General features: G+C 46.0%; 8 protein-coding genes and 3 long non-coding RNA genes across 25 annotated transcripts in view; 6 read left to right on the top strand and 5 right to left on the bottom strand.

Annotated features, from left to right (window-relative positions):
* Positions 1–29,517, top strand: part of LOC135896932 (uncharacterized) — a 159,491-nt gene extending 129,974 nt beyond the window's left edge. For 4 of the 6 annotated variants that reach the window (XM_070530772.1, XM_070530769.1, XM_070530771.1 and 1 more), the window contains 15 exons: positions 3,688–3,907; positions 7,346–7,483; positions 8,008–8,276; positions 9,164–9,429; positions 15,769–16,045; positions 17,417–17,581; positions 18,415–18,568; positions 19,364–19,661; positions 20,859–21,125; positions 23,828–23,955; positions 25,194–25,574; positions 26,447–26,684; positions 26,832–27,427; positions 27,857–28,225; positions 28,369–29,517. In XM_070530772.1, the coding sequence (XP_070386873.1) occupies positions 3,688–3,907; positions 7,346–7,483; positions 8,008–8,276; positions 9,164–9,429; positions 15,769–16,045; positions 17,417–17,581; positions 18,415–18,568; positions 19,364–19,661; positions 20,859–21,125; positions 23,828–23,955; positions 25,194–25,574; positions 26,447–26,684; positions 26,832–27,427; positions 27,857–28,225; positions 28,369–28,525 (3,923 nt within the window). In that variant the 3' untranslated portion in view covers positions 28,526–29,517. Of the gene's footprint in view, positions 1–3,687; positions 3,908–7,345; positions 7,484–8,007; positions 8,277–9,163; positions 9,434–15,768; positions 16,046–17,416; positions 17,582–18,414; positions 18,569–19,363; positions 19,662–20,858; positions 21,126–23,827; positions 23,956–25,193; positions 25,575–26,446; positions 26,685–26,831; positions 27,428–27,856; positions 28,226–28,368 lie in introns of all 6 variants that reach the window. The other 2 variants (XM_065425469.2, XM_070530773.1) reach the window with 2 other exon arrangements.
* A 36,248-nt stretch (positions 29,518–65,765) lies between these two features.
* LOC135896921 (protein rhomboid-like) lies at positions 65,766–75,176 on the top strand. Its single transcript, XM_065425436.2, has 2 exons — positions 65,766–65,815; positions 74,428–75,176. The coding sequence occupies exons 1-2, from the start codon at positions 65,773–65,775 to the stop codon at positions 74,658–74,660; spliced, it is 276 nt and encodes a 91-aa protein (XP_065281508.1). The 5' UTR covers positions 65,766–65,772; the 3' UTR covers positions 74,661–75,176.
* Positions 75,177–79,776: 4,600 nt separating this feature from the next.
* On the bottom strand, positions 79,777–105,284 carry LOC135896928 (uncharacterized). Of its 4 annotated transcripts, none has more exons than XM_070534433.1 (6): positions 105,138–105,284; positions 95,350–95,583; positions 86,765–87,124; positions 84,282–84,434; positions 82,633–82,980; positions 79,777–80,548 (listed from the first exon to the last, which is right to left on the bottom strand). In XM_070534433.1, the coding sequence occupies exons 2-5, from the start codon at positions 95,569–95,571 to the stop codon at positions 82,651–82,653; spliced, it is 1,065 nt and encodes a 354-aa protein (XP_070390534.1). In that variant the 5' UTR covers positions 95,572–95,583; positions 105,138–105,284; the 3' UTR covers positions 79,777–80,548; positions 82,633–82,650. The 4 variants fall into 4 exon arrangements, with proteins under 4 accessions (XP_070390534.1, XP_065281530.1, XP_070390527.1 ...); XM_065425458.2 differs by having other exon boundaries at positions 95,350–95,587; positions 105,138–105,281; XM_070534426.1 differs by lacking the exon at positions 105,138–105,284 and adding an exon at positions 104,960–104,991 and having other exon boundaries at positions 82,629–82,980; positions 95,350–95,587.
* A 94-nt stretch (positions 105,285–105,378) lies between these two features.
* LOC139056298 (uncharacterized) lies at positions 105,379–108,561 on the top strand. The gene is made up of 3 exons (XR_011512260.1): positions 105,379–105,690; positions 105,768–105,845; positions 107,442–108,561. It is a non-coding gene; the product is annotated as an uncharacterized lncRNA (long non-coding RNA).
* A 4,205-nt stretch (positions 108,562–112,766) lies between these two features.
* Positions 112,767–120,188, top strand: fab1 (fab1 kinase). Its single transcript, XM_065425474.1, has one exon. The coding sequence runs from the start codon at positions 113,090–113,092 to the stop codon at positions 119,075–119,077; it is 5,988 nt and encodes a 1,995-aa protein (XP_065281546.1). The 5' UTR covers positions 112,767–113,089; the 3' UTR covers positions 119,078–120,188.
* Positions 120,189–120,874: 686 nt separating this feature from the next.
* Positions 120,875–152,455, bottom strand: LOC135896934 (zinc finger TRAF-type-containing protein 1 homolog). The gene is made up of 5 exons (XM_065425475.2): positions 152,096–152,455; positions 149,467–149,705; positions 144,898–145,109; positions 138,894–139,080; positions 120,875–121,261 (listed from the first exon to the last, which is right to left on the bottom strand). Exons 1-5 carry the CDS (start codon positions 152,303–152,305, stop codon positions 121,057–121,059), a joined length of 1,053 nt encoding a protein of 350 aa, XP_065281547.1. The 5' UTR covers positions 152,306–152,455; the 3' UTR covers positions 120,875–121,056.
* Positions 152,456–152,655: 200 nt separating this feature from the next.
* On the top strand, positions 152,656–189,215 carry LOC135896937 (uncharacterized). Its single transcript, XR_010562851.1, has 3 exons — positions 152,656–152,951; positions 177,002–177,124; positions 188,683–189,215. It is a non-coding gene; the product is annotated as an uncharacterized lncRNA (long non-coding RNA).
* Positions 163,705–187,513, bottom strand: LOC135896935 (neuralized-like protein 2). Of its 3 annotated transcripts, none has more exons than XM_065425476.2 (5): positions 187,222–187,513; positions 185,863–186,265; positions 174,561–174,717; positions 170,376–170,578; positions 163,705–167,452 (listed from the first exon to the last, which is right to left on the bottom strand). In XM_065425476.2, the coding sequence occupies exons 1-5, from the start codon at positions 187,288–187,290 to the stop codon at positions 167,322–167,324; spliced, it is 963 nt and encodes a 320-aa protein (XP_065281548.1). In that variant the 5' UTR covers positions 187,291–187,513; the 3' UTR covers positions 163,705–167,321. The 3 variants fall into 3 exon arrangements, with proteins under 3 accessions (XP_065281548.1, XP_065281550.1, XP_065281549.1); XM_065425478.1 differs by lacking the exon at positions 187,222–187,513 and adding an exon at positions 187,004–187,022; XM_065425477.1 differs by lacking the exon at positions 187,222–187,513 and adding an exon at positions 186,727–186,768.
* A 6,633-nt stretch (positions 189,216–195,848) lies between the features above and the next one.
* Positions 195,849–200,183, bottom strand: LOC135896920 (uncharacterized). 4 transcript variants are annotated; one of them, XM_070534416.1, is made up of 12 exons: positions 198,957–200,183; positions 198,709–198,799; positions 198,184–198,367; positions 197,693–197,869; positions 197,400–197,468; positions 197,229–197,336; positions 197,087–197,143; positions 196,965–197,003; positions 196,688–196,899; positions 196,238–196,397; positions 196,075–196,165; positions 195,849–195,945 (listed from the first exon to the last, which is right to left on the bottom strand). In XM_070534416.1, exons 2-12 carry the CDS (start codon positions 198,709–198,711, stop codon positions 195,903–195,905), a joined length of 1,143 nt encoding a protein of 380 aa, XP_070390517.1. In that variant the 5' UTR covers positions 198,712–198,799; positions 198,957–200,183; the 3' UTR covers positions 195,849–195,902. The 4 variants fall into 4 exon arrangements, with proteins under 4 accessions (XP_070390517.1, XP_065281503.2, XP_070390510.1 ...); XM_065425431.2 differs by lacking the exon at positions 198,709–198,799 and having other exon boundaries at positions 196,043–196,165; XM_070534409.1 differs by lacking the exon at positions 198,709–198,799.
* Positions 200,184–205,035: 4,852 nt separating this feature from the next.
* Positions 205,036–211,177, top strand: LOC135896939 (uncharacterized). Its single transcript, XR_010562853.2, has 2 exons — positions 205,036–205,125; positions 209,339–211,177. It is a non-coding gene; the product is annotated as an uncharacterized lncRNA (long non-coding RNA).
* A 26,124-nt stretch (positions 211,178–237,301) lies between these two features.
* LOC135896940 (peptidase M20 domain-containing protein 2-like) lies at positions 237,302–259,067 on the bottom strand. Of its 2 annotated transcripts, XM_065425481.2 has the most exons (7): positions 258,736–259,067; positions 257,870–258,018; positions 257,226–257,375; positions 251,528–251,669; positions 248,558–248,800; positions 238,394–238,560; positions 237,302–237,777 (listed from the first exon to the last, which is right to left on the bottom strand). In XM_065425481.2, exons 1-7 carry the CDS (start codon positions 258,749–258,751, stop codon positions 237,595–237,597), a joined length of 1,050 nt encoding a protein of 349 aa, XP_065281553.1. In that variant the 5' UTR covers positions 258,752–259,067; the 3' UTR covers positions 237,302–237,594. The 2 variants fall into 2 exon arrangements, with proteins under 2 accessions (XP_065281553.1, XP_065281552.1); XM_065425480.1 differs by lacking the exons at positions 238,394–238,560; positions 258,736–259,067 and adding an exon at positions 258,179–258,435.
* Between the last annotated feature and the right edge of the window lie 12,308 nt (positions 259,068–271,375).

Raw genomic sequence — 271,375 nt, 5'->3', positions numbered from 1 at the left:
GCGCGGTTTAAAAGTTCTGTTTCGACTATAGGTGGTCTGTTTAAACACGTTACGTGCATGCTTACACGAAAAAAAAAGTCACTTGAGCTAACTTATTACACCGCTTGTTTTCCTGTGGTAAACGTTTCTTAATCGTTTGACATCGTCTTACATCTTGTGAAAGTGCTTCGCGCATGTGTGGGACAGGGAGTCTTCTCGGGTTATTTTTTTTTTTCGTTTAGCTCCTTGCTTTCGCAGGCGCTACTCGCTGTACGAAAGAAGTATTTTAAATTCAGTATTACGTGCCTTTAGACTGGTTATCGCAGCTAACTGTGTGGACTACTCTCCCGGTTTGACATCCAGCATGCCTAAGTGAGTGACTCTGTCAAAAGAATTTCCTTCGGATGCATAAAGGACAAAACTAAAGAAGCGTTTTGCATGCAGCCACCTTTCACAAATTTTCACGTACGTACGATGTGCTTGTAGCAAACGCGCGAGATATTACTTACTGAGATAGATTTTGCAAATCGAATTTCGCGTGTTCAACCCCGTCTTGACCTGCAGAATGTTGGACCGATATGTTTGGCATTACATTGGCGATTTACGAGACTTGTGACAGCTGAAGAATTGAAACGCAGGTCGAATTCATAAATGTCATAAATGTCATAAATCAGCGAAGTCAACTTACTTTGCGTAAGGCAAAGGCAATAGTTCTGACTTCCATCTAAAATGGTTAGTTTTCTTTTGCTCCCTGTGTCTTCGGCATAAGCCTGGGAAAGCGGTTAATGATACACAAGCATTTTCTTCTCTGTTTGTGAATACACTGTCCAGCACGTAAGCGAGGAAGAATTCGAAAATGCTCATCGGAGGTCAAGCAGCGGACGGACTTGGGGGGGGGGGGGGGTATTCTGTATGAGTCCACTTAGTGGACTGTCCATTTCCGTCGCTGCTGATTGGCTAGGGCCGCTCGTCTCCTCCTCGCTCGCACAGCTGCATCCAACCAGCAGGCTCTAACCAGTTTGGAGTAAGAGGCGCACTCCTCCGGCGCCAAGCTCTCCGCTTTTCCTTTCATCAATCTATCTATCTCTCTTTCTAAGGGAATCGTGAGGGCATGTTTTACAACTAGATGCAGCTGCGATGAGGCACTTAGACGCGCCACTGTACGCGTGCTTCGCAGTCGAGGGTCTGGCGTTGCTGCTACTGAAATGCTTAGAACGACAGAAAGCTGAGCTAGTTGGTAAGGATTCATTATGCAAAATAGAAGTGAGGCGTGCAGACAGGACACAAGAGTACAGAAGTAGACAACACGAACGCCAACTATCAACTGAAGGAAGCACTGAGGCGAAAAAAGGAAGACACAAAACTCATCTGCGCATGCTCAGGAATGGTAACACCACGTGTCAATCGGATACACGTGCCGGTCTACGTGAGATATAACTGTTAAGGCACTTAATCTCTCCCTTATGTAAAGTAATCGAAGGCTTACTCACGCACGCACTTCCACCATTATAGATATGCCATGCCTCTACCATAAGACGCGTATCTTCATTCTTGTGCCTGTACAATATCGCGCATTCATCTAACTTTGGCGCGCAGTTACAATCTCGGCAATGCAGCGAAAGATTAGAACGCGATCCACCGGTTAACGACCTTTTATGTTCCATTAGCCTCTGATTGATACACCGTCCCGTTTGCCCTACGTAGAACTGGCCACAGCTAAGGGGAATTTTATACACCACACCCATACGACATTCAGTAAAACTGTTGTTCTTATTGTGCTTCACTGGACAAATATCTGTTCGTTTTTTGCCTTTTACCCGCTCCTTTTTATTCTGTACGGCTGCGCATATCTTACATAGCTTATTGGGAGCAGTGAAAGCAACATTAAGATCATATCTACTAGCAACATTTTTAAGCCTGTGTGACACTGAATGAATATACGGAATAGCCACTACTCTTTTTTTGCTATTACTGCTTTCTGTAATCAAGCCCGTCCCTCTAGAAACCGACTTCTTTAGGCGCTCAGCCACAGTGGCCACCACTACACTAGGATAACCTGCTTCTAATAGGCGCCGGACCTGCGCATTAAAACTGGCGCTCATTTTGTGCATGCAGGATCGGGTGAGGGAAGACTTAAGGCACGACATGGCAATTCCGTTTTTTACTAATTTAGAATGCTTGGATTGAAAGTTTAGCAACGGCTTCGAAGATCTTGGGGAGTACTGCCAACAAACATGATTTTGTTCGAAGGTCAAGGAAATGTCAAGAAACTGAATTACGCGTCGCTGAGGAAATTCCTTGGTAAACTTTAATCCTCCCCCACAAAGTTTAATTTGCTCACTCACTGAGGTAGCAGCGGAATCGAATTCTTCCCTATTGCAGAAAATCAGGTAATCATCAACGTAACTTTCAATCCAAGCATTCTAAATTAGTAAAAAACGGAATTGCCATGTCGTGCCTTAAGTCTTCTCTCATAAGATCCTGCATGCACAAAATGAGCGCCAGTTTTAATGCGCAGGTCCGGCGCCTATTAGAAGCAGGTTATCCTAGTGTAGTGGTGGCCACTGTGGCTGAGCGCCTAAAGAAGTCGGTTTCTAGAGGGACGGGCTTGATTACAGAAAGCAGTAATAGCAAAAAAAGAGTAGTGGCTATTCCGTATATTCATTCAGTGTCACACAGGCTTAAAAATGTTGCTAGTGGATATGATCTTAATGTTGCTTTCACTGCTCCCAATAAGCTAGGTAAGATATGCGCAGCCGTACAGAATAAAAAGGAGCGGGTAAAAGGCAAAAAACGAACAGATATTTGTCCAGTGAAGCACAATAAGAACAACAGTTTTACTGAATGTCGTATGGGTGTGGTGTATAAAATTCCCCTTAGCTGTGGCCAGTTCTACGTAGGGCAAACGGGACGGTGTATCAATCAGAGGCTAATGGAACATAAAAGGTCGTTAACCGGTGGATCGCGTTCTAATCTTTCGCTGCATTGCCGAGATTGTAACTGCGCGCCAAAGTTAGATGAATGCGCGATATTGTACAGGCACAAGAATGAAGATACGCGTCTTATGGTAGAGGCATGGCATATCTATAATGGTGGAAGTGCGTGCGTGAGTAAGCCTTCGATTACTTTACATAAGGGAGAGATTAAGTGCCTTAACAGTTATATCTCACGTAGACCGGCACGTGTATCCGATTGACACGTGGTGTTACAATTCCTGAGCATGCGCAGATGAGTTTTGTGTCTTTCTTTTATCGCCTCAGTGCTCCCTTCAGTTGATAGTTGGCGTTCGTGTTGTCTACTTCTCTACTCTTGTCCTGTCTGCACGCCTCACTTCTATTTTGCTACTGAAATGCTATGCGTGATAGTGAAAAGGAAAATTTCTTCGGTGGCTCGAAGCATGTTTGAGGGGCTTACTATCTCTCTGCATTTTGTTCCTTACAGGCCAGTGGGGCCACGAAAGCAGCCCATGTAACAGGAATAAGAGAAAATAACGTGAAAACACTGGCAGCGGGCAGCGCCCACGCTGTCGTTCTTCCCAATTATTTCTGTTAGCTGCGCCGTTTCTTTGCGTCGGCACTAAAAAGCGTCTCCCGACCAAATGCATAGCTATATCTTCCTGTGCCCCCGGCTGATGTGAAGCACACACACAAAAAACGTTCTTCAGTTGTCGAGACTCGCGCAAACGGCGAGTGCGTCTTCCTCATGCAGTTGAACAGCCCGAGCCGGCGCCCCGCATCATGTACGTCAACGGCCGCGCGCACAACATCGTCGTCGAGACGAGCCAGAGGCCCACGCAGCGGCTGGTCACTCATATGTTCCATATTTTGGTTACCGAGCTTCTGGGCTACCGGGACGTAGTCATCCGGTCAACGAGCAGCATCGACCCAGAGTCTTCGCTGCAGCGGCTGACCGGATGCGCCGATCTCAAGTGAGCTTCCTGTGCGTTTGCGTTGCTCCATGCTGTGGCAGCGCTGTCGTGACGCGCCCAATTAGGGCGGTGCAAAATCCTTTCTTTCAATTTACTTCCTGGACGGGCAGAATTACATCTTGTTAGTCTTTTAATGAAACGTCGCGAAGAGAGTCAACTGGCGCTTTAATTTTTGGCGTACCCGCCGTGGTTGCTCAGTGGCTATGGTGTTAGGCTGCTGAGCACGAGGTCGCGGGATCGAATCCCGGCCACGGCGGCCGCATTTCGATGGGGGCGAAATGCGAAAACACCCGTGTACTTAGATTTAGGTGCACGTTAAAGAACCCCAGGTGGTCGAAATTTCCGGAGTCCTCCACTACGGCGTGCCTCATAATCAGAAAGTGGTTTTGGCACGTAAAACCCCACAATTTAATTTTTGGCAATATTTGACCTTCCGACAGCTCCAATTTGTTTATTCCGGGACCCATTTGTTCATCACGTACTGCAGTTCGCATACTTTCTGACTGCTTCGTTCACATGTGTCACATCCGGTCCTGATCGAGCTTAATAGCGCAGCATGCCATGTACTACGATGTGACGTGCTGCTTGTATTAGCCACTTGTTGGACTAGTTGGTGAAAGGCATCATCCCAATTACGATGATGTCTTGGGGGCGTGATATCAACCCATTATTGGAAAGGTCGCACAAAGAATAAGAAAGAAATGGGTCTTATTTTTACTTGAGCCAACACTTAGTTTTAATGCAATTGCCAGAAGGCGCAGTCTTATCGACAATTAACGCTGTATTGTGCAGAGAAAGTGAAGCTGGAAAATCAAATGTAGCTATGACACTAATGAATTGCATTTTGGCGCGCTGTCAATGCCGATCTTCTTGAACATGGAGATCTATCATTTTATTTTGCAATTAAATATACTCAATACCAACGGAAAGAAAGAAAAGTTTGCAAATGCTTTTCACGAGCTTATATGACTAGTTTCGCCGGTGCGCCTCCGGGGCCTAGTGGTTTTAAACGCTAGACTGCTCAGCAAGACAGCCACATCGTTTTTTTTTTGTGTGTGTGTGTGTGTGTGTGTGAAAGCATCAAGTGGTCCATTGAGCAAAGTCCATTGACCTACCGCAATGGTACATTACTCGCAGCGCAAAACTCGGAGGACCGCTTTGCGCAGTTCAATTGGACATTAATGCTTTCGCATTCACAACTGATAAGAACTGCTTAGGTGTCCTCGGGTTTTCAACATGTTTCCTAAGCGTTTCTTTTTTACACAGAATGTCTACATTGTTAATTTTGTTGATTAGGTGTTCGCGGTAGTTACGTTAGTTTTCCACAAATGCGCATATTGTAAATTCATGTGCAGAGATTTTTCATACACAGAATATAAAAAATAAATGTGAGAAACGGAAAAACTGTGTTTCTACTACTGCAAATTCCTTTCAGTAAAAAAAAAACATTATTTTACTTTAAAAAATATTTCTTTCTGTATTTGCTAAAAAACAGTTTCTCCTAATTTTAACAGAATTGATTCCTATATAATAAAGTGAATTCTTTTTATCAATATTGTGAGCGAAATGACACTTGTTCGTCTCTTTACTATCCTCAATTCACTTTTGTGTGCAGCTTTACCAGCCGCACACGTATGCATAGATCTCATATGCGCGAGCCAATGGGTCTTAATGTGTGAAAAAGATACAACTGCTTTCCCGGCAAATCATGCCACTGAGAGCATGGAAACACATACCGGTGGAGTAAATACTTGCATGTGTTGCGTAGTGCCATGTGTCTTGTCACCATCTTTGTTGTCACATGTCACGTTGTTCTGTGTAGCTTGCTTATCTGTACTTACGTGACCTGTTACAACCGCATCTCAGCATTTGACTCGTTCGTACTCCATGAGAGCTGCCGTCCTGAGGGGAGTAAATGTTACTCCCATAAGAGAGTAAAGTACGTAACATTTACTATGTGAAATGACGGAAAAGCCATGAACAGAAAATGTTAGTGAAACTACAGAAAAAGTGAGAAACAGGGAACAAGAAAACAGCAAAAATGTGCTGATAAACTTGTCATATGGCTTTCCCTGCTATTTCTTTTTTCACAAAAATATTTTACAGTGTAGATAACAACAAAGAAGACTCAGCTAAACAGCATAATCCATTCGATTGATTAAAACAAAGCTGAATATCCCTACAAATAGCTCTGCCTAAAGATATCTATCAGTCCACTTACATTATTATGAAGAACATGACGTTTCAGAAATAATTATTCAATATGCGCTCCATTTTTTTGTTTGAACACGACAAAAGGCAACGTTACAATAGACGGAAATCTTATACAGTTTTAGCAGCCGCTCTAACAGATCCAAACGTATATAGGCAGAAGGCTGTTGACGTTTTAAAAGAATGTGTTAAACGCCATATCCGTAACGTTATTAAAAATTAGAAAAATTGTTTTCGCTGTGGTTGTATACAGCTTGTTTACATTTAAAATATGTACAGGAAAAAAAATCTGTACTTACACGAAAGAAATCTCAGGTTAAAAGTTAAACAGTACGATGAAACGGCAGCATATGACTAGACTAAGCGTGGCATAATAAGTCTGCGCGATAATACACCGTATAAGAAGTCTCCTTGGTGGCTCCTATGCGTAATTTTTATAACTCCCTGTGCTGAATATTGATGACCCAGGCTCGAAGAGTCAGAACCCAAGGGGAAAAAGGGAAATTTTTCACCTAAGTGAAACAACCCACGTCAGCCATACAGCGCCACTAAATGTTTCTCGCTTATAATGACCCAGACAACGTCATTGGCATTGCATTATAATGGCTGATAACTACAAAGAAACTGGTAACTATGAAATGTCCGATCGACTTGTCTTAGCAGATGGAGCACTTCGCTTTCCGCCGCACGAAGTTCCGTGCGCCGCATCAGTTGTGGTTCGAGCCTGTCGACATAAGCAGCACTCGAGTGCCCAATTTTCTTCAAAGCGCGTTAGTTTGGACGCAAAGGCTTCGCAGAAATTACCTCCGTAACTTTGATGGTGCTGACCTGTTAGACTATCCCCGCACCCGGCGCAGGAGTTGACGCAGCTGAAAGAAGCTCGCGGTGGCTTCTAATTCGTCAGACTAAGTGCCATATTTCGCTCACGATTGTTTTGTATAAAACTGCACACGGCTGGGTAGGAAACGGTGTTTCAACGGACCCTTACCTTTTTATGAAGCGAGAGGTCAAGGAAATGTAAGTCGTGGCGTCGGCAGTATACCGTAAGTGAACTGCAAAAAATTGAAGCTTTTCGGGCACCGTCAGTGTACCCACGCCGTTTCCGTCCATGCGACAAGCAAAAGAGCTTTTTTTTTTCTCCGTGTGAAAGAAGCTTTCAATCAATAATCACATGCTTTACCGAACCTTATCACTTTCTTGCATTCGTCGCTCTATGCGGCCTTCCAGTGATTGCAATGTCTCCAGTGACCACGTTCCTGAGACGATGATAAACCTAGAACTCTGGATGGGACCTTCTTTTGACATCAAACCATGGCTGCGAACAGATCGCATCACGGACATTGGTCCTCTGGGTCCTCTCGGACGGTGAGTTCGATGTAGGGTTTTGCTGTGCTGGGGAAAGTGGCCTTGTGCATCCAAATAGGAGTCGCGTTTTTTAAACAGCTTGCCCAATCGCACGTCATCGTCATTCAACGTTTTTAGTATGGGAAATGAAGCTCGCATTTTAAGCTGTAATCACGTCCTCATCTCTTTCACACTGTCTTTCCTAATTCTGACAGTTATAGCAGTCATGAAGCCTTTACGCTAAGTCATTATCGCCGCCTAAATGTTAGCGACTATGCTGGGTTAATATGATCGAAAGTAACAGGTTGGCATGCCGTTGATGCATTGGAGAAATGCAGTGCTACATTATTCATCTCGGCTCTCGTGACAGTGTATGCGAGATTAACTACCTTCGTAAAATATTCTTACTGCACTGCAGGGCGTCTGATATGACCAATCAGCTGAGTCTGGGGGTAATTCAGCATCTGTACAGCGGGCTGTTTCCATTAGCGTGTGCCTATTGGTTGACACCACAATGAGCACCATGCCTCGCTGTTCGTTCTCAGGTACGGCTGGTATGTGTCGAAACAAACGGCCCAAGAATTCTGGAACAAGTATAATATGGTGCTTGACCATTGGCGCTCGTACCGCTCGGCCAACATGACGTCCCAGCTGGACCTGCTCCAAGACGAGAAGCTACAGGATCATCTGACCAGAGGCGGCTACCTCTGTAACTTTACTAGCTGCCGCAGCGGCGTCTATCGGTCTCCGTTGTGCGACCCGCTCAGGGATGGCCGGGGAGTGCCTTGTGCCACGCTCATCGCAGATTTCCCAGGTGGGTTCGCAAGGCTGCTTTTTGTGTGCTTTAGCCCCAGCGCTGGGTAAACTGCCCAGTTCTGCGCGCATTGCGTCAGTCATCGTCATATAGACGTTTGGACGAGCACGAAAAAAGCAGATCGGAATCAGCTTTTCCGCCTGCAATCTGCCTCTCAGGCTAGTGTGATGTATACACGGTGTAGTACCACTCGGCACGGCCTACTTCACAAGGCTCGTGTAAATTCTCTCGGGCCTGGTCGCCGGTTAGCTCCAAGCAACAAGGAACCAGATTTTGTGTCTGCGCGCTGTTTTCTCGCTTCGTCGCAAGTAGCATGCCTGCATCTGCATGGTGCAATCTTTGATTTTGGAACCATCTACTGTGAAATATAGTACCTGTATATTCCGTTTTTGTATTGAATAAGCAATTCTTGTGTTCTGACTCGGCCCGCTCGCGTCGGATTCGTATACCAACTATTGTGGATCCCGTCGCCCGGACTCTACAACAGTGGTCTTCAGAAATTATTGCATGTGTACTTATAGGTGGGTCCCATTTAGTTGGTTCTTTGCTTCGAAATGTAATACTCACTATGTTTAGCTAAGGGCACCGTCAAGCAGTAAATCTGAGAGCTGGCTAATCGCTATGGCATGTCCTGCTCACGATGTATCAGTGATGCGTTCGGATAGCGTAGGGTGGCTCGTGCGGCATGTATTGATTTACGGCGCATGAAGTAGACTACTGTTACACAAACAAAAAGAATATGAAGACACATCACATGGTTACGTGCAAGTGATTGACAGTGTTTTAATGCGTTGTTTCATCAATGCAGTTTCTATCGCCCCCCCCCCTTCTTCCCTTCTTCCTTCCATTCTTGCATCACTTTTTTTTCTTTCTCTTTGTTATTTCAGAAAGCACATACGCATTGCTGAAGCACCAGATCGAGACATTGAAGCTTCGTGTGAACGTGGTCTGGATCGGCAAGCATTTAGACTCCTATGTCAATAAGCTTCTAGAGCGCAAACAGCCGGTGATATTTTTCAACTGGAGGCCCAGTTCCTTGACATTCAGCAACCATGATCTCACGCGCATCGCCTTTCCTCATTGCGAGGACCGTGTGCTGCAGGGAAATCTCGACACGTCCAACTGTCTCTTCGAAGTCAACAACATGGAACGGGCAAGTTTTCTTTAAAGTGATCAACGGCAGCTTTCAGAAAAGTAGAACGCGTCAGAAAAATATAAGCGTGTACACAAGGTTGTCTCAATAACATTCAGTGTAAGCTCTGGCGAACGACAAGCGAAACATGAGAAACCAAAAAGAAATGCCTCTAAGAAAACATCGAAAAAGAATAACAGCTATAAAATAAACAAAGGCAATAACAGGGGCATTGGATAAGTGGTTATTTATTTTTTAAAATCAATTCGGGTATTCGGGAAAAAATGCTTTCGGATATCAGAACGAGTGCGCATTAGAACGTCATTATGCTGAAGTCGTAGTAATCGGGATAGAAATGCTAGCAGTGCATTCACTATAACAGCAGTTCAACATTTTGTCCATTTAAATTACAAGGAACAGTGTCTAAGCACGGTCTTCCGAGTTTCGTTGAAAGAGCGTGCCTACTGTATTTAAAGATACATCAAACATACGCAGAAAACCCTTGAGTACCGTGTCCCGATCAGCTAAGCCGCTTCAACGTACTCTTCCTTATTAAGAGCGGAACGCATACGTATCACGCTATGGTGGTAAAAGGCCAGACTCGAGGTTATTGGGCTCTGCAGATATAGGGTTGCGAGTGAGTGAGTTGAGTTGAGTTGTTGTAGGCTACTGGTGGGATTAGCCTTGCAGTTGCTGCCGGCAATTGCTCCACCGTAGCGACACTTAAAATAATTAAATCACGTAATCCGACACAGACCTCCCAATTACAAATGTTCACTCCTCAGTTCACCATGTTGAACCCAAATCCGTGTCCTGTAGGTAATTTAACAGAAGGCGAGACACCTCCTTCCTACACAACCGGTTCCCGCGCGGGAAAATTATGTCCTGAAGCGAACTGTGAGGAAGTCCTGTGTTCTTGAGACCTGAATAACACCCTCCTTTCCGCGTTATACACAGTACAGCACTTTAGGTAATGTTCAATGTCACCACACACACCACACGTTGAACATAATGGTGATAACGCCAGGCCAGTCTTAAACATCCACGCAGGGGTACGAGCAGAGCCCGTGCGAATGCGTAGCAGTAAGGTTGCTTGGTTTCTTTGGAGACCCTTGATCACACATGGCTTGTGAGGTGAGCTCCACAAAGAACTGAAGTGGCACGACACCGCTTCTCTGAAGAGTCTCCCGTCTTCTTGAGGCACTTTTCTCGAAGGATTCCCAGACAGCGCTCTATGGGCGAGGCTGTCCGCCATCTCGTTGCCTATGATACCTATGTGTGATGGCACCCATTGGAATCGTATGGAGAAGCCTTTGACACTGAGATTTTGCACCGAACGTAGGGAGCTTAGAGATAAGGCATCAGTAGGGAATCCGTGCTCTAACCTTTGAAGGGCGGATTTCGAATCTGTAAGAATGACCACAGGTTGAGGCGTACAAAACCGTAGCTTTTTGAGAGCTGCCTCAATGGCAACGCTTTCGGCCGTTGTGGAGGACACGACTGCAGTGAAGCGAACGGACCAATCAAAGTTCAAAGAGGGAATGTGAAAAGCAGCTGCACTAGATCCTCTGACCTTGTCCACAGAGCCATCAGTAAAAATTTGAAGGTGACGTGCATATTCCGTTTCAAGATGTTCCAGTACGAGCGAACGCGTTGCTGCCAAAGGAGAACTCCGCTTAGCACGAACGTGAGGAACTGCCAACGAACTATCGAGGCTCGCGAAAGACCAAGGTGGTTTCGACCTCTTAATTCGACCTCTAGCGTCAATACCCAGGTAACCAAGAGTATTAAGGGCCAAGTACGCTCGGGACTCGGATCTCTTTCGAAGGCGCTGTAGAAGGGCTCGGCCAGCTGCCGTCTGTTTGAGGCGGCCAATTTGCATCAATAACCTTTGTGAAGCGACTAAGCTAAGAGGTCTCGATAGAGATTCATAAAGTACTGCATTGTTAGGAGCAGTCTGCGGAACGCCAAGAGCCCTTCTTAGGCCCTTTCTGTGCAGAACCTCAAGTCGTTCCAGCTGTGATATCGATGGGGAAATTAAAGGGAGCTGATACATTATTCGACTCGTCACTAGTGCATCGTGCAACCTGATCATTGAAGAAGGGTGATTTCCCCATTGCTCACTTGCAACTCTACGGATTACATTGAGACGCGAAGATATCGATGTCACAGCCGAGTCCACAGCTCGTCGCCACTGTAGGCGGTAGTCGATAATGACGCCCAAAAAGCGCTTGTGTTTAAATTGTCGTAGACAAGATTGATTAAGGTCTATCTTCAGCCGCGCATACCTTCTTCCTCTACCTGGAAACATTATGAAGCCAGATTTTTTCACCGAGAGAGTCAACCCCACACCTTGAAGGTAATTTTGAACTGAAAGTAATGCCTGTCGAGCTATCAGAGCTAAACGCTTGTGTTGATATCCGGTTAACCAAAGACAGATGTCGTCCGCGTATATCGACATATGGACATGCCTGCAATGTTTTTGCACTTCAGCGGGAAGACCAGCCATTGCAACGTTAAAGAGCGTTGGGGAAAGAACACTTCCTTGAGGTACACCTCGCGATACCACCCTTTCGGTGCTTGTGGTACTTCCTAACTGCACTTGAATTTTCCGATCACTGATAAATGAGTGAATGAAGCGCAGAAGATAACCCTGTACGCCCATGGCCTGCAAACTATTTAGTATTGAGCTCTGAAGGATGGTATCATAAGCCTTTGATACGTCTAGGAAAATAACTAGTGTTGAAAGGCCGAAAGCTCTATGATGTTCAATATGGCTTATCAAGTCCAAGACGCTGTCTTGCGCGCTTAAACCTGTTCGGAATCCATATCGTATCGTATCGTCCTGTATCACTGACGTCGTGCGTGGCTAAGCTTATGGAGAAGCTGGCAAGTAAGCGTTTATCTTGGTGGCTCGAAGATAGAAGGGCTCTGCCAACATGCATATAGGGTTGCCGCTCAATAACAGTAGCTATGCCGCAATGCCTTAGATGTGTTCTTTTGGTTGTCACACTCGCTACCTTCCTCCACTAGATGACGAACGCGTCCCAAACTGCATTATTTATGCAATGAATTTGACATCCGCTTTAGTATGACCGCAAACGGAAAGAATAAGTAATTTCGTGCTTAGCTGGTACACGTCATGCGCCTGAGCAAAGGCATCTTCTGAGGCAAAGTAGAACACTACAAACTCCAACTGAAGCAGTTGCAGAAATCATTCGTCAGTGCGATGCTGCGGAGTATGTATGGCAATAAAGTTAGCCTACATGTCATACTTATGTGGCATTTCTTTTTCTTTTGGCTCTGTAAATTTACCTACTACTTCTGTAATTTGAAAGTTGTTTTGACAAGCTGAAATAATACTGTACTGCTTTTCTTTTTTTGTTCAGTTAAGCCTTTTCAGGAACGTCTCAATCCATGCAGTCCAAGTTATAGTTATTTTTCACAATCTATCGCGTAATGAACGCGGCTCTATTTACAATACACGTCGATGGGATCTAAATTACGTGTATTTCGCCACATTATTTTCAACGTCCATCTGATCTTAGCTGGGAATAGATGCAGGAAGTATTTCATCGCGTCTGTCATCATCTGACAACACGTAGGTTGTTGACATAATTTGCTTCAATCTACAGCCACGCGCTGGGTTGGCGCTTTGGCGTTGTGCTACCGAGCACGAGGTCGCGGGTTCGGCGGCAGCATTCCGATGGGGACGGAATGCAAGAACGCTCGTGTACCGTGCTTTGGGTGCACGTTAAACAACCTCAGCTGGTCAAAATTGAGGCGCAGAGCAGATTTTGCGGATCGCAGATGTGGTGCTAGTCTTAGGATTTCTGCTAAGCAGACATGGTTTCATTTTTACTCTGCTTCAATGCCTTCATTTTAGTTTGCGTTCCGTAGGAAATAAACTATCATGTTAATTAGTGAATTTTCTTAATTAGCTATCTGGACATGGCGATTTCTTGAGCGAATAATTTCCGCCTCTTCCAGAAATCCACCTGAAAGGCTGTGCAGCTCTGTCTTTCACAGGCACGATTTCCGAAGAAGGAATTTGTGAAATTTCAACATGTTATTAATAAAAATACAGGCGGTATAAGCGCATGCTAATGTGAGACAGAAAATTGTGACCGTTATAACTTAGAAAATGATTCAGATACTACATCACACTATAGTGATGCAAGCAGGATCGGATCTACCAAAACAACTCAATTTCGCGTAAGCCAAGACAGCCGGCATGAGAATAAATTAGGCGTGCTATATTACTGCAATATATTGTGAGCAAACTTAACTATTCCCATCACCGATCTTTCGCCGGGGCTTCTGCGGAGCTGCAGTTCCTCCTGAAGCCGCCATAATTCGCAAGAACGGCTTCAGGAGCGGGTGGCTTATGGTTCAGTTGGAAGACTTTTGAAGTGACCTGTACACAGGGACCACTTGATGTAGTCAAGCGTTTCACAGAAAACCGTCTGAACAGGTTCAACAGGTAAATTGCTATAAGTATTGTAAATCCGGTCACTGACAATAAATCATGAGTTAGTGGAACTGTGAACACGTACGGGCACCAAAATATAGATTTCGTCGTTCTATGGTCAGTGACAAGATTTATAAAGCAGCCGCCACTTGCATAGGTCTCACTTCATGCAGGTTTCAGAATACATACTTGCCTCATATATTCGGCCCTAAGCGATTATTCGAAAGTTTTGCATGCCATTCTTTGTGAATTCGAACACGAATCGAATAAAAAATATGGTATGATTGCTATTCGCAACCTCGAATATACCTACACCCCTCAACAAGCCTATTTTTCTTTATCGTGGCCGCAGGTCGTGCGCTAGTTATTTTTCGCCCATTCCATCACGATCCATCACCAGACTGGAGATACGATGGGCGTTCAATGAAAATGTCCCCTGACCCACTTTCTCTTGGCTGAGGAGCACGAAAATTAGCATACTTGTTTACCTTTCTCTACATAGCTGCCACCGAGAGCCACGCGCTTCTGCCATCGTGTTACGCAGCAGTGGATACGACTCTTGTAGAAGTCCTTAGGTTGGCCTTAGAGCCGTGACATCGGCGATGAGCGTGCCATCATCAGAAAACTCCTGCTTTTCAAAAATAATTTCTTACCTAAAAGGAGGTGGACATTTGAATGTCGGGGATGTACTAGGGATAACGAAGAATTTAATTTCTAGAGGAGCGGGCTTCCATTTGCGCCACATGCGAGTTGCGAGCAGGAGCATCGTCTTGCAAGAGCAGGACGTCTTTTCACAGCATGCCACGCCTTCTGATATTTATGGCTTCCCTTAATTTTGTCGGCAAGTTATAACAGGTCCCCGTTACGGTGGCACCTTTCGGCAATAAATCTGTCACCACCCTCTCGCGGATCTCAAGAAATTGTTCGCATCACCTTGCTAGCTGAAAGTTGCCCGCATGCCTTTTTAAAGGGACGGCGAGTGGTAGTGCTTGCATTGTTTAGACTGGAATTTAATTTGTAGTTCATAACTATAAACTCGTGTTTCAGCTGCTGTAATGAGTCTTACAAAAAGTTATCGGTTTTTTTTTTTGAGGCACGTAACCAAAAGTTCACTAGTGCGGGTCAGTCGGTCCTTCTAGTGAAAAGCAGAAAGCAAGCGAGGAACCTGACGCCCCAACACCTTTCGTCAGATGTCACAGAGTAATATTTCCTGTGAATCCTACGCTGATCTTGAACTTTTCAGCTAGTTCATGAATCGTTATGCGGTGATTTTCAAATTGACTGTCTCCACTTTTGTTCCGCAAAATTTTAAACTGCGCGAAGAATATATGAATCTATGAACCGACTAGCCCCACAACATGCCTTACTCCACTTTTGTAAGTGTCCCCACAATGGCTGAATGAGGTCGACCTGGAGTCGGTGCTGTTGTGACCAAGTTTTGTCCGCATTTTAACTCCGACGCCAGTATTTAACGACGTCATACGACAGGCCATCTGTCCTGTCGTATACACCGTTGTTATTTCATGAAAATTTTGTTGGGGTGTGTTGCCTTTAAGATTCAGGAAGTTATTCACTGACCTCTGGCTCTATACTCCCAACTTCCTCAGTCTTCAGTCGGGGAAACAAAAATAGCTATTAGGAAAGAGCTGAAAATTTTTCTCTGGCCTATAGAGATACACGTTTATAATTGTGTGAAATTTCTTTAATGTATACCAAAGTGATGTAGTTCAAGAGAAACCTTTATTGGACAATTCTCGTAATCGCAGCCATCCTTCTCACCGACAAACCCGATTGCGTATGAAGTAGCCTCCCTGCCTATACCACTGCCGATTTTGGCGGCATTTAGCCGGACAGGCTTGCTATGCTCAACCGCAGCGTGCTTCGTGCAGGTAGCTTGGTCGAAGCTGAAGGACACCGCGCCGGACGTTTATCAGCTGGTGGAGAAGATGACCTTCACACAGCAGGAGTACGAAAAGCTTCTCAAATTTTACCAGAGCAAGAGGCCGCAGCAGAAGAGCTTCCACCAGATTGCGTGCCACTTTCTACTCGATAACGAGGTCCTATTGCACCAGTTCTCGGTACGGGTCGCCGACAAGCCCATGCTCCACATCGGCGGTATCTTCCCCATGTCCGGCATCTATAATCGCGTAGGCGGCGTGCTTACAGGTTAGTTCCTTGGCCATCGCCATAAATTAGATGCTATAACTTGTCATGTGCAAATCGCAAATTGTCATACGTGTATATAAATGTCAGTCTATCGCATAATGTTTGTGGAGCTGTTTCTCCACCGAAAGCCACAGCTGCGGTTGAAAGCGATGGGTGCAGAGTAGCAAACGCAAAACAAGGAAATTAATGTAGAATTGCAACAATACTGTTTACACGAGTTGTGGGCACATAATGCTTGCTATGGGGAAGCGGAACCGCCGACAGGCGTTGTGTCGAATAGCAACAGTCGTCGTAACTGCGCTCGACATTGCCAGCGCAGTTACGAAATTGTGCTCTTAAGCAGAATTATTCGACATTACAAAGCTTTTTTTTTTGCAGTAAGCTGACCTCAGCTAAAACGAATGAATTGTTCAAACTCTTAAAGTTCTCATCGACAGCTCCTCCTGAAAAATTTTGGTTGACTGGCATACCCATCCTTGACGCGCTTGGGCATTCCAGGCCCGGCTCCGTGCCCCATCGGTGCCGACCAGGACTGTAGACTGAAAGAAAAGTTTGCACGCTTTGAGGCTTTTTTTTTTTATTGAAGTGAAAATAAAAGAAAGAGACGTAGTCATCTTATAATGGTGACGGCTACTCCTTTTCTCATAGCAGAAACAACGATATAAAAAAAATATGTTGGAAAATGAAAAAAAAATGAAAAATCACTTCATAGAGTGAGAAAGCCCTTATCTTGTCTGTAAGAAAAGTTTGCACCGTTTGGGCCTTATCTTGGTTCCTACAATCTGAGTAAAGTTTACACCATTTGGGGCTTGAACCTGCAATCTAGGGACGTTTGCACCCTTTGGGGCTTGCTTGTCTCTACATTTGAATTAGTTTGCACTCGGCAGTCAGTCATAGCTAACAGCGCGACCGCGCACTTCGGGAATGGTATTCTCTGCTGTAGCATCACTGCTTAGCATTGTGAGCAAGATTGCATTTTGTCCACTCAGTGCTCACTCTCTTCCTTTTTCCTCTTTCTATTCACCCTTTCCCTTACCCGAGCGTAGGAGCAAATCGGGCACTCATCTGGTTGACCTGTCTGCCGTTCCTCTCCTTGCTTTCTCCCTCTCTCTCTCACTCACCCACTTTTTCTTTATATCTTTATAAATTCTTCCAAGGCACTTCGGAATTCCTGCAGCGGCGGACATCAAAACGACTAAGGGAATGATCCTGTAACAGCAGTCGTAAAAAAATTTGCAGCCATGACTCTGTGCTTTGCCCATACTGGTGATCTCTGCGCGAACATCATCTACATTCACGTTTTTTCCAAATTCAAATGGCAGTGCTTGACTACGCCTTACTACATGTTTGTATCGCTTGTTTTCGTTGCAGCGGCACGCATGGCCATGGATAGCATTAATCGAAACGAGAATATTCTCAAGGACTTCAAGCTTGTTATCCTCGAAGAGGATGGTCAGTGTGCGCAGGACGTGGTCATGAAGCGCTACATCAACTACGTCACCAACTCCACCTACAAGAGCTTGATCGGCATCTTGGGTAAGCTTTATTGCTTGTAGTATAATGCTAGCAGAAAGCCTCACTTGGATGATGTTGTAGGCGTACGCGACGGGTAAAGTCCATGGTTGCTGACGGCTGGGATCTCGCATAACTTGCTCCCCATACGCACAGTCAGGGACCTTACTTTTCGCTACCTATCTTCCATCCGTCTCATACGGTGGGATCATTTACGTTTTTCCTACAGTCCTTAAAACCCAAAGCGTCAGGAATGCTAACTATTCCCACATTTAGTGCTGGCTGCGTACTTTTCGTATATTAGCGTTCAGCTTCGAAAGAGAAAATTCACTCCAGTCGTCCTAAATTCGTTCCTGTCTCATATCATTCTGTTTGATATCGAGGGGCCGAGTTCACATAGTTCGTATATGAACATTTTCTGGATGCTTTCGACAATGAGGCTGTGACGTCCTATTCCAATCAGCTGCACGCCGAACGTGAGGCCCGCGTCGACTCTGTAACAGTGCGGCCGAAACTCTAAAGCCGCTTTCTATCTTCCCGAAAAGTGTGCACTGTCTTGGAAGCTAGGACTGGACAGAGGCGGTCCATCTCACTTGGCCGTTTCCACAACTTCTTCACTTTCAGAATTGACCGATGTTTTTTTCTCACGAACCACTTTGTCGCATGCTCCTGTTTCATGACTATTCAAGCACAGATTTGTGTTCCTCCACTAATATCAGTAGCTTTCTTGCATTTAGGCACACGTGATGCCCTGGCATAGATCACTCGCGTTGCGGTACATGCTTATCGTTTCATAGAAAATATAGAATGTTAGGCTCTCGCTCTTGGCACCATCGGAACCGCCGTGCTCTTTTCAGGGCCTGCCTGCACCGAGACGCTGGAGCCGATCGTGGGCGTGGCACAGCACTACAACACGCCCATCATTAGCTACAGCGCCGAAGGGGCCCTCTTCTCCAAGCGCGAAAAGTACCCCTATTTCTTCCGCACCATCCCTGAGAACCATATATACAGGTGCGTGAATCACTTGCGAGCGTGTGCCTCGAAGTCGCAGCCGTGCCGCATGGAAGTTGCGGAAATGAAACAATCGCTAGGTGCTATATTACTGCCTGCCGAACTTGGTTTCTCACCTTCCTGGAGCCGGCAAACGTGCTGTCCTAAATTGCTAGATTGCTATTCACATCCGGCCTTTCTGTATACATATACTCGCATTTCTCCCTCCGAGCTACCATAAGTTTAGGCAACTCTCACCCTTGTGTGCGCCGCGGTGTACCATGTACCATGTATAAGTGCCCAATTCCTGACGTAAACTTGAAAGCCCTCACCTAAACAACATTTTCAAGACACTGAAGTCTAACGGTAAACTGTAAGTACCAAGCAGAACAGGTGAACGAGTAATATAGGTGGGGTTAGTGTAAATGCGAACGTCACGTCAAGCCGTTCAGGGCGCACGCCTGCGAGCCTTCGTGTTGCTGGAAACAAGAGCGCCTGCGTGCGCAACCCGCGTTTAAGTGTACCTTAGCGCTACTAATGGGTCTCATAACTTCGTATAAGAGAAACCTTAAGTAACTTATGTGCTGAAACCACCGGGCTGTGCATTACACTCGAGGTGCGTAAGGCACGCCTTTAGCCTTCCGTCTCCAGCGAGGGTCCGAAATGGGCGAGTCAACGCTCTGGCCCTTTCAATGGGCAGTAAGTCCAAGAAAACAAGAAGAGTGCGGGACAAAGCGAGAAAGGTACTGCACTTGCGGCTTCCGCGAGATCATTTATTGACCGTGCCATTTGACAGCGTCCTCGTGCTGTACGCAGGTTTGTGTACCTAAAGATGCTGCAGGCTCTGCAGTGGCGGCGCCTGGCAGCGCTCACCGAGGACGGCCACAAGTACAGCGAGTACCTGAACCTGTTGCACGACGACATGCAAAAGCTGGGCCTCAACTTCGTCACCAACCGCAAGTTTCCCCATGACCACGGCACGCACAATGGCACGCACAGGTCTCAAGACATGTCCCAGTACCTGGCTGACCTCAAATCCCGCAATGCGCGCATCATCATCGGCGGCTTCGATGAGGACGCCGCCCGCGCCATTATGTGCGAGGCCTACAGGCAGGTACGCGGCAACTCCCGGTGAGCGCAGTTTCCTGGTGGCTGCTGCAATGGTGCAGCCCAAGAACGAACCGCGAGTCAACGAGAACACGTCGGTGCCTCGAGTCAGGCCTTAATTTGACTTGCACATGCCATTCGATCGATTGCGCACTATTGTTTTGAAGTGCCCCTGAATCACATCTGTAGAACTGCCATTTTGGTGTCGACTGGCACTCTTATCGGCACCCTTAATACACCGTTCGCCCGCAACAATTTTCCAAAATGCTCAGTAATAGCTGATGTAAGTGCTTTTGCAGCAACAAAACTATATACGCCGCGCATGTTCCTCTCCCCTTCGCCGTCCACTGTGTGCGATATCCTTGCATCGGCTCGCATTTAAACTCCATAGACCTCTGAAAGAGGGGAGCCTGTGTTAGTGTGTTACGTCACAACTATGTGCCCTTGTCTTGGCTTTTTTTAAAAGGAAAAGGGGGAGGTATGGCCTATGTGTTCTATTACGGGAAACCGTGTGTAAAATTAGGAGACAAAGAAATACTGCCGAGACTTTCTTACTTGTTTGGTTATTTTTCTCGCAGTTTCTCGCACTGAAGCCATATACATCACATACCAACAAGTTTGTGTTGAGATCCATTTGACACATATGTTATGCTACGCTGCGATTCCAGTCCTAGCCGCGACGGTTCCGTCCCTTTGGCTTCACCGGCATCGCCAAAACTGCTGTAGAGTCTAGGGCGACCAGTGGCAGAGCACTCCGCTACAAACATTACGGCCGCAAAAAAAGCTGCTGGTGGCGACTAGTTTGTAGACTGCGGTCCATGCCACTGTCATAGAGCGTGCGCGGGCTTTTGTTTGAACTGATGAATTCCTTGTAATGCATATGTCGAGCGTCGATGCTTGGCCTAGATTTGAATGACTGTGCTGTACGGTGTTTTTGTTCACTCGAAATGCACAAGTCTGTTGAATGGACCTTTTATGACTTTATAACCACCATGAATGTGCTTCAATCATAAAGGGATGGCCGTTAAGTCACGGTACCGTATGTTCCTCTGGAGACGATTTGAGCTTTGGAACCACCCGTACTACCTTCTTGACACTGAATCGTTCTTTCGCGTTGTGTAGTCGATGCGTAGGATTTTCGCCGTCGATACTTGCATTAGCAATAGAAGCATGTTTGCCTTAGCATGTGTCTTGCATTTGGCAGGGCATGACAGGAAGAGACGGTTACCAGTGGTTTCTACCGACGTGGCTGAGCCAGCAAGAACAGCGCCATCGGGAGTGGTATAACACCGAGTATTACAATCAGCACTTCAATGAAAGCGTGAACTGCACTGTTGGTGAGATGAAGGTGGCCATCGATGGTTACATGAGCCTGCACCCAAAGGCGTATGCTGACGACAACGCCACCATGCAAGACAACAAGACTGTCGCTTTCTGGAAGGAGACGTACAAGCAGATTGCTACAGGTCAGGTAGGAACACGGCGCTATCTGTACTGCTGCGCTGGGTTTCTTAACGCACGTTGAGTTAGCAGAAATGATTGTAATCTTCCACATCGCCGAATGCGCCCATGGGCGCGGAATGGAAAGGGTAGCTTTGTCACGTTGTCGGCAATTGTATGCACAAGTTGAACATGAGTTTGAACTGCAGCGAAAAGCCTGTGCTTATCAATCTCATAAATGTAACTGTCTGGTGCATTTCAAACTCAATCGCGTCGACCTTGCTTATTCTGGTGGGAGATAATAATCCTGAAAGAACCACTATCACTGCTGTCCAGACGCAAAGGTTTTACCTTGACTGTTGATCTGCTGGCCTAGTTCTATGGTTATCTGCAATGGTCTATAAAGTCTGCCTATGGCCCGGAAGTGGCACCTGCACAACGGTCAGCAGGAGTGTGAGCACAGATAGTGGGGCAGGCAGGAGAAAGGGAACATTGAAAGTGGCAACATCGTTAACGGTTGCAGTGAAGGCTGCAGTGCGCATTGTCATGCGTCGGAGCGGTGCCGCGAAATGGTGTAGGGCGTAAGTTCGCGGCACGCGGTGTTGTATACAAAGGAGTGCTTGGCCAGACGCGGTCACTGCACTGAGGGAGTAGAAGTTCCAGCGCATGACATTCGACGTAATAATCATCCGGAGGTTCATTCTAAGCCAGGTGGAGGTGGAGGATAGAAAGAACTCAAAACAAACGACCACACAACGAAACTAACAAGAAAATGCAAGCGCTACCTTCTATAATTACCACACTAGTGTGTGTGGTAGTCATTGCTCTGTTGTTCATAAAGGCTCATTACCAGATACCTCAGCTCGCTGTACAGTTATATGTGTCACTGGCAAAAGAGTATATGGATATAATGCGACTAAAGCACAGGCACAACGCGCCAGGACACTTAGATGTGTGCGCCTCGTTTTCGCGTTTCTGGCGATTTAGTTTCGTCCCCATCAGCTCCTCGAAGTAGGCTGAATATGATCTCGTAATATACGTTCATGAGAGCAAGCTGGCCTCCTCCACATTCACGTACCCTTCCAACTTTCGTATCCCTTGGAACCCTACCACCTTCCTTCCTACCCCAACCTCTAATATCGCTGCTCTGAAACAAAAGCAGCTGACAGAAGTTTGTATACCGTATATAAATGATGATGTGCTTGATTTTTGGTAATCATCACATGAATATCTGATCAATATTGTACCGTTAAATTGCTACCACCGATAGCAAATGTTGCTCCATCTCGATGCTTCTCATCTGCCTTGGCCGGATACGTCGAAATAAATAACGTAAATATTGTTTATGCGGGCCAGCCGTCGTCTGAAACATACGTTATAGCAGCTTCTGCACCGTCTGCCAATAGTCGCACTCTCTAAATCCCAGCGGTAAGACTCTTACTAGGCTCGTGCTGCTACGCGTTTAACTATGCACGAGAAGACAGGGCACTTCCGAGCGCCTGCGTAGCTCGTGCTTGCCTGCACGGAACGATCGTATAAAATAAATAATTAAAAAATAAGCCGTGGCTTATACTAGAGGGCGCGATTACGTTTTTCATCTGTTATCTGGTAAGGCGGAGATGAAGCGCTCAAGAAATATAGCCGCGATCAGGCAACTCGTTAACAAAAAGGAGCGTTTTAATTCGAGTTTAAAACATAATTTCAGAGTTTAAAGAATATTACAAACTTTGTTACTGTCCGAAACAACTCCATCGTGTAATTTTCCAAAACACGACGTCGTTATGAGATTCCTGTACCGGCTCTACGTGATCCTGAGCCAACTTACGGTCGAGTATACACAAAAGAGCTCGAATTACAATACTTTAGAAAAATTAAAACTCAACCTCTCGATTTGTATAGACCTCAACACATCGAAGAAAAAAAAGTGCACGAAAATAGCATAAAATCTGTGACGTCATTGACGTGACCGGCGCCGCGGTTGGGGCGCGAAGGCAGGGAAATGGGGTGCTCATTCTTGCCCCCACTTAAGCCATATCTTCTCCCATCGAACGAATGTAGACAACCCCGGAGCAGCCTCAACGAAGCTGTGCTCGAGCGAGTTAGACATGACGCCAATAACGAACTACATAGTTCTCTGGCAATACGCTCTATACGGCTCACTGACTTTCAGACGTTCTCATCTGCTGTGTATACGCGACTGCGGATTCCATCCTTGCCTGCCAGGTGGCACCGTATTCGTAAACGCATGTAGTTGAAAACTTCGGTTGCTTAGAGTGTATGGTGCACGTCGGCGAATCTTAAGGGTGTAAATACAGCGAAGACTGATGACGGAACGTGTCTCATTTCGTCGCGGTTTGAATAGAAGAGTTGATCTAATGTAACGATTATTTTCGTCCGATCCTGTTACCTCTCGTAATTCGCCGCTTCAAACCGTCGATCCTCGTGCTAACGTGTAGATATAGACCGGGCGCCGCCACTGAAGAAACGCGGGAATGAAGACTTTTAATAGAATTGTTGCATTATTCCAGATTCCGGAAATTAATTCGGACCTCTCCATAGGTCCTGGATAAGACGCAGCTCTCCCCTTCTCCAGCTAGACAATGTGTGTCCTATATTTGTAGAAGTACCGAGTAATTAGGGCACCATGCGTAGCGGTGATGCCGTCGTGCTAGGCTTCGCAACATTCCTGTCTGACGAGCAGTGTTGCTTATCGACGATTTCTCTTTTGTCCAGGGCAGAGAAGACAGCGACTACGGGGGTTACGCGTACGATGCGGTGTGGGTGTTTGCCCTCGCTGTTGACGCGCTGTTCAAGAAGAACCACAGCTATACGTCCTCCATTCATGAGGACGCAACATTTAAGTGAGTCTCATCTCGCCATTCGCGCGCCGCTGTGCATATTTTAGTGACGCATACCGTATTTATTCGAAGCTAATCTTTTCTTTCCCATGGTGACCAAAGTATAGGAAAGGGTGCTTATGTTTGAAGCAAATAAAACATTACCGTGAATATTTTTTTCTTCTTGCTATTGCGTGTTCAGAATGGCAAGTAGGTGCAACTTGGACTCGAAAAATACATTTCCTAGAATTAAAAGGCGAGATTCAGTCGCTCTTTCTTTTTCTACGCGACGCAAGAAAATGGTCGATAAATTTTAAATTGGACTCCTCCTTCCTTACTCAGCACTCTGGTGAATACACTTCCCTGCGAGGGGAAGCTTTTCGTATTATTATTATTATTATTATTATTATTATTATTATTATTATTATTATTATTATTATTATTATTATTATTTCATTTAAATAAACTTTTCAGCAACGAATGAAAAGAAACAAAGCAGCATTACAAATATTGCGTGCTGGGCTCCGATCTTCCGTCTTTTTCCTTTGAACAAACGTTTATCCTGTTTGGTCTTGTTCGTCTGTGTCACCCGTATTCGCTAAGCCGAATAGCTATCATTTCCAGCATGTAGCATCGCAGTAATTGGGAGGGAATTGCGTTGTGCTAGAACAATGAACATTGTCATCTCTGGCTACCTACATATACTTTTGGTTGCCTTTTTCTGGCGGAACTGTTTTTCATTCGTCTTTTTTTTAATAGCTGCATTATACAGTCAGTAGCAATACCTGGATCGCAGCTGTTCGTCTGCACCGTCTGTCCACATGATGCTGACTGTCTATGCTTCTAACACTGCACATCTTCGCCGGAGCAAAATCGACATATGACGGGGCAAGACCCGGGTAATTGGTGATCGCTCACAAGGGCCTTCGTCCTGCAGTGGACATTAAAATAGGCTGATGATGTTCTTGGTGATGTTGATCAGAAAGGGGCCTAAGCCAGGAGATAAATGCACTCTTTATCCTGTGAGTATAATAGGACGTAGAGCCTTCTTCTGAGTGAAACTCTCACCGAGTTTTGTTGTTATTGTTACTTACCGTTGTTGCTTCCCTCGCTTCCCTCCCTTTGGACCGCGGTATGTAAAGAAGCATATACGAAGCCTTGTGCTCCAGTAACTAGGAGGATCTCTCAGAACCTGCATGTGGCGCGCAGTCATCGGCGGCGAGTGGGGCAAGCTATGAGTTACCATTTGGGCATGGCTGCAGGGAACTGATCCGGCTGATCAACGCAACCGACTTCCACGGCGTGACAGGCCACGTCCGCTTCTATCGTTCGAGTCGGCTGACGGACGTCATCATCCGGCAGTGGGTGAACGGCAGCCAGCACCACGTGGGCACGTACAGCCCTGGCGTCGGTGACGAGGGCGACCGGCTGGCTCTGGGGCCCTCGGAATCGCTGAGCGCCATCCACTGGCCCGCCGGCCGAAATCAGGGTGACGGCGGCGAAGACCCTGTGCTATGCCCACTTGAAGGGCTGCGCCGTCTGCTCAACACCAGCTGCGACTTGGCCATTGTCGTCGCCAACGTCATAGGGCTGAGTCTGTTCGCGCTGCTCATGATCGGTGGTTGCGTCGTCTTCAAGAGAAGGTATGCGCTCCTCTTCGCCACGCTTAAATTGCGTCCCATTCGTCTTCGTGAAGAACCGCTAGTCGGGAGCGTTGTATCCAGTTCATTGTTATGAGAAGAGCTCGAACCATATACGCCACAAACGAAAACATAAGAATGACGACGCAAGCATTACCCTTACTTGTCATCCTTGCTAATCGTCTCGGAAATACTCCAGATACAGTAGTACCACGGTTGTTACACGGGCTTGTTGACACGCCCTGAGAGTGTTAGCCAGTGGTTAAAAGAACGTTCCACACTCGCCGACATGGCCGTGAAGGGGCGCTGGCTAACACTTCCAAGGGTAATCTTTTACACAAACACAAATACCCGCGAAAGTAGACAAAAGGATGGCCTCTGCGGTAGCTTAATTGGTCAAGCACCCCATGCGGAGAATGTGGGTTCGGCTTCCACGTGCGGCAAGTTGTCTTTCGTCCACTTTTATTTTTCCTTTTCCTGATCTTTTTTAAATCTCGGTTAAACGACACAACTACTTTGCCCTATGCTTTCTCTGGTTTCATTGTTTTCTTGATGTAATTTTGCATTGTCATTGCGCGGTGGCATTGATGCTCAAATATGTTTTCCGTAGCTTAATAAGCATGTCACTGCACGTTGAACTGTTTTGAATGATGCTGGGTAAAAATAACGAAACCAACGTCCCCGTATTGCGTATAGTTGGAGAACTTCTGAAACATGTCTCGGTGTTGATATCGCGGAGCTTTCTCGTGATGCTTTTCATTATTTTTCGCTACGTTATAACTGCGCCCAGAAATGTGCCATGACAAATGCAATTGCGCAAGAAAGCTTTTATCGCTCCCCGACGTACCAATTCTTCGACTGCTCGATTGTTTCAGGTACGAAGAAAAAGTGAAGCAGACAGAGGCGCGCATGCGAGAGCTAGGGCTACTGACGTCGAACCACCTGCCGTCCCTGGATGGTTGGGAAATGCCACGGGACCACATAGTGATCAACCGCAAGTTGGGCGAAGGCGCATTCGGCACTGTGTACGGTGGGGAGGCGCTAGTGACAGACCAATGCTGGCAAGCCGTGGCTGTCAAGACGCTTAAGGTCGGTGCCATCATCGAAGAGAAGGTATGACACTTCCTTTTCAGCAAGTTCATCTTCTGCATGTTCCCATTGCACGCGCTTCTTCTGCATGCACCGCTCACTTCACTCTAGTGCTTCGTCCGCTGTGGCGATAACTTCGTGCAAAACTGCAAAGCCGCGCGCTACTCGCAGCTGGACTTCCTGAGCGAGGCGGAGATGATGAAGCGTTTCGACCACAAGAACATCGTGCGGCTGCTGGGCGTGTGCACGACGGGCGAGCCCGTGTACACGGTCATGGAGTTCATGCTGTACGGCGACCTTAAGACGTACCTGCTTGCCCGCCGGCACTTGGTTAAGGAGAACGAGCGCCACAAGTCCGAGGAAGTGTCAGACCGCTGCCTGACGGCCATGGCGCTGGACGTGGCGCGTGGGTTGAGCTACCTTGCCGACCTGAAGTACGTACACCGCGACTTGGCCTGCCGCAACTGCCTCGTCAACGCCGGCCGCACTGTCAAGATTGGCGACTTCGGCATGTGCCGACCTATGTACGACTCGGATTATTACCGCTTCAACAAGCGCGGGATGCTTCCCGTGCGGTGGATGGCACCCGAGAGCCTCAACGACGGCATCTTCACCACCATGTCTGACGTCTGGAGCTACGGCGTGCTGCTTTACGAGATCATCACGTTCGCCAGTTTCCCGTACCAGGGACTCTCCAACAACCAGGTCCTCGAGTACGTCAAGGGATACAAAACCCTACCCGTGCCCAACGGCTGCAAGCCTGAGCTGTAAGCTGAGTGCATCGCCCCGAGCGCTTTTCCCTGCAGCACGCTTCGATAATTGCGTAGTTAAAAATTTCGAGGCCGGTGAGGAAGTTAAGGAAAGCTTAGTTTACTGATTTAAATTTGCTTCGAACAAAGGTTCGCGCACTGGGTACCTGTTAGGATTTCACTAATAGACATGCTGCCGTCCACGACTGATCTGCTAAACTGCACCGATGGCTGGCGCTGCATGAACAACCATGCTGAGACAGACAGCATGTCATATAATGGTATCTGCTCCGCCAGGCTTGTTAGTGGCCCAGCTTTATTGCTAAACGATACATACTTATTTGAGACAAAGCATGCTGCTAATTTTTGGTATACTTCTGCCGTCCGCGAATTGTGGGTGTTGCGTGCGCCGCTCAGTGCGCGCACTGTTGTGCGGCCCGCACGCAGGGAGGCGCTTCTGCTGCGCTGCTGGGCGCGCAGCCCGTCGCAGAGGCCCACGGCGTGCGAGATCGTCGAGATCCTGGCTAACGACAGCAAGCTCATCTCCCCTTGCCTGGACCAGCCTCCGGCCAGCGTCCAGGTGGAGGGCACCGACTCGCTCGAGCTGACTGCCATCGGCGACCGCGGCCGCCTGCACTCCATCTCGTCGCTGGCCCGGCGCGTGGAGTCCGTGGAACGCTCTGCTGCCGTGGTGGTGGGCCAGCAGCCGCAACAGCCGGGTTCCCCAGTTCCACCGCCGCGCAACCAGTACGTCACTCTCCGCCAGCTCAGTCGCACCAGCAGGCTGGAAGCCGTCGGCTGCAACATGACGCCGCTGTGAGCCTCGTCTTCTAAAGACGGGAGCCGTCTCTCTTAGACTTTTTTTTCTCACTTGTGCTGCGCGTCAGTGTTATGCGCGTGTAGTGAATCCTGTGAGTGCCTGAACCCCCAGGGCAGCGTTCTCTTTTTCTCCATTACAGCCCGGCGTATCTTATCCATCCTGAACTGCGCCCTAGCGTTGGCAACCACCAGCAAACGCATGAGCCGCCCAAGACGATATCTCCGTTGCTGGGAAGTTTGCGGAAAACGCCGAGGTTCTTGTACTCGTCGCGCCTGGCAACCACGACGCTGACCTAGCGCCTTCCCGTTCCGGCGGCACAGCAGTCGGGGGTGCACGTGCGCGTCCACGCCGCCTGTTTCGAGCTCTGCCGCACTACTGCGCCTATGGACGCATGCCAGTGGCAGGAACCCGTCGCGTGGCCGGTTGGCGACGGTGCGCTCTAGTCCTACATCGCGATGTGCGAGAACATGATCACCCATTACGTGTGCGTGCGCGGTTTTCCAAGTGTGCGGACTGAACCAAGCAACAGAACCGGGCGTACACGCATGCACCTATTGTACAGCAGTCGCAGTCACCGTCCATTTTTCGTTTTGAACCCTGCAGTGTTTGTGGTCCGGTTTTAGCTGAGCGCACCACGAATGGTTCCGACTCACCTGTCGGCGTGTCTTCGACTTCTGTGGTACTCGGGCTCGGTCACCCGAATGCTGCGTTAATTTATTATTTTTGTGCATATTTTGTTCGCTCCTGCTCAGATACGAAAGTACACATCCCTCTACGGTAGAATACCTGGAAATAAGTTTGTTTTTTGTATCTTCTTTTTTTGTTGTTCCATAACGTTATAAAAGATCTAATTATTTCTTTTGTACATATTATACTTTCATGCAGTGTGTGCTGTCGTTGAGCGTGAAATTTTTGAAACAACTGTTATTCCGCATTGGGCCCCACTTGTGAAATAAATGACGCACATACTACTGAGAATGTGGACTTATAGATGGAACGCGCTTTTATCAAGTGTAAGCTTGTCGAGTTCCTTTTCAAGTAGTCAAGGCACATTACGCACACTTTCTTACGGGATGCCGCCAAGATACCTTCAATAAACGTTCGAGCCGTTTGTAGGTATTGATATGGTCACAGCCCTCGTTTGTTCATTCCCTTCCTTCAGTGCGTGTGCTATTATTTGTAAAACCAGGAGCTCGCAAAATTTTCTGCTGCAAACAGTTCCCGTGCGAGTAAAATATCTCGTATGGAAATTTCGGTAATCCTCAAATAAAGCAAGATACGAAGCTGGCATTGGTTTTTTTTTTTTTTCATGTTGTACTGTGCCGAATCAGTGCCGCTTTTTGTAAGAGGTGAGGTAGGTAATCTCTAAGTGAGAGATACGTACCTCACATGCCGTCGTCGGCTTTCTCACGCTGAGGGCATTGTTGAAGTAAGAAGTAGAGGTCAGATGGGAAACGAAAGGCAGCAGGCTTATTTTACGTATTTACGAGAGTTGACTGGAGGAGCACACGGAAGGCTGTCGAGCTTTTTTCTATTGAAGCAGTGTCCTTCCCTCGGTCTCTAGACAAGGGAACCCGGTGATGTGGTGTATTGACATAGGGCTGCGCCTCGTATATGGCGCTCTTTCGCTGACCCAGCATTCGAGGATGAAGAGCAGTGTAGCATCACGCACGGCCGTCCCAATGTGCCAAGCGTAGAGGGAAACGCAGGAGAGACCTCGCCTCTTGCCGCTTCTGGACCCCAATGAAATCGCCGCCAGACCACAGGTCGCTCTCCTCGAGACATCTGTTATGTGCGGCAGGTAAACAAAAAAAAATTCAATAATGGCGAGACCTGTGCCAGTAGCCATAGTGGTCAGAAGCAGAGTTGCGAAGTGCCAACTTCATAGTTGGAATGATTTTAAACATCTGTTTCTAAACACCCAGAATTTTAAACACCATTTTTAAACACCCCGAATGGAATGTGAGTAAAATTATGGCACCAGTCGTACAGATGGAATGGAAATGTAATGGGGGCCAAAGAGTCTCCAGTGGATCGAGTTGGAATGACAGGGCACCAGTCCTGGTGCGCTAAATGATTATTTTATGCGAGACTACAAAACCGGTAAGTTTGCCATTTTGACTGAACTACACTTGGCCAATATATTATATTTCTCCCAACCGATCCTTTCAGTATTACCTAAAGGTTACTTCTGTTACCGTCATTACAAACACGGTATTCTGCGTGTACATTCTTCTGAAGACCCGGAAACCTTCTGCCTTACGACGTTGAAGGGCGTTCAAAGAGAGCAACTACTAGTTAAGAAGTTAAGTTTAGTAAGAGCACGCATTACTTATGACACGAGAATGAAGGCCGAGAATGACGGCGCAAATGGTTTCGCTGTGCGTGAGTCCTCGGTAATTTGGAACGCGCGCCATGTTATTTGCATACTGTCCAGTATTCAGAATGACGCGCAATAACAGGAGGTCAGAGAGATAGAAAAAGAACTTTAATGGTACGAAATCCCACCGGGATGCTCCCTGTCGGGAGGCTTCGGTCGCGGGTGGAGCCCTCAGTCCAGGACCCCGGAGCGCAGTCGTGACCGGATCAAGCCGATTCCCGGAGTCGGCATTGGACAGCAAAGCTTCCCACTTTTGTGCGGTCGGGTGTGTGTTACGAGGTATTGATTTTGTTCGTTCGCATGCTTATGTGGCACGGTACAGCCGCTGCAATCGGGACAAGTGTATGGATATTGCGTGAGATGCATCGAGTGACATAACGTACGATGTGGCAATGCGTTTGTTGGTAATTGCCTCCTCCACGACACTACTTCGTCGCGCGTTAGTCATGCTTGAGGCGGGAGAAATTTCTCTTTCAAGTCTGAAGTGTTGCAGGATGGCGTAGAACTGTTTGGAGGTGGGTTCTAGTCATTCTTCTTCACGATCGTCTCGCTGAGAGGCTTGGTGGACCTATGTTCGAGCCGAGGCATGGGGCCTTCTAATTCCCAACAAGAGATTCATGGCCGGGACTCCAGATGATCGTGGCTTTCTATCGGCCGGGTAGCCATTCGCAGGGTATAAAGCGCTACCTGTGAGATTTTATTTTTAGCGTAATTTCTGCTAGCCGCTCGTGAGTCAGTAAGCTCAATGACCTGCCTCTGCCACGGTTTGTGCCATGAGCCAGCGCGATGGCCGCTTCTTTAGCACCAGTAGTGTCCGAAATCCTGAAAAAATGGTGTCAGTGTATGTCAAACAAAAGATACCCCCCTGAAAAACACATCGGTGCGTTTCGCTTTTATGTTAACTTCAATGTGATAGAACAATCTACCTGGACGTATGACATGCACAGTGGTGTGAGATTATTTTCTAGTTTGCTTTACTCGTACGAAAATAGTTTCATTGATACTGCCCGCAAATGCACGCAAAATTTCCGTGCGACTGGCCGCTCGAGGCACTGTGCGTGTATTCACCGGCGTCTTTCACGCTCGCAAAAGCACTTTTATGTAGCACGTATTGAACAGAAAGCTGTGTCTGGAGTTTTTCATGGCGCTCTTACAATTTTCTCATTTACAGTTTTCATCTAATTATAATATTTGAGTACTTGCTTGATTAAAACTAATTATCTGATTAGGTGGAATGAGAAATGGTGTCCAAGCGACGGCAAACAACATTATCTTTGTTCTGTCCAGCTACGTGGCATTTGCATATTTTTTAACTCTGGGGCCGAATCTTATAACGGTTCGGTTGGGGAACCGTTCCTTTGGCCTCACCTGATTGGCCAAAATTTTGATTACGTCACAGGTCATCAGAGGCAGCGGGGCGGTATCGCAATTTTCGAATACGTCACGCATCTGTCAATCATCTTCAAAGCGAACCGGTCGTAGGAACCGGCGAAGGGGTAGTCCACTTTGGGTTCCGTTGCTGTGGCTTGGCTGTTGGCTTGTGACCCTGGCTGCGCGCGCCGGCCGGTCGCACGTCCCCGGAGACACGCGGGCGTCACGCGCGCGTGCGTTGGTTGCTTCGGAGGCTATTACTTGCCTTCGTCGTCTGCTTGGCGTTGCTCTTTCGGTGTCGACCACGGCTGGAAATGCGATACGCTTTCGAAGAAGTGACGAATAATGAGTTGCACCGCCCTTGCTGGCTTTCTAAGTAGACCTTTTGCAGGCTACGCTATCAAATGGAGGAGACTCGGGTGCAAGCGTACGAGTGGCCATTCCACGCAGAGGGAGGAATATTGCGCGCTGGGATTCATTGCGACCGGCTTGCAGCTCCCAGAGCTCAGTCGGACGCGAAGCATTCGTCGGAATTGCCTAGATCTCTGCTGCCGACACTGTCCACAAAGTTGCTCTCGCAATTACTGTGTTGGCCGGTTGAAGGGCTGGGTCAGCTTTCCCGTGACCTCAGCTTCAAAGTCAGTGCGAAGGAGATATTTGCATGGTGAGATCGAATTCCCAGTGCTATCGCCAGTGTGAACAGCTCGCAAATCGCCGTTCAGCAGTCAGAAGGGTTCAAGCTAGGCTGGTTCAGCGCTTCTTTCGTTCGTCTGATAAAACTATACAGACAGGACGGGAAGGTATTGTGGAGCTCTCTTATTTGGCTGCCCTTTTTTCTCTAGCTCGGGCGTGCCATACTTTGTTTCTCAATTTCACGGCACAGCGCACACCGTCAGCACCACACTCTTCGATTTGACTTCGCGCAGGCAATGCAGGGCCCGTGTATCGTAATGTTCGATTTAAGTTCCATTGCTTCTATCACGCGACGCGCCGTGGAGCAGATCGCAGCGATAGCGGCAGCGCGGCGGCGAGCAAGTCATGTCTGAGCCGATGACGAAGGGCGAAAAAAGAAGGAAAATTGATATAGTCCCTAAGAACCAGTTCACGGCTTTGTCGCGCTAGCTACTTGAGAAGTGCTGGCAGTGCGTTCCTGTTGCATGCATCGTGCGAGCTCCTGGTAGCAGACGACATAGCGCTACGCTCTGCCAACTCATTTACGCTTACGATACCACCTGTGGGCTGAGAATGAAAAAGAATGACATTAATAAATTACTTCTGCATTGCGTAAACGCCCGGCACCACAAGTTTATACTTCAAAACTGGGCGTATAATATTTAATTGATATTTTACATTTATTTAGCAAGCAGAAACATTCTGCAATTCCTTGATTAGCTCGTCATATAATGACGTACACTTCAGAGGTGGCACCCTCTCATCTATTGGTCGCGTACTCCCCTTCTTCCACCGCCGGCTTGGGAGTGGCACATCTAGTGACGTAAGCGGCGAAGTGAACGGTTCGTATTCCGAACCGTTGTAAGATTCGGCCCCTGGCTAAAGTTAGGTGGGACACCAAGGTCGATGCAAATAGGTCGCGAAGCTTCGGGCGAAAAGCGGTTCAGGGGCGCTATTCTGGACATTCCGCCATTTTCTTCGATGCGTGACGTAGGCGCGACGCTAACAAAATGGCGCTGGTGGCCCGGTTTTGCTTACGTAACGTGACGCCAACTTGACGTTTCGCCTAAGAAACTGAAATGAAGGCACTGAATGTAGCGTTATCGGTAAAGCAAAACAGTTTTCCTCCGCAGTAAAAATAAAGCAGCTATCTCAAAGCGTATGATTATTCTGTCGAAAACGCTTTTCGCTTCCGTCGTCTGCTGCGTACAAGCCGTCGCCTGCTTCAGTAGCTCGGATGCGTGTCCCTGGAAAATGGAATGAGTCATCGCATGTTGGCGCCAACGCGCTTGTTTTCTTTCTTGAGACAACATACGCGACCTACCAGTGGTGATGCGCGCACGTTCTAGGCCACGTTATCGCTATTTCGTGAAACGCAAGGGACTCAGCCCGACTCGGCTGGCTTAGAAACGGCCGAATATCACCGATAGCGTTGCGCGCGCCAGAGATATCCACTGGAGCGACGCAAGCGCCGGCGCTGCCATCTCTTGTTCATTTCGCTGGTTACTCGCACCGCGGGAGGGAACTTCAAGGCGCCTCCTTGCGTACATTTCTTTTTGTAAGTTAGAAAAAGGCCGTTGTAATAAATTTTGATTGTGCGAAAAGGCATTAATCTCGATTACAATACAAATGCAGCAGTGAAAAGTGGACAACATTGCTGAAATTTTGCTATATTCAACCAATATTATTTCGTATAAACGCGTTCTTTTAAAAAACGATGGCCCAAAACACAAATGCCAACACCACCCGAGAGCGATGCAAGTACTATGAGCACGCGTTATGAACAAAAGATTTTCGTGGCGCCAAACGACGGGGAAAATGTGGCGATACGCATTCCTCTCGGCTGCCATTGCATATGGCTGTCCATTAGCATAATTCGCGCGGCTCGTCGCAGCAAAAATTATGGCGGAAAATCTCAGCAATGGCGGCCCTGCGAAACGTCACGCGTCGTCAAAATGACGTTTACGAAACAGCCCTTCCGTGACGCTCCTCATGAGATATTCCTTCAGCCAATCAGCAAGCTGGCATGGCGCATATCTTGAATCGCCACCACATATTCGCGCAATTGCAGATGCATTGCACTGGCTTCTGCACGCTACCGCTCACATTCTTTTTGAAGCGCTAACATCACAATATATCTGCCAAGGACCAAAAAAATGTATTAGTCCATAACATTTGCAGCTCCACGTCACGTTTCGTCATCTTGATGAAAACGCAAAATTGCATTTTGCAATACTTCCGCTTCCCGGCACAAATTTCAAAACACGTGACCTTTCGACAGCCAATCAGAGAGTAAACATGACGGCTAATGGCGGCCGTGCAGCCGCCATGCGTGTCCAGAATAGAACCCCAGAATAGAGCCCCAGTACAGATTGTCACCGACATCAGCATGGGGGGTTATGGGAGCAGCGTTTGAAGCGCGACTATGTTTGGAGGGAACAAACATTAGGAAAGAAAAACGCGTTTTTTAAATTCAAACGAGACACACTTAGATTCATTCAACGAAAATAAAATTCCTAGTCAATTTTATATATTCGTGATGAGTTAAGAAAATACGTTTAATTTTTATATTATTCATAAATGCATTTCTTTTCGGCGCCCATCGCTACAGGGGGCGTTGACGCCACTATCACTCGCAGTGCAATGCACGTCTTGAAATGGACAGAAAGGCGCACTCGTATTACCTGTTGAAATACGACCCCCTCACAATTTGTGCTTTATTGCTTGTCGAAGTTTGTCTGAATTTGGTGACGCGGGTAGCTTCACTGCTTCTTAATCTATTCAGTCAAAAGTAGTGGGTTACGACCGCCAGATAATTGTGTAGTTGTTTTCGTGTGACTGCGCTGGCCGACGGGCTTGGCATCCGACAAAAGGATCAGCAGTCTACACCTAAAGCTTTCGTCGGCCTCCAAAGAATGTATGTTCCATATGTTCTGTGCAGGGATGCGATTTCGACAACCGTACGGCTGGCCTTCTCCTGCATCGCTTTCCGCGCTGAAAGCTCTAAACGCCCATCAAGCCGAATGGCGGGGCATTTGAATATATAGCTCCAAAGGAAGAACAACAAAACAAATTTCGCGCCTTCGAAAACAAAATGACGTCACTTCTGCTTTTAACGGACATGGCGTCACGTTATTTTTTCTTCCGCCGGAAGTGTTCCCACCACATACAGATGGCGCTAAGCCCCATGAACCGGTTCTAAGTTCTAAGGTTCTAAGTGAGCTTCTAAGTGTAGTAACGACAGAAATACGGAAAGAGAAACAACACGTTCATTGGAAAGGAAAAAAGAAACCGAAAAGCTGGTGGAACAAGGAGATACGAGAAGCGATCGCCGAAAGACAGAAAGCATCTCGAGAGCACAGGCAGGCAAAGAAGACGCAGTTGCCACAGGATGAAGTAACCGGTAAATGGGAAATATACCGGGAGAAAAAGTCTATGGTTCAAATACTGGTGCAAGCAAAATTAAAAGGTGAAAGTGAAAGTTGGTTGTCAGAAATACGTGAGAAAAAGAAGGCCGCACCTAGAATATTTTGGAATCACATAAAATTATTAGGCAGGAAATCAACAACAATACAACAACATATCCTAGACGAAGATGAAAACAGACTGGAAGGAGAAGCAGCAATAAATTACATCCAAAAAGTAACAGCCGAATCTTTCCAAGGCAAGGACGAGGTTGTATTTGAAGAAAAAAAGAGCATGAAAGAGACCCAAGGGGGAAAGGAGCTAGTGCTTACAAATTTAAACTGGAAGAAAGCGGAAGAGAAAATTCCTAAGCGCACAGCCACAGGGCTAGACGAGGTTCCCGTTAGGCTGATAAATGAACTGGGACCAAAAAGTAAGGAAGCTCTCGTGAAAACAGTTGAAAAAACTTTAAAAGATAGACGAATACCAGACAGTTGGCGACAAAGTAGAATGAATTTAATTTATAAAGGTAAGGGGGAGAAAGACAGAATTCGCTCGTATAGACCGTTGACCATTACATCGGTAATATACAGGCTAGCAATGCAGGCAATCAAATTAAAGCTTCAAGCATGGGCAGAAAATAATGACATTTTGGGAGAGCTTCAGAATGGCTTTAGAATAGGTAGGCGTTTGGATGATAACTTCTTTGTTCTTACTCAGTGTATTGAAATATCAAAAGCAGAAAGCAGACCGTTGTATGTGGCCTTTTTGGACATTACAGGGGCATACGACAACGTAGACCGCAGCATTTTGTGGGATATTCTGGAAGGGGAAGGCTTAGGTAACGATTGTATACAGCTTTTGAGAGAGATTTACCTAGAAAATACTGTTTGCGTTGAATGGGAAGGGATGAGGAGCGCGGAGAAAGTTCATATCAACAAGGGACTGAGGCAGGGGTGCCCTTTATCCCCGCTGCTGTTTATGATGTACATGGTGAGGATGGAGAGGGCGCTAGAAGGAAGTAATATCGGGTTTAATCTCTCATACAAACAGGCAGGTACAGTAATAGAGCAGCAACTCCCAGGTTTATTTTATGCGGACGACATTGTGTTGCTCGCAAACAAGCAAAGTGATTTGCAACGTCTGGCTAATATCTGTGGACAGGAAGGCAACAATTTAGGTTTGAAATTTAGTGTTAGAAAATCAGGTGTTATTGTATTCAATGAAAACAGTGAACAGACAGTGGAGATACAGGGCCAAGAAATACCTCGGGTAACAGAATATAAATACCTTGGTATATGGATAAACGAAGGCAACGGATATATGGAAACACAGGAAAAAACCATAACAGTCAAGGGGAAGAGAAATGCAGCCATAATGAAGCACAGAGCGCTATGGGGATACAATAGGTACGAGGTCCTCCGAGGTATGTGGAAAGGGGTAATGGTTCCAGGACTTACTTTTGCAAATGCGGTTGTTTGCTTTAAATCAGGGGTACAATCAGGACTCGACGGGAACCGAAGGTCAGTGGGTCGCCTCGCATTGGGCGCTCACGGGAAGACTACAAATGAAGCTGTGCAAGGGGATATGGGCTGGACTAGTTTTGAAGTGAGGGAAGCTCGCAGTAAAATTGAGTATGAAGAACGGCTGAGGAATATGGAGGAAAGTAAATGGGCTGGGAGAGTGTTCAGGTATCTGTACAGGCAAAACATTGATTCACAGTGGAGGAAAAGAACTAGGAAGCTTACCAGCAAGTATGCGGCCTGTGGGGTGGGCAACACAGCAACAAAGAAGGTCAAGCGGAAAGTCAGAGAGGCTGAATTAATCTCATGGGTGGCGGCAATGGAAAAGAAACCTGCCATGAGTAACTACTTAAGGGGAAAAAACGAAATTAGGAAAGAAACCATTTATGATAACTCAAAGGGAAGCTCATTACTTTTCGAAGCGAGATCGGGATGCCTTAGAACACGCACGTATAAAGCGAGATATAAGAAGGAAGAAGAAGCATGTGCTTGCTGCGGTAAAGCTAGGGAAACGACGGAGCATATTTTATTAGAATGTGAAGACATCTATCCAGCGGTCGATTTAGGCACCACTGGCCTCCTTGAAGCCCTTGGGTTCAGCGGGAGCAGTGGTAAAGCAAACAGGTCCGCAATAGACATCAGTAAGAGGCGATTGGAGGATTGGTGGAAGAAAAGTAGGGAAACGACAAAGGACGGAGACGTACAAAAGCACAGTTCGCAATAGGGTATCAGAAAATTTGGACGTGGTAGTTCATAGTGTGTTTTTTTTTTCTCATGGGTTAACCTAGGTAGGATATTAGGCAGCATAGTAGCAAGAGCTTGGTGGCGCAAGCCACCGCCCCGTTCCAAAGGGGACGCTCATAACATCCATCCATCCATCCATCCGGTAAAGCCCCTCAATCTCCCAAAGTAGCGCCATTCACTTCTCTCCTCCTCCGCTCGGCGCGGCCTCGACGGTGGCGCCGCCGCCAGTGGGCCTGCCGTAGCAGACGACGGCTAACACGCTACGGGAGGAAATCCGCGGAAAAGTTCGTTCGAGTCCTGCGGAGCAGTTTTTTCAATCTAGATCTTGCTTTGTCAGTCGGTAACTGGCCTTAAGAATGTCGTGTCGGATTTGTGGAAGAAATAGAGAAAAGCACCATTATTCAAGGCGTATTTAAGGCGTAAAGCGCGCGCACGTTGAAAGTTCGTGTTGCTGAAACACGACACAAGCACGCGGTGTGCTCAGACACGCGAGTAATTACCAGAGTTTCAGGTTTTGACAGCGCGAAAGTATGTGCACGTGGTTTCGTAGGTTAATTTACGTACCTGCAGGATGCTTTTGTTCGGCCGGCGCGTGAGAGATTCCGACTGTCTGCGGTCAGCAATGCCTGGCAGCAGGGCCGTTTCTGTTCCGCGCCTTTTACAGATGTACGTAGCTCAGGCACAGGTTGCGGTGGCCATGAGCAACGTTTTCACACATAGGCGGTATAGATAATTTCAACAACTTACCAGCATATGAAATCGTTATTTATTTATTACAGTGCAAATGGTTAGAATTTGATAGAAAAGAAAGAAGGAACTTGATGGGACAACTGGAAAGAGGTTCAGAAAATAATTATCCCCCTCCCTCATTGGCACCAGCAACACTTTTGTTGAAGTGCTAATTTTGTCTCTGTATACTACGTGCGTCTGTATTCTTTTGCGTTGTAAGTTTTCACAAGGAAGCAGTGTTGCGTTAACTGGAACAGTCAAGGCACACAAGACAGAAGAAAAGTTGATTCTTGGGTTTTACATCCCAACACCACGATCTCATAAGGCACGCCATAATGGGGGCTCTGGATTATTTTTTTTTTGCAGCTGGGGTTCTTTAACGCACCCCCAATGCACTGGACACGGGCCCGTTTTGACACGGGCGTCAAAAGAAGAGGTTGGAGGAGCCGTGTCACTTAACAAAGCCGTGCGTTCTTTGCCACTTGCTCGAAGTCAGCCCGCCCGATCTTGTGAATCCACTCTTTTCTTCGTTTTGCGTTGCGCCCGGCGGATGGTAAAACAAAAAGCTTTTTGCCGTCACTGGGTCTGTTGTGGCAACCGTAGGCGCAGCAGCACGGCATCGCAATTAAGCACTCGGCCCTAACACATTGTATAAAACTACCGCGCTCCTTCAAACCGCCTGCCGTACTTCGTCGCGGAGGCCCAAAAATGGGGGTCGCAGGCCCAAGATTGGGGGTCGCAGCGCGCTGGAAAGAAAAGATATACAAAAGCGCGGCGCCTGCTCTGCGCCGGAAAGAAAAAAATATACAAAAGCGCGGGGCCCGCTTTCACGTGACACAGATTGGCCAATGGGGGAGCGGAGGAGGCTGGGGCGACAGGAGGAGTGGAGGAGGAAGCGCCTGGGTGAGCGGGGTGGCGGAAAGATCTAAGAATGGCGCTACTTTTGGAAAATTGAGGGGCTTTATGAACCGGCGATGGACCGCCATGTTTTCAACGTATGGGCTCCTACGGAAGCTTCGCTACCAGGTACATTTACCTTGGGACACTTTGTATGAGAAAATGCACTTATACTTTGGCAATTTGGCCTTCGTGCGCTTTATTTGTTTGAAATGGTGTTTGACCACTATTGAGACGGGGAAAGAGTGTGGCGACGGCGCCTGTGCACGTGGCCTGTGCTTCTTCGGTTATGACGTCACGCGCGTCGGCGCCGGCGCGGCTGCTGCAGCGGTTGCGGCAGATGCATGGAAGCAGGTGCGGTGACCGCAGCAGCGCTTGTGTCGTCGTAGTGTGGTGCCGTATGAAAAAAAGATGTATTATTTCGTAATGTATGCAGCAAATGTATGCAACCTAGACAGCTTCGCTGGTAAGCCGTCCCCATATAAATGTTGCGACCCCACGAATTTTTATGGTATTTAGAAGCCTAAAAAGTGCCTGAGCATTCGCTCTGTTTGTTCACTTTTTTCCGTGTATGGACTAGGAAAAGGCTTCAGAAAAGGGTACCGGATGACAGGCTGTCATCCTAAATTGGCATGTTTGGGAGATATTTTGACAGCAAGAACTGAATATATCTAAATGACGACACCATATACGTCCCTTCTAACCCGCACAGCAAAGATGTATTTTTTGACGCTATTCGACAAGCAATGAAATAAATAAATAAATAATAATATAAAATTTTATTTATTTATTTATTTATTTATTTATTTATTTATTTATTTATTTATTTATTTATTTATTTATTTATTTATTTATTTATTAGAACATACTGCAGTCTACGGACTGAGCAGGGATGGCATAATACAAAGAAAACTGACAAATAAATTCAAACACTATACAAAAATAGAAGTAGTGAACACATGGTTCTATATACAGTTCAAAGTCATGCAACACAGCAAAGCACTAGTCACATACATTCATATGCAATGTCATATTGATAGTCATCATAGTTTGAACCCTGTGGCCATGAAGAAAAAGATTCATAATTTTCAAATTCATGGTTATCCATTTCCAAAAAGGCTTCAGATGGTAAAGCGTTCTATTCATTGATAGTCCGAGGAAAAAAGGAATGCATGAAAAGATGAGTGCGCGCGAAGTATGGTTCAAGGGTGTGAACATGCGTATGTCTAGTTTGTTTTAGAATGTCGGCGCTTTAAGTAGGTTTCAGGACTAATTATGAGTTTACGGTAGTAAAGTGAGTGGAGAAACTTTCTAGTCTATATAAACTACAGAAACTTTCTGGTCTCTAGTAATCGCTCTTCGGTACTGTACGACAGGAATGTTGTTAGTGGCCATGAGCGCTGTTGATGGATCATTCCTCTGGCATTGTTTGTCTTTCTATGTGTAGTCCGATTAAATGTGCAATTGTCTTGAGTGCTCATTTTGTATATGTGTTTGGGAAATAAGGACTCTTATGTATGTGGTTACTGTATTGACCAGTCATGTGCTCTACCAGCCGAGACTCATGATCGTTTTCACAGCACATATAGGCAGACAGGTTTTTAGAAGAACCAAAATTGACTTAAGGCTTCATTCTAAACAGTAGATATTAGTAAGAGAGCGAGAGAAAAAAAAGAGAGGTGAATGGCAGATAGGTTAAGCAGGTTCAGCGTCCGGTTGGAAACTGTGCACAGGGGGGGGGGGGGGTAATGTGATGTAATGTAATGTAATGTGATGGGGTAAGGGCCCAAAAGACGAGAAATCTAGAGAAGATTTTTTTGTTTTAAAGCAGATCTGTTTGCACACGCTATAGTTTACCGATCAGTCCCGTCGCTTTTAAAAAGCAGGCTAGCGCTTTTAATGTAGTTCGGGCCGACGTCGGCCGGGACCAGGGTCCAAGAATTCTGCCTTCCGTAAGGGGACGGTTGTCACTCTTCTCGAGTGTGGCGCTGAGCACTTTAAACGACGACAATCGCGCAGAAGGAGGGTTATCGTCTCTTTGCACCCATAAACTTCACATTATGGACTTGTGGCCATTCGATGAGGAAGAAGTAGGCGTTAATAAACACTACTACAAACCATAGACAGCACATGAGAGTTACCTCTCCTCGTGGCAAGCCGTGCGGAAGGGGGAGCTCCAGGTGAGGATCCAGGGAACAAAGGCGCCGGTTTTTAATGACTACCGAATTCCATTGCGCTAAGGTAAGCTCGCGAGCAAGCGTGCGGAGCTTTCCCCCCGCGTTGGTCATTTCCAGGGATACTCCGATGACTTAGCAACCATTGAAGGACGATGTGATCTCCTTTATCAACTCCCCGAGGGTAAATTTCTCTTGTGTCCGGGACAAGTCGTTCGTGGGCTCCACGGCGTAATACAGAGAGCAAACTCTGGAGGGGGCTGCCTTGGAATCGTAGAAGATGGACCATTTCTGGGGCGTTTCATGATTCACCAATGAAAGTGCTGCACGCAGAGCTGCAAGTCTGACCGCCGTCGTTGATGTCAAGTGCGATGCCTTCAATTTTATCTCTGCACATCTTGCTTGGACAATGTAGATTTTGAATGCATGACCGACCCATCGATGTAAGGAGGAGGAGGAAAAAGGGGAGGGAAAGACGGAGGTTAGCCATGGGTAAGTACCGGCTGGCTACCCTGTGCTGGGGAGAGGAGGAGTAAAGGGAATAAAAGGTGATAGAAGGAACAGAAAAATAAAGTGATAAAAAATTCACGCTATAACGCGATGCAACGCGCAACTTTCAACTTTCAAGTCAACTTTCAAAGTCGGTCGCACCATTCACAACTCCTTAAGAACCTGAGCAGAGCATTTAAGGCACTGAGTGTTGAAAGCCGTCTGTAGCAGTGCCCTAGAGCTTGTTCCTCCGTTAAGGGGCTATTGTACAGTTTTTCAAGCACGGTCGTGAGCACTTTTTTTTTGCCACACTGTAACGGGGACAGTCGCAGGTGAGGTGCTTGTTCGTCTCCTCGCAGCCACAGTTGTCGCAAGCAGGGCTGTCTGGCCATCCCAATGCGGAAGGAGTAAGCGTTCGTGAAAGCCACGCCGAGCCACAGGCGGCAGAAAAATGCTGCTTCCGCTCTTGGTATCCCTAGGGGAAGACTGAGTTGCAGACGTGAATCCAATCTGTGGAGACGTACTTTGGTAAATTCGCTCTTGTTGCCCAGAGTGTTTGTAAGCTGGCCTGCGAGGGAGCGAAGCCTCGTGGCTGCATCTGTTCTCGACAGTCATATTGGTATACTGTGGACACCGTCGTGGACCGGTAGGCCAACGTCATTCTCACTGTCGTTTCCAGAAATTACGCAGTGACCCGGTATCCACCCACTGGCAGATGATGATGTGCCCCTTGTCGATTGCGTGAGTGGTCGGATGTCTGTGAGCAACTGCTCGTTATGTCCGTGACTGAATGGGGACAGCACACGCTGGAGAGCTTCCTTCGAGTGAGAAAAGATGGGCCATGACTGCGATGATTCGTTACCAATAAACTCCAGAACATGCAGCACGGAAAGGTGCACCGATGTAAACATGTCAGCGGTCACTGTAGACTCCATGAAGTAGCAATAATGCTGCCTGCTTCAATTCTGCTAGCGGCATGTGTGCCTTCTTTTTGACGCCTGGAATGGTAAGGTGTACTCGATATGAATGCAGAGACCACAGTGGTAGCGAAGGCCATCCTGCTGGGACGTAATTCGATGGCAGAGATGCTCCATGAGTAGTTAGGAGACGGCTAAAACTCGTATGAGGCCTAGTTGTTGACAGGCAAGCAAGATGGTGAGAGGATATTCTTGCGACACGTATGCTATGCGTTCTTAGAGCGTTGACTGCAATGTACTTTGCTGTAGGGTGATCACGCACTATGGCGATTGTGGCTGCTGTGGATGTAATAATAATAATAATAATAATAATAATAATAATAATAATAATAATAATAATAATAATAATAATAATAATAATTTTATTTGCATCCGAAATACACGATGCCGGAGGCCTACAGCAAAAGCTGTCGCATTGCAGATTGACAAGGCCGCAGGACCCCGCACTCGCAACTTCACGTAGCAGTCAGCAAATTACAAAATATATGTGAGTTATAATCAGCACTCACTGAAATCCATACAAACAAAAAGATAAAACTCATTCCATATTCAGACATCGTTATACAAATTATGTTATACAATTTGAAGTTATACAATTAATACAATTACAATTGCAATACAATTAATACAAGTAATACAATACAATTTGAAGTTATACAATTATGAAGTGCAAACATTCAGCTTTCAAGACACTGTTTATCCATACTTGGGAGACCGTTTATCCATACTTGGGGAGGCCGAGGCAAGTCCATATTGAACTCGGGCTGGTATACTCTTTAGTGTGCGAATATTCATTTTTTTCTGGCGTTGCCTAGCACGGGTAGGCTGTATCTTAGAAAAGCCATAAGTAATGCATGGTATATGTAGCTCAGAAGCGAAAAATGGGCGAGTTGGTATGGAAGCATGGCTAAGTCGAAGTGCGAACTGCTAGGACAAAAGCAAAGGCATGCGAAGAGACAGGAAACAGCGCTGTGAACTAGAAAGTAAATTGTGCACAAGTGACAAAAATGAGCCAGTTTACCAACTCGCCCATTTTTTCGCTTCTGGTCAACTTAATTTCTAGTTCACCGCGCTGTGTCGTGTCTCTTCGCTTATCTAGGTCAATTACTCACAGGGAACCCTGATCACGAGATGGATCACTAGAGCACAGGAGACATTGAGCACTTTTTGTGGTCCTGCCAGGAATTCCAAGGTGAAAGAGACACTCTCCTGAAAAATCTGCAAAACAAGAACCTTCCGCATGCGCGCCTGCAAGACCTTATATTTCCCGAGGGATCAGTTATAGCCCGCAAAGAAACTTCACGTCTGCGGAGGAAGCTGCCTTAGCACTGGCAATAGCCTCCACGGAAGCCAACATCGTAGTAAGCGACTGCAAGACAGCAGTCAAGAACTATGCAAAAGGAAGAATCTCGCCGGAAGCACTCAGAATTTTAAACAACTTTCGTGAAGATCGCGACATTCACATTATATGGGCACCCGCACACTCCTCCCTTCCCGGGAACGAAATAGCGCACAACCTGGCTCGAGAACTGACAGGCCGAGCAGGTGACACGCAACAAATACTGGGAACGGAGAGAGACCGGATGACCAGCTTTAATGAGGTCACCAAACACTATAAATTGGGAAGGGCTCATTTCCCCCCGGCACACTCCTCGTTAAATAGACGGCAAGCGACGGCATGGCGCCTCTTACAAACAGATACATATCCGAACCCGGTGGCCTACCACCGCTACTACCCGGACCTTTACACGGATAGATGTAGATTCTGTGAAGAAAGGGCGGATCTACAACACATGGTATGGGCTTGTCCTCGTACACCCATACAGAATAAAATAATTAAAACCAGAGAGCAGTGGGAGACCGCGTTGCTCAGCTGTGCACCGGAAGACCAACGCAAGGCAATCCAGCAGGCCGAAGATGCCGCCAGGGCCCAAGGGCTCGAGGCCGTCATTTAGGTAGAGGCCTAGGTCTCAAATCTGCTGTGCACAAATAAAGTTTATTCCTCCTCCTCCTCCTCCTCATCGATTTCTTAAGAGAGACCGGTTTGATGGACATATGGTGAAACCCTTCAGCGGTATTGTGCGAGACGCTCGGGCGGAGCAATTGCCGGCCTTGTTCGCCAGGCTAAACCCGCCTGTTGCTATACAATTCACCACCACCACCACCACCACGAGAGCACAATTCTAACCCTTGATCTAAAGTGCTCGATGAGGTGGTGGTTACTTCTACGAGAAATGAAAATACTTAATTGAATAATAATCAGAATTACGCAAATTAACTTTTCTATCTATTTATTGATTCATACGGCACATATTTTAACCTACGAATTGCAGCTAGTGAGCTCGCAAGGCGTATCCACATGGAACGAATTCTCTGAACTGCGCAAGTTTTGAGATATTAATTTTCCATGTGTCCGACCAAATGCACTGGCGTTCCAGTTACTGTTTTTAAAGAACACGCCGTTTTTATGAACTGAAGCATTTTTAAAGTTACTGTTTCTAAACTGGTGCAGTTCAGAGAATTTGTTCCAAGTGGAGACACCTTGCGAACTCGCTAGCTATAATTCGTTTATTAAAATATGAGCCATGAAATAATCAATTAAAAATAATTAGCGTAACTACGTTAATTATTCAATTAAGAGGAAGCTTTAGCTCAGGTGAGCCTATCTAAATACATGTAAAAAGAGAATTCGTTTTTCTCGGTAACCACTGCACCTAATCTGGCGAGGTTTGTTGCATTTAAAACAAAAATTTTAAGTATACTGACTATTGGTTTCGGATTTTTTATTTTGGTCGTCAATTTTTCATTAAAAAGTGGCAAAAATCGGAAATTTTCAGAAAGCTAAACAATCAAGTTTACAACTCTGTAACTCTGCAACGAAAAATGATATCACAATTATGTGTATCGCATCAAATAGTACATCTAAAGCGGACAAAATTGACATGTTACACATGAGCCTCAAAAAATTTAGTAATATAGAAATACAGCTTTTGCAGAACCCTTGTACACGACGTAACAAATTCACGTGAAATATAAAATGGCACACTAAATCTGTCCGCTTTCAATGATCTAGTGGATGCCGTTTACAGAACCGCGATATCTTTTCTTGATGCAGAGCTGTTAATTTGTAAACTTCGTGTTTGTATTTCTTTTTCAAACTTCCGAATTTGCGAAAATCCTTTTAACAAAATTCAGGCTCTAAATCGAAATTCCGCTTCCAACATTCATTAGACTTGAACTTTCTCTTTCAAATGCAACAAATTTCATTAAAATCGATCCAAGGTTTATCTCAGAAAAACGTTTTTGCGTTGTGCATGTATTTGAATAGGCCGCGTCGGAGTCAGGCCCGAGCTAAAGCTTCCTGTTAAGCATTTTGATTTCTCGTAGAATAATGGCGGCCTCATCGAGTAATTCAGATCGAGGGTTAGATTTGTTCTATCTGCCACAGGCAATTTTTAGAAATTTTGCGTAGCTCAAAAAAGTGCCTAATTCAGTTTCCGGAAAAACGCGCCGTACATTTGGAGAGAAGTTCGCTTGAGTGTTGTATGGAACCACTACGAAACGTTTTCTGTTGCACGAGAACTAACTTTTAAAAAATCCCAAATATGACGCGCAAGCCGAAATTATGGCTTTCAGGTGGCTTCAGGGCGCCCTGTGCAGCTATCCAATGCGTTAACAACGACCCTCTCCACAACTTTCTCTAAATGTTTTCCTTAATTGGATCGTTAAAAGCTTACTAACTAAAAAATTGTTGTGCCGCTTTATTTTATTTTATATATTGATTTGTTATTTGCAGGGTCCGTAATCACAGTATGAGGCCTCGATTCCCCAAACGTGCATCCAATCGTGAATTAAACCATCCTTTAACCTGAGAAATTCAATACGCGCTAAATAGAGCGCGGCTTCTTGGCGTAGGATTTTTTCGTACAAGTTCTCAGGTCACTGCAATGGTCGAAGCCGCATTGAAAGGTTTAGATGAGAGGATTATAGGGGAGACAAAGGCATTACGAGTTCTGAAAGAAGCGGCTTATTATCACGCGCGTCGAACGAGGAGAACCGCAGAGCGAAATACAATACATTAGCCTACGCGGCGTGCGTCCAGCTTTCGGCGATACGGTCACTGCGTGGCTTGCAACCACTATAGACCAGGCTGACTGTGACGCATGTGTCAGCGGTTTGTTATACCACGTGACCACTACACCTGCGATTTTCGCGACGTGCACAGGAGTCATCGTAAACAAACCCTATACGCCAACAATCCGGCTCCATGTATCGTGAGCTTTCAACAGGAAACATTAAAAGAGGATATAATTAGGAATTACTTGTGCGTTAGATGAATCCTGGCCCTATATATATATATATATATAACAAGTTGCATTCCGGGATTTTACGCGCCAAAATCCCGCTCTGGCAATGGACCACGCCGTATTCCGGAATGATTTTCACCACTTCGGCTTCTGCAACGTGCATGATCACGGGCGTTTTCACCCCCCCATCGAGATGCGGCCGGCTTTAATCCCGCGACCTCGTGCTTGGCAGCGTAACGCCATAGCCGCTAAACCACCCCGCATCTGGTGATACTGCAAGGCGTTACGGGGTCGGTAGCTAATAGCACAAAATAAGCAGGACACAAATATATTGCATTTCATCATCATCATCATCATCATATTCATGTCCACTGCAGGATGAAGTCCTCTCCCTGCGATCTCCAATTGCCCCTGTCCAGCGCCAACCAATTCAAACTAGGAGCCGCAAATTTCCTAATTTCGTCGCCCCATCTATAGTCTTCTGCCGTCCTCTACTGCGCTTCCCTTCACTTGGTACCCATTCTGTCACCCTAATGGTCCAGCGGTTATCTAGTCTGCGCATTACATGACCTGCCCAGCGCCATTTTTTCCTCTTAATGTCTGTTAGAATATCGTCTATACCCGTTTGATCTCTGATCCAAACCGCTCTCTTTCTGTCTCTCAAGGTTATGCCTATCATTCTTCATTTCATCGCTCTTTGTGTGGTCTTTAACTTGTTCTCAAGCTTCGTTGTCAGTCTCCAAGTTTCTGCCCCATATGTCAGCACCGGTAAACTACAGATTGTATACTTTCCTTTTCAATGATAACGGTAAGCTTCCAGTCAGGAGCTCACGATGTCCGCCGTATGCGATCCAACCGATTTTTATTCTTCTGTGAATTTCCTTCTCATGGTCAGGGTTCCCTGTGGTTAGTCAACCTAGGTAAACGTACTCCTCCAGACTCCAGAGGCTGACTTGCGATCTTGAACTCTTGTTCCCTTGTCAGATTATTTATCATTATCTTTGTCTTTTATGCGAAGCATATTACGAGAGCTCAACCCAGCTCCTCAGGCGCGGCGGTGTCGCCTTGAATACCACGTGACACCGTGACGTCACGACAGAGGAGAAGTGGCTTGGGCTCAACTCTTTCAAGATGGGCTGGGTGGGAATCCAACCAGGGTCTCCGGAGTGTGAGACGGAGACGCTACCACTGAGCCACGAGTACGATGCTTTAAAGCGGTACAAAAGCGCCTCTAGTGAATGCGGTGTTGCCTTAGAAACGAGCTGTTTCTAAGGCTCAGGCGTGCGTCGCTTGCTCAGGCGCACATTTCGTTGCCGCGCCGAACGCTGCGTTGCTCGACGCTCACCGCGTCCAATGCGGGGCGCCCCTTGCCGGGTCGACGGGAACGCTGTCGCGTCCCACCCTTGAAGGCGAAGCAGAGTAACGCATGAGTTGTTTCTTCGTCTAGCCGAACCAAATATAGCCAAGCAACAGCAGTTCACCAGGCTAAACAGTGGTTCAACAACTAAAATAAAGGCTAGTATGCTTCGCATCCTGGGCTTAACCTTAGCTAAGCCACAGCCATTTTTTTATAATATTTTCCAGCCCCACTCTTACACTCTCCCTGTTAAGGTCCTCAATCATTTGTTGCAACTCGTCTGCATTGTTGCTGAACAGAACAATGTCATCGGTGAAACGAAGGTTGTTGAGCTATCCGCCGTCGATCTTTACTCCTAAGCCTGCCCAGTTTAATAGCTTGAATACTTTTAAGCACGCAGTGAATAGCATCGGAGAGATTGTGTCTCCTTGTCTGATCCCTTTTTTTATAGGTATCTTCCTACTTTTCTTGTGTAGAATTAAGGTGGCTGTGGAATCTCTGTAGATATTTTCCACGGTATTTACGTAAGTGGGCTGTACTCCTTGATTACGCAATTCCTCTATGACTGCTGGTATCTCTACTGAATCAAATGCTTTTTTCATAATCTATGAAAGCCATTTAGAGAGGCTTATTGTACTCTGCGGATTTCTCGATAACCTGGTTAATGACATTGATGTGATGCATTGTAGAGTAACCTTTCCTGAAGCCAGTCTGCTCGATTGGTTGACTAAAGTCCAGTGTTGTCCTTATTCTACTGGGGATTATTCTGGTAAATATTTTATTAAATACTGGGAGTAAGCTAATGAGCCCATAATTTTTTAGTTCTTTAACGTCGCCCTTTTTGTGGATTAGTATAATGTTTGCATTCTTCCAGTTTTCTGGGACCCTTGCAGTCGATAGACACTTCGTATAGAGAGCCGCCAGTTTTCCTGTAGCATTATGTCTCCTTCATTTTTTATTAAATCGATTGTTGTTCCATCCTCTCCTGTCCCTTTTCCCCGTTTCGTTCCTTGCAAGGCCTTTCTGACCACACCTAGTTATAGGAGTTTCTGTATACTGTTTATTGTTTCGAATAGAGTGTTCCTGAGTCCTTTGGGTACTGTAAATGTCAGTATAGAATTCTTCCGCTGCTTTTATTATACCTTCGGGATTGCTGATGATATTACCCTGCTTATCTTTCAGTGCATATATCTTGGTTTGTCCTATGCCAACTTTCCTTCTCACTGATTTCAGGCTGCGTACATTTTAACGGCTACGGCTTTTTCAGTCTTTCTCACGTTATAATTTCTAATATCACTTATTTTCGCTTTGTTGATCAGTTTTGACAGTTCCGCGTATTCTATCTTATCTCTTGAGTTGGACACTTTTATTCTTTGTCGTTTCTTTATTAGGTCCTTTGTTACTTGGGAGAGATTGCCTACTGGTTGCCTTGATGCCTTGCATCCCACTTCAATTGCTGCCTCTGAAGCCAGCCTCTTTACGGTTTCTTTCATTAGCTCTATCTCATCATCATTTCTCTATTCTGAGGCTGCATATTAGTTTGCAAGTACCAGCCTGAATTTGTCTGCTTTTACACTTACTGCCTCTGTGTTGACCTGTTTCTTATTGACCAATTTAGCTCTTTCTCTGTTTAAATTGAGGTGAATCCTAGCCCTCACTAACCTATGATCACTGCACTTCACCCTACCTATTACTTCTACATCCTGCCCTATGCTGGGATCGGCAGAAAGTGTGAAATCAATTTCATTTCTTGTTTCACCATTAGGGCTTTTCCAAATCCACTTTCTTGCTTCGCTTCCTGAAAGAAGTGTTCATTATTCTCAGCTTATTCCTTTCTGCCTCTAGCGTTCCTAGAATAGACGCCGTAGTTACCAATTGCTTGTTCACCAGCCTGCTTTTTGCCCCACTTTTGCATTGAAGTCCCCTTTACTACTGTATACCACGTTTGCACTTTTCTCATCGCTAATTCAACATCTTCATAAAACTGATCTACGTCCTCATCGTCGTGACTGGACGTTGGAGCGTAGGTTTGTACTACCTTTAATCTATACCTATTATTCAGTTTGATTAGGACTACTGCTATCCTCTCGTTGATGCTGTAGAATTCGTCAATGTTGCCCGCTATGTCTTTATGGATTAGGATTCCTACCTCGTATTCCATTCTATCCGGGAGACCTCTTTCGCAGAGGACATGGTCGTTATTCAGCAATGTGTAAGCCTCACCAGTTCTAATCTTACTAAGGCCGATAATATCCCAAACAATGTCTGATAGTTCTTTGAAGAGTTCTGCTAAGCTAACCTCATTCGAGAGAGTTCGGGTGTTAAACGTTTCGAGGGTCAGTTTCCATTGGCGGCCTGTCCGAACCCAGGTATCCTTAGCACCCTCTGCTGCGTTGCAAGTCTGACCGCCGCCTTGATCAGGTGCTCCGCAGCCGCTAGGGACTGAGGGCCATTGGTTCATTGAGGATATCATTTCATTAGGGATGTTGTGCCGAAAACTGCACCAGCGAGGCCTATTCCTGTTCTGGTGAGGGAGCGTCTTTGTTCAAGCTTAGCGGGCCTTCCTAATTTGGTTGTACCTGGATTAGTATAGCCCCACTTGCTCTCGGCATCTTTCGCCGGTGTCAGGCGCCACTCCAAGCCTGCATATGTAGTGCACTGGAGGATCTCATACGCAGATACACCATCGTTTAAAAATAGAGGGGGGGAGAAGAGGGGGGGGATTTAAACTTCCGCTACATAGCTCAGTAAGATAATCCCGCAGGCTAGGCTACCTTTTCGCCGATGAGTACAGCCCAGAGGGCCCTATACATGCGCAAGGGATCCGCTAATTTATCTGCCCTTTGCGGGTTTTTGCTGATCGGCATAGGTATCTTGCATTTATATTCCGCTAAAGTTGCTCGCGCTTGCTGCCTGCATTGCCCTGTAAAGATGAAATATTACACCTCCTTTAACGATTAACTTACCATGTACATTATACGTATAGCAAGTGCACTCAGTCAAGCAAGAGGGACGTATTTCTGTTTGAACTTTTTTTTTTTATTGAGATGAGTCTGTTTGAACTGCTTGCATCCACGTCATGTAGTCGCGCGCCAGACCATCACCGGCATAGCGCCGCGCACCAAAAGCTAAAGAGAAAAAAAAGTGTGATGCGGATCCCACGCATCACGCAGGCTAGGAAAGCCGCGGGTGATGGCGAGCTACTGCAGTGCTAGTGAGTGGTAGCTCTAGTAGTGCAGTGCTAGTGAGTGCAAACGTCGGTGCTATTTCGACAATACGGAGTTCGCGAGTTTAGCCGACGCTGACAAGGCTAGCTCGCGTGCAAGCTGTGTGAGGGATTAAAGGGGCCTGTAAGGCGGATGGAAGGGCAATTGGCAGCTAGTGTTAAGGAGGTCAAAGGGCAGCTAAAGGTGGAGCGAGAGCGAATGATTGAAGTGGAAACTCAGGTCGGCGAGTTGCGTGAGAGGGAGGGTGCTAAGGCCAACCTGCTAGAGCAAACAGCTTGCGAGCTTAAAGAATAACGGGAAAAGGGGCCGAGCTGGAAGAGCGGGTGGAGGTGCTAATGGCTAGGGCGGCGCGTGACCCCGGTTCGGAGCAGCGTCAAATAGAGGGCGACGACCATATAGCGTTTCTACCGGGGGGACAAGGGGGGCACTTACCCGCCCCTCTCAGGAATGGGGGGGAGGCAAAGTGGGTAATTTGCCCCCCCCCCCCCCACACACACAGACACCCACAGACTTTTGAAATTCGGGAATATATGCGCCTAGAGTCCCAACCAAGATCACTCGGGCATACAGAAAGCGGCTTGAAGCACTATTTATGGGGATCTGGCCTCTCCACCAGCTGCTCTTGGAGTCTCGGCCACATTGGTTCTTCAGCGCACTCGTCACTGGTATTTATATAGCACACAGAGTACTCGGTAACTGTTCGTAAATTTCCCCACCTCTGCAAGTCTGTAGTAGTCGTTCAAGTCTTGATCTAGACATTGATTCGGGCTACTTGGTCTGTCAATAGTGCAATTGAACCTCAATAGGGCAATTGTGGTTCCCATAGCTTTCAGGCTAGTTTCACGTATTTGGTCGTGAAAGGTGTTTTCGCGGTGAAACTGAGGCAGCACGAAGTGTTCGCTTCTCGCCGCCGGCGGTCTTCATCACTTCGGCGTTGCGACAGCGAGGGCTCGTGGTCATCGAGTGAGATGTGTTTATATTTGCCTGTACGTGCGTGACACCGCGCTTGTCATAGGTGTATCTACTGATTCGGGGTGAGGTGGGCCCCTCCCCCCACAGTCAGAATTGAAAAGGAAAAGTAGGCCATTTATGGCCCCCCTACGCACACACACTTGTGAAAGTGGGCACTGTCGGCTGCACACTGCACAAATACAACAAAACAACAGCTGAGGCCAAGTTTTATTTCATAATTGGGCTCACGTAGGTACGATTTATTTATTACGCATTCCCTGCTTTCGGGCCTCGCCTCCACGTGCTGTAGCAGATGGCGCGTTACTACTCCGTGCTTTGCAGTGCGAGACGCCCGCGGGACGCGCCTTGCAAGCCTGCATTGCTGGAAAAGCTATCGCTAGGCTGCACAAAACAAGTTTGATCTACCATCACTTGCATCATACCGTGTTTGTTGGAGCCGTCTAACCTAACCATCTCTGAAAACACAAAATCAAATTTGCTTTCATAATTTACCAATATTTTATCAGTTTTGCCATTTTAGCGATTCTGACGCTGGATTTTCTTACTTTTTTGTCTGCTTACGGCAAACTTTGCGATTTAACAATCAGTGACTTTTTAATGACTTCAATGAACAGTTCAATGAACAACTTATAAATTAGAAAGATTGCTTGAAATATGGCCTTATAGAACGCAGTTTAATATTCAAAAGGTACACACACGCGGCTGAAACTCGCTGTACGATGCATAGGCTCCGTGACCATGATGAACAAACGGTTGCCTTCACATTGTGATTGTGCTTCACAGCACAGTGGTCACAGTGACATTGTGGTCACAAAATCGAAGCTTAATTATTATTTACAAAACCTATTGAATGTACATATAACTGAATATTACAAAACCTATGTGAACCCGCAGCGTTTAAACGCTGCGGGTTCAGCGGTGTCGCTAAATCCATTCGATTGGTAGACGCTTGGCAAGCGTGCGTGTCAGAGAAAAAATTTACCAAAACCAAGTGGAATAAATTTTCTGCTCAAATTTTGAACACAGCAGATGAATAAGACATCTCGACTGCGTAAAAGCGTAAATATCGGAACGGCTTAGCTCGTTCACGCGCGACTGAACAAATCGCTTCCGTTTCTCACGCCTTTCGGACCAATCGGTACTTCACGGCGGCTTTCAGCTAGATCAAGGGCGAAAATGTGGTATCTAACATGCACAAAGCTCGCGTAATTGCCATTGCCATATTAACAACACGCGGCTAAGCGCGTTTCACAGAATCTAGTTCTGCTACCACGCATGTCGATAAGCACAAAAACTTTTGGGATAATATGCAGGCTAAACGCATTTTCATGCTAGGAAAACTACGTTGCTTGTGTTCTTTGAATCGTGCTGTATTTGTAAACTTCCAATTTGAAGATAATGAAAAATTTAAGCTGTCATAATCCAGTATGTAAATATTAGAGGTTGATGATCGAATATCGACTTTTTCAAATACGAATTGAATACGAACAGTAAGCATCGAATATCTAATAGACAAACGCAGACGCACATATATACAGCAGGAATATTTGTTTCAGTATAAGTAGGAACGCGCTAGCACTGAACAGACAGTCAACTATCAAACATAATTAAGATCGTTTTAAACATTAGCTGACAACAGTCATGAAAAGAACTACACAAATAGCCGTTTGACACCTTTAAGCCTGGTGGCAAACAAGCTTTCCGAGAATGACAGGTATTTGATACTGACGAACGTTTCAAAAACCCGTAATAAATATTTGTTCAAAGAATATCAGAAGTTATGGAAAAGGAAGATAAAACGCTAAGGAGGTATTTGTGTGCCCTAGAAAGAATACAGAGCTTTTTAAAAGAAAAAAAACATCACTGGTTGTAACGTAAGAGAGAAAACTCCTACATGACCAGGCAGCAAGAAAGACCAATTGGTAGGCCATATGCACAACATAGCCGATTGTCAAGTATCGGACGAAGAAAAGAAGGGGAACCGATCGAGGGGCCCGGTTTGTAAGAACGCTCGCACGTATATGTTAGTCAGAACCATATCAAAACAACAGATGATGAAGAAACGGAAAGCATATATCTATAGGATAAATTATGTGTAGCTTATAATTGAAGTGCGAAAATTAGAAGCTAATGGGAATAGCAGAAAACTCAACTTGCTGATGGCGAGAGCCGAATCCACAACATCTGCATTACGTGCGCGTTGCACTATAAATTGTGCTGCGGCCACGGCTGCAGTTTATATATATATATATATAGCTTCATTTGCAAACATAAACTGAGTTGCGAGTCAGCGCTTGTGTGTTACCTTTGCCTTGTGTCCTTGTTTGGTGTCTTCGTGCTGCAGTATCATAAGGAATAGCTACCAACTCGCGCAACTCTCAGCGCTTTTACAGCATACTGTTTCAAGAGTCAATGGAGCGTGACGCTACCTGCTCGTGAATTAGTGAAAGTTCACCTCGGTTTCTTTAGGTTAACAGTTCATTTTTATTCATTTAGTTGTGCATTATGACTGCTGTGTTATACCAAAGACGTGTGCATATTTTTTTTCACGTTCGTAGGTAAGTAGGTGTGAAACCACAAAATGTATTCTTGCAGTGGCTGAGGTTGCCAAGAAAGCGAGGCAACCAATGTTCTGTGTTGCAGCTAGACTTATTTGCATTGAGTTCACATATCTTTAACCCTTTACCTTCCGAGTTATTTTTGAGGAGTAGAAGGAATATACTTTTATTGTGCGATACAGCGAGAAAGTGTTCCTTCTTGACCCTAGGTGGGTGGCTTTCTCAGCCCAGAAAGCCGTTGGCTGATGCCGCGGCCCGAGCCCGGTCCACCAGCCTTCGCTGATCCTCCAGGCTCGGTGCCGGTGACATTGCCTCCCGCGTTTCTTCGATGGCTTGTAGCGGTTCCGACGCTTCATCATGATTGTTTTGATCGCGGTGTGGGCGCACCAACACTGCGTGGTCGAGGGTGTAGGGTACATCACAAAATCGGCATAGGTATGAGAATTTTGTGGGGTGCATCCGATGCATGATAATTCCATGGCTCGTTTGTAGTCTTGGGAGGGCGGTTGCTTCTTCATTGCTTAATTTTGGATGTCGTAGTGGATATAGTCTTTTTTTCCCGTCGGTAGTGTTGCAATATTACGGCAAAGAGCAACGCCTAGCGATGATTATCATGACAGCCATTCCTTGAATAGTCTACTTCGGGATGCGCGCAGGCGCATCAAGGCCTTTCATCTAAACACACGCAGTATACGCAACAAGACAGACATGATCCTTGATATCCTCGGCTCCTTTTCACTTAGTTTTGACTTGCTATTATTTTCTGAAACATGGCTATCTGTAGGTGAAGATCCGCGATACTTTGAAAACTATGTTTACAATGGCCTAGAGCGTCCTTTAGGAAGAGGAGGTGGTGTGGCTATTTACGTTAAGCAGTCATTAAAACATGAAGTTATCTCCCAATTTTCTATTATTGACGAGGTTGCAGAGTGTCTTATGATACGCCTAGAAAAAGCATTTGCTGTTGTCGTTTATCGACCACCTTCTGGAACTAAATCTGGATTTGCCAAGTTCATGGAAGACGTGCTGGAATATTTGTGTCACACTGGCTTTCCATTTGTGGTAATGGGCGACGTGAATATCGATGTTATCTCAGGATGCATCGTCACGTCAGTTAACAGTACTAGCGAAATCATTTGCTTGCAAAAATGTTATTTCTAAGGCAACGCGTATCACTGCGCAGACTGCGAATTTGCTTCATATCTGTTTGACGAACATACACCCGCCGCATTGCGTTGCTGGAGTGCTGGTTGTAGAAGTAAGCGACCATTTACCTATCTTTTGTACCTTTCCTTCTTCCAATGATAGTCGCGAAGGTAATGAAAAAGTGCGGTCACGCCAGATCAACGCTAGGACACTAGAAGTATTCCGGCATCATATTATTCAGACCGAGTGGAATAACGTGTTCCGGGAAAAGGATCCTAACTTGGCATACAACGTATTCAAGTCTAAACAGATAAAATGTTATAATGATGATTTCCACGTATCTGTAAGGTACGTAAAACGGCAGAAAATTAGAACAGTCTGGATAACTATTATCTTACTTAAAAAAATAAAAAAGAAGAATAGCATGTACCATGAATTTGTAAAGACACGCGACATAAATTTATTTATTGAGTTGAAAAAGTACAGAAACCAGCTAAATGGTGAACTAAGGTGTGCTAAGTTCAGATATTATGAGAATTTATTTTGCAAAATAAGTAATGATCCCAGGAGAATTTGGAATGAAGTTAGAAATCTTTCCGGTCGAATAAAACAAAACCACGTCCCCAGCATTCTAGCTAACTCTAGCGGCCTTGGCTACAGAGAGGTTGCAACTGAAATGAACGATTACTTCATTACTAGTTGTGGTTACGATACGATATGTGATGACAATGATTCAAGATTATCGATAAATGACCGTGGCTTACCTAACACCATAGTTTTGCATTCTGTTTCATGTCGTGAGACTGAAGAATTAATAACCAAGATTAAAAACAACTGTGCGGCAGGACATGATGACATCAAACCTATGCCAATAAAATACATTGCTGATGTGATATCGCCCGCGCTCTCATACATTATTAACTTAACTTTCTCTACTGGAGTTTTTCCTGATCAACTGAAAATAGCTCGTGTGTGTCCGGTTTTCAAAGGTGGTAATGACAAAGAAATTGCAAATTATCGGCCAATATCGGTACTTCCGATACTGTCGAAAGTGTTTAAAAGTGCTATTAATATCAGATTACAATTTTTTAAGAAGTATAATATCATAAGTGAGGCCCAGTTTGGCTTTCAAAAAGGCAAATCCACCGAGCTTGCATTACTCGATATTAAAAGTGAGATACTAAATAATTTCGAGTCAAAGCTTTACACGCTGGGACTGTTTGTAGATTTCCGTAAAGCATTTGATACTGTGTGTCATAGCGTTCTTCTAGAAAAACTTAATAATTACGGCGTCCGTGGTATTGCCAATAGATTACTACAAAATTACTTGACAGACCGTTACCAATATGTAGTTATTAATCAAGAAACATCCTCGCATGCTAAGGTCAACAAAGGTGTCCCACAAGGATCTATACTCGGTCCACTGTTATTTATAATTTACGTAAATGACCTGTGTCGCATTCCGGATTCTCCTAAAATAATTATGTACGCCGATGACACTAATATTTTTTTTTACTGATGCTTCAATTTCTAACCTTGAAGGAAGTGTAAATACTTATCTAAGTAAGCTGTCTTGTTGGCTTAAAATCAAGAAGTTACGACTAAGCGTGAGTAAAACTAAATACGTATTGTTTGCACCTATCAATAAGCCACGGAATATAAGCTTAAATGTTTACTTTGAGGGCCGGACACTTCAGCAAGTTAAGGTTCAAAAATTTCTAGGCGTATGGTTCCAGGAAGACCTGTCTTGGAATGAACACGTAAATAAATTAGCATTAGAATTAAGCAAAAGTGTTGGATGTATGTACAGGTTAAGCCGATTATTACCACTTTGGCTCAACAAAGCGCTATATTATACGTTATTCTGTTCCAGGCTTAGTTACTGCGTGTTGATTTGGGGCACAACGGCAGCACAGAACTATACCACATTACTGACATTACAAAAAAAGGTACTACGAATATTTGAGGGATATTATGGTCAGCCGCAAGGTCTCAGCACGCGTCCGCTATTTACTAAACTTTTCATATTGCAAGCTAACCAAATCTATTATCTTAAGCTTTTTCTGCATATCCAAAATATTAAGCTATGCCCCACGTACAGTTCTTCTAGATGTGTTCAATATTGCCTCCGGTCACAAAGTATAAGAACACCAAAATTAGAACTACCTATGGTCGGCAGCATATTCTGCATGAAATACCCAGTCTGCTTAATAAACTTGGCAACATTTTAGACCTAAATAAACAAATTTCCAAAAATAGGTTTAAACAAGTTCTTCTTGAAAATTTCATTGAATATGTTTAATTACTGTTTAAGTGTTGATTACAACCTCCATGTGTACTGACTTTTTTTATCTTACTCAATGTACACTGTGTTTTATTTCTTAGCACACATTGTTTCTTTTTTTTTTGTTGCTGCTTAATTGTTACAATATATGAATGTCGATCTGCTTGCTTTCTTTACTCTGTTATATTTTTTCTTTTTTTTATAACTAGAGACAATTTAGATTGTTCAATGATTATCTTTTGTCTGCTTATGCCTGCTTGCTGAACTGTATCTCGGAGCAAAAGCCTCTGTCAGGCTGTATAGCCTTTTGCTTTTGCTTCGATTTCTGTTGATGTACAGAAAGAAATCAATAAATAAACTTCAAACTTCAAACTTCAAAATGTCCTCCACCCTCGTCGCTTTCCGGAGCACGTGCGGCAGCAAATCCCGGCTGGTATGCTCTCGGGCGGCAGCATTTCTTTTTTTTTTAATTTGAGAAAATTATTTTTAATGAAGGAAACGTTTCCAAAATGCCACTTCTTTAAGTGTGTGATTGAATCCGCACATTAGATAAATGCCCGAAATACTCTCAGAATAACGTATTTATTTGCAGAACACCCATGAAAAGTTTGTTTAATTCTAGAGAAACTTCGCTTTACTACACTGAAGTTGGCTTTTTCAATGACAATAATGTGCACATAAAGTGACCCGAAAGGCAACAGTATAAGCAATTCCTAAACTCGTTATTTTGCTTGTCGTGTTAATTATACAGGGTGTCCCAGCTAACGTTAGCTGAGCTGTTAAAGGTTGTTGGCCGAACACCGTATGGCGTATACTCAAACCTTGCAGCGTGTGTTTTTTTTAACAGCTTGGCTAACGTTAGCTTGGCTAACGTTAGCTGGGACACACGATCGGCGTAAAGGCTTGTATAGAGCCCGTACACTTGAACTGCATGACAGCGCCGCTGTGCGCCTGCTCTATTGCAAAATGGAACAAAGGAACAAAATGGAACAGGGGAAAGATTAATGCATGCCATCGGTAAAATATCTCACTGTGAAAACAAAACGCGTAAAAAGTAAACAAATCAGTTAGGTTGGACACTGTGCTCAGTGTGTAGCAGCTCTTTGAATTTTGCTGCGTATCATTGAGTGCCTACTGTTACGACTTTGCACCGCTGCACCACTATTACGACTTTGTGGTCCCGTAGCGCTCGTCACCCGTTTCGTGACAGAGCGTTGGTAGCGAAGTCTCCGAGCCAGGCGTCGATGAGAATAACAAAAGGGACTTTATACACTATATACAGGTCATTGTACAGGACAAGATCGGATCGGCACTGGGGCCGAGAGCTCACACAAACGCGACTGTTCCCGCACGGCGACGTCCGGCGAAAACGCGTGACACATCTCACCCCAGTCGAGAGCGGCACTCTCCCGTAAAATCACTCGAGGAGACGAAAGACGGGTGAACAACGTCCATAGTTGCTGCAGAGTCCCGAAGTGCACGGCACTTCTTACCGTTTACCTTAATTTCCTGCACATAGGGCTCCAATAGACGTATGTTTTTGTGAGTTTCCTGTATTGTTGCAAAAGCAATTTTCTCTGGGCAGCTCGCAGCGATGTGCCCTTGCTTTTTGCAGTTGTAGCAGGTTAACGGTTTCCGTTTTTCAGGCGCCGCGTCGCGGCTTTTATAATCCCCGAGGAACCATTGTCACTCAAACGGCCCAATACAAAGTCAGCACTCGGCAGTCGTCCGAGAGGTCCAACCAGCGACCGCGCTGGCCACCCGGTTCAAAGTTCGCGCTCGCGGTGACCTCCAGGCAAACGGAGGTGCGGCGCCGGGCTGTCTGGCACACGGTGACACGTTTGAACACGTTGCCCACCGATGCTTCTCCGCAGGAAACTGCTGCCTGACGGCTCAGCATCTTGACTTGTCAAGGGAGAATTTGGGCGCTCGCAGGATAAATTCTGCATCTTGCAGATTCGGAATCCGGGCTGGTGGTAATGGCACAATACTACGTACGATGGCAATGGTTCCTTTCTACGATAGTGCGTGGTATGAATGAATGAGAGTGACATATCGTCTGACCACCCGCATGGTCTTATAGACCATGCTGTTAGCAAAAATGATCCGAGATGGGAGTAAATGACTCGTCCTATATCGCATTCCGCGATGGGAGGTTAATATACTACGGTTAGGCGGAGTAAAAAATTTACTCCGCTGCTGAACGGACGTTTTGGATGTACTTATGGGTGTATATGTTTACTTCCATCGAGGAGCTTTTGCAGGGAACTCTGGGAGTATATGTTTACGTCCATCAAGGAGCTTATGCAGGGAATTATGGGAGCATATGTTTACATCCATCAAGGAGCTTATGCCGCGAACTATGGGAGTATATGTTTACCTCCATTGAAGAGCTCATGCAGGCAATTATGGGAGTATATGTTTACCTCCATCAAGGAGCTTATGTAGGGAATTATGGCAGCATATGTTTACATCCATCAAGCAGCTCTTACAGCAAGCTTTGGGAGTATATGTTTACCTCCATCAAGGAGCTTATGCAGGGAATTAGGGGAGCATATATTTACATCCATCAAGGAACTTATGCAACGAACTATGGGAGTATATGTTTACCTCCATCAATGTGATTATGCAGGGAATTATGGGAGCATATGTTTACATCCATCAAGGTGCTTATGCAACGAACTATGGGAGTATATATTTACCTTCATCAAAGAGCTTTTGCAGGAAGCTATGGGAGTACATGTTTACCTCCATCAAAGAGCTCACGGAGGAAGGAAACTCAGGAGATGCCCTGACGTCACTCTTTGCGAAGCTAAAATGAAGCCGGAAGTTGGCGTTGCTCATGGCGTTGCTCCGCCTATCGGGCCAGCTCTCCTCTCTTGTTTACATTTCTCGCGAAACCACGCCGCGCTGCGCGCAATCGTGGTGCTCGGACGCGCGCGCTCCGCAGCAATACTAAGCAATCGTTAACACGTTAGCATGATTCCGCCAAAGAGGGCAATATTTCTCGCGGATATTCCTTCATCCGTTGCCATTGCCGTGGTACGGTACATTGCATACAGCGTTGCATGCGCGTTCATTTCACGAACATTAGTCCCTCGTGTCCCACCTGGCCACAGCAAAATACGGGAGAGCACGGTCCAGCTAACGCAGCGCAACAAAACACGGAGACCAACGTGAACCTGCCCGCACGGCGCCTTTGCCACGGTACGAAACCTACGGAGCAACACGTGTGAGCGCACAGAATCAAAACAAAGCCGCCATTGTAGCCCGAAAGGCATGGCCACCTCGGCAAAAAAATAAAAATTCAGCAAAAAAGAGGAGAACCTACTACGTCATTTCCTCCACACTTTTCTCTTATATAGTGCACAGAGGGGGTAGAGCCTCTCCTCAATTTCCTTCCTCCATGAAAGAGCTTATGCAAGGAACAAGGGGGTATATGTTTACATCCATCAAGGAGCTTCTGTGGGGAATTATGGAAGTACTTTTTCACGTTCATGAGGGAAGTTTTGTAGGGTACGATAGTATTTATTTACCCTGATTGGGGAGGTTTTGCAGGAATATATTGCAGTATCTTTTGACATGCATCGGCTAGTATGCTGATGTCAGAATCTTCAGTATTGATTTTCCACACTGGAAAATGCACAATATATTGGTTTCCAAGGTGGAAGGTGCACACAAAAGTAAGCAACGTAGTGCTTTGTAGAAAATAAATTTATTGCATAAGCACACAGGCAAGGAAAAAATGAACGACACGGGCACAAGCTCTCAACTGGTTTTTTATTCTTTTCCATATGTTTTTTGCACAAACCACACAAATATAATGACATAGAAATACACAGAATAGCACACAAATAGAATAAACAGAAAGCAACTCATCCAGTTACAGGTTTAGCCAGGACCGTACGAATTATATCAAAAATATATCTAAACCTGAAACAAGTTTCTAAACAAGGTGCAATACAGTCATTGCGAAAATAACATAGTTATAGCAGAGCATTCTGTGACACCTGAGTTCGCCCACCTAGTTCTTGTGGTACTGCAAAAAGTAAAGCAAAGGGTAAAGAGGACATCATTGCTCGTTGATATTGACATGAGCAAGAGTTAAAGCATCAAAAACTGGGGAGGACGCCAGCACACTTATTGCACTTCAAAACTAAATGACTAGGAAAACAAAAGTTATGGTAGGCAATAACGGTGCCATTTTTAAGGTAACAAGCTGGCAGAGTGGCCTAAATAAAGCAGAGTTCAGCTTTGCTTTTTCCCCATACCGCTGAAAGACAAACATGGTGGCTAAGAGAGTCATCAACGACTGTAACGTGTTCATTGTATCGTACCACGATTTCATTTAAGAGCGGGTGAAAGTGCGTGCCTTTAAGGTGGGAGGCCACACTCAAAAGTAAGTTTTTTGCAAATATTTGATTTTTCGTTTTTTTATATATATTTTAAGATACCCTAAACATTTAGCTACATATTACAAAAAACAGTATGTCCCTATCACAATTAGTTTGGGTGTTACAGCGAGTTTTTGAACCCTAACCCTCGTATTGCAAAACCGAAACTAAATTGTATTGATTTCGGAAATCAGTTATATTTCCTTTCTGTAATTATTAATCTCAGCATTTTTATTATCAGCTGTTTGTATTATAAATTGTATTCTTATGCTTGGTTATGCGTTTACTATTCTTGCGTATCCAGTATTTAAATCATGACGTATTACATTTAAACCCATCCAAGATAACATTTACTTTTTGAATTAAAGCAGGTACTGTGGGCACGTCAGTGAATTTGTACCTTCGAGGCGAACATCTCTAGATATCTTTCTTGGCACCTTTTTTAAAATTTATTTATTTAAGGAAGGGAAGAATATAAGCGCGAATTACGAACGTGCGCACCATTGTTAACATACTTATAGTAATCATCTAACATGGTGACCTCCATGACGTCATTGAACGCGGATTTCCTATTCCACAACTCCCGCCCTGGCTGAAAAAAAAGAAAAGGTCAGTCGCGGATGGTGCTTCAATCTTCCCAAGCACAGGACAGTCCGTTGAATAGGCTATCATTATTTTTTTGTCTGCTGCGATACTGTGAACGAAAGATGCATAAGGTGCGCAAGGTCTTCAGTGCGACTTTACGTTGTGTAACCAACGTAATGAAAGAAAAAATAATGTATGCTGCACCGCATGGCAGTTATGCTCAGCGGCGAAGCAATAATTGCGTAAGTTCATTTTGCAAGTGTGTGCTCTGCCGCACGACATTGTTGCTTAACAGTGAAGCAAGCTTTAGGTGCGTTTTCGTTTCGGTATTAAACAAAACCTTGTTTCGCCACTTCGGCGTTTGGTGTTTTACTATAACCGTATTGATGTAAACTGCGTGTGTGCCTTAGTTAACTAACATGTGCACCCACGTTACTGCGTGTTCGTTCTTCGTCAGTCACGCTGCGTAGTTGAAAACGGGCAGAAGCATGCAGTGCGCGCAAATTGTGCTACAGGCTTGGCACGTGGGGACGTACGAGTACTTAGTGTCATCGTTGTATAGAAGTTAGGTTTGCCGCGAGGTAGTTTGCCCGACCGATAATGGCGGCGTAGTTACTTTTTTTCTTTTTCTTTTTTTGCAAACGACTATTCACGAGCAAGAGTTTGCCCGTACTATGACGGGAAAATTGGGGACGAGGCTCTCGCGATGAGAATTAACGTGCAAGATTCAAGCCCCGGCGTGTCGCAGTCAGCGGCTAGTTTTCCGATTGAGCGATGATCTGGTGCCGCCACCAGTTGGACGAATGCGCAGTTCAGGAAAGCGCACTACCTAATTATGTAAAGGGTCCATAGCATGGCCGTTAGAGCGACGTCTTAACTAAGGAATTGAAAAATTCATGACTAACTACAGCCGCATGTTTGCATGACGCAAACTCGGCTCTGCCTACCTGAACCTCCTACGTAACCGCCTCGGCCACAAAGCTGCCTTGCTGTAAGAATCTACATTCAGATGGTGCCCTTTTGTAGAAATAAATACATAAAAATAAAATAAGAAAAAACAAGAAATTCGATCATAACTTGTGTTGATTTGAAACGACAAAATCAGTTGCACTTGTACAAATGTGTAGGTAATATTAGTTTATAATTATACCTTTTTCAGAACATGATTATTATCATTACATTGGTACAAGCTCGAGCTGATGTTGCGATAAGCTTATGTTCCTCTTTTACGTTATGTCCCTTCCATTAGTTTCTTATCTCATCTTAGAACATGGTTCAATTCCTCTGAGCTGCTCAAGCTGACAATGCAATTGTGGTTTGCCTCCTCTTTCTCTTTTGAGAATTACAACCAGATGCAGTTCGGTCTCGTGAGGCTGGTGGGCGTATTCTTGATTGGTGAGCAACTCTGATGCTCTTGCTTAGTTGTAGTCAGTATTTTTGCAACACTGTCAGAGTGACAGCTGTAAGCTCATTTCTTTTGCAACCTAAATTCCTTCTTGCGTTGTTTATTTTCGTCTTTGTGGATGTTTGCGTGCAGAAAAAATGAAGTCTTTAAGGCTTTGAACTTGTGTGAAAAGTTAATCGTTGGAAAGCTTCGCAATTCATGTAACATTGCAATATATATATATATATATATATATATATATATATATATATATATATATATATATATATATATATATATATATATATATATATATATATATATATATATATATTGTGGGAATTTATAAGCTATATTCTGTCATCTGTACACGATCATCATCATATGGGGTTCATATGGGGTTCTTCTTCATCATCGCTTGTGGGGCTGGTTCTCGTGTGTGCTCCGTGCTGTGGGCGTGGTCGGTTCGCCTAATCTTTTGACGCGGAATAAACGCCGTGATTACTGCTGCGTCACAAGTGGTGGAGTGTGCTCTTCGGTCCCCCGTCCTCTGACTCCCCTCTCAACCTCCTGGAGCTTCGATCGGGTCGCCGATTGTGCCAGCTGTCCGCCAGCATGTCGCAGGACGAGCCAACAGGCACTTCTACTTCCACCATCTCGGCCTCGGCTACCCCAGCCTCTCCGTATTGGGTTGTCAGTGGGCACCAGCGCGATCCGCATCTGTTTGCTGGACTTCGCGGCGAAGACGTCGAGGATTGGCTGGACGACTATGACCGAGTGAGTTCGGCTAACCGTTGGGACGATGCGTCCAAGCTACGTCACGTCGCCTTTTATCTGACAGGAGTAGCGAAGACTTGGTTTTTCAACCATGAGGTTGATTTCACGAACTGGGGCGCTTTCAAACAGCAGCTCCGCCAAATCTTCGGCACACCGGCTGTTCGTTCCGCCCTCGCAAAAAAGACGCTCGACACTCGCAAGCAACAGCCCGGTGAATCTTATACGTCGTACATCGAGGATGTGCTTGCTCTTTGTCGACGCGTGAACACGGCGATGACCGAATCAGACAGGGTTCGCCACATCCTCAAAGGCATCGGAGCTATTGCTTTCAATGCTTTAGCCATCCAGAACCCCGCTACCGTCACTGATATCGTCGCTACTTGCCAGCGCCTTGACGAACTCGAATCAGTACGGTTGCAGCCAGACACCACTACAAACACTACCACCGACGACCCTGCGTTAAGAGCGATGATACGCGCAATAATTCGAGAAGAGCTCCAGTATCTTGGCTTAGCCGCGGGACCTATGCCTTCTCCTGCCTCCGATACCAATCTGCGAGACGTCATCAAGGAGGAATTGGCATCCATGGCTGGTGCAGCGTACACGGACCCTCTAACCCCTAGGGCCCCATCAACGTACGCACAAGTAGCCGCAGCTACTCCAGTCATCGTCCCACCGATGCCTCCAAACCCAACACCGGCTCACATCGCTTCCATGACTACCAGCGCACCTACCCAAACCAGCTATCCGCAGTGGCGTCCTCCTCGTCCCATCTGCTACTACTGCGGCTATCGTGGCCACATAGCGCGTTTTTGCCGCAAGCGCCAGCAAGACGAGCGTCGCGGATATGATGTATACGAACGGGATGACTTTTCGCCCGGAGCTACTTTCCATCGTCTAGGGAGCTTCCATGACCAACGCCGTCCTTATGGTCCACCGCGCGGACGCTCTCCATCGCCTACTGTAGCATCCGAGACGGCTTACCGTCCTGCGAGACGCCGCTCGCCGTCACCCCTTCGCCGCTCTACGTCCCCACTGAGACCTGCTTCTCAATTTGCTGAGCGTCGTCCGGAAAACTGAATTATGCAGCTTTTGGAGGAAAAGCTGCATCGAACGACAGGACAGAAATTCCTCCATCGCGTCCGTACAATGTGATATTGGTTGTTGTAGAAGGTGTACAAGTAGAAGCTTTAATAGACACTGGTGCTAGTGTTTCAGTCATTCACCGTGATTTGTGTTCGCGACTTCGGAAAGTTATGACCCCCTATGATGGACCTACGCTACTCGCTGCTCAAGGGGCCTCCATTCGACCTATCGCCTGGTGCACAGCTCGTATTTCCATCGATGGACTTCTACATCACGTACAATTTGCAGTGCTAAGTTCGTGTGCCCAGCAGCTCATATTGGGATGGGATTTTCTTTCTACGGCCTCCGCCTCCATCTGCTGTGGACAACGCGTTCTCCACATGACCGACACGACCTATTCACTTCATGCAGATGCCGCACCCCTTCACTTCCTTGCTGCAGAAGATACCGCGTTACCTCCTCGCCATCAAAGCATCGTTACTATCACGTCTGGTGTGATTGACTGCGGCGACGTGCTCGTATTGCCATCTACACGCTGTCTTGCAAGAGGGATAGCCTTTGCATCAGGGCTGGTTAGGTTTGATCATGGCTCTGCACTTCTCTACGCTACAAACCCGACATCCGAAAAGATTCTCATCCCTAAAGGCACTACATTGGCTTGCGCCACTGAATCGGAGTCTATATCTGTTGTTTCCTTTAAACCAGCTTCTTCTGAAGGTCCTTGTACCGGACGAGCCGCATCTCCTTCAGCTCTTGCAGCTGCCATCAGTTCCGACCTGACGCCTTCGCAGTCACAACAATTGCTTGCTTTGCTCCAAAAACATGAAGCTTCCTTTGACGCGCATTCAACTTCGTTGGCAAAGACTTCGATTACGACGCATCGGATAGAGACAGATGGTACATCCATCGTGCGCCGTAGACCATATCGCGTATCGCTAGCCGAGAGGAAAGTCATTGACGAGAACGTCACCGACATGCTCCAACGAAACATAATACGCCCCTCTGCTAGCCCTTGGTCTTCCCCCGTTGTTTTGGTTCGGAAAAAAGACGGCTCTGTTCGATTTTGTGTAGACTACCGAGCACTTAACAAGATTACGCGCAAGGATGTATACCCTATGCCGCGAATAGACGATGCCTTGGATTCCCTGCAGGGTGCCGAGTACTTCTCCAGCATCGATCTGCGTTCCGGCTACTGGCAGATACCTATGCATGAGGACGATAAGGAGAAAACAGCGTTTTCAACGCCAGATGGGCTGTACGAATTTAATGTCATGCCATTCGGGCTCTGCAATGCGCCCGCAACGTTCGAGCGCATGATTGACACCGTTCTTCGTGGCCTAAAGTGGAAGACTTGCCTGTGCTATCTGGACGATATTGTTGTTTTCTCGTCAACCTTCTCTCAGCACCTGCAACGTCTGGATGAAGTTCTCACGTGCCTTGCCAACGCTGGACTTCAGCTAAACACCAAGAAATGCCATTTTGCCAGCAAGACGATCAAAGTTCTAGGTCACATTGTGAGCAAAGATGGCATTCGTCCTGATCCTGACAAGGTTTCCGCAGTTCAGAACTTCCCTCGTCCCGAAAAGACCAAAGATTTGCGTAGTTTCTTAGGCCTCGCTTCCTATTTTCGGCGATTCATACGGGGCTTCGCCTCAATAGCGTCACCTCTGCACAAATTACTGGGTTCTAATGTTCCCTTTGTGTGGTCTCCCGAATGTGAATCTGCGTTCACCCATCTGAAGCGCGCTCTCACATCTGAACCGGTCCTACGCCATTTTGATGAAGCTGCTCCTACCCTCCTGCATACGGATGCTAGTGGTCACGGAATTGGTGGCATTCTCCTACAGCGAGACGACACTTTAGGTGAGAGGGTCGTCGCATACGCAAGTCGCGCTCTGACAAACGCCGAAAAGAATTACACCATCACGGAGCAGGAATGTCTAGCTATCATTTGGTCTGTGCAGAAGTTTCGACCTTATCTTCACGGCCGCCACTTTACGATCGTTACAGACCATCATGCATTATGCTGGCTTTCGACGCTGAAGAACTTGTCTGGACGACTTGGTCGGTGGATTCTTCGTTTGCAAGAATACGACTTTACCATTACCTACAAGTGCGGGAAAAAACACCAAGATGCAGACGCGCTTTCTCGCTGTCCGCTTCCTACGACACCATGCAATGGAGCTCCAACTACCATCCGTGACAAGCTTTCGCTCGATCCCTCCTCAGATGCTTTCTTGTTGGCCACTGTCGACGAGATGCCTCCACACGACAACAAATCCTTCCAATTTCATCAACTTGCCGACTCTTACTGTCGGCGCATCATAGACCACCTTCAAGGAGCTTCGCGCCCGCCTAACGCCCGCCTTCGTCGGCAGCTGACGCAATTTAAGATTGAAAAACGCGTCCTATACCGTCATGTCTATCACCCTGACGGTCAACGCAGGGTTCCTGTCCTGCCACGCTCTCTACGTGCTCATGTCCTGCAGGCTTCTCACGACGACATGACTGCTGGTCACCTTTGTTTCCAGAAAACCTATGACCGCATCAAAGGGCGCTTCTACTGGCCTGGATTGTCCGCCAGTGTAGCGAGGTATGTCGCTTCCTGCGCTCTATGTCAGCGTCGAAAGCTCCCTACATCAGCTCCAAGCGGACAACTGCAACCGGTTCCTTGTCCGTCGCAACCATTTGAGGTCGTTGGAGTTGACCTATATGGCCCTCTTCCTGTGACTCTCACCGGTAAACGATGGATTGTGACAGCCGTTGATCACTTGACACGCTACGCCGAAACAACTTGTGTGATTTCTGCCTCGGCCTCTGAAGTTGCTGCATTCATACTTCAATCCTTAATACTGCGTCACGGTGCTCCTCGCGTCCTCCTGAGCGACCGTGGCAAAGCATTCCTCTCGCAACTACTAGACGAAGTACTCAGAGCCTCCGGAACCACCCACAAGACTACCTCCAGTTACCATCCGCAAACCAACGGCCTCACAGAGCGATTTCATCGCACGCTGTCTGACATGTTAGCCATGTACATTGACACGGATCACAGAAACTGGGACGCAATTTTACCATTCGTTACCTTTGCATATAATACCGCCGTTCAACGCACGACCGGTTACTCGCCATACTACCTTGTCTATGGTCGTTCGCCCTCTACCTGTCTTGACGTCTCTTTCTTCGCGCCAACTGTCCATCAATGTCCTTCCTCCTGCGAAGAATATGTGTCCCGCATTCTGCGCTGTCGCCAGCTCGCCCGCATCAACACCGAAGCACGGCAACAGGACCGCAAGCAGCATTACGACGCCTCTCATCGCGCCGTGTGCTTCCACCCTGGCGAGGAAGTGCTTCTCCGGACACCAGTTCGTACTCCTGGCTTGTGTGACAAGTTTCAGCTTCGCTTCATCGGCCCCTACAGAGTCTTGGAGCAGACTTCTCCAGTGAACTATCGCGTGGAACCAGTTATTGTTCCAAATGACCGCCGCTGCCGCGCCGCTGAGATTGTCCACGTTTCCCGTATGAAGCCTTTCACGAGACGTTCACCGCCCCTTTGAATTGCGGCCAGGATGGCCGCTCTCGCGCGAGGGGACATTAGTGTGGGAATTTATAAGCTATATTCTGTCATCTGTACACGATCATCATCATATGGGGTTCATATGGGGTTCTTCTTCATCATCGCTTGTGGGGCTGGTTCTCGTGTGTGCTCCGTGCTGTGGGCGTGGTCGGTTCGCCTAATCTTTTGACGCGGAATAAACGCCGTGATTACTGCTGCGTCACAATATATATATATATATATATATATATATATATATATATATATATATATATATATATATATATATATATATATATATATACACACACAGTCATATCACTAGAAGTAGAAGCCAACAAAGACGCCAAGGATAACATAGGGGAAGTAACTTGTACTTACTTATTGAATTAAAGAAATGATAAATTAATGGCAATGAAAGTGGATGAAAGAACAACTTGCCACAGGGGGGGTACAATCCCACGTATTCGCATTACGTGTGCAATGCTCTAACAATTGAGCTACTGCGCCGCCGTTTCCGCATCTACTTTCTTGAGTATTTATGTTTTAACTAATACAGGTAAACTTCAGGGTTTTATCCAGCGCCACCACTCATGCTGTGGTAGCTCAATTGGTTAGAGAGAGAGAGAGAGAATAAACATTTTTATTAGGTAAAGCAGCTAGGGAGAGGCGTCCTCATTCCAGAATGCCTTGAGCTCGGGCCGCGTCCTGGGCCCTCGCAATCAGCCGTTGCTGATCCTCGAGGTCGGAGCTGGCCAAGGCTCTCTCCCAAAGCTCGTTAGTGGGTAATTGGTTAGAGCATCGCAGGCGTAATGCGACGACGTGGGATCGTTCCCCACTTGCGGCAAGTTATTTTTTCATCCGCTTTCATTGCCATTAATTTATCATTTCTTTAATTCAATAAGTACAAGTAATTTCCCCTATGTTATCCTTGGTCTTTGATTGTTGGCTTCTTATGATATCACTAATGAATATCAGGCCCCTCGGTTAACCCTCTTTCTTCATGTTCATTATATATAGCAGATAAAATTGCCATATCATAAACTCCTTTAATGATACTATTGATTTCTGAAGAGCTCTTGTAAAACTTCCATAGACAATGCAGAGATTGCAGGTAAAATGTAAACTTATATACCATATTCGTCCGCTTTGTAAGATCTATGAGATACACTGATCTCTTCCTGGTGTGCATCTAAATTTGGCATGAATCTTTCTTCAAGGCTACCTACTTTCAGAAATATTTCATAAAAGTAAACTCACAGGCAAAAAATTAATTGAAATCTGTTCAGCAGTTCCCCAGGAAAAGCATTTCTGCATTCAGCATGCATTTCAGTAGTGAAACCATTTTTAACCCTGAACCAGAGCCGCTTCTTAAGAGGAAGCTTTTAGCTCAAGCCCAACTCTGACATGGACTATTCAAATACATGTATAACTAAGAAGTACTTTCCTGAGATAACCCTTTGACAAATTTTAATGAAATTTGTTGCATTTGAGGGAGAAAGTTAAATTCTAGTGATGTTATAGTCGGATGTCAGATTTAGTGCCTGAATTTTGTTAAAAGAATTTTAAAAAATTTCTAAGTTCGGGAAAAGATAGAAGCACGAAGTTTACAAAGCGATATCTCTGCGTGAAGAACGGATATCGCGGTTCTGTATATGGCATCCGTTAGATCATTCAAAGTGAACAAAGTTGATATGTAAATGTATATCTTACATGAATTTGTTACGTTGTGTACGAGGGTTCTGCAAAAACTGTATTTTCAAATTAATAAGTTTCTTTAGATTCATGTGGTAACATATCAATTTCGTCCGCTTTAGATGTACTATTAGACACAAACCACAGAATTGTGATATCATTTTTCGTTGCTAAGTTACAGTTTTAAGCTTGATAGTTTGTTTTCTGAAAATGTGCGATATTTGCCAATTTTTAAAGAAATATTGACGACCTAAATAAAAAATTCGAGACCAACAGTCACTAGATTTTAAGTTTTTGTTTTAAATGCAACAACATCAAGTTTGGTGGAGTGGTTGCCAAGAAAAACGAATTCTCCTTTTACATCTATGTAGATAGGAGCACCCGAGGTAAAGCTTCCTCTTAAGCTACTGCGATTTCACATTGTCTTTTACAGATACACTAAAGAGATAATAAGTCAAGCTGAATTGTTTTATTTCGCTTCTACGACAATCAAATTATCAGCCTTTCATTGCATCAACATTTGATAAGACAGAAAAGATAAAAAATCAGAAAGTGGATGGGGGTGGAGTAATCGCAACGCCATTTTGAATCCCTACTAACTCCCCAAGACATCACGTACAGTCTTTGATTGCATCTGCGCGAGACTAAATGGCAGTCTATAGTTAAAGAGGGACCACATTCTGCACAGCACTAGGCCAAATTCAAGTTAACGTCTGAACACCTGTCTACGGCTCAGAAATCTCATATCAATGACATTTTAAAGTCCAAGAAGGAAACGCTTGCCTTTTTATCCGCTGTAGCCATCGTTGTTGTGCCAAATGAACTGAACCAAAGAATGCTTCACCAACCTAAAACAACTGCTTTAATCGTTAAGCCTCTTTAAGACAAGAATGTGCACTGCATCACTTATGTGACAAAAGGCGTTGTGGTGTTCATAGTGTACAATTCTAAAGTGTGGTGTTGGGCTGCTGAGCACGAGGTCGCGGGATCTAATCCCGGCCACGGCGGCCCATTTCGATGGAGGCGAAATGCGAGAACACCAGTGTACTTAGATTTAGGTGCACATAAACCCCAGGTGGTAAAAATTTCCGAAGTCCTCCACTAAGGCGTGCCTGATAATCAGAACGTGGTTTTGGCACGTAAAACCCCATAATTTAATTTTTAGCAATTCTAAAGTGGTTGTGTTGTTCAAGTTTTCGACATCTGTTATGACGCCATAAAGATATGTAAGTGTCTTGGTATATAGGTGGGTACGGAAGGAGGCCTCAAAGTGAAAACGTTCAGAAGGACCTCCTGTTTCCATAGGATTAGTTGAGAACAGGGCAGGTGACTCTAAAAGCAGTTCGTGGACAAATTACTAAACAGGCATAACGGAAGCAAGCAAATGTGAACCAAGATAGTGCACTTAACATGGAGATTCAATCATTTAAAGCAGCAAATGTGGCATTTCACATGAGACAAAGACGCTGAAAGTTTCATGGTGAAGTGTTGTTTCTGCTTTGCTCTGCGCAGCCTCCGCCGACGTGGGCTTCGCGGTCTACGACCAGTACGCCGCCGAGCCTCATGGGCCGCCAGTATCGTACGTGGCACACCTGACCGGTGCACTGGCGGGCCTCACCATCGGCCTGCTGGTGCTCAAGAACTTTGAGCAGAAACTGCATGAACAGCTGCTCTGGTGGGTGGCGCTAGGCGTCTACGCGGCCTGTACCCTCTTCGCCGTGCTCTTCAACATCTTCAATTACTGAGCGCCTGAAGTGAGAGCAAATGGGTCTTTAGCGTCTTGCAACTACTGCGACAGCTTGTGAGCGACCACCGTGTTGGTGCAGTTTGCGCTTGCTGGTGGAGGAGCGTTGACATCAAGTCAACTCTAAATTGTGCTTAAATGGTGTGAGGTTGGAACTGATACGCTAAAAGACGACATGCTATGGCTAGCAACACTGAGTCAGCACAAGAAAAGTGTCTGCCTGTTTTATATGTGGAAGCAAAACTTTGAGAATCAGCAAGATACTGCTTCCTTACAGGCCAGAGTTGAAGATTCCTTTGCAAGTCAACGACAGACAAGGGTGGCAGACTCGAAGTTGCCTTTGTTTTAAACAAATGTATGACCACAGAACAAACCAAAGAAATTTGTGAAAACACCGTGAGGACTTTTTAGTGGACTTTGCTGTGTTCCAGTGACTCGTGCAAAGAAACAAGATATGGAAGAGGCGTGCTGTTGATGCTTTCCGAGGCTTTCCACAAGCATGCAACAGAAACACAAGCAGCAGGGTGTAGACCATGTGTCGTAGCTTGTGGACTCGTGTCAAAGCGCAGTATAGCCAGAGAAGAACATGCTTTAAATCGATTGAATGGCAACAAAGAATTTCCGAATGCATAGAATGCGTGTGTGCAGGCCTTTTCTAGACTGCCACCAACATTGAAACATATTTAAAAAAAAAAGCTCTAAACCAAAGAGTCAATGAACTGCTTTTACCATTTCCAGTGGCTTTAGTAAGCCTACCATTTCCGGTGGGTTCACTAACCCGACAGATAAAGCACTGTAAAAGCACCGCCTCTGAATGCAACAGCACACACTGCCGCACAAATAGCATGCAAGACTTCTGGAGCTATAGCGAGCAACTGTGACAAGCCGATGAGTTCGAAATACAAGCCCACTGCCAAGAAAAACAGTACTGCCGCATGTCTGCTCGCAGCTCAAATCCTGCCACGAAAAAAAAAGAAAGAAAAAGGAGTCGTCGTACGAACGTGTGTTGAAGCTCCTCAGAGATCGACGGAGACCTTCTTTTCAACATCTGGCAGCTACAAGACAAGCAGCTGGGACTTTTGTTTACAGTACTCCAAATGTGTCTGTGTGTGCGACTGCTGTGTACAGGGTGTGCAAACGAAAGCGAACAAAGTGAATGCTTTTCCTAGAGCGTGAAGTGTGTGGTGCGCTTTGTTGACAACACTGAAAAAGAAAGGACCCTCTTCGAACTGCATGGGAAGATCGAGTGGTACTCCGCATTTCGTGAGAATGAGTAGCCATTGCAAGCAAGGACACAAACTTTGTGAACCCTTGTTTCACATCCTGCAGTACCGTTCTGGACTAGTGTGCATGTATGTGTTCCGCCATGTGTGCATTTCGAACTCCCTCTCTCGCCAGACAGAAAAGTGTCTCCAATTGCTTTGCGCGGCTTTTCTGTACAGCACCTTTTTTTTGTAAGCTCACAAACAGATAGTCTATATTTCCTCAAGGCGTGCTAGCGCAGATGGTGAGAATATATTTATTTAGGCCTTGCCCAGATATATCTATAGACCTTTTATGACCTCAATGTCAATTATATTCCAGAATGTAGTTATAGATCTGATAAATGAGATGTGTTTAGAAGCGGCATGCTGTGTATACTTTATTTATTTATGAATTTGGTGCTACGTGTGGCCTCTTTTTTTTTTTCAAGCGCTTATTTGGAATGCTCTCTGCGGGCATAAATGCAAGTGCTTCGATTCTGCGTCCAAGTTTATTGTGTTATTCTTTTCAACATGAACAACTATGTAACCACAATGCTGAGAGTGTTAAAATCAGGTTTAATTTCTTAATTCTCATTTGACATGATCAGACTGCACAGTCTAATAACCATAATATGAACAAGATTGTGTAGCCATTCTAACAAACCACTATAGCGCTCATCAAGCTGCAACTTCTAAATAGCAAGCATTTATTGTCGCGCATCCTGAAGAGTGGTTCTTACAATAGTGATTGACATCGATATTTTTGTTCTATTTATATTTTTGCTTCAACTTTGCCTTGCTCATGCCCACAACGCCAATTACCTCAGTTTACCCTTTGCATGGCTTAGCACTACCATGCAACAAGGAAAACTTAGTGTGCAAAGCTGTCTCGAACATCATTCCGAAGTGGCACAAGTGCAGATTCCCGTTCTTTAAAGCAAAAGGTTGGTGCAGCTAGCACCTCGCACATGTGATTTCCCCTTACTGTCCTAATGTGGCAACCTGATAATTATATATATCTGCAAAACCAACTAGAGAGGCATTTGTCTGCCAATTCTCAGGTTTTTCAGGCGCGTTGAAATTCTCGCCATGCAAAGGCCTGCGTCATGTCGCTCGAAGTGGCGCTTGTAACCGAATCTGCTTACCTTACACTTCAGAAGAACAATGCTTATCAAGTCTGCCACATCAGCCTCAGTGAACAAGTGCTGGACAAGTGATGAGGTGTTAGTGTGTCGCACCTACTGCTTCCGCCATCCATCAGGTCGCGGAAAATGTGACCATCCACAGCTTATTGCACAGATATATTACTTTCATTGTCACAACCATTCCGTAGATGTTAATGCAAGCAAGCCACGGGCCTCGTATTTTTTGCGCTGCTTTTCTCTAGCAATGGCTAAATCTGACGCACGTTTTTCTTGCGTAAGGAGCCACAGTTTTCACAAGTTTCGGCAGGAATCTAAAAAAAAAATGCACGCGTTGTTGCTCTCCGTTACGCATCGACCTTGTTTGCTGCTTGGTACACAGGAGACGACACGAGTGCTCACCGGTGTATACAAAAGAGCACCACATGGTCCATTTGTTTCAGTGCACATTCCTTGATGTTCCATCAGCACACTGCTCTTTACTTATGTAGCCAAAGCACCTTTTTTTTCCTTTGTAAATTGTGTCATTCCCTTTCCTGAGAAAGTCGGACATGGCCGCTTCCAACGGGTTCGTGCACAGATTGATGCGAGCCCACGTCACAAACTTCCAGCACTGGTTGAAATCACCCGACACACCATTTGCGCACAGTCAGTACCACAACTGTCTAGAACATCGAGCTGTCGAAATTAGGCTTATTGACTGGTGACGTAAAAACAGGAGCTCTAATATTGCTCACCGCACCCTCAAAAGATAACACCTGCCACAGTTTTGAGGGTGGCAGCCAATGTTTCTCATTGCACACATTTCTCACTCCACCTCTAAGTTAGTGCCAATCACTAATATTAATTTGAACACCTCATTGCTTAGCACAAGCTGTTTATACGTAACTTCATAGAATAACTGGTCACAGCTATTTCTTATTAAAGAATGGATAATGGCAAGTTTGCCAAGAGTTATATGCGTAGTGGTTTGAGACCAGGATTACACATAAAATATCCACAACACTGCCAGGCACCTACGATGTCCCAGGCAGTTTTGGTGCCTGCACATTGTTGCTCGAGTAACCCGCCGTGGTTGCTCAGTGGCTATGGTGTTAGGCTGCTGAGCACGAGGTCGCGGGATCGAATCCCGGCCACGGCGGCCGCATTTCGATGGGGGCGAAATGCGAAAACATCCGTGTGCTTAGATTTAGGTGCACGTTAAAGAACCCCAGGTGGTCAAAATTTCCGGAGTCCTCCACTACGGCGTGCCTCATAATCAGAAAGTGGTTTTGGCACGTAAAACCCCAAATATTATTGTTGCTCGAGTCACATGCAAAAGAAAAGCTGCTTATGCACTGTATAACCTGTTTTTCCTCCTTTTACCTGCGATGTGGCCTTTGACAAAAAGAAAAGTGTCACATCCTGTGCAGCAGCAACGTGTCACTATATGACCCTACGCCCACTGTCATTCCACATTTTTTTTTCTTATAGGCGGCACTAACACCGACACTGTGTCACCTTGTATGTGTCCATTTTAGTCTGTTCGCGTGTGTCGTGTTTGTACAGCTGTAGATGAGAGATTCTTTTTTTAAGCCTATTGTACAAAGTAATTAATTTGAAAAAAAAACAGATTTGCAACTTTATTAAAGTGTTTTCTTTTGTTCCCTTTACCAGCGTGTTTTGTGAATTCATCGCCCATAGCTTTAACGCTTTTTGGACCCACGGATTATGCGGGTCCAAGAAAGGTAATATCTCGTTAAAGTTAAATCCGACAGTCGGTGGACTTCTCACATGCTGCTTTACCATCTCCACCTTGTCTTTCCAGCTGCATAAGTACAAGTCTGCATTGTTCGTCTGTTTGTGTTCTGCACGCTTCAAAATGGGACGTTTACAGCAAGTTCACAGACTTTATCAATGGTGCATACCATTACATATGCATATGCTGAATTAGTACACATTTATAAAAGGAACTCAATAATCACATAAGAAGCGGAAGCCAATAAGAAGGGAACATCAGTCATTTTTGGGGTGGTTATGAAAGGAACAGTGGCATGGGTGCCAGATGTAGAAGGGTGCCTTGTCATATAATTTCATCTTCATTTAGTTCTGCAAATTGAAAATGTTATGTTAACTGACAATTTTCCTAATGATGACATGAGCAGTTCCTTTGAAACAGTGTTGTGCTTTAGCTACTAAGTTTGTTCCTTTTACCCTTTATATCCAAATGTTTCATACTTTTGAACATCAGCCACCTTAATCTGAATACAGTCTAATGCCTCTACAATGAATGCTTCTACGGTAGAATAGCCTGTATAATGGAAGGCTGAATATGTCCTGGCTGAATTCCTACCTTTCATATGTATTGTGAATGCCTCTATGACGAATTTGCCTGAACAACGAAGCAATTTAGGTGGCCCTGCACCCATAGACAATTTGTTGCTTTACAACAAAATGCACATAGCAGTGCTGCCACTGCCCGCTGCAGTCGTCACCAAGGTGCGCACTGCACTTGCACTAACAGCGGTGTTACTGATGCACTTGGCGATTGTACACATATCTGAAGTCGTGCTAAACTGCTGCAGGAATCGCTCAAGTCATACGCTGCTTGTTGCAACTCGTCAGTGGGAGCGAGGGCTGACGAATACATCGCAGTTGACAAAGACGTGATTATGTCATATGTAACGACCAGCGACATCTTCAAAGCCATTTAAGGTGGAAAAGACACAAATGTCAACAAAGGCAACAGGGACACGACCGTCTGGAAGCCCTTTATTCGTTCGCGACCACAACGGCGGCGTCTCCGAACGCGTACGGGGCAAAAAAAGCAAGGCAGCGCCTTCGCCGCCGCCAGGTGAAGATGGAGTGGGGGGAAGGTGGGGGGGGGGGTGAGCGCCCCCGCGTTATCTTCCCGCCCACCCTCGGACCCGTAAATGCCGCTAAGAAAGCAAGGTTCGCCCTCGAAGCCACGCGGCACGGACGAAAAATTATTTCTTCATCTACGACGCCGCCCTTTCCGTCGCCTCCGCGGCGGCGGGGGGCTTCCCTGCCGAACGCGGAGAAGATGCAGGGCGGCGCTGAGGCGGCTCTTATCACGGCGCACCCGGCACCGTGTGGGCGTGGCCAAACAAAAAAGTTCCTCGAGCTTGCAGAAGGATCGCGGTCATCAACGCCGGCCGATGCGGAAGCCAGGGGGACCCGCGGTGTCCACATCCGGCGCTGTGGCGTCGGGCGACGACAGGCGGCTCGCTAATTAGCCGGCTGGCCACGGCACTGGACGACGGAGGTACGTTGGGTGTGGTTTTCTTGACTAAAAGGACACGGTGCGCTGAGGAGGAGGGCAGGCGTAGTACGTCGACGACGGCCCCCCGGCGAATGCATTGTGCGCCGCGGTTTGAACGTTCGTCGACGCGCCGATCGATGATGAACCCTCGCGGACCTTCGTCGATCGCCTGCCCTCCCGAGTGACCCGCCGTGTGGTTCCGGCGCGCGTCTTCGTCGTCCCGCCGTGGCGCGAGCTCCGCCTGCACAATGGGGGAGGGGACGAAACCGATCCAGACGGGCGCTGCGCTCCCGTCGACACTTCCCGCTGCCGCTGTTTGCAGAGGAGGTCGACGACGCCGCAGAAACGCATCCGCCGTTCGTGTAGCAATACGGAACGCTAGCATTACCGCTGGCCACCTACTTTTAGTGCGTCCGTTATTCCGGCAAGCGCTGGCGGTTTGCCGGATGAGCGGGGGCGTAATTGCGTTCACAATTACGCCGCTGCCGCAAATGTGCACCAGCAGCGAAGCAGAATACGGTAGGTTATTGGGATTTTAGCTCTGTGTTTGGTTGAGCTCTATGTCACCAGGTGGCTACACCGCTCCGGCCGCTCACGCCCCCGCCCATCCGGCAATCCGCCCAAACCACCCCTGTTTGCCGGAATAGCGGACACGCTAAAGCTCTATAATACTTATTTGGTACTTTTGATCGTGACACATTTGACGAGCCGCGCCCATGCATCTGGCGCAGCTCGGCAAGCGCAAAGCTCGGTAGGTGGCTGAAACGGTTAAGTGTAGAGCGGTGGCAAAATGCTAACGAATAATAATAATAATAATATTTGGGGTTTTACGTGCCAAAACCACTTTCTGATTATGAGGCACGCCGTAGTGGAGGACTCCGGAAATTTTGACCACCTGGGGTTCTTTAACGTGCACCTAAATCTAAGCACACGGGTGTTTTCGCATTTCGCCCCCATCGAAATGCGGCCGCCGTAGCCGGGATTCGATCCCGCGACCTCGTGCTCAGCAGCCCAACACCATAGCCACTGAGCAACCACGGCGGGTGATGCTAACGAATCACCCACTGTGCGGAAGCGAACCTTCGAAGACAAAACGGCGCATCACGATAAGAAACTCGCGGCGGATTTCGGCGACGCGCGCGCGCATCTCTTGCAACGGTGGCGGGCCTCGCATGGCGCAAATGTTCAGAGGTGCGATGCTCTTAAGCCATCATTTACTGTGACACTTCATAACCTTCGCCAGATTTCGTACACGACCTGGCAACGTCGGCGCATACGGCCAAAAGCATTCATATGGTATAATGTTCGAAGACAGCAAGCTGCGCACCAGGATCGCTGTGTCCAAACTTGCATGCACCAACGCTTCCGGAGCCGATGATGTGAGTCGCCCGAAACCATGGCGAAAGTGTGCGACTTCGATACTCGGAGAAAGACAGCCGGCAACGATGACACGCCAAACCTCGGGGAAGTAAGGCAAGTAAAGCTGCGCTTTAAGCACTCCCCCAACGTTTCGGCTAAAACGATGCATGGTCCGGTGCCTACAGGGACGCAGTGCATGAAAGCACGCCTACGATAGTACGCGGGCTGAGTAAGACCGGCACGCCGCGGAAGCGGCAACTACAGATTACATGTGACGTGACACGGGCACAGGTTTTCGCCGTTCTATAATTAGTGCCCCATGCAACACGATGACGTCAAAGTACTAGTTGTAACGCTGACACCTTTTTTTTTTCTTTTTGGCGGAGAGTTTCTTATACCGTAATATCACTGCTATCTATTTGTTGCTCGGTTCACGACGCGCCTGTCGTGCTGTCGCGTTTCTAGTTTACGCAGCTTTTCGACGTGCTAGCACCCCAAGATGGCGGCCACGATGAAGTCAATGCTAACCATATTATAGCTGTGGGCGAGCGCTAAATATCTCGTATGCTCCATTAAGGAAATCCATTGCAATAAGACTGAAAGGCGGGCTAGTTGGTTTAACTTCATTCTGGAAAGGTTTGCGCGCACTGAACGAAGGCAACAAGGACACAAAGACTAGCGCAGACTGAAAACATGCCAGTTGCCTGTAGTCAGACTGCGCTGGTCTTTGTGTCCTTTTCTTGTCTTCGTTCAGGGCGCGCAAACTTTCCACCCCGAAATCCATTGCAATCTGACGATATAAAGCACCAGCGAAGCGATCCAAAAGAACGCGTGTCCTTGTCGCTTCTTTGTGTGCTCCATGTCTACGTTCGCGCTGGCTATATCGTTATGGAATACCAACCAGCCAGGTCTCGTACCTCGCTCCAAAATATAAAGAAGACCGTCGCTTCGACGGCGCTCACCTACCTGGCCCGCCGCCGACGTCTATGGCGCCGCGGACGCGGCGGGCTCGCCCGCTGCGGCGACGTCAACGGCGTCCCTCGCGCCGCCCCCGCTCGGCGCGGCGTCCTTGGGGGGCGCGCCGAGGCCCATGCGCTTGATGGCGGAGATCTTGGCGAGCACCGCCTCCTCGGCCTCGTCGCGCGGCACGCCCTTGTACTTGAGCCAGTTGTCGTCCTCGACCACGGCCAGCGCGTACGCGGCCGCCACGTGCAGGCCCAGGTGCCTGCGCAGCGCGGTCGCCGCCTCGGGCAGGTTCAGCAGCTTCATGTACGGGCCGTCCTCGCCCAGCCGCTGGTACGCCTTCAGGAACGCCTGCGACCCCCGCGCAGAATTCGTTACGGGCGTCAGGTTCGACGCAAACTCTTCGTGGGCTAGAGAGGGGATGTTCTTCAAGGGGTGTCGCGATTAAAAGACGGGACAAAAGAAGGCACACAAGGGCACACACAGCGCTGCGTGTCCCTGTGTGTCTTCTTTTGTCCCATCTTTTATTCGCGCTACCGTACACCCCTTGAAGATGCATTACCAACAAGCCCACACTGCAACCCTCGGAGAGGTTCGACACAGAACACGAGAGGAGCACAGTGCCCTGCGTGCGTGCGTGTGCTCTCGTGTCCTATGTCCCGTTCGCTAAACCCTTCGTTACGACGTAACGAGCCCCATGTATAAACGCAGTCATTGTTTAGACACACACTGTCGTGCTTGCTTTTTTTTTCTTACTTCGACATGTCAGTTTAGGACCTCAAAAACGGGCTTGATGTGCGACCGTCCCGACGACTCGTACATATGTCCTTTCTTGTTAGGCCGTCGTCGTGTAGTCTTCGCCCATAGGCCACTGTCTACAATACCCAAGTTCACCCTGGCCCAAACCTCCAAGGTGTAACAAATTCTATTCAAAGCGCTCCAGAGGCTGTCCGGTGAGAACATTTGCGCGAACGACCTGTTATCGAAACAGGAAAATCGGAGTCGAGGCTATACGCATGCTAAAAAGATCGCCGCCTCGGCCCGCTATTCAGCAGTCTTGTTGCCAGCGGCGAGCAACACAGAAGCGCTGTTGCTTTATATCGCCGCGGCTCGACCACGCGGTAACAAACGTATCCAACAAGTTCCCGGCAAGACTCAACCACCGGAACAACAGCGACATTTCGTCGCGTGCGACGAGTCGCATCGAGTCGAACGAAGCGTTGTGCCACGCGTCTTCAGGCACTGGACCAGCTTCCGATACCACGTGCGACGGGATTTGAAGCAGGAGGCTCATACTGAACGGCTCCGCGTTAAGATCCTTCGTTTATATACACGACACGTCTTTACAAAAAACTCGCATCTAGCAAGTTTACGGCGCGTTCTGAAAGTCAGAGAAACAACGTCTAGCAGACTTCGTCGCGCGTCGTATCGAACGACGCGTCGTACGCCACGATGCGTCGCTTGCATGAATAAATGTCCCGACTGTAATAAGGACCCGGATGAAACTAGAGGGACCCTGTCCGCGAAGCTCGTTGCATGCGGTCTGTGGCACGACTGACCACGCATGCAACGGGGTTCGCAACGCGGCATCGCATCATGCGTCTTCCCGCTTCTTCCGACCGCCCTGGCGCGTTGCACCACGCATACATCACCTGGAGGCGGTCGCCCTTGGCGCGCAGCTCCGGGATGATGTCGAGGACCCAGGAGTTGCGCCCCTTGAGGAACTCGAGGATGAGGTGCACGTGCTTCATGCCCGCGAAGCGCCAGCCCACGGACACGTACTCCTGCACCTGCTGCATCGGGCCCTGCGTGGCGTTCGGAGGGCTTCTCAAACGGGCTCCTCGAGGAGGAGAAAGAAAAAAACACACACAAAAGAAGCTAGGTATATATAGTTTGTCTTTCGTAGCGCAGGAGGATACACAGGAGGCGAGAACGCAAGAAAGTAATCGCATGTTGCCTATGGTTGTCTTTCAGCTATACGCTTGTGCGAATATTCGGTATTTTCGAACGTGCGATCGAATGTCGTGCTATTCGATATTCACCTCGGCTCGAATTTAAGCGTTCTAATAAGTTTTCGAGGAATTCGAAACGAACGCGCATGTACGCACTTTTTTTTTCGCGTATAAGCCGCACTTCCCCAATTACTACACTTGCGGAAAGAGAAAAAATACCCCGCGTAAAACCCGCTGAAGTAACTGCACATACAATGCCCCCCCCCCAAAAAAAACGGTCTCCGTTCGCAGATGCGCGAATCACCAACGTCGCACCTCCGTCCAGCGGCTCCGTTCACCGCCTTTTCGGCGACGCTGATTGGCGAAGAACTCCGCCCTAACGGCGGTTTCACAGCAGCGCAGGCCAGACTGCCGTGAAAGCACGCCTCGAATCGAAATTTGCACCGCCGTGAAGCCGCAGCTCCAATCGAAATTCACGTATAATTCGCTACCCGCTTATACTGCTAAAATTTTTTGAACATTTTCGGTGCATATTAAAAATATTGGTTAATGTTGAAACATAACCCAGCAGTTTCGATTCTGGTGAGCAAATCACATTGCACAGCCTCCTATAGCAAATACATGGCAAAGACGAATTCGTTTACTGTCGCCTATTCTTTGTGGGCTCAGGGCCGTGGCTTCAGAGCCCGTGGCCAGATGAGGCTCTCAGGGACCCTCTTTACAGTACAGGACAGTAAAGGGCAGCCTTTACTGTCCGGAGCGCACACCAACTCGGCCCAAAACCCAGCTCTGTGATCGCGCTCCCCGTGCGTATACGCTGTGCAAGGAAAGCAGGCGTGATTTCTGCAGCTGCTCGATCATTCAAACATACTCTTCTTCGCAGCGACCGTATACGGCGCCTTCCCGAGAGCCGTATGGCCGCTGTGAACAGGCACGAGTCGACGCGTCACTAAGCCTAACTTTGGCGGCCGACACACGGCGAAGCAGTGCTGGTTAGGCCTAAGAGCCAATACAGACGCGGCGGTAGAAACCGTCGCGGCAAGTTTGCCGTTTATCGGCGGTCGGGGACCCGTATCGCGCGGGCGGGCTATATAGACTGAGGACTACAAACGCCGCGGGGGCGCCTGCCAAGTTCGTCTGCGCGCTTACAGAAGCTGAATTAGCGCGGCGCGGCTTGAACTGCAGGCGACGCGAAGTGGCGGTCGCACCTCGCAGCATCGCGACGACGCACGGTGGGCGAACGCGAAACGCTACTCGCGGCCTGAACCACCGCAAAATTTTAAATGGACTGAAGCACAACAGTCACCACGAGCCTGTAAATAATTTCTTTTTTTTTCTTTTGCTGTTGAACTTGCATTTTTGCAGGAAGACATCTGAATAATGGCACTTTGAAAATAAGCCGACTCCAGCGGTGAATCTGTTTTCATTTTGCAATAACCAACTTTTCTATTAGATTTGTTAACACCTGACAATTGTGTCAAGGTTTTATGTAAATCACCAAACTATTGGAACTGTCGCTTCGGAATTATTCAGAAAGGAACGATATTCGCTGAAACCTATGCTTATAAGTGGTTCAGTCCGCAGTCTGTAGTGCCATTTGCAGGCCACGAGACACCAACAGTACCAACGCCTCAGCAGTATACGATTTCATCAGTTCGATGTCTCAAATGTAGTCTTACAGTCCTGCCGGATGCAGCGTCAGGGCAGCTAGAGATACAAGAACGACACACACACACAAACACGCACACACACACACACACACACACACACACACGTGTTCATTCTTCGTACACTGTCCGTGCCCCCATGCTGAAATACAGCTCCTCCCAATTCAATATGACAAACCGACCGACCCACACTCCTCGTCCTCTTGCGGCAGTGTGTCCTCTGTCAGGGGTGGAAAAGGACCTGCACAGCTTTACTGTGGCGAGATGAAGTGTCGCTTCTGCTAGGCAGGCTTGGGACCACACCCATGGTACAACTAGCACTATCTATAGTACAATCTATATAGTACAACCACAGATGCTCTTATAGTTAAGAGGTCAACGAGTTAAAACACCACCAAATGGGGACACACCTCGAAGCGGTCCGTATTTGGAAAACGCCGTGCTCAAAAAGCCACGGCAGATTTTTAAAAAATTCTTTAACAATGGCCGCCCCGTATATAGACAAGACGCACGCACCTCGAAGCGTCCCTTGAGCAGGGCGTTGCAGAGCGCCGCCCTGGTGTGCGGCCACTGCTCGCCGAAGCTGGAGACGGCGTCCGCCTGCTCGGCGCCGTACAGGGGCACGGGCGGCGGCTCCGAGACGGCCGGGAAGAGAGCGACCAGGTCGTTGATCCGGTTCTGGAACCAGTCGCGGTTCAGGTTGGAGCCCCGCGCGCGCGGCAGGTTGCACAGCAGCACGCTGAGCAGCACGTGGAAGTCGTCCATGGTGGCCGGCGGCGTGTCGGCGCGCAGCGCCCGCAGCTGGCGCCGCACGAACGCGCTGCTCACGTGCACCTCGTCCAGCCACACGCCGTCCAGGTCGCTGGCGCGCACCACCTGCGCAGGTCATCCGCCGTGGTGGCTACGGGGCTGCCGAGCACGAGGTCGCGGGATCGAGTCCCGGCGGCCGCATTTCGATGGGGGCGAAAACACCCGTGTACTTAGATTTAAGTGCGCGTTATAAAGAACCCCAGGTGGTTGAAATTCCCCGAGTCCTCCACTATACGGCGTGCCTCATAATCAGAAAGTGGTTTTGGCACCTAAAACCCCGCAATCTAATTTTTTTTTATTTTTTTATTTGCTATCGCAACCGATGCTTCGCCTTTCGTGCGAAACCGCGACATTTCTCTCCAATTATCGAAGTGGAGGAAGGCATTAGCAGTGAACACAGGCTATTTCGGAAATACTTCGCCTTCAAAAAGTACTTCAATGCGTTCAGCAGAAGCGGAGTTAATTGAAATCGAACACGGCCGCCGCTGTGCTCCCGTTCCTTCTCCAGTGCCTTGCACTGCGAAAGCTACGGCGGAGCACGGCCACAACGCTCCGCCTTCTACATGTCACAGTGGCGCGCAGTTCAAATTTCATTTTGGACGTTAACGCAGACGCCAAGACTTCCGATGCTGGTGCCCCACGACGCGCCAAACGTATAAGCCATATGCGGTTGTCCTCGGCGAGCCTCGGTAGGCTTGGTCAGTGGACTCGTGGCGGCACCCCGCGGCAGCCGCGGTATCTACGCTACGTAGCCGACCGCAGCTACCAATAGCAGCCACGTACGGGAATCCGCTTTATTACGAAATAAAGCGTCCAAAAGAGAATGAGGAGTAGGCTTCCGTTGAAAAGAGGGCATTTGAGAGAAAGGTGAGTTCGCGCTCCACTTGCGCGAGCTCTACGCACCGCGTACGACAGCAAAACTTCGCTGATATGTCCACGGCAGCGTATGCTACCCGCGCACTACAGGGTGCTTCACTTAACTTGAGCGACTTTCAAGATATGCAAATGTTACCTAGCTGGACGGAACCAAGTAATGTGGTTTGGCCGTCGATTGGAGATACCCAGATTATTTATTTTTTGCATTCTCCCGAATTATATCCCAGTTGAAAAACACAACAGGAAATTTTAACAGTCTGTCGTATTTTGGGACGTTGTTTCTGTAGTTCTGTTGCCTGTAGTTCTGTTGTCTGTAGTGTGACGTCCTGTAGTAGAAAGTGCTGTAGTTCTTGATCAATATTTAATTAAAAATTGACAGAGACGTCCGTAAGGTTATGTAAATTTGTTAGTACAAAAAAAACATAAAAGTAAAAAAAAAAACGTCTTCGCCCAGGATTCGAACATGCGACCTCACGATTCCGAGCCCGGCATCTTACCACTGCACCACCCCTGACATTTTTTTTTTCTTTATTGCATGGAATTATCGGTACTGTCAGACCAACGCAGTTACATTACATATGCACAGACAAGAGAAACAAATTCACAGATAGTATACAGTCCAATGTCAGTTCAAAATTCTGGCAAACAAACACAAGCGTCCAGACGTGAAATCCATTCAGGGACGGGATCATATGTAGCCACCACACTTCGGACTTGAGCAGTCTCTTCACGGAAGATAGACCTTGTCGAGCGAGGTGGCTCGGCATGTCTGTCGATCATTCGACTTCTCCATAATGAATAAAGTCCTAATAACATAAACAAATCATATGGTGTATTACTGTCTGTATTTTTGAAAGGAAGGAACCGGATACCATAACATGTGAGAGGAAAGTCTTTTTTGATAGTTCTTTGTAAAATGTCCCAAAAAAGAAATGCGTCACGACAAAGTATAAAGCAATGTTCTATTGTCTCGGGTTGATTGCAAAGCCTACAATTTGTATTCCAGGGTACACACAGTCCTTTTTCCTGAAGCCACGTTTTAACTGGCAGTGTGGAAGTGTGCAGCTTGAAGAAAAACGTTTTCGCTGCTGGCGCAATGCACATTCTACGGACACGGCAAAGAACATCTTGACCAAATAGAGACAGATACGGCTTTCGGTACAGAGGTGCAGGGAAAAGGTTATCTATAAGTGCTACATTTAGCGACGTGCGATTAACGGTAAACAAATATTCAAGGTTGAATCTGGTTTTTAAAAATGAAATAGTGTCGACAAGTTCCTTTAAGAAGCCCCATAACGGTAGTTCTTGAGCAACGTTTGTCGTGACAAAAAGAAAAGGGAGGTGTGACGCAAGACGTGCTCGATTAACTGCGAGAAGGAGTGGATGACGGACATTTTTAAGGTAAAATAAGCGCATGACCAATTGTCGCACAAATAAATGCACAAGACCCAGGCCTCCCTTTTCAAGCGGGAGAAAAAGGTTGTCCCTTCTCATGGCTTCCCATGATGAATGCCAAATAAAACATGCAAATATTCTATGGAATGCCTGGACATGGACACGTGAGCAGTGCAAGACCTGCAGAACATAAAGAAGCCTAGTAGCGAGAAATGTATTGCATGCCTTAGCTCTCGCAAAAATGGAGAGATCACGTCCTTGCCAGGTTGTCACCTTTCGACGGATAGTGGTTATCGTGGACGTCCAATGAGGTCCACTATTACGGAAGTTATCGAGAGGTACTCCAAGATATCGCAACGGAGACTGATTCCAATGAATATTCGCGAATACAGAGGGAGTGAGCGCCCACATGCCTAGCCAAAAGCCTCTACTTTTGTCAAAATTTACAGTAGCTCCTGCAGTCTCACAGAAACGCAGGGTAGCGTTTATTGCCTTGGTAATGCTTGGCTTATCGACGCAAAAGAAGGCAATGTCGTCTGCATAAGCTAGCACTTTAATTTCCTCATCGGCATACATGTATCCTTTAATGCTAGAGTCGCAAAGCACGCTTAAGCAAAGCGGTTCTAAGTATATGGCGAAGAGTAAAGGTGAGAGCGGACAACCTTGACGAACGGATGACTGTACTTGTATTATATCTGAGAGGGTACGGTTCACAATTAACTTTGTGGTGCAATGTTTATAACAAAGTGTTACACCATTGTATAATACATCCCCTAATTGAAGATGTCGCAGTAATTGGAACAAAAATTCGTGTTGAACCTTATCAAAGGCTTTGGCGAGGTCAATCTGGAGAAGAGCTACTTGATCCGTACTACCCTCTATGCATTCAAGGACTGAACGTGCGATATGAACATTTGTCTGTATAGAGCGGCCTCGAATTCCGCATGTTTGATGGTCACCTACTAATTTTAGTAATGACTGTCTGCAATCTATTTGTCAGTATTTTTGCAAATATTTTGTAATCCACGTTACATAACGATATCGGCCTATATCCGTTTACTGTCTTTATTGTTTCATCATCAGTGCTTTTTTGGTATTAAGGTTGTGTGACCCTGATAGAAGGATGGAGGAAGCTCCCCATATTGATAGGCTTCTTCGAAAAGCTGCTCTAGAAAAGGACACAGGAATTTCTGAAATTTTATATAAAATTCAGCACTAAGGCCATCAGGACCAGGCGTCTTGTTCTTCTGCAGCGTTTCGACGGCAAAATTAATTTCTTCTCGAGTTATTGGCCCATCAACGCTGAGTCGATCACCTTCTTCTAAGTGTGGCATAAGGGAAATAAACTGATCAGCGGTTTGTTCGTATCCATTTTGAGGCTTAACTGCAGCGAAAAGATCTTTATAGTGAGCTTCAAATAGGCTTATTATTTGGGACGTGTCTGTGTATATAGACCCGCCAGACTCAATTTCTAATATTTGCTTGGAAAGCGCGTATCGCTTCTCATCACCGAGAGCCCTTTTTGTGGGCTGTTCCTCTGTGAAGCGAGTTGTGCGTGAACGCATCATTGCTCCTTTGTACACTTCCGTCTCATATTTCTGTATTTGTGCGCGAACTGTGTTTATTTCATCGCTATACAACCCTGGTTCCTGGCTTTCGAAAGCGTGCAGCTTGTGAAGCAGATCATGAAGGTAATGCTTTTCATCTTTTTTTCTTTGAGACAGCTCACATGAAATGGCAATAGCCTCATTTTTTACTCTATTTTTGAACATTTCCCATTGAGCGAACAGAGAAAGCTGTCGACATTGTGTTATTTCTAGCCATAATTCTTTCACTTTGTTTACAAAACTTTCCTCTCGCAAAAGTTGTGTATTAAGTTTCCACAGTTCCCAGTTTGGAGCAAATCTGCGAAATTTTCGGGGACCCCATGAAACAGCTACTAAACAGTGGTCTGTAAAAAATACAGGCTTCACGGCGTAGTTGTGAATGTTAGACCAGAGATTTGTCGAAACATACACACGATCAAGTCGAGCATGGGAGACGCCTTGAAAGTGCGTGAACCGCACCCAAGATGGTGTGTAGGCGCCCACGTCTATTAGATTGTGATCTTCTGTTAACTGATGCAGGAAAGTAGCACTTGCATCATAACGATTAGTTAGGTATGAGTGGTCTCTGGAATGACAAACACAGTTGAAACCCCCAACAGTACCAAATCTCTGTCAGTATCTAGGAGCGGAGCAAGTGAGAGGAAGAAAGCCTTCCTGTCACTCACTTTTGAGGGAGCATAAACGCAAATAAATCGCCAATTACGGGAATGAAAAGAGACGTCACAGCATATAAGGCGGCCTTCCCCATCAACATGCAGCGACAATGAAGAATGATTTAACTGCTTGCTGACTAACAAAAAGCATCCAGCGGAAGCACCACATGCTTGGCTAGTACACACCCCGTAATAAGATTGAAAAGTTTGCAGCGCAAGGTTGACATCACCGGCAGACGATATCTTTGTCTCTTGCACTGCACCAACATCAACTTCATGCTGCCTAAGCACGTGTAGTAACTGCTGCTGACGCCTTATATGCCTCAGCCCACGTACGTTGAGTGTCGCTACACATAAGGGGAGGGTGAAGGCGGTAGCCATTTTGCTCACCTATTGCTTTTGTGTTTCATCGCCCTTGGCCACAGGTAAATCTGTGGTCTTGCTCCCTTTGGACTTCTTTGTGGCACTCTCCTTACTACGCTGATAAAACCGGCGCGGCACATTATCACCAGGAGAGGGAGTTCGCTGAGCACTAGCAGACACTTTCTCGGGCGCCTGTAGTGCACTTTCTGTTGCTTCGTCGTTGCATGGTGCTGGACGTTTCCTTGCCTGACTTATGTCCATCGCCTCTTCCTCTTCTGCCTTGTCATCAGGGGGCTTTTCTTTTAGGCTTGCTAGGCCAGGTGGGCAAACTGAGTCATCCTCGCCGGTAGCTTCGCTAGTATTACTTGAGCTGCTTGTACCGGTTGGCGTTGGCTTCAAGGACTCCTGGTCCTCGTCCCTAATGCCACCTGTAGTCTCTCCGGTGGCATCTACTACCTCTGTAGAATCCATGAGATGGTCCAGTTGTGGCTCGTCTGCGCTAGATTGCCCAGAACGAAGCTTATTGGCGTAGGTGGACACGCAGGCGTCCGCTGAGTGACCAAATCGGTGGCACTGTAGGCATCTCGGTGTTCTGCATTGTCGTCGAACGTGTCCCACGCGCTTGCAACGAAGGCACAGCGGAGGCCTACCGGGGATAAGTACGAGGCACTGGTGTCCATAAATGGACATAATGTGCGGTATTGAGGTTACGGTGATAGTATCCTTGAGCATCAAGGAAACCTCCCGGTTTGTTGTCACCCACTGTTCCATGCCAGTGCATCTCCAAACTTCTCTCTCCACCGACTTCACCTGACCATAGGCCTGGAACGCCTCTTCAACGCGTCGTGGTTCAAGGTGAGGTGGAAGCCATAGTAATTTAAGCTTGATGTTTTTAGTCTCCGGATCTATCACCATGCACATCAGCCCTTTGACACGTAGCTCACCACAGGCGACGAGAGTCTGTTTTGCCGCACTACTAGCGCAAGTAACCATCCATACATGGCTCATTTGATACTGTCCGACACCAACAATATCTGAAGTATTCACTACCTCAAGCAGAGCGTCTCGGAAGTCGGGAGCACGGTATGGTCTGCCACTCAAGTCCGCATGAAGGAAAATAGAATTCAAAACATCGTTACCGGTTGGTAGACGCGGGAGGACAACTTTGTAGCTTGCATCTTCGTTCAAAAACGGGGTCGACGATCCTCGGCCTGGGGCCGATACGCTGTTTCCAGCAGAGAGCACCACCCCTGACATGCTTTTCGAGTGTACGTTTTGGCCATGTGAATAGTACGACGTGCTGATGCGCTGATGTTTACATTTGCATTTTGAGAGCCAAGATCCGCTATCACTCTACCGCGTCAAGTGCCGCATCTCTAGAAGAGCAAGAGTGTTCGTACCATCAACAGGTACATCGTGCAGTGCTAGAACATCGATTTTGATGTACGATATCCATATTAAATAAGGAATTCAGAAATAGACAACGTTGACTTTTAGGGTTATTACTGCTAGTTTCGACAGTTGTCTCTCGTTCTTTACACTTTTGAGCGCGCATATAATTCGTGTGTTCAATGCAAAATAGCTACATAAACATTCGTGGATGAGAGTTTTTTCTGACAGCATACTGGCTTCTCACGGCAGCACTGTACCAGATTAATGAGACCCGAGCGAGACAGCTTTTCACGCAACTTTGTGGAACAACCCAAATCTTCTTTTCCGCTTCGCATAAGCTTGTGAAATATTCCTGGGAAATTAACTAATGTGTCAGTGTAACAGCACATGTAAGTCCACAGGCCTGTGTGCCACATCTTACCAAAAAAAAAAACGGATACGCAGCCATTCCCGCGGATGGTATGATTTTGATCAGCGGCCGATTTTGAGGAGGCCGGTAGGGCGTTGCTGGTGCCGCGTCGTCACGGCACAGTTATAACTATTCCCCACGTCGACTTTAATACCGGTGTCAGTGCCATCAGCATTGCCGGCTTCAGAGAAGCGCGATTGAATACCGCGCAAGAGAAAAGTACAGTGTACACCACCGATGCGAAAACATACAATTTTAAAGGACGGCGACGGAAAGCGCTTCTGTTGCGACTTCGGAACTCTTGGCCGTCGCGACCGAATGTTTCTGCTGCGACGACAGAATTGGTGTCGTAACGTCGGAGTCGCTGTCAGGATATAAAGCTATTGTTCCGACTTCAGAACTCTTGTTGTCGCGACAGAATGCTTCTGTTGCGAAATCAGAATTTCTGTCGTAACGTCAGAAATGTCTCCCAATTAAGAAATGTCAACAACTTCTGTCGTACAACAGAATTTCTGTAGTTGCGACAGGAATTCATTTTGTCTTTTTCAACCGGGCACTACAGAAGCTTGTCGCATCACACAATTTCAGTGCACTTCTGTTGTCATCATTGGGTACATGCTGCGGCGATAGGTTTCCGTTGTGGAACAGTTCTCTATAGTACAACAGAAGTTTGTCCATTACTTCAGGAACACTTCTGTCATGACAACTGGGGGCCTGTTGCAATGATAGGTTTCTGTCGTACAACAACATTTTTCTGTAGTACAACAGAAGTTGGTCGCATTACTTCAGGAACACTTCTGTTGTGACAATTGGGGGCCTGTTGCCACAATAGGTTTCTGTAGTATTTCAACAGCTCTCTGTAGCACTACAGAAGTTTTTCGGGTTACTTCAGGAACATTTCTGTTGGGACAACAGGGTGCCTGTAGTGATGACAAATTTTTCTGTAGTACTACAAAAATCTGTTGTAGAGCTTCAGCTTTCTGTTGTAACAACAGACATACAACAGACTGTACTTCTGTAGTAGCAACAACAAATGTCTGTTGTACATCAGAAAAGTCTGTCGCTCCATCAGGAATCTGTAGTTACTACAGAAAAATCCTGTTGTACAACAGAAATTTCTGTAGTACTGAACACAACCTCTGTTGTCATTTTCAACTGGGATAATTAGTCTTAATTAGTTAATCAACTTCTCAATTATTACAATTAGATTAAAAGTGTCCGTGATGAAATTGTACAGCAACCTGAGAAACTCCCGACACAGTTTTCTGTTGCACAATACGAGCTACACAAGAGTTTTTTCCGAGCGTGAAAGAAGCCCGCGAATACACGCAAAGTGCCTCGAGCGGCCAGTCGCGCAGCAATTTTGCGTGCTTTGGCGGGCTTTAATTCTTTGAACACTTGGAAGAAATAACGTTTATGTAGCATGTATAGAGCAACAGAAAGAGGCATCGTGACATTTTTTTCACGGTGGCCTAGAATTTTCTGATTGACAATTCTCTCCGATTATAACATATACTTTCTTTTTTCACTTTGACACTGGCACTCTTAATGCTAAGGCATTCAAAGAAAGATAAAGCTGCACTCGCTGCGGCTCGCCTGCTCGTATCCGGCCTCGCAGACGAGCTTGAAGAAGCCAAGCAGGCAGGCGACCGCGGTGGCCGGGTCGCGGCCCTCGGTCACCAGCCGCACGCAGTTGGGGTCGAACTGGCCCAGCGGCGGGAACACGTACACCGTCTGGCGGGGCAGCGCGGCACCCAGGGCGTCGGCGGCCGCGATCACTCCCGCCGGTGCCATGGACATCGGTCGCACCGGAATCATGACGGCCCCGTGCTTCCTGCATGCAGCCGAAGCGATTATATACCGGGGTGGGGGAGGGGGGTGTACTCTGGGCACTGTCCCGATTCCATATTGCGCTATTATTGAACCACAGGCCTTTACTCATAAGGCCTTGAATCGCAAGGCCTCTACTCGTAATGTGTTTACTCGTATGGCATTGACTCGTAAGGCCTTTACTGATATGACATTGACTCGTAAGGCCTTTACTCGTATGACCTTTACTCGTAAGGCCTTTCCTCGTAAGGCCTTCAATGGTAAGGTCTTCACTCGTATGGCCTATACTCGTATGGCCTTTACTCGTAAGGCCTTTACTCATATGGCCTTTACTCATATGGCCTTCACTGTGACATACAGATAAATTACCCCACAAAGCCCGAACACCACTTCACATCACGATATATTGAAAGAACTCGCTCGCGTTTATTTCCGGCCACGGAGAGCATGCATATTGGTGCGAAGAAAACAGTGAAGTGATAATTGATCATGGATGGAAGCGGCTAATGAAGTTTTGGAGTAGTTCTGGGTGCAGCAAAGTTGGCACACTGGAGCAGGTTTGGAGCAGGAATTGTTCGTTTTGAAGCAGAAGGTATGCGCGTTTTGGAGCATGCTACGTGCAGCTCTCAACACGAATGAAAATTAAATACAGACAAATCAAGATATTCTACGAATTTGCCGACACTTATTAGGTTACGGTGAATCCGTTCTGCTGAAGCCCGCAAGGTGGAGGAAAATTCACTAAAGGAAAAAAAATGTCACACACCCGACAAACGAAACCAACTAAATGTGGCCCTGAAAAAAATATAACCAAGGATTTACGCGGACAGCACCCATTGTATGTCGATAGGCCTTTTCTCTTTTTTTCGTTCTACACAAGCAACTAATATTTAAGTTTGATTAGCTAACATTAATTACATCACTTCTTGGATAAGGATATTGGATAATGGAAATCATAGCTTGCTTTAAATCCAATTATCGCTCATGTTTCAACATCCTCTACAACTCTTTCGTTGACATCTCGTCGATTAGGTGAGTTTATAAAGTTAGCTAATTATAGACGTATTCGCGCACAATGAACAAGAACTACTGACTGTGACAACCGTGAATAACACCCATCAACATACAGTGAACGCCGTTCGCGTAATGCCCTCAGTTATTGTTTTAATCCTTGGCGAAATTCAGCTGGCTTAGCAGAGTACCACAGAATAAATGCGACGTTACTTTGTTCAGTAAGAAAGAAGGGAGCCGGGAGAAGAGGAAGCCTTTCCATTACCACCGCCACAGGGCTTCGAACTAACGCCCCTCTGCGACAACGTGCAGTTGCAGAGCTGGACGCGATTATCACCGCGAGATCGCGGAGATCTGGGTCATGGTGCGGTGCTTTTGCGCGCGCTGCGGCGGCGTCTGCGCGTGTAAATCGGGAGGCCACGACAGGCACTATCCCTTCACCCCCCCCTCTTGAGCAGTACGAAAGGGGTCACACAGACGGCCTTCAAGAAGCATATAGTGGCTAAACGCAGTTGGCCAAGCACACACGTGTTCAATGGAACCAATTGTTCAATCGGAAAGCTATCTGTTCCAAAGAAACATGTCTGATTTAAATTCACGCATAACGAGTAATCGCTGTTTGAACACGAATTCGGTGTTCCCTTTCGCGTTGCCTCTCATACTGTATGCGTGCATAATGATCGAGGAAGACGCCGCGTACATCGCAAAGGGACGAGTGCGCGCCCTAGAGCACACGGCAGTTCTGCGCTGTGCGAGAGCCTGCTGCCTTCGCAGCGAACGAAGTTCGCCACCAGACGAACCGCGCTGAAGCCTTTCCGACGCCTGAGCCTCAATACTGGGGAGTGTTGTGCCATTACCACAAGCCCGGATTCCGAATCTGCAAGATGCAGAATTTATCCTGCGAGCGCCCAAATTCTCCCTTGAAAAGGCAAGATGCTGAGCCGTCAGGCAGCGCTGTCCTGCGGGAGAAGCCTCGGCGAGCAGCGTGTTCGGACGTGTCAGCGTGTGCCAGACAGCCCGGCGCCGCACCTCCCTTTGCCTGGAGGTCACCGCGCGCGCGAACTTTGAACCGGGTGGCCAGCGCGGTCGCTGGTTGGACCCCTCGGACGACCGTCGTGTGCTGACTTTGTATTGGGCCGTTTGAGTGACAATGGTTCTCGGGGATTATAAAGCGGCGAGGAGGCCGCCTCGAAAACAGGATCCGCCGACCCACCGGGAGACAGTGTCGCTCCCGACTGGGGTGAGATGTGTCACGCGTTTTCGCCGGACGTCGCCGTGCGGGAAGTCGCGTTTGTGTGAGCTCTCGGCCCCAGTGCCGATCCGATCTTGTCCTGTACAATGACCTGTATATAATGTATAAAATCCCTTTCGTTATTCTCATCGACGCCTGGCTCGGAGTCTTCGCTACCAACGCTCTGTCACGAAACGGGTGACGAGCGCTACGGGACCACAAAGCCGTAATCGTGGTGCAGCGGTACAAGTTCGTAACACTGGATGGCAGCTACGGGATTGACCGGCATCAGCTACCTCGGCGCGGTGAGTGCCTGAAGTTTACCTCAAACACCAGACTTTCTCTGACACAGGTTATAGTAGCTTAGGGAAGGATTTGGTGTTGCATTGTGATAACCTTGTGTGTTTCAAGCCTAGTAAGAGTGTTTTGAAAACCAGGGGATGCTGAGGGGGTAAACAGGGCAGTGTGTGAAATACTTGCATATGTCTTACTAGTAGTGTTATAGTAGCGTACGGCAGGTATATTCAAAAAGGGTAAACAGCAGGAGGACAGTGTGAACGATGGAGAAGTACAAGGTGAAGGAACTTCTCGAAATTTGTGAGGAGTTGGGCATTGAGTTGGGCTCAACCAAAAGAAAGAATGCGATCCTTGAGGTCATGAGGACTGGGGACGTAACGGCTGAGGAAGCCGCTGAGGCCTGGGCGGATATCAATGAACGTCGGGAAAGGGAGGAGAAGGAACGTTGCGAGCAGGAAAGGAAAGCAAATGAACGTCGGGAAAGGGAGGAGAAGGAACGTTGTGAGCAGGAAAGGAGAGAAAAGGAACTTCGCGAGGAGGAAAAGGAGGAAAGGAGAGAGAGGGAGCGACGTGAGCACGAGCTTAAAATGAAAGAGTTGGAGATCCGAAATAACTCGCCGGCGCCTAGTCTTACTTCTAATGTTCCAAGAATACGAGATCAGCTTCCACCCTTTGTCGTCGGAGAGGATATGGCCAAATACCTCGTGAAATTTGAGCACGTGTGTGAACGGAATAGCATTGAGCGATCCCTTTGGGCACAGAATCTGTTAGCGTTGCTTCCTGGGGAGGCATCAGACGTAATAACTTGCTTATCGAAAGAGGCGTTTGAGAGCTACAGTGATGTGAAGGAAGCGCTACTGCGGAAGTACAAATTGTCGCCCGAAGCTTTCCGGCAGAGGTTCCGGTATGCAAAAAAGGGTAAGGAGTCGAATGTTGACTTCGCGTTTCGTCTAAAAGCCGACCTGGTGGAATGGCTGAAGGGCGAAGAGGTTTACGACGACCGCGACAAAATCGTCGAATGCATCGCGTTGGAGCAGTTCTACCGTTGCATTGATGAGGAGGTCAGGCTCTGGCTGCAAGATTGGCTAAAGGAGGTTAAGCTAAACAAGGCAGCAGAGTTAGCGGAAGAGTATTACACCCGCCGCAGCTTGCACAGCAAGGCAGTGCGCGTAGAAAAGGCAGATGGGAGAGTTGGGTTTTCCGGAAAGCCCGAAAAACGGAAATGTTACAATTGCAAAAAGCAAGGGCACATCGCTGCGAACTGCCCAGAGAAAATTGCTTTTGCAACAAAACAGCGAAATGATACGACGCGTTTTTTTGAAAAACGGAAACCGTTAACCTGCTACAATTGCAAAAAGCAAGGGCACATCGCTGCAAGCTGCCCAGAGAGAATTGCTTTTGCAACGATACAGGAAACTCACAAAAACATACGTCTATTGGAGCCCTATGTGCAGGAAATTAAGGTAAACGGCAAGAAGTGCCGTGCACTTCGGGACTCTGCAGCAACTATGGACGTTGTTCACCCGTCTTTCGTCTCCTCGAGTGATTTTACGGGAGAGTGCGCTAGGATACGGCAAGTGGCCGAGGAGAGGAGTGTCTGTTTACCGATCGCAACGGTTGTCATTGAAGGAGAGTTTGGGAAACTTAACACAGAGGCCGCTGTGTCTGCCGCCCTCCCGGAGCAATTTCCCTACCTCTTCTCAAATAGCTCGGAGCAGCTGCTGAAGGATCAGGGCAAATCATTCTTTGGCGACGTGGCGTACATGGCCCCCACGCGATCCAAAGCGCGCCCGCTGTCGAGGGAACTTGACTTAGCGTCGGTGAGCGAAAGGCGGTGCGGCACACGGACCGATCACGGTAACTTGAGTGGCGAGCAGTCACGGGAGAGGCAGAGCTCGGAGGCTGGCCTAGACGAGCGGGTCCTGGAAGTGAGTGGGAGTGACGCGTGCAGTGCTAGCCGCGATATAGACTCGACGCCGCAATTAGGCGACGCGGGCTCCACACTCGCTCCGGTTTCCGCCAGCCGGCAGGAGCAGGCTGCAGTTGAAAGAGAAAGTCTGATTCGCGAGCAACAGGAAGATTGTTCACTAGCCGATCTGAGGAAGAGCATCAAACGGGGAGTGAAAAAAAAAGGGGTTTCATTTGGCAAGGAATCTGGCTTATTGTACCGCCGCTACACGGATAAGCAGGGTCGCAAATATAAGCAGCTTCGGATTCCGCGAAAATATCGCCGGGAAAAATGAATGACCTCATTTGCTTCCTCAGTAGTATGTTTTCGGTCCAAAGCGATTTCAAGGGGACCATTCTATTTGTCATTATTATTGCTGATTATTAATTGTTTCTATTTTGGTGTGTTGTTAATTTGAAAACTGATTGTTTGAGCCTTGTGTGCTAGATCGTACACCTGCCTCTTGTTGCAGCGGGAGCAAAAGGGGATAGCGATTTAGTTAGGTTGATTTGGATTATGGCCTTGTCTGGTGTTTGACGGGAGACAGAGGGCACTTGTTCGTGTTGGGTGTTGCCTTTTGCCGGTCGGTTTTGCAAGCTGCAGAACGACCAAGCGGGACCAGTGGCGAGAAGCAAGGTCTTAGGAACGACCCGAGCGGAGCTGGTCAAGGTGCCTTGGCGACGACGCGGTGAGCAGAGCTCCTGTCCTGGCGAGTCGGACCTGGGCACGTGAAGTTACCTGGCGTCCCGACACTGGACGTGAACTTGGACGAGCCTGACGAACGTGCGCGCCTGGCATCCGAGCCACGTGGAGGCAGCTCGTCTTCCCGGCGCCTTATCTGAGGGCGGGGATGCTGTTGTGCCATTACCACAAGCCCGGATTCCGAATCTGCAAGATGCAGAATTTATCCTGCGAGCGCCCAAATTCTCCCTTGAAAATGCAAGAAGGTGAGCTGTCAGGCAGCGCTGTCCTGCGGGAGAAGCCTCGGCGAGCAGCGTGTTCGGACGTGTCAGCGTGTGCCAGACAGCCCGGCGCCGCACCTCCCTTTGCCTGGAGGTCACCGCGCGCGCGAACTTTGAACCGGGTGGCCAGCGCGGTCGCTGGTTGGACCCCTCGGACGACCGTCGTGTGCTGACTTTGTATTGGGCCGTTTGAGTGACAATGGTTCTCGGGGATTATAAAGCGGCGAGGAGGCCGCCTCGAAAACAGGATCCGCCGACCCACCGGGAGACAGTGTCGCTCCCGACTGGGGTGAGATGTGTCACGCGTTTTCGCCGGACGTCGCCGTGCGGGAAGTCGCGTTTGTGTGAGCTCTCGGCCCCAGTGCCGATCCGATCTTGTCCTGTACAATGACCTGTATATAATGTATAAAATCCCTTTCGTTATTCTCATCGACGCCTGGCTCGGAGTCTTCGCTACCAACGCTCTGTCACGAAACGGGTGACGAGCGCTACGGGACCACAAAGCCGTAATCGTGGTGCAGCGGTACAAGTTCGTAACAGGAGTCTCGCCCCTACGTTACCACCTAGTGGACATGTCTGCTGAAGGCTGGGCTGGGGTACACGTCAGAAGGAGACAGGCGCCTCCCAGCCAATCAGCGCTTCAGCAGCAGACGAAGCAGACATGTCCCCTAGGTGAACACTTACAGAACACAAGCCCCAGTTCGTGCAGCGCTGCAAGGGGTGTGCGTTGTGTCAGCCGATCAGTAACGAGAGCCAGCTGGCTGCTCCAGACAAGGAAGAAAACAGGGCGCGTCCATTGTCCGATACTAGTCCCCCCCTGTTGCATTCTTCCAAGAGCGTCGCGAGCGGGCGCGATCGGAGGGAGCAGTGGTAAAGCAAACAGGTTCGCAATAGACATTAGTAAGAGGCGATTGGAGGATTGGTGGAAGTAGGGAAACGGCAAAAGACGGAGATGTACAAAAGCACAGTTCGCAATAGGGGATCAGAAAATTTGGACGTGGTAGTTCATAGTGTTTTTTTTTTTTCATTGGTTAACCTAGGTAGGATATTAAGCAGCATAGCAAGAGCTTGGTGGCGCAACCCACCGCCCCGTTCCAAAGGGGACGCTCATAACATCCATCCATCCAGGAGGCGGACAGTGGTTGAGCCCTTTGACGGTTCCGTCTTCCGATTGGCTGACGCGACCCACACAGCGCTGGCTGCGGGTGGCGCACGGAGTTATCAGCCGAAGCGATCTGTTGCGTTTCCTCGCTCGGAAAACTTCGCGCTCACTACTACTCCGCCCAGAATGCTAAGTCACGCTGATAACGCGCATGCCGTTTCGTGACATGGAAGTGTACCGGGCGCGCAACGGTGAAAGAAAGAAAAAAAAAACACGCAAGATGAGTGGCTATCCTTTGGGAATACGATAAAAGGGTACCGACTAATGGTATCTTCGACTGGTCGCCTGTATGCCCCGAAGCAGAGTCGGGTAGATCGGTCGTTTCCCGAGCTCAAAGGTAGGGGACAAGCGCGCAAGCCGAACGTGCGACTCGCTCTCGGAGGAGGAAATTGCTGATTTGAATCCACGTGACTACTGCCATAGAGTTTCATATTAGTATACCTAGAGGCAAATCTGGCGCTGCGATCGTTCAACCATCATGGGAATGATGGGAAGTACAGGCTTCGGACTGGCATTCTATTGACTGGCGAACCAGTCTACGAGTATTTTTTTTTGGCAGTTTTGGTTTCGCTCCAAGCGCAATCGCTATAACCTGCAATGGGACAGTGCAACGCAAAGCTCTCTGCCTTTGTTATGTTGCTCGGAGTGGCGATAGCGCGCTGGGCCAGCGACTTGGACGATGATTGTGTTGCAGTGTGGCGTCGAAGCCCTGAAGAGAAAGCGGCGGCACCGTAAACGTTGAAAGAACATGTTTTGAGCGTTTGGACTTTGGTTTGTTAAGTGTGTTAGGTTGGCACTGTAGCGTTATGTGCTTTATGAAACTTCAGAATAGGACAAAGAAGGCACTACTGATACAATACATATACAGTTGTACTTCTAGTGGCTTGACAATCAAATTTTATTGAGAACTTCATTTTGCATTGCTCATTTATGTGCTCATTGACATGCGTGTTTTAGGACTTTGAGAACACAAACTTACTTGTGGTAGGAAAGATAGCTGCTTCCTAGCTGTAGTCTAGTGTCGCACAATGGGCACCCGCAAAGCCACGCTGTGACGCTTCGGAAGCGGTACACCAATATAAATATGATGAAGCATACTCGTAGGAGGCCACTAGCGTCCTAGCTAGCACTGCAGCAGATGTGCTTAAAAGTACTTGAAGACGTTCAGCAATCATGACAGCCGACGCAACCTTTCGAAAGAGCGAGAGAGTTCGCAAATGCCTGTCGTCTGCGAGAAAAGTCTCGCGTTAAATACAGCGAGAAGGCGTCGTAGCAGACGACACTTGTAGCATTCCGCTCAAGAGCGCAACGCTTTGTCACAATACAACATTTCTATTTTCAGAAATACTTGATGAGTATTTTTATATAAGTACATGCACGGTTGTTTTGCTGTTGCAAAAATGAATAAATAATTATTCTTTGGCGTTAAATTGGGACCAGAATCGCACAAGTATGCATACCCTGATTTGTCCTGGTGACAAACCATAGTAAACCATGCTTCCATCTCAAAGTCATACAAAGTTTATGTAGCGGGTTGTACATTATATACCATACTGCAGAAATAGAATTAGATTTTACGCGATAATATTTGAGTATAGCTTTGTTTACTGCGCCAGAAGGAAACACCACAAGTCTAAAGACCGAAGTCAATCCGAAGCCTGTACTTCCCATCATTCCCATGTAGGTTGAGGCAACGCTCATGAGAACCCCCGTAGACACTAGCGCCACATTTCCCTCTAGGGTACTTATTTAGAAACTCTATGACTACTGCCAACGTCCGATGTTTCGCCTATCCAAAGCTCCCGGCGCTGCCGGAAAAACCAGCGGACGTGCCGGCGCGACGAACGTTCGTCGAGACGCCAGCATGCAGTGGCCTAGGTTGCCAAGGTTACGGTGGGCCGTCGCCAACAGCAGCGACGCGGCGCTGCGATGACGTTTCAATCTCGATGACTGCTCCGATGACAGAGTTCGGAGCGCCTCAGAGCGCTCCAAGATAGGGGAGAGCAATCGAGAAGAACCAGCCGAACGCAGGGCGCGCACCCTCTTTCAACCAGCCGAAGACGACGCCGCTCGCGAGAGCGCTCCAGAGTGCTCAGAAACGACCAGCCGAAGATAGCATTATAGTGCAACGGAAACACCCAAATGACCTTCAAAAGGACGTAGCGGCTAAACACACATGCCCCCGACGTAGACATGTTCCACGAGACTACACGCTCGACAGGGCGCAAATTACTAACAGTAGTCGAACAAGGGATGCCGGGGGTTGTCCTGTCCAAACGTTGGCTATAGCGACATCCTTTGTTCAACCGCCGCTCATTACTTGAAGCATAGCACCGTATTCCCGGGGAAGCTCTCTCTTGTTCAGACAGGCGAGCGCTACTCTTAACACGTATTTAGGCACGAATTTACGTATCTCGAGTAATATCGTTGCTTTAAAGCGAATTCCTTGTTTCCTATCACACTGTTCGCGCGACAGCACAGCACGGCGACTTAATTCGTACCGTATTGTATTCTTAAGAGGTGTACTTTCGAGGCTACAGCGTTACCGTTATCGCGCGATACGAAACCAAAGCGGAAACATTTGCCGATGTGCATTCTTGTGAGCTTAGAGACGAGATACTGATCGTTGAGACAGATCTCAACGGTGCCCGTGGCGTTCGCCATTCAAACGACGACGTAAAGACACAACACACACAAAAAAGAAAGAAAAAAGAGATTACGTGGGAACTTATCGTAAAGTTGGATGCCAGCTATCGTAGTGTTACCTTGTTGGAGAAAGCATACGGTCTCTGTCAAACAGCCCTAACGAATGAAAAGCTCCGTGAATTCTGCACCTGAAGAATATCATGGGCCCGCGGTTTTCGTTTGAATTCTAGGTAGCACTGCCATCCGACGCTGCTGTCGCGATGTGGTTAACAAGAGTCGTAAATGCGAAATTCATACTTGCCGACAGGCAGACGGGGACGTAGTAAACGTCCAATATACGAGCTGATGGCTTCTGTGGACAGCGCTTTTCAAAAGGCGGCCTCCTCGCCCAAGGCTAAGGTGTTGGCACGGCGCGAGACCAGACAATGCGACCAGACAACGCTAGCCTCGCACCCAGGCTAATCGAACGCATACTCTCGCACCCGGATTGCCCGGTCGACCAGCGCCATTTTGTTCTGAGCTGCTATAGTGTGTTCGCTGGCGACCGGCAGACATGGCTAGCGCTAGCTCTAGGACTCCAAAGTGCGGAAATGTGCGCGTTCATGCGGATCCAAAGTACAAGAAGTCATCTGGGCATCGTTGCGTCGTGTTTGGATGCCAAAATAATCAGCGGAAAAGGAGCAGGTTGCTTAGCGCTGTTGGCGAAGAGCACAATACACGTAGGGAATCGTGCCGGTGCGGTGTTTTCAGCCTGCACCGATTTCCATCCGCAACGAAGAATGACAAGCTGCGCCACCGGTGGATAGCTGCAGTGAATAGGAAGAACTACCAACCCAGTGAAAATGCACGAGTGAGTATTCGATCTGTGTATATTTTGGTGCCACGTTAAACTTTGCGCCCTACGAACGTAATATGCGTAACACGCAGGTTTGCTCTGAGCACTTTCTGGACAAGCCCACAGAGCAGAATCCCGCGCCGGTGCTTCGCCTTGGCTATAACAAGAAGGCAAGCCTTTTCGTGTTTTCATTCAGGCAGAGCTCCCGACGGTTAAGCGGAACAGTTGAGCGATACTTGCTGCTGGTGCACGGCGTGACGATTAAGCGTGAACGACAAGTTGTAGGCGATTGTATGTTGGCCTGCTGGTGAGCGTTATTGCTAATGAAAGTAAACCGAAGTCTGCTCGTCACGTAGCATGCGTCCACAAAAACGTAAACGACGACTGCTCGTTGCCGAAGGCGTTCTTGCAGCGCGCCTGTCTTTACGAGCTGGTGTTGCAGGTGTCATTCGTAACGAATTCATTTGAGCCTCCTGAGCTCTAAACTGCGTGCGGGCTGTTATGCGGGGCAGAGCGCAAAATGTTTCCGTTCATAAGGCGAGGAAAATAACGTGCTTAATTATTGTATTTTGTAACAAACTTTTGCTCGTTCTCACCAGTTTTTTTTTTTACTGTTTTCTTTTCAAGGAGCGCTAACAATCCGATATGGCCTCGCACAAGCGAAACAGGTCTAATACCAGGTAGCTGCCGTTGGTGGGGCTAATTTTTATGCGAAGCATATTAACGTAGGTTTCGGGCCTTCGCGCGACGCCCGGCGGTGGCCACCATTGCCCTGAAGTGGGCTCACGTGACATGACGTCACGTGATGACGTCACTCAGGCTGCAGATGGGGCCTCATATCGCGCCGTCGGTCGCCTCCCGGCGGTGGCCACCATTGACCTTCAAGTGACCTTCAAGTAGGTCACGTGACATGACGTCGCGTGATGACGTCACGTTGGCTGCAGATGGGGCCTCATATCGCGCCGTCGGTCGCCTCCCAGCGGTGGCCACCATTGACCCTGAAGTGAGATCACATGATGTGACGTCACGTGATGACGTCACACCGGCTGCAGATGGGGCCTCATATCGCGCCGTCGGACGTCGCCCGGCGGAGGCCTCCACGCTTCGGTTCGCGCCGTCGCGCGCGACGCGGCGGCGGCGCCACCATCGCTGCATCACGTGATATGTGACGTCACGCCAGGGATGAAGCGGCGCGCGCGCGCCCGCCGTCGCGTCAGTCTCTGTGCCCGCAACCGCGCCAGCGTCTATGCGCCGGGCGTGTATGCGGTCAAGATGCCTCCAAACGCTAAGGATACGCGAAGGTTAAGCCCAGTGGATGCGAAGCATCCACTGGGCTTAACCTTGATAAGCCTCCAATTTTTTGGAATGCAGGTGCGGTTGTTGTGTTGTACCAAAGGCTTCCCTGATGATGCAGCTTTAAGTAGGGATGGTAATTTTATGTGCCCTGTCATGGTTTGTGCACCTGTACAACACCTGCATCCGTCATGCTCGCCCTGTTATACGGGCTTTGACTGCACATGTAGTTGAACATTATAACTACTGTAGTTCATTTTCCGATGAGTGCAGGTTTAGCATCATATGCTGCTTGTTCGAGTGCTGTAGGCTTGTGTTCTGAATGTTGTACTCTTAAGTGGTTGCACGATAAAATTGGCCTGGTGCATTTTCTATTTCATTTTGAGAGGACTTTATATCTTCGCAACAGTGATGGCATGGGAAAGAACTACAGCCCTTCTTACTATAACATCTATTTTGCTTTCCATGTGCAGGTGGTGAAGGGCAGGCGTCTGCTAATCAGGCAGTCGAACGACCTCGCCAGTTGGTTGCCAAACGCGGCCAACCCAGTAGTGACCATGACAAACAAGACCAAACTGAAATTGCTGAGGACAATGTTCTGCGTGCTTTAATAATATATGGCACCAACACGTACAGTGCTCTAAAATCCTTCACAGGTTACGTGCTTACGTGGTTACCCGATGTATTCGCTTCTGCAGTCTGCACATCACTCAGTGTGGCCATTGCGGACTTGCATGAGGTCTTGAAGTTTGATTGAATCGAGACAGCGAAAATGACAGGCTAGAAAAAACGCGAAACACGCCTTCCGCCCAGCTAAAAAGCCCAAGTTTCGCTTTCGCGCCGGGTCGCATCTCCCAGCGTGGTAGCCCAGGCCTGCTACTTCGCGGCACTTGGGATAGATGGCGCGACCGGCGCTCATCAATATGGCGGCGCACTTTGAATTCATGGTGTTCTGGTGTATACCGATGACGTATGCACTCCTCGGTCATGGACGACGCGGTCACCAGCGGGCACCAACGTGCAAACACTTCTCCGGTGGAGACTCCATGACTTTCGTCCCAGCAGGTTGAGCGCTGACGGATCAACGCGCACTCTCGCAGTCGCCAATCTCGCCAGCATACTCGAGTGATCTTAAGCGACAGCGCAAATAACACACCACGTAAGCGCTATTTACTTGCACTTGCAAACAGACCAATGGCAATCACAACAGTCTTCTCAGCAGTCAGCACCACCGGGACATGTGCTTTCGTACTACAGCGACACAGCTCTTGAGCAGCAGCAAGACACGTGTGAAACAGACTCCAAAACATGCCTTTGTGAATTGACGGAACCATCAAGAAGCAGCCCAATGGATCTGCAGTCATCGAGTAGTATGACAACAGAAGTTCCTGCTGCCAGTGTGACTTATGTTGTAATTGAAATAAAAGTGGCTAAATTTCTGAACATGGTGCGTACCTCTAACTCGATGTCGTCTACGTTCTTGTCTGACACCTGTGACATGCACTTGGCTTTCACTCTCACATCACCGTCCACAATTTGTTCAACGCCGTACACGTTCGGAAGCAGACGCTCCCCTATCGTGAGGTTGCCGCCACGAAAAAAAGCTGTCGGCGTCGGCAACCTTCTTGCAACCGTACGGCAATCTTTGCATCGCTGTTGCGCAAGCAGGCGATCTGCTGCCGTCGAAAACGGAGCGCCGTGAGAACGAGCATCGAAGAAAAGCGCGGACGGCACAATGTAAACAAAGCGGAGACTACGACGCGACCGCGCTGCTTGGCGTTTCCGCATTGGGGCGCTGTCAGGAGGCGCCGTAGCGCCGCCTGGCCATGGTTTTCTCGTCTATGCCGCCATGTCTAGGGGACAAACGCATGCAACGCGCGCTAATAGCGTCCTCGATCACCCGCACCGGGGCGCCTTGGTGCGCACTTTCATCCTCGATCAACCGCACCGGTGCGCACCGATCATCCTCGATCACCGGAAGCGCACCCTGTTGGAGCGGTTTTCCATTGCCCCGTCTCGCACCGAGAAAATCGGCGGTGCGCCGGGGTGCAATCCCAGCAAGCACTGCGGGACGCGCGCGCGCACTGCCGACCGCAGAACTAGTGTAGGCATAGAGTTACTATGAGTGTAGGAGAATACTTTCACTGTAGCAGAACCGTGGATGCTCTGGCCCGATAGCTGCGGTTGCAACGGAGTTGATGGAGTTAGCCAGTGCAGATGTCGGCAACGAGAAAGGAAGCGCTGCTAATTGCCGCAATCGATGAGCTTTTTTCAAGTTCGTCTGACAGCGAAGACGGCATGCTTATCGACCTCGTCCGAAAACAATGTGGTGAAGAGCGGCCGAAAGTTGACAGGTTCGTTGAAAGGGTCGTCAGGAACGGGTCGTCAGGATTAATTATAAGATCCATTGGTGTTTGCTTGCAACCAGGTATGTCGGAGCAATCAGTTTGACAAGGTTCGAGCGCTTGCCGCAGATGCTCAGCACCTGTAAACAACAAAATGTGCGCGCGCGCGTGTTCGCGCACGTCTTGCGCGCCAGGGGCAAACCAGCGCTGCATGCAAGAACCCTGCAATGGGTGCAGTTTTGTCCTCGATGTTGACCCTCCGCAGTGCGCCACCACGGCGGTGCAAGGCGCACCATTCTGGTTTCGGGGCAACCCCGGGGCAAGGTGATCGAGGACGCTATAAGATACCTCTTAATTTCTGTAGTGCCTTGAAAAGAAACTCACTCGTTCATTCAGGGTAACACGCTTGCACGCCAAAGCTCTGGCTGAAATATTGCAGTCAATTCGTGATATGCCAAAAATTTGTTGCCTGGACTATTCTGCTACCCTGACAGCCTCAGTTACACGTTTTTATTGCCTCACAAGGGTTCACTTTTTGATTAAAGGTTGTGGGGATTTGGGGAATTCGACGCGCCATTGCGCGGGCGCATTTCACCCATGTCTGTAATCCAAGCCACGTCGCCCTTGCTCCGAACCGGTTTTTAGCGGTGGCGCTCCACTCGCGATGGTTCGTGGTGAGGGCGGAGCTAGTGACGTGACGGGGTGGCCCCTGGTGGCTACTGCCGTGACGGTACCGGCTCTCTTTTTCCTTCGGACAGCACCCGGTACGTACGATGCTCTCTCTCATCCGCCGACACCTTTGTGACTAGGATTGAGCTCACGCACGGTGTCTTTGCCCGTGCGGGGAGCGCGTACCTCGTGTTGTTTCCTATCCCGACGCTAAGCCGAAGAACGGGTGCCTAGTGCTCGCGCGAGGTCGTACCACGCCGAGCCGCACTCTTCGGAGGCCCAAGCCGAAGGAGATTGCCCGAGCTCTCGCGAGTTGGCCCATTGGTTATCGCGAGAGCAAGTAGCATAGCCGCCGGAACTTTTCCTAGCGGCGCGTCTCAGCTTGAGCCTGTGCTCTCGCAGCGACGTGCTACAGGCGCCCCTAGCTGTATTTTTCGCCCTTGGTGCGGGACCCCTTTGGTTCCCCGCCGTCCCGGGACCGGGCGTTTGTGCAGTGTTGGGTGCCGTTGGAGACAATAAACGGTTTCCTTCATTTTAGGGCAATACTGTGTTTTTGCGTGCGTCGCTCGGTAGCCCCTTGTGGCCTGAGCTCGCGCGAAGCGGCGCTAGAGGCTGACGGCTGACGCGGCCCTGTGGCTCGCTAAACCCGCGGTGGTCGGTACTCCTGTGAGACCCGAAGACGCCACAAGGTGTCAATCAGCAGGGCAGTGAGAAGAAATGGAAAACACTGAAACCTTGTGTGTTGTAAAGTTTTCACTATTTTTTCCTCACTTGTAAATAAATGATTTCATGACCAGATCTGTTGCTTCACTGCCTGCAGTCATGGGAAATTGCTTATATAAGCGTCAAAATGACATGCTACAGGTGTGCAAGTGCAGACAGAAAGTGGCTGGTAAATACGTCAAAACGAATTATCAGGTAATGTCTCTTAATCTGGAGACATTACCTGATGCGCATAGGGTGATTGACTACTGTGCGTGACTACATCATAGGGTGATTGCATAGGGTGAATGACTACTATGCGTGCGTCACGCATAAGGTGATTGACTGCAGCGCTGATCTAGAGGACGACGGTCGCATTTTCAGGGAGGCGAAATGCAAGGCGCCCGTGTGCCGTATGATGCCAGTGCGCGTTAAAGAACCCGAAGTGGTCGAGATTATTTCGAAGCCCCTCCCCCCCCCCCCCCTAACCCTTAACACCCTGAGCCGCTACACGAAATGTGCACAGACAAAACGCGTTATAATCTCGATACAGTGCGAACTGGGCCCGTAAAATTTCACAGGAGTAATGATGTGGTCTGACGTAAGATCATTCTCATGATAAATATTTATTCTTTGACGCTTGCAGAAAGCGCGGGATATCTGAAACGGGCTCACTTTCACTTCGGTTCTAGAGATGCAGCCGACGCGAGGCTGGCGAGGCGCTCATTTCGGCTGGCTGCTTCCCGGATGGATGGAAGGATGGATGTTATGAGCGTCCCCTTTGGAACGGGGCGGTGGGTTGCGCCATCAAGCTCTTGCTACTATGCTGCCTAATATCCTACCTAGGTTAACCAATGAAAAAAAAAAACACTATGAACTACGTACGTCCAAATTTTCTGATCCCCTTTTGCGAACTGCGTTTTTGTACGTCTCCGTCTTTTGTCGTTTCCCTACTTTTCTTCCACCAATCCTCCAATCGCCTCTTACCAGTGTCTATTGCGGACCTGTTTGCTTTACCACTGCTCCCGCTGAACCCAAGGGCTTCAAGGAGGCCAGTGGTGCCTAAATCGACCGCTGGGTAGACGTCTTCACATTCTAAGAAAATATGCTCCGTCGTTTCCCTAGCTTTACCGCAGCAAGCACATGCTTCTTCCTTCTGATATCTCGCTTTATAGGTGCGTGTTCTAAGGCATCCCGATCTCGCTTCGAAAAGTAATGAGCTTCCCTTTGAGTTATCATAAATGGTTTCTTTCCTGATTTCATTTTTTCCTCTTAAGTAGTTACTCATGGCAGGTTTCTTTTCCATTGCCGCCACCCATGAGATGAATTCAGCCTCTCTGACTTTCCGCGTGACATTCTTTGTTGCTGTGTTGCCCACCCCACAGGCCGCATACTTGCTAGGAAGCTTCCTAGTTTTATTTATTTATTTATTTGTACATACTGCAGCCCCTATATGAGGCTATCGCAGGAGTGGGTTAGACAAAAAAAATGTCATACAAAAAAAACACGTAAACAATAACCTTAAAAATTCACAAGAAATAAGGCAGATGACACAAAAGAAACTCAAATTAGCAGCAACAATGAGAATCAGTACAAAAACGAGCATGAGTAAATACAGTTCCTAGTTCCTAGTCCGCGCCTCGGTCAACAGCGCCGCCCCGCGGCATCGGTGCGCTGTGGGGTCACGTTTTCGCCCCTTCTAGCCACCCTAGCTCCATGGGAATGTCACGGGCTTGATTTTAGTTTGGGGACAAGATAAGCCGCAAAGGGTGTAAACTTTATTTATAGTGTATACGCAAGTTCTCGTGTTTTACTTTCTCTTTTCTCTCATCTACTTTTGGTCCAATTTTATGTTTATTTGTGTTCACTTGAAGTTTTGAAAATTTGAAAAGCATTCAAAGATATTCACATTTACGAATAGTGATTATTCAATTCGAACACCGCAACAAATAGGATACTATTCGATTCGTTATTCGAAAGTTTCGAATATTCGCACACCATTACTATTTATAATGTGGCGTCCTCGCGCGGCAGGAATATGGATAGTTCCGGTTGGTGTTTGTTCTGTTGAGAAGGCAAGGCTGGCAAGCCAGCGGAGGGCTAGGAGAGCCGGAGGCGGCTATTGGCCCAGTTGGCCGCTGCGGTTCTATGGCTACGGCTCTAGTTACGGTGTGGGGAAGAGTTATTTCATTCATCATTCATACCGTTCATACGCTTAGCGCAGTACTCGGTGTGCTTAGTGCGTGGACATGGTTTGTTTGACGCTTCTGTGGGTCTTCCTTACTCAGTGCTCATATCTTGGCAGGAAACCAATCGCGATAAGACAGACCAACCACGCTCAAGCCCAAGCAATGTCCTAGCCGTGCATCGAAAACAGCTGGCCTGCTGTCAACGGGGCGTGCAAAATGGAGCCCGCTGATTACCGTCGCGGAGCGAAGAAACTCGATTCGCCAACTTCGCTCACCGAGTTTGCTCCTCTTAGCTCCGACATGAAAACTAAAGCGAGTGGGTTTTCTCTGAGCCGGTTCTTCAAGCTTTCACGAGCACCAAGAACTGTTCCTACCGCGGACCCCGCAGTGCCTGAAGTGCGTGAAGAGAGTCCCTGTCAATGCATCCCCGAAGACGAAGTTGTTGCTCCTGCTCCACAATCATCGCCCAGTGCCAGGACTGAATGCGACTCTCCGATAGCTGCTACACGTGCGTTAACTGCTGAACCACAGACAGTACCGCCGCCACCTCCCGAGGGCAGAGGAGAACTGGACGTTTTGTACACACGCAGTTTCTCTGGTGTGTTGAGCCGTATCGCGCACATCATGGACCGCGGTATCGTGGCCCCAAATGCGTACAAAGACGCAGATTTCAAACAGTACTGGATGCCGGACAGCAACTGCAAGGAGTGCTACGAATGCGGCGACAAGTTCACAACTTTTCGTCGGCGGCACCATTGTAGGATTTGTGGCCAGATATTCTGCAGCCGCTGCTGTAACCGTGAGATTCCTGGTAAAATAATCGGATATAGAGGGGACTTGCGGGTTTGTATGTACTGTTGTCAGGTGGTATTATCCTACGTCAAATCGCTGGACTTGAGTGCTGATTTGCGTGGAGTCCTATCGGATCTGCAGAATAAGCTGGGTATGATGCGCATGGAAGAGGAAGACTCCACTTCACCTGATACTGGCACATGGGGTTCATCAGGAAGAAGAAAGACTTCAGTGGGATTTCGGGAAGAAGCCTTAGTCGTTCCTAAAGGAGACACGGAAGATTACAGCCCTTCAGACAAGTCTGGCTTCCAAACCCCTTCACCAGGCAGGACGCCTGTCTACGACAAGATGTTCATTCGTGAGTTGTGGTCTCAGATACAACACCCAGTTCATGGAGTCTCTTTTCAGACCCACCGGCATCGCCTTCATTCCTACAGCAATTGTGTAGTTGGGAATGAACTTGTGGACTGGCTTGTAGCACAGGGGAAAGTCTCTTCACGAGTGGAGGCAATTTCAATTGGACAGGCTTTGATTGATAGCAGTTTCCTGGAGCCTGTGCTACCTCATGAGCCAATCTTTATTGATGCCTATTCCCTATATAAGCCTGGTTCAGACAATCAGACAGATGCTGGATCAAGCCATTCGAACAGCCCTCCTGATGAAGTTGTGGAGGAGAATCAAGATCCTCTTTGGGTTTCTGAAATTCAGCCTGCTGGCAGCCTTTCTCCTTTTGCTGTTATGGATGACATACTCAGAGTAGATAAGATGCCAACTGACCGCTTGGACAGTTCAATGCCATACAAGGAAAAGAAACGACTCGCAGCATCAACATCAACATTTTTTCTCAATCTTGATTTGAAAGAATCCAGAGTAACTGTCTCAAGACCACGTGACTCACTGGCCATATCCCCAGAGGAGGAAGAACCTGAGGACACAAGGCGAAGCCGCTGGGACTCCCATCGAAGTGCTATAAATAGCGAAATCTGTAATCGCACTATTGCAGATGACTGTGTCAGTGGAGCTTTGTATGCAAGCTGCAGCATGAATAACTCTGGCCAGCAAAAGTCTGTGCTTGATGAAACAAAGGTGAAAGAAGCCAAAGAGAGCTTGAACTCGGCCTATAGTGTGCTTGAGAAAGACCTGTTGAACCAGCTTCTAGCAGCTGATGGGCTTCCATTGCCTTGGGCCGAGGTAGTGTTGCCAATTATTCACAGAGTCGCAAGCACTGTAACACCTGATGTGAAGCATCTGGATGATGACATGGATATTCGGCAGTATGTTCATATAAAGAAGATTCCAGGGGGACACAGAACTGAATGTGCTGTTGTCAATGGCGTTGTTTGCACAAAGAATGTTGTTCATAAGAAGATGCGACAACAGTTGACTAACCCACGCATTCTTCTTGTGGGCTCGTCCATTGTGTACCAGCGAGTTGAAAACAAGCTCTCCTCACTTGACCCTATTCTTATGCAAGAATGTGAGTATCTCAAGCACGTTGTTGCCAAGATACAGGTCTTTCAGCCAGACTTGCTTCTTGTTGAAAAAACAGTGTCTCGGCTGGCACAAGAAAAGCTTTTGCAGATGGATGTTACTCTAGCAATCAATGTGAAGCCATCCGTTATGGAACGAGTCTCACGGTGCACTCAATCAGCTATTGTTAGCTCCATAGATGCCCAGCTTCGAAAGCCTAACTTGGGATCCTGCCAAAACTTTTTTGTGAAGACCTATCTACTCCCATCAAATAGATTCAAGACACTTCTGTTTTTCGATGGATGCACTAGCACACTGGGATGCACTATTCTGTTGAGAGGAGGCTCGGGAACTGAACTAAAGAAAGTCAAGAACATAATTCGTTTCATGCTGTATGTAGCTTTTAACTGGCGACTAGAGCTGGCTTTCTTAATGGATGAGCATGCTGAACCACCAGCACGATTACACGTTGCCGAGGATGATATGGAAAATGAAGTTGAAGAGAACTATGCCGTGCATGATGAAAGCCTTGCTGCATCAGACCACACAGAACAGAAGGTGTTGTTGGGGCCAGAGGACAGTACAAGAAAAGTAGAGATTAGCTGTGTTGAAGACTTCAGTGATCCACTCCACACTTTGTTGAACTCAGATGAAGATGCAGCTGCAGTCACAGAGCACAGACTTTCATTGAAGTCGCAAGTTCTGCCACTAAGTAACTCATTTAAGTTAGCCCTGGATTCAACAATTCTGTGTTGTTCACCCTTTATTAGGCTCACAGTGCCCTACCTGAAGACTGAAGCTGGTCGCCGCTGTGAACTGCGCAAGTTTTTCTCTGATGAAATTTACTGGTCTCCTAAAACATGTGACACTGAGGAAGTGTGGAACAAAATGGAACCTGATGATTCATCATTGAGTACATTGAGTGCCAAGAATATGCTGGAAAAGGTGGTCATTCTTCCATATCACCCTTTTACTTATCAGAAGCTTTCATACTTTTCGGAATCAGTTGAAGCAGAAGCACTGCTAGCCGACTTTCGGGCCCGTGGTGGAAGAATCCAGAACCTTTGCCATCACAACTTTGGCAAGGTTGAAACTTTGCCAGGACATTCACCAACCAATGGGGCTGGGGCCACAGCAGACCAGCACATCTGTGATGGCAGAACTGATGCTCTCAGTCCCTACAACCATCAAAGGGTTGCTGTGCTTTTCTGTAGCTATTCACCAACTTCAAGCAATGCACCGTACTTCTGTGTCAATCCATGGGTGGTCAATATGGACTTTTATGGTCGCAATGACATTCCACTTGGTGGTTTCCTAGAACGCTATTGCTTTCGATCATCCTACACATGTCCCAATGCATCTTGCGACACCCCTATGCTGGAGCATGTGCGCAAGTTTGTTCATGAAAACGGTTGTATTCAAATTCTGTTGCATCACTTAGACAATCCACCAACCACGGCCCAGAGTTCTATTCTCATGTGGAGTTGGTGCCGTAAATGTCGCTTTGTGACACCACTTACTACAATGAGTGAAGAAACATGGTCACTTTCATTTGCCAAATACTTGGAGCTGCGTTTTCATGGTCATGCATACACATGCAGGGGCTCACATGAGCAGTGCCAACATTCTTTGCACCATGATCACTATCAATACTTTGCTTCACAGCAAGTAGTGGCATCTTTCAAGTACTCACCTATTGCAATTAGGGAAGTTGCTTTGCCTCCACCTGTGATCTCCATTGTTGATGAAATTCCTCAAGTTAGTGTAGTTGTTGATGAGATTCGGGACTTGGCACTTAAAGGCTACTGGGTTTATAACACTGTCGTTGAGACATTGTGCTCCCTTAGGGCACAGGTGCAGGCTACTAAATATGAAGCTTTTGCTGCAGACCTCATGGAAATGCAGCAAACGGAGAAGAATGCTTTTAAAGAGAAAATAGAAGACATTCAGCTCCAGCTGACATCACCAAACTTGAAGAAGTGCCAATCACAAGATCCATCTACATTGGACACGTGCGTCCTCAATGAGGCATGTTCACTGGCCTGGAAAATCAATGACAGCCTTGTCTTACTAAAACACTACATTGCAGATGCTGTTAATTGTTGGAACAAAAGGTTACAAGACTTTGAATCAGTCAGAAAAAGAGAAGAAAAGTTGCTGGCAAAATCAAGCCAAATGAAGAAGCCCACATCTTCACTTGGAGCTGACACCACAGCATTTTCAGATGACCAGACAGGTTCAGCCAAACATGAACTCAATGAAAGCATAGACACAGCCAGCAGCCTGGGAGATAGTGATTCTGCTGGAGATGCAGACATTGTGGAGGGCCACTTCAGCATTGAACCACATCAAATGCTGGATATAATCAGGGATGACAATGTTGCATTCCTGCCCGACGACAGCTTCAGTCCTCCTACTGGCACAGCACTACGGGTGTCCAGTAGTAGCTCATCAGTTTCAAGCTGTATGTATGGCGCTTCTCCAGGGATATATGCTGGCCTTATGGGCCAAGACACAAGTACTCCAAAGCAGGACAGCTATAGCCAAGCACCAGCGTTGGACGATAGCACAGAGTCAAAGAAGTCTGCAGCCTTAAGGAGCCATGAACGGTCTCGTTCCGATGGTGCAGAACGCATGCTTGAAAATCGTACAAAACTGTCCACAGCATCCAAAGTAGATGATGACACGCCTGGCAAACAGGAAAAAAGAGGAACTGTTAAAACCATTATCAGCCAGCTTCTGTCTAGCTCTGGAAGCAATCCTATTCAAAGCCCATTTCCTGCATCAGACCATTTTAATGTGTCTCATGGTGCCAGAATTCCCATTGTTATATATGACCAGGAACCCAGCTCTATTATCGCTCATGCTCTTGCTTCCACGGATTACGAACAGAAACTTGCAGAGCTGCAGTCAACTCTGACAACAGCTCTAAGTCAGTTGCGTGAGCAGCCTAGTCCAACTACAAAAGCACCTGCAGAGAATGCTATGGTAGATTTTAATGATCTGGCTCTTTGTAGCAGCCAGGAAACAGACAAGCGAACTGGACATAAGAACCCCAACATGCACATTGAAACCCAGTTCAGTGATGCAACATCACAGTTTTACTGCCGCATATTTTTTGCTGAACAGTTCCGAAAATTGCGATGTCTCATTTTTCCTCATGGAGAAGATCGCTTCATCCACTCACTTTCTCGGTGCGTGTCTTGGAGTGCACAAGGTGGGAAGTCTGGTTCTTCATTCTGCAAAACACATGACGACCGCTTTATCTTGAAGCAAATGTCTCGTTACGAGGTTCAGTCTTTCCTTGAATTTGCACCCCTGTACTTTCAATATGTAAGCAGTGCTTGTACAGACAGGCAACCCACCGTATTGGCCAAGATTGTTGGCGTGTTCCGCATCGGGTACAAGAACTCTGCCACCAATGCTGCATCAAAGCTAGACCTCTTGGTCATGGAGAACCTCTTCTACAAGCGTAACATTGCTCAAAAGTTTGACCTTAAGGGTTCTGTGCGTAATCGTATGGTAAATACACGCTCACAAACGGAAGGTGATGTAGTCCTTTTAGATGAAAACTTGCTGAAGACAACATGCGATTCTCCTCTGTATGTTCGACCACATTCCAAAACTGTCCTATCTCTGGCTATCAGGAATGATGCAAATTTTTTATCTGATAATTCTGTCATGGATTATTCATTGCTTGTTGGCTTTGACAATGACCGAAAAGAGCTGGTGGTTGGTATAATAGACTACATACGTACTTTCACCTGGGACAAGAAGCTCGAGATGGTGGTGAAGTCAACTGTGACTCTTCGGGGCCATGGGAAACTTCCCACAATCGTGTGGCCAAACCTTTATAGAGTTCGGTTCTGTGAGGCAATGGACAAGTACTTTCTGTGTGTACCTGATCACTGGAGTGGCCTAGGCAGAGGCGTCGAGTGTTGATGTGCTGAGCATCTTGACATCAAAGCAAGTCCTGCGTTCTATTGTGAAATGTGCTATTCATTGTTGACTTTAAAGTACTGTGATTAACTTGTACGCTACTGTGATAGAACCTTTTCCTGGGCAAAGGAGCTTTTCTTTCTGGATTGCTTGTAGCCTAAAACGAATATTATGCAACCTTCATTCAACATTGTACTGGACGTCTGTGAGCTTTCATTGTAGAAATGGCAGAATTCTAGCAGCAAAAGCTTAAATACGAACCAAAATCCAGTGCTGTGTACTCCACTTTTGTTTGACAATATACGTGAATTAAAACTGCATAATGGAGAGTTTTCTAGTCTTCAGCGATGGTAAACACATACTTTTCAGATGATGCTTCGCTACAACTTTGTCTAGACTACAGTATAAATACAACTGCATTTGCTCAAGTCATCAAAAGGTGCGCTGCAAAGTGTGGGTTTGAGATAGCTGTGCAAGTGGACCATGCTCAGCAACAAGCTGTGTGAAACCCACCATCACTCCAGCAACCTAGAGACAATTCAGTTCACAAGTTGAGAACTTGTGCGAGTTGGTTGAGCCCTAATGAATACATTATTGCACTAACTGGAAACTAAAGTTGTGGAAAGACCCGCAAGAAAAGATAGGTCGAGCGCTCAACCCATCATTTTTTACTAGTCTTTATTTTCCTGTAATACTTCTCCGGAAACCCACAAGGTAGAGAGAGAGAATTAAGGGAAAATGAGACAAAGCTCATGTTAGTGCAGCAATGTATTCATCAGTTTGCAAGCTCTATAAAAGCAACTATGCCTCCGTTATGCCTGTGTATAGCAAACAAAGCCTTAACTGACAGCAGCTGCTAATGTTGGGAGTACAGTGCCCAAGGCAATAGACTTGCATATCAACAAGGTTGCTCATACATGCAAGTATTCAGTGTAGCAATGGTCAAAAGACTGATCTTGCGGTGTTCAAAGTGCATGTACACGAGCCCTGCTGGCCCAACACCTAGTCCTCACCACTTTTGCGCTGTACTTTGGCTCAAGGCAGCCTTGAGGGCAATACTGAGAATACCATTGTGGATGCTAAAGGGCTAAGCCAGTTTGTCATGGGGTTTAAATAGCGGCGTCAGCGGCATCCAGCGGTATCAGTCGGTCGCTGCTAGCGCTGGGGGGATGAAAGGGGGGCGGAGCTGGTTACGAGGCCGACGACAACGCCGACGCGAAACCCAGGAACGGACGCCAAAGAGCTGCGCTCTAAAAAACATGCCTCTTACCGTAACCCTTCAGCCCTGCTACTACCAGCACCCTTTGCGGCAGTAGTGTTGCGGGACTCGTCACAAATTTGGTATATTGGTCTCGACGGTGGTGGCTGTGCGAGCATTTGTCCAGTGCAGTATAATGCATTAGCGTATAAGGCTATGATGTGCAATGATGGTATTGTGCATCAACTCTGATGCTTCATAAACACCATTTTTGAAATGGTTGTTCCAGTGTGCATGTAAAGGTGAAAACCAGCACCATAAAGAACTTACAGCGAGTTTTGTCTGTTCCACTTGCATTCAACAATGCAATTTTTTTTTCATTATAGATGCTTTTTGTTGTGGCACCTGCGTCATACTGCCCAACAACCTAAAGCTTGTATTAATGTAAGTAGAACATCAACATAGAAGTTTACACTACACACACCAGTGCAGCTTTCTTTTCGGCAAGGGTATATCCTGACCGAACCCTGACATGCCATTGTGACTACTTTGCATGTGCGCACAATTTGTCATTGTGATTTGTCATCAAAAGACTACAGAGATGAGAAAAGCACAACAGGCAGGAAAGTGGATATATTTGTGTGACACAAGGGATTGGGGAATGGTTCTAAATTAAGCCACCAGGCAGAGGTAATCTGTGGCACATGGGATTTGATACAGATCTTCAGGAAGGACAGAAGTCAAATATACAGTATGCTTGAAATCTGGATGACTGGAGGCAGTTTCACTTGGTCACATGAAACATGATGAGGCGAAAGTTGAAGGCTTTGGCAGCAAGCAGTTTGTTACATTCGGCAGAGTCCAGCAACGGCAGTGGTTGATATGGGCTCTCCATGGCAGTTTCTGTAAATTCATGCTGGTAGAGGCGCGGATTCACCTTGAGGTCTCCAAATGGGCCCTTGAGCACCATGTAGTGGATGCCCATAGTGCTACATGGCAAGAAACAAATCCCATTGTAAGGAGCAGCTTGAACGAAACTTCCACTAAATCAAATCGGCAATAAAAGCACCATCAAGTTGCTATGCATATTTTAACCGACTCAACACGGCACCGTACCCCATTAACAGCTGCTCTAGCAGGTTGTTTTGGACACACCTTCACATTTATCCTGAAGGCAAGTAGCCATGAACTTTTGAAAGGTAGGCACATGGGGCTAAATTCATACTTGGAAAAGTAAGACATGGTGAAAAAGCCATGTGTGAAATCAATGTCAAGATGCAAAACGCCCAGGTTTCATGGTTGCTTAAGCGTAAAATTCACAAAACCACCACTTCTTAAACATGAGGACGTGCTGTGACTAAGCACTGATGAGAGAGCTGGTTTCTGTTCAAACCAGCTTCAGTTTAAAAATGGTTTACATTCCAAAGGCTCTTGCAACTAAATATTTTGCCTCTTTTGTTGTAGTGCATCTAAGAAATGCCTGCTGGGTAAGCACGTGGCAGTAGCCTCACACAATTGCTTTTAACTTTGACTTCTTTATACATAAGCAACATGGCTCAAAATCTATCATTTTCACAGTGCAGCATCAGCGCAAGTCCACTCACTGTTCAATATTTAGAATACATCAGCACCGCTGCATTTCCACTTGTAGACTATGCATACTGCATTTCCACTTGTAGACTATGCATAATTAACGCACTGCAGCCCTCAACAACATTTCTGCTCTTGGCAAAACAAATATCGCAGCAGCAATCTGCCATTCTCTTCAAAAGGGCAATGTCTACACTTATGATTCACTAAGATTGTTCCCTCTTTTGATCCACAAGCTATTTCATGACTTAGTCATACCCGCCGTGGTTGCTCAGTGGCTATGGTGTTAGGCTGCTGAGCACGAGGTCGCGGGATCGAATCCTGGCCACAGCGGCCGCATTTCGATGGGGGCGAAATGCGAAAAACACCCGTGTACTTAGATTTAGGTGCACGTTAAAGAACCCCTGGTGGTCAAAATTTCCGGAGTCCCCCACTACGGCATGCCTCATAATCAGAAAGTGGTTTTGGCACGTAAAACCCCATATTGACACGTGTATTTATATTTATCGGGCGACCAGGTTTCACCGCCTAACAAATCTTATCGCGCAGCGCGGGACGCGCTTGCATGTATCCGAAGTTTCTGGAAAGTTATCGATGCTTCTATCCGCGTGTCTGTTGTCGCCGAACCTTGTGTTATCAGATTTCATCGCGTGACATGAATGGTGTAGAACTTTGTGGAAGACACGCGGGTCCCATCAGGTAATCTGGAACATTCGACGACTGATCTATAAAAGCCTACGCGCTTGACCCGCTGATCAGTTTTTCCGACGATCGCCGACCGTGTTCGCCGCTATCGTTGTGCTATAAGTGTAGCCTGTTTTTGTGGGCACAGGTTCGCCCAATAAAAGTTAGTTTTCTCGTTCACAGTATTGCTACTGTGTTATTGCTTCTTTCTTCACCGTCACTACCACGTGACATCTGGTGGAGGTGCTTTTCGTCCATGTACAGGACGCCCCCGACAAGCCGTGATCCCAGCCCAGACCGCGAACAGAACACCAACGTAATCCCGGACCACCGAGCAAGCCGCCGTCTTCAACAGCTGCCCCCGGAGCACGGACTTCTACCTGAGAAGACCAAGAAGATTGTGGCCAAGGCAACCGCAATGGCAGCCCCAGCGTCCCCCATCGTCCTGCAGCAGCCCAGGGAACCACCGACGTTCCGCGGTTCCACATTTGAGGACCCGGAAACCTGGCTGGAAACGTATGAGAGGGTCGCTACGTTTAACAACTGGGCAAGCGACGACAAGCTACGACATGTCTATTTCGCATTGGAGGACGCCGCCAAGACGTGGTTCGAGAATCGAGAAGCCACCTTGACGACGTGGGACCTCTTCCGAAGCGGCTTCCTGAAAACATTTCAAAGCGTCGTGCGAAAAGAACGAGCCCAAGCTCTACTGGAGACAAGAGCGCAGCTGCCGAATGAGACGATCGCGATTTTCACTGAGGAAATGAGCCGTCTGTTCCGCCACGCCGACCCAGAAATGTCCGAGGAGAAGAAAGTACGTCTACTGATGCGTGGCGTAAAGGAGGAACTTTTCGCCGGTATGGTAAGAAGTCCACCGAAGACCGTCGACGAGTTTCTTCGTGAGGCGACGAGCATCGAGAAGACACTGGAATTGCGGAACCGGCAATTTGACCGACGCACCAAGCCAACAAGCTACTCCGGAATTCAATCACTGGCCACGGACGATTTATGCGAGACCATCAGGGCCATCGTGCGCGAAGAACTGCGCAAGGTCTTGCCATCGTCGCAGCCTCAAGTGGCCTCGATCGCCGACGTCGTGAAAGAAGAGGTGCACCGATCGCTAGGAGTTCCTGAGGTGCAACCACAATTACCGCAGCCCCAGCCAGAAGCGATGACTTACGCCGCCATCGCACGCCGTCAAGCTCCCCCTCCGCGACAACGCCAGGTCCCTGTAACGCCGCAATTCCGTCGTCCACCGCCGCCGCCGCCAGCACGCCCACCCGTCGCCCAGCGCACCTACGCGAGGAAGACGGACATTTGGCGCGCCCCCGACCACCGCCCGCTCTGCTACCACTGCGGCGAAGCCGGGCACGTGTACCGCCGATGCCCATACCGCGACCTGGGATTGCGAGGCTTCGCCGTGAACGCACAGCGCCCGAGGGAAGGTGAACGCCCTCGTGACATCGCCGATTACATCGCCGCTACTCAGTGGAGCCCTCGACGACCGTCCCGTTCGCCGTCACCAGGCCGCTACCTGTCGCCGCAGCACCGACCATACACCGGCCCAGCCCGGGGCCGCTCTGCGAGCCCATATCCGGAAAACTAAAAGCAGCAACCGATGGAGGTGCGGTTGCTGTTCGTCGAATTGACGAAGATCCTCCGCCGCCGACGAAGACGACGAAGAAACCGTCTCGACGACCTAATGACGACACGCCGCCGTCCCGACGAAGTCAGGAAGCCAAGACTACACCGACGAAAGACGACTTGACGAAGCGACGTTCCAGCTTCAGTTCAACACGACGCAGCCGTGATCCGACGCCACGACCTAACTGCAACGCCAGACAAAGAACCACCGACCTTGACGTGCTTCTCGACGGCCACGCAGTCACTGCCTTAGTCGACACAGGGGCCGATTACTCCGTAATGAGTGGACGCATCGCCGCCCAGTTGAAGAAGGTTAAGACTGCATGGGAGGGCCCCCAAATTCGGACCGCTGGAGGGCACCTCATTACGCCGACTGGAATCTGCACGGCAAGAATTACCATTCATGACCGGACTTACCCTGCCACCTTCGTTATCCTGCAACAGTGTTCACGAGACGTCATTCTCGGCATGGACTTCCTGAACCAACACGGCGCCATCATCGACCTGAAGTCGCAGTCAATAACGCTGTCGGAAGATCAAGCGATACCATCGGAGCGCCCGTGTAGCCACCACGCCTTGAGTGTGCTCGAAGATCAAGTGAGCATCCCGCCTCGCACCAGCATCGTTATTTCGGTCGGCACCGAAACACCCGCTGACGTAGAAGGCGTCATCGAAGGCGACCAACGTCTACTACTCGACCGTGAAATTTGCGTCGCAAGAGGGATCGCTCGACTGCACGGAGGAAACACGAGAGTGTTGCTGACAAACTTCAGCCAGGAGTTCAAGCACATCAACAAGGGCACGACGATCGCATTCATCGAGGAAATACAGGAAACCAGCGATGCCTTCGTCCTCTCGGATTCTGTTGCATCTAGCCCGACGACCGTAGTTCCCGAGCCAGACTTCAACATAAATCCAAGTCTCCCCGTGATTAAGCAGCAACAGCTCAGAAGTCTGCTTCGACGATACAAAGACTGCTTTTCGACGTCATCAAGGATTCGACAAACACCAGTCGCAAAGCATCGCATAATCACCGAAGAGAGCGCTCGACCACTACGCCAGAGCCCTTACCGAGTTTCGACGCGAGAACGCGAAGCTATAAGACAACAAGTCGACGAAATGCTGCGCGACGACATCATCCAGCCGTCGAAAAGCCCGTGGGCGTCTCCAGTTGTGTTAGTGAAGAAAAAGGACGGAACCCTACGTTTCTGCGTCGATTATCGTCGACTGAACAAAATCACGAAGAAAGACGTATACCCCCTCCCACGGATAGACGACGCATTAGATCGGCTCTGCAATGCTAAATACTTCTCATCGATGGACCTCAAGTCTGGCTACTGGCAAATAGAAGTCGACGAAAGGGATCGCGAAAAGACGGCCTTCATCACGCCAGACGGCCTCTATGAATTCAAGGTTATGCCGTTTGGACTGTGCTCGGCGCCTGCAACGTTCCAGCGCGTGATGGACACGGTTTTAGCAGGATTGAAGTGGCAGACCTGTCTTGTTTACTTGGATGACGTCGTCGTCTTCGCCGGAAATTTCGACGATCACCTTAAGCGGCTTGCGACAGTATTAGAGGCCATCAAGTCATCAGGGCTCACCCTGAAGCCGGAAAAGTGTCACTTCGCTTACGATGAACTTCTATTCCTAGGCCATGTCATCAGCAAATCTGGAGTACGCCCCGACCCGCAGAAGACAGCTGCCATCGCAAAGTTCCCGCAGCCAATCGACAAGAAGGCAGTGCGCAGATTCCTTGGCATGTGTGCCTACTATAGGCGCTTTGTCAAGGACTTTTCACGCATCGCTGAGCCGCTGACGCAGCTAACTAAATGCGACGTCGAGTTCAAGTGGGAAACGCCGCAGGCCGAGGCATTTCAAGAACTCAAACGACGCATGCAGTCGCCGCCCGTACTTGCGCACTTCGACGAACACGCCGATACCGAACTCCACACTGACGCCAGTAGCCTAGGCCTCGGCGCCGTCCTGGTCCAGAGAAAAGATGGACATAAACACGTGATAGCTTACGCTAGCCGGTCGTTGTCAAAAGCGGAAGGCAATTATTCTACAACCGAAAAGGAATGCCTCGCCATCGTTTGGGCTACAGCGAAATTTCGCCCTTACCTATATGGCAGGCCATTCAAAGTCGTCAGCGACCATCACGCCTTGTGTTGGCTAGCGAATTTAAAGGATCCCTCAGGACGGCTGGCACGGTGGAGCCTCAGACTACAAGAATACGACATCACCGTAACATACAAGTCCGGACGAAAACACTCAGACGCCGATTGCCTATCCCGCGCCCCCATTGACCCGCCGCCGCAAGATGACGAGGATGACGACGCCTTCCTTGGAATAATAAGCGCGGAAGACTTCGCCGAACAACAACGAGCGGACCCGGAACTTAAAGGCCTCGTCGATTATTTGGAAGGGCACACCGACGTTGTCCCCAGGGCATTTAAGCGCGGATTATCTTCCTTCACGCTTCAAGACAGTCTACTCGTGAAGAAGAACTTCTCGCCAGTCCGCGCCAATTACCTTCTTGTTGTCCCGTCAGGACTTCGTCCAGAAGTATTGCATGCCCTACATGACGATCCGACCGCTGGACACGTCGGATTTTCCCGGACACTATCAAGGATACAAGAAAAGTATTATTGGCCGCGCCTGACCGCCGACGTCGCCCGTTATGTCAGAACATGCCGAGACTGTCAGCGACGCAAGACACCGCCGACAAGGCCAGCCGGATTACTACAGCCAATCGAGCCTCCTTGCCGACCATTCCAGCAGATCGGGATGGACTTGCTGGGACCCTTTCCGACGTCAATAACCGGAAATAAGTGGATCGTCGTGGCGACGGACTACCTCACCCGCTTCGCTGAAACAAAAGCACTGCCTAAAGGTAGCGCAGCCGAAGTGGCGAAATTCTTTATCGAAAACATCCTGCTGCGACATGGCGCCCCAGAAGTCCTCATCACCGACCGAGGAACGGCCTTTACAGCGGAGCTCACCCAAGCCATTCTGAAATACAGTCAGACAAGGCACAGGAGGACAACGGCTTACCACCCGCAGACGAATGGTCTTACGGAGCGGCTGAATAAGACCCTCGCCGACATGCTAGCGATGTACGTCGACGTCGAACACAAGACCTGGGATGCCGTCCTGCCGTACGTAACATTCGCTTATAACACGGCGGTGCAAGAAACAACACAGATCACGCCGTTCAAGTTGGTTTACGGCAGGAACCCGACGACGACGCTCGACGCCATGCTGCCGCACGTAACGGACGAAGAGAATCTTGACGTCGCTACCTATCTCCAGCGCGCCGAAGAAGCCCGACAGCTCGCCCGCATGCGAATCAAGAACCAGCAGAGGACCGACAGCCGACACTACAATCTCCGACGACGCTTCGTCGAGTACCAGCCCGGCGACCGTGTTTGGGTATGGACCCCTATACGCCGACGAGGACTGAGCGAGAAGCTTTTGCGTCGCTATTTTGGACCGTACAAGATCATCCGACGTATTGGTGCACTGGACTACGAGGTCGTGCCAGACGGCATTTCGCTGTCACAGCGGCGCCGCTCACGACCTGAAATTGTCCACGTTGTGCGGCTCAAGCCGTACCACCAGCGTTGACGAACTTTGGGACTTGGCGTAACTGACCTTTGGACTTTATTTCTTTTCGTTGTTTTGTTACTTATGTTTAATAAGTGTCCCTTTGTGTTTCGCTCTCTTTGTAGCATCGGGACGATGCTTTTTAAGAGGGGGGTATTGACACGTGTATTTATATTTATCGGGCGACCAGGTTTCACCGCCTAACAAATCTTATCGCGCAGCGCGGGACGCGCTTGCATGTATCCGAAGTTTCTGGAAAGTTATCGATGCTTCTATCCGCGTGTCTGTTGTCGCCGAACCTTGTGTTATCAGATTTCATCGCGTGACATGAATGGTGTAGAACTTTGTGGAAGACACGCGGGTCCCATCAGGTAATCTGGAACATTCGACGACTGATCTATAAAAGCCTACGCGCTTGACCCGCTGATCAGTTTTTCCGACGATCGCCGACCGTGTTCGCCGCTATCGTTGTGCTATAAGTGTAGCCTGTTTTTGTGGGCACAGGTTCGCCCAATAAAAGTTAGTTTTCTCGTTCACAGTATTGCTACTGTGTTATTGCTTCTTTCTTCACCGTCACTACCACGTGACAATATATTATTATTATGACTTAGTCATGCCTAACCACAGTAGTAGGAAGTTTGCTAGTCCGTTAAATTTTAATCTCAAGTATAGTACATTTCTGTTAATTCATGTAAAGCCCTGGGGACTATGGATGTCTGAATTACCAGAAGTGTGAATTGCATAGCCTGTCATGTTCGAGCAGACATGCAACCACACCAGGTGCACAACATCAGGCTGCGTTTTACCCCTTTTTAAAATTTCCATTTGTCTTTTGTATCATTTCTTTATCACCCATCTCATAGTGTGGCTGGTCCCAGCAAGAATTGAGGTTTGCAAAGCCAATGATGAAGTGTGAAAAAAGATCATGGAGCCTGAATATCAAACATGGGCCCATTATGATGATTATTCATGCGTCCTGGATATCACATCAGTTGTTTTTTAACACAAGTTAAACAGAAAGTGTTTGAACTAAATGGCTCCAAAATATGTTGCAAAAAATTCCTGGCAAGCAAAAATTTACAGGCTTATTCGAATTAACCAGAATCTTCAGCGATTCAGGCCTGAACTATAGCAAGTCAACTGTATTACTAACTTCATTGCAAGAGTACACTGAAGATATCATGCCCTTTAATATGGTAAAATAATAGGACCCTCCAACAGATGTGTTCTGCAACATAATCTTTACGGTCAGACTGACAGACAAACTCACAAATATATCACCTGGCCATTGATGATGTAAGCTCCTTGAAGGGAAGCTAACAGCAAACATTAAGTCACGCTAAAGTGATACATTAGTGTTCCAAGGAGTCCAAGGTGGAAATTTTAAAGAGAGCATAGTCTTAACAAATGACTAAATTGCATAAATGTATAACAGGACTGGTGGCCACCATAGAATATACAATACCTGCTCCCATGATGCAACACGTCCCATTTATAACTGATAAACTGGAGTCAAGTACTGATACTGAAACAGTCAATTACTGTATTTACTCAATTCTAATGCACCTTTTTCAAATGATTCACTAAAATACGACTAGCACATTAGAATTATGTACAAAACCAAAACTGCAATCCATGGTTTCCAAATCCCACCTCCCAACATTGAAAGCTATGTTTTGCTGCAGTGTAAGTGCCAGGAGTTTGTAATTTTTGGACACCACCAATAGCTGATGTCCCAACTGCACCTTCAGAAGCCTCAGAGTTTCTTTCTTTTATCAAGTGAGAACAAATTGCGGATTCTATATCTTATCATGAAAATCAGGTAAGGGAACAATCAAAGGTATTGCATTTCACATTTCTACCCATGAAAGACACGATGGGCACGCTAGACTTTTCCTACAGAACTCACTATCATTCACACCATTCTGTGAGCACATTTTACAGGAAGGAGTATGGCATCTTCTCTGGGTAAGCCTCTGTCTCGGTGACTGTAGCAACCGACAAGAGCATGACCTCCAAGATCACCAGTGCAACTATACAAGACAGTTTGTTGTGGGCAGGTTAAAATTCATTTTGCAACCCTTTCAGTTGCGATATTCTCTGCAACTAAGTCCATCTCCTGGCATACAACAAACCTTGCAAGGCTTCTAGAAGGCTAGTCAAACAATCTAGATTGATCCAGTGTTTGCCTATAGCGTCTTTTTTTAATTCCACAAATGCACTGTTCACAGTATTTGCTTTACCACGCTTTTCAAGTGCCAGCAAAAAATCCAGAGTTCAGAAAATGACTTTTTTTAATTGCACATCTGGATAGCAATTTTTTTTTTTACAGGTTTAAAATATGTATTACATGAGCATAGTAAGTTCACAACAAGCGCAGTGTCAAGCACACTACAGGCAACACGTGTTATCTTTTGGAATCTTCATCGCCGATTGCTTCTGAGGACGTCACATGGACTGACAACTGGAGCCCACCAATTGGAAGCACGTCTATGGGGTTCCCGGAGTGCATAAAGCCTTCCCTGCGCCCGTTTCTCTTCAGTGGGAGCGGCAGCACCGAAGCGACCATGTCGCTAAGACATTGCTGGCTTGCTTTGCAGGTTGGTTACTATTCTCCTGTTTATGGTTTCTGTTCTAATCGTCTTTGTCTAATTGTGCTGCTGCTCCCAATGAAATGCTCTGTAATTTTGTGCACATTGTGGTGTTGCTTGCAACTTTTGGTGGCAGGAGATATAGAGATCCTGGCCTCTCAACTGAGGATATGCTTCAACTTATCTTGGACAAGCAGGCATTGATGGAGATAGACTTGCACGTTTCAAGGAAAAGCTGGACACAGTGGCGCAGTCATGCACTAAGCTACTTGCACTTGAATGCAATGTAATCATAATCATGTAATCTTGAATGCAATCAAAAGATACGGCGACGTTGTTAGCGTTTCCCAAGTTCAGCACACTGTATAGTTGCTGAACTGACTGTGCACTTTCGGTCATCACTTCTTCGGCCGCACAAATTGCTGCAGGGGTCAATTTCTTTTTCACGTAGTTCTGCCAAGTCTTGTAGAGGAGACCGCGGTTGGAAATGTTCCATCACCGAAAAAATATCATTAAGTGCTGTCTGCTGGTTCCCAGTGCATTGCAGAGCACGCGCTGCCAAAATATTTACAACAAACGGGTTCACCGTCTGATCGCCGCTTACGCACAGCGAGCTCCACGCGATGTCTCCGCAGTTGGAACATGAGAGCGTAAGTTTCATAGCGAGGCCATATTCTCGCTCACCTTTCTTGAACTCAACGTTGCCGCTATCACACGCTGTGCACTTTGCAAACCTCAAAAGCTGGTTTTGCAGATACAAATTGACGATCGTGAATGCCGTCTCGTCAAGCGCACTGTTGACCACGCCGCTGTCTCGGTTAAAACAATCTGATTTCCGTTTCATCACTGCCATTGACGCAAGTTCCTGGAGTTTTTCCTTGGTTCGAATCCTGTTTTGCTCCACATCAGAAGGCTGCAGCATCACCGTGTCATGGCAGACGCTGTCGGCTTCAAGAGCTGGCGCACAGGCCGGACCCACGCTGTTGTCGCCAACTTCGATGCCTTGTCCACTTGATGTAGCCTCTACATCGCCCTCACCACATCTTGGGGAAGTGCGACGACCTTTAAAATTACCAACCATCGATTTCTTCCGCTTTTTGCCGAATTTGTTCAGCGTATGAAACTTTCTCGCTGACCCAGGCATTGTTGCGTTTCTCAGTCTCTGCACGCAGTTTTTCAAAATGGCGTCTCGCTTAGCATGGATGGATGGATGAATGAGGCTCAACCCTTTGAATCGGGCGGTGGCTGCGCATGCCACCTAGCCTTGAATGGTACTATATGCATCCATACCTATTTATTTACTCCTTTGCTTTTGTGCTGATATTATCTACCAATCAGATTGCCTCCATTTAGTTATTTGCACCTATTCAAAGTCTATTTTATCTTCACTGTCCTTAAAACCCAAAGCTTTGAATAGCTCCCCATTACATTAAACTGCAGGGTGAAGTCGTTTAAAAGAAAGTATCAAGTGTTCAGCCGTTTGCTTCTCCTCGACGACACCAGCCAGCTCCACCATTCGGGTGGTGCGGTCTTCTCACGCTATGAACATTAACCCACTGATTGAAGTACAACTCTTTGAAGACAGGTATTCTGCCGGGTAAAAAGTGCCAGTGACCAAATTTTATTGAATGAGTCATTGCAGATTATTAATGACTGGTGTACCTTATGGGACATGCAAATTAACTTTAAGAAGTCTGCTTGCATGACTATATCAAATAAGAAACTACCCTCGCTTTTTTCTTATGCTATTGGCAGTGATATCATAAAACGTACAAAAGAAATGAAATATCTTGGAATAACTGTAACGCATAATTTAAAATGGAACAGTCATATGGCGATCACTTGTGGATCCGCACAGTGAAAGCTCGGCTTGTTAAAAAGGAAAATGAAGTTTCCCAGTTCTGATTTAAAATTAAGTGCATACCGTGCAATTGTTCGCCCTAGTCTAGAGTAGGCAAGTATATAATTAATAAACTAGAGAAAGTACAGTGTCTTGCTGCCAGGTTTATCTTTTCCTGCAACAATCCAACCACAATCAGTTACAAGGTTACTTGATAGCGCTAACCTTCCGACACTGGCCGAGCGCCGGAGGGTTCCTAGATTAAAATTCATGTTCCAATTACAAACGCGAAGCCTAAGCATGGATCCCAGCCTGTACTAGGGACCTCCTGGAAGAATATCACCAAGGATTAATCACAGCTATGCTTTCATGCCTTATTCCTACAGAGTTGATGTCTTTAAGCATTCTTTTTTGGTTAAAACAATTATTGACTGGAACAAACTTAATTCCGAGATTTTTGAAAATGTTGACTCTGTGGTTTCCTTTGAAAGAAATTTGGAAATTTTTTACTAATCGTAAGTGTATATGTGCCTTGTACTTATACATGCCTTGTATACAATTACCGATTAATTATTTTTGCGCGTGCCACTGTTTTGTTATAAGATTGTATTTCCCACCCTATAACAGCCCGAAAAGGGCTCACAGTATGGACAAATAAATAAAATAAAATAAACTTGTGCCTGAAATTCGAAATAACAAGAACCAGGTTATGTCCATCGCACTTCGTCCACTGCCGTGCCCTATCAGAACTATAGTCGCAGTTGGCGACTTCGGAGTCACTGGAGGCATCTATAGCACTGAAAACACTGCCATCACTGTCAATGCTTTCACAGAGAAGCAAATCATTTTCGGAGCTTGGAGACTAAATCAAATGAAAGCCGAACTTTCGCAATGAGCACGGCAACATGCAACTGCCAGTCACAATTTTTTTAATCTCTGCCGGACAAATGGAGCTGTAAGCCTCCTACCCCTACAGCTAAAAAGGGATCTTGTGAGAATGTCAAAATAGATTGGACAAGCCTAGCCCGTTACCGGCACTTAGAAAGAGTGGCCAAACATGTGGATGAGAAAGACTACGTAGTCCCAGGCACTTGCGAAAAACATTTTAACTGAGTAATACCCCTGTCACATCGGACGTTTTATGTCATTCGAATCGAATGGCATAAGCACTGAATGACATTATTTGGCTGCTACACAGTCATATTTAATCCCATTATATAATCAAATGACTTCCACAATCGAATGAGTTCGAGAAGCTCTTTCTGCTTCACACTCGAAGCGAATGCATACTCTCTACTCCAGAAACAAGGCAAAATATGACATTTACCGTACATAATTTTAGAAGCATTCGTATAAAAAAGCTAATTAATTTTCCTTGGTTTAAGGCACCTGTCATTTAACTAGAGAAAGAAAAGCTGTATGGCCAGCTGTCACAAAATGTTTTTACTCTCCACCTCACTTGCACTTGACTGCCGTAGCTTTGCTAGTCAGCCATACTGTAAACGATGGGGCGCCTATGTGCACGTGTGTTTTTGGCATCACGAATGGCACCTGTGTCTATTAAGACGATGGAGGCTCTTCCACTGATTAGTACGCTTCGCTTGCAATGCAAAGCACACATCAACTAGCCGCTTCACCTGCTGCAACTGGGCGTTGTCATTCAGCGCTGCCATGTCAGTCATATTGTTTGTCTTCAATTTATCGGCTATGGCTACTAAGCTGGCTAAGCCTTATTTTGGCTTATCGCGGCCAGATATTCCGGAAATAGCTTTATATGCATGTTACTTTAGTGAAGTGACAGACCATATTTATATCAAAATAAACAGACTGACTTTTGAGACACTTTACACATACCGCGTTCTGCTTTTCACATCAACTTTTTTTTGCAATGATTGCCATTGATATCATGACCGAATGACATTAGCTTTTCCTGTGTAGCATCACAACAGGGCAAATGGCATTCGTTGCACCAAATGTCATTCGAATTTAATGATATTAATGCGTCCAGTGTGACATGGGTATAAGAATTGTCCACGGCACAGGATTAAGGTAGCCGTTCCATCATATTCACATAAATGCCTTTATGTACTCCCATCCCACAACTATTCCTCTGATCAGATTTCATGTTTTCTCATCAGTGTAGGTAATGTAGACATTAGATTTGAGCTTGTTCACAATCTCATGCATGCACACTTCTCATATTATTGTAGCAGTCAAACTTATTGATGTAAAACAAAAAATTTGCCATGGCATAAATGGTCTGCAAACAACTTATGTGAGGAGTGTTTTGGCCACAGACTGCTGCAAACAAATAACAATATGCAAACATACATTAGATCCTCTTTTAACTCTCCTAATATTGGCAGAATTCACTTGCTATTGCTCAGTATAACTGACTATACAGTACTTGATACAATGGCCTGTGCTATCCTGGGGCTTAGGCATAAGTCAATGGGAATGCTCAATTCCTGCTTCCCCCATAGAACACCATTGGCACCACCTTAAAAGATGCTCGTCTTTCTTTTAGTATCCTCTTCATCCACCACAAAAATAAGACAGATATCAAACAACACCTCTGTTATGCTACAGTAGTAACCAATAAAGTGCAAGAAAACTAAGCGCTTTTGCAACACGTATGTGGAGTCCTTTCAAATGAAAGGACTCTACATACGTGTTGCAGGCTGCATACTTTTTTTTTATTTGGGGGGGTAAAAATGTGTTATCCTCAAAAAGGAAAACGAGAAAGAAGTCGAGGTTTTTGCTTCTTGCCCAAAGTTTGAGATTTTCCTGGTAACTTTCACAAGTGACTAATGCACGCAATCACTCGCGGGAATAAGTAATGACAAAGAGCTGCTCAAAAGTAATATGACAAACTTGTTTACACAAATCCTTGTTCGTAAGTAATACTTACACCTTTAAAAGCAACCACATGAACAAATACTTTCTTCTCTGCACTTTTAGGTAGTGCACACGGGCATGATTCATAGAAGCGAGATGCTTTTTGTTGTCTTACAAGCCCTTGTTTACTTATGTTATCATATGCATTTTGAGCATTCCTGTGCCATCCTGTTGTGCCTTTAGTCCTTGTCTGTTGTTCTGTTTTACTGCTTCATACCATGCTACCTTGCAACAAAATAAATGGAATACCCACTAAACCAATCTGCCACCCTTCTTTGTAACGTAACTTAGTTGAGTAAAGCTTCCTCTTAACAGAGCTACTGTTCACAACAGAGAGCAACGTCAGCTCTACGTTTGCTCGTTTGCTTCATAGCACGTTACAACTGTTTCCATGTACACAATGTGTCGTTGTCATATTCATGTAAATGCACCTACTAAAAGGGTAACAAGCTTTCGTTCACTGAAGACCGATAGGCACTGAATATATTATATAAGCCAGTTTTTGCTTGAGTGTTTAGCTACAAAAAAATAAAGAAAGAAAGATGTAATATTAATATATTAGCATTAACGAGAGGGTGGCAGGTCTTGTGGTGAAACTTAATAAGAGGTACAAATTGAAGGTGGTACAAGTCTATGCCCCTACATGCAGTCATGATGACCAGGAAGTCGAAAGCTTTTATGAAGACATGGAATCGGCGATGGGTAAAGTCAAAACAAAATACACTATACTGATGGGCGACTTCAATGCCAGGGTAGGCAAGAAGCAGGCTGGAGACAAGTCAGTGGGGGAATATGGCATAGGCTCTAGGAATAACAGAGGAGAGTTATTAGTAGAGTTTGCAGAACAGAATAATATGCGGATAATGAATACATTTTTCCGCAAGCGGGTTAGTTGAAAGTGGACGTGGAGGAGCCCGAATGGTGAGACTAGAAATGAAATCGACTTCATACTCTGCGCGAACCCTGGCATCATACAAGATGTAGACGTGCTCGGCAAGGTACGCTGCAGTGACCATAGGATGGGAAGAACTCGAATTAGCCTAGACTTGAGGAAGGAACGGAAAAAACTGATACACAAGAAGCCAATCAATGAGTTAGCGGTAAGAGGGAAACTAGAGGAATTCCGGATCAAGCTACAGAACAGGTATTCGGCTTTAATTCAAGAAGAGGACCTGAGTGTTGAAGCAATGAACGACAATCTCATGGGCATCATTAAGGAGTGCGCAATAGAAGTCGGTGGTAACGCCATTAGACAGGAAACCAGTAAGCTATCGCAGGAGACAAAAGATCTGATCAAGAAACGCCAATGTATGAAAGCCTCTAACCCTACAGCTAGAATAGAACTGGCAGAACTTTCTAAGTTAATCAACACGCGTAAGACAGCGGACATCAGGAAACATAATATGGATAGAATTGAACAGGCTCTCAGGAACAGAGGAAGCCTAAAAACAGTGAAGAAGAAACTAGGAATAGGCAAGAATCAGATGTGTGCGTTAAGAGACAAAGCCAGCAATATCGTTACTAATATGGATGAGGTAGTTCAAGTGGCTGAGGAGTTCTATAGAGATTTATACAGTACCAGTGGCACCCACAACGATAGTGGAAGAGAGAATAGCCTAGAGGAATTCGAAATCCCACAGGTAATGCCAGAAGAAGTAACGAAAGCCTTAGGAGCTATGCAAAGGGGGAAGGCAGTTGGGGAGGATCAGGTAACAGCAGATTTGTTGAAGGATGGTGGTCAGATTGTTTTAGAGAAACTGGCCAACCTGTATACGCAATGCCTCATAACCTCGAGCGTACTGGAATCTTGGAAGAACGCTAAAATAATCCTAATCCATAAGAAAGGGGACGCCAAAGACTTGAAAAATTCTAGACCGATCAGCTTACTGTCCGTTGCCTACAAAGTATTTACTAAGGTAATCGCAAACAGAATCAGGAACACCTTAGACTTCTGTCAACCAAAGGACCAGGCAGGATTCCGTAAAGGCTACTCAACAATAGACCATATTCACACTATCAATCAAGTGATAGAGAAATGTGCAGAATATAACCAACCCTTATATATAGCTTTCATTGATTACGAGAAAGTGTTTGATTCAGTCGAAACCTCAGCAGTCATGGAGGCATTATGGAATCAGGGTGTAGATGAGCCATATGTAAAAATACTGGAAGATAGCTATAGCGGCTCCACAGCCACCGTAGTCCTCCACAAAGAAAGCAACAAAATCCCAATAAAGAAAGGCGTCAGACAGGGAGATACGATCTCTCCAATGCTATTCACAGCATGTTCACAGGAGGTATTCCGAGACCTGGAGTGGGAAGAATTGGGGATAAAGGTTGATGGAGAATACCTTAGCAACTTGCGATTCGCTGATGATATTGCCTTGCTTAGTAACTCAGGAGACCAATTGCAATGCATGCTCACTGACCTGGAGAGGCAAAGCAGAAGGGTGGGTCTGAAAATTAATCTGCAGAAAACTAAAGTAATGTTTAACAGTCTCGGAAGAGAACAGCAGTTTACGATAGGTAGCGAGGCACTGGAAGTGGTAAGGGAATACATCTACTTAGGGCAGGTAGTGACCACGGATCCGGATCATGAGACTGAAATAATCATAAGAATAAGAATGGGCTGGGGTGCGTTTGGCAGGCATTCTCAGATCATGAACAGCAGGTTGCCACTATCCCTCAAAAGGAAAGTGTATAACAGCTGTGTGTTACCAGTACTCACGTATGGGGCAGAAACCTGGAGGCTTACGAAAAGGGTTCTGCTGAAATTGAGGACGACGCAACAAGCTATGGAAAGAAGAATGATGGGTGTAACGTTAAGGGATAAGAAAAGAGCAGATTGGGTGAGGCAACAAACGCGGGTAAATGATATCTTAGTTGAAATCAAGAAAAAGAAATGGGCGTGGGCCGGACATGTAATGAGGAGAGAAGATAACCGATGGTCATTAAGGGTTACGGACTGGATTCCAAGGGAAGGGAGGCGTAGCAGGGGGTGGCAGAAAGTTAGGTGGGCGGATGACATTAAGACGTTTGCAGGGACAACATGGCCACAATTAGTACAGGACCGGGGTAGTTGGAGAAGTATGGGAGAGGCCTTTGCCCTGCAGTGAGCGTAACTAGGCTGATGATGATGAATTATTACTCGTATATGAATTTTATGTTTATTTTTTTATGTTTATTTTTTGTAATGTTAGTAATGTCTTGACCACTTGTAATTACTAATGTCTTGACCACTTGCTTACGCAAAATGGGCAGCGTTCATTGGTTATGTAACCCTTGCGTTTATTATTACCCCTTTACTAAGGGGGGGGGGGGTAAACTTTGGGTAAAAACTTGGTTTAACCCAAAATCTGGAATTATCAGCTTTTACCTGAAAACAAAGGATCCTACATATATAGCACAGGACTCTATGCATATTTACATATTCTGAATAATATACAGTATGCCAAAATTGTTTGTCACATTGCTAATGGCACTGCACTCCTTCACACTTGTTTTTCAAGTGGGAGTACGGGCGGCCATGAGCATTGACGACTAAAAGTGGATGCAGGTACGAGTGCTGAAGAATGTGAGTAAATGTCAGTGTGGATGCAAGGGCCAGAGATAGCAAGAAGATACAAGCGTGACTGAGTGTGTACCCATAAGTACGAGTGAGTGTCGGAATGTAAGCGATCGTCTACTAAATTTGCCAAGGCTTGGCTTCTAATAAAGAAATGAACCAGTGACCTCTTCTTAATGGCTTAATTCAGAGGTGCTACTTACGTTGAAGCTTTGCTCTTGAGCACAAGGTGGTAGCTGAGGGTGCGCTCACAAGACTGTGTTGGATCACGCTGATTGTCATTCACACGTGCTTTTACAACCCACTGTGAGCCAAAGGCAGTAAAGCGAGATGTCTCATAGTACAGCTTGTGAATGAACTCATCTGTGCGGTATGGTTTAAACTGCAAATCTGGAAAAAATGGCACAGCCATTACAAACATACACTGAAAACCATACTCATTTAGCCACAAAATCAAATTTGATACAGCTGTGCAAAATGAAAATTAATAACACCCAATTCTTCTATGTCAAGTTTTGCAAAAGGAAAACAGATGTGCCACAATGTAACAGAACAAAAATCCCATAAAAAGAAGGCAACCTTGACAAGAAACGTCTTAACTACGTGGCCACAGCTTGCCGACATGCAACCTGATAATGAAGTTTAAAATTTTTAATAAGTTTTTCATCAGACCTCTACTTTTACCAATTTCGCTCATCCCTTTTGGAAGATAAAAGATTTATACAGTGATTTGCATTTTCCCCTTAAAAACTTTCAAATGCTTTTTTTCACTTACCAAGTTTAATGTTTCCTTAAATTTTGCATCAACATTGCATTTTATGATCTGGATTGTTCAATTTAACACTTGCCGCTGTTACTTGCCTCATTACGAAAAAATTCAAAGTTGCCTTTGGGTGCACCCTTCGCAGAGTTCTTCCTAAAACATAGTGGCCATGACATTCCCTGGTCTCTTTTGACATCTGCAGTATGGCAGAGCATGGCTTTCAAGATTGGTTTTCATAAATCAGTAAGACAGCCAGATGATGGATCCCACTTTTTTTTTTCTTTTGGACAAGGCAGGCAAACAACATGCAAGGAGTTATGCTGAACGATTATAACCATATGCAACCTTGATGCAAAATTTTTTTAAAAAGCTGTTCAGAGAAAATTGCAGGTAACCACTGACCACAAACAGTCATAAAACAAACCAGTGTATGAAGTACATTATACAAACAAAACCTTTCATACAAATGCCAGTCAGAATATTGAGATCACGCATGTTCCCATACAGTCAAGTGGAATTTAACAATATTCAAGTGGCATGAACATTCCATCGCTATAACCGATAATTGTTATAACCAGGTTGCATGAAAAAATCAACATAGGAGGATGGCAGAGTAGATGTGAGAAAACTGTAATGGCACGGAGGCCAGTGCCCTTCCCCGTAACGTTCCTCCATCTGGCTGCTGATTGTGTTCACTCGTTTAACTGCTACCTGGGCGCTCAAATTGCATGTAACAAGCCGTGGCTGTCGGTGTTAAAGAATGGCGCTGCTATAACAACTGCAAAGAGGGGTTACGGGTGGCAAGCGCTATGCGAGCACCACCGAGGCATCGCTTTGGTGGCCCCATAAGGGGCGTTTTAAAAAATGTGAGAGGGTTGCCGCAGCAGCCTGTCAGCTTGAGAAATCCAGATGAAACGCTGAGGCAAGATCGCCACAAGCATCTCGCCACATATTTATCACTGGCTTGCACAAGAAAACCCTATATCAGCCTTTCGTGCTTTATGCGAAGCTTGCCGATATCCTTCTCCAAGGTTCTGACTGGTGTTGTACAAGTCGCGGGTCACTTTTTTCGTCGCAACGATAGATTGGATTTTTTACAAGCACTCCAGGAGGGGACATGTAACTGGTAAACGGAGGCCTCGGGAGAGCACCTGAGGTTATAATAAAGCAGGCGGGAGGATCAAAGCTGGAAGCAGGGTGGCCCGCGGGTTGGGGCCGCAGAGGCCGAAGAGTGCCAGGGGATGTTTGCACAAAACATTGGCTGTCCGCGATAGTGGACAGCCGATCTTATACACCCTTTGCACGCATAGGCCTCGGCAAGCCCCAACCCACGAACCAGTCCAGGTTCTAGCTTTGGTGTCCCCGTTGCCACTTTGGTGTCCTGGAGGCGCCGGCAATGATGCGAAATAATGACACGTTGCTACAATTAGTAAAAAACATGATTGAATAAATATAATTACGTCCAACCGCCAACTTGTGACGCTCAGTTCAGCACTACCGTGCCCCGCGACTTCTGCAATACCAGTCAGAACTTTGCCTCCAGGTGCTCCAGGTAGTGCAGTAGAGGGTTCCTCGGAAAAATGTCCCGGAGGAACTGAATCATCTGCCAGACCTCCTGTGCGGCTAATGTTGAGGCAGCCTGCCCTACCGCATCATCGCTGCCATCATCACCGTCGCTATCTGATGTAAGCACGTTCACAACAATCGCCTCATCAGTTAGAAGCACTTAGTTTCCAAATCTATAGCTGTGCGCTTTCTTTCCACCTGCAATGTCGTGCATTGCCAATTATCAGCAGGCGGATCAGCCATCTTTCGTTTCGGCGGCGAGTCAAACGAGCCTAAGAAACCATGTGGCCAGGAACAATTTCAACACAGCCAACAAAGACGAATGCAGCGATTAAGCTGCTTGCAGAACTGTGCAGAATGAGGAGCCAGCGAGCAACATGCGAGCAATCTGGGAGCAGCACAGTTTGCGCGGTCCATTCGCGTCTTGGAGGGTGGCAGGGCGTAGAGCTATGGGCACAGCCCATTCGTGTTTGGAGGGTTGGAAGGGTAACGGGAGAGAGGCGTGCGAAGAAGGCTGGAAAATGAGCATGCGGCGGCTGTTGGAGCAGTGGGCCATCGTGCAGCAGCTCGAATTTCTCATTTTCTTTTCAAAGGTTTCAAATTTCACTGCCTTTCGGCTCGGACACCCAGCAGGCAGCCTTCATCATTAAAATCGATAATGCAGCATCGGGGCATTGTAGTAAGTCGGTTATTTCACCATGGAAAACATACAAAAGCTGACGGTGCAGCAGCTTTTCATTGTTATAACCAATATATCGTCAAAACCGGTATTCTTATAAGTGGGTTCCGACTGTATTACGTAAGGTGACATCACCAATTATGTGGTTAAGCCACAATTGTCATTCTCTGGTGACAAATGCCAGCCATAACATCTCCTCGAAAGATGTTGCAGAGGAGCCAACAGCATACATCTATGCCTATTGCAATGAACAAATAGCACCTGATCTTTACAGGAAATACCCATACCCAGGAAAGACACAGGAAAGACCCATACAATGCTACAAAAAAATTATCCTCTTGTTTGCCAGTCTTTCATCTATGCATTTCTGCTCATTTTCCACAAACAAGCAGGTACAACATTGCCGCTGTTAATGCTCTTTGCTAACCCACTTGTCAAAGCCACATCCCTCAGGTGCCACACTGCAACTCATCAGTCACAGGTCATGTTTAGTGAGTGACTGACCAACTTTTATTGTGCACACTTGGCCGAAGTGGCTATTGCGATTGCACAGGCAAAAACATTTGTTGGTAAGCACCCACTTACTGTCAGTAGAACTCTGGACACTATTGTATTGCAGGCACAGTGGATGAAACAAAACTCCTGTAGATATTGTTTACATGGCATAAGTGCATCCATTCTGGCTTATGCATTGATCTACATGCATTGTACTTGTTAGCCCTAATATGTCTTCAGTATTGCATCATCCTCCCACGATAACCACTTTTGTTGACTATGAGGCTACATCCATGCATGGTGGTTATAGCCTACTCCCACAGCACAACTGCATAAGCTTGCCAGTAATTTTAACGGTTGTTACTTTATGGTAGGGAGGCTATCAATGATGCATTGTTACTAACATTTTTGAAGAAGGTACACCTGATCAAATGTTCTAACAGCACAGGCTCAGACTACTATCATATACAGTTGACCTGCATATCATTAGCAGTAATTTGACATCACTTTTAATTGGTCTGTGTGAAGAAGTCTTGGAAAGGATCAATGCTTTCCAATAGCATTTGAAAAGCTCGTTTAAACTGTTGAATGTGGAATCATTCACAGTAGACTGACTTGCCAGCAGCTTAATTACAAGTGCCAGTGGTCAATCCTGCTGACCATGCTCAAACAAGCATGTAAATTATGTAAAAATAACTGTTGCAAAATGTTTCAGAATGTGCAGCTTCACGTTATCGTGCCGTGGTATGTTGATATGAAAGATACAGTGGTGTTCCTACATGCTGAAATTAAGCTGGTTCTAGAAAACACCAGAACTTATTTGAACAACATTAATGTAAATTGATATTATTGAAGAAAAACATCAACTGCCATTTTGTTCTTCCATAATATTATTCTTACAAGCTCATTCGTGCGACACCCAGGTGTGAACATAAGAAATTCCGAGCAAATAATTATTTCACTAAACACAAGTCTTGAAGGCCACAGTCAATTACAGATAGCAGATGTTAATAGGTAATGTTGAAACACTTGCACAGAAGGACTTCCACACAAGGGTCATTCATGAAGTTCATTCTACGTCCAAAAGCTAACCGGGACACATGATGGGCAGCAGCACAAACACAACATCTAGTTTCCGCATGCAAGCACTGCAAGCTATACCACAACTTGTGCATCAAAACTTAAGTTCATAAAGAAAAAATCAGAGATCCACCCATTCGTAGCAATTGCTACAAAGGAAATCCATACGGGTTCCTCAAAAGAAAAGCCTCATAGTTGAAGAAAAATTCATCCTGGTCCGGGACCAAAACCTGGGACCACCGCCTTCCTGGGGCAGCTGCTCTACCATCTGAGCTAACCAGGCGGCTAGTAGATGGTAGGGCGAAGTCGAATTTGTCAACAACTCGAAGCAAAGGCAAGAGTTTGACAAAGTAGTTCTGTGGAAACCCGCAAGGTGGAGAGAAGTAATACATAAAGGGAAAATCAGACATCCACCCGTTTGTAGCAAATTGCTACAAAGGAAACCCATACGGGTTCCTCGAAAGAAAAGCCTCACAGTTGAAAAATTCGTTCTGGTCGGGGACTCGAACCCGGGAGCACCGCCTTTCCAGCGCAGCTGCTCTACCATCTGAGCTAACCAGGCGGCTAGCAGATGGTAGGGCGAAGTCGAAAGAAAAGAACCAGCCACTCCAAAAGAACCAGCCGAATGCAATGCGCACTGCCAGAACACTTGAAAATGACCAGCCAAATGTGTCATTAGACACAAAATTGAGGGAGCATTTGCAATCATTAGCATCACAAAAAGGCTAGGATGGTGCTGTCATGGGGACATGGGATGTGTGATGCTGTGCACATGTATTGGACTAACATTGTCTCACCCTGGTAAGTTATTGCTGTAAATTCCAGCCAGTCACAGGAAATCGTTACAATGGCCAATGGCTTCACAAGGTAGCTAAATAAATAGATAAATAGATAAATATATATATATATATATATATATATATATATATATATATATATATATATATAGGCAGAGCAAGAAAATAAGCTCATGAAAAAACTTTTATGTTTTACAACAATGAATGAGCTCATTCTGTTCTACAGAGGATGACAGTCTCCTTGGATTGTAAAAACTTGCATCATTTGCCAATTTCGCCAGACGTTAAGGTTAGCAACTTCTTGCTCTTTTGTTACAAAATATAAATGAGCAGAAATAATCTCCAGAAAAAACTATTTCTGGCAACTCATTGTGGGGTGTCTTCAGCTCACCCACCAGCAGAAATGTGTGGTCTTGGGTGGTGAAAGCAGCAGGACATTCAGTCAAACCTCAATATATTGAACTCACATCCAACACAAAAATGCCTTCACAATATCCAACATTCGTGATAAGCCTGCACTCCAATATGGTGAACCAAAATTGTGATGACTGTCTATGCAAAAGAAACAAGCATGATGCCTCTGACGTGCCAGCAAAAAGTCTCCTGGAATTTTGATGGCCCGTCATCAACTTTCTGTGCCGATACATGGTATGGGAACAACAATAACCTACATATCCACGCACTTTGCACTGTTGCTAATATGCCACTGTGCAATCTGCGATCACACAAGCTCGGCATGTTGGCTTGCAGTCCAACCAAGTCAAACTTGTGTGTCCAGAATGTGCCATTTAAGTTTGCTCTTGCCAAGTACAGTCTGTGTACAGTACCATTGAAAGTGATCTTCTCAAACGACAGCAGTTCAAAGATGGTGTTGTACAGCATCTGCTCCTTGTGGATCTGCTGGTCAATGAGCTCAAGAGCTTCCATCACTTCTCCGCCTGATTTGTGAGGATGGGAGCACACTTGGGTGTGCACCTCCAGCTCATGGTATGGGCCCCTCCACTGGCAACCAATCCGACTGTAGCGGCAGCGTGTCAACCTGCATTCACATGCCACTCTCTCAACTCAAGCTCAGGTCAGCCATGCAGTAGACTTAACACTTACACACTGTGCAAACCATTCGGGAATTCTGTACTCCTGACATGCTTTTTGGACCAAGCTTTGCATACCAATTAACGAGAGTTTTTTTTTTTAATTATACAAAAGAAAGATATACAGGTTCAGCTTATATATCGCATTCATATAGTGAAGTTCGCTATTAACAGAGGGATACAGTGCTGTCCAGAGCATCACAAAGACAAGACTTTAGTCTGGCTAAACAAAGTGGCAGATGCAAATAATGACCATTTATATGTAGCACCACGGCAGAGTAATATCTACATTAACAAAGGCTGAATGCTTTGCTTTCATCGTACACATTTTTAAAACCAAAGTGATTGTATAGCAAACATTCGAGTACTTAAAAGGACTGAATTTACCAAACCACGTTGCAACATTATAGGGATGCTGAACAGGTTTTGGAACTTGGAAGATTTACAGGGGTTTGGAATGCTGCCACAGTACAATTAAACTCGTGAAGGTATTTTCTTGATTGTGCATGTAGCAGTGCTGCAATTGCAGTTTAAATTTTCATCAAGCTCCACTCCCGTAGTGTGCTCGCAGTAATGAAAAACAGGGTGCGAGGAAGTTGAGTCAACATAGGGGTCACACGAGTGTTGTATTCAAATTACGTGCCTCACCAATACTTCGGACGACATCACGATTGTCTTCACCGTCAGAGTCCGTTAAACAAGCCGCAGCGCCTCCCGCCGCCACCGCCGCTCGTTTTTGTTAAAGCAGCTTGCAGTGACTTGTGGCCTGTTAAGCTATGATCTTCGTTTTCAGGGGATGAGAAATTATAATAATGAGATGACAGCTCATGGTTTTGAAAAAGTTTTCAGCTGCTGTTTATGGTGGAAATGGAAAGATTGTGCTTTATGTTTATAGAATCAATACTAGATTAGCACCTCACCAAGGAATTCAAATTTTAATTTGGCCACAGAAAGTAATATAAAACTAAACGAAGCGGCATTCTACTGTAAAACTTTGATACTAACATTGCTGTCAGCCTGCATGATCATGAAGTGTCATGCATAACTTCGTTGCTATTAAATGCATCGTGCATTTAGCAAGGCATTCATTACGTATTTTGCTAGCATTTGCGTTACTCTATGTGGGTGTTATGGTGTAAACGCTACGCTGAAAATCAATGCTTCAAAGAAGCACGAAACAACAAATGGAATAACATAGCAGTGGCCCTCATTACATTGTAGCACACAAGAGCTTTTCAAGTTTGCAAGTATCCCAATGTTTTCTCTGATCTCTCTGCAAGCTTTAGCATTCTTTCAAACCACCGTGACAAATGCTTTCACTGTGCATTGAGCTCGGGATTGATTTAGGAACAGCCAAGCAGTTGTCACTTGACCAAGAATTTATTCATATCTTGCACACATGCCGTTCCCCCTCATTTGAGGATAAGGCTCCACCATGTGTTCTTTCTCTACCAGCAAGTATTAGCTGGACATGCCCACCTCTAATGCTTGCCTCGCACAGTCTTTCATTTAAGCCAATTAAATATAAAACACTAATACTAATAATTACAATTTCACATGTTGCAAATTGGGGGTTGCAATATTTATGCCTGGCGCCCAGGCCAAGTAATGTAGTGACCTCCTCCACCGCCAATGAAAGGAAATCATGCTATCCCCCCCCCACCCCCCTAACAGAAAAATTGTGGCACTACCCCCCATGTGACATGAAAAGCACCATCACTTTTGTTGCTCAGCTATAGATGCAATGTCATTTTCGAGATCACAAATCAATTATTTCTAAAAACTACTACCCCATGATGCACCAAGAATACAACAAATTGCATTGCAGTTACTACCTCCTTCCCAACCTTTCACAATATGAGTCTTTTACATCTTAGTGTAAAATAAAGCCGAATTTTTATTTGGAGCCGATATACCAGCAATCCAGCTATTGTATAAACCAATACAAAAAAGAAAATCGCAAATTACAACAGCTGTTCTTGGATGACCAAAAGGAACCATCCTCTAAGGGCTGAATGTCTAAGCCCATATTGAATGGTGTATCATATACGATACACATAGAACTACTATTACTAGCAGAACAGAATGAAAAAGGAAGAATATCCTACATATTCACCCAGAATCTATGTCCTCTCAAGCAATGAAATGCACAGCAACATTAGCATTGGAGATAATTTTTAACTTACTTTTTCTTTAAAGGCTGTATGATGGCAGCTCTTCACTCAATGTGCAAGAAGTCAATAAATAAACAAGTTATTTCACAATTTATACACTTGAACATAGTGCACAAAAAATATTAGGGTACTGAATTATTTACAGTATATTAGCCTAGTGTGAGGCTTTGATCAAGGAATACACTGAGGTGGCTCTGTGAGGCAAGCATCAACTGCTGTATCATATATGGTTACAGCATGCAGTTATGGGTTTTGTGGCAGACAGTAGAGATTTCTTTCCTTGTGAAAGAACAAACTTGGTGGCAAGGTATGTTTGTATGGGCTAAGCTTTTTCCTGGCACCATTATTGGTGTATAGTATATAAGAAAGTAAAAGTGTCAGGTGTGCTTACTATGAAAATACCGTTGGGCCTGCCACTTTCCAAGAGCTAATAACAACAGTAGTAACAACAAATAACTCTCAGAAGACAACAAACAAGGTTTTTTGGGGGGCATGCATCAAACTTCTAAAGACAATGCAAAGCAAAAAATTAACATAAAGCCAAGGCCTATAAATGATCTGGCCTAGATAATGAAGTTATCAATTACTAGAAAGGCATCATAAAATTTTAATGATCTTGTACTAGCTGTTGCTGTGTGAAATGTACTCCATTTTCAAAAGCAATGTGTCAAGTTTTTTCAATAGTTCCAATATTTTTTGCACTGTCACAAGATACACTGCTCAGGCACCGCATTTAGGTGGGAGTGAAATGCAGAAATACCCATCCACCATGCTTTGAATGCGCTTTAAAGAACCCCAGGTGGTCAAAATTAATCCTGAGTCCTGAACTACAATGTGCCCCGTAATCATATCGTGGTTTTGGCATGCAAAACCACAGATTAATGTTTGTGTGTGTGTGTATATATATATATATATATATGCTCATAACTGCATGGTGTGTATCATATATAATATGCAAGAACTTTTGGCTCATGAGGTTGTAACTAAAGGCTAAACCCCATTGGCGCGATTTTGTGCGCGACAGCTACGAGCGACGGGTTCGCGCGACGGATCGGGCCGTCGCTTGAACAGATCGCTCGGTCTTGTCGCGCGATCGCTCGGTTTTGCAAATCTAGAATTCGTCGCTCGTCGCCCGGAAGTGCTATGAGCGACTAGCCAATAGCGCAAAGCCGGAACTGGATGTACATAACTCCAGTACTTTCGATTGTCGCATGGAACGAGCAAACGATTGAATTTTTATAGGTGCAAGGATAAGAACCTAATGCAAGACTTTCAGAAATATTTTATGCTGCTTTTTACAGTAAAATACATCAACTTAAGTTAATAAAGCACGCGTCACGCTAGTTTTGGCGCCTATATTGCTGCCCTCATACCGGCAACACTGGGGAGACGTCGCTCGAAGTCGTCGCTCGCATGGGGTGCAACTTGTAGGCGACGAGCGAACGCGACAGCCATCTCCATCGCGTCGCTTGTCGCTGTCGCGTGCAAGATCGCTTGCATGGGGTTTATACTTAAGAGTTTCTTTATAAAAGACGTTGGTTTGGGCACATCGCAACTAAACAAAGGCATGTCCAATTTTTTCACAAGAAAATAAATATTCATGCAGTAAGGGGCTCAAAAACAATCGAGTTTCTCAAGACAGTGGCCCCATATCTCCAGCTCAATGCTAAACTGTAACCTGTAATGAGCTTATGCCACGTTCACTCACTGGCCCTTTCTACTGTCTCAATGATACTTCATGACCCTACTCACAGTGAAAAATGCTGTCATTACTAACTAAAATTACTTTTCTTTATGTTCTGCCAATGTCAGTTGCTACAGGACACTGACACCTGCAGCAGTTTTCTTGCATAATTAATCTACATTCACTTTTACATGACATAACTTCCAGAACAGAGCTTCTGTATTGCTATAGGCAACCTTTCAATCCACTCAGAAACTCTGAGACATGAAAACAATGCTGATTGGAGGTGTGCCATTCCTTTTGTCACATCTGCTGAAGTTGGCCAACAAACATACACTGAAAATCACGTCCTCATAAGTGATTGATCAAGAATATGGCCACTGTTTATAAACAAGAAAAAAATGGACAAAGGCAAAGGAGCAAAAAAATATATCCCATGAGACGCACCGCTCTTCGCAGAGTTCTGCCTCATGGCGCTCAATCTGTGATCTGGGAAGTTCACTGGCGCAGAATTGACATTCGGTCGGCAGTTCGCAGACTGCTTTCTCAACAGCGAGGTTTCGTGAGCAGAGCTCACGGCTGATGACTGTCCTGCAGTTGGGGCAGGTGGCGGTCTCGTCACGGAGACGCGCATCTGCCAGGAGATGAGTAAAACAACCGGCACACATCAAGTGGCCGTTGGTGCACTGCAAAACCACAGCAGGGAGAGGAAAATCACCACTGTTGCCCTTGTGGAATGCTCTCCTCTTGGGAAGCTGCTCCGTTAGAAAACCTTGCAAGTGGGAAAAAGAACTGCAGCAAAAGTGGTCAGACAACAGCACAGAAAGGCCCAGCCTTGAGCCTGGGCACTTGAAACACCTATGTGCATTACCACAAACACCCTAAATACACACATGGCAGCAGCACAGAAACAAAAAAAATAAAAAATAAAATAGTGTGTCAAGAATACTGTTGACCATAACCAAGTCCTGTCCAAGTCCTGGGGGAAATGTTGCGGCAAGAGCTACTATTGCACCAGATGCTAAAGGCCAACAGTCAAGTGGGTTAGTGTCACAGACTGTGTACACAGACACATGCAAGCTCCCCAGCTAGGGCAAGTGTGCTCGACTGGATCTTCTGGTCTATGAACCTGAAAGAGGCAGAAAGATATATAAAAGCAAGCTGTATTACTAGAAGTTTAGATAAAAACCTTTATGACAACTTCATGACTTACCTATTCTACATTACCTGGAGACATTAATTTGTCAAAAAAAGGCAGTCCCACAGCCTGTCCCTGCTACACAGCACACTATGCTGCTCCTTGATAGAACAAAGCATGCCATTTGACAGTGCAGTCCTCAATCCAGAGACATGTGTCTTCAAAATAAGCAGTGTTTGGTTCTCCATGCACACAATAAACATATGAAACTGTTCATCTGGTTTAATAACTGGTTTAGCATAATGCCAAAAAATTATATTCTGGAGAACCACAAGCAACAATACTGTGTTCATCTCTTTGTGCAAGTGCAGTCCCATACCTTTTACATCCCTTTGAATTATCTGTACAGAATTTGTCACCTCAATCTGGATCTAAATTTCAGGTCCACCAATTCATTGTATGTTCATACTGCTATTAAAACAGGGTTAATTTTGCAATTAGGCTTGCAAAGCAGATGGATATAACGGTACCCAATATCTGCCCATTTTGTAATTAGACTACCCATAACTACCATATTTTAAGGGTGCCTATGCCACTTTGAGACTATTCAAGTGCATGTGTCCAAAAACCCAGCAAGGATTAATTCCTCCATTTTTTTATGCATTATGTTTCTTGCTCGTAATAGCTACAGTTGAAACATCCAAAGGGCATGCAGCTTCTAGATTAATACTCCCTGTGTCAAGGCCCATGCCAACCACATTATGAGATGTACTCACTTTGAACCGCACTCTTAATACAAAAAATTTATTGTAATTTTCTTCTTTGGCAATGCATACTTACCCTTTCTCACAGAGCGAACTCTGATATCCATAAATAATTTAGTTTTCCCTGACACAAGGATGACATATCTTCCGGCAGGCTGGGCATGATGAACCACATTACATCAGTATATGGCAGTGGCTCTAGACCACAATGTAAACAATGCATGCAAGACAGCATGCTAGTAAATTTATGTGCCACACATGAAGGAGACCTATGAAGCGTCAAACCATGACTATGTAATGACATCGCATAAGCTGCCTTCTGGTACATGCAGTCCCAACTGCCACTTGAAGTAGCCAAGGCAGCACTGCATATGCAGTCTACACAATAGAACCAACACCGTGTATATGCTTCGGTTGTGTTTATTGCACCACCAGTGATTATTTTACAGAATTGTACAGACAGTCCGTGTGTGCGTGATAACTGTGACCAAGGGCACACGTCTTCGTAAAAGGCCCGTGCATCTTCGTCTTTCGAACAGTTGGCAACGCGTGCGACGGCACAAGTCCCGGTAATACACGTTACGTAATGTCTTTCAGTCCACATTGTTTTTTAACACAGAACTCAACAACAGGCGCATGTTCGAGCCACTGATAAACTGAAGAGCAGCAATCCTCTAAGCTCGGCAAAGCACACGACAGGAACGAAAGAACTCAACTGAGAAGTGACAGCCGCAGTTGCTCAGCAGTAAAGCTATTGCGTTGACAGTAAGCAATAATTGACGTCAAATATTACACTACACCGCAGGAAAAACACTTCGCATCGCTGATGTCCTTATTTTCATTCACAAAACGCAAACACAATGAATGTGAATGCATTTCTTAAGAAATGCCTATATAGAAAAGAAGCCTAAGCAGTCAAACACAAAACATATGCCAGGACAAAAGGCAGGAAGCAAGGGGAGAAATTTATATATACATGTACAGTACATACATCTACGACGAGGCACCTGCACCTCTACAATGCAACACTAATACGCCGCCACACTCAACCGCACACTCCGTCGAATGAGCGACCGTGAAGCGCCGCGTTTATTCGACCGCGACGTTCACAAGGGCGGGAGGAAGCTGTTACGAGCCTGGGATTGGATCTGCGATCAGCTGATCTCCCACGTACCTGATAAATGGCGGTGCGGGGCAGGTCCAGGCAAACCGCGCAGCAAAGAATGCCGCCCAGCCTGTGCTCCAATTTGTCAGACTTGCCAGGCGTTCTTTCGCCAGCCTTGAAGCGCTTCTTAGCGGGTCCGTCAGGTTCAGCCAACAATTCGTCGCTTGTCGATTCTGCCAGTTCCGACCCTGACACGGAGCTACCAGTTTCGTCAGCCATTTTGCTGCCTTCTGTGGGGATGCCGTTTGTTTTGATCTTGACGGACGGACCAGCTGTTCTGTTCACGTCAGACTTCCGCCATCCAATGGAGTCGCGCAAAGCGGACCACGTGGTTTTGGTTGACCAGTGATGGACACGCCAGCGTTGCGCAAGGTCTTTCCTTCCTCACTGCCTTCCTACTCACGGGGCGGGTTGCGCATGCTGCAGCGAGGTTGTTGGTGGCATGTGTTCGTGAACACCAGCACTTATGCGTATCGGCGACCGAATGAAACTATTGTAGAAAAAAATCATAAGGGTTCCGTTTTATGTCTTTGTGCTTCATGCCGACAAACATTGCTGATTTACACAACCAGGTCACTTGGATGCAACAAAATGCGCGTTTGACTCGAGTCATACCAAAGGTCGTGCGAAGCGATTTCTAATGCAGACGCAAGACAAGAAAACTTTGGCATAATTCCAGTGTTGCACTTAAAATGGGCGGCGTTACTTTCGAGGCAAAGGTTCAATTGACAAAATAGTTATCGTTTCAGGCACTGACGTTGCAGTGCGTCAACAATACAAGACAATGACGCAACGCAGCATACTGTTTAGCATCCATTTATTGCCACGGGAACAAACGCACTGCAGCATGTACAGCCCTTGTCAGGTAAGAGTGCTGTAGCCGTACGTGTGCACGCCAACAAGCATGCAAAGTATATTTTACACAGTATCAATGGTATCAAAATTTCCTACGGATGCGCACCAGTGCAAGAGTATTTTTTCAACACTAGCGCAGCGTCACGCGTACGTAATGAGGTATACAGAGCAACGCACAAGCATAGCAAAATCCAGAAACAAGGACACACATGATCATGTTGCAGTAGAGCAATGAAACTACGCAAAAGTACACAGTCAACATTGTACCAAAGGGGCAGGCCGAGAATCGAAGGGGGCGAAAGGCGCGTTTTCTCTCTAGTAGTCTGAAAAATAAAAACGAATGAGACAAATATATATATATATATATATATATATATATATATATATATATATATATATAGACAGCTTTTATTTCAAGCATTTAGCATGCATCACTGCAGCAACCCGAAACTTTTCTCACACAACTGATTCTGACATGTGAATGACCGAAACATGAAATATTTTCTATCAGACATGAACTCTATTTTCAGGTGACTGCAACAAATCCCTTTGAAACAATCTGGTATGGTTTGAGAGACGGCAATTTTTCCTAGCACGAAACTTACACAATGGGGATTTCTGCAGTGTATTCTTTTGAAGTGATGTACAATGCATCTGAGCTCAATGGATCATTGCCAATGATTCCGTACTACTACGAATATATATTTAAGGTCTGGTTTGGACCCACATGTTAAAGTGTGTTGTCAAGTTCAAGTGACAGGAACTGGGTAGGAACAATCCGAGCTGGTTGAGCCAATGCATGTTCATAAAGCACCCACTACACCCTGCCACAGATCTAGAAAAGCAAAAGTATCTGGCAAATGAGGCCAGTCTAGTGTAGTACACTATGGTAATGTGTCACTGTCATGATACTAAATTTTAATTTACACCACAACATCTTCAAACCTCAGCAGTCATGGAGGCATTACGGAATCAGGGTGTAGACGAGCCGTATGTAAAAATACTGAAAGATATCTATAGCGGCTCCACAGCCACCGTAGTCCTCCATAAAGCAAGCAACAAAATCCCAATAAAGAAAGGCGTCAGGCAGGGAGATACGATATCTCCAATGCTATTCACAGCGTGCTTACAGGAGGTATTCAGAGACCTGGATTGGGAAGAATTGTGGATAAAAGTTAATGGAGAATACCTTAGTAACTTGCGATTCGCGGATGATATTGCCTTGCTTAGTAACTCAGGGGACCAATTGCAATGCATGCTCACTGACCTGGAGAGGCAAAGCAGAAGAGTGGGTCTAAAAATTAATCTGCAGAAAACTAAAGTAATGCTTAACAGTCTCGGTAGAGAACAGCAATTTACAATAGGCAGCGAGGCACTGGAAGTCGTAAGGGAATACATCTACTTGGGGCAGGTAGTGACGGCGGATCCGGATCATGAGAAGGAAATAATCAGAAGAATAAGAATGGGCTGAGGAGCATTTGGCAGGCATTCTCAGATCATGAACAGCAGGTTGCCATTATCCCTCAAGAGAAAAGTATATAATAGCTGTGTCTTACCAGTACTCACCTACGGGGCAGAAACCTGGAGGCTTACGAAAAGGGTTCTACTCAAATTGAGGACGACGCAACGAGCTATGGAAAGAAGAATGATAGGTGTAACGTTAAGGGATAAGAAAAGAGCAGATTGGGTGAGGGAACAAACGCGAGTTAATGACATCTTAGTTGAAATCAAGAAAAAGAAATGGGCATGGGCAGGACATGTAATGAGGAGGGAAGATAACCGATGGTCATTAAGGGTTACGGACTGGATCCCAAGGGAAGGGAAGTGCAGCAGGGGGCGGCAGAAAGTTAGGTGGGCGGATGAGATTAAGAAGTTTGCAGGCATGGCATGGCCACAATTAGTACATGACCGAGGTTGTTGGAGAAGTATGGGAGAGGCCTTTGCCCTGCAGTGGGCGTAACCAGGCTGATGATTATGATCTTCAATTGACTCACAAAATTTTCCAGGCACTCAGCAGCTGATCTCTTTAATTCACATAGTATTAACGCAATAGTATTAAGGGCCCCGTGGTGCAGAAAATGCGGTGTCGGCGTCCACTGTCGGCGGTGTTGTTCATCAGGAAAAAAATCATCCTGAACCAAAACCATGCAGGCCCCCCGGCGTGGTGCATAGGCGTTACTGAACTAATTGAATTTCTCTAAGTAAAATGCGTCAGAAGGTTCGTTAAGTCCGACTTAGACACAACCTACAGACATGATAGCATCAGACTGTAATTTGAATATACGAGAAAACATAATTTTGTTACGTGGAAACTCCAACACAAACCCCTTTTCCCTTGCTTACGATGGTACGAGCCATTGGCGAGTTGCTGGTTGTAGCCTCTGCCTTATCAGGGTATGAGGCATTGCTTTGTCCTGCACTCCCGTCAGGAGTGGCCTAATATTGCTTTCTTTCGGGCCCCGTGTCGCAGAATATCTGGTGTTGGCGTCAATAGGGCCCAATAATGCTATCATGTTCCACTCTTAAGAGGCGAAGCTTAAGCGTCCTCCAAGTTTGTTTTTTTTTTCTTCAGCATGTGCAATGTTAGCAATTTGCACTAACAAAGTGTGCAGGCACAGTGAAATTTAAAAAGCAGAGGTCATGAATAGCTAGCGTATTACTAAATTGACACCATATCCAGACTTGTACATGCTGCAAAAAAAAGGTAACCGATCGCAATCACTTCATTAAATAATGTAATCAATTACAGTGACCCACGAAAGCAATTGAGGGATTACTGAAATGTAATCATTACACTTACATTACTTTATTTCCAACCTTTATTAATATTGCACAAACACAGTACATAGAATGAGCTGGCCTGGTTCTTCAGTGCATCCTCTTCAGCCATTCACATGCTTATCTTCACTAACAATTACTTTTCACAATTTCTGTCAGTCATCTTGCCTCGTTTTGATGTATACACATCAGCAGCGATGCTGAAAACTTGCTCTATGTGCACGCTGGAGGGAAGGGCGGTCTTGTAACGTACGAGCACGTTCCATATATAATGATTGTGGTTACTCAATGCCACTATGCCCGCGTCTCGATCTTCTATGAAGCGCAGTGCTTTATTGTGCCTGGGGCTCAGCGAAGGTGCTTCTGGTAGGGCCAATGAAAAGCTGAAAAAAATATTCCGTATATGGTTTCGTAGCATCAATGTATGGAGTGATCGTCGCTATCGAGCCAGAGCAGCACCACTTCATTTTGTCGGCTAACATCCGGTAAACTGTTTAGATGAGGAAACAAATACCGAGTACCAGGGTTTGGCTCTCTGAGCATTGTGCATCCGCGAGGCCGCTGCCTTGCATGACCGCGAGCATTCTACTGCAGTTCCTGCCAAATTGAAGTGCTCAAATCTGCATTGCCTGTTATAGCTGACCTCATCGATATAGTACTAATTGGTTACTGGAAAAAGCAAATGGATTACAGTGAGCGTTACTGAGTAAAAAATGTGAGCGATCAATTACAAAAATACCAGAAATAAATGAATTGATTAAAATTACATGTAGTTAGTCACATCCAATCATGTCTGCCAGACTGCCACCTATATACCACTGGCAAGTGATAAGAGCTACATGGGGCAAAGCAGGCACTACAAATGTCATAACAAGCAGTTCTTATGCAACTTCAATCATTTCTGCTGCATACTGTGTGACATGCAGGTACAGACCCCATTTCAGTTGTACAATACATTTATTGCATACATATGCATAGCTCTCGAAGTCACATTAGCTCATCAACCATAAAATTCTTAAAAAACAGAAATCTACAGCAAGGGACCTGTTAATACGATCCTGCCCGAAGGTCTCAGCCAGTGCCCATACATTTTATGGGCCAAGGCTTTCTTTAGGTTCTGAACTCGGTCCTAGATGGATAGTCGTACCTCGACTGGTCAGTACCAAGATGTCTGCGCTGGCCCTGGCAGAGGAAGTCTTGGTGAGATTGCTACTGGGGAACTGATTGGAGAATGTAGGAGTTCACTGCCAATATGAAGATAGAAAAAAGTAAAGGTGTGTTCAATAAAATTCAATTTTCTACTTGATCCTATAGTGGGAATGAGTGGGGAAGAACCAACAGAAAGGGAACCAATTATTGCTGAGGCACTCGCCTTGCAGCTGCTGCATTTTCTCTCACTTCAAGCAAAAGGTTTTCTCAGCTGTGCTTAGACAAAAGTAAAAAATGTAGGCTAGGAAGTAGAAAGCATGGGGTGGGAAGGTGCAGGACATGCTTGAGATACAAGTTTATCGGTAGAACATTTGCCAGCTTTATCATTCACTTCCAGCCTCATATGGTCACCACACGATTGAAGCACTCTGTGTGGTCGAATTTATAAAGTGCAATATCGCATATAAAATTTTTCCTTGTCGTACTGCAGTGCGTACGGTGATGTGGAAGGACTGAGAGCAACATGCCTTGAGTTCCAACTAACGTAAAAGCAATCATGCAATCCCTGCAGCAGGATGTAACAAGGAACCATGAACGCCTTGTATGGGAATACGATCCATCAGCAAATGATCATGTTCATTGAAAGCAACAATAAGTATGAAATCATGCTGCTCAGTGCAATGCACATAATCAGTTGAGCACAGGGATGGGCTAAGCCAAAAAAACCTATTGCACATAATCTCAGAAAGTGCAAATTTGTTACCAAAAAAATTTGGAGGACGCCTAAGCTTTGCCTTTAAGAGTGGAATGCGGCGGCATTGAAAGATCCCTGACTGCTTCTCATGCTTCCAGGCAACTGCAACTTGTGCAACCATAATGTTTACCGGGAAACGCTGGCACAAACGCTATGCATGAAGGCGAGCTTTCTGGTAGAAACACGGCCTCTTGCGTGGGCCACGATACAGCAGAGGGGAGCGCCATCTGGACGTATTCCAAGGAATGGGCCGTGCGCAAATCTCGCAGGCCGTGGCCCCTCTATGAATGGTAGAAGTCATGGGAAAGGGGTTTGTGTATCGAGTTTCCGCGTAAGAGAATTAAGTTTTCTTATATATTTAAATTACAATCGGATACTATCATGTTTGTAGGTTGTGTGTAAGTCATACTTCACGATTTTTTTTACGTATTATACCTTGAGAAATTCAATTAATTCAGTAGCTTCCTTGCACTACATGGAGGGCCTGCGTGGTTTGAAATTATTTTTGCCAAAATGACAGTCAACACTGGATGCCAACAGCAGATTTTCTGCGACACATGGCCCTTAACGCTGTCACGTTAAGAGCTGCAGCATCCGCCTCGGTGATGCTATGGGTACTGAATGTGTTAAGTACAAGCTACTTCATGCTGAAAATCCCAATTTTCAGCCTGCCCTTGACAAAGTTGCCTTTGAGGATATCATAAGTGCAGACTAAAGAGTGGGGGGTTTGCAGTCCTCTAAAAAACAAGTGATTTTTTGTGCACTGTGACCAGTGGCACAACCAGCAGTTAGAATGACAGTGGTGGTGGCAACGCTATCACATGTCCATGCACAGCAAACGTCGAGACCAGACTACATGCGATGGAATTGTTTTTGCTTTTCTTTTTTCCACACGAGATTGGTGCAGAGGATGCATTAAGTACACCCATAACATGTTTTCTCAGCACATTTAATAATAAAAGGAGTTTCTCCAGTGACACACAGTATGGCACGGTCTAAAAAACTGTGGATCTGGTCAGTGCAAAACAAAAAACAAGAATGCATACAGCAAAAAAAGGGAAAGTATGATGCATAAAGGACGTGCCACAGCATTACAATTCACTTATTCGTTATTGTCAGTGTGGTTTCTTGTTAGTAGCAAAATTAAAATTTCGTTTAACAACAATGTGCACAGAATGAGCAAGCACGCTGCTAGTGCTGGAGCATGGCTGATCTAGAATGCGCGTCAGACTTCTGACCAGATGCGCGCTCCAACCTGCCAAGGGTAGAACTACGGTTTGCTAGATGCATTCAATAGTTAGCAATGACAACGCCACTACTACAAGCACCAATTTGTGTGATAATGCACAGCGAACGGTACGTTGTTCATATATTCCAGTTCATTGTAATGCTGCACCAACGAAACTGGATAGCCAGAAAAACAAACGAAATGAAGCAGCCCACAGTGAGTATGGTGATGCTACGGTGTCTACATCTGCGACGGGGACAGTTGCGTGCGTTTGAAAGTATGGCTGCAATCAAAGTTCACTGCGAGAGAAATTAGGCATCCGCTAACCATAGGAAAAATTTTTGGAAGCAAATAAATTATTACCAAGACTACGTAATGTTTCAACGTTCGAGTTGATTAGCTGGGCATGAGGCAATGCCTTTGCACCCATAAAGTAGTTCAGATATCTCCCTTTCAGTAAGGGATCTTTACCAGAAAGAAAATACTACTCCGTCATGTGTCACCAATGTGAATGCCCTTCCAGTAGATGTCCCTTAGTTCAAATCCCATCTGTCAAGGGTATTACACTAACTCGAGACGGTGGAAACAAAGGTATGCGCAGTTGTTAGCCCTAAACTGACATGCTTCATTCCATGAGTATAGCACATACACTGCAGGAACACTAATGATCAAACGCAAACTACAGCAAGAAAAAAAATGAAGTTGCACTTGATATTAGTCGAGCATAATAATAAAGACAATGTGCACTCCTGTTTGAGGCATCGTTGAAACAGTGTAGATGTTGAAACAGAAAATCAGACAGCCTGACAGAAACTCCCGTGTTTTCACTGCTGCTGTCATTTAAAAGTTAGTATCCAACTTGACCAAAGTGCACATTATCTCTTGTTTTATATAGAAGTACGACAATCACTGGAGGCGAGTTTCAACGACACCTCTCGACAAACCTTTACTTTTCTGCAATTCCTCAATGTGCCGAATATTGCCAAATGACCAAAAGTAAAAGCGCAGTCTTCATTTCATATGGTACATGGCAGCACTGATTGTGGAAGAGTTCCTATCCCAATGTTTAACAATGTGTCGAAAAGCTGCTGATCAAATTGGTCGATTTCCTATGGCTCTGTAAGAAAAGAGTTCATTAGACCAGATGGATAATTCCATCAATTTCATCGGTATCAAGGTCAAATTAACAGAAGTTGAAATGTCAAGCTCTGCATGCGTGATTTATTATGAAATCAGACTATACTTTGCAACACTACATTTCTTAAACAAAAAAACATCTATTTACATATGGCCACATGATATTTTGCATCACAAAAGGGAAATTCATGGAGACTGCAAACACCCTCCTAGGGCACACACAAAGAGCAGTTGAAATCTGCACTTCTAAGAGCAGCATGGCTGGTATACTGCAATGGTTCTCCCTCAACTATGTTTCATTCCTATTGCCCACCACTCTGCACCAGCTGACTTTAGCGACAACACAGACGGCTGCTGCTTGGGCCAATGCCAATGCATGAACAGGAGTGGAACTGAAATATATGTGCTATGTTAAATATGACCTAGGCATTCTCTGTCACTTTACAGTTTCCTTAATGAAAGCAGCAGTTAAAAGGCGGCGTGCTGTACTGCACATTGCGAGTATCTCGACGTGTTCTACAGTCAGAGACAAAATTATTGTTTCAGTTGAACTGCATGATATTTTGATACATTTGGTTCACAGTGCACTGAAGTGAAGCACAGATGCACCCTCAGACTATTCACTTTAAACTAATGATTAATTTGAAAAGCTGACAAGCACATATTTTAGATGTGCTAATTCTAGGGATGCCCAATGTATCCACAGACTATCGTAACAATAAGAACTTTCAGTAAGTTGAGAGGGATAGAAAAACAAAAACATAAGTAAAATTCTATCCTAGTTTGGTCAGCAGCAGATAATAATGGCTACCGTATCAATACATTTTTGCTCTAACAATAAAAAAAAGGTAAAAAATAGGAATAGCGAAAAAAAATTTTTTTACAGGTCACAAGCTGTGAGCTATGCAGAGTTACACTTAAACAGCCAACAACAGTGCACGTGGCCAAACACTAATACTGGTTGCCACTCAGTTGGTACAGCATACAAACAAAATGCTGCTTGTCCACTCAGGTCATCAGCTATGTTAGTGTGCAACAAAATATGTGCAGTTTAATACCCTCTTAGTGTGTATATTGAATGAGCTTGCCTTCAGAAGAATGTTAGAAAATTACAAAGGCTCATTTGCAGTGAAGCTCAGACCACTGGACTAGAGCATGAATGAAATGTTGCTGCAATGTTTCTTACTCTTAGACGACCACAAAAATGACATTCTGATGTTTAATTTCTGTACCTTTAAAATTCCGATTGAAGGGTTTTAACGTCCAAAAGGAGCAGAGGCTATGGAGACACTGTAGCTGATGGCTGCAAATTAATTTTGGCTAACTGGGGCTCCATAACGTGGACCCAAAGCTCAGTACACAAGTGTTGTTGCATCATCGTAAAGTGGCAACAGCAGCCAGAAACCAAATTCATGCTCAAAAGCGGAACACCACTAAGCCATTGCCTACAGGTACCTTTAAAATTCTTCTTGTGCAGCTCCCACCTAAGGTAAATAAACCATCTGGTCTGGTACTGTGAAGTGATGGGATCCACTCCTGCCTGTTGTCCACTGCTACATCACATGTATTAAATTGCTGTAACACACATTCTACAGTTCCAAACTACTGTAACATGGTGGAGTCTTGTTTAATGACCTAAAAGCCTTTGGCAGACCATAAGACTGAGATACAGTGACAAATATACCCAAAATTCACACCACATTCGAGTCTTAATCTAAGTGTTAAGTTTTGCCAATCCCTTTACACATGGAACGAGTCAAATAAAAGTGAATATGAACATGGAATACTAGCTGAAAGAGTCCCCAATAAAAATATTGGGCATTCAAACAAAGCATGCCTAAATGCATTCATTGAAAGCAGTCATTTTTTTTTTTTACAGACTAACTTTATTCATCTTTTTTTCCACTTCATTTACACAGTATCAAAATTGGCTAGTTATGCCATAGCTATAAGTAATCCGAGATATGTTTTGAAATGCACGTATCTGGAGGGGAGGTGAAGAAATGTCAAGCATAAATAAAGCAGTCAAATTTATGTTTCTATGAACATGCAACAAAAAAAATCTATAAAATTAAGTCAGTCTCAACAACAAGCCACATCTGTTAAGGTACATACAGTGCCTAATGGCTAGGTTACCACTATTTCTGCACTCGCATTAAAACTTTCACCCACAAATATTTATGAAATGGTGTTGGGGCTGCACTTATCTTCAGTTATCTTTGAAAATTGTCAATTATCTTTGAAAAGTGTGGTGTCTGAAAAGCACACCTCATCAAATGGCTTGATTCTATGACAACATGAACCAAGCTATACTTCACAATTTAACAATGTAAGCAAATTGTGCACAAAGGAGTTAGACATGCGGATAAAAGTAATTTCTGTGCTTTGTTCAGCAACAGGCCAAGCTGTTACTATTCCACTGTCTACGACACTCAATTAGTCGCTGCACTTATGGTGTTGGCAGTAATCTGGACTGAATAAAAATCCGCACCGACTTTCAAAACATACCTAAGGGTTTTTCAGACAGCACTGGTCCACATCAGCACCATTTCATTGGTGGAACTTTACTTAACATAATGGCCAACCTTCCCTTAAAACAGCTCCACAAATGAACAAAATTTCGTAGCAGCATCTGATAAGCAATATGAAATGTACAATTTATACTGGGTGTCCCAGCTAACATCGAGCTAGCGTTTTTTCAAAATATGAAGCCTTGTGTGCAGATGAAACCAACTGTATAGTGTTGGCAACCTCCTTAAGAAGCCTACAGTATTGTTGTGTTCTCATTAAGCAATTAGTACTCATTATTTACAAACTCTAGTGATTACACAATGTCAATACGACATATGTAGAGAATGTATGAAAACATTACTTCCAGTTTTTACAATGTGTTATCATTTCCATCTCTATTTTTTCCATGCTTGTAAGAAAGCCCATGAAAATTCTAAAAAGGTGCCGCAGGCTGCTGTTTGCATGATATAACAGCTTTTTTTTTTTAATGTGGAACAAAAGTGCTACTCAGAAGCGCACAACTGAAGGTGGCATTTTCAAATGTGCTATACAAACCTTGTATTGAAACTAGGGCAATAAAGTTAATAATTTAAATAATTTTAATGAATCAGTACCAATTACTATTTCAATAAAAACAAAAAGTACTGAATACTTCTCTAGGAGGTTGCTAAAACATACAGTAGGTTTCATCTGTACAGAAGGCTTCACTGTTTCTCAAAACTTGCTCTATAGGTGTGTTGGCTGGGACACCCAGTATGCTTTTCAGTTTTGCATGAAGGAACACAAAAATAATCATAAAGGACATACTATCATGTTGTGTTGTTACAAGTGGACTGGTCTGAATTTCATAAACAAGACATTTTTAACCAAAGTGATGTAACAACTTCACAAGCAACAAAATCACAAGCACTTACACATATGAATCAACTGACATGCAAGTTACTTTAACAAAAGACAAGATTTCTCAAGCCAGTTTATATGTTGCTGAATGCTGCTCAAACATTGCTGCTATGCCAGAGCTACAGTGTAGAATGTTTCTGACATGTTTATGGTCACTTCTGCTATACGAAAAGGAAATGCTGAGGCTGAGGTAACACTGAGGCTGCACTATGGGATTAAAGGGGGGACGTCGCGTTCAGAACCAATTTTCTTGTCTCTTGATAAATACTGATAGCATTGGCACAAAGATTAAGAATGCCTCCCTGATGCTTCCATAAAACTTTCAATGATATATTGAAAAAATTTGGTTGTACTAATTTTTTCTCCTTACAGTTGTTCTCATCCTTTTCTTTTTTTACACGGTTGATGTAATCTTCTTTTGTGAGGGCTACAAACTATAAATCTTGCACTCACACTGTGCCAAGAAAGTTCAGCTATCGCCACCACAGACAATGTGTAGCTCAAGCCGTAGTTTTCAACTGAACACCTGAATAGTATTAGTGCTGCCTCCACATACATTTGGCCATAGTTAGCACCGACAGTTTTTGGCACACATGTGCATCCTAGCAGACAGCAGTCCGACAGCAAAACGCCGTAGAACACCAACCCTGTGTAAAACTCTATCGCGGTGCCACACCTATGTGGGATGTATGACAACGTGTTATCCACATTCCATCGTACACCACTGTCACATTTTTGTGGATGTTGGTTCCGCCTAATTCACAACAGCATCAGAAAAAACATAAGTCGCAGCAGCCTCGCCATCAAGCTAAAATTCTACCTTGAGGTCTTTTCGGAACCTTTTGTGGTGTAACCCTCAAAGTGAGACATTCATCACCAACTAAAATCAGTCAGTGCAGTTGCTCTTTTTCCAGTGGTTTTAATAGCTTGCATTGCCCCAAGATTTACCTCAAAATCTCTTGCTACCTTCCGTTCACAGTGACCATCACTCATTAACGACTGCACTGCATCCAGCAATAGTTAGCACCATCTTCACTGCCAAAGCATGCTTTGCACCTTGCTCAACCTTTAGTCCAGACAGTGCATTGTTGGCACAAAGCACTGCTGAGAAATGCATCTAGAAATGTGCATTGTACAAGAAAGAATTCACACTCGGGCGAAAGTCCGAAATGATTCACCCTCACCCGTCCACATCATATTGAGCTCAGTCGCCAGCATGTACTTAGAGACATTTAAATGTCTCAGCATATTCACAAGATGCTTTCAGTGACACAAAACAAGGTTGTAACTGAACCGGAATTGTACTACTGATGCTGGTAGAGGGCGTCATGACCCTGCACGATGTGCCAGGCCAAACATTTGAAGCGTCCGCAATATGCACATAACGATGATCGAATGTTTCTGCTGGTACAAAACATGGCTCCAGATGCGCCCGAACGGAGTTGCCTATGCGCGCATACAATGTTCCATGCAAGCTTAAGGTGCTGGACCGCATGTCCACGTTGTGCTGCATGTCACTGGCACTGTTTTCAGAAGTTGCAGGAGCAGCCTACATTTTAGTTATTGCCGACTTCCGTTTACAACAGCTAAATTTATGCACTGTCTTGTATTTCTACTTTAACGGTCGCCGGGACATTATTACAGGCGAGATCCGATGCTGAAACTATGTTGTGTTGATCTTGACATTTTGTGAGAGTTCAGTGGCTCATCAGTAAAAAGAGCTGGCAATCTTCATGCCAGTTGCTAGGGGAACCAAAGGGGAAGCGTGCTGCAGTCACATGGTGGGTGCTGCCAATCAGGAACTTTCGCAAGACCTTGAAACTTTTGCTCCTCATGCACTCACTGCTGCCTGGAGCAGCCGGCCGATGCAGGCAATTTGAAGACTGGGAAGTACGCTTTCCATAGAGACACGTGCAATGGTACCGTGAAGTCACAACTCAAAGCGAAATTCACATATAACCCACACTGATCATTCCCGGGGCTTCTATTTGGTATTTCAGGCAATCCCTGCCAACTCTGAATAATCTGTCAGCTACTCATATCGCCTTATATTAGCGTACATACCCAAGTTCATTTTCTTGGATCCCCCAACAGCACCCTTGGCTTATAATCATGACCACCTTATAATCTAATAAATATGGCATTTGATTTCTAAAAAAATTATTTCTTGGCCATGTTTCACGATTAGAAAGCTGTGTCCTCCGCTTAATTTACGGTACATTTATTTGTACCTGTGCTCAAATCAACACGCCACTCATAATGAAAGCATTCAAAAAGTGAAGTTGCAAGCACGCATGCACTTTTCAAAGAAGCTACAAAGAAGATGCCCAACAATAGTGCCTATTCTAATCATGCAAAGTCGTTCAGTAGGACTGATTGAGTGATGCTTACACAGTGCCTATTATTTTATACACAACAAGCCACAGCACTTACATGGCAATATAACAATGCTGAAGTAATGCGCCTTGTGCGAGACCATTGCAGCATGTGACCTCAAGTGAACAAACTACACACCCATGAGTTCACACAGCCACAACCTCATTATGTCACTCTATGGAACAACTACACACACACACACACACACACACACACACACACATGAAAGGCATAAATAGTGTTAGCTAGTATTTACAGACAACTACCCAACAACAGTACTCTGTAAATATATGTTTACTCTATGTTGGCACACCTCAGCAAGCAGTTCATAACAATAACAATTGATAACAACCTAAGCGCTGAGATTTCAACTGCAAAAATTCAAAGCCTTGCTGTTCAAGATAGCAACAGGCTTTGACAACAACCATATTTTTATTCCAGGTCAGGAGTAAGTGTGGCAAGTAACAAAAAAAAAAGAAAGAGTGAGAAAAAGAGAGAGGGGCAATTATATGAATAAGGGCATGTGGACAAACATGGGGTGTAGTAACTTCTACCTGAATTTTCAAAACACTCTATTATCGCCTATAACAGGTTTGACATCTTGAACATTGCTAAGATAACCTCCAGTCAACACACACTATTCTACAGACATCAGAAATGAGGCAGACATAAAACTATAATGTATTACTTTCACATCACTCAAACAACTTACTTCTCAAGTGCAAGCAACTATAATATTCAATAATATTTCTCCATGTAACTAGCCATAAAAATTATCTCCACAAGGCTTTTACTGGCTACATTTCACTGTCTTCAGTAGTACCTTACAAAACAAACATCAGCACAGTGCAGAACAACATTTAACATTCAGTTTACTAAAAATGCTTAGAAAGCATGGTCAAAGACAGCATGGTGGCTGGACACACCTCATATATTGCCCCTACAAGGGTTTACAGTGGAAAAATCCCATAATACACGTGCTCAGCAATTGGTGCTAAGCTATTAGGTAATGTAGTGCATATGAAAATACAATAGGCTCACTAAACACACTGCAGAATACTCTGGACAACAATCACTGGTCACTACGTGGAAAAAATTCTGGCTTAGGGGTGCCCACACATACAAGCACAATTCAGAAACATCGTAGCGCAGGTCCCTAGACCAGAAATGTTAATGAAATTTGTGAGTTCGTGCTTCCTATTCGTTTAGCTACCACCACCTCAAAAAGTGCGGCATACAGTGATAAAGATACTTCAAAACCTAACTGCAACCATTGAAAACAACCAGTAGTAACTGTGTATGTGCAAGATAAATAATAGACTTCATAACATTATGAAACAGTTCAATACTGCACAGATAACAAAAGATCCATTTGCATGGCACAGAGGGAGAAAGCCCTTATGACAGGAATTGCATAGGCACAATCCTATCTAAGACAACACCAACAATAACAACAACTTGTTTGAGAAAAAGCTCTGAAATTATCAAGGATTTTTGTTATTATGAGGCAGAAGTAGTGGTCTTCAGCTGGAGTCGCTGCAAAGTGCTTACTGTGGCCGTGATGAGTGATAACACAGGTACTCTTTGAGCTTGCGTGGAAGTGGCAAAGTCCGCACAGCACAGCTTGATATATGTTGAAGGATGGCATCACGACAGGCACTCTGCAAAGATGCCACCACTGTGGGCAGCACACAATTAACAACGCATTTATCGCACCATTTACTGGCAAGAGAGGACTGCCTGGCATGCTACACTGAAGAAAGGGAAAGTTGTTTAAACACTATATCCTTATTCAACACTAGCACGATCACCAGATTAAGAGTTGCAAGATGACGTGAGGAAAATTATGTAAGAGTGGAAAGATAATTGATGACCTGACGTTTCACCAATGAAAATAAATTTAGAGCTATTAAACGGGCCTTAAAACCTTTTTGAGCATAATAAAAAAAAATTGCCGATCTGCTAAAGAGGCTCCTGTGAACATGTAAGCCAAATATCACTGTACTGCATGCAGCAGGAAATTTACAAGCTTGTGTCAAAAACATCAAACAGACACTTGCTCTCACTTTCACAATGCCGTCATCAAAAGCTGATCAAAAGCTGTTGGCTGACCAACGCTACTGGCTGATTTTGTGATTACAAGAACATTCTCAGTACTATATAATTGCTAATCTTGAGATACTAGATAGAAAAAAACACATGTCTGCACTCTCAACAAGACAGAAGAATAATTTCATCTTTGCACTGCACGTAGCTGCGTCAGCCTCTGAGATGGCAGCAAAGTGCTGCGTACCGTAATCTACTACGGCCAGTGTGGGGTGTCGCGACGAGACCTTTCGCTGTCGCAACACTCAACTTTTAGCCAGGGCTTTGCCCTCTTGGCTTCTCCACTGTATTACTGCCAGCGAGCTAGCGGAGATAAAAAAAGGGGGGGGGGGGGGGGAAGCCGGGGATCGGTACGATAACTCAACTTATAGAGATTCAGGGGGGGGAGGGGGGGGGTACATAAATAGTGAGGTCATTCTAGAATTAAAAAAAAGTGTTTCGGGGGCCCTTTAAGAGAAATTTAGGCATTGACAGCAATTAAGCCTTATACATTGCAATGTTAAATTTACAGTTAAAAAGTACTTCACACTTTTTCATGCTCGTTTAATGCAAAATTGAGAGGCTTTCTGTAAGATCATAATAAAGATGATATGGCATGCAATAAGTAGTTAATGCTTTAGTGTAACTTGTACAGCCATTACATGCCGTTACATGTCTGTCAGTGCAATTCTTTTGAGAGCAAGCCAGTTTAAAGGGACACTAAAGGTTACTATTAAGTGAACGTGGACTGTTGAAATACTATCCCATAAACCTTGAAACGCTTGTTTCGTGCCAAGGAGAGACTTATTTCAAGAGAAAATGCGTTCTGAAGCGTCCGCGTACCTCTAGCGCAGTTCAAATCGCCCGCCCTCCGATCGAGGAGTACTGACATCATGGTCTCATAGTGACGTTGCGCCATCGGTGAGTAGAACGGCGTCCGCAGACGGCGCTACAGCTTTTCTGCGCAAAACGCAAACGCGCGGCCAGAAACAGAGCCAAGACAGAGCCGACAGCAGAGCAAAAGCGGGAGTATGATGGCTAGCGGAACGAGAAACGTGCGACCATAAGCTGGTACTTTATTCTATGACGCAAACTTCGACGCTCGTCGCAATGGACCCTGACAATGACAGATTGCCTCGCGATGCTGGGCTCAACTTCAGCGATTTGAGCACTGACGAGCGCAACCTGCTGCTGAGGGTTCGCGCTGCCGGCGTCGTTGCGTACTACGACGGCGGCCTCGACACCGGGTCTCCGGAGCGGAAAAGCAACGAGGGCTTCCCACGACATCACATGGACATGGCATTCTCACTGTTTGTTCGAAATGAAAGTTTCGTGAGCCAGCACAACCCACACAGCACGACGCGATAACGAAACTACTGAAACTCCAAAGTGTGCGCGGCGCAGAGTCGAGCGAAAACGAAACCTTTCGACCACCCATACTACTGAAAGGTAACGTCAAAGTGTTATTTTTTCTTAGAATTGAATAGACGTAGACAAGTAGCATTTTCTTCCGTCTTATAATCGAATGAAATGATATTTTTAATACGAGTAGTTGAGTATTAGTAACACAAATTATGAGGAGTGCTTTCGTCATCGGGCTAGTACCGGAATGTCGCTGGGGGGTCTCAAATCGTGTCATGCATTTACCTCAATTTCTCGGTTACTAAAGCTCTGTTCGCGATTATATTGACACCTTAGACGTTCTAGAACATTGCTCTACCACTTTAACTTGACTTTCTGGTAACCTTTAGCGTCCCTTTAATGTGGACAAACATGGGCTTGAACTTTGAGCTAGTTCAGAAGCTCTAGAACAATGTGCTTAGCAATGTGTTTAACAAATCGCTACATAACATTAAGTGCAGTTGTGAGCTATGCTTTTATCCGGGTGATAACTTCTAATGGTGGCATATGGTTAAAATCAAGGCACTCATATCAAGCAAACAATGAAGTACGGTTATGGTCCAGATGTCTGTGCTACATGAGAAGCAAAAAAAAAGAATGCTCACAACTTAGCACATGTGCCTAACAACTCAATACTGGTAAGCGCAATTCCAAGACGGGACAGAAGATAGACACAGAAGCACAGGACAAGCGCTTCTGTGCCCATCTTATGTACCATCTTGGAATTGCACTTACCAGTATTCAGTTGTTAAGCACGAACCAACTAGCTCAGCAACAAATTTTTCAACGCACATTTACCTGACATCCTTGCTACATGAGAAGTGAAAACAATGTGTATGACTAGCACATGCCACGTATGAGCCCTAAATAATTATCCATAGCAATTGGGACTGAAAAAAAAAAACAATTACCAGATGCAGTGTACCAAGTGTTTCCCGCTGCTGCTGTTGCCACTAGAAAACCTCAATGCAGAACAACTGAAATTCATGCCTAGCTCTGTTCGGTTTACAAAGTGCAAAATGCACTATACACCATGTCTGGCAACATCCTCAACTAGAGTTCTACTTTTTAACACCCCAAAATGTCAGAAAATAACAAATTCATGCAAAACTTACCACCATAAAGCTGCACAATGCGAACATGCTTGGTGGTGCCATAGACATCTACAACAGCATAGAGAGGGGCATCTTGGTGAGGGATATCTGTTGCATACAACTGGTCTTCCCCATTGATGATGAAGTGCATATCAGCTGACTGACCCCTGGTCACATACATGACACCAATTCGACTTCCGACATCCGTTGGAAGAATGCTTGACCTGCAGCAAAAGCCACAAGGGCAGAACAAACAGAAAAGCAATTTGAATAATTATCTCTTAAATAATTACCTTGTTGCTGATATGCAAGAAAAGCACATAGACGAACAGCACATAGTGACACCAACATCGAAACTAGGCTTCCTATGTCCATGACAGTAAACAAGTCATAAGTGAATGCAGTACTTTCATGGCTTCCATGGTACAAAACAGTCTATCATCATCAGTATCATCTTCACAATCAGCCTAATACTAATAATATAATAGTCCAGTGCTGGACGAAAGCCTCTCCCAGCGATCTCCAATTACCTTTGTCTTGCACCAGCTGATTACAACTTGTGCCTGCAAATTTCCCAATTTCATCACCCCACTAAACTTTTGGCCATTCTCAAGTGCGCTTCCTTTCCCTTGGCACCCATTCTGTAACTCTAATGTACCTCGGTTATCTGCCCTACGCACTACATGGCCTGCCTGGCTTCATTTGTTTCTCTTAATGCCAACTAGAATATCCGATATCCCCATTTGCTCTCTGATCCACACCGCTCTCTTTCCGTCTTTTAACGTTATGTCTAACCTTTTTTGCTCCATCGCTCTTAGTTCTCAAGTTTTTTTGTTAACCTCCAAGTTTCTGCCCCATATGCTAGCACCAGTACAATGCAATGATTGAACTTTTTTTTTTTCAATGACCGTTCTAAGCTCCCAGTCAGGATTTCATAATGCCAATAAATTTCCTTCTCATGACCAGGGTACCCCGTGAGTAACTGACCTAGATATAGGTACATACTCCTGCACAGACTCTAGAGGCTGAATGGCAATCATGAATTCTTGTTCCCTTGCCAGTCTACTGAACATCACCTTCTATGGGCAAATGTAAATGTCATATCTCAAGCAGCTAGTGAAGTAACTATTTTTGAAGGAATGATAGGACTGCATATATGCAGATGACGAATAGATCAGTTTTCTTGGGAATCCATGAGATTTAATGGCCTAATCACTAGTATATTCAGTTGGACAACACGACAGAACTTCACTGAGTTGACAGAAACTCGCGCTGTGGAGTCCTTTCAAAAACCTATGATTGTAGCAGATGTCAGTGCATATGACAGCACTATGAAGCAAATTAGTTATGCCTCCTTTGCCATGTCTGTGTGCACAGACATTTAAGCAGGCACGTTACACCATTAGTAGTGTTGTGTATTTGTCTACAAGCCTCACAAAGATTTCTCTGAGAGTTAAGCCTTAAATACAGTAACCTACACATGTCTTTGCTCATCAATAAGACCATATTTTCTTTAACTGAATTTTTCTTTTTTAGTGTTGACTCATCACCCTTTGCCAGACGATGTTTTGTTGCATTATTTACACTGCTCTGTATGAGAAACATGAATATGTTTCTCTCATATTCATGTTTCTCTATATGAGAAACATGAATAGGACCTTCTATACAAGGTCAGGCAATTGGTCAAGCTGAATAAAGACAAGACTATAATTGGCAACAGCTTTCTGTGGCCTAGCCAAAGCTACAGAGCCAAAGTTCACATGTAAGATCAGCCACACGATACAGTAAAATTTAATGGTTGGTTAGGGCGTCAAGTAGAATACAGTTAAACCTCGATATAATGAATGTCAACATAACGAAGTTCTCAATATAACAAAGTACTTAACGTTTTATAACTTCTTGTCCATACAACACCGTGTATTTTGAACCTCAATATACTAAGTGTTTTCGTACACCATTTCAATATCACGAAATTTTGGTGCCACCGTGAAGGAATACTGAGGCAATAAATGAAAATTGCTGCAGGCATAGATGGTCAAATGGTTGAGTTACATGCAGCTGCTTGCGAACAAATCGCGCACCATGTGACAGAAAGCTGCCACCCAAGTGTAGCAGCATAGCAACAAGACCCTCTCACCATCATGTTCCGTATAAAGTCACAAGTGTGATAAAATGGTATCACACCCTTTGCACCGTATGCTGCGAGTGCGAGGGAAAACTCGCGACGGCGAGCCAAAAAGAATGGTGGCTTGATGCCTGCCTGTCTTCCCGCACAAGCTAAGGGTGGGGTAGAGTTATGGACAGGTGAGTGCGCGTCTCCTCTACAAGCCTGGTCGTGGCTGTGTATGGCTCTCAGCTCGGCTCAGCACATGCGCGGCCTGCACGCTCTATCATGGAAGTAACCTGTGGTAGGTGCACAGCCAAGATGGCCATGGCTTCATGTGCGCTGTCTTCCTGCATGTTTGGTTCTGAAGGTCGCATAATCTCAGGTTTCGGAGACGCATTTTAGCCAGAGAAACAGGAAGCATTCACTCCTCTATGCCTGCGCTCTTCATAATAGCAGCATCCCATTGCATGTAACACTATCAGCCGCAGCGCTGGAGTGGACGGGAAAGCATCGCCTTGAACTGTAGATGTCAAGATATCGTTTATACGGCATGAAACCGTACATTTGGTTGCAGACTCTCAAGTTCAACAAAATGAACTTAGATTTGTTAATTTAGTTTTTTACAATTGTCCGATGATTTGGAAAATTTTACGGCCCCTACCACGTAAAACAAATTCGTCAACAACTGTCATGTAATTTCGATATAATGAAGTGCCAATTTTACCAATGTAATTACACTGAGGTTTAACTGCATTTCATCTTAGCTACAACGTTTCCAAAATATACATACACTAGGATTTGTGACTGTATGTGGCTCAAACAAATTTATGGAGAAAGAATGAGTGCACGGAACTGACAGCACAGTGAACATGACAGCAGCCAGTCCTCTTGCCTGTTTGCTGCTCTTCATGCACCTCCTATTGCACTCAGCACAATAGTGCAGTAGGCTTTCACTTTCTCTAGTCTTACTTCAAATACTAAAGTTTTGTGATAAAAAGTATTTTCTTTTCAACTCTTTGAATCAGCACGGAAAATGGTGGCAACACAAAAAGAAACGACACAGGACGAGCACATATTTTTTGTATGTGAAAGGCTTCCGCAAGTTTTTGAGCTTTCTTTTCTTTGAGCTTGACGATAACCTTAGTTCGATCGAAGAAAGGCTTACACCCACACGTTTTACAGTGCACTGAAAGATGGAAGGTAGGCATTCCCTTTAAAGTATTATTGTGCTGACGTAAGTGCTTGTTCACACAGCTACCAGCCTGCCCAATGTAGGCTTTTCCACAAGACAGTGGAAAAAAGATTCTTTTTAAGACTGTATAATGATTTCGACCATCTGTAGGCCTAACAGAAACATATCATGTAAACAGCATGTCAAAGAGCCAGGGCATTCAAACATGCACACCGAAAAACCAGAAGTCGCATAGTAGTAACTTATTTTTTACCATTCATTACTTCATTTTGATAGATACAGTAGGGATGAAGCAAATCCATCACAAAATTTCTTGCTAAAAGCTTTGCTTAACCACTTTGGTGGCATTGTAGGCACCAAATACGAAACCGATGGTGGCAGCACAATGTGGCTCAATGGCCTAATATGTTATCGCAATGAATGTCCATGCGGTGTCATCTCTCCAAGCACAGCTGCACTGGGACACACGCACCAGGCCCCTCAGCATAGCACACTGCACGTTAGCATATTTCATTACATCATGATGCACAATTCATTACCACAATGTGCACCTGCATGCTCACCAGAGCATGCACAGGTGAACCCACTCAATAAAGAATCTGTGTAGTGGATCACACATTCTGCTATGCTACAACATCTGTTCACAGTTCACACACACACACAAAAATAGGTTTCCTTCAGAGGAACCTGTAAGGGCATTTCTTTGTAGCTTCATGCTGCTTTCAGGTGGATCAAAATTTTTTCACATCATGAAACTCCCTCCACCTTGCAGACTTCGCAGAACTATTTGCCTAAAAGTTAGGTTACATTAAATCTCTTGTTTTATTGCAACTGATGATACAGATGTGTCCTCAAAGGGCTGATTGCATTGTGTTAGTATGGAACATCTCAAATGCCAGCAACTTACTTTCCACAACTGCCGAGGCCAGAGCTGATTGAAGTCCCTTCACCAGAAAAGTCTGCGACACCGTCCTCACCACCCACAGGTGCCCTAGGTCGCTTTGTCGGAAGCAACATGCTCCGGGGAACAACACCCCGGCTTGTGTAGATGTGTTCACCAGTGCCTGCACAGACAATTCAAACAGACCAATAGCACACTTCAATACACAAATTCACTACCATTTATTTGACCTACAGTAAGCCTATGCCTAGGAAAACCTGTCAGAAAAATAAATTTCTCAGTCATCACTTGGTTACTTAAAGTCACTAAATGAGTTACCTAAAGTGGGCATGACACTGTTGTAGCAATTATTCTCAGTCCATCATTGGAAATGAGAGCAGAGTGGCCTAATGGTTAAACACCATTTGGCAACTGAGCTCTCGGCACACATTCTAACCAGAAATTTCAGTTTGCAATTGCTGCCTCTAAGCCCCTCACACCAACAGCAACCACCACTTCGGCATAACTTGTGTGACGTCAAAAAGTGCATCAATGCTGTGTCGTTTGCTCCGAAACATTCTAAAACCATGTGCACGCTGTACTGAGCTGGTGCATACCCACAGCTGTACGAGTGCTTCAACTGAAACCTTCCCCTGGAGGCGAGCAAAAGCTCCTGAATTCTTCAGGCAGCGCATTGTGCCTGCAATTCCTTCACTAGCTTAAAAAAGAATAACGCAAACCAGAGAACACCTGCAGAAACTATTTCGGGCTGACTGGCAAGATGCACATGTGAAAACGAAACCACGCATGGCGACCATGATGTATTTCCGGCTCTAGCTATCATTTCCAGCACTTGCAATACACAAACGCATGGCCTTTGGGACAGGCTTCCATTAGTAGTCTGAGGGAGCCATCGCCGGTGGTGGAATTTCATTTTGTCATCTATTAGTGTTGCCAGGCAGTTTAAAAGCAATATAAAGAAATTCAAATACTGCCATTTTTTTACCACACCGAATGCACTCAAAATTTGTCAGCTTGCTGTGGGATGCATTTGTTTTCACATGCAATGCATATTTCACCTTCGAAAATTTGGTGTCATGGCCACTTTACATGGCTCTGTTAAAAGCACTTTTTTTCTCCAATTTAGGATTATGAAACTTAAAGAAATGATTCACCTTATTTTATCTTTTCAGAACTTTCATTTCTTTTTGCAAGCCTTTATGTATATAGCACAACAATATTGTGTTTTTGTTTAAACGCCTTCTTCAATGCCAATTTTACACATATGACATTGAGAAATAAATACTCCCTGGGTTTTGCACAGTGCAAGAGACTGGATAGTAGAATATTGTATAAAAGCCAACATTATGAGAAAAAAAAATTGTAAATGCTTACATACACACACACAAGCTGGCTGCAATCAATGCATACTAAAGAGTATGGGTACAATGGTTCATCATCAACTCCTTCCTTACTGCGACCATCGAAATATAGCATTTGTTTGACAGTTTTTCAACAAGTTCGTAAATATTGCCAACAAAAATCTACCGCACGTAAAGCCATGCACCGTATGAAATGACAACAGCAACTATTGGTCAGATTTGATAATTTTCGGTACAATGGGGAGTCGGGAAAAATAAAACTTCTGCAGGAGTTATCGTCAAAATGCCACCAGTTCTACTAGCACTTCCGCAAACAAACCATGCAAAATTTGCACTTTAACTGCCTCATCAAAATCATTTTTAAATGACAGCAGTAGTGAAGACACAGAAGCTTCTGTAGGGTTGCATAATTTTCTATACCAATGTCTATGCTCTTTTAAAATGTCTTAGACATCAGTACATGCTTAGGAGTGTGTGTTGTTTGGTGATTATGTTCAACTGATATCAAGTTAACCTTTATTTTTCCACCTTGTCGGCTGCTTTTAACAATCAGTGCTTCGACAGCATATATACAGATAATTACAAGCAATCCTTCCCGTTGTGTGGAGTTTTCACTCACACAAGAGCATGCAGTCCATTTCAGACTGACCCCCCCCCCCCCCCCCCCCTGGTATAACCTTTACTAACAGTCTAATCTCTTACTTTTGGCACACTGATGGTGCAAATGTCTGTATTCGTTACTGTAAAATGCTGGGCAACACTTTGCATTACTGTACAGTACTGCAGAAGTACTGTACAAAGAATGTGAAGGCTTCAGCCTTTTGTGTTCCCCAGGGTAGCGTACCCCACCATTGCCGACAGTTGTTGAGACACCGGTTACTACGAGCTCGACCGGCGTTACTATTGGGTAGCGTGGTGTTGTCGGCAGGCTGCAGGCATCCGGTAGACCATGGTGACCAGGCAAGGACGGGACAATTTCTAGTGCGAAACTTGCACGGTTTATTCAATGGTTGGTGAAAGATAAGAAGAAGAGAAATGTCAAAGTACATTGCGGAGCCCCTTTAAATGAGCTCACTAAAATCGTAGGTGGGATCTCATTCACGTCAACGTCACGTGACAGGCACCGAGTCTGGTTGTGGATGGGCGGCTCCCACTTTCGGTGAGCCTGTACGGGCCTGCCTTCGCAGGGGGCACTCAGCAGGTGACATGGTAAGTCCTCGTCGTGGCTCTGCAGCTGCTCTCACTTTTGGTGAGCCTGTACGGGCTCGCCTTCACAGGTGGCACTCAGCAGGTGATGTTGTAAGTCTTCGTCATGGCTTTGCAGCTGCTCCGACTTTCGGTGAGCCTGGATGGGCCCACCTCCGCAGTTGGCAACCCGCAGGTCTGGGATCATAGGCGCTTATCCTTTCTTCTAGGTGACGTTGGTTTGCGAAAGTTCTCCTGTAGAGCTTGACAGTTTATGGAAAGGGTCCCTCTGCGTCGCACAGTTTGTAAAAAAGGGTTCTCCCGCACACACAGAAAGGGGCCTGTAAACACTGCGGGGCGCCAGCAAGAACGGCAACTTCTCAAGACAACCGTAGAAAATTAGGAATCCACCCTCCGTTTCGATGAGGCATGGTGGTTTGAGCATCCTTTATGCCCGGGGGGTTACACGTCAACCGTAATAAGCCCCAGCTCTACACACATGACTACTCCAGCGTGTGAACAGAAAACCTGATCAAACACAATAATCAAGTATGAGGATGCTTTCACATGCTCCCCAACCTAACAACCGTTGCGCTGAGAGAGAGTAAAAAAAGATGCAGGTGCTCTCTGCAAGGAGTAAAACCATGTGCTCCCCATAGGAGCTTACCCATTTTCACATTTGCAAACTAATGGCTTTCACACACAGCATGGGCATAAATATGGCTAAAATTCACACCAGCAAAGCTGCATAATATTTTCTTCGGCATGGTCTCACTTACAGAAGTTGGGGACTCAGAGCAAGGCACATATATTGTATATTTCATTTTTTTTACTCTTAGTACTATAATAGCAAATTATTAATTTTATTTATGCTTATTGAGGCACTTCTTTGAAGTTTTACATAAGAACTCTCTACGCAATTATTTCTGCTTTACTTACAATCAAAGCACTATTGAACAGGATGCAAATTGATGTGTCATGGTATACATTGCGACTAATATATCTCAAAATAGAACCATGAAACATAAAAATGCCAAAAATGAGCACTTTTGTAAAGGTAAGGAAAGAGTTAAGGAACAACTTTCAATGAGCAAAAAAAGTGCACACTGAAACTGAAGACAAATCAAAACAACAAAATACAATCATTAGCAAGAAGGGAACACCGAGAGGTGGTGGTTTTTGCATCGTGTTTTTTTTTGGTGCAAAAGCAACTTGCGCAAATGCAATGAACACTGATGTCAATTTAAGCATTGATTACTTGTGATTTGTGGATTCAAATCTGACAAGCTAATATGTAGCGTGATTTTGAAATTGATTTGACTTTTCCTGGTCATATTGCTCGAGATGGTATACCACAATGATCAAGCATGTCTAGGCACCCCTAGAAGATACTTTGCTTTTTTGTCAATATCGGCTAGAATAAGAGATCTCACCAAGAGTATTACAGTGGTGATCAATGGGGTGCTCAAGTACAACCAACACAAAATGATTAAACAGTAACACAAGCTTTTTCGTTACCATGGAAAATATGCCTCCCTCACCCCCCTTTTTTTAAGGCTTTAGTAAAATTTTTTATCGAATATGACATCAGGATTACAATAACATGCTATACATCATTACAAAGCTCATGAAATTTCCTTTCCAAGGATAAAAATCTCAAACACATTTTAGAGTGCAGAACGTAAAATTATTTGTGAAAAACAAACTTCACTGAAAAGTACAAAAAATGTTTACAATGCTGCACTGATAACATAAAAATAATAAAAGAAAAAATATTCTCAAGTATACTTAACGTTTTCAATTCAACTGTTTCACGTTCAAATGTTTTACTTTCAGTTGCACTTTCACCTACAACCAGCGAAAGTTTCAATGTTCTAGCTCCTAAGCAACATGTGCTATAAAAAATGCTTTTTGCCTAGTAGGAACTGCCTCTTTCCAGTGGATGCCACAAATATTGGGCTGGCAGGGTGCAGCAAATCTCCACCATATGCTGTAGAGATACCATAAATAAGAAATATAATATTGCAAACATTTTTATGAATTAAATCAAAAGTTTGATGAAATCTCATCTGATCGGGAAGTAACAGCATAATAGGAAGAAAAACAGAGCGCTGACGGAAATTCGGTTGTCTAAAAAATGTTTCAATGTTTCGGCTTCCACACGGAAGCCTTGTTCACTGAGCTGAGAGGCATAAAACCTTCAGCTCAAATCGGCATCAATAATCGCTTCTGGCATCTTGCGTAAGTTGGCGGGAGATTGCCATCATTTCAATTAAGCATGTGTGCAGTTTGGATATTCAGATTCCAGATACTGTCGCTTTGTCCAGTTATTTTCTTGGGCGATGATTTTTATGGATTCTCTATGCCACAGGAAATTCGTCAGTCATCAAAAAGAAAATGAACCTTGCAAGCCAAACAGCTCGCGACTGCCCAGGCTGATTTTTCTGGTCGTCTCCATCACAAGACTTAAAACCCCACGATCTGATATCATCTTCAGACTCCCAAACAATCATTTGAGGGTGCAACAGAATCACAAGATTGACGATGCCCACATGAGGACTCAGCTGCGAAAAGCTCGCCATCTTTGCAATCACAAGGTGCACACACCCGCATGCTCATTTAAGGTTGCTGCCACATGGATAAGAATAAGGCTACTAAGAAATGAAAGTTTACTCTTTACACTATGTCGTAAATGGCACAGAAAGTCTGTAAGCATGCCAGGAGCCTTGAAATCGAGCACAGCACTCTTGAGCCACCCACATTCAATGACCATGGCATGATCGTACCATGATCAAAAGAATGCCCTTTTTTGAAGGTTTTAGTATTGTTTTTTATTGGATATGTAATCATGGTCATAATAACATGCTAGATATCAAAAGAAAGCTAAAGAAACATGTTTTTTACAGATAGAAATTTGAGACACATGTCAGTGCCTAATGCATAACATAATTAGTGAAATACAAACTTTAAAAAAATATGGGAAATGCTTACAATGTTACAAAGATGCAGAAATAAAAGAAAATTACAACAGAACTCATGTGAGATGAGTTCAATGAATGAGATTACTGTCAATGGTAATGCAATTAGCGTTATAGCAACACTGAATTTCTGAAGTAAAATATGTTTAACATCTATAGCCATTATAAGATTTCCATTACTTTGGTTATATGTGGCATAATCCGGTACCCTCCCATGTTGCTATGGCTCTGACTCGCCATAGTAACACTTGAGCATGGCGACCTGACAACTACTGCAATGGCAAAGCCATTTTTGGGGTTCACGAAACCCACGCCACAGATTTTTTTTTTTTCCCCGGGCTTGCTTATGCTAGCCTTGAGGCATTCTGGTTGGGGACTACAGAAATGTTTCCCCTTCTTCAAGAGATAGCTGTAAAGATTTTGTTGCAGTTTTCTATGACAAATGCATGCGAGCATGCTTCTTTCAGGCTTGTATACTTGAAAAGCAAATACAGACACAGGTTGAATGTGGCTGCAGATATGAAACTGCTTAAGCATGACCGCACGAAGTATTGACAAGCTATCCAGATTGAACTGACGTGGCACTTTTGTTTGACCATTCCTTAGCAGGTAACAAAAAAGGAACCTGTTTCCCCCGCATGGTTGTGTTAACTTATACGCTTGCCCCCCCCACCTCACTTCCACCAGTTCACAAGGGGTCCCCAACATATACATAGCTGGAAACCACTGGACTAGTTTATGACACTGATGTACTAATGACTATGGAATGAAAAAGAAGGAATAACATCAATGGAATGACAAAGGTAGTATGATGACAATGGTGTGATGACAATTCCTAAATGATCATGATGGTATAACGGTGACAGCGTGACGACGACATGAAAACATTGGGATGACAACGAGTGTATTACGATAATGACATGATCGCGCCGGTATGACAACTAGATTAAGAAGCTGGAATGATAATGATGGCACGAATAGGACAGTACGACAACAGCGGCATAATCGCGATTGAATGAAGGATTGACATTGATGGAACAATGAAGACAGTATGACGGCGATGGCAGGACAACAATTGGACGAGTTACTGGAGTGTTGAAAATGTGAAACGACGGCGTCACAACAACAGCATGACAAGAGTCGGATGACGAAGTAAAAATTATGACAATAAAGTGATCGCGATGGTATCCTGACCACGGTATGAGGACAGTCTGATGACGTTGAGCGCACGATGGCTTCTACTGTATCAGAAAGCCTGTATGATGATGATATGACGAGAGGCGATTAATGAAGATGGAATGACGATGTTGCAATGACCACGACGACACCACTACCATGAGCACATACCTAGTGAGTGGCCCAAGCTATTAGACAACCTGGCCCACTGGGTCGGCATAAAAGGCGTGACGACAATGGCATGACAAGAGACAGGTGACAATGCTGAAATGGCAATGATGGAATGACCATGACAGCATCACCACCACGAGCAAATACCTAGTAGTGGAAGCAATTAGACAACTTGGCCCACTAGGTCGGCGTAGAAGGCATGATGACAACGGCATGACGAGAGTCAGATGACAAAGCTGGAATGACCATGATGGCATCACGACCATGAGCACATACATAGTGGCCTAAGCTCGTAGACAACTTGGGGCACTGGGTCGGCATAAAAGGTTACAAAGATAGATAGGCTCGAAATGCCTGAAGTAGACAAAGGATGCTAATCACATTAAAATATTTCAAAATATACAAAATTTTACCGCCTAAACTGTCTACAACACATGAAAGTTTCAATGTTCTAGCTTATCAAGGATGTGAAATAGAAAAAGTGTTTTCAGCCTAATGAAACTTCCGCTTCCTGGTAGGTGCCAAAAATCTGGGCAGAGCATCACACTCTGCTGGGCTCATAACAGCACAGCTCCGTAATATGCTGTAGACGCACTGTAAATAAGGCCTACAATATTGCCAACATCTCTACGGCATCTGAATGGGACAAAAAAAAAAGTAGTCATCAATAGGCAGAAAATTAAACTTGCCGCTGAGCAGATGAAGACAGTCTCGGCTGTTTTTGCAGGTTTCTATGGTCCAAAATGAGCTCCCATGATCTGATACCATCTTCAGACTCACTGCTACTAGTAGCATCCAAACAATCATTTCAGAACACAGCAGAATAGTGAGACCAACATCATTCTCACTAGGGCTCAGCACTCAGCTATTTGAGTGCCCGCTGTCCTGAATGCACACCTCTGCGTGCTTGCTGACAACCACCCTCCGTATGGAAAAAAAAAAAACTACAAAGAAAAGTGAAGTCTACTCCTTAGACTAGATTGCAGATGGCCAGGAGCTTTTAGATTAGGCGCAATGCTTATGGGTCACTCATGACACATGTTCAATGGCCATGGTAAGGAAAGAGTCAAACATCCTTCAGTTCAAATTTCATGAGGAAGAGTAAATGAAACACAATTTTGTAAGACAAAAAAAAAACGGAAAATAAAACTTTATGAAACATTAAATTTCTTTATCTACACCTCCTCTTGGGAAAGAGTAAGTGATTAATGTTTTTGAGACCTGCTGCTAAATAAAAGCTTCCTTTCATGATGGCCAAATTTATTATGCACTGTTTCTAAAAAAGCTGCATAGCTATTTCAACAAACAAAATTTTAAAGATAATGTTATTACTCTCACATAACAAACACAAATACCCTATTTTCCGGACTAGAAGTTGCACTCCCAACTTTTCGCAAGTTTCAAAGATGAAATTGGTATATAAGTCGCACCGGTGTATAAAAAAAACTGCCTATTTTAACTGGGTCGACATGATAGAACGGGATTATACATGCTTGAAGGCTCATTGCAAAATGCTCTACTTACTCATATCAGGGCACTAAAGTGTTGTAAACAAAATTTTTACAAGCCACAAAATCTAGCAGAAAGAAGCTTCAACCAACACTCCTCTCAGGTGCTGAAATCCAACATTCCTGGCACTTCACTAAATATCATCGAAGGCCTTGTCCTCTGACAGCCTAAAAGTTCAGCTACTTCGGCCGGCAGCAACGATGGGTCACCTTTGTCGGCCTCTTTTAGAGACTTTTAGATAACTTTTAGAGACGTTATAAGCAAGTCGCTTGCATTGCTCCTGCGGCGTGCTCAGGGAAAGGATGCTACTCATACTGATCGTGCAAGTGCACATGCTTTTATGCACATATAAGTCGCACCACTGTATAAGAAGCACTGACTAAACTTTTTTAGGGGGGGAGCGAGCCTTATAGTCCGGAAAATACCGTATATATTTAGCTGCTTTCAGTGAAACAACACCCTATTTTGGAAAACATGGTTCCATAACAACACCTTTCTACATGGCCTCAAAACACATTCTGTAAAATCAGCAAAATGTGTTGGAAATAGCAATGCAGCATCCAAGAAATCGCATCTGAACAAAGGCACCAACAGAATGGAACTGGTAACTGGCTTGATGCATACTGACTTGTAATACACTCTCTTGGTGATTGCAGAAGTCTGCGGCATGTGACCAACTTGATGCTCGCCGTGAACTACAGATCTCTTCCACTATATTCATACTGCAGTAGCTGTTCGTGGGCAATGGCCATACTTGCGTTAAGTAGTGTAGTATCCCTACATCTCACAGCACAAAGTCTGAATGGATGTTTTTGGGGTAGAAAGATAGAAAAACTATTAAGGTTCACCAACTTTCTCCCCTGCCTTACAAACTGGAACACATGACATGGATATGTACACTTTTCAGGTACATTTCCAAACGCGTGTTCTTCCAATGCATCTTATTAATCTATGAGCACTGCGCACTTCAGGTGGTCCTGCCATCCTATGGCACCGCGTCCTAGCCTTATGTGCTCTTGCCTTGTTAGCAGCATTAGAAAGTGGTGCACTTTACTGCATTGTGTTCACCCACCAATGGCTTGTTTTATGACATCAAGACTGACAGGAGAGAAAAGAGGGTCAACCGAGGGGCCTGATTTTTATTAATCATATCACGAGAAGCCAACAAATAAAGACACCAAGGATAACATAAGGGAAATTACTTGTACTTACTAATAAATTAAAGAAATGATAAATTCATGGCAATGAAAGTGGATGAAAAAACACGTTGCCGCAGGTATAAAACAATCCCACGTCTTCATATTATGCGAAGACGTGGGACTGACATGTATGACTGATATGTATCATAGACCGTGCTAACTTTGCAAACATGGCAAAGATGCTGCAGCAGCCAACTGCAATGAATTTTGGTTAAATTGGTAATAAATTAGTAATATCACTTGAGAAGCAATCTGAGCAAAGCTGCCGGGATTGTAATTGTGTAATTTTTTTATTAGTGGCCTTTAAATAGCACTTAAGGAGACATGTGCCCTTAGTGGTTAATGGATAAGGCGAAAGTTTCAGCATGTCGCCAGAGACATTCCTCAGCGCGCCATGGGCATGGGAGATGTCTAACCTTGGAGGACATGCTGAGGAGTCGCACATTCCCAGTCATGCATCACTTCCAGCAAACAATAATAGGGGTGGGGGTGGGGGTTTCTGTTCTTTTTTTCCAGTTTAAGTCAAGAACACATACTTTTGCAAGCCTTTTGTGATGCATCCACTCATATTTTAAATGCAAAATTTTGTATGGAGGCCACTCTATGTTTGCATTATCTGAGCTTAGGCATATAACGCAGCCCAAAATTTTGCTGTAGTTGGCCTTTAAGTGCACCCAGTGCTGCGATTACACAACAATATCTTGGACAATTTTTACCAACTATCATCATCAACTGTGCTGCAATCACATTCTACAGCTGAAACTATTCAATTTTATATGTTGCTTATTATAGAGGTTGCATTTCTATAACTTTCTCAATGGAGGTTGCTTGCCACCTGCATTTTCTGCACGCAGCCCAATCTTTTAAACACACTACATTGCAAAGTTACTCATAACACCTTGTCCTCCTACTTATGGTGTACAACCTATCTGCTCCAGATGCTATTGGCAACATAAGGTTGTCCTCTCTTCCCACTTTCTAGAGTTCAGCAAATTCGAACCACAAAGGCAGAAGCGAGCTTTGTCCCAATATCACTGGCAGGTTCGGTCATAAACAGGTGTGAATAACTTGAAACAGAAGACGCCAAACTGGATGTGCACATGGATAGTACTCCATATGGGGCAGGTTCAACTGTCTGCTGGATAGTTTGCAGCTCATTTCAGTGATTGCTATTTTTGGCAAAATGTTCTTTTCCGAGTGCCAAAACTGTGGGATAACAAGCTTCTTGATCTTCTACCTCCAAAATTGTCTTCCACTAACAAGTTGATCTTCGTCCCACCCTTTACAAAGAGAACATTAAAAAAAAATTATGGGGTTTTATGTGCCAAAACCACGATTTGATTGAGGCATGCCGTACTGGGGGACTCCAGAATAATTTACACCACCGTTCTTTAACGTGCACCTAAATCTAAGTACACAGGTGTTTTCGCATTTCAACCCCATCGAAACGCGGCCGCTGTGACCATGATTCAATCACGCGACCTCGAGCTTAGCAGCCCAACACCATAGCCACTAAGCAACCACGGCGGGTTTAAAGGTTACCAGCCCTTTAAACATTACTAGTGACAAGAATGAAAAAAAAAATTGCCATTTAAGAAAATGAAATGAACCCAGACAAAGAACAATGGCAAACTATGGATTAACTATGCTGATTGCTAACTATGTATTAACTGGCTGAAACACGCACACACATGCAATTGCGCTGGGGAGAAAGATCAAAGAAACATACCTAAAACTGATGTGGAAGGGTCAAGCCGTTCGTAAGGTGAACTGCCAAGATGCTCAGAGTCCAGTTCCGAGTTGTGAATGGCAAAAACCCAGGAGTGGCCCATGTTGGCTAAATCTGGCAAAGCATACTGGGGCAGTGGGAAGTGGCAACCGGGATTATGCTGAGTTAAGCCAAGTCGCATGTGGCCGCTCCATCCTCGCTCATTTTGTGCTATCTCTAGAAGGAAGATTTCGCCTGGAAGGAGTGGTTGCTCAGAGAACGCCAAGGCATGGGCAAAGCTCGTCTTGCGGTAGGCAACCATGTTGTTGTCGCACAAAATGAGGTTACGTCCATGGTAGCTGTGAAACCGACTGGCAGGAACAGTAGATGCCCCATTGGGAATATCTTTCCACTTGTGCTCCACCTGCAATAGCATACAGTGCACATTACAAGACCTCATCTCAATAAAATATTTTCTTTCTCACACAATGAAGCACAGAAAAAATTACATCACTTAGCCTTCCTTGGCAAAAATTTACAAGGATGGATAAAGAATACACAGAGTGGTTCTTCTGCCGCACATGTGTAGCGGTGTTTTATAAGTCTGGTTACAACACATACAAACAGCAGAAGTGTTGAACATCTGCATTTTGTCTATTACTGGCATTAGAATCTTTCCAACACTGCTGCTCTAACAATCAACCAACAATTGCTTGCACAAGTAGCATAACAGAAGCCCGTTAAGACTTTTTATCACACTTTTTGATGGTGCCGACAAGTACCCATAGCATTTTCTTGCAAGCTACAGCACATGGAAATTCACCAAGACGCTCAACGTTTTTTTTTTCGAAGCCTTACAAGTCGTTTAGTTAATACAGCACCCACCCAGACCAAAGTCAAACACAAATTCATGCGTTATGCTGCAGAAAGGCAACTCTCATGTCGCAAGTTTAATGCATGGTGCACAAAAACGCTGCTTTAAACCATTTCACAGATCAGCCCTTAGTATTTGTCGAAGGAGGCTTCGAATACTGTCACAAGCCAGAAAGAGTCACTGAAGCGTTCATGCGTACACAATACACTTGTGCCGCTGTGTGCAGGTGCAACAGAACACCTACAATTTAAATACTAACATTGAGCACACAACCGCAATTACACAAACCATGCAGAAACTTCTTTTTAATGACCGTTTTCATCTTCACTGTCTACATCCTTTCGAAGACGCCCAAAAATGTGCAATCGTGTCGAGCGCAAAGAGTCTCGACATGCGTGGCAGCACAGTACGAGAAAATGAAACTGGCGCTCAGATCACTTCCGCATGAAAGTGATTCGCATGCATATGAGCGTGGATATGCAGCGTTCACTAGAGAAGATACGTACTTCCTTTTTTGTCGTTAGGTTCATAGTCCCACCAAACGACATGTCGTTGCTGCTGACACGGACATGCATTTTGAAGCTCCTCAGCTGGGGTGCATGTCACGCATTCCACAATATCAGCCTTAGCCACATTTACGACGGTTTTGCACAACCACCGAAGGTTTACAAGGGCCCACCATAACGCTAGCGCGCACGCAGTGAACTGGTAGCACACTGCACCTGCACCAACAGCCCACTGCCGCACCAGTGCATTGGTCACAGCCGCCACAGCATGCGCCAACAGCCCGTGGTGACACCATGTGACACCCAGACAGATTAGCCACCCTACCCAGGTGCTACAGCAGCGTCAGCGATTCGCGACAAGCTTGTGCGACTGGCAATCTCGGAGGCCATGCTAGAAAGGACCTACCACGTACCGTGCATGCTGGGAACATAGCGGCGCTAGATGTGTACCTGTGTACCTGTAGTAATTGCCCTCTCACATATCTTTCTCTGTTTTCCCCACGAAACATTGTGCTCTTAGGTTTGCTGGATTCAGAAAGGGTGCAGAAGCTCTGTGACAAGACAACACAAAGAAAATGCACTACATACATACAAAAGTGAGCAACATGCATTTGGTCGCGTCGTAAGTGCACCGGCATATATACCTCCACTATCGGCATACCTCCACCAAAATGTTACGTGTGGAAATACACAGATGCAAGCCATGTGCAAGCTATTTACACTTGAGCCAGACCGCCAGGCCGACACTCGCTCGCACCAAGGGCACAGCTAGAGTGGGGCACAGACCCACTTCGTCGTCGTTCTCGCGGCGGCTCGTCACTCGAGCATCGCTCGATGATATCGTAATAATATATATATATATATATATATATATATATATATATATATATATATATATATATATATATATATATATATATATGTGTGTGTGTGTGTGTGTGTGTGTGTGTGTGTGTGTGTGTGTGAAGGTGGTCTGTTCCTGACCACCGTCAGTTGGTTCTTTATTCTATGTGCACGTCGCTCCACGATGAGGTAGGATGTGTGTCGAGTGAGCATCGAGTGAGCTCCGGACGGCTCCCACGGCTCCAGAACATTTTGCTGTGTGCTGAACGCGGTTTAAAATCCGGGACCTTAAAGAGGTGCGACGAAATTCTAACGCATTTTTCTTGCATTTATAGCTAAATAACCACTTCTTTTTTTTTTTTTTAGTGAGTAGATATCGCAAGAAGATGTCAGGAGAAAGAGCAGGGGACGATGGCCTGATCTTAACAGAACAGACCGGAAGGGCAATGTTTGAATGACTTGATCGTTTTCACAGAGAGCTGGACACCCGCTCCAAGGCTATGGAGAAGTTGACATTGGTTTTCAGCATCATTGAGCCTGTTTCCCTGATGTTTGAAAGTGTGAAAACGCTTCAAACACTGACGTCGAGTCTTACTGAAATGTATGACGAATTTTCAGGCGAAGAAATCATCCCAAAGATCCTCCTGCTGCGAAGGCACCTCAAGGCCGCTGGAAATCACCTTGATGTCACGAGGACGTGGACCGCACAACAGTTCCTGGAATTTATCGCCAAATGGAACTTCTTTTGAGTGACTCCCTAATCTTACCGTTATCTTTCGCTTGTTCCTCATGAGCTGCGTGTCAGTTGCATCATGCGAATGGAACTTTTCCAAGTTAAAGCTGATCAAAACGCTTCTGCGCTCCACCATGAGTGATGAAAGGCTGCCAAACTTGGCGATACTGACCATAGAAAAAGAACATGTAAAAAATATAAACTTTACTACTGTAATTAATGAGTTTGCAGAAGCGATCAAAGTGTCAGAAAGAACTTCTGAAGGAAATGTCCTTACTGGTCATTAGTGCAAAAGGCTCGATGTCCCACCATGGTTTGTGCATCGGCAATGTGTATACAATGTTCTATTTATCAATTTTGAATCGTTGTATTAGTTTTTTATCAGTTTCGCGGTGTTGAATAAAATATATTTCTCCTAGTCCTAGCTAACCATTTCTTTATCATTTTGTTGTTGTGTGACTGAATTCATGTCACAAGTACAGTGTCTGTCAGCTGCAAGGAATATTATTTTTAAAAAGGCGAATTTTGTAAGTCAGCCAGCAGCATTCCCCCGTAATAAAAGCATGTTGTCGCCCTAGGTGCAAAACCTGCAGGCACCTTCAAAGTGACATTAAAATTAAAAGCACCAGAAATAATTATACACATGAAGTCAAATCTAGCTTCACTTGCACAAGTTCGGATGTGATTTATATGCTTGAATGTTCCTTCTGTAAGAAACAATATATCGGTGAAACAGGACAATCAATGAACGTCAGATTAAACGGACATCGCGCGGACACAGCTAAAAAGCTTCCCAAAGCCGTCGCCGAGCATTTCAACCAACCAGGTCATAACTTTGATGAACTTAAACTCTACATCTTACAGTCAAATTTCCGTTCTGAACGAGAAAGAAAATACAGAGAATCATACCTTATCCATAAGTTCAAGACATTGCAACCAATAGGCATAAACGTTTCAAAGGGAGCTTTAGAATCTATTCGCTATGCTAAACCTCAAGCTATAGGCAACAACACTTAGTTTGAAAAAAAAGCGTATCCCCCCCTTTCCCTTTTTCTCCCCCCCCCTTTTTTTTTGTCAGCCGGCGTGTCAGACGCCCTTGACACGCCGGCTAACGCACGTGTGTTGACAGACTGGGGTGAGGGGAGGGGGGGTCCTGGCTTTGACCTTGTACACAGCGTTCCTTTACTAATTCGACACGCTAACACACTTTCTCTCGTTTCCGCGCCCTCCCGCCTCACACCCCCTCCCCTTTAGAAGAACCCCAAGCATATGTCGCCTTGAAGAAGACAAGTCCACTTGTCGAAACGTTGGCTCCTGCATTCACCTTGTTCACGTTTTGCTTTGTGATTACTAGACACTCGGTAGCGTGAAAAATATAGCAGATAAGAAATAACCATGTCCTGAATAATCCCTTAATTAGCACTTATAGAGGAAGCACTTCAATTCGAGAATTGAGGACTCAAAGTCATATTATTAACGCAACATAAACTTCTTAAACAAAATAGTTTTGGGTGTTACAGCCTACAGTGCTTTGGCACTGCGGGTGGCGCCCAGTATGGCAGCAGCGAAAGAAATATGAAATAGTGGACCAGTAACGTTGATCCCTCAATCCTCTCCATTGCGAGTGCAGACCAACAGTAGTGCAAGCTTTCGCTGGCACGGACTTCATCGCGGGTTTTGTTGTTGTTGTTGTTGTTTGGTGACGCCAGGAATCGACGCGAAGCGTGCTCTATTCTGTTCCCAATCTTGTGGTGGTACCGCAGCTCGGATAATCACGTTTGTCCGTACAGCAGCAAATAAAAAGAAGGCTTTATTGATCAGAATGAAGAGAGAGAGAGAGAGAGAGAAAGCACTTTATTTGCCCCTGTCAGGGAGTATGGGTGATCGGGGTGAGACGCAGCTCCCCATTTCACCGTCTACCTCCCCCCTAGACGTCGGCCGGAATTAGTTGGCTTCCGGCGGCGGCCTGGGCTTGTTTTTGGGCTTGTTCTTCCTGGCCACGGAGGGATGGATTCCCATGACTCTTTATTTCCATGTAGACCGTTTAGTGATGGGCGAGCCCAGAGCATGTGATTTGGGGTCGCTATGCCTTTACAGTTCTTGCGTTTGGAAGAGTGCACCTCAGGATGCCATTTGTGTAGGACATACGGGTTTGGGAAGGCGCCCGTCTGCAGTTTTCGCCAGATTACTTCTTCCTTCTTTGTTGGAGATCTATGGGGGGGGGGGGGGGGGGAGGGTAGGGAGGGTTCTCCTGCCCATTCTATAGTGTTCTAGAATTTCTCTGCATGTGGTTAGGTCTCGCTTTTTGGACAGGGAGTAGTCTGCCTGCGCTGGGGCCTGGTGTGTGAGTCCTCGGGCGACCTCGTTGGCGACCTCGTTCCCTAGTGGGCGGGTGCCCACATTATTCTAATTAGGTCTTTGGGTACGTTCTCCTTGCCTACCTGCAGAATTTTGCCGGCCTCTTTGGTCACCTTGCCGGTGTCATAGGCTTTGATTGCAGTTTTAGAATCGGTGATAATTATTCTGGTTGATGGGTTTGTGATTGCCAGGGCAATCGCCGCCATCTCTGCTTCCTCTGGTGAAGAGTGTCTCACGCTACAGCTCGAGATTAGTTCGCCTTTGTCGCTCACTACTACTGCAGCGTAGTGCCCTTCTGGGTACTCTGCCGCATCGTTGTACACTACCCCTTGTTTTTGGAGGAGTGAGCTTAATTTGGAGTCTTTGGACTCTGCTTCTCCTGCGTTCCTCGTTGTGTATGGGGTGCATGTTTCTTGGGAGGGGAGGTATTCTTAACCTGTTGGTAATTTCTTTGGGGATGGTGGTTATCCCCTCTCGCGATTCTGGGCTCTGGTAGCCCAGTTTTCTAAGGATGGATCTGCCCGTTTTGCTGCTAGTTAATCTGACATATTGTGCCGTGAGTTTCGCCTCGCACATTTCCTCTAGGGTGTTTGACACTCCTAGGTTGAGGATCGTCTCGGTTGATGTGCACGGTGGTAAACCTAGGGCGGTTTTGACGCCTTTCCTGATGAGGATGTCTACCTTGCCTCTCTCTGCTTTAATTGTCATTAAGTACGGGATAGCGTAGGTGATTCGGCTAATGATCAAAGAATGGACAAGCCTAAGTAGGTTCGCCTCCTTCATCCCCGCATATTTTTTTTTGCTACCGTCTTGAGAAGCCTGCAAGTTTGGTTTGGTCGTGGCTTCTAGTCTGTTTATCGTTTCGGTGTTTCTCCCATTTTCTTGTATCCACATACCCAGTATCCTGATCTTGTCCACCCTTGGGACCGGGGTGTTGTTGACCAGGAGCTGGATATTGACCTGCTGCTTGCTCATGGTTAGCATCTCCGATTTTTCCGCCGAGCATTTTAGCCCTATGGGTCTCAGATAGTTTTCCGTTTCCCAGATTGCCCTTTGTAGGGTGTCTTCTATTTGGCCATCACTCCCGCCTCTGTCGACCCAAAGGGTGAGGTCGTCAGCGTAGAGAGTGTGGCAGAGGCCCTCTATACCCAAGCAACCCCAGCCGACTGCGAATGATTGGCCGATTGTTGTGAAATAGTCGGCAGCCGGCTTCCCTGGCCACCCGACTTCCGAAAACAGTCGGCCCGACGTCTCCTTCCAGCTACATCGGCACGCGGCCGGCCGCGCGGGCTTTGCCTCCATCAGAGCACGAGTGAACGCCGAGCGCGCCAGACGCTCGTCGGTGCGACAAGCCGGCAATGCATCGGGCCGGCTTTAGCTTCCGACTGAACTTTGGCTCCAAATATTTTTTTGATTAGACAGCATAAAATGTATTGCACTAAGTAGATAACTACAATAATAACAAGCATTTTGCATGCTTCCACAACTGGTGCACACTGCCGAAGCACCAGACTGCAACTCTGGACCTTTTTTAAATTTTTTTTTTTATGAGTTTGCTCGTGTTGCTGCTTGGTTTCAACTCACGTTTCGCTAAAAAGCGGCATTTTTTGTTTCTCCGCATTGGTGAAACGCTTTGCATTACTTTTAAACTGGTTCGTTCGCAGCTGGTTCGGTTCGACTGGGTAGGAGGTGTCTTTTTCGCATGAACCGTGGCAAGCAGAGATGCTAATTAAACACTGAAAAATGCAAGAAGAATGCGACCTCATTGCGAAATTTGAGCGCGAACGAACAAGCAATGTAAACGCGCATGCCTACTTCCAACGACAAGCTGATATAGCCTCTGGCGACTCGGACTAAGGGGGAAAAAAAAGTAAAGAATTAATAGTCCAGAGGCGGGGAAGAATGCGGGCAAGAAGGGAGGACCGAGCCCAAGGCCGAGTAGCGTGGCCGGGTAACCGCAGTATGGAGCTAGGAGTGGAAAGAAAAAAAGAAAGAAAAATACAAAACGTGCGCAACCAGGGAAGGCAGGCGGAGAAGCGCGGGAAACTTTTCGGTCGCTGTAGGCTGCGCTTGCGGCCGAGAAGCCAGCGGAGTCTGTCGTCAGTAAATTTTGAATAACCGGTGCGATCTATCTGAGCCCAAGATGAGAAATCCAGAAACGCACCCAAGGCAGCACCACAAAAGCACTTGCATGCGGAAGAATTAACATGGATGCGTACGCTATAGTGCGTCGCAACAAATGCACAGTTTAATTGTAATAATTTTTTTATCAGTATAGTTTTACCTATACAGCTTTGCCTAATGTAGTTCTAAGCTTCTGGCTGAAAACATGTAACGGCTTACATTAGGCAATATTATATAGGTTTCTTTTTTCTTGTCCATCAATTGCTGCTGTCAACATTATACGTTTTCACGTATAGCGCTTTCATATATCGTTCTTGCGCAAGAGGAAGGGCCTTGTCGACAATGGCACCACTTCGCAAATGGCAGACTGCGCGCTGCATGCAGGCGGCCACGTAACCTATAGCTCTCATCTAAAATAAAGCTTCGTCATTACAATATATGACTCATGCATGTACTACCTCAGTATACAAAATCGCATCCGTCGGAAGTCTCATTGTGGATATTTTACATATGAACGTCGGGTAGATATCCCGCACTTCTGCTAGCTGGCACATATATGAAAAAAAAAAAAACAGTTGTTTGACGTGATCGAACTTTCGGTTTGCGCGTTCGAATATACATGTTTTCGGCGGTAACTGGTGACACGCGCGTGGTAGAAGCGAAATGCCATACCAAAACGCTGCTGCCACGCACGGAAGTGACGTCACAGTTATGATGACGTTGTTTAAACAAGTATGGCGTGTTCCGGTTTATAGTTTTGCGCGCGCTGCTGGAGCTGCTTCAGTGTTTCAGCTTGGCTAAAACACAATTTTACGGTTTCTTACTGTGTTGTGTGATAGAATGTTGTTCTAGTTAGTTGCGCTGGAAGAACCGGATGGTGTTCGAGCTTGCGATCTCGAGCCACACTTGGGCGCAACGCTACCCGCCGTGGTTGCTCAGTGGCTATGGTGTTGGGCTGCTGAGCACGAGGTCGCGGGATCGAATCCCGGCCACGGCGGCCGCATTTCGATGGGGGCGAAAACACCCGTGTACTTAGATTTAGGTGCACGTTAAAGAACCCCAGGTGGTGGTCGAAATTTCCGGAGTCCTCCACTACGGCGTGCCTCATAATCAGAAAGTGGTTTTGGCACGTAAAACTCCATAATTTAGTTTTTTTTTTTGGGGGGGGGGGGCAACGCTGGAGCAGCTCGTTTCTTTATGCCTTGGAGCGCGTTTATGGTTGGTGGTGTGGTCTTGTGCAGCCCCTGTTACGTTGTTCAGTGTTGTTGCTCTTGTTTGTTGAATTTACTGATGTGAATGGGGCATATGTGGGCTCTCAGTTTGGCAGAACTTTTTGCTGTTATGGTAAAAACGTTTAAACTGGTTCCAAATGCTTGTTGCTGCAGTTGCCGCTTAGTGTTGTGCATCGATCGCGGAAAACAAAACGAATGTTTCATCCTTCGTAGGATTGCTGTTGCAGATATTGCTTCAGAAGATAAAGCATTTATCTAAACACGAGCACAGGGTGTAAATGATCGCACTCCGATGCATGTGATACATAATGACAATCACCACGAAAGCCTATCGCATAACTATTACTTCCACAGGTAATTTTCATGGCTGCTATGGAATGGCTGTCTCACTGCACCACAATCTATAGCAACTAATACACTGGGCATTTCAAATGGTTCATGAAAGCGGGTTGGGCCCTGGCCAGACTGAAGCAGCGGCACTCGAGAGACACTTTTCAACGCCCAGCCTCGTGTGAGTCACTTGACACTCGTCACAGACACTTGCTGACATTGCCTTCAGGCGGGAACAGGCCTTTCCCAAGTAACCACGGATATCCGTGGGACGTCCGCCATAAGTCCCAACGTCCGTCCATTCGGATATCCAACATGGACGTCCGTGGGACGTACAGGAGAAGTCCATATCCTGTTTGGATGTCCGAAGGACATCCCAATGGGATGTCCATGGGACATCCAGTTTTGAACGTCCGCTGGCTGTCCGTAAATAGGCATGTCCAGGATATATACACTAGCTAACATAATTATGTAAACTAACATGAAAATATTGCCGGAAAATTGTTCATATTATGTTTGCTTGTTTTTATTCTCTGTCAGACACAGTCTACGCTTTGCAAAGGCAAAATAAATATATTTCCAACTTGATATATAATTTGCCCATTTTAACATCGTAGTATTATAATACGTTTCTTTTCTATCAGTGGGTCATATAAATGAAGTTTGCTTTCAAAAAATGCTTGTGGATGACTAGCAGAATAGATAAGCGCCCATTTGAAGCGACTTCAAAAAAAAAAATGGAAAGACGCACGTAGGAAACGTACACAAGACGGGAATGAGGCTGGTTCCTGTCTGTCCAGCCTCTTTCTAGTCTTGTATTCCTGCGTGCATTTTTTGGCATGTTTTTTTCTTAAAACAGGAAGTAGTTTCCTGTGTTCAAATTTGCATATAATTATACAATTGCATGCTACAAGTGGAGAATTCTTATTTTGTTTCATTTTGAATCCTCAATCACTATGTGCAGCCAAACAGGTCTAGTAAAGCTTTAGTAAAAATCAAGGAAAACATTCCACAATTCAACAAGACTTTATTTTCCACTTTTGTAAGCTAATTAAGCACCATCATGGTCCTGCACGGAAGTAGCGTCTGGTTTCTGTACAGCAACTGAAATAAACAGACAAGTAATAATTAAACTCCATTTTAAGCGTTAGCTTCAACCTCTAGCTGCCAAATGTTTACTCAAGAAAACCATTTCACATACACTTTCAGTCTTTCTTAGCAGTGGCTGCACACCTTTCTTTTGCCCTGCGCAGCCACTCCTTTATGTGGTAGAGCACGTCGTCTACCGTGCAGTCTTTGTGGTGGCGTGTCCGCCGAGCAGCCGCTAAAAGAAATGGGCGCGCCTTAAGTTTCAAGAAACAGTCAATTTCTACCAGATGTGAAGATGTACACTTACAGAACAGAACTTTGACGAGCTTCAGGTCCCTAAATCGAACCTTGCCTTTGCGGCCGTCCATACTAAATTCCGACGCAGCCTGATCACTCATTATATAAGCCATCATTGACTTAATAGTTGTGTTCAGGGTTCTTGTTCCATAGCCCATAAGGTCCAGAACCTGGAAGAAATTTAGGATGTGTATGTAACTCTCAGCTAACATGCAAGTACATAGCATATCTTCTGAGATGTCGGTGTGGCAGTGAAATGGGTTTACACAGATGCAAATGCCAGGGCCACTGAGCACATGTATCTGTGAATGCAAACAAGACGAAAATTGTATGCACTGAAACAAGTGGAGCAAAGTTGGTCATTCACTGGCACACTTTTTTGAAACAGGTTGTACATATGCAAATATTCAGCAAAACCGAGACGCTAGCATCTGAAACGAAATGTCTTACTGAACCATACCAGAGCTTCACTTTTTCCTTCAGTCAGTTCTTTATTGAAATCAAGGACTTCTCGCACACTGTCCAGTGGGCAGCGCAGCACTGGCTCAGGAGTGTTTGAAGTTTCTGCACCTGGAGGACTATTTCTTTGTAGGGCTACTGTCAGCATCTGTATAATTTCAGCCTGATTGTGCCTCACGATATTTAAACTGTTTATAACCCGCCGCTGAAACTCTGTAAGAGGGAAAACAGCATTAAACAAGTAAAGTAAGCCAGAGTACTGCTGTTCGAAAACTTACCAGCACTGCTCAGGGCTGTCCCCGAGGTTTGTCGACAACCTGGAAAGTGCAACACAGCGATTAATGAGCAAGCACCCCAAAAGTGTGTTGGAACTGTGAGAAATAGGCAAAGTGAGTTTTACAATTGGCACTGGGGCTGGCATCCAAATGCTGCTGACTCTCAGCTCCTGCAATAATAGCTGCAGTGTTTGTTATGCAACTCGGTTCTGAACGTGTGCAAGCAAGACAGAACAAAATGACATGAAATTGGGAAAACCTTTTTACCTTGGGACTGTTGCGCCACCTCAGCCACAGCCACACAATCCCTAATTAGGCCGACTTCGTCCTCATTCCGATTTTCGAAAGGAAGAGCGGGTGTCTCCCGACTAGAACCTGCAGAAAGAGAGGGTCAGTGCAATCAAACGACACCTAGCTGGCAATGAGCTGATATGCTACCTGGCAGTGACGTCATCTCTGAATTTCCTTGCAGAGGCTCCATTCTGCGCTTTTTTGGGACTCTGCAAGCTGAACAAAACCAATGAAACCTCACATTGAAAACAACCACCAAATGGTCTGCCAACAAAAAATATGCGAATTTTATAAGCTCAGGGCCACCATTTAAAATTTTCTAAGTTACTCATGTTACTGGATCCTTATGTAGTGCACCACCTGGCAATCACTTTTCCACACACTAGTGCCACTGAAAGTAGCAACTTGACCAAGGTAAAATACGAAAACAAAAGTCTTACGTGTCTTGTGCTGCATGGAAAGCTGCAAGGGGGCGCGCGGAAGGTCATCATCGGAATCAGATTCCGAACTGTAGCGCAAAGGTCTAATTCTCTTCCGCTTTCCACCGCCATCAGATTCCGATAAATCGGACCTGAACCGGGCCTCTTCCAACTTTGCACGGCCATCTTCATATGTGTCTGAGGTATAGTGCATTGACAATAGTTAGAAGGCCGAAACTATGCACACGATCACATGTATACCATCAACATAAATTAATTGAAGCGCGGACAGTAAAGTGATGACAACGACTGCTACGTGCAATGGCTTTGGAGGCTGTTTCTAAACATGCATGGAGCAGTTCAAAGTAAAAATTTTAGAGTGAAATAACCCACTGGCATGCACATATGCAGGTAAATTTGTAAACCGAACAAAGCAATTAATGCAATATAACTTCGTAACTGGCGTTTGAATTTATAGTGACAGTACACATAATAGTCAAGGGAATACTCACGGAATACACCTTTCACGAGCGCATCATATGAGAGGAATCCCGCATCTGGTTTTGCTGCGCGTCGAACCATTCTTGTGGCTCTATCTGATGGCACTTTTGGCCACAGACATTTGTCACCATTTACCCACGTGCAAGGCACAACCTCCACTTCCTCTGTAGCAGTAAACTCCACAATTGCATACATCTGAAATGATGCCACCACGCGCATATTAAAACAAAAAACCCAACTATACATTTAAAAAAAAAGGTACACTATTTCAGCTATCGCTCTACACCATCCCAGACAGGCCAGGCCACATGCACGCTAATCGTTGTCAAGGCGGATTAGCTGCAGCGCGACAGGTTAAATAATAATAATTTATTTGCTCAAAGACATGAGCCCCCCACCCGGTGACATGCAAGGCTACAAAGGATAGACGCACGTGCGCCGGCTAGCCCATCAACGAAGGGTAATAAATAGTACAAATAACGGCAGCGCTTTGCATAAATATTAATATAAGGACCACTAAGCATAGATGCACTTACCATGCTCTGGCAAACTTCAAATTAAGTGACCGCGCCGACCACGCTCCGAGCTCAGGTTTGAATTGGGCGCCGGGACAGACGAAGTAAATATCTATACGCGTACAAAGGTAGCAAGCGCACAGAAAAAAAAGAAGCGCTACATATATATATATATATATATATATATATATATATATATATATATATATATATATATATATATATATATATATATAGTGGTATAAAGTTTGTAAACAGGGATAACGTACCTCAGACAGGCTGGCCAACGTTTCTACAGGAGGACCTATCTTCGTCAAAGGCGGCCTCGTCATCGTCGGCGTGTTAGTTTTAAAGGGTTAGTGCAGTGACGTCACATGCGGAAGTTGTCGCTGGCGGCTGGTTTTAAAGAGAGCGATTACAAGAGGAAACAAGCGCTGTCGTCCGACGTCTGTGAGCTTCATTCTCAAGACGAGAGGATGAGAGCGTGAGAGTGGGCACGCGGGGAGAAAAGAAAAGAAATAGAAGCAGAAAAAAGGGGAAAAAAGGGGAAAGGGGGGTGGGGTAATGGGCGGCGCAAAAAAAGGGGGGTAGTGAAAGAAAAAGAAAGAGAAAAATGAGATCTTTAAGAAATACGGGGGCTTGGGGGCGTGTTGGAGATGCGAAAGGTTAGGAGGTACTCAGGGGGAGTCGTTGGCGGCATGTTTTTGAGGCATTAGAACGGCCACACACACACACACACAAGAAAAAAAACATGAGTAGGCAATGTTAAAGGCACAGAGCCTGGACGATCAGCGAAGTCTGGTGGACCGGGCCCGGGCTGCAGCATTAGCCAACGGCTTTCTGAACTGAGAGAGCCGCCCACCTAGGGCGAAGAAAGGACACTTTCTCGCTGTTTCTTAAAATAAACGTTCATTCCTCCTGAAAGTGACTTGAGTAGCATAGTAGTAATACGCCGAGTAATTTTGAAATAGTTAAGGTGGCGACGTCGTTTCGTCTGCGGTGCAATGTATGGTGTGACTGCAGGCAGCGGCATGGTCTTTCAAGGGGCACTGCCCCACGCGCTTAACGTAGGTGTCGTTACGGCGGCATCCAGAGATGGCGATACTCTGGGTTGAGGCGCCGAAAAAGGCATATTGACTTCCGAATGTGTTGTCGAGGGGGTTTAAAAAAAAAGATAAAAAAAGGGGGGAGGGAAGGGAGAGGGGGGCCGAAACCGGTATAACAAACAGGAGGGTAACGCACGCAGAAGCGGGCGGGGGCAAGTGTACATGGAAGAAGGGGATCGTACAGTTGGTATAGACGTAAAAACCTGAAAGAGTACATTAAATTGAGTAGTAGGCAGGAAAAATTTTTTTCGAAATGGAAGAGTAGATGAGGTTAAGAATTAAAGTTGGCTCGTGGCCTAATGTGTTTTGTGTATTGGTTGATGATATGAGAGTTTCAGATTTAAGTTACAGCTTTTAAAGATTCTAAGTTGCCGCGTGCCAAATCAATTCCTGTCGGGTGTAGGCAATTAAACTTGTGTATGAGGTATGATTCCGTATATATATATATATATATATATATATATATATATATATATATATATATATATATATATATATATATATATATATATATATATATATATATATATATACGGGATATACGGCTATACTACGGGAGGCCTAGCTCGCTTGGGCTCACTCGTCTGGTGGCACAACATAGTGTGCGTAGAGCATCGCAACTTAAAAACGAGGAGCAGCTTCTGTTGTGTCAGTCAAAGCTCACTGAATTGCAAGTGCTGGAACTGGTAAAGTACGAGGGAAGGAAAAATTTCAATGTCCAAGAACAACAAAGAAAGAAACGGGAGCGTGACAATATCCCAACGGCCATCAGAGCTGATTCTCAAAGCCAAAACCCTGACTCCGAGGCGACCGATTGTTCTGAAGTAATCAGTGGAAAAAAGCACGAGACGGTGGGCAACGCCTCAAATGTCATAAACTTGTCGAGTAGCCCATTGTCGAGTGCGCAACTAAATCTCCTTTCGAAAGGTTTAACTTTTTGTCCGGCGTCAGGAAGGATGAACGAGTTTCAATTGTTTCAAGATTTGGATGACTTCGCGAGAAATTTGCGACTACGGGAGTACTTTTATGATCGAAAAACTACAGAAGGGTGTCTTGACCAGCTACCTGAACTCTCCGAAAAATCATGGACACCTGGCGAGGCACGCGACAAATACTTGGACATGTATATTTGTGCGGTTCAAAAAGACATTATAAAAGAGTACGAGAGGCATCGTCCCATCCGCAGCAACCTCTCAAAAGAGGAAGAGCAGGCACTGCGAACTCTACGTGATGATCAGACAATTGTCATTAAGCCAGCGGACAAGGGTGGTGCAGTGGTGGTACTTGACCGGAATGTTTACATAGCCGAAGGTTTCCGTCAACTGGGAAACTCTAAATTTTACAGAGAACTCCCAAGCAATCCTACCCAGAAATTTGAAAGCGAAATAAAGGACGCCCTAACCACTCTGCGCAAGGCAGGGCAGATAACCGATAAGACGCTCAAAGCATTGATACCAAGAAACTCTGGCCCCGGCCGTTTCTACCTACTACCCAAAATCCACAAAATAAACAATCCCGGTCGGCCTATCGTTTCCTGTGATGGAACAGTGACTGAGAAAATATCCAGCTTTATTGACAGTCTCATTAAGGACATCCCATCTTCATTTCCCTCGTACATTAAAGACACAAATCATTTCCTTCGGGAGGTATCAAACCTGACGGTACCGGCGGGGGGTTACTTGGTCACTGGATGTCGCATCTTTGTACACCAATTCATACCTCACGCCGAGGGCATAGCTTCCGTAGTTTCAGCTTACGCTGGCTCCAGTCAACCTAGACAATTAGATAAAGACACAGTTGCGACTCTTTTAAATCTAGTACTGAAATATAATCACTTTGAGTTCGAGGACAAGCATTATTTGCAAATCAGTGGAACCGCCATGGGAACGAAGATGGCGCCAAATTATGCAAATATCTTTATGGCATCTTTAGAAATACCCTTCCTCGCAAACTCGGCCGTAAAACCAATATTTTATAAGCTATTCCTGGATGACATTTTCTTTGTGTGGGCCGACAATGAACAAAGTCTCTTAGACTTCATTTCCAATTTCAATTCTCTGCACCCGTCAATCTGCTTTACGCACAACTTCTCCCAAAATAGTATTCACTTCCTCGACGTCACTCTGTCACTGAGTGGCGGTCGCATTTCCCCGTCCCTATACAAAAAGCCAACAGATCGTCGGCAATATCTGCATTTTTATAGTAGCCACCCCCATCACTGCAAAATAGGCATTCCCTACTCCCAGGCCCACAGATACAGAAGAGTCTGTTCCCAATCTGCGCAATTTGAGCGACACGCGGAGGAACTGAAATCTGCTCTCATACGCCAAAAATATCCTCCAAAAATAGTAGACGATGCCATTGAACGCGCCCGCAGCTTAGATCGCGCACAGATAATGGGAGAAAAGGTTAGCAATACCAATACACAATCAGATCGAAACTTGGTCCTCACATACACCACCGGTGCTCCGCGGGTCAATGCCATGGATTCTCACCCGCCATTTTAATATCATGAAACGCTAGAGCATCCGACTCGCTACTATCTTCAAGCAGCCGCCTCGGGTTGTGTATAGAAGAAACAAAAATTTAAGGGATTCGTTAGTCAGGGCGAGGACACAGAAGTCAAACACGCCCGAGGGCTGTCGACCGTGTGGGAAACCTCGTTGCAAGGTATGCCGTCACATGACAACAGCAGACACGGCTGAAGCATCGAACTCGCCCTTCGTATATAAAATTACCGAAAATCTTGACTGTGATTCCAGTAACGTCGTGTACAAAATTCGATGCGAGGTGTGTAAGCAGGAATATATATCGGCCAAACAGAGATCCCTTTCCGCCTACGGTTTAACAATCACCGCGCGCATGTGAAAAGTCTCCCCAATTGCACCCTTCTCCAGGCACGTTCGGCTGCCAGATCACTACTTTGAACGCGTGAGCGTTGTGCTCTTGCAATCTGGTTTCCAACACACCCGTGCACGCGAGCAGAGAGAATCTTTTTTCATCCATAAATTTGGAACGTACACTAAAGGAATTAATGAGAGTCCGGGGCGGATGACGTGCCTCCGAGATATGCCGTGAAAGTGCATGGGAAACGCGAATACATGCTATGTACTGTAAAATTGAGACGCTGGCTATTCACTGCTTACTCACCCCTCCGCATACGCCTCAAGGGGGCGAGCGGAAAACCAATAAATTCAGTTTCCTGGACCCTGCCACTGAAGTGTCATTCTAAGTGACCTATTGCCCTTCCTGAAATACGCACGTGCTGACTTGATGTCAGTCGTCTGTTAAACAACGTTCAAAAACTGGACCACAAGGAGGCTATTTAACTCGACGCCCTAAATCTAAGCCCATGGGCGCACTTGCGTTGCGAATCCCATGCATTTTTTGGAACTATTTTTTTTTTCTTTTTGTCGCACCGTAGCTGGACCACAAAGCTGCCGGAACGGGCCGTGCCTTGTATATTTGTACTGTGACACTGTGTTTCTTTCTACAAGTTGCCGCTCTTCCGTCTTCCTTCTGGGCCCCTTCTCTATTGTGTCCCCCGCCACCCGCTCCCGCTACAACGGCAGCCCACGCACTGGAGCTGCGGAGCGACCGCTTTCTCCCTCCTTGCCTCGGGCGCACGGGAACCTAGCTGCCGCTACTTCCCGCCCCCCTCCCTCTCCGTTTTACGTCTCCCTCCTCCTGTGTGATTTTTTCTTTTTCTTTCCGTTTTCTTTTTTTTTCCTCACTTACCTCCTTGCTCTACATACATGTGACTCCGCCTTCCTCTAACTGCCCTGCATAGCTGCCAAAGGCCGCTGTAAATCTGCCAAGGCGCCGAAAATCAATCACTGTCACAACTGTTCCTCTCGGTTTGATGTATGTAAGAACGACCGGGTACCCGGTCTGGTGTCTTCCCTACCACGGCCGAACTGCCATTTTTTTGTAAACCCTGATGAAGATCGGTCCACCGATCGAAACTGTCGAAATTAAATACTTGTTCTGTTTACCTTGTAGCACCACTCAAGTTCTTTATATATATATATATATATATATATATATATATATATATATATATATATATATATATATATATATATATATATATATATCACCCATGGTGCTGGCGATGGCACTATCGCTTGTGCGCGACGGAGCATTGGCCCTCGCCAGGCAACAAAAACAAATCTCAAAGGCTATGCTTTTGGTGCCCGCGTGCGCTGAAAGCGAGTATACGAAAGCAAACGACGAAAGCTACAGTACGTCACAGCCGCCATGTAGTAACAGTAATCTCAGAGGCTATAATTTTCTGCCCTTAAAGTGCCAAAAGCCTTAGCAGAAACACAAAACGCGAAAATCGAACAACGAATATTTCCAAAATAAGTAAATATTTCACTGTGTAATAATAAAATACTTTAAAAATTTATTTAAGTTTGCGTAGATGCACGTTGATGCGTTATAGGCCCTTTGCAAAGCAGAAGCCTTGCAGTGATCCAATCCAAGCCTAGCCATCGTTGTCACGGCGTCTTTCATTGTGCGATTGTTTCAAGGGCAGCGGAACAGCGGACGTGTGTTGATTCGTTTGTCACTTTCCGTGCCTGCCAAAGTCTCCTGCTCCTGCAGCTAATAAGGTATGACAGCTACGTCTTATTTCTTTTTTAATTCGTTTGGGTGTTGAAATGTGCTTTCTGCACAGGTGCCAACATGCTTAGGCTTAAGGAGAAGCCTTATACGCGAAAGAGAGCGTCGCTGGAGACAAAGATGCTATTCGAGGACTTTGGATCTCGCACCGGCAGCCAGCAGTCAACGGCTCGAGAAGTCGCAAGTGCAGAAATGTGCAGTGGCGCATGTACTACTCACGCATGTGTTAACACGTGTGGTCGTGCTGTACCTGCAAACATTTGTGTGCCTTGCGACTCTGGCCGCTGCACCGAGGCGACATCAGAAGTTCAGGCCGCTGGTTGTGACACTGCGCGCACTACGGACAATGTACACGGTCGTCCACTTCCAATTTGAACACGGCTCCGGGCGGCCGGCGAGGCCGGCGCTCCGCGGAGCGCCGCTCGTGGGCGCCGGGGTAACTAACGCGCCGGCGCACACTAGTGCAGACGCGCTGTAGCAGACGACGCGGCTCCGGCCACGCTTGTGGCGGCCAGTGCGCCGGCGCGTTAGTTACCCCGGCGCCCACGAGCGGCGCTCCGCGGAGCGCCGGCCGCCCGGAGCCGTGTTCAAATTGGAAGTGCACGACCGTGTACCTTGCTTCCTTGATGGATCCACTCTAAGCGACTCTTCGGATGGTTCACTTGGCTCGCCTGTGAGAGCGTCACAAGAGGATCCCTTAGGAGAGGTGAGTGTGGGTTCTCTGGTTAGCAGGACCCCGGAGCCTACATTTGATTTAGCTACCGCGGACTCTTCATCGGTGCCCTCTGACTTTGCTGAACGACTGCGCAGTTGGGCTATTAAGGAAAATGTTACGCATACAGCGGTCACATCACTGCTAAAGATGCTCAAGACGAGTAGCTTTGACCCCTCATCTCTCCCAAGTGACGCTCGCACTTTGCTCTCCACGCCCAGGGGTACACAACGTGCACCTGCTTTAACTGACATGGCTCCTGGGCAATACTGTCACTTTGGCTTGCAGTGCAGTCTAGAAAATGCCTTGCCGGAAGCATGTTTTAAGGGCAGCCATGTTTCTTTGTTGTTTAATATTGACGGACTGCCAATTTCTAAGAGTTCTAACATGCAGTTGTGGCCAATACAGTGCATGATTGGTGAGCATGGCAGAGTTTCACCCTTTGTAGTCGGCATTTTTGCTGGGCCTTCAAAGCCTGTTTCAGCGAATGATTTTCTGAGCCCCCTTGTCAGTGAGCTGCAGCAGCTTCTTTCGCATGGAATGGTTTTTGAGCACCGGGTAATTAAGGTTTCGTCAACTTGTTTTGTTTTAGATGCACCAGCACGGTCATTTGTTTTTCAAATTAAAGGACACACTGGATATTCTGGGTGCCCAAAGTGCACAGTAGAGGGCACATACAGCAACAACCGACTCAGCTTTCCAGCGAGGTCCTCCACTTTGCGCACCGATGATTCATTCAGGCGTCAGACTGACCCTGACCATCACCTAGGCACCTCAGTTTTGATGACGCTTCCCATAGACTGTGTCGCCTCTGCACCCCTTGACTACATGCACCTTTTATGTCTGGGCATTATGAAAAAGTTGCTTAGTGCTTGGTTAGGTGGCCGTTTAGAGGTCCGTCTCGGACCTGCAGAACGAAGACGGTTGTCTGACTTAAACCTATCTTTAGCTCCTAATGTACCTAAAGAATTTTCCCGCAAACCTAGAAGTGTAGCAGAGGCTGAGCGTTGGAAGGCCACAGAATTCAGACTACTACTTCTCTACACTGGGCCTGTAGTACTCATGCCTGTTCTACCTCCTGATCTTTACATGAACTTTCTTTCGCTGCACTGTGCAGTGTACATTCTGGCAAGTCCTAGCCTGTGCCAGCAGCATACTGATTATGCCGAGTCTCTTCTTAAGTACTTTGTTAAAACTTTTGCAAGATTGTATGGAAATGACCAGGTTTCCTACAATGTTCACTGTGCATTACATGTTGCAAATGATGTACGCAAGCACGGACCACTGGACATGTTCAGCGCATTTCCTTTTGAAAATAATATGCAGTACCTCAAGCGGCTTCTAAAAAGCCACAAGACTCCACTTGCCCAGCTGTACAACCGCTTAAAGGAGCGAGAGGGAAAGGGGGCGGCAACCTTTCCATCACTGAACGCGATTAAATTTACAAAAGAACATTCAGATGGGCCTCTCCTAGGTACCTGTGCACCACCCCAGTACAAACAGGCCACGTTTGCTAGCTTCATCCTCAGTGTAGATGTTCCTGATAACTGCTGCATAATAGATGGCTCTGTCGTGATTGTAGATAGTTTCGCACACTTTAGAGCTACACAAGCACCTTGCATCATTGGTCGCGAATTCATGGTGAAGGAAAACTTCTATGATAAGCCATTTTCTTCTTGTACCATTGATGTTTATGTGGTTTCACGGCTTTCTGATGTTAAATGTTGGCCATTAAGGAATGTGCGTAAGCTTGTCAGGTTACCCTGGCATGGGAAATTTGTTATAATTCCATTGCTGCATATGTCTTAATCGCAGGTGTTATACCTGTGCCACACGGGCGAGGTTAATGGCATTAAATGTTTAAGACCTAAGTTTCTTAATGCCATTATATTTCGGTCGCTGCTACATGCGCATACTTAATGACATTAAGCTTTGCGATGGCGATAGATGCAGTGGAATGGTCAAGTTCGTTTGCAGGGCGAAATGCGAAAACACCCGTGTGCTTAGATTTAGGTGCACGTTAAAGAACCCGAGGTGGTCAAAATTTTCGGAGTCCTCCACTACGGCGTGCCTCATAATCAGAAAGTGGTTTTGGCACGTAAAACCTCAAATATTATCTATTATTATTAAATCGTAATACAATAAAAAACAGTCATCTAGGGAGCAGATGTTTAATTAATTGGCATATTGTATGTAGTTTACTTCTGGAATGTCATTGTTACACCCAGCCGTAAACTGTTTGAAGCCAAAGCTAGCTCGACGGCCAATCCATAGCGTAGCCAAAGCATTGAAATTGGAAAAATAGCGCTCACAGCTTCAAAGCTCCCAAGCAGCGATCCTGAAAAATGTGACCGTGTGCTCCAGTTTGTTCTGACATACGTGCTTCGAGTCGAGCATCGTTGAGAAATTCGAAGGCTTCAGTATGAGGCCAACAAGGCAAGTAGCCGCCGCTGTGCAATCGAACAGCTTCTCCTGGCTAATGCGCTCACGGTTAGAGCTGTGGCCGTGAGTAGCGCCAAGATCGCCTGCTGATCTCTACGAAAATAAAAAGCTCCTTTTAAAAAAGTGAAGAATGTATTAGTTGTTTTGATCTACAAGTTTGTTTAATATCGTGAGGATATGGTCACTGCAGCCACGGCGGGAACATTGTAAATGAGAGTACGCATTCGATGGCCAAGTGAGTTTCAATAATTGTAAGAACTCACTACGCCGCAAGAGAGAGCTATTTTTTAAAGAAAGTCAAGAATATATTAATTGTTCTTCACTAATAGTTCGTTTAGTCACGTCAGATTGGGGAGACATTGGGAACCAGAGTACGCATTCGACGGCAAAGTGAGTTACGAGAACGCACTACATTGCGAATGGCATTTAAGCTTGAATACCATTAAGCATGTCCGTGTGGCACCCCGCAAATTACATTAAAGTTTAAGGCATTACCCAGTTAATGTCATTTTATGTGCCCGTGTGGCAGGGATATGAGTGCTATTCAAGTGATGTAGTCAAGATTAATTCCTTCATGTCATTTCTGTTGCTTTCGCAGTTTAGTAATGCTAATTCATGTCTTTTTGCTCTCTTTCTTTCAGCATTCTGGGCTCCGTTGGAGCCCAGAATGCTCCGTTGGATTTTGTGTTTGTCTGCGTATAACTACAGCCTTCAGTACAGGCGAGGCCAAGAAAACTTCAACGCAGACGCACTCAGTTGTCTGCCAGCTCCGGGAGACGAAGACGAGCCACAGCTACCTGGGGACGTGCTCCTGTTGGAAGCAGTCGAGTGCGCACCGCTGCAGGCGGCAGACATCGCTGCGCTGATCAAGAAGGACAAAGTATTGTCCATGGTAAAGGACTGGATCCTTAGTGGCTGGCCGTCAACACAACTGGACAGCAAGTTCGCGCCTTACGAGGTGAGGAAGACGGAGTTGTCGTTGCATCGTGATTGCATACTGTGGGGGAATCGCGTTGTAATTCCTCACGCAGCAAGAGAAAGTGTGCTTCAACTCCTACATGCAAATCACCCTGGGATGAGTGCTATGAAAGCGTCAGCTAGAGGGCTCATGTGGTGGCCGAAAATGGACCACGAAATTGAAGAGTTTGTACGACACTGTCAGCCATGTCAGAGTAACCGGCAAAGTGATCCCAAGGTTCCAGTGCATTTTTGGATCAATCCAGATCAACCTTGGAGTCGCCTACACATTGATTTCGCTGGTCCAGTTAATGGAGAAGTATTTTTAATCGTGGTAGACGCGTACAGCAACTGGGCTGAGGTCGAAATCATGTCATCCATGAAAGCTACAGCTGTCGTCACCAGCTTAAGGAAGATGTTTGCGACACACGGTATGCCAGACGTTATCGTTTCGGATAATGGCACAGCATTCACTAGCTCGGAGTTGCAAACGTTTTTAAAGTGCAATGGTGTGCGTGCTATTTTCACTGCTCCTTACAATCCCGCCAGTAATGGCAGGGTGGAGAGAATGGTAAGAGAAGTTAAAGAAGCAACAGGAAGGTTCAACGCAGTGCAAGATTTCACGGTTCCTGTTTAAACAGCACACGACGCCGCATTCGGTCACGGGGAAATCTCCGGCAGAATTGATGTTCGGACGAAGGCTGAGGACAGCCTTGGACAGACTTCATCCGGACCGGCAATACGTGCCGGAACCGCAACGACCGGAGATTAAGAGGTTCCATGTCGCTAACGCGGTCTATGCTAAAAGCTTCTGTCCAGGTCCAAGGTGGAAGGCGGTCAGGGTTGTGGCAGTGCGAGGCCTGGTGTCGTACATCGTCCAGTTGGACAACGGCGAACGCCATCACAGGCACCGGAACCAGTTGAGGAGCGCCTGGACGAGGCTCGAAGCCGATCCAGTCTGAAGTGCAGACTACCACGTCAGGCTGCCTCCTACAGCCAGACGACCACAACAGCCGCCGGTCAGCACGGAAGCAGCCGCAGGGGCAAGACCGGGCCAAGCTACCCAAGACCCGGTCGAGACGCGAAGATCAACACACGTTAGACGGCCTATCGCACGTTATGGCATTGATGACTAACCAGACATTTTGCAATTGTGTAACGAATCTTAGGGGAAAGGAATATTGTATATTGATATCGCGTGTCATACTACATTTTCATGATAATCGCTTATCGGCCACGCAAGCATCAGTCGGCAGATCACATGTTCATCACCCTATAAAAAGGGCACGGCATCAATAGACGTCTGTTCCACCCTGGCGTCCGGCTAATACGCTACACTTTCTTTTCGAGAGCAGTTTACTGTTGTTAACAATTTCTCTTCCCCGACTTCTGTTAGCTCTGGTGTGCCACAAGGCAGCGTCCTCGGCCCCTTACTCTTCTCAATCTCCATTAACGACTTACCCGCCCAGATTACTTCCTGCATGCGCCTTTTTTCCGATGACTGCGTAATCTACCGTCCTATTCACACGACTGACGAACTTCAAGCAGATCTTAACCTTATCGCTAACTGGTGTAACAAATGGCTCATGACACTAAACTGTACAAAGTGCGAGGTGATGTGCTTCAGCCGAAAATGTGTAAGTTCTAAAAATTCATATCATCTTAATAACACTATGTTTTCCCACACTTCATCATATAAGTACCTTGGTGTTGTTCTTGCAGAGAATCTTTCATGGACCCCACACATCACTTCTACATACACCAAAGCATCACATTCTCTTGGCTATCTACGGCACAACTTGCGAAATGCCCTGCCAAACATTCGAAAACTCGCTTTCCACACATTCATTTTGCCACAGTTAGAATTCGCCTCCCCAATTTGGTCCCCTCATCAAAATTACCTAATAAATATGACGGAAATGATACAAAACAGAGCAGCCCGGTTCATATCCCATAACTACAGTAGAAACTCAAGCATTACACAAATTAGACTAGACCTACTGTTGCTGCCATTAGATGTCCGCCGCAACATCGCTCTTCTCTGCTTATTCCACAAATATATTTACACTAATAAACGAACCCGGTTACAAATACAAATACCACACTCTTTTTCACGCAGATTACATAATCAGTTGAGTTTCATGCGCACATATGCTAAAACAAATGCATTTAATTCATCTGCACTACCACGTGTCATTCGTCTCTGGAATGACCTCCCTGATAACACAGCCTCCATATCTAATCCCGACACGTTCAGCTCTCAGTTACTCATGCTTTTCCCATTTAATACCATTCACGAGTGACAAATCTAGTGTATGTTATCGTGTATTTTTGCCATGTTGTATATCATTTTCAGAAACGGTATTCCTTTGGTCTGTTAACAGTAACAAGTGTTCATGTGCCTTCAGATATTGCTTTGTATTCCTAGTGCCTTCAATATTGTGTAACACGGTAATCTCTTTCTGGCACTGTTCCTCTTGGAAATTTGAACGTTTTATATCTTTACTGTTTAATATGCCCCCCTTAATTACTTTATGCCCTGCCATAAGGCCTGTAAGGTTCTTTTGAATAAATAAATAAATATTTGCTTTTTGGCCTTTATATGTATATGTATGAGGTGACAATAAAAGATTAATTGTATTTGGAAGTTGGTGTAGGTTCATTTCTTGTTTTTTTAAAACAAGAATGCATTCAAGCACTCGACCAATGTAATATATTTAATGGTCGGGTGCTTGGATGTCCCAACCGCTATTGTTGCTTCAAGGTATGTGTATATCTGGAATATCCCCGGGCGCACACACACACACACACACACACACACACACACACACATATATATATATATATATATATATATATATATATATATATATATATATATATATATATATATATATATATATATATATACTGAACGTCCCCTGAATATCCATGATGGATGTCCGCGTCGGACGTACTACGGACGCCAAAGCAGTTACCTTTGGATTCCCCAGGGACGTCCCTCGGACGTACGTCGGATATTCATGGACGTCCCACGGACATCCCGAATATCCAGAAAGGACGTCCGTCGGACGTCGCCTGGATATCCGTGGTTACTTGGGTTCTGTTAGATTCACGTTTCACGTCCAGGCTTTCGTTACTAGGCTTCTGCGTGCTTAAGGCGACGCGAAATGTTTGAATGCACTTTGCTCATCGACAAAAGGCACCCTTACTTTGCACAGCGATTTGGAAATGTGTATGCACCCTACATCGACGTCAATGCCGACGCGCACCACTTCTGCGTTTTCGAGCTCGAGAGAAGTGTGTCGACGTGGTGTCCAAGGCCAAACAGGCATCCGACTTTGCCAGAAGGCGTACACACAACTTAAAGAATCGCTACATACGACACACCCTGCAATATGCATGATCCGTGTCGGCACCATATGCAGTCGGCGCTGTGCTACCACGACTCTTCGAAACCGACAGTCCAAATGAGGCGACATGTCGTGCTGTTTCGTGGATGCAGCACAGTGCGTTCGAAGCTTCTGTAGCTTCGTAACGGCAACGTTATTCGTACTCGCCGATATTACACAGTGACCCAATATGCAGTCGGCGCCGTGCTACCACGACTCTTCGAAACCGACAGTCCAAATGATGCGACATGTCGTGCTGTTTCGTGGATGCAGGACAGTTCGTTCGAAGCTTCTGTAGCTTCGTAACAGCAACGTTATTCGTACTCGCCGATATTACACAGTGATTCAATACTACAGTACACACCACACAGCCACAAGGAATCGCAACGGTCCTCCCATTGCGTGCACGCGTGTGTAGGCGCCGACAGTCATTTTCGATTTTGAAACGCAGCATAAAATAAATGCTTTATTTATTTAGGCGTAGTGTATTTAACAACAAAACGATAATGTTAGCATTTCATGTATTTTTTACTAAGTTTTCTTTTTGTGACGTCATCATGCGTGGCAGCAGCGGACTCCACTTGGGGTCGTCTGCTGCCACGCGCGTGCACCCAGCGCCGGCCCATGTTTTCTGGTTTTTATATGGGGCTATGATGCACTTACGTGACAAATCGAGACCACCGAGCGTCCGATATGACGTCTTATTGAAAGACATATACCATAATGCATAAACGAGGTTTACGCCTAAATGAGTATTTGTAATTAATGACATAATGTAGCGAATGGGTACAACCACACACAGAGACACACGTCGCTGGAGTGCCTGAATGCTGGTGTAAGTTGGCCATTGAAATAATGAAATATCATTACTATAAAAGGAGGTGTTCTTTACTTGCTGCTACCAGCGTGAGCCAGAGAAGAGGCGACACACGAGAGATACACACTTAATATTTGCACGAATATAACGCGAGTTTTTCCCCCGAAATTTCAAGCCTTGGAACGCGCCTCGCATTATATTCGGGTTCGTGACATGAACATAACGTGTGCTATTTTTCTTTTATTTTATCTAACGCTTACATTTCACCGTGCGCAAGAGCGCGCGAGCTGGGAGTTCTCACCGTTCATTTCGCGCCGCCTTTATCCTCCCGGTTTAAAACGCTGTTATAGTGCAGCATCAATATGGTTACGACGTGTTAATCGAAACCTTGTGCAAGACGATCGGCGGTGATGTGCAGGCGCGCCAAGCGAGCGGCCTTCGAAGTCGCCCGGGGAATCGTCACACAGTGCCTTCGCCGTATTCGATTCTATTACGGGTACTTCTGAAGTGCTGCCTGCCGAATAACTTTGGTCGCATGGGGGGCAGAAACCGTCATCGCCGACGGTGACAAAGAAGTCAGCAGTAACAACGAGTAATTGTGCAGGCACTCTTCCTTTCACGGCATTTAGCGACGGCAGTTCGCAGTAACGAGGAATAAATTGCGCCTTGCGAGCACCCGCTTTTATACGTCGTTTCCTGTTTCCTTGCGGCATCACTTCGTGTAATATATATATATATATATATATATATATATATATATATATATATATATATATATATATATATATATATATATATATATATATATATATATATATATATTGCTACAGAACAGCCGCCACAGTGTGGCTGCACTGAGGAAGACGAAGACGACGTGTGTACCGGCTTGATATAGCGTCGTCATCCAATCCCCCACTGTGGGTATGTGCCACGGCCACTAAGGACAACAACAACAACAACAGCGTCGTCATTTTGGCCTCCGTGAGCTTCCCTGTATTCGGCTTCAGCTTCACGTAACATTAATTTGGTGGAGGTGGACGTTCCCCGTACCCGTCATGGAGCTTCGCAGCGGTCGCAACGGCGACAATGCAACTTCGGCTCCTGCTGGCGGCACTTCATCTACGCAAGCGTCTCCGCCTGCAGCCCCGACCTACGTCGCCGTTTCCCCACCTCGGGATCCTGGTGTTTTCAACGGAGTCGGTAGTCCTGATGTTGACTGGCTCCGCTTATACGAACGTGTCAGCACCAGTCACAGGTGGGATCCGACTATTATGCTTGCCAACGTACTTTTCTACCTCGACGGAGCTCTAGTGGCGTGGTTCCAGACTCACGAAGAGGAGATCTCGAGCTGGGATCTCTTCAAAGACAAGCTACGCGACCTTTTTGGCAATCCGTTTGGTCGACAAGTCAATGCCAAGAAAGCCCTTGCCACACGTGTACAGACGTCGACCGGCCCCTACGTGTCGTACATTCTCGACGTCTGGGCCCTTTGTGCCAAGGCTGACCCGAACATGACTGAGGACGATAAGGTTAATCACGTCCTCAAAGGCATTGCTGACCACGCCTTCAATTTTCTGGTGTTTACGAACGTCACCAGCATCGATACCATCCTCAAGGAGTGCCACCGTCTCGAGCATGCAAAAAGCCGCCGGGTATCCCAGCGCATCACGCGACTTCCCAACACAGCTGCTACGTCATCATGTGATGACCTCTTCCACCAGCCGTCGCGATGTGACAACTTGACCCGCATCATTCGTCGTGAGGTCGAAGCGGCACAACCGGCGGCCCCTTCATTCCCGTTACCTGATCATTCTCCGGTGACAGTATCGATCCTTGATCCAGGCCGTCGTCCGTCAAGAGTTGTCCAACGTCGGCCTGCAATCCATTCGGTCCGTACGCTCGGAACCTTCGTCTCCACGCACGTCCCCACCACGCTCTTCTTACTCCTCTTATGCACAGCGCAACCCCTCCTAATGGCGAACCGCGGACGACAAGCCGATCTGTTTTAACCGCCGACGCATTGGACATGTCGCTCGCCACTGCCGCAGCCGCTGGACTTCTCCGACGCGCTATTATCCTGGTTGCCCCCCTCGCCCCTCTAGCGCATCCTTTTCCTTCGCCCCTTCTATGCCCGCTCCATCATCTGACCCTGCGACACCTTTGACACGACCCCGCTACTCCCGCTCGCCTTCTCCCTCCCGCCGCCAATCTCGCTCGCCCCCGTCACGCCGTGCTCCTTCGCCGACCTACTCGCCGCACCCCCGACCGGAAAACTAGACAGTGCAACTTCTGGAGGTGAAGCTGCAAAGACGACATTGGTACGGAATCCTCGCTTCACCTTATCCACGAACAAGAATCTTTTGGACGTTCTCGTCGACAATGTTCCTGTGTGCGCGTTGATTGACACCGGGGCGCATGTGTCCATTATGAGTGCTGCTCTTCGTCGTCGGCTCAAGAAAGTTCTGACGCCTTCCCCGAATCGAGTTGTACAAGTCGCCGACGGAGGGACTGTCGCTATTGTTGGCATGTGTTCTGCCCGACTCACCATTGCTGAGAGACACACCGTCGTTCTCTTCGCCGTCATCGAGTATTGCCCTCACGAACTCATTTTCGGTCTGGATTTTCTTGCCAATCATTCTGCCCTCATTGACTGTTCGGCCGGCACACTTTGCCTTGACTTGCCTCTTCTTGCCGACCCTGTGGACCCGCCTCCAAGCCATCTGAGCTGCATGGATTTTATTCGCCTACCGCCTCACTCTGTGACACACGTCGACTTGTTGTCCTCACCAGCTGTACTTGACGGCAATTACGTGGCCGCACCAATCCCGGCCGTTATGTTTACACATGGTGTTACCGCGCCGCACACTGCGCTGAAAATTACTGGCAACCGCACCTGCCTTCCACTTGTCAATTTCGCGCTAACCGCGCAAGTTCTGCCTCAGGGGATCTCCTTGGCTATAATTCGCGCTTTGCAGGATGATGAGGTCGAGCCATTCACAGTGGAAGATCGTTACAGCTCAGCCCATACCGTGACGTCATCGCACGGTACTGACGTCGACATTAAGAAAACGGTTTCCTCTGACCTTACACCTGCTCAAGCTGAAGCTCTTTGCCGCGTTCTTGAAGGCTATCGCGACATTTTTGACTTTGACAATAGACCCTTAGGTCAAACGTCCATCGTGACCCATCGCATAAATACTGGCGATGCGAACCCTATTCACCGACGTCCATATCGTGTTTCTGCGTCAGAACGAGCTGTTATCCAACAGGAAGCAAAAAAGATGCTCGCAAAGGACATTATCGAGCCTTCCTGTAGTCCCTGGGCATCTCCCGTCGTACTTGTCAAAAAGAAGGATGGAACGTAACGCTTTTGTGTAGATTATCGCCACCTGAACAAAATCACAGAAAATGACGTGTACCCTTTGCCACGTATTGATGACGCTCCAGACTGCCTGTAGGGTGCCACCTATTTTTCTTCTATAGACTTACGGTCCGCCTACTGGCAGATATCCGTCGACGGCATGGACCGAGAGGAGACTGTATTTGTTACCCGCCTTTATCAGTTCCAGGTGATGCCTTTCGGTCTCTGTAACGCGCCCGCCACCTTCAAACGAATGATGGACTCTTTGCTTCAGGGGTTCAAGTGGCCCACCTGTTTGTGCTATCTGGACGACGTCATCGTTTATTCGCCCACATTCGACACACATCTAGACCGTCTTTCAGCGATTCTTGCCGTGTTCCGCCGCGCCGGTCTCCAGTTGAACTCGTCAAAATGTCACTTCGCTCACCGCCAAATCACCGTCCTTGGACACCTCGTGGATGTCAGAAGCGTGCGACCTGATCCGGACAAAATTCGCGCCGTTATGAACTTTCCTGTTCCGAAGTTTACCAAGGACGTTCGTAGTTTCGCAGGGCTGTGCTCTTATTTCTGACGCCTTGTGAAGGATTTTGCAACCATTGCACGTCTCCTTACCGACTTCTCGAAGAAAGGCGCCCCTTTTTCTTGGGGACCTGACCATGCCACATCTTTTTCGCAGCTCACTACTCTCCTTACCACACCTCCAATTCTGGCCCACTTTGACCCGTCTGCATCAATGGAAGTTCGCACTGATGCCAATGGTCACGGCATAGGAGCAGTGTTTAGTACAACGCCAGCGTGGACATGATCGCGTTATAACCTATGCCAACCGACTTCTATCACCCGTCGAGCGCAATTATTCAATCACAGAGCGCGAGTGCCTCGCTCTTGTGTGGGCTGTTGCGAAATTTCGTCCATACTTGTACGGACGCCCCTTTTGTGTCATCACTGATCACCACGCTCTCTGCTGGCTATCCTCGTTCAAGGACCCCACGGGACGATTCGCTCGCTGGGCGTTACGACTGCAAGAATATACCTTCTCCGTGGTATATAAGACGGGACGCTTGCACCAGGATGCCGATTGTTTGTCCCGCTACCCCGTCGACGAACCGGTTGATGCGGACGCCATCGCTTGCATTTTCTCTCTGTCCCAGTTGCTTGAAGTCGGCAACGAGACACGGCGCGATCCTTCATTTGGAATCCCTGACGTCACGCTGACGTACAGGCGCTGGGGTTTCGGCGCGAAATTCAAATACTGATACTTGGAACTTCATTTTCTCATCTAATAATCAAACTATCTTTTTAAAATGACTGCCTGCAGAGTTCTCAAACAATGCTGCATTAGTCTATACTTATTTATTGTTTCGCTTTAGTGTCCCTTTAAGGAGGGGGCATTATACCGCCGCAATTTTGATCCACACGGCCTTGACCTTCTGCTCGTCATTCCATCGCACCTGCGTTCGACTGTCCTCCAGCAACTTCACGATACTCCCTTGGCTGGACACTTGGGCGTCTCGCGCACATACGACCGTGTACGCCGTCGATTCTTATGGCCGGGTCTCGCCCGCTCCGTGCGGCGCTACGTTGCCGCTTGTGAGCCCTGACAGCGCGGGAAGAAGCTTTCCACACCTCCAGCTGGATGTCTCCAGCCGATCGACATCCTACCCGAACCCTTTTTCCGTGTTGGTCTAGACCTTCTTGGACCATTTCCTCTCTCGGACTCCGGAAATAAATGGGTCGCCGTCGCTACCGATTATGCTACGCGGTACGCAATCACCAGAGCCCTCCCGACAAGTTGCGCTACTGACGTCGCTGACTTTCTGCTCTATGACATCATTTTAGTGCACGGTGCTCCGCGCCAATTACTCACTGACCGTGGCCGCAGCTTTCTGTCGGCAGTCGTCGACAGTATCCTCCGCTTCTGCTCAACAAAGCACAAGTTCAGCACGTCCTACCACCCACAGACCAACGGCTTCACGGAGCGCCTGAAGCGGACCATCACCGACATGCTTTCGAAGTACGTTGCGACCGACCACCACGACTGGGATCTTCACTTACCATATGTGACGTTCGCATATAATTCATCGCCTCACGACACCGCCGGCTATTCACCATTCTATCTCCTATATGGCCGAGAACCCGTGTTGCCCTTGGACACTTTGCTGCCCTCGGCCACACGTTCTGCCACTGAATACGCCCGCGACGCTATCGCACATGCCGACCACGCGCGCCATCTCGCCCGCACCCGTCTCCAGGTCTCACAGGTGCATCAGAGATGCCTCTGTGATTGCCACCATCGTGACGTGCACTTTTCTCCGGGTTCTCTGGTGCTTCTCTGGTCACCCGTTCGACGTGTGGGCCTTTCCAAAAAGCTGCTGTCGCGCTACACTGGCCCTAATGGTACGACAAGTGACCGATGTCACGTATGAAATCATTCCCGCCGATCTCTCAGCGTCATCATCAGCTGCAAGTGACATCGTTCACGTGGCAAGACTAAAACCATACCACACCCCTTTCACCACGGATGCGTAGATTAAGCACCGGGACGGTGCTTCTACAGCCGGGGGTTATGCTACGGAACAGCCGCCACAGTGTGGCTGCACTGAGGAAGACGAAGACGACGTGTGTGCCGGCTTGATATAGCGTCGCCATTTTGGCCTCCGTGAGCTTCCCTGTAAATAAATTGTAAATAGTATTCGGCTTCAGCTTCACGCAACAATATATATATATATATATATATATATAGTTCTTTTTGTGAGACCGAAAGTCCCCTCTCACGTTACATTAGTGGTCGCGTCATTTTGTGCATACACGCTGTCAAGAATGGCGAGCCGCTGAGCAGGATTGCCACCTTGCCACCTTGCCACCCGATTACGACAAGGGGTGCAAGACGCGCACCTCTCCCTCTCCGTCGCTGCAGCTGCGAGGCGTTCAAAGAAGCGGCCTTTGCGCTGGAATCCGCCGCCTTCCTCCAGCCCCTTCGACATTGTGACGGAACTGGTTCGGTGTGTGGACAATGATTCCAGAGTTCCCCAACGCGGAGCTGATTTGACACGGCTGGACAAGCTGCCGTGGGGACGACGTATTTTGGAGCGTCTCACGCTTCGGCCTAGCACGGAACAACGAGCGACCCTCGATCGGCGCCGATAGTTTCCCGGAACGGCACCCCGCGCGGTTGCCTCTGTGTACAGAGCGCGGTTGCCTTTGTGTACGTAAACTGATCTGCAGAGCAGCGGCGAGTTGGTGATGAGTAAACGAACAGTCGCCGCGTCGTATGACCGGCGGATCGAGTGTATAAAAACTGTGGTTGTGCGAGTGCTGGGGACACTTCTCTTGAGCAGTCATGTTAGACTGAGTCACTTCTCTCATGCAGTCATGTTGGACTGTTACTCTCTTTCTCAAGCAGTCATGTTAGACTGATTTAATTTCTGTAAATAAACCCTTTTTCCTCGTTCTCGATGAGAAGCAGTTCTTCACTTCATCAACGATCTCAGCGTAAATAAGTTGGACGACGGCATGGGCCAGCTACCTTCGAATTCATGCCGCACTCCAATCTTTGCAAAGGACCACGAGCGATGGGATTGAGCCCCCAATCCTGACAACTGGCTGACAGCGGTGAGATGGACTTTGCGACATGGTGCTGTATCTGCGGTGAGTGCTTGGTTTTTGCTTTGACTCTCTAGGCTTCATTTTGTGGTTGTTCTGTTTAGAACAGTAGGGAAGCTAGATTGTTGTGTGTTAGCTAGGTTGTGTTTTCCTAGCTAGATTTAGAGAGCAGAATCAAGGCAGTAAAGCAGCAGTCATGGAGTTAAGGACACTGCTGAGAGACAAGTTGTTGATTGTTGGTGAGGAACTGGGCCTAGATGTACGCAAGGAAATGCTCAAATCGGAATTATTGGAGCTAATTTCCAATCAGGCCAGTGAGCAAGATATTGAAATGGGGTTTGAACTTCTGAAAAAGAGAGAAGAACGAGAGAGAAAAGAACAAGAGAGAGAGGAACGCGATAAAGATCGCGAGTTAAGAAAAATGCAACTGGAACTTGAAAGCAAACGTTTGGAGATGTCTCAAGGAAGTGAAGGCGCTCTGGGTCGATCAAGTGAGGCAGAATCGTACCGCATGGACAGGCTATTAAAGCCATTTGAGGTCGGGACCGACATAGGCTTGTTCCTATGCAATTTTGAAAGGACTTGCGAAAAGATGAACTTCGGCCCGAGTACATGGCCACAGCGGTTGCTGTCTATGTTGCCGTGTGAGACGGCGGAAGTAATCGCCAGACTGAGTGTGCAGGATGCATATGATTATGCAAAAGTTAAGGCTAGTCTCCTGAAGAAATACCGCCTTTCAGCCGAAGCTTTTCGGCAAAGGTTTAGGAGCACAGGCAAGAAAGATAGCGAGGGCTATCCGGAGTTTGCATATAGCTTAAAGGCCAACCTAGTCGAGTGGCTTAAAAGCGCGGAAGCGTACGACAGCAGAGACATGATCATTGAATGCATGTGTCTAGAGCAGTTTTACAAAACCATCCCCCAAGCTGTGAAACTGTGAGTGCAAGACAGAGGTAATGTAAACACTGTGGAAAGGGCGGCTGAATTAGCCGAAGAGTACGCAACCCGTAGAAAATTGAACGCCGAGGAGGGAAACTGGGACGGTCGAAATGGACCGCGGAAACCATTTCCGTTCAAAAAGGGTGCGCAAACTAGACGATCAGAGCCTGTAGACATGGCGGAAAAGCCCGCAGAAAAGAGCGAGGAGAAACTTAACGGAGAAACCGCACAAAAAGAACAGAAAAGAAAATTCGAATCTGTTAGACCAATTCGCTGTTACAAATGCCACAAACTGGGACATATAGCTGTAAACTGCAAGAAGTCTAGCGTAGTTTTTTCCTACGTGGAGGAAAAAGATGAGAATATGGAACTTTTAAGTCCATATCTCCACGACCTGCAAGTTAATGGAAAACCATGCCGAGTGCTAAGAGACAGTGCCGCCACGCTGGACATTGTCCATCCGTCTTACGTGATGGTAGATGACTTCACCGGAGAAGTAGCATGGATAAAACAGGTTGTAGAAGAACACAGCGTGTGTCTGCCCATGGCCAAAGTCAAAATCAGTGGACCATTCGGGGAGCTAGAGACTGAGGCTGCAGTTTCCAAATTTTTGTCACTGCAGTATCCCTACATCTTTTCGAATCGTTCGAATCAGTTACTGCGTGACAGAGGGCTCAAACTGGGAGAGGGCATAGTACAGGCATTGACCCGAGGCCAAGCTCGTAAGATCGCGGCGCTTTCGGCTGAAAATGCTCAAGCTCCTCCAGCTGAAGCAGAAAAGGGGATAGCTTCAATACTCGAATCCGAGCTAGGCCCGAGGGACAAAAGAACAGTTGAGGAGAGCCTGCCAGTTGACCAGCTCAATGAGAGCGTAGCACTAGAGTGTCAGAGTTCTAGCCTGCAGGAAGAGCAAGTAGACGCGCTTTTGACAGTGTTTGCACGAGTTGGGTTTCCAGCCGAAATTCAGGCAGATCAAGGGTCAGTATTCACGAGCGCACTGACTTCCACATTCTTGCAAAAGTGCGGGGTAAAGTTAATACACAGTTCTGTCTATCACCCTCAGTCAAACAGTGTAGAGAGGTGGCATTCGGTGCTTAAGCGAGTTTTGCGTGCGCTCTGTTACGAGCACAAGGAGGACTGGGAGAACTGTCTGCCGGCAACTTTGTTTGCTTTGCGAACGGTTCCACATGAGGCGACAGGGTTCTCACCAGCAGAACTAGTGTATGGGAGGACACTCCGGTCTCCACTGAGAATGTTAAGAGAGATGTGGGAGGAAAGAGGGGAGAGTCCAACCGTGGTTGAATACGTGCTAAATTTACTGGAGCGGCTAAGCGCAACCCAAGAACTAGTCGGAAAGAACATGGCACTAGCTCAAAAGAACGCCAAATTCTATTACGACAAGAATGCGAGGCTTCGTACGTTTAAAGTCGACTTAACGATGAAAGCGGAAAAGTGTAGGTTTGGTTGTTCGCAGGTTACTTATCTGGGCCATGTTGTCGGTCAGGACATGAGACGGCCGGCTGAGCTGAAAATAGCTACGATTGGAGAATTTTCTCAGCCGCGCCCGAAAACGGACCTTCGTTCATTTTTGGGACTTGTGGGGTACTATCAACGGTACATTCCGAATTACTCGCAATTGGCAAGTCCATTAACAGACGCCCTTCGAAAGGGAGCACCGAGTAACGTACACTGGGATAAGGACAAAGAGAACGCTTTCCAAAGTTTGAAAACGCTATTGGTTTCTCGCCCTGTGCTTCGCGCGCCAGACTACACAAAGGAATTCATAGTTCAATGCGACGCAAGCGACAGAGGTATGGGCGTGGTACTTAGTCAGGTCGGCGACGATAACGAGGAGCATCCTATCCTCTACGCCAGCCGTAAACTAAATGTAAGAGAGGAAGCCTACAGCGCTTCAGAGAAGGAATGCGCTTGTTTGGTTTGGGCCGCCCAGAAGTTGTCGTGTTACTTGTACGGAGCGAAGTTCATCTTCGAGACCGACCACTGTCCTCTGACGTGGCTCAATCAAATGTCACACAAAAACGGCCGCTTGCTCCGATGGAGCCTCACTCTCCAAGAGTACAACTTCTCCGTTAGATATAAGAAGGGAAAGTTGCATAGCAATGCGGATGGTTTGAGCAGGCTAATTTGAATTCTGCGTTTGGGGGTCCCGCCTAAATTTGAGGGTTACTAGTGTTAATTTTATTAACCGAAGAAGATCCCCTCTCATTTGGCAGGATTCCCTCCATGATTGCTGAATGTGTCAGCAGGAATTTGCTTCAGAAATTGGCATAGCGAAATGCAGCATTTTTTGTTTGCTTCTGCACTTATGTTGTTGTTGTTTTTTTTGAAGCCTAGCGAGTCTAAAGTGATAGCCAATGCACGCCATCTCGGCGCAGAGCCGTGTTGTGGGGTTCATTTTGCAGTTGCCTGTCCTTGTTGGATGTTTTGGGGCGGTGACATCAATGCACAAGTGGTCGCTGCGAGCCAAGACATCAATCCCCCCCTGACCAGCAGCCGTTCTCTTCCTGCCTAGCGGTTGTCAGCGCTAGACAGTCGAGATTTTTCGGGCCATGGAGGCGCTGTCAAGAATGGCGAGCCGCTGAGCAGGATTGCCACCTTGCCACCCGATTACGACAAGGGGTGCAAGACGCGCACCTCTCCCTCTCCGTCGCTGCAGCTGCGAGGCGTTCAAAGAAGCGGCCTTTGCGCTGGAATCCGCCGCCTTCCTCCAGCCCCTTCGACATTGTGACGGAACTGGTTCGGTGTGTGGACAATGATTCCAGAGTTCCCCAACGCGGAGCTGATTTGACACGGCTGGACAAGCTGCCGTGGGGACGACGTATTTTGGAGCGTCTCACGCTTCGGCCTAGCACGGAACAACGAGCGACCCTCGATCGGCGCCGATAGTTTCCCGGAACGGCACCCCGCGCGGTTGCCTCTGTGTACAGAGCGCGGTTGCCTTTGTGTACGTAAACTGATCTGCAGAGCAGCGGCGAGTTGGTGATGAGTAAACGAACAGTCGCCGCGTCGTATGACCGGCGGATCGAGTGTATAAAAACTGTGGTTGTGCGAGTGCTGGGGACACTTCTCTTGAGCAGTCATGTTAGACTGAGTCACTTCTCTCATGCAGTCATGTTGGACTGTTACTCTCTTTCTCAAGCAGTCATGTTAGACTGATTTAATTTCTGTAAATAAACCCTTTTTCCTCGTTCTCGATGAGAAGCAGTTCTTCACTTCATCAACGATCTCAGCGTAAATAAGTTGGACGACGGCATGGGCCAGCTACCTTCGAATTCATGCCGCACTCCAATCTTTGCAAAGGACCACGAGCGATGGGATTGAGCCCCCAATCCTGACAACGCTAAGTGTTTAATTGGTTTTTAGTGACGTGCCACAAGGGACCATGCACACTGTCCGACAGCCGCTGAGCCAATTCGTATGTTTAAGAAGCTGTGTTGATGCAGCCTAGTCTTGCAGAGGCCGCTAAATTTAATGTCTTGTCATCGGTCACAAGAAAAGCGAGCATAATAAGGTAACGTGGCACGAAAGGTCTTCACGAGTGGTTCAGGCAGCAATTGAACACTTTGAAATTGAGCCTTTAGGCCATACGTTCACACGCGCCAGTACGTTCGCGCTGCGCAGTGCTTTGAAGAAGAGAGAGGCAGCAATTTTTTGTTGTTGTTGCTTTTGCGTAACAAATGTTGACGGAGGAATATATATAATGACGGAATATATGCCAGCTATACAAAAGCGATGACGGCGGTTCATCACACGAGGAAAAACAGCAACCATCACATACAGACGTTAGTGACAGTTCATCTGGCAGTTAGATCACCTTCCGGCTAAAGGATGGTTCTGTGTTTTATTCTGGACTGATCAAACTCTAGTAGTTAGAGTGAAAAATGAAATCAGAATCAAATTCATTTTCGACATATATGCGGGTGCTCATGCAACGACCACTATTATGAGAGCAAGAGTACGAGGAGACCAGTGTGCAAGTCGCAAGAAGAAGACATATCGCGTAAGTATTACATTTGCTTTACCAAAAAGCGCAAGATTTCAATACTTCAAAAACGGATATGTTTGCAACACTATTGTGTCGTTCGTTATTGCTTTCTTTTTTTGTAGTTAAACTATCGAGAAAATAACTATTTAACGGGAAACAAAATTTAATTAAGTAGATATTGCATTAGACAGCTCTCGTAATAGTGATCTGAACTGCGGAAAGAGTCAAGCAAAATTGTTCGCGAACGGCGTGTTAATTGTAAACGGCCTTGTCGCAGCACAGCAAAAATCGTCAAACGATCTAAGCGCAGGCGACTCGTGGACTGTACAGTTCTAGGAAACATTTCAGTTAGATGTTTTCACTGGGGAGGGTGAAAGAAGCGATTATACGAAGCCGAATTGTGAAGAGATGCCAAAATCTGCAATTTTTGTAGCTATTGTCGATTCGTCTAAGAATAATTAAGGCTGCATGCCAATCAATGTAAATCATAAAATGGAGCATTTCTGCTGTCGACGTGGATTTGATTGGGAAGAACTAGAGTTAGATCAAGTTCTTCCAATTTTTGCTCAATTAACTAATGACGTTCCACAATCAAGCAGTTAAGAATTAATAAATTCATGGTATATCATGAGTGTTTTTTCAAGCGCCGTCTCCTGTGAAGCATGTCTACCATTTTCGTGCAAAGCTCCCTGGAAAGCGTATTGACTGTGTATGCATTGCATATACCTATCGAACTTCGTGCACATGATGCTTTGACGCTAGATATTTATTAAAATTCGAATTATTTATTTCTGCCTTGTAAAGGTACTTCTACAGTACTTACAAGGTACTTAAGGTACTTCTACAGTTCGATATTAAACTAGACCGTCCGAAAACTAAAAAGAAGAAAAAAATAATACGAGACTACTACAGAGCAAATTATCAGGCCATAAATAATGCACTATCTTCGTTTATTGGCGTTTTCCTTAATGGCTTTGAACACCGTAGTGTACAAACTAATTGGAACATGTTCACATCTATGGTCAACCATCTAACTGAAAAGTACATTCCTCAACGCACCATTACAACTCACACAAACTCTCCCTGGTACAATAATTACATTAAGCGTTTATCAAATAAAAAGAAGCGTCTCTACCGCATTGCAAAGCTTTCACCCACAATTGATCGCTGGGCATCGTATACTGCGGCGTCAAACACATATGTGCAAGCGCTCAAAAACGCCAAAAAGCACTTCGAATCACAGGTTCTCCCTTCAATGCTTACTACTAATGTTAAAAAATTTTGGCGTGCAATTATTCCTTCGACTGACAACAGCCTTGCCTTAACAGACTCTTCCGGTGTTCCAATTCCCGCCGACCTTTCTGCCACCATACTAAACCATACATTTTCAGAAAATTTTACAGCCACATCCAGCACACATATGCCAAGTACACAGCACCGTAACCATGTTACCATGCCCTCCATAATTGTTGCTACATCCGGTGTCGTTAAGCTTATTGATGGACTAAGCATTCATTCTGCTCCCGGATACGACTGTATTAACTCGAAATTCTTAAAAAACACTTCATATTATTCTTCCATCATACTATCCAAACTTTTCCAGCAATCCCTTGACCTTTGTACGCTACCTAATGAGTGGAAAATAGGCAAAGTGATTCCAGTGTATAAATCCGGCAGCAAAGCATCCCCTAATAATTATCGTCCCATTTCTCTCACCAGTACATGCTGTAAAATGCTCGAACATATTATTTTTACTAACCTGGTTAATTTCCTTGAATTGAACTCATTTTTTACGTCAGCACAGCATGGTTTTCGGAAATCTTACTTCTGTGAAACCCAATTAATATCATTTACACATGCACTACACCATATTCTTGACAAATCATCACTAGCTGATTGTATATTCTTGGATTTTTCAAAAGCATTCGACAAGGTGTGTCACAAACTATTACTTCATAAACTAAAAGAACTTAACATAGACGGTAACCTTTTCAAATGGATTGAATGTTTTCTGCTCAACTGCTCGCAATTTGTTTGTGCTAACGACATTAACTCCGATTTTACAGAGGTCCGTTCAGGTGTTCCACAGGGTTCCGTCCTTGGACCCCTACTGTTCCTAATTTACATTAATGATCTTCCCTCGCTTATCAACTCCCATATCCATCTATTCGCTGATGATTGCGTCATCTTCAGAGAAATTACCAATGCTAACGATATTGAATTACTTCAGTCAGACCTTACCACGATAGGAAACTGGTGCAATGAATGGTTAATGGAGCTAAATATTAACAAATGCAAAGTCATGCGTGTTTCTCGGAAAACATCTACAATACCATCATACTACATTAACAACATGTCGTTGAAATCAGTTTCTTCATATAAATATCTTGGTGTTTACATCACTTCTAACCTAAACTGGTCTCTTCATACTGAAAACATAATCAAAAACGCTAATCGCATGCTTGGCTACCTACGTCGCAACTTTTTCAACGTACCTACTAATTTGAAACTTTTGTTATATAAAACATTAATACGACCCAAACTCGAATACGCGACTCCGGTATGGGACCCTGCTCATGAAAACCTAATCACTGACCTCGAGATGGTTCAAAATAACTCTGTACGTTTTATTCTTGCTAACTACAACCGCACAGCGAGTATAACTAACATGAAATCTAATCTTTGCCTCCCATCGCTGGCATCTCGCAGAAAAGTGTCTCGTATTGCCCTCTTCCACAAGTTGTACCATCACCATACTCTACGAGATCACCTCATCCCCCATCCAATTTATGTATCCCGTCGCATTGATCATCAGTACAAAGTGGGTATTTTGTCATGCAACACTAAAAGTTTTTCACAATCATTCCTGCCGCGAACCTCGCGTGACTGGAACCATCTTCCCGTCGAAGTTGTAGGCCTTATTAATTATGAACAGTTCCGTGAAGCCTTAGCTAACATTGTGTATACAGGTGCCATTTAAACGCTCATGTAACCAACTGTCTTTGTCCTTTTTTTGTATTTACCACTCCCCCTCTGTAATGCCCTTGGCCCTGAGGGGTATAATAAATGAAATGAAAAAAAAAAGGTACAGACAGCGGAGACGCAGAAAAAGCTGTCAGATACAGATTGACAAAGCCGCAGCCCCCTTTCGCTTGGCACAGCCTTTACAGCGAGACTTTTAAAACAAAGACAATTGCACAGGGTTAACAGGTATACAATAATGAGCAAGTACAAAAGGAAATAAAACAACGTTATACAATATTTATACAATACTGCCAAAAAAGAAAACAGAACCTACATGCTAAGGTACATAGCACCCAAAGTACTGTTCGACGCATTGAAGAGGTCAAAATTATTGTTTACATAAGCTATATACATATTCGTACAGAGCTACCAATCCCTGCAAAATATAGAACGCAGGTTTTCATTACACATACGCATGCACGCACGCACGCACGCACGTGCAGAGCACACACACCAAAAGGAAACGGCGACGCGCTCACAGGAAGCGCCTGAAAAAAAAGAAAAAAAAAGGAAAAGTGTGGGGAACCGAGGTCGTCTTGCGCTGTCACATCTCCCTCTCCCATAAGGAATGAAGAGGTTCTTGGAAAGCAGGGACGGGCGATTCTCTCTGTCAGCATCAGCTCCCACCAGCGAGGACGGGGCAAGAAAGCGAAGCGGGACTTTCCTTGCTGTCTATTTTTTCTTCGTAAGGCCAACGCCGCCTGCTCGCAGGGGCACAGGCGAGCTATCGCTTGTCCGGAAATATTGTCAGAAATAGCAACCTGCTCGTATGCTTGCTCCCCTGCCTGGCCGTCGACACAGGCGGAGCTCTTGGCAATCCGAGACGCAATATCCATCCTCTGTCCGCTGCTTCTACCGTCTAGTAGACACACTGACATCTTCCCCGATTCCTCAGCTGCCATCCGTTGTCTGTGGCGTGTTCTGAATTCCGACGTTTTGGCACAGGAGATTCAGGACACAGTTGAGAAATTACCCGTTACAGTACGTGTACAATGGATACGTCGCAATGCACATCCCACACAAGCCTTAGTGGATGCAGCGAGCCATAACAAAACTTCTCGTCCACTTCAATTGGCCCCCATCTCTCCGGAGACAAGGCTCCTCACAGAAATAGAACACCTTCGGCGCGCCACGCGAGCACTTCTCCCACCGTGTGGCACCGACCTCCCTGGTGGCCTAGCGCGCTGGGAGAGGTATTGTTACGAAGGTTACGTCTCCATGTCGCCCTCACCCCTGCGGTAACCTGGTCGTGGTCGGCACAGTACCGTGCCTCCATCAGCGATTCCTGCCCCTTCTGTCCCGCTCCTGTCTGCGAGGTGGACACTGGGCATCTCCTATGGATTTGCCCTTCTCTACATGCCCTCCGCCAGAAACACCTGCTTCGATGTGGATCACCCCCAGGTCGGCCGCCAGATGTAGACAGTTGGATCTTGGGGCCCCACCACCGGACATTGCTGGACTTCCTCCGAGAATCCGGCGTGTATCTACACATTTAAATATTTCTTTATGCCAGAAGGCGAGCTGCCGCAATAATAATAAAAAAAACGTTCCCGCCAAATGGCGCGGGGGCGAGCAGTGACGTGAGTTGCCGCCAAATGCTAGCTCTGGATGCCAGCTCGTTCCGCGTCTCTTGGTAGACTAGTTGGTGCATTTCTGTTATCATGGACTGCGCATATAAACGCAAACTACACAAAAGTGACATGGACAAGAACAGCGCAAGCCTTTTCCATGCAGTGGAGCCGCCGTATCTCGCCGTTCAAGATATGCGTACTCGTAAGCGGCATTTTAATTTCACGTTGTGTAATGCATGACTGTCTTTTTCAAGTGAACAAAACTCGCTTTGTATTGCCTAAATGGTTTTGCAACGTATGATAAACTCCTTGTTTTTTATGCTTATTTTTTCTGACAGGAATAAAAAAAAAGAGGCTTTATATGAGAACGGATCAAGCGTTCGAGAGTTGGGACAGGGAAATGTGAGACGTACTTTCATGTATATATGTCTAATATTATTTTTTCGTCTTGCATTTTCCTTAATTTTTCTCTAGGAAACACTGGAACGACACTGCTTAAATTGAAGCACAGTGTGCGAATGACCTGCTACGCTCGGAACTGTTATCACCATTCGGGAAGAAATCAGGTAAGACTCTTGTCTGGTTGTCATTGCGGAAAAGTCATAATTAATTAGAAGTTGCTTTCGTTCCTTCCCACAGATTAAAAAAAAACAAAACTGTAAATGCCTGTACGATATACGTCTGGTGCATTGCAAGTAAGAATGGATTGTGTGTGGTACATCTCCGCATGTGGTCTATAGTAGATCTAGGAACATCAGACAAGAAGCCACGTATGTGAAACCCTGCGGATAGCCCATATGTAAGTTGTTCCTCAATTTTTCTGTTGTTGCATTTTCGTAGTTTACGTGTAATACCTTGTCACCGCGGTCTCGACGTTATGTATACCTATACATTTGTCTCGTGCGTGCTATTTTGTTTGTGCAACTATGTGTTGTATTCATTTATCGCGCTGCCTGGATGTTTTTTTTTTGTTTTTTTTGCAACGATAGTCTGAGCCAGGTCAGTAAATCTATCCTTCCTGTCCTCATGTTTCCTTGGGCAGCTCTAAAGCGTATCTTAGAGGAATATTTGGCTTCAGATTCCCGCATGGAACAGATGGTGAGTGACATGCTGTGTTTTCTTTTTAGAGAAACTATGTATTCATGTTTAATATTTGGTTGATTTTTAGTTTGTCATTCATACAATACCGCAGCCATATGCCATTCTCTCATAGAACGTTGTTTCTAGATATATTTGTTTTATGTGGTCAAACATTTAAAACGAGAGCGATCATATTTCTTATCCTGACCATTATTTTTTACAGACCACGATAACCACGTATTTGGATGTCTGGTTTAGCTCTACATGCGCTGGTTCGTGCAGGTGAACTTTTTTTCCAGATACGGAGGAACGGACACCATGCCGTGCGCACTCTTCTGCAGGGCATACTTACAATTGAAGCTGCTCTGCAGTTCAGCTGGAAAGGGTCGCGGGGGAGGAAGCACGCCTTCGTGAAGCTCACGGCCATCACGAATCTCATTCTAAGAAATATGGCATAACAATCAGCTTTCTTGTGCACGTTGCGTACATCGGCACCAACTGCACGCTTCGTTTTTTTTTTCTTCATTCAAACAAGCTGCTGCTTATTGCATATGTTGCTGCGTCCGGTATTAGCACTTTCCTTAATAAAATAATGCCGTAATAAGTGAGTTCTACTTGCAGCGTCCATATTTTGTCACTGCTTTTGAGGAGTTTGTTTTGCTTCACCATATAATATATGCTGTATATGCTGTTTCTGCTTTAACCCATGTATGCTAACTGTTTTCTGCAAAACATAGACCTATCATTGTTGCCATCATGTCAGCAAGTATATATGTATCATGCCATAAACTTCCCCTCTTGCCTCTCCAAACATTTACCTATTCACCTCCTTGTGCCGCTTGGCGCTCCGGTCTCCGGCGCCTTCTTTGTCTCAGCGTTTCAACTTGCTGTTTCATGCAGTGCTCACGGGAAGCAACAAGACCGATCGTGGTGTAAATAGCTGCGCTACCTATCGACACAGTAGCCACTGTGTATGCGTGTTTTGTTATGGTTGCGTGTTGAGTTCCCCATATTGCTAACGACATATAAATTACCAACTATCCGGTATGCTTACACGATTTGTGTCGTCCAGCCACTCTTCCTGACAGCTCCGATACTGATTTGCACGTCCCTAATATTGCTTTGTTATCGTTTCTTTAATGTTTCGCGAATATCTGGCTTATGATCTTTTTGGTTGTTTCACTTCTTCAAATGGAATGCGACTAACCAACTGAACTATAAAGCGGGGGCAGCTTTCTTATATGTGCCGCTTTATTGCAGCATCTGTGTGGAGCACCTTCCCAGACGCTTCACTGGCATCAGTGGCTGCGGAATCACGAAACACTGGTTAGTCGGAGCAGCTGACAGGGATGGAGGCAGGAACGCGAGAACGCGCCGTGACCCCGCTTCAAGCCCACCATGAACTAGCGTTTGAAACTTTTGTGAACGTCTGGGTGTATATATCCAAGACAAACACAAGAAATAAAGACCTGTATAAGAATATTTTGCCTGGTATTTATGTGGCATGAAAAGTACAAAAAAGCGTTCGCTTTCGTGTACTTCTATGCCGGCCACCACACAAGCATGATGCGCATGCTGTTGTAAGTGCATGATGCAAATGCTACGATTATTCGGAGCGTCAAAAGCAACGTCGGCTTTCAGCACCGGGCCGATGCAATGCCGACCATTATTGTCGTCAGGGCCATGGCTTGCCCACGTGTGGCATGCGCTCGGCTGCGTTGGCCAAATAGAATGGCCTTACGGCTGGCCGACTGACTACGTACCTAAAACCTTGGTAGGCCCTCGTATGGGACGCCGACGGCCAAGTCGGCCACAGTGGTCGGGCCTACATCGATTGCCGACGATCGGCCGACGTTAGGCCAATGTCAATCCCCAAAGCTGGGCCGCCCTTGGTTGCCGAAGTCGGGCCAACCGTTTTGCAGTCGGCCGGAGACGTCGGGCAGACTTTTTGCCACGGACTTTTTGTTGCTTGGGTCCAAGAGTACAACTTCGTTAGATATAAGAAGGGAAAGTTGCATAGCAATGCGGATGGTTTGAACAGGCTAATTTGAATTCTGCGTTTGAGGGTCCCGCCTAAATTTTAGGGTTACTAGTGTTAATTTTTTTAAGCCAAGAAGATCTCCTCTCATTTAGCAGGATTCCCTCCATGTTTGCTGAGTTTGTCAGCACGAAATTTCTTCAGAAATTGGCATAACGAAATGCAGCATTTTTTGTTTGTTTCTGCACTTATGTTTTTTTTTTTTGAAGCCTAGTGGGTCTAAAGTAAGAGCCAAGGTACGTCATCTCGGCGCAGAGCCGTGTTGTGGGGTTCATTTTGCAGTTGTCTGTCCTTGGATGTTTTGGGGCGGTGACATCAATACACAGGTGGTCGCTGCGAGCCAAGGCATCAATCACCGCCTCGCCACCAGCCGTTCTCTTCCTGCCCAGCGGTTGTCAGCGCTAGACAGTCGAGATTTTTCGGGCCATGGAGGCGCTGTTAAGAACGGCCAGCTGCAGTGCAAGTTTGCCACCCAGTTACAACTATGGTGGCAACATTCCGGGAGCGTCGCCGCCAACTTCTAGCCACAGCGTGACTAAATCGACTTTGTGTCGGGGAACAATACGGGCATCCCCCACTCTCCGTCGCTTTTAGCTAGGATCTGTTCGATGAAGCAGGCTTTGTGCTGAAACCGCCACCAACCTCTAGCCTCATCGCCGTTGTGACGGAATGAGTTCGGCGGGCCAACTATTGTTCCCAAACTCCCCAACGCGGACCTGATCTGCTACGGGTGCGCGAGTTGCCGCGGGGACGCCGTTTTGCGCTGCTTCCCACGCACCGACCAAGACGCAAGACAACGCGCTACCCGGAACGGCTCCGAGTTCTACGGGGCCCCTCTGACGTCGGCTCCGGACCTTCGCACGTGTGTGCATTTGTGTGTGTAGACCGTCCTGCGGGGAGGCGGCTAGTTTGCGATGACGAAACGAATGTTCGCATCACCTTGTATCAGGAGAGGACCGAGTGTTTAAAAACCGCTGTTGTGCGGCTGCTCAGGTCACTCTCTCTCAAGCAGTCATGTTAGACTGATGTACTTTCTCAAACAGTCATGTTAGACTGATATAAATACTGTAAATAAACCCATATTCCTCATTCTCGATGAGAAGCAGTCCTTCCCTTCATCAACGTCCTCAGCGTGGATAAGTTGGACGACGGCACGGGCCAGCTACCTTCTAATTCATGCCGGACTCCAATCTTGACAACGGATCACGAGCGATGGGATTGAGCCCCCAATCCTCACACTGTGCACACCTGCTGTGACTCTTGGCCAGCAGGAACCATAATTTGTCTCAAATCCCTCACTTTAATAATTGAAGACGGCTGTCACTAGATAGTCTTAGAATAGGGTGTTAAGAACGGCCTGCTGAGGTGCAAGTTTTGCCAGCCAGTTGCGACAGCGGCGTCAAACTTTTCCTGGAAGGCCGCCGCAACCCTCTAGCCACGGCATCACTAAGTCGACTGTGTCCGGGGGACAATACGCGTGTCCTCGACTCTCCGTCGCAGGAGCTGAGATGAGTTCGACGAAGCAGGCTTTGTGCCGGAACACGACACCGCCTACCCAGTCTGCAGCGAGCAGGGGAGTCCCCAAGGGAACGTAGTTCAAGGCCCCTTCCCACGCGCCGTTCAGGATGCAAGACAATGGGCAACCGGTGGCCACGCACCGGGGGTCAGCTCGGGGAATAAAAGGCACCTTTCCTGACGTAAGCCCCGAGTTCTACGAAGTCTGTCTGACGTTAATTGAGGACCGTGAACCTTTGCGGGAGTGTGTGTGTGTAATCTCTCGCGCAGAGAGGCGACTCGTTTACGATGACTGGTTGAACGTTTCCCTCACCTTGGGATCGAGGGAGGACCGAGTATTTATAAACCGCTGTTGTGCGGCTACTCAGTGCACTTTCTCTCGCAGTCATGCTAGACTGATGAACTGTAACGTCCTTATGTAGATACTGTAAATAAACCCATATTCCTCATTCTCGATGAGAAGCAGTCCTTCCCTTCAACAACGTCCTCAGCGTGGATAAGTTGGACGACGGCATGGGCCAGCTACCATCTAATTCATGCCCGACTCCAATCTTGACAACTGGTTACGGACGGTGGGATTGAGCCCCCAATCCTGACAAGGGGCCCCAAACCTTTTGGAGGCCCCAAAGAAATAGTGTCGAAGCCACTGCACATGCGCGAGACGCAAACTGCCATTGGGTTTTGCATCAGGCATGCTATTTCACTGATTTATCGCGAGCCCGAAAAGCTGCCCCAAAACCTTTGCGTCAACAAACATGGCGGCACCCATAGATGCGATGGCTCCAACCTAGCACTAAACTGGGCTCAGTTCCAGGCATAGAGTTTCTCACTATATTACCTAGAGGGAAATCTGGTGCTGCTCTGCTGTGGTATGCAGTGGTATGCATGGGAATGCCGGTATATTGTGACTTCGGATTGGCATCGTTCTCGGAGAGCCAGGACACCTTGAAGACGCACCTGGCAAGCACCGTTCCGTCTGTTACAATGATTAATTTTCTACTAAAAGAACTAGTAAAAAGCTGTTTTAGCTTTATTATTACGCAGAAACATGTTTTATTTAACTATGAGGACTTGTCATTGCGTGTAGAATTATATGATACGTAAAAAGTATTAGCGGGCCGCTAAAGTTCGAGGAAAGACAAGATTCACGCTAGCTTTGAAACAGTTTGTCGACTGTTCTTGCTTTTTTTCGCTTGGTCATGCATTGTAGGTTAGTGAAGATGTAATATGGTGAATTGAACCATTTTATGAAGATTTTACTTTAAGAATGCATTACTTGTGTAGCCATATCCGCGTTTTAGATGAAGCCTCTAACAGCACCAGCCAACACAAGCCTCACAGACACATATACCGTCAGTCCGTCATTCCCATGACGACACGGCGCCCCTTAGGAAACTCCCATAGACGGTGGCGCTAGATTTCCCTCCAGGTGCTATAGTGAGAAACTCTATGGTTCCAGGTAACGCGTGAAGTTCGTAAGCTAGGACAAATGACTGCGGTCATCGCTTTCTCTCAACTAACGCATGTTATGAAGATTAATTCATTGACACTGCTGACTCCGAATTTGATTGTAGAGTTCATGGCTCGTAGGCCTAACACAGCTTAATTTGGCTGATGAAGGCACGTCAAGTTGGTTACTCAAAAACTAACCGCAACAATTAAATAGCTTGCTGCTAATAGAATAACCTCTACACTGTAATTAAATGCAAAAATTAAGATTAATTTTATTACCATAAAATGTTATATCTTATTTTAATATTTACAATAGCTTTTTTTTACACCATAGTGGTGCTGCAAACGCAAGACACTATCCACAAATGCAAAGCCACACCAAAGCCCTATTCTAAAACTCTTCACTCCTGTGTGACCCAACGCAAACACCTGCAAAGCTCTTTGGGGCCCCAAAACTATTCTAAAACTCTCTACTGAAACTCTGATGGCTCAGTAATAAACTCTTTGGTAGGTTTTTAAAAGCATTGATGAATGGAGGTGGATATATTCCCCTTGGGATAAAATGTAGGTGAGGCACTGAATATAGCCAAAGTCTCTCGAGGAATTTTCCCAGGGCAATTTCCTGGCTACATACATTGCCAAAAAAGTCACAAAAGAAGTCATGAAGACTCCTGAAAGGCAAAGTTTTCGTTAAGGTGACTAAAAAATAAAAAACTCCGTAACTTAGTGAGAAAGTCGCTAAATTTAGTAACATAGTTGCATAACATGCACTGTGTTGAAGAGATTGGTTTAGCTGCAGCTGAGGGTTACTGCAACACCCAACAAACGAATATTGCTTTTTGAGTTGCCTGGCAGACAGCTCTTTTCAAATAAAACAATGGGCTGTGGATGGCCTACATGACTTATGGTCCTTTACAAAACCTCAATGTCAACATCCATGCAGGCTACTCCCTTTACCACAAAACTTCATTAGCAAGACAAAATAGCACCTCTTAGTGTGTGGCTCTTGCACACAAATATTGTGCCATGGAAGGTCTATAGAACCTCAACAGCACCCAAGAATTGTGGATTAAATGCATAGATTTCGTGCAAACATCCGCCTTGAGTTAGACACCGTGGTAAATGCCAGTTGTTTCAATGGGCAAAGAACCTCACTTGAAGATCTTGCTAAGGGTCTATGGATTTTGTGTGTTAGAAAAAGCATGTTAAAAAAATTCACCAAAGACAACGATACTCACACTAATGCGAAATTTGAGCGCAGCTTTCATTTCATGTGTTTCATGTGTTTTCATTTCACTATATATTGGCTGGCGCGAACAATCTGTCTCATGCGGCACGTTGCAAATGAGCGAAGTGTGGTGCGACTGCCTCGCTAATGTGGAGATCACGAGAGCCAGCATGTGCGTGATGCGTGGGTGATTCACAGCAGCCATTGCCAACAGACTTCCCAGACAATGCGCGCTATTTTGGCCATCATCGTCGCACTACACTTTTCTTCTCACGCTATCGCCATAGCCTCCTCCGCTTTCGACCTTGTGGTTTCGCTGCACCCTCTTCTCCACTTTCCTCCTCATGCTTTTCATCTCCCGCGGCACCCCACATTTGCTCTTTGACTTCCATCCTTCGCTTCGTTACGCACGAGACAATGCTGATGTCAACGCTTGCTGCAGGAACGGGTGCTTAAGAGCTGTGCTCTAAAACAGTACTGGAGCAAGATAACTATGGCAGTTTTTTTCTTATCACTGGGTAAAAGTCAAGCTGCCCACACCTTCTTCTGGCACAGCATAAAGGACACCTGCCTCTATTCTGCTCTCTTTAACTACATGACTTAATTTACGAAATTCTCAAATGAATAACATCAATAACAAAAACAGCAGCATGAGCATCAATTGGAGAGCCAGTGTTGCTAAGAGCATTATAGGAGGTCATGTATTTTCGCTGTGTACAGGGCACAAAGTGAATTAATAACACGAGAGTCTAATAACAAACAACCCATAACTTTATTTAACCACTACGGTACATAATGAGCCTTCAATAACCGTTGCTAGTATCAGTGAACACCTTTGCCAACCAACATTTTACACTTATAAGTGCATTTTTTATCGCAGGCAGTATCAACCACTCTTATGGTATAGAGACTTCAAGGATGGTTATCAGCTGCGATTTGATCGTTCCATGTCAGCAGCAAATGCTGCCTTAGCTTCAGGTATGAGCACATCCGGGTTGAGCAAAATGTCAAGGCATGCTAAAGCCATGGCTTTAGCAGCAACTAGTGTTGGTGGCTGAGCAGATGGATGGCCTGCAGCATCTGTGAACTCCTTTGTGTGGTTTGGTCCAGCTGAATCAATTCGGTAAATAGGGTGAATGCTGGGCACTGTGTGGCACACATCGCCCATGTCAGATGAAGCCACAAAAAGGTTGGCCTCACTGTTGCCATCATCAAATTTAACACCTGCCAAAAGAACGGAGGAAAACACATTACTTGGGATAAGTGTACATGCCGTAACTCTATACCGCTGTTCAGAAAAGCTACTTCCTCGTACAGTAACAACATTTCCATAGAGCAAAACTATTGCAGCAATTACGTATGTGCTATAGGTATGTACAGTTTACTGCAAAAGCTCAAAGAGCATGGGGGCTGTGGAAAATAATATTCTCAGCCACAGCATGCATTCAGGAATTTGAAGATACTATCTGCACTTGTGTGTACAAGCTGCATGCTTTTGCCATGAAGAAATGTTTGTTCCCTCAAGTGCTCTACACTTTTAGGGCCACCACTTTTACAGCCTTTTAAGGCCACCAATACAAGTGAATGAGACAACACACACCACATTTTTCTACTGTCCTTACACCATCTGTTTGTCACCTACAAATTGCTGGCAACAGTGAATAACAGCAATACACAGTTGATAACTGAAGGTTTATTTGTAAGGCTCCGTGAATCTTCAAAATTTTGAGTATAAATCAAATAGTCCTTGCTATATTATTCACATTTGATTAGAAAATTTACACTTTAAAATTAATTGAACATTAATTTATTTTCAAGTATAAGGGCTAACAACACTTACTGGAGTCTCGAGGGAGAGAGAGAGATGCAAAGGAGTGTTCTGACTGATTCGTAAGAGAGCTGTGATTTTTGTGCAGAGGCACCAGTTCTTGAGCAAGCACATGAGGCAGATAACTTCAGCTCGATAACTTCCAATCATTGACAAAGAATGCTTCGCTTTTAGGCAACCTGTATACAAATGTGTTGTCTTGATATAGGCAAAGCAATTTATTATTTAACTAGTATCACCATATTTGCATCCCTTTAAAACAAGGCTGCACAACTCAAAATCAGCAAGGGCCAAAACCAGCTTCTCTGGGAGACACACATGCCACAATTTGGCGAGAAATGCTGCACTTCTTTCTTGCAGAAAACTGTCTGGTATATTTGCACTCATTGCTGTTCTCAGCATACCTTATAATGTCACATTGGTCACTTAAGACCGAAGGCAGCTCTTGTTCAAAATTATCAAAGAGAATGTCAGATCACAGACGTATATCATATAGGTGCTCCCGGAAAGAGATGCCAGTTTCAAGACAATGTTAGCTGTGTTTCTGCATTTGTTGCTATAAGGTTCTTGCAAGGCCAACAAAGGGGATGCTTCTACAGCGTAGCATTTAGCTCCATCGAACACTGCAACCAAAGCTCATCCAACTGCAGCGTTTCGGCTTCACTGATACTAAATGGTTGCAAAATAGGTGGACGCTCTTTCTCTCGTCCTCAAATGACTTGAAACAATGTGGCACCAGAGCCACGCTAGAACACATGCTGTGGGAATGCCAGGGCTTAATACAGGACAATGAAAGAGAAGCCTCCATCGACAGCTTCCACGCGCGATGGCAGGCCGCGCTGCTCAGACCAACTCTGGGTAGTCCAGTGGGCCAAGGAAGCCGCCGAGAGGCAAGAACTCTTGACCGTAATCTCAGTGGGTGCCCCAGCCGGACTCACCGGACGCGAATCTTACTCACCGGACGCGAATCGTTCTGATTCGAAATATAGTTTTCTCACTCACTCTTCCAAAAGGTGCTCGACATAATGAAAATTTGGTGTTGCATAGTCTTCATGTAAATGAATATCTATCTATCGTTTCAAAAACATTATCTGATGATAAAAATTATTGAAAAAGATGCAGTTTTTGACTATTATACGGACAAAAAAAAAAATGGCGGCATTTGCTGTTAAAAGAGACAAGTAGGAGATACATCATCATAATCTGCAGCGTATTTTATGTCCACTGCTGGATGAAGGCCTTTCCCTTACTACAGTATACTGAGTTTGCACATTGCTCATCGCTAATACATCTTCATAAAACTGATCTACTTCATCATCATCGTGACTGGATGTTGGAGAGTAGGCTTGTACTACCTTTAATCTATATCTCTTATTAAGTTTGATTACGACTACTGCTACACTCCCATTAATGCGTAGTATTCATCAATGTTGCCCGCTATGTCTTTATGGATTAGGAATCCTACCCAGTGGCGTAGCTAGGTCGTCTGGCACCCGGGGCCCATAGGTCTTCTGTCACCCCCCCCCCCCCCTGATGTAGTCGAGGAAGGCGAGGATATAGACAATTTCCGGGTTTCAGCACCAGTACAGCCGCCTTGGATACTGCGCACGTTCCCCGGGTCCCCCTCTCCTTCGCTTTGTTTCCCAGAGATTGCGAATGCAGCAAATATACACACTGTTTTTCCTGCGCCAAGTAACACAGGGTGCTGCACTGATAACGTGTGATAAGCCCACGCGCACATCATCTGTCAGACTGTAAGGCTTGGCAGCCATACAAATGCGGCATCGTGGAAAATATGGCTCACGTCACAAGTAACAAAAATATCTTTATAATAATAAAGTTTTAATTACCAATTTTAGCAGCAATATTGCATTTGCAAAATTGAAGGCCGACATTCATATCTTGCCCAACAACAACTTCACAAAAATCGTCGTAGGCACTATGGTACGCAGTATTTTGTCTGTGTGCAGCCCTGAACGAAAACAAAAATTAAATTGTTTGTCAGTGACGCTGATCTCCCCACCCTATTAGAAAACGCTACCTGCCTCCCCGCTGCGCGGGCGCCAATGCTATGACAATTCCGAGTTCTCTTCATTCTGATCAATAAAGCCTTGTTTTCATTTGCTGCTATACGAACAAACGTGATTATCCGAGCTGCGGTACCACCGCAAGATTGGGAACAGAATAGAGCACGCTTTGCGTCGATTCTTGGCGTCACCATAAAAAAAGAAAGAAAAGGCCGCGATGATGCCCGTGCCAGCGAAAGCTTGCACTACTGTTGGTCTGCACTCGCAATGGAGAGGATTAAGGGATCAACGTCACTGGTCCACTATTTCATATTTCTTTCGCTGCTGCCATATACTGGGCGCCGTCCACAGTGCCAAAGTACTGTAGGTTGTAGTACCCAAAACGATTTTAAGAAGTTTTTGTTGAGTTAATAATATGACTTTGAGTCCTTAATTCTTGAATTGAAGTGCTTCCTCGATAAGTACTAATTACGGGATTATTAAGGATATGGTTATTACTTATCTGCCATATTTTTCGTGCTACCGAGTTCCTAGTAATCACAGAACGACATAACTTCATAGAATCTCGATCGGAAAATATCCTTACGAAATTCGAATTTTTTAAAATAAGATTCTGTGCAGCTGATACAGACACTGTATTTGTAACATGAAGTCACGCAACAACAACAGTTTTCTGAAACTTTCGAGGTTAAGAAGGAAAGCGCGAAACATAACGGCAGCTTTCGCATCGGCTTCTCGGAGCGAGCGGGAAGGGGGAAGTAAAAGCGAGCCGGACATCGCGGCGGGCCCGCGACTACAGCCTGTCGAGTCATACGCCGCCAAACTCTTCGGCCGAACCGAGTCTGAAGAAGATCCAGAGAATCCCATTCGCGACTTTTGACGGCCCCACTTATGCAACGTCGCTCTCAACGAACACTTCGCCGTAAACGCGAGTGCCCGGCGCGCTGGTTGAACGCCCTCTTGCTGCTGTCTTTGTTCGACTTCGCTGCGCGTTCTGAACGGAAGAGGGACCCAAGAGCCCCAACGCCTTACAACGCCTCACTGTATGTTTAGCGACTCCTGCTCCCAGCATGAACGCACAGCACGAGTGCACCCCACATGAAACGTTCCGCAAATGCGACTAGTTTAGCGACCATTTCGCGAATAAAATTTTTTTTAGCCCGCACATTCGTGCAATTCTTTCGTGGGGTGTTGATAGAGAAGAAGAAGGCGCATAACCGGTGGGACGCGCTTCGCATCGGCTTCGCAGTTTTTCGATGACTGTGCCGGATCATCACCTTGTGCTACAAGAATTCTTGCACCACGTGTTCCGTGTCGTCATCAGGACCACGAGGATACCTGCCTTTAAGGTAGGGGACCATTTTTTGGGACTTTAAGGACGATTGTGTGCCCACCCAAGGCGAGTCGTCGCTAAGCCTAGGCTTGCTCCGCCGACCGCTTGGCCTAGCCACCGCGGCCGACGGGCGTGGAACGCACATTATTCCGAACTCTACCTGCATCATGGCCACTCCCATGAGTGTTGAAATAGAGGGGGAGGATATTCACCCCGAAGAAGTAACCAGGACCCTGGGCTGGCGCATCGCCGGTGAACGCAAGTCCCGACCACGTCAGCGAGACCTAGGTCTACCCAATGCACTTCAATCAAAACCCTCCGGTGCCGGTCGTAGACCCGCGAACGCCAAAGATACGTTAATCAAGAGAGCGCGCATGCCTGCACTGCCCCGAGACGATACCAAGATCGTGGTGAGACCACGCGGTGGTCTGAATATCAGCAAGGTCGGCCATATGGAAGTTGGCCGCGCAATTTACGCTGCGGCGGGAGTCACCAAAGAAGAATGGATCCGGGACGTGATATGCCCAAATTACCAGCAAAACATCGTTGTCATCAGTACTTCAAAAAGAGAAAATGCTAACCGGTATGTTGCAGTCACCAAGATTGTCGTCCAAGGAAATGAGCACGAGGTCAGCGCCTACGAATCGGCCCCCCATGGCATGACCAAGGGAGTCATACGAGGCGTCCCCCTCGGAGACACGGTTCAAGAAATCAATGAGAACATCGTCAACGAATATAATCCCACTGCTGTAGAGGCCAACCGCATCGCTAACACGACGTCTGTGGTGATCGCCTTCAATGGACCCAAAGTGCCGAACTACGTTCGTTACGGGGGCCTGCTCGCCAAATGCTCGTTATACAGAAAACAGATAGATATCTGCTATCAGTGCGGTTGCCTGGGCCACCGCATGGATGTTTGCCCTGATCCAACAGACCGGATCTGCCGGGGATGTGGTGCTCGAAATCCCGATGAACAGCACAAGTGTACCCCCAAGTGTGACCTCTGTGGAGGAGAACATTTGACCGCAGACAAGGTGTGCAGAGCTCGCTTCAAGATCCCGTACGTGGTACGGAAACGCCGGTGGGAGCGGAAAGATACCAACTACACGCCCGCAGAATCCTCCAAACCGCCACGTCGGGAGGGAGCAGCTCCGTCAGGGTACCGGAATCACTCTCTTTCCTGTGAAGGCGGACGAGGGCGGAGCAGCAGCTGCGCCTCAAAGCCGGGCTCGAGAGCGTCGTCGCCGGGTGACGTGGCCGGCAGCAGCTGCAGCGGGCGCCGCCGGGAGTCGCGCTCAAGGTCGAAGACCCGGAGCCAGACACCGTCGAGGAACGCCGCTAAACAGGTGGGCTGGGCAGTTAGATCTCCTATCGCTCTTAGCAACAAAGATTTCCCTTCCCTTCCCCAGACTCCCAAGAAAGATTGTGAGGAATGCATGCAACTCAAAGCGCTTGTAGTTAAGCAAAATGAGCAAATCAGCGCGCTTCTTGCACGCATGGAGGCATTAGAAAAATCGAAAAACAGCGAGGATGTCACAAAACGCAAAATTGCCAAGAGGGACGCTCAACCGGAGCCCCCGGTAACAGCAATGGAGGCAGAGAAAATTGAATCGAGTCCGTCTGAGGAACCGGCGTGGGCCAAGCCCATTGAAGCCCTCACCGAGATGGTCACACAGCTTGCCAGCCAAATCGGCCTGATAACTTCCAAGATGGCCAAGTTCGACGCGCTAGAAGCTAATGTCAACCAGCTTATACTAACCACTCAAAAAGCTAAAAAGGGAGCCCCGTATGGGAAACCGTGCATGGCGAGTAGTCTCACGACTACCAACCTGAGCCAAGATGGCGGCCAGGCGTAAAAATAGGAAGGAAGATACAACGATCTTAGCCCAATGGAACTGCCGAGGAATTAAAGACAAAATAGGCGAATTACAGCAATATATAGATAATGCGGAACACAAACCGGATATCCTTGCAATTCAAGAAACGAACTCGCGACCAAAACTCGCGGGGTACGTCACATACACCGATCCCAGAGAGAAAAGCACAGCCATCCTAGTCCGAAACAACATAGCTGCAACGCAGCACATTACCATTCAGAGAGGGTGTGAACACGTTCTCTTGGAAATTCACAGCAGAGGCATAGGAAGCAAAAACAACATCTTTATACTCAACGCATACTGTCGGCCCTCCAAGAAGAACCTCGACATAGAGGGCACATTACTAGACAGCAAGAGAGAGGCGGGCAGCCGACCCCTATTGATATTAGGAGATTTCAATGCGCCTCATACAATATGGGGTTACAAATTTTGCTCCAAGAGAGGCAGGGTGCTGGCGAACCTCATAGATCAGCACACATTAGCCCTACTTAACGAACCAGACACTCCCACCCGCATGGGCACAAGTACAACCCGGGACACCACTCCAGACCTTACCCTGCTGAGTGGAACCTTGGACGTGTCGTGGCAGAACACAGGCGCGAACCTGGGGTCGGACCACGATATCCTCAGTATTACGATCAGGGGGCCCGCCTTCAAGGCCCGAATGGGAACAACAAAGATAACTGACTGGGACAAACTTCGAAAAAGGCAAGCAGCCGATGAAGACGAGGACACGAACAGCACCAAATCGTATGGGGAATGGGCTAAGGAACAACTCGAGCTGGTAGACAAATACACCCAGAAAATTGCGACCACACTGCAGACACCCTGTGTGGACGCAAAGCTTGCCCACCTTTGGGAAGCACGACACAGCCTCACCAGACGCTGGAAGAAACAACGACACAACAAGAAACTTCGCAAACGCATCCATGATCTCAACAAGCAAGCAGCTGAATACGCGTCCAAGCTGTGCAGAGAGAACTGGCTGAGCGTGTGTGATGGACTACAGGGCACCCTTTCTACCAGGAAGACGTGGTGCCTCCTTCGTCACCTGATCGATCCTCTCGGCAGCAAGAGCGCCACTAATCGAAGCCTCACACGCACCCTCAACAACTATACTGGGGGTGCCGACAAACTCATCAACGACCTGAAGGCCAAGTACCTGAAAACGGAGAAAGGTGATATCGCACCTCCCGACTACGCAGGACCTACCAATGAAGCGTTAGATAAGCCATTCACTGACACCGAGTTGATCTCGGCAATCTCCGAGAGCAACAGGGGCAGCGCGCCGGGACCCGATTCCATTACCTACAAGTTACTTAACAACCTCGAGCACAAAGCCCGCAGACAGCTGCTCGAGTATATGAACCGGGTCTGGGAGTCTGGCAATCTTCCACACGAATGGAAAGAGGCAGAAGTCCGCTTCATACCCAAGCCTGGGAAGACACCTCACATCGACAACATGCGACCGATATCCCTCACGTCCTGCGTGGGGAAGGTCATGGAACGTATGGTACTCAAGAGGTTGCAGCGACATCTTGATGCCACCGATCAGATGCCAGAGACAATGTATGGCTTTAGGCAACACCTGGGCACCCAGGATGTTCTCGTACAACTCAACGAACTGGTAATTAAGCGAGCAACGAAGCAGGCGCCGCGAGCGATACTAGCGCTAGACCTCACAGGGGCCTTTGATAACGTCACACATGAAAGTGTCCTCCGCAACCTGCGCAACACGGGTTGTGGAGTGAAAACTTACAACTACATCCGAGACTTTCTTCGTAACCGAACGGCAAGGATCAGAATAGGAGAGGAGACATCCCAACCGATCTACCTGGGGGATCGAGGAACGCCTCAAGGTTCGGTCCTTTCCCCCCTCTTATTTAACATGGCTCTCCTGCCGTTGCCCAAGCTTCTCGAATCAATAGATGGTCTGGGCCATGCATTATATGCCGACGACATCACCCTCTGGACTGCGTGGGCAGGGTCGGATGGCTGGATAGAAAACACGCTCCAAAAAGCGGCTGACACGATCAACAGCTATGTGAAGACATGTGGCCTTTGCTGTTCGCCTCAAAAATCGGAGCTGACCATTGTCAGACCACGTGCATCACGTACACAAGCAGAAAATATAGAAATCACTTTGGAAGGGAACCGGATCCTCCCGGTACCACAACTCAGGATCCTGGGCCTCCTGATCCAGGCAGACGGCAAGGCAACAGCCATGATTAGAAAAATGAAGCTCACGTCAGACCAAATCTTGAACATGATCAGACGAGTGGCCAACAGGTGGAGGGGTCTGAAGGAATCGGACACCTTGCGCCTCGTTGAGGCCTTTGTTATATCACGAATCGTCTACGCGGCGCCGTACCTGCAGCTCCTCAAGAAGGACGTCTCACTACTTGACGCAATAATCAGGAAAGCCACGAAGCAGGCCCTGGGTATTCCCATAAATTCATCCACGACAAAATTACTTCAAATGGGAGTCCACAACACAGTAGCCGAGCTCGTAGAAGCCCACCTATCCAATCAAAGGGTACGCCTTAGCCAGACCAAGGCGGGCAGAAGCGTCCTCCGCAAGCTAGGATGGCAAGAATCGCACTACACCCGCCACAACCAATTACCCGAAAAGTTGAGTGAGAAGTTGGAATGCAAACCACTACCACGCAACATGAACCCCACAAGGCATGCCGGACGACGCGACGCCCGCGCAAGAGCCATCTCCAGGACCCTGGAGGAAGACGACACTGTTTTATATACAGACGCCTCTCTATCGAAACGCTCCACGAGGGCAACAGTCGTGGTCACCGGGCTAGAAAAGCTGGTCACCTGCGCATCAATCTACACTCCGTCTTCGGAGGAAGCAGAAGAAGCAGCGATAGCTCTCGCACTCCTGCAACCAAACGTCACCAAGATCGTCACGGACTCACAAGCTGCATACAAGAACTACAGATCTGGCTGGGTGTCCCTTGGGGCACTAAAAATTCTTGGTAAAGCTACGCCTCCTAAACAAGCAATCGAATTAGTTTGGGTCCCAGCTCACTCCTTAGTTGAGGGCAATGAATATGCTCATCAACAGGCCCGAGCGCTAAACTCCCGGGCCAACGAGGAGGAGGCAAGGGGATGGCAACCCATCACAAATTACAGAGATATATTCTGATATTACAGGGACGGCAGGAAGACATTCCCGCACCCCCACCACTCCTTGACCAGAGCCGAACAAACAATATACAGGCAAATCCAGGCAGGATCCTTTCCCCACCCCTGCCTCCAGAACAAAATGTACCCAGAGAGATATAAGAACACATGTCCTCACTGCAATGCATTAGGCACCCTTCGGCACGTCATAGGAGAGTGCAATTTTTCCATAGACCACCCCCCCACCTATACCCATAACTAACCCCCCTGCTATCCCCACTCTTTCCGAGCGATGGGAGATCATGCTGTCCAGCTCCGCCCTGGAAGACCAGCTCCGACTGATCCACAGGGGCCAGGCGGCCCTGGAAGCATATGGAGCCCGCGAAGAGGGAGCCACCCCATCAGACGCTTAACGCGTTTCAGTTCATAATGCACCAGTAAAGTTGTTTCTCTCTCTCTCTCTTGATAGAGCTGCAGCCGACAATTCTGCGGCGCAACGGATCGGGTGCATGAGCTCGGGGTACTGGATACCGGAGCATTCTTTGTAATTTGCGCCCAGTGAAGCCGGCGGAAAGAGGGGTGTCTTCAGGCGTATATGACACGCGTATGAAGAAGTCAGCCCACAAAGCATTGGTCACTTTATTACGTGCTTCTTTAAATGTCTAAGTGTGGCATGCTGTTTGTATCCTCCTATAAACACTATACAAAAGCTCGACCGACACCATTGGCCCAAGTGCTACTAGATCTACAAATAACCTTGACTAACACTTACTCACGGTGCATTATCGTGTAAGAAAACATTTTTGAACATTGAAAAGTCAGGCGGACAAAGGCAAGAGCACTAATTTATAGCTACTGCTGCCTAAGATCATTCAGTCGAAACATACTGGGAAAGTGCGTGTTCAACTCATTGATATTGTTGCACTCTTTCTGCAGATAACCAACAGTTTTGGAGGTCGCACACCTTCCTTATTCTCAACAAAAGATGCCATGCTCCAGCATCTTTTTAATTTTAATGCGCTTGACACCGTCCGCCTACAGTTAATGTTGGGTAGCTTGTTTGGCACCAATATTGTTGTTTTTCTCAACATATGATGATGCACTGATAGCAGCAACCAGTATACCACAGTGGTGCGACTTCCATCCGCAGGCTGATAATAATGCACTCAGAGGCCTGTGGCCTGTTTGTCGTGCAGCCCTTCTTTAAAACAATGTGCAGTGCTATAGTATCACACTTCTCTCCTTCAATAAACACAACATTCCATGTGCATCTGGTGACATGCTGTTCCCTTGTTTCATTACTGCCACTTTTCAAGCTACTTAGTTGACTGGATGTACAGTTGCGAATGGCATCACATCCATATATCAAATAATGTAAATAGGCCTCATTATTGTACCAAACTAAACTCCACACAATATTAAATTATTCTATATTCGCCATTCGAAGATTATTTTTCTCAAATATTCATATTCACTTACGAAATCTGACTATTCGAACACTCCTACTTATTCGCCAAACAGATGAAAGTTTTTACCAAATGGTATGATCACAGCATGACGCCACAAAGTCAAAATGATAGGTGAAGGCAAAATTTTTGGCACACAACAATTTTCATGCACAAAACAGACACTCAGACAGAGATACACATGTGGCCCTTGCAACAACTGTTAAACAGTTGATACCCATAATATGCCTAACTTTGCTTTGATGCAGCCTCAAAACTCTGCCTCTGCATACATGTAGGTAATGGATTGTAGCAAAGAAAAAGAAGTGATTCTGAAGCACATTTTCAGAACATACCAAGTGTTTCAGCATGCTTCTTGTAAAGTCGTGCGAGCACAGAGTTGGTAACAACTGGCTTGAAGCTAAAGGACCGTGTCACTTCCATGGTACAACCTGTGGCTTCAGCACCAGCAGAGATACAAGACATGACCTTCTTGCGCAATTCAGCCATCATGCTCACAGTGGGAGCACGGTATAAGATGTCCATGGCAGAACGTTCTGGGATAATGTTAACTGCTGCACCTCCATCAGTAAATATAGCTGCATACAAAAGTAAAAATCCATATAAATAATTTTAAAATTAGCGCACTATTCTAGTGAACTTGAAATGGATAAATTTTAGGAAATAACGATTGTCACTCCCAGTCTAATTAAAGTGACAGTTCCGCAGATATTATACTTCACTTATTCCCTTCGAAAAAAACTAAATCCAGACTCCTCACATTATGTTTTGAGCGGTTTATGCTCATTTAATTAAGCACACATTCCTGAAAAAACACTATTTGCAAGAAGCCCATTAGTTCTTTCTACACTCTTGGTGGCATGATAACACAAGCCAATCACAAATGAGGTGCTGGTGATATTGTTGACAGTTGACGACTATCCTGGCTCAGGGCTTAGCTTCATTAGGTAAGTGTAACTAGCTAACGTTGCCCTACATGTATGTGGGTGAGAAGGCGCATGCATAAAAAGTACTCAACACAAGGCTCTTGAACTCTCACTTTTGAGTGCACATAAAAGGCTGGCAGTGGAGGTAGAGTGTCATTTTGCAAACCAAGGAATACACCAGCTCAAGAACCAATTGATTCTAGCACATACAGATGTATCCCATGTCCATCCCTTCATGCTGGGGTCATCACATGGTTTCAAAATCACCTCCTGGGACAGAGTTGGGGGGCCACTTAAGGTCTGGATTGTAAATCACAAGAAGCCATACTAAAAGGAGCCCAGGCAGTGTTTCACAAGAAGCATTTGATCAGTGTGCTACTTGAGAGGACTGGTGTAGGGACTTGTTCATTCTTGCATTTGTTTTGAAGCCTCCAGGGTACAAATTTGACGTAAGTAGGCTTGCTATAAACATGGAATGTAAGAGGGTTTTACTGAATTTTGGGATATCACAGTAGTATCAACCAACTACACACATGTTACTGACTTGTGGCTCATAGCAGTTCATGCCTGTGCTGATGAAGTTGACAGCCATTTCTACTCCCGAATTTTAGAAATACATTAATTAACCCATCAGAATAGGGCATACAACATAGTCTACAGCATACATGCAAAACTGATATTCACGTTAGCATCTCTTTAAGCATCCATTGGAAAATGAAGGCCCCTACCAAGTATTTCCAATTGCCCGCTTCCTACATCCCCCTTCACTCATTTTGTCCAGAGGGAAAAGAAAGCTGGGCTAAAGTTCTATCAAGAAAACCTATCCACGTCTAGAGTTCCATCTAGAAGGAATGACTACTAGACTACTAGAGTTGCCCAAACAGCTTCACATATGCAATAGAAATGTGTAAGTTGAGCTTTACTAGCCAATGCATTACCACAATGTTGTACTCTATAATCATACTACACAACATCATAGCTGCAAGATGCTGTGCAATCGAATATGCAAACTTGAAAGCATTTTGACACCACTCTTTAAATCAATATATGTTTCGCATTTAACAAAAAATGTTGATTGCATTCAAGATTTCCACAGAAAGACAATACACAGCGTTACTCTATAGCATGGTTATGTACTTTGTGATATCCCTTTAGACAGTGTTGGCTTAATTGATTGATTGTTGATTAATTGATAGATTTATCAATTCAGTGATTTGGAAATGCAGTTACATGAAAGCACCATTCCCATGTCTTTCCGAGTGTTCCTCAACATACAATCTGTTTTATTCTCCCACACTGCCTTACGCCTAATCCCACCAGACAAGAGCTGATAAGGTGTGAAACGTACCATCAACCAGTGCACCACAGCTTTACTCCATCTCAGTAGAAGTTCCATGCAGCACTGTGGAAGCAGCAGGACTTAGCCAATATCAGGCAGTGCATACAGTGGCTAAGCTCCCTGTTTTCCCCTTTTTTCTCCTCCTCTTAGCCAATTGGAAAGGCCCCACAAAGTGTGTTAATCCGCACTGCATTGACTGCTAGACATCTGCTTGCCATCCTCTTGATCCATACTCCCCGAATCAGTAAGTCTGTTGATGCAACAAATGTACTGGTGCTGTACAACATAAGACGTGTTCACATTAATGCGGTAGTGGGGTGTGGCATTATCTATACCCTTTCTCAGTACTTCTGTGTAGCCTCCTTAGCCAACAGCAAGGGCAAACGCTCTTCTGTTCATCTGCACTCATCTGCTTGGCGTCTAGTAGCTGCTTACTTGCCACCCTGCCATATCTGTTATGTTCCAAGACCCATTGGTACAGCGAATACTTGCTAGCATTTGGTAGGAATGTCGTTCACTTGATAATTGCAGTCATACTAGCACTCTTCCCACATTTCTTTTCTTTTGGCCGTACTAAACAAAACGGGGCCTAGTGAGAAGTCCCGATAACAAGAACACTGCCATCAATCAACAATTATAACTGTTCTACTGCCTGATACTGTTGTACTGCCTTAACTCCTTCGTTACACTAGGAATGTGAACATTATAATTCAAGACATAGTAGTTGGAAAGCATAATGCAATACATACATATATATATATATACAATGTATACTGCGATCAATGGTGTTTTGGATGGATGTATTGCAGTAATAATTTCTCAATGCTGTAGAATTCATACATGAAACTTCAAAGAAAATAATAATTTGCTATTTTTTAGTGTACTTATTGAGTAAAAAAAAACTGAAATCTACAAAGTATGCACACCTTTTCTGTATTTATTTGTTCAAAGAGGTGACTTTAACCCATGAAGAAGCTCCCCCTTATAATGTCTTCGAGCCCTTAAGGTAAAACAAATGAAATGAAAAGACAAATGCATACCTCCTACACGACAGTTCGGCTTGATATGCTGTCTAAGATACGACAGACCATTGTAACACATGACTGCTGCATCCACAGCATTAATCCCATCCCAAGGGGCACCTGATGAGTGCGCAGCTTTTCCATGGTATGTTACACTGATCTGCAAAGAAAAAAAAAAGTCTTGTTAAACTTTTTCTTAAAAGTGCCTGATGGTAAATGAACCCTTTCCATGGTATGCTACCATGGGTCTGTGAAGAAAACATAATAAGAATTGCAGGTAAGCCATCAAAGTAGGATAAGAATTTTGTTGCTTTACTTGTGAATGTACTAGTAGTCTACCACGATTTGCATTATGTTAGTTCAGGATAATGTAAACAGCAACAGTTTTGACAGCAAAGTCCACAGCTGACAGCTTTTGTTGTTTTAGCAATTTTGTTGCTCTACTTAGCGACCTTTTGGATTTTTAATTTAGTGATCGGTGATTTTTTTTTAGCACCATGACAGAACAATTGGTGATATTTTCGTGACTTCAAGTCAAGAAAGTTATAGAAAATGATTTTTAGAACTCGCTTTATTATTCAAAAGCTAAAAAAAGGTGGCCAAAATTGCCTCTAAGGCACATGGGCTCTGTGATCATGATGAAGCAATGCTGGTCTGCAGACACGGAGGCTATACGCTGTGGTTAATTGTACCGCAGCAAATAGGCTTTACATTTTGCTCACAAAATAGTTTTTTTTATTCATAAAATCTGCTAGAATAGGTCTTAATGCTGCAGGTGCTGTAGTTTCACTAATTCTGTTCAATTAGTGTGCATTTGCAAGTGTAGTAGTAAATAAATTACCACAGCTTATTGCAATAAACTTTATAGTGAAGTTTAGAATGCAGCACGTGAATACTAATAGGACAGATCAACTGTATAAATGCGTACGTATAAGAGTGGCTGGACTGGCATGTTCAAACAAATCTGAATGCACCACCTCCATTTTTAATGGAGGTGGTGCATCCTTGCCCCACCTCCATGGTGATCGGTGGTAACTGTAAATGGTCGACCATATAAGTCAAGTCGGAACTTGGATCAAGAGCTAGTAATGTAGTATTTATCTGTATAATGACCATGTAATTATCGTTCCCGTGTAAACAATGACTAAAATCCTGTTGCATAATTTAGCTCTTCTAAAGTGTCAAAAACAAGAAAATCTGCAGGCATAATGTGGCCCAAGTGTATCATTGTGCTAGGAAAGTCAGTTGGCATGCTGGATTAGTAATTTTAAATTCTGAGGGTATGCAGGATTTCAAAACTTTCATGTTGCATTGTTTCTTTAAACATATTAGTACAGTAAATGTAATATACAACCTGCTGGTAAATTCACTGTTTATTCCTCACCTGCAAGGGTACTAGGTGAAACGAAACGTTTCGGTATATGCATTACACCATGTTACACTATATTTCAGTATTCTGAAAACACCTATATTTACTTGACAGTTCTAGCAAAAATTTTAGTGACCTTGGAGCAAAATTAAGCTAATTATTTTTCTCAGTTTAGCGACACAAATGAAAAAAAAGTTGGCAGCACTGCTTCAAGGTAGTATATGTATTGGCACTTGCATTCCTGTTTGCAGTGTGAACTTAATACACACACACAGAAAGAAACAAGTAGACTGGACAAGCGTATATTCTATATGCACTCATCCAGTCTACTCAGTATATTGGCTACCTGCTATGAAAAATTGCACTTTCAGGAATACAATGGTCACTGAGCAGCTTTGGAACAAACAATTGAAACCTTACAGAATGTGGTCTTTCTGCAAGGCTAACAAATGTGATAATATTTATACGGGAATAACTGTAGGTATACTTAAATAGCTTTTTAATGGCTTAGGGCATAATGGCGTTAATGGCACAGGTCTATTTAAATAGCTTTTTAGCCAATGCACACCAAACAGCGTTAGTTCCGAATCTTCCTTGACGCCCTCTTGTTCCAACATTACACACTGTCACATTAACCTGGCGGAAGAAGCACCTTATTGGTGTGGCTCACTTGTTCCAGAAAGATATGGTTTAAGGCGGCTGACGCGGGTGGTGTCAGAGGAAGATGAAGGCGCGGTTGCACCGAGTGGAGCCACTTCATGTGTAACAGGGATCACCTGGCGAAGGATGCAGTGAAAAAAAAAATTAAATTATGGCGTTTTACATGCCAAAACCACTTTCTGATTATGAGGCACACCGTAGTGGGGGACTCCGGAAATTTCGACCACCTGGGGTTCTTTAATGGGCACCTAAATCAAAGTACATGGGTATTTTCGCATTTCGCCCCCATCAAAATGCGGTCGCCGTGACCGAGATTCAATCCTGCGACCTCGTGCTCAGCAGTCCAACACCATAGCTACTGAGCAACCACGGCGGGTAGGATGCAGTGAGAGCCGGAGTATCGCGATAGGAGCTTTTCTGAAAGACTAAAACAAGCTGAGATGGAGACCAAACTAGAACAAGGGCACCTGGTTCGCCGTACACATCGTGATGGAGTTGGTCATAACGAAACTTCTGGCTGGTGTGTATGTGAAGCAGAGAGACGAATCTGGCATACTTTGACCACTGTGGTTATGGCGTCACGAGCTTACTCTGTTGGCGAGTCAAGTGTGGCGGAAAGCGAAGTTTATGTCATGGCGCGAGGAATTATAAGCAAACGTGAGAAATGATAGAGTAGTGTCCCAGTCATGATGATTGGAGGAACATACATGGTCAGCATGTCAGTTATTGTCCGGTTCAGACGTTCGGTCAGCCTGTTAAAGGGTGGTAGGCTGTAGCAAGCTTGTGTTTAGTTGCACATGATCAAAGTAAGTTGTCAATGACTTTGGCAAGGAAGTGTCATCCGCAATCAGTGAGAAGTTGAAGTGCGCCGTGGGGTAAGATGTTTTGAAGCAATTAGTCTATGTCTGTAGCGCAGCTGAGGGTTCTTGTAATGGCATAGCGGGTTATACAGCCCATAGTGACAGCAATCCACTTATTTCTGACATTCAATATTGGAAATGGTCTGAGGATATCAACGGCAATGCAAAAAAAAAGGGCGGTCGGCACGTCCAGAGGCTGCAGCAGACCAGCTGGAGGCATAGCTGGTTTTTTCTGGCGTTGATACAAATCACATGCGGTGGACACAGCGGTTGAGACTGGGCCAAAAAAAAAAACGTCGCTAAATGCGGTCATACATCCGTGAGACGCCAAGGTGCCCAGCGGTGGGAACATCATACAGTTGCTGGAGTAGTCTTTTGAAGATGAAACGGAATGACAGCAGCTCGGGCCCACCGGGGTGCGTGTTGCAGCAATACAGGGCATTATTCTGAAGCACAAACATGCGAAGGGATGGGTCGGACGGATCAGAAAGCAGGCACTGGATCAGCTGCCATGATGATTCATCGTGCCATTATTCAGCGCCAATGTCTTTAAAAGCAGAGAGCGAGAGAACACCGATTGGTGCAGCATTCACTAAAACAACTGGTGCATCGACAGGATAACAAGAGAGCCAGCCAGTGTCCTGATGTAAACAACATGACTTATAAACCACAGTGTATCTGTATTTATGGAGGCATAGGGCCCAGAGACATAGGTGACCAGTGGGATCCTTGAGTGAAGTCAGTCAACAAATGGCATGGTGATCGGTGGTAACTGTAAATGGTCGACCATATAAGTCAAGTCGGAACTTGGTCACTGCTCAAATGAGTGCAAGACACTCATGTTTGGTAATCGAGTAATTGTGCTCGGGCAGAGAGAGGAAGCAGCTGGTGCAGGCGATAACACGGTCATTGGAGGAAGAAGCTAACACGGTCATTGGAACAAGCTAACACGGTACTTGGAGGAAGAAGGCTCACAAGGAACATGAAGGTCTTCGCACATCCACGAACACTAGAGCTTTAAGAGAGCCCATGTATACAGGGGCTGTTAATCGTGTGCTAAAAATTACCTGGCCGAATTATTTTCGGAGTGTCTGTTTCAGCTAAAAACTGTAAGACTAATTTCAGGTTAAAAAGCGGTTCATTGCTAAGAAAAAATGCCGGGTGAAGAGATATATTTTCGCTATGTCTAGTAGGGAAATACTTTTCCCTTTCTGCTTATGTTGCAGGGCATTGAATAAGAACATGGAGGACTGTGAGAATACTGCCGCACTTACTACAAGTCATAAGATCCCTCCCCCCCAGTCAAGAGTGAGTACCGTAAGTGTGTCCTATTCTTAATCGGCAAATAAGTACATCATTGTACCATGCTGTTTTCTACCTTACACTTTGGTTTTTATCATGTGTAGCTTATTCAATGCTTGGGTATCCCACTCTCCTTGCCAATGATTTCTTAGTTTACAGCATAGAAAAGACTTTAGATGTGTGGAAGGGATGGAGATATTTGCATCTGTGTTGCTAAAACTCACTGACAAAGCGTTTTCCTCAGCAGCTACGTTGCCTTTTATACCTTTGTGGCCAAATACAGAACACAAGGCAATCACTTGGTTGCACACATATATGAAGATGAAGATGACATAGAGGTAATGAATGAAGCCGTAACTAGGTTGGCTTCATAGGCAACGAATGAAGTGGGAGGCAAAGCATCAAGGCAACCAGTAGGCAAGCTCTCCCAAGTAACAAAGGGCCTAATAAAGAAACGACAAAGAATGAAAGTGTCCATTTGGTTAACCCCCTTTCTTCTTGTTTATTACATAACGAGGGTCTCGAATCTGGCAACACTGATGCCTTGAGGTAGCATGTGTGGGTTTATTGACCGATTGCCTTCACCCAAAAAGATCACGTTCCTGTGACGCCTGCTGCTGAAAGGATGATCCACATTCGCCGCCAAGGTGTGCGAGTGATGGCGCTGGCTAACACTCCAAGGGTTCTACTAGGAAACAAATACCCAAGAAAGTGGATGGGGAAACGGTGCTGCGGCAGCTCAATTGGTAGAGCATCGCACGCGAAATGCAAAGGTTGTGGGATCGTTCCCCACCTGCAGCAAGTTGTTTTTTCATCCACTTTCACTTCCATTAATTTATCGTTTCTTTATTTCATGTATTAGGCACAAGTAATTTGCCCTATGTTGTCCTAGGTGTCAGTGTTTGTTGGCTTTTTATGATATGACTAATAAAAATCGGGCCCTTCGGTTAACCCCCTTTCTTCTCATTTATGCTGTTTCACTTGGCACATAAGTATATTAACTATGTCACTTTAAGTCTTCACCTTGATAACTGTGTGCTTCAATTGCTTGACCCCATTAAATATTTGGGTCTTATTTTAGACTAATTATTTCAGTCATTTTAGTTATTGCTGTCAATCACGGAGCTCAACACATAAAACATATCTTGACCAAGTAGTTCGTCTACAAAATATAGCATTGCACACATGACGTTTTCTAGCAATCGTGAACAGAGTTTCTCACTGCTAAGTCAGCTGCGAACTTTACCGTCTGGTTTTATGTCAGAAATGAGAACTAAATTATTACCTGTTTACCTCTTAGTCACATTGACTCAACTGAGAGTACTATAAACTTCAATTTACTGCCTACTCAATAATATGAAAATTGTTTGACACAATTTAACAGTGCAAAAATATGCAACTCCATTCTTATAGAGGTAAATATGGCTCACAACTTAGCAGTTTCTGTAAAAAAAGTTTGCTTTCACTCATCAATACATAGCAGCCACAAAGTGTTTATACTTATGTGCAGTTGTAAGGAACTTACATGGCCAACACCAATAAATAGTGGAACCAGTTCATTGCTTCTGCTGGGATGAACCATCATGGCCACATCTATGTCAGCGAATGCACCTGCATTAATCAGGTCAATTTTTCCACCACCACTTTCCTCTGCTGGTGTTCCAAGGACAACAATCTGAAGAGTTGGAAATAGAAGGTAAAAGTTTGTTTCAAGCAATCCACATATTCCATAAGTATCGAAGCAGAAGAAACAGCACAACCAACTAAAACACAGCAGGCACCAAGCAACTACATGCTTTAACAGTGAAAAGTATTAGCAGTGACAACTGTTAATTCCGTAAGGATATAGTGCCACTATGCTATCGGCGGTGATGTGGATTCCTTCTAGATATGTACACGATCAGAAGATTACAAAAGGTGAGCAGATATGCAGTGTGAAAGGCGACCCGTCACCAATGGTCGTTACAGGTTCGCTATCATGATCAATTCACGCGCCAAAAATGCAGCAGGTCATTTTCCCAAGGTCTCCGGCAAGCAGCTAGCAAAGCGCACCGCAACAGAAAGGCTCGACGTCGTCCAGCACAGAGCAGAGAACTAGTAATGCACATGAAAAGCAAGAGGATAAAAGGGCGACCCAAGGGTGGGCGCGCATTGCAGCGCGAGTGGTACCTTGCCCTTCAGCTTCGGATCGGCCCGCAACGCTTCCTTCACGGCCACTCCAGCGGCAAACCCTGCTTCAGCTATTAAGTTGTGCCCGCAGGCATGTCCAACTACAGGCAGCGCATCGTATTCGCATATGATGCAAATCACGGGACCACCTGTATTGCACACACACATACACACACGGCAAAACAAGGTTATGCTTGGACGTATGTAAGAGCAGCAGTGCTTCGCCTCCAGGGGTAGCGACGCACTACAGAAACAATTTAAAGAATAAAGCCACTATACAGTATGTGAAGTACAGATAATTATACAGACCTGACCCCACTGAATATTCAGCTCTAAAGGCAGTGCCCAAGTGATATTTTCGCTGGACCTGGAAGCCTTCGTCTTCAAGTGCTTGCGAGAGATAATCGTGGGCTTTCACTTCACGGTAATATAACTCCGGATTTTTCCAAATTGTTTGGCTTACAGAGTTTAGTTTCTCGCGGTACTTATCAATGGTGCTAACTATGACAGCCGACATGTTTGGTTTCTCGAAAATTGATATAGGCACTTTGCACACGGTACAATATAACCACCTCTCATTCAGGTACGCACAGCCCGCGATGTCGACGACCCAAGGCGACACTGACCTTCGCACTTTAGACCCTGTGCCAAGCTGTGCCTACTGTGCTGCTGTCCGTCGTCTGCGCGGTTTTGTGCGTGGATAGATAAGTGAACAACCTGCAACTAGAAACAGAATTGTTGCAAATGACCTGACCCTTCCACTTCTGGCTGGTTCGCTCTACACGGAATTTTACGACAAAACCAACATGGAAAAAGAGAAAAACGTTTTATCCGTTAAGCATCCGGTGACAGTGACCACAGCATACCACGGTAGTAGCCCATGGCTCGCTTCGAACGCAGTCAGTCGGCTGATGAACACGCGAAGAACAGCATAGACCTGTCCCACCAGTCTTCCAATGAAGCGAAAATACCCAGTTCGTTGGCGTCCAAAAACCGACGTCTATTACGTATTTCCGACTTTCTGCTTCCGCCTCATTTAACCAGCAAAAGCATAGCCTTTAAGATCCGCATTTTCTACAGGGTGTCACCTTGCGGGACGTAAACGGGGCGCGGCTTTGGACACGACGTTCGCGACATACGTGATAGTTTTTACCACTTTAGCATTGTGCATACCATAGAGTTTATAGGAAAATGTATGGTGCAGGCAGGTACCCAGCCCCCCCCCCCCCCCCTCCTCGAAATTAAGCTCCATAACCCCCCTCGGCCCCGCCACATCGCTACTGCAGCTATGGCAGTAACCACTCCTCACACACATCACAAACACACATGGGTGGATGGATGTTATGAGCGTCCCCTTTGGAACGGGGCGGTGGTTTTCGCCACCAAGCTCTTGTTATTATACTGACTGATGATCTACCTAGGCTAAAAAAAAAAGAATAAAACACTATGAACTCCCACAACCAAATTTTTTGCTTTGCATTTGTACGTCTCCGTTTTTTGTAGTTTTCCTACTTTTCTTCCAATCGCCTCTTACTAATCTCTATTGCGGACATGTTTACTTTTCTCCTGCTCTCGCTGAACCAAAGGGTTTCAAGGAGGCCATCATCATCATCAGCCTGGCTACGCCCACTTCAGGGCAAAGGCCTCTGCAATTACCCCGGTCCTATATGCAAATTGTGGCCATGTTGTCCCTGCAAACTTCTTAACCTCATCCGTCCACCTAACTTTCTGGCGCCCCCTGCTACGCTTCCCTTCTAATCCAGTCCGACCATCGGTCATCTTCCCTGCTCATTACATGACCTGCCCATGCCCATTTCTTTTTCTTTATTTCAACTAAGATGTCATTTTACTCGCGTTTGTTCCCTCATCCAATCTGCGCTCTTCTTATCCCCCCTTAACGTTACACCCATTATTCTTTTTTTCCATAGCTCGTTGCGTCGTGATCAATTGAAGTAGAACCCTTTCCGTAAGCCTCCAGGTTTCTGCCCCGTTGAGTACTGGTAAGACACAGCTGTTACGCACTTTTCTCTTGAGGGATAATGGCAAAGTGCCGTTCATGATCTGAAAATTCCTGCCAAACGCACCCCAGCCCATTCTTATTCTTATGATTATTTCGGTCTCATATGATCCGGATCCGCGGTGTTACCTTCCAACTGCGAGGGCTGGCGATCTCCGGGAAAGCGACCGTCGAAACCTGCACGGCCCGCTGCGGCGACTCGCTTTGTAAGGACGACAATGCGCCTCGTCCACAGCCCGTCGGCGCCAGTATGTCTAGACGCAGTCGGCGGACCAAGTATTGTTAGTGGATTCGCCGTCACCATCACGGTTTGTCTGGTGCGGGGGAACTCCAGGAAGATGTCTTGCGGCGCCGTCTCACGGGCCTTAGAAGTCGTCAGTCAATGGACAGACGCGGCGGCCACTGTCTCCGGGGTCAACTATGGGATCAAGAGGTGCCTGCTCTGGGCAGGACCCTTGTCTGCGAGAATCGGTCACCTCGGTGTGGTCAGTGAAACCTGTGCGAAAGTGACTACGATTACTAGGATGGCTACGATGACTTTGGACGCTCCGAATTGGTCGAAGGTTGAACGGCCGTTTTCTTTCACCTACGGATCTAGGGAGAACAGAGTGTTTATAAGCAGCCGTTGCGCGGCTGCTGGGTGTGCATTCCTCTTTCAGTCATGCTAGACTGATGAACTGTAACGTTCTCATGTAGATGCTGTAAATAAATCCCATATTCCTCGTTCTCGATGAGAACAAGTCTCTCGAGTCCTCAGCGTGGATGAGTTGGACGACGGCATGGGCCAGCTACCATTTATTTCATGCCCGACCCCAACCATTACAACAGGCTGACAGCGGTGAGATGGACTTTCCCGGTCAGTGCTTGGTTCTTGCTTTGACTCTCTAGGCTTCATTTTATGCATGGTTCTTCTGTTTAGAACAGTAGGGAAGCTGGATTGTTGATTGTTAGCTAGGTTTTGTTTACCTAGGTATGTTTAGCAAACAGGACCAAGGCAGTAAAACAGCAATCATGGAGTTAAGGACACTGCTGAGAGACGAATTGTTGATTGTTGGTGAGGAACTGGGCTCGAGGTACGCAAGGAAATGCTAAAATGGGAATTATTGAAGCTGATTTCCGAACAGGCCAGTGAGGAGTACATTGAAATTGGGTTAGAACTTCATAGCAAGAGAGAGAAACGGGACATAGAGAGAGTAGAACGGGACAGAGATGAACGCGAATTGAGAAAAAATTACCGACGATTACGTTACTTCCTAATGCGAAATTTGAGCGCAGCAAATAAGCTGTTTCACCTTTTCGATAGATTGAGGCAAAGAAATCGAGCAACACATGTATGCGCTATGACAGAATTTTTTTTTTATTTTCACACGTATTCCTTTAACAAAGACTCCACTAACAGTTCTTGACAGTCATGAAGGAAGCTTTGTGGTCGGATAAATAGACTGATATATGTTCGACTTGGTACACCAATGCTTGATTCTCAAAGACGTTCTCGGCGGCGGCGATGAGCTTCTGCTTCAGCCTCGCTTACTGCTGGTTGCTCTCGACGGCGGCGATGAGCCTCCGCTTCGGCGGCGCGAACTGCAGGGTCTTCTCGGCGGCGGCGATGAGCTTCTGCTTCAGCCTCGCTTACTGCTGGTTGCTCTCGACGGCGGCGATGAGCCTCCGCTTCAGCGGCGCGAACGGCAGGGTCTTCTCGGCGGCGGCGCTTAGCCTCTGCTTCGGCGACGCGTACTCTGGCAGCTCGTTTAGCAGCAGCAGCAGCAGCAGCAGACGGAGGACTTCCACCGGTCGTCTCGCTCATGGCTCAGAAAGAACTGGCAGATAATTTCGCAGTGGCGAACGGCAGCGGCAATTTCGGCTCGGGCGGTGCACATATACAGATCCGCCGCCACCGATCTGGCTCTCTGATTGCCACCGCACAGGGCGAACGGCAGCGGCAATTTCGGCTCGGGCGGTGCACATATACAGATCCGCCGCCACCGATCTGGCTCTCTGATTGCCACCGCACAGGGGTTGCATTGGAGGAGGAGCGAAGAAAGGAATTAAGTTCGAGCCGGCGCTTTGACAACCGGAGACTCGCAGGAAGAGGGGGGCGGCGTGTACACCCAGCGGCAAACGATGGGGGCAGAAGCGCGCGCAGCAAGCGGACAACACGATAAAGGGAGGAGGGAAGAGATAGCAGCGACTGACTGATGCCAGTCAGTCGTCAACATTGTTTGATTACGAGAAAGCATTTGATTCAGTCGAAACCTCAGCAGTCATGGAGGCATTACGGAATCAGGGTGTAGATGAGCCATATGTAAAAATACTGGAAGATATCTATAGCGGCTCCACAGCCACCGTAGTCCTCCATAAAGCAAGCAACAAAATCCCAATAAAGAAAGGCGTCAGGCAGGGAGATACGATATCTCCCAATGCTATTCACAGCGTGTTTACAGGAGGTATTCAGAGACCTGGATTGGGAAGAATTGGGGATAAAAGTTAATGGAGAATACCTTAGTAACTTGCGATTCGCTGATGATATTGCCTTGCTTAGTAACTCAGGGGACCAATTGCAATGCATGCTCACTGACCTGGAGAGGCAAAGCAGAAGAGTGGGTCTAAAAATTAATCTGCAGAAAACTAAAGTAATGCTTAACAGTCTCGGGAGAGAACAGCAATTTACAATAGGCAGCGAGGCACTGGAAGTCGTAAGGGAATACATCTACTTAAGGCAGGTAGTGACGGCGGATCCGGATCATGAGACGGAAATAATCAGAAGAATAAGAATGGGCTGGGGTGCGTTTGGCAGGCATTCCCAAATCATGAACAGCAGGTTGCCATTATCCCTCAAGAGAAAAGTATATAATAGCTGTGTCTTACCAGTACTCACCTACGGGGCAGCAACCTGGAGGCTTACGAAAAGGGTTCTACTCAAATTGAGGACGACACGTACAACGAGCTATGGAAAGAAGAATGATAGGTGTAACGTTAAGGGATAAGAAAAGAGCAGATTGGGTGAGGGAACAAACGCGAGTTAATGACATCTTAGTTGAAATCAAGAAAAAGAAATGGGCATGGGCAGGACATGTAATGAGGAGGGAAGACAACCGATGGTCATTAAGGGTTACGGACTGGATCCCAAGGGAAGGGAAGCGTAGCAGGGGGCGGCAGAAAGTTAGGTGGGCGGATGAGATTAAGAAGTTTGCAGGCATGGCATGGCCACAATTAGTACATGACCGGGGTTGTTGGAGAAGCATGGGAGAGGCCTTTGCCCTGCAGTGGGCGCAACCAGGCTGATGATGATGATGACTGATGCCGCTGACGCCGATAGTGAGTCAACCCCAGCTGCGGAGTTGGTTTCAGGGACAACGCCGCCGATGCCGACACAAACAATATGATACCCTCGCTTCTGCAGCGCTAAGAACCAGGTCTAGCCGTGGGAAGGTGGTCACGTATTCGTCGACGTGCCGGGGCCTACGTGAAATAACCGGCGCGTCGGCAACTGAAGAGCACCCTATCCGCCACACAAGAACAGGGGGGGGGGGACCCCTTTCCTCCTCTTTCTGCATGGCGGCGACGGTGTTCTATGCAGTCACGTTATCTTGACTCTCTAGCGGCGTCAGCGGCATCCAGCGGTATCAGTCGGTCGCTGCTAGCGCTGGGGGGATGAAAGGGGGGCGGAGCTGGTTACGAGGCCGACGACAACGCCGACGACGACGCGAAACCCAGGAACGGAGGCCAAAGAGCTGCGCTCTAAAATGCAACTTGAGCTGGAAAGAAAACGTTTGGAGTTGTTTCAAAGAAGTGAAGGCTGTTAAAGCCATTTGAGGTCGGGAACGACATAGGATTGTTCCTAAGAAATTTTGAAAGGACTTGCGAGAAGATGAACTATGCATTACTCAAAGAAAACCTAGTGCATATTGTTTACAGTACAGCTGCCAGTAATTTTTTCGTTACTCAGATTTCATTAGGTAAATGTAATGAATTATCTAACTCGAGACATACTATCCTAATTATTGAAGTGTTAATGAGGCATTTTAAGGCGCAGTCAGGGGACATCTAACTGCGGCATTTTCAGTGACGTACCAATTGCGTACCAATTTTTATTTTCGAATGATAAATAAACCCCGGGAAATATGGAGAATACCATGTGACTGCACTTTCACCGAGATCATAAAGCAGCGCCCTCGAAATAAAGGGAATAAACCAGGCACGTACCCAGGGGGGGGCCCGGGGGGGCCCGGGCCCCCCCCGAAATTAAGTGGCATACCCCCCCCCCCTCCTCTCCCCACCCACGCCACCACTCCTCACACATTCCTAAAGCGCCGCCAGATTAATGTTGAGACTTGGCACCTGTTCATCGGTCAGCCTTATGCTGCCTTTTTCACTCCTTTTAGATGGCGGTAGTTATCGGCATTTGTTGTAATGTGAAGGACAGTTTTCTCATAGATTCCGCACCCGCGCGATTAACTCGAGATGCGCTCAGTTGTCACCATCTATTTAACCGTCACGCGCATAGCTGTTGCTTTTGTTAGTTCAACCTGCTTTGTTTAGGCTGATCCTGGGACCAGGAGAGAGATGCGGCTGTTACTCAGCTGGTCTGTACTCTCATGGAACGAGTTGCGGCCGGAGAAAACACCAATTGCGTTTAACTTTTCCCTTTGCTTCATTATTTCCTTGAGTTACGGCTCGCCGCGACGCTGGCAGATGCCCGGAACCATATACACGTGATATGGGTTAGATAAGGTGGGAAATAAAATGATGTGAAAGAGCGTCCATCATGAAACCCTGCAATAACCCAATAACCCTTAAACCTATAAGCAAGATGACTGTCGCCAGTTACCTCGTCTGTTTTTCCTTAATTGTATAGCCCTTTTCGTGCAAAATTGGAAACCGGAAACAAAAATCGCAGGGAGTTGAGAAATTAAGCGACCTACTAAGGGAGAGAGCCAACGCAACAACCAAACTGCAAGCAAAAGCGAATAATAAAAATGTTAACCGTTGTTTATGGATCAACATCTTTTTATTTAAAAAGGAAGTAGAGAAAACGCTGCCGGAAGTGGAGAATAATTACTTGCTTTGAATGACGCTTCTATAGTTATCGGTCGAACCGCCTCACGTAGCCACGTCTCTGCTGTGCTTATGTGGGTGTTTTTCTAACCTTTCTCGGTGAGCGCAGTACGTCTAGAATCGCAGAGTCCTGCGCTCTACGCGGTTGTATGGGACTGGCGGCTGCACAGCGTTACGCAATTCGCGGAACTGTCAAAACTGATCCACAAGGCGAAAATGACTGATATTCGAAACTATAACATGTGAAAGACTGAAGAAGCCGTAAAAAAAAAAAAATGAACGCAGCCTGAAATCAGTAAAAAAGAAACCTGGCATAGGACAAACCATGATGTATGCACTAAAAGATAAGAGGGATAATACCATAAGCAATCTCGAAGATACAGTAAAAGCAGCGGAAAAATTCTAAGCTGACCTGTATACAGTACCCAGAGGAGTCACGATACCTCACTTAGAAACAGTAATGTACAGGATACAGAAACTCTCCTATAACTAGCGATGAGGTCAGAAGGGTGCTGCAAGACATGAAACGATGAAGAGCGGGAGGAGAAGGTGGAATAACAGTCCATTTAATCAAAGATGGAGGAGACATAATGCTTAGAGAACTGGCGGCTCTTTATACGAAGTGTATATCGACTGCAAGGGTCCCAGAAAACTGGAAGAATGCAGACATTTTACTAATCCACAAAAAAGGCGACGGTAAAGAATTGAAAAATTATAGGACCATTAGCTTGCTCCCAGTATTATATAAGATATTTACCAAAATAATCTCCAATAGAATAAGGGCAACACTGGATTTTATCAAGCAAGGGAACAGGCTGGCTTCAGGAAGAGATACCTTACGATGGATCCCATCCATGTCATCAATCAGGTTATCGCGAAATCTGCAGAGTACAATAAGCCTCTCTATGTGGCTTATATAGATTACGAAAATGCATTTGATTCAGTAGAGATACCAGCAGTCTAGAGGCTCTACGTAATCAAGGACTACAGAACGCTTACGTAAAAAAAGCTTGAAATATGTTGCTACATGCGTGTGGTATTTGTTTGTTTGAACGAGGTGCGTGGGCGCCATCACTCCAGAAAAGAAGAGGAAGAACGAACTGGGCTCGCGCTGTGAATCTAACCGGTCAGTGCTGCAACCGTTGTTGTAAATATAATCTGTAAATAGTTTCTCGTCTTACTGGCTCGTCCTTCGCGTAAGAATATATACAGAGGTTCTACAGCTACCTTAATTCTGCACAAGAAAAGCAGGGAGATACCTATAGGGATATGGATCAGACAGGGAGACACAATTTCTCCAAAGCTATTCACTGCGTGCTTCGAAGAAGTCAAGCTATTAAACTGGGAAGGCTTAGTAGTAAAGATCGACGGCAAATATCTCAGCAACCTTCGGTTTGCCGATGACATTGTTCTATTCAACAACAATGCAGACGAGTTACAACAAATGATTGGAGACCTTAACAGAGAGAGTGTAAGAGTGGGGTTGAATATAATTATGCAGAAGATGACGATAATGATAAATAGCCGGGCAAAGGAACAAGAGATCAGGATCGCCAGTCGGCCACTAGAGACTGTGAAGGATAATAATATTTGGGGTTTTACGTGCCAAAACCACTTTCTGATTATGAGGCACGCCGTAGTGGAGGACTCCGGAAATTTTGACCACCTGGGGTTCTTTAACGTGCGCCTAAATCTAAGCACACGGGTGTTTTCGCATTTCGCCCCCATCGAAATGCGGCCGCCGTGGCCGGGATACAGACTGTGAAGGAGTACGTTTACCTAGGTCAATTAATCACACGGAACCCTGATCATGAGAAGGAAATTCACAGAAGAATAAAAATAGTTTGGATCGCATACGGCAGACATTGCCAGCTCCTGACTGGAAGCTTACCATTATTATTGAAAAGTAAGGTGTGCAATCAGTGCATTTTGCCAGTGCTGACATTTGGGGCAGAGACTTGAGAATGAGTTAAGGACCGTGCAAAGAGCGATCGAACGAAGATTGCTAGGCATAACGTTAACAGAGAGAAAGAGAGCGGTTTGGATCAGAGAGCGAACGGGTATAGACGATATTCTAATTGACATCAAGAGGACAAAATGTAGCTGGGCAGGTCATGTAATGCGCCGGTTAGATAACCGTTGGACCATTAGGGTTACAGAATGGGTACCAGGAGAAAGAAAACGCAATCGAGGACGAGAAAACACTAAGTGGAGCGATGAAATTAGGAAATTCGCGGGCGCTAGTTGGAATCGGTTGGCGCAGGACAGGGGTAAATGGAGATCGCAGGGAGAGGCCTTCGTCCTGCAGTGGACATAAAACATGATGATGCTGATGACGACGACGACGACGACGATGATGATGATGATGATGGAGGTGGTGGGCCCCCCCCGAAAAAAAATCCTGGGTACGTGCCTGGAATAAACGAAATAAAGGAAATAAAAAAAAACATTGTGATCGAACTAGTGCCTTATCTGCCGCACCCCCGCCGAAGTAACATGTCGCCTTTGGTGTTAGTTGGAAACAAACCGTGATAGCTGTTGTCTTAGCGTAGATAAAGTGCACGGATGTTTTCTTTTTTTTCTTTTGCCACAAAACCTATCACCACAAAAGCGAATTGACAATGTCAGTGCAAAGATATAAAGGCGTATAATGTTTCGTCCCAGTCACCATGTCTTTTTCTAATGAGCAGAAGGTAAACATGATCCTTGCCTTGGGATTGCAAATGGCAACAAGAGGAAGGCCACAAACATATATGGAAGTCATGGAAGAGTGGCGGTAGACCAAATGCATCACCCATCATCCGAAATTATGAAAACCTGAGACAAACCGGCAGCTTCCAGAAACAGCAGCGGAGAACTCCATCTTTGAGTCCTAGCCTATGCACGTATGTTCTAGCATTTATGGCCTCTAACCCTCATGCTAGTGTGCAGGATGTGGCCACCCAGGTACAAATTTTCAAGTCATCAGTTTGGAGGATTCTAAATGACGGCCTTTCACCCATCCCACCTTAACCAGCACCAATGCTCTGAAGATAGGTAACCTGCAGAATGGTCTAGATTTCCCAAATTGGGTCCTCACAAAAGCCGATGAGTCACCGGACTTTTTGAGCAACATCGTATGCACAGATGAAGTCAATCTTCACAGAAACGCCTAGGTAAATTTGCGTAATGCACACGATTGGAGGGTCTCCAATCATCACTGGGTAAAGCGCAATCGGCACCAGTACCAGTGGTCACTCAATGTGTGGTTCACAATTTACGCTGGTGCTATAATCAATCCCATCTTCTATCACAGACTGACTGATCAGCGTTACATGAATGAAATCCTTGAAGGAGTGGTGGATGAGTTTCTTTGCGAAGCCCCGCTGTCATGTCTTCCCCTTCTGTGGTAACGGCAAGATGGGGCACGAGCATACAGCAGCAGCCAAGCATGAAACCGGCTGGATGCAACTTTTCATGCACAATAGATTGGAAGGCACGGGCCTGTAAATTGGCCGGCTAGGTCACCTGAATTCTCTCCACTCTATTTCTTTCTTTGGGGTTATGTGAAAGATCGTGCTTATATGATCAAGACGGACGTCAGATTAGTTCAAGGAAAGGATAGCAGATGTCCGCCGTAGAATTGTGGCATCGGTCATAAAGAAAGCCATTGAAAATGTGATAAAACAGACACAGTACTGCGTAGCTATGAAAAAAAGAGACCTATTCGAACACGTCCTCTAGGCAGGTGTTCAACGGAGCTTACCATTTCATAGATAATAAGGGCACACTGAAATCTGATTGTGTCTTTTTTTTCTTTTTTGTGCTGACATCCTGATTGTCAATTCGGCTCATTTAGAAGTCGTATATCTACTTTCTTGAATGCATCATTTTGCCTTCTTTCTACATGTTGGTCCCTTCCCGGTCTGTGTATTTCGCGCTTATATTTTTACACGAACCTGTTTTTGCAGCACGTATACACTTTCATGAAAAATAAAAGGGTCACTTTAATTTGGCTTTGGTCTGAAGCAGGCTTCTGGCGCGAAATATAGCTTCGCACACACTCTTTCAATGTGGTGCGAGCAAAACTGGGATTTTGAAACATTCTATGCCTATTGCATTGCTTTTTGCATTTGGTGCATGGTCAGAGCGGCGCTTCGGCCGTGTTATCAAGAGGCTTTTGTTATCGCTGTGATCAGTTGGCCTTGAGAGACGGCTAATAAGTGTGACGTAGAAATGAGAGGAAAGAAAAGCTGTGAACCCGCGGAACCTGCTGTTGGTGCTCTTTCCATACCATTGTCAAGGTGATGCGCTGTCTCTTTGGGTTTGCGACAGGCTTTCAGTTGCTTTCAATCAGATTATTCGAGGGCGCTGTTTATGATGTAGGTGAGAGTGCGCTCACGTGGTATTTTTCATACTTCGTGAGGTTTCTTTGCCAGTCGGAAAAGCTTGTATGCAATTAGCACGTCACTGAAAACACCGCAGTTAGATGTAATTTTATTGTGCCTACGAAAGCCTCATTGACACTTTGAAAATTAGGACAGTACTTCTCGAGTTACATAATTAAGTGGTGTTACCAAATTAAATCTCGGCAACGGAATAATTATTGGCCGCCACTCCACTGTACTGGATACAATATGCTGTAAGTTCTCTTCGAGTAATGCAACTGCTCTTTTTAAGTTTTGGTACATGATAGTTGGGGAACACTATAATTAACTCAGTAACCAAAATGAGTTCAAGCCAGATTCAGTCGAAATCAGAATCCACAGAAGTCATGCGCACCAGCGCTTATACTCAGACTCACAGAAAAAGAAAAAGAGAGAAAGAGGCTGCAGTTTCGCCAGAAAGGGGAAGCAGTATTAGTGATAGCCAAGTATGCGACGATTACACAAAGGAAGATTATTTAATTACTTAATTGATATGTTAGAATCAATACAAAATCGTGCCGCTAGATTCATCACTTCCAGGTACAGCCGTGAAGAAAGTGTCAGTGTGATTAAATCATCTCTAGGACTCGAACCATTGGTGTTGCGTCGGAAAATTGCAAAACTGTGCCTTTTCTAGCGACATTATTTTAACTTCCCCCGAACTGCATCGAAGGCTTCTAATCCCACCATCCGTACATCTCGTCGCCTTTTTAACTCTTGCAGCATCCAGCGCTTGCATGGTTCAACATTTTCCTTTAATCAATCGTTTTTGCCTAGCGCCATTATAGAGTGGAACAATTTACCAGATAGAGTTGTCAATGAGCACAACCCCATTATCGTCAAGCAGCTGCTTACTGATCACCTTAAACCCCAACCTTATAATGACCGTACTGTGCCTTCATTCTTTTGCGATTGCCGTCTCACATTGCGACTGTTCTGCTGATTTGCTTTTGCATTCTATTCAGTGTGCCTCTTGGCTTTTTTTTGTTGTTGTTTGTTTGTTTTAATGCGAATCCACAGGCTGAGTCTTGTAAGAAATTGTAATCATATCTTTGTTTCTATCCTTATCTTCTGTAACCCCCCCCCCCCCTTATGTAATACCCCGACAGGGGTCCTTAAAGGGACACTAAAGTGAAAAATGATTTCTTCTGCATCAGTAAATTACCGTTCTACAACACCAAAAACACCACTCTTACAACGCTAAGACGTTTGGTAAGCCAGAAAAAGCGCAAGAACGAAATCGGGTGGCGACACCTACTTGAGTTCCCGCACCTGGAGGCTGTGACGTCATGGATTTTGATGGTATCTTCAAGGGCCTACCAATTATATATAGCGGTACAGATTGACTACATTGTGTTCTAAAGGAACCAAATATTAAATATGGCAAGTTTCGGGAACCTTTATTCAGCCAACGCGGCCCAAATGCGAAAACATACTTTGGAATCCCTGACGTCACGCTGACGTACCGGCGCTGGGGTTGCGGCGCGAAATTCAAATACTGATACTTGGACCTTCATTTTCCGATCTAATAATCAAACTATTTATTTGAAATGACTGCCTGCAGGGTTCTCAAACAATGCTCCATTAGTCTAAACTGATTTATTGTTTCCCTTTAGTGTCCCTTTAAGGAAAAATAAATAAATGATGATGATGATGATGATTACACCACTGGGAGGACTCGGGCTGTGAAATTGAACTGTCTCCTACCATGAGGTCTTGTATATACTCATATAACGCCGTCACTTCAGCGCTCAATTCTTCGAGGTCACACAAAGTTCCTTCAAGTGCAAGAAATATATATATATATATATATATATATATATATATATATATATATATATATATATATATATATATATATATATATAGGGAGTTCGGAAAGCTGGCAAGTCCCCCCCCCCCCCAATCCCTGGAAAAATGAAAACTCTCCACCTATGGTATCTGCCCTGCAGTAAATACGTGAACACCACAAAATGTAAGCAGATGCCAGAAGTGCCAACTACAGCAATGCAGGGAAGTACAAAGTAC

This window comes from Dermacentor albipictus, chromosome 1 (assembly GCF_038994185.2).
Source record: "Dermacentor albipictus isolate Rhodes 1998 colony chromosome 1, USDA_Dalb.pri_finalv2, whole genome shotgun sequence".
NCBI classification, from domain to species: Eukaryota; Metazoa; Arthropoda; class Arachnida; order Ixodida; family Ixodidae; genus Dermacentor; species Dermacentor albipictus.
This window is presented reverse-complemented; position numbering and strand designations above follow the sequence as displayed.

Excerpts from the sequence above, each read along its gene's own strand:
- LOC135896934 (XM_065425475.2), bottom strand. The coding sequence starts at position 152,305 with ATGGCTGACGAAACTGGTAGCTCCGTGTCAGGGTCGGAACTGGCAGAA. Across the intron at positions 145,110-149,466 it reads GCAGAACTCTGCGAAGAGCG|GTTGACACGCTGCCGCTACA; the intron begins GTGCGTCTCATG and ends ATGTGAATGCAG. Across the intron at positions 121,262-138,893 it reads CTCAAGAGCAAAGCTTCAAC|CACTATGGGCATCCACTACA; the intron begins GTAAGTAGCACC and ends CTTGCCATGTAG.
- LOC135896921 (XM_065425436.2), top strand. The coding sequence starts at position 65,773 with ATGCAGTTCGGTCTCGTGAGGCTGGTGGGCGTATTCTTGATTG. Across the intron at positions 65,816-74,427 it reads GGTGGGCGTATTCTTGATTG|CCTCCGCCGACGTGGGCTTC; the intron begins GTGAGCAACTCT and ends TGCTCTGCGCAG.
- LOC135896940 (XM_065425480.1), bottom strand. The coding sequence starts at position 258,386 with ATGTCGGCTGTCATAGTTAGCACCATTGATAAGTACCGCGAGAAACTA. Across the intron at positions 258,019-258,178 it reads TGAATATTCAGTGGGGTCAG|GTGGTCCCGTGATTTGCATC; the intron begins GTCTGTATAATT and ends TGTGCAATACAG. Across the intron at positions 237,778-248,557 it reads GAAGCATGCTGAAACACTTG|GTGTTAAATTTGATGATGGC; the intron begins GTATGTTCTGAA and ends TTCTTTTGGCAG.
- LOC135896920 (XM_070534409.1), bottom strand. The coding sequence starts at position 199,019 with ATGACGAGGCCGCCTTTGACGAAGATAGGTCCTCCTGTAGAAACGTTG. Across the intron at positions 198,368-198,956 it reads CGTTGGCCAGCCTGTCTGAG|ATGTATGCAATTGTGGAGTT; the intron begins GTACGTTATCCC and ends GCATCATTTCAG. Across the intron at positions 197,004-197,086 it reads TGCCAGCCCCAGTGCCAATT|GTTGTCGACAAACCTCGGGG; the intron begins GTAAAACTCACT and ends TGCACTTTCCAG.
- fab1 (XM_065425474.1), top strand. The coding sequence starts at position 113,090 with ATGGAGCCCGCTGATTACCGTCGCGGAGCGAAGAAACTCGATTCGCCA.
- LOC135896935 (XM_065425476.2), bottom strand. The coding sequence starts at position 187,290 with ATGCATGTCCGTGTCAGCAGCAACGACATGTCGTTTGGTGGGACTATG. Across the intron at positions 186,266-187,221 it reads ACCTAACGACAAAAAAGGAA|GTGGAGCACAAGTGGAAAGA; the intron begins GTACGTATCTTC and ends ATGCTATTGCAG. Across the intron at positions 170,579-174,560 it reads GGCCTCGGCAGTTGTGGAAA|GTCAAGCATTCTTCCAACGG; the intron begins GTAAGTTGCTGG and ends CTTTTGCTGCAG.
- LOC135896928 (XM_070534426.1), bottom strand. Across the intron at positions 87,125-95,349 it reads GCGAGGCCGGATACGAGCAG|GTGGTGCGCGCCAGCGACCT; the intron begins GCGAGCCGCAGC and ends TGACCTGCGCAG. Across the intron at positions 84,435-86,764 it reads TGCTCAAGGGACGCTTCGAG|GGCCCGATGCAGCAGGTGCA; the intron begins GTGCGTGCGTCT and ends AACGCCACGCAG.